This window comes from Lichenostomus cassidix, chromosome 2, assembly GCF_008360975.1.
Source record: "Lichenostomus cassidix isolate B80296 chromosome 2, HeHo_3.0, whole genome shotgun sequence".
NCBI classification, from domain to species: Eukaryota; Metazoa; Chordata; class Aves; order Passeriformes; family Meliphagidae; genus Lichenostomus; species Lichenostomus cassidix.
In genome coordinates, this window is record NC_139482.1 from 131,165,665 (window position 1) to 131,454,022 (window position 288,358).

Genomic DNA, 288,358 nt, shown 5'->3' on the forward strand with positions numbered 1-288,358 from the left:
TTGTAAAGGATTCTATCTATAAAGGCTAAGCACCATTCAGGAACTTTCCCAGAGATTGCAGGTTTAACTGAGTTGATGCTATATGTGGATCCCATGACTGGAAGGTGGCTGTGAGGTCACATCTGTCACATCTCTGAAAGGCCATTCCCTGAAAGGGATCAGCCTGCAGTCGAGATTTAGGACTCAGGGTAGAGTGCCAGACTTGTCAAGTTGTGACTTGGCCATCACATTCAGCTATAGAACCAGAATGTTTGTTTCACTGCTGAGGAAGGCAATGGAAAGCTTGAAGGACTGAATTAACCTAACAGCAAGTAATTCCAGAATTCAAAATTCCAGGTCCTTTTACTCTTCCTTTTCATGTTTCAAAAAGCCGCCACCCACATGGGTTGGCAATATGCTGTTACCATCAGTACACCTGCATGGAGGGCAGAAGAAGAGCAGCTCCCTTCTGTGAGTCACTGTGCTCCCATCTGAAACATTCGGTATGATTAGCAAGGAATCTTGTAAGTATGCCTTTCCTCCATCTGGCAGTTTGATCCATGTTCCCCTGTCATCATTTTGGATGGATTCATTTCACACGTAATGCAAGACTGTCTCACGGGTGTTTAAAAAGCCAGGCAGTTGCTGGCACTCCAGAGCAGAGACCTTCCCCGTGTGTCTCTGCTGGCTGGTGTTATCCACTGTGTGCTAGGAGGAGCACCTCACCTCGCAGCAGTCTCCCTCCCTATGTTTGCAATTGTGGAAACATTTCTGACAGCATGAAAGACGGTGTATCCAATGGTGACCACTACCAGAACAAAAGAGCAAGGCTGAGCACTAGCCAGTGTTTTCATGTGCAAAGCTAGCACCACCCACACATGCTTGTGAGAGAAAGAGGTGTAAAGGTGACGCCAACACTGTTAGGGACAACTATAGTCAAGGGAGGGGTAGAGGTTCATTTTGAAATGAAAAGTGGGAGTAGAGCTCTCAGATGAGTCAGTGAGGAAGAGCCCCCGCAGAGGAGTCTCACACCTCTTTACTGCCTTGCAGAGCTACTTCTTGCTGCCTCTTTGCTCCTGTCCTACTTTCTAGGAAAGCTGCAAAAGTTCACTGCATTCTCACAATGCCCCCAACAGCAATTCTGAGCAACCTGCACAACGGTAGCACTCATAAAACCATACAAAGAGAAATCTAAAGATGACAGACAATGCTTTCCACCAGCACTCCTCCTTGCATGAGTAAGACCTGAGTCTGAGTTGCGTGAGGTGGAGAAGGAGTGTATCTGAGAGTTTTTATGAATCTTACAAGTGTGTATCAGGAAGAAAGTTTTACATTTCTGTACAGAAAATGATGGCACAGAGAGTATATAGAAGTATTCTGCAAACTTACTTTAGGCCCTCATTACTGATGAGAGGACAAATTCTTTCACTGTGCCACCAATACAGATGTTGGCATCCACAACAGACCCATCAAGAATACCACTGGAAAACTTGAAAGCCCAGCCATTATGTGGCCTCATGGTCCTGAACTCTGTTACATTCTTCCCTTTTCATAAAGGAAGTGCTTTTCTCTCTGTGTCACTAGCAAAGAAGACTAATGACTAATTTCCTTCTGACATCTAACATCCAAATTGCTTCTACCCTCATATACGACTTGTATTCAGCCCAAAAAATGTCACCTTATTTGCACTGCTTTAGGCATCAGTGGCATGCAGTACTTTTATCATTCCATCCCTCTTTCATGCTGACAATACTTAAGAACTTCCTCACCTGTGCCATGGTAATAAATGAAAATCTTTTAAGATTATCAGGCACAACACCTTGAGAAATGCCAATATTATTTTCCTTCTCGCTCAGTAACTCCTTGGCAAGTTGTCTTGTGCTGGTTCCTAATTCACTTTGATACCCAGTTCTAAGAATATTTGTCCAGTCCAAGACAAGAATCATTGCAAGTGATCGAATCAACCTTGATTAGCAAGTTAGCTTGACAGTTTAGCATCCAGATAAAAAAGTTATGCCTGGGAAATCAACGAGAGATACCAGCTGAGTTTGCCCTAATCATTTTATCTACATAATTTTTTACTTACCTTCAGGTCTTAATTATGCTTTCCTTCAAAAATTGTTCTAAAGCTTGCTCATGATTGTAGAAAGAGTGATAATTCTCTGCCAAGATAATCTCTGTGTTTCTAATAAGCATGGGTATGGTGCTTACTGTTCTGCTGTCAGGTTGCAGCACTTCTAAATTTTAAAATCTCTGTTTTATACACCAATTCTTCAAAACTCTTGATGCAGGTAAATTAGCTCCTTCTCTCGGTCTGAGCACACAATGCTGTTGGCTTCTTGACTACTTCACTTATGGTTATTCCTGTATCTCCACTTTTTTCCAGCCAGCCACCCTTTATTTTGTGGTGTAGCCAGAGCAGGAAAGGAAGTATTCCTTTGTTGTGTAAATTTACAACAGCTACTGCAGGTTCCCTCTGAAAAGATAAACAATGATCATGCAGAGATAGCATTACATACAAAACCGTCTTCTACTATTAACTTTTTCACTTACTAAAACACTGTAATATTTTACAAATATATAGACCTGTCCATTTATGAACTTTGAGAGAGAGCTGAGGAGTCCTGTCAATGTGAGGCTGAAGATGGTACATTAAACTCTAAGCAAGATACTGGCAAAGCATCCAAGGAAGGAGTTATATCAGAGAATAAGGGTAAAACTCTGTAGTTAAAGCCTTAGGCTTAGGCAGAGGCTAAAACATACATGAATTTACCCAAAAGGGACAGCAGGAGTGCCAGGAAGCCTATTTAAAAGGGTCTGCTTTTGTGCTGCTCAAAGTCAACATCAAAACTCCCTTTGGTTTTATCAGCATCCTGTGCTTGCAGAATGTTTTTTGCTTGCTTGGAGCTGAACAGAACTACCCACATGCTCTTTCGCATGGGCATTAATGCCTGTTGGGTGCCAAGGAAATGGATTGTCACAACTTACCTTGTCCAGCTTAAGAGCTTTCTAAAAGCACACAGTTCTCTACTTAGAGACAGTATTTAGGGAACCTGGCAGAGACTGTTAGGGCAAGTGTTCTAGCTGAACTGGAATTCCTGCTGAAGAGGGGCATTCTTCTGTCTAACAGGGAGGTAGCAGTGCTCCCCAATGGCATGTTGTCTAGCACGCTTCTGTGAAAGTTCTTCCTTTCTTCAAGCACAGGTTTCATGTCAGACAAGTCAGCAGAACCTTGATAATTCATCTGCTGCTAATTTGGAGGAAAATCACATTATCTGGTGAACTATTCAAAGAACAAACATGATTTTACGTTAGTACCTTAGCTTTGTTAACCTTTGGCTGTGTAGTCTGTGTCCTGTGAAGTCTTGTGCATCCAGACCAGCTGGGCATCCTTACCAGTGCATTTGGGAATAAATGCATTTTGCAAAATGCTAAACCTAACTCAGAGGTTCCTAAGTGAGTTCATTAATTACAGTGGCAGAATTCCAGTGGCTTGGCACCAGCCCTCCAGAAGTGAGTGTGCAGTTGTCCTCCTGAGAGCATCACTGGCCTCAGCCAGTCATAAAAGGACAAGTGCTGTGTAAGGTCACACATACAGCTTTCCCAGCAGCTTGCTGCCTTTCTCTGCAGTATGCTCTACTGCACTCCTGGGCCTAATTTGCTTAGCTGATTGCTTAATGTGCCATGCTCTACAGGGGGTTTGAGAAACATAAAAAGGAACTGTGACAGGACCAAATGCACTGTCATCAGTGACCTCTTGTAAGCAGCACACAGGCTGCAGGATGGCAGTGACACAGCCACCATGCAGCCAGGGGTTACAGCCATTGTGGATCTGCTCCTCAGTCAAACACACTTCTGCAAGGCCTGAGACACTGAACAACAGGTGGAACTCCCAAAGGCACCCAGACTGAAAAACACCTAGATCTGGGCAGTCATGATGGCTGGTGGAGGCTCAGCCTGTCCCACAGGACATCACAGCTCTGGGGAGGAGCTCACTTCACACATTGGTGTGCCTGCTCTGTCAAGTCTCCTTACTAAGATACTCAGTTTAAGGAAAGGCTTCTGCAAGAGCAGGTAGTAAATGGAAACCAAGGATACATTCAAAAAGGCTCTCAAAAATTTATTTCAGCTTCTATAAATGAGCAAATATTTTTGAGTGCAAAAGTGATATAAAGGGGTTAATTTTAATATAAGGATGATCACATGGTTCCACTTCATGAAATAGTAATATGATTTAACCATGGAGTGTATTTTATACACTGGTTTGGCATGTTTATAAACTACATAATGGAGATGTTTTAGCATGTCCTTATAAGATATGAATGAGGACAGGGTATTTGTAAAGGTAACCTTCTACAACCTTATAGCTGTAATAGTGTCATGTAAATATATTACCTAGTGTGAGAAGATACATTGTTTTGTGCAACTGAGTGACACATATAACTTATAAATGTACACTCAAATTTTGTACTTATATATACTATAAGTATTTATATGTGTATATATATATATATAATACTTATATGTATACACTGTACTGAAAAATTATTAACGCACAAATTTATGAAAAATAATCTGATGTCTGACATTTAGTTACTGCTATGGTTGTGATACTAGAACCACTAAGGATCTGCCTTTGTTAGGGTAAGATCAAGCTTCTGGTTTATACTGTGAAAGTAAATGATGTGTCCTATCATAGTTTTAATCACAGTTCTGTCATTATTTAAAATTATGAACTAAATAAAAGCTCAAGTCTAGACTCCAGGAAATGCTGAAGATACTGGGAGGAACTCTGCATCTGAGGCCCTGACATAATGGCTCCCTCACCGTTACACTGTTTATTGGAAGTAATTTCACTGCACTCTGCAGCTTCCTGATTGATTCTTAGATGGGGGATTCTTTTAATTGTGTTAACTTAGCAACGGAAAGCTGAACTTAGATATACACACCCAACTATAAACATTTTTGGTGGGGTATTGAATATCCTACCAACTTGGCAGCTAATCCAGATTTCCTGCCCAGAAATGTAACACGCTGTAAAAACAGCAAAGTTTTGAAGTTCAGAGAAATCTGTGTTTTATGCTGGTTTTCAAGCTTACTGAAGCCTGTTAACAGTGTGCAGGAGTTACAATCAGGGCAGCTTACATCTGGAGCAAAGTACTTGTCTTGGCTGTATTTTTGGCATAGCCTACATGGCCATCACAGAGATGACAGAGAGCAGGTCCTTCACATGACATCTGAGAAGTCAACAAATGCATAGTTAGCCAAGAGCGTGAAATACCTGCATGCTAACTTCCAAAGCTAGTATAACAAATTTCAGCCCACTCAAAGGAGCATACTGTGCTAAAGAATGACATAATTCAACCTTACCACTTTCATGCCTTGTTTATCACTTACTGTGGAGGTAGAGTGGAGCTGCTTCTAATTTACATGGTAGCAGTACACTGAAGGCCCAGCTGAAGGCTGCTTCCATCCCACTGGGGTAGGAACATTGCTTAGTATCTGGCTCCTACTAACTAGTCAGAGTTATGTGCTCTTCTGGTTCTTGCTAGCTGCCCTGGTGGGAAGTGAGGTAGAATTCAATGTCTCACTTTTATTAAAAAATCAGAGGCCAAAGTTGGTATTTATTTCAGAGTTGCCAACTCTTATTTCCAGTTATAATTTCTGTTGACTTTGACCTTATTTTGGTTTAGCCTGTCAACTGAGTTTGTAACTTGATCAAAAAAGGAAATAAAAAAATTTGGAAAGAACACCCCACTCCTGGGTGGATATGCAGTAACAGGCTATGGCTCAGATCAGTCTGGGTCACACTGTAATTTTGTGCCAATAAATTAGCCATCACATAGCTTGCAGGCTGTTTGGAAATGTGGCACCTCCTACCCCAGCAGGACTTGAAGATTCCCATGGGATTATTAGAATATGTTAAAGGATCAGAAGCCCTTTTGTTTAAGGAGAAGGATCATTTGGGTGTAGGACTAACACAAGGCAGAAGTCAGCTCCTGCCCCAGGTGTTCTACATTTGGACAAGCCAAAGGTGAGAAGAGAAGTACAAGGTGAGGTAAGTCCTGCAGGTGGAAGTTCCTCACTGCTGCCAGTTCAGGCTTCTAGGCAGGGTAAAGCAATGCTTGACATTGGACCTCCAATCATTTATTGATTCATTCAGTAAGTAGAATAGTAGAAAAGTAGAAAGAAGTAGTTTATTTTACTAGAAATTACAACCTACAGTTCTCAGAAATGCAGAGAGCCACCACTTAATGTGCCAGCATGCAGGAAAGGCTACAGCTGACCAGAAATTATATCCTGTGGGTCCAAGAGTCAGCACAAAATCAGTTCCAACTGATGGCTAAAGCCCTGCAGGCCTTCCTTTCAGTGAGCCTTGGCAGAAACATGAGCACTGCTGAAAATCAATGCAAACAGAAGTAAAGCAGAAAGACTCACTCTTCTTCTGCAGCTGATCTGCAGAACCTCCTGGAGCAGCAGTTTCTTGTGGGAGCCTTATAGTCTATGTAATGTCAGGCTACAATGGAAATGATCTTCCCATCAGATGCTCCCAGAGAAATTCCTTGTGCTACTGAATAGGCAAGATGGAAACTCACAGGAGATCTCTCCATAGTATGTTACTGATTTGTCAAGAGAACTGCATGGTAACACAATTTCATGAATTTGTCTGAAAGGAAACTGGTAAATTGACAGCATTTCCTGGTTTGTTCTAGTGATTCGCTCCTATCGAGCCCAGAGACACTTCAGAGACCAAGTCAGAGAAGTGGGTATTTGCTTTATGCGATACACCGAGTGTCTGGGAACTGTTTCCACCAAACACACATACCTCAGTACCCACAAAGACACAGCGCTATAGGTAAAATTCATGAATATTCATTACATTCTCCAGGATAGAAGTGGTTATACAAATAATTTCTCGAAAGTCATTAATATCATTAGCATGTGCACCATGCATTCTCTGTATGTCCTGGTGGTCTTTGGAGACCCCCAAAGACCCCTCCAGGGTGAAAGTCCTTCATGGGATGATTCAGCGGTTTCTGTGCTGGTTTCAAACGCATGCCTTTAAAAATGCCTTTAAAAAGCAGCATCTTAGCTGATAAGCCATCAGGCCAGAGCTATTACCTACATTCACTCTACAATTTGAATTTGAATTAGAGTTCAGCCTTCAGCCCTGGACAGGCGCCGTGCTGGTGAAGGGGGCAAAAGCTCAAATAGATTTGGGTTTTCTATTTGACCACTCCTTTCTCACTACATATAGGATTATCAAGACCTTCATTACAAGCCCATATTTGGACTGCCTTCCCACAGCCAACTTAATTTGGTGGAACCCAAGAAGTATTCTCATGTGTGTCACAACTGGATACATACAGGAAAACCTGCAGTTTACTAAAAGCTTGGGTTTCGGGGTTTGAAATAATTTCTGCGTTCATGGGAAAAACCAATCCGAGAAGTCAAACCTATTCATGCAATGTTTCCACTATCTGCTGTGCCTTCTCTCCACTCTATTGGCCCTTACAAACAAACCACTCCAGAGGTTTTCCAGAGCTCTGCTACCATTTTCAGATTCTTGATCTCTAACTTCACACAAACTGAACATTCTTTTCTTCTTGTTCATCTATATAAAAGGCAGTCTCCCCAAAACCACAGCTTACTCTCTTCCCAAATGTGTAAAAGTTCCAGTGACAAAGAGCTGGTAATTTTCATTGCCTCAGCATTCCCTCCTCACTGAAAGAAACCAGGGCAACCAGAGGCTGGGATTTCCCTGACCCTCCAGATAAATGGCTTCCCTGCTGGAGCTATAGCAATGATGTCTGATATTCATACATCTTGAGTGAACTCCAAAACTACAGCAAAAAATATATATAAAAAACAAACAAACCAACCAAACTCGTCATTATATGCATATAACAAAGTGTAAAAGGAAAGGATTCTTTTGATATAAATTTTTTCAGGAGTCCTCAAAATTAATGGAGGAGTCTCTCCACAGTTTTTTCTGGAGACAGCAGAGCATGGTTGTGTGTAGGAAAGCACTGTGCTGTCCAACCGCGTATTTGTGAGCTCCAGAGAGCTGCCTGCTGTGCAGCCAGACGGAAATTGTGTGATGCGGTTACAAATGCCATGAGGCTGCGGAGCGCGGGGCTGGAGGGCAGGAATGCGGCCGCGCTGGCAGGCGGAGCCGAGCTCCCAGCAGGGGGTGAGCTCTGACCGCGCAGCAAGGCGCTGCGGCGGCTCCGGCGAGGGAAATCCCTGGTGCTGCCCGCATTACTCCTTAATGGGAGAGAAGCGGGATGCCGTGGCCGGCGTTTCTAAAATTGTACTGCTGGGTGCTTGTGGTGGATGAAAGCTAGTTTCCCCGATAGAAGCTGAATGTCCTTGTCCTTCTCCAAGTCACGGAGGTCTCAGTAGCAGAGCTCATTGCAGACTGAAAAGGCATATTTGTATGAATTAGTGATCTCTCTTACTGTGGAGATGCACTTTTTTTGACAGTGGAAAATGCTGGGTTCTTAATGTCCACCGTAGATTTGCAAACATCTGACCTCTCAGAGACCATGAAAGAGCATGAGCCTACCAAGCCCACGAGGAAGTGTGGCATAGGGAGCTATGGGAGGGCAGGACTGCGGTCTGGCTGCACCTGAGCTCCTCATGCTCACCGAACAATACTAAGCTGCACGGCTCCCTGGCTTGGTCGCTGCAGTTTCACTTGGACTTGCTACAGCACTGATCTATGCATGCCCAGGGCTTCCATCACTGTGATACAGAGGGTACCACACACTGAACCCCATCCAGCCAAACCAGAAATCTCTGGTATGGATGCCCTGTAATGCTCATGCACAAGGGCTGGAATGACAGCTGCACATCCCCCGCGTTTTGGAGTGGTTTATGTGGCTTTGTGACCTTAACGTTAATGTCTGTGAATGTTTAACTGCCCAGGTTTTTAGAGACTAAAATGGAGAACAAATCCACCACATGGTCTCATATCTACACCTGTATGGGTCATGGGTGTGCAGCTGAAACATCTATGGTATGACACCCACCTCTGCTTGAGTGGAGGGTGGAACAGCCCCTGAGCTGATGGCACTGAGCTGCCACTCTCTGTGAACCATCACTAAGGGCAGTTCAGCACACAAACAACCAAACGGAGGTATTCAAGGCACCCAACCATATAGCTGCCACCTGCAGCACCCAAGGGCAGCACTGGAAGGGAAAGTTACCTTTATACATGGTGGTCCTATGCTGGCATTTAGTATATCTCCAAGGATTTTAGCTGCCAAAGTCTAAAAATTTCCTGCTGAGAAGAACATTTTCTACGTCTTTTAACGTTTTAATAGTTTGGGCTACAGTTACATTGCTTTGGCACCTTACCAAATCCAAGTCTCAAAGTAGGGACTCACTCGAGTTTGCACAAATTTGTGGGTTTTAATGGTACAAAAAGACTGTACGGGATTTTAACACGGACAAGAAGAAGTGTTTCACCCCTAGCTGGTTTTGGTCCTGGCACAACTATTTTTAGGAAAATTTCAAGCTGAAATTTGGCCAGAAGCAGGCAAGTGGTATGAGAAATTTAAAAGCAATGGAGTTTGGCAGGGAAATGGGATGGAGCAGCCCTCTCTCTACACGGTATCTGCAAGCTCTGAGGATGCTCGGGGGCACCTTATGCTCTGCAACTCCTTGAAAGGAGGTTCTAGCCAGGTGGGGATTGGCCTCTTCTCCCAGGAAACCAACGGCAGGACAAGAGGACATCACCTCACGCTGTGCCAGGGGAGGTTTAGGTTGTATGTTAGGAGGCATTTCTTTGTAGCCATTTCTTCTTCAATCAAGGAGTGATTAGGCACTGAAATGGGCTGCCCAGGTGGAGTCACTGTCCCTGGAGGTATTAAAGGAAAGCCTGGATGTGGCACTCAGTGCTATGTCTAGTTGACATTGTGGTGCTCCACATAGGTTGGACTCGATGATCTCAGAGGCCTTTTCCAGTCTAATTGACTGTGTGAGTCTGTGAAATAACACCAGAGTGCATCTGGTTGTTACAAAGCCAGCAGAGAGCAAGAAAGTCCTTCTTTCTTCCCATCAGCTGTAGATCTGCCTTTTTGGTTTTGAAATTCCAACCCTCAGCCGCGCCCCCCCCCGCCCCCGCCCCGTTTTTGTTTCGTTTTTTTTTCATTTCCCTAACTAAATTTTCCGGGAAGATGTCAATTCCTATGTAAAATAAAAGCTGCCCTGCTCGCCTCAGGCGAGAGGCGCGCTCCTCATGGACGAGTTCCGGCGGCCCGCAGCCTGGCCCTTACTCAGGAGACACTTTGGTGCCCCTTAACTTTATTAAACCTTTATAAACCCAAGGGGTTTATCCCTCGGTTGTTCCCAGCCCCTCCGCTCCCGCTCCCCGCGGAGCCCTCGCTGTCTCCGACCCGCAGGGCCCTCACAGCCCCGCAGTCCCTCAGAGCCTTCCCCGCCGCGGGGCCATTTCGCGCGCTCGCAGCCGCAAGATGGCGGCGTTGCGCCACTGCCGGGCCTGGGCGGCCATGGCGCTGCAGCGCGCGCTGCTCGCTCGGAGCGCCGGGCGGGATCCCGGGAGCTGAGCCTTGGGAAGAGATAGGAAATGGCTGCGCCTGGGTGCTCGGGGCTCTTGAGCGCCCAGCCGGGCCGATTCAGCCACCCCGGAACGTCCTTTCCCAGAGCTGGTCCACTAAAAATAAGTGATATCATTTAGTCTTCTTGCCTCATGAAAATAGTATGACGTGGACCAAGTGTCTCCTTTTCCATGATAAATCAAAACACGTTTTTGTTTCACATAATTTTTTAAACAATAAAAGTGGAGTTGGTTTCAGCCTATATACCTACCTTCTCTCTCTCATATGTATCTTCTTAACAATACAGTTACTTTCATCTCACTGGCTTCTCCCTGAATAATAGGCATTACTCTGACATACTTGCTTTTCCTGCTCTGTGCATAACTTACTTTCCCATAATTGTGGTTTTTGACTCACAGCTTGAGCCTGCAGGTGCTGAATCCCTTGTAAATGGCACTGAGTGGCATCTTTCCTGCTGACAGCAATTCAGGAGTCACATAAACCCATGGCTGGACACAGGATTAAAACCAGAACAAAAGAGGCATTGAGCAGTGTGACGCAAGGGTTACTCTCCTTTGGAAAATCTGAAGGGCAGGTACCATCAGCTCCGGGACTGAGCTAGTGCCAACTGGCCACGGATTTTATGTACCTGCGCTGTGGTTTGGCTGAGTCAAAATTCAAGCTCTTGTCAGTCAAAAGCAATTCCATTTGTGGGGTGGGAGAAGCAATGGCTGGAGTCCTGTGAACGTCTGGGATAGAGGTTGCCAAACGTGTAGCTAAATTTGAGAGTATTTCTGCCTTTCTGAAAAGTGCAGCTGTTTGCAAATGCTGTAGAAAGTTTCAGCTTTGGAAATAGCGAGGAGAAGAGGGTTCTGGAGTTGGATAATTCATTACAGTCTACAGGGGCCCTTGGCCAAAAGAACACTTTAAAAAATGTAGCCTAGTAGCTAATAATCCATCTAGTTTAAAAATCACTGAGAGCAACGAAGCGTGCTCATTTTTTATACAAAGCTGGTGCCAAACTAGGCTTTTGTAGGATCATTATTTACTTCTTTATTGCCATCAGAAGAGAGAGGGATGTGGTGATGGAGTAAGTCCTGTTACAGCCAGACCATCAATTCTCCACTGGCTGAACCATTCTGTCTTCTATGCAGCTGTAGGATTTTTTTGGAAGTTGGTCCTTTGAAGCATGCCAGAATATTTTTATTCCTTCATTCAGAACTGAGATGAGAGAGCAACAGATGAGGAAGACTACAGGACTGTCTATGCAGAGGGTATGATTTTAGGATTAAAGCCTCTTGCAGACACGACCCCTGTGTAAAATGGGCTATTGAACACTTAGATAACTGTTTACTGGGTCAAGACATAGCTGAGCGCCTCCTTTTGTCAGAGATCGATTTCTTCCATAATCTTCCAGAAAGAACTGCCATAATAATTATCATGAGTTCATTTTTTTCTGTTGTTTTTTACATATAAAGTATTTAATATAAAACAATTCCAGCTGTGAAATATAATGCACCTACACACAGAGTGTGTATAGAGGTGAAGGCTGACAGCTCTGAAGGAAATTTTGTGTATGCTTATGTGAACAAAAGTCTCAGAATGGCCCATTTCCAAAACAGGACTGTTTGAAAGTATCAGTGTAGTATTGCACACCACATTATCCTATATTATTAATCAAATATATGCATGTGTTTTTTGATTAGAAAGACTACTTACATATAAGGTTGCACAAATTTAAATCAGGAGTAGTCAGTTCAATTCTGTTTGGCAGGAGAGTGTGGGAGTGACAGAGCCTGCTGCTTCAGGATGAGCAAACAAGAGGCTTAGACAGTCATTTGTGTATCCATTTGGCCAAAAAGGTCACCCTTGACTGTGGAGGCTGGTAATTAATGCCACTAGGAGTGTAACAAAGCTCCAGCGTCCAATTCCGTAAGTGACTGCCTTTCACTGAGGACTGGAATATGGTGGGTGAAATATGGCTTGTATTTTGAACCCAGCTCCTAACCCACTGAAGTCCAAAGCACTTGGAGGAGATACAAATTGTTTGTGCACCTGGAAGGATCTGTACAGGGTGAAGAGCTCCAGAACACCTGGCAAGGACAAAGGGAAGCAGTGGCTCTAGGAGGTGGGGGCTTTCTCTCTGCATCTACCTCCTTTCCATTCCTTTGCATTAATTGTAGGTTATTGCGTATTGGCCTTTAAAGCAGATCTGCAGCATCACCAGCTGCTCTTCAATTGAGCTCTTTTTTGGAAGAGAGGATGGTTGGCTCAAAGCTGTTGCAGTGCTCAAAGTGCACCCATCACACGAGCACAGGTGGCTCCTATGGCCATGGCAAGTTTGTCAGGTGGGACAGAGAGCACCAACTAAAGCAAAGGATCTCTGGAGATGGACAAGGCCACCCTGCTCTCTCACTGGGAGGAGAGCAATGCATAAACATCTTTTCTTCTGCACTTACAAAGAGCAGGAAATGGGAAATCTTGCCCCCATAGGCCCCTGTGCTACTCCCTTGGAGGTTTTTTTGGCAGGCATTTCCTGTAGGCGTGAGCATGAATTTCCTATAGGATGTATTTTCTGGGAGCTATTCCCTGGTACTCAGAGAGGGGAAAGGCAGTTTATTTACAAGTGCTTTCAAATAATCTTATGGTGTGTCCAGCTATGTGTGTGCAGTAACTATAACGGTAGTTGCATGATTAAAAGACAAAGCTCTTGATAAAGGAAATGATACATTATCCCCATTTTAGGTGGATTAGATGTGTTTGTACTCATCAAGAAAACATGCCCAGGCTCGCTGTTGAGCACAGAGGCTGGCATGGAGCAGCCTGTGTTCCCTGCGTTTCCCTCCAAAGTGGAGGGGCTGCCTTGGGTTGTGCTGACTCCTGAGCTGTGTGGGGAATTGTCTGGGACACTGCCAGTTGGCTTCAGCGAAACTGATGCCAAGGATTATGTCAACAGTTTATACAGGATTGAATTCCAATGCCCTGGAACATCCCCCTGGCAGGGTTTAATTTATACAATAGACCTAGCCAGAGAAAAATGAAGTGCTTTTCTCAAGGTCACACAGAATGTTTTGAGGCTTAATCTTGGGAGACCCCTTGAAAGATACAGTTCCCTGGTCCACAGTACACCAAATGTGTCACAGATCTTGTGTGTGTACGTAGGCTTTAGCATGAGAGGTGCTGTGACATAGAAAGGTGTTTTTCCTATTGTTTCCTGAGTCTTTTCCCAGCTTGGAAACACTCGGCAAACAAAATGAACTCTTCGGATTAAAAGCAGCAGAATTACACCAGGGCTAAATTAGGTTTTTACATGAACCATCTTTTAGAAAAAGAGATTTGAACTCTCCTAAGGCAGTATATACGTTTGTCTTTAACACCTAATCTCCAGTGCTTAAAACGAGGCATATAACACATGACTTGAAGCACCCTGGCAGAATGACAATATTTGTCTTCTCATATTTAGCTTGGGTTCATTTAAAATTACACTTAATGCCATTTCTAATTCCTACCCCAATAAACCAAGATGATCTGTTGCCATTATGACATGAAACTCTTCGGTATCTCTTTTAGTAGCACTTTCAGTGAAAGCCAGAGTGCTTAAAATTGGATTTTGGTGACATATAGGTGCCTCACCTCCAGAAAGCAATCCAAAAGGCATTCTCTTCGGCACAGCCTAACTCTATTAGCTCTTGGTGCTAATAATGCTGGGGTTGTGGGTTTGATCCCCACATGGGCCATTCACTTAAGAGCTGGACTTGATCCACCAGTTTACAGCCTGGTTTTGCCTCTATGCATATCTCTGAGGTCACCACAAAGCACTGTGGCTGTTGTCATTAGGATGTGGCAATTACTGGTGGCACTTCTGCTTGCCACTCAAACACAGTGGCTGACATTCTTGGTTAGTGTCAGGAAGTACCTGGATCCTCTTTCCAGCCTGAAGGCATTGAAACCCTTGGTTTTCATTATGATTTGTATTCTCTAACCACCAGGACTGGGGCTGGCAAAGGCAGACCTGGGCCCAGACAGGAAGGCAGATCTTGAGCAAGAAGAGAGAAAAAGCCTGAGGGTGTATATGAGTGTGCAGAGGAAAGCCGGGATTATTATCATGCTGAGGAGGGGGAACTGAGAGGTAGCCTTCCACTCTGTGACCAAGTGCTTGCCAGTCACTAAACTATCATGTAACAGGTGGCTTCCTTGTGGGAAAAGTAGTGCTCAGCTCAGCCAAGTGTCTCCTTTAGGAGGAGACTGTGAACTTCAAGAAGGCAAAGAAGTGCAGGAGAGAGGGTCAGGGTCTCAGGCTATGCGTTGTAGTCCTAGCTCAGTGCATGGGATCATTGCATCACCCCTTACAGGAACAGGTGTTTGGCACTCTAGTTGTGTCTTGGTCTTTTTATGAGCTGCTGTGGTAATTACTGTTGTGTTTCTACACCACCATGTGATGAGGATGCTGCTTTCCAAGTAACACATAGTGGTGGTTCAGTGGAGATCTTCAGCTTACGACTGACCCCCTGGAGAACAGAAACCTGCTATCTGACATTGCCTCATTGGAAAGCTGATGACTGTCTTTCCTGACATGGCTCAGAGCTCTAGAGCTATTATAATTTAGTTTTAATTAAAGGTGGAGACTTTGTGTAACTGCTGGGAAAAATAATTGATGCCTTGACACATTATATTGTTTTATGGCTTTATTTGCCTTCCCGTTTCACACACAAGTGTGGACATGCTTATACAAATGCCCAGATCCTGGACCTCAGCGAGCCTCAGTACTTTACTAGCTGTGTCCAGCTTTGGGCTGAAGAAATCCTGAAGGATAGCAATTCCACTGAAATATCTCTACCAAGCCTTTTGAGCAGTTAAAAACACACGATATCATCTCCCTGTGGATGCTCCAGAAAAATTTGACTGAAATTTTTTGGTTATGACTTGTGCCCTTGTATGTGTTGGAGGAAGTCCATGCATGCTCTATTCTGATTTAAGTTACAGGGAGGCTCCAACAGAAATGACAGATAACATCATCTTCTTGAGAACTTCTGTCAGGTGTTATTCCCCATTCAGATTTGTGGATGTGTTTATACGTTTGGTGCTGCAGCAGGTTGGTTGATTTTTTATGCTTATTGTAGGTATATGTCTTTTTAATTGGGTGTTAAAATGCAAGCAAGATTAGATTAAGCTAGTAATTACTGGAGGGTGATTTTGCTGAACTTAAAGTAAATTAATAATCATATGGTAGTAGTTTTAATGGCAAGAAGGACTTCTCTTTTTTGTCTGTGTCATCAATGCGGTTAGCACACTGGATTCTATTTTTCAGTTGTGGCGATGTTGCTGTAAAGTCAGGACACTTGGTCTGGTGTCTTGCTATTGGTTTAGCTGTGCAAACTACAGCCAAGCATGAGATAAAATGTTGGTAGAATAAATGAAAAATGGCAATTATTTCCTTCTGCACAGAAACATTCTCTCTGGAGGACTCTTTGCATTCAGCAATTCAGTTTCGTGGGTTTTACTTGAAGAAATGACCTTTCATAGATTCCTGTCTTTTACTTGCAGCAAGTTTTGTGCTTGATAAATCATTGAATGAATCCATCAGGAACATATTGCCACATCTGAAAAAATTGCTCTGGAGAGAGCTAAGACACAGCTGTGTGATAGCTGCAGTAACAATCAACTTGCAGCATGCAGAAGAAAGAATGATCATTAAAATCCCATGTGGAGGGTGCAGGGGCCCATAGCTAGGGAGTATTGTCAAGTCCTTAGTCCATGCACATCAGATAAACCCAAATAACCTCTAGCCCCAACCACACAGAGTATCTTCCACTTCTTCCAAGCTTTCAGCATATCTCTGGCAGCAGCAGACAGAGCCAGTTTGCTACCCTTTCCTATGCAAGCACGAGAAAGTGCTTCTGGTGGATCCCAGTGTGCAGTTTGAGTTTCTTGCTGTTTCCCAGCCCAGTCCCACCCTAACATCCAGGTGGGATCTGGGCAAGCAGCTGCCTCTAAATCTGCTCTGCACCTGCAAGGGTTCAGATTCCCACTGCTTTTTGACTTGCTATGGATGAAATTGCCCAGTCATTAAAGACAAAACTCCTGGGAATATCCATAGGCTATGGTATCTTAAGATACAGAACAAGCCTACATTACAACTGCAGCTAATCCTGCTGTAGAGTCAATGATGGATCAACTGATTTCCTGAGGCTTCTGGCAATTCTTTCTTTTGTGGTCAGATCATATGTAGGGAGAAAAAACACTGTTCTGTGGTTTACATAATATAATCATGGTCAGACAAAAGGATGACAGTCATCCAGAAAAGTGTAGGAAAAGAAGTATCCCAAATGCAGCTTGCAGCAACCAGAGATTAGGGTTTAGCTGGTTCCACTAATGAAATTATGCCAATTTATGCCAACTGAGGATCTAGTCCCTGAAGTTTTCATCTGTGTTAAGTCCTCAAGGAGAGGATATATTCTGGTAAGGGCATGTTCTCCACTTGAACAGTGGTAGCAAGACAGAGGGATCTGATTGGTCTAGACCACAGTCTTCTCCAAAGACTTTTTCTTCATGTGCTAGATTCCATTTTTCAATCTTTTTTAAATTAAAACATGGTATGTTCCTTGCCACCAAATTCTGTACTGGGAGAAATTCCTGTGGTCAGTATGGACTGGTGTGGCTAGCACAGGTCTTTCCCATGAGAATTCTTTTGTGTTTCATAAACAAAGATAAAGTTTGGATGTTTTTTAAAACAGTGTCCCAAGATTTGGACAGCTCAGGCCTGGCCAATCAGGCCTAGGGGGAGGTCTCAGGCTGACCAATCTGGGCGACTTCTGAAAAAACTATATATATATTGAAATCAAAACAATAAAGGCTCTTTTTCCTTCTTGCCACTGAGAACTGGGTTCTTTTCTCTGCTAGCGGCTCAACAGCGACAGACTGGGGATCACCAACTGGAATGAAGGCCATAGTTGGAGTCTAGCCTCTAGAGTGACCATCATGGGACACCAACGTTCTGGCAAAGTACAGAGATAAGTAAGATCTGGCCATAAAACACTTTCTTATATAGGAAGGCAGCTTGACAGCTTGCTTGGACAAAGTCAGAGGCAGGTGGATGGGAACTTTGGACACCTCACCATTTCCCATCTTTTTTCAGTCTATCCAAGCTGACATACATACATATGAGTTTTGTGAGAACTTTATTCTCATCCTGTTTCCTCTTTGCAAGGTCATTCCCAGCATATTAACTAGCTATTTAATGAGCTCTTTTTTCTCTGAAATGCCAAGCTGTGAAAATGTCGAGAAAAACAAGAGCTGTCCCTTGCCACCATATGCAGTGTCTTCTGAGGCAAGATCCTCTTCAAATCTAGCACTTAGGAGGCATAGTTTATATGGAATGACTACGTCCTGGTTGCTGAGGGACTCAAATAAATTGAAATAAAGTGAGAGAGCTCTCAAGATATTTTAGATTAACCTTTATAGAGATGAATGTATTTTAAAAGTCATAGTCAAAATGTCAACAGTTTTGGGACCGTTTGTTCGTTGTTTCATTTAAAAGCTGGTAAGCTGAGGTGGATCTCAGTGCAGTTGTTTAACAACAAATGTTGTTAAAGAAACTCAGAGACAATTGTTTTATTATAGTATTATTGTCCTGCTTTATTTGAAGTCTGCATTTTCTGCCTCATTTTTATTTGACATTATCCAAAGACAGCACCAGGAGAGATGTATCAGCTACATTTAACAAAGTGCAACAGAGAAATCAGTATTTGGGCACAATCACTTTTATATTTCTTTACCACTTGGCCATGAGTGAGCTAGTACATTATTTCACAGTGGGTAAGAAAATGCTCTCTTCTCAATATGTTTTAAGCTTTCTAAATAAAGGGTTTTATAGATTTTACAGTAACAACAGCACTGCAAGGTTCTACTCTATTTTGTGATAGCCAGCTGTAAAATTCAAGCTCCTAATGAGATGAAATGAGAATTGTATTTTTATTAAAACCACAGCATCAGAGAATATGTTGAATTGGAAGGGACTCACATGGATCATCGAGTCCAACTCCTGGCCCTGCACAGGACATCCCAAGAATCACACTGTGTGCCTGGGAGTGTTGTCCAAATGCTTTTTGAACTCTGTCAGGCGTGGTGCTGTGACCACTGCCCTGGGGAGCCTGTTCAGCCACCCTCTGGGTGAATAACCTTTTCCTTATATGTAACCTAAACCTCCTCTGTCTCAACTTCATGCCATTATTGTTTCTACCACTTCACTTTTTTCCTTTCTTTTAACTGCATAAATTATGTTCTGTTCAACATACCAATTATACATGAGTCTGTCATTTGTTTCTGTTATTGTTGATGTTCACTGAATGTTAGAAGTGTTTGCACTAATAGAAAGTCCTGTCAGTTTAGGAAATACCATCTGTATAAATACGTGTGGAATGGTTTTGAAGGACTAATCAGTCTTAAACTACCCTTCCCAGGCATGTTATGTTCTGCTGTTGGCCCCTGAGGATGCCTTCCTGGCATTGTGATCTGCAGAGCACAGATGTAGCTTGAGACTCAGAAGTGTACAACACATGTGGTGAAAGGATGCCACTGCACTGCTCCATGGTCTGATTCCTGGAGGGGATCTTGCCCCAGCAGCAGCCAGGAGGTGTCTGGAAGCAGGCCCATCCCTGTTTCTCTAAGCTGCTGTGTCAGCAGCTGGTGGACGAGCTGGGTGTGTAGGAATGGGCAGAGACAATGGCACCACAGTGAGGGGTAGGTGCCTGAGGCAGTGCTCAGTGCTCAGCCGGCTGCACACAAAGCTTTGCAGAGACAGCGCTTCCCCAAGTGGCTGCATGCACAGAAAACCTGGGGTGGGACATGTTTGGCAAGACTGTAGTTGTCTTCTCCCTTACTCCCCTTTTCCAGTCCTCTAGGAAGGTTTACCTGGCTGGCTGGTCCCACCTCTGCACTTTTCGGTCAGTTGGGAACATAAGTGATGACAGTCACTGCTATCCAGCTGGAGGTGCATACAGGCTTTGCTGACTGGGCTGCATCCCTTCCTGAAGCACCCAACCCCAGTCTTCTCCAGCACGGTGGGAGCTGGTGGTGTGCCAACCACTGGCACCTGCCATCTTGGCAGCTCCCTGTGCTGCTAGCGTGTGACAAATGCCTGTGTGCCCAGGGGGCAGGGCAAGGAGGGCCTCCCTTGGCCACACCGGTGCTGTACCACTGTGTAGTGCTGGCCACGTGTGGTGCACCTGACAGGTGCATTCTGACATAGCCACTCCCAGCAAACTGCAGAGCCTTAAACCTTGCTCTGTGTCTGCAGCTTACCTACCTACATTTCCTAATCGAAAGACACCATCCTTTTAACAAGTTGGTACAGAGCCTCCCTGCGTACCAAACCCAGCACCTATTCCAGCTAGGCTTGCTCTTTCTTGGCATGGAGTGTACACAAGAGCTTTGCCATGCTGTCTACTTCCAAATGCAGAGTGTGGAAAGCAAACTCTTTCCACATATCCCTACATTCCCCCGAAATGGTGTGTGACTGCAATGGAGAGGCATTGTGGAGGTTGAAGATGCAGCTATGGCCCTGGTGCAGAAGGGCAATTCTTCCTCTGCAGTGGTATCTGCTCTGGATGGTGGCCAAACTGTACAGAGAATGTTGTTAAATTTATGGTGTACACCTAATAAAGAGCTCTTCAATCAAGGAGTTCATGTCCTTCTAGCCCAACTAGAGAACAGTTTATGAAGAAAGATAATCCTTTTAATTGTCTTTTAATACTTGCTAGTGTTTCATCTCTATCTAAGATATTTGACTAAGCCCCTCGGGCTCTGAGTTTCATGAGGCAACAGGTTCTGTCAGGAAGGATGCACAGTCCATGCTCCATGGGAGAGCTTCATGGGTGAGCTCATGACTTTACTGTTTGTTTTTTCCTTCTGTTTTAGGCTGCCTGCATGGACTTCAGCAACTGCAATGTCACAGAGCAGAGCGGGGAAATAGAGGGAAATTGGGCACCAGCTTTTTCTCTTTTTTCCCCTCCTGCTCATGCATTAGGTATGTCCATCAGCTGGACACAAGGGCTATGCTGAAGGAAAGAGGCAGGCGATAACTGATGATGGGATGAAATACAACATGAATTTCCTTAAAGTAGATCATGCCAAATTAACATTGTGCCTTTTTTTTATAAGATAGCTGATCTTTTTAGGCAAGGCAAATGCAATCTATACTAAGATATTGAAATAAACCAAATAATTTTTTTTAATAATGGAGAAACATGAACTTTAATATAAGGAAACACTGATAAACAGGAACAAAATGGTGGGGTATGACTGAATAAGAACAAATGTGCCCGAAACAAATACTGGTGGAATGCCTCCAGGACTGGACTTGGAATGGACCTGGACCTTATTTAATGCTTTATTCCCAGCTGTATCACCACCAGTTAAAAGGAGGCAGTAACATAAACTGACAATATGATGCTGGTAACAGAAATGAGGTGAAATGTAACAGTGGATGAGTAGCCATGGGCTCTGGGCTGACTGCTGTAAGGGTGAAGATGTTCAGGTCTTGGGTACCACTTGCTATGAATGCAGCCGTCTAAGGTCATCTATTCAAACTTCCCTGCCACAGACAGGATCATCTTTAACTAGATCAGGTTGTTCAAAGCCCCATCCAGCCTGGCCTGGAACACCTAGGTGTCTGGGCTCAAATGTAGGTGCACTACTTTTACATATCTACATTACAGGACATTATAATTTCAAAGGTGATCAGGCATTCCATTCTGGAGAGATCACAGGGAAGCTATTGTTGAAGTTAAATTACGAGCATTAGTACAATGACACCCAGGAGGACATTCCCATGCTTCCTTTCAATGTCATTTGTACAGCAGGACAGCCCATGACCCATCAGAGAAGACCCATCACATCACATCCAGAAGAGTGATGGAAATCAATGTCCAAAGACCAGGGTAGGAAGGGCTGTTGTGGTAGGGGAAATCCTGCATGACTGTATCATCGCCAGTATTAGTGAGACATAGCTTTGAAGTGATCTTGTCAAATTCAAGATTCCTGTGACACACAGCAACTAAAAATGCTCCATTGTTTTATATAAGGAGTCTTCTTAGGCCTCACCCATACTTGGCAATTAAATTGTGTCAGCATAGCTGACTACAGCTGTAAATGGACAACTTGTGGCACGCACAAAGTAGAGAATTTTTCTTCCCAGAGCTGACATCAGTTTTTCCATTTCCTTCCACATAAATGGGAATATTCTCATTGCTCCAGTCCAGGTGCCAGCCACACTTCCGTGAGCACCCAGCCCCCTCTATGCTGTGCCGAAACAAAGATGAAATGTAACCGGACACTTGTCTCCATGAGATGAGCTAAGTTTTAATGTTCAGGAACTTTCAGATCTGCTGGAGTTATAAAGCTTCTACAATTAATAAAATTAACTCATAAAATAGGTTTAAACAGCTTATGTATATTCAATCCTCATTCTAATATGGATGGGTCTTCAATTGGTCAATAGTTTTATAAGAAAGGTATAGAGATGTCTAAAATTTTTCCTTAACAGTTCTATTTTTGGTAAGCTATCACTTGTGAAATATGCAGCTTTTAATTTGAAATTATTTACCCTAGATGTTGGCTTTTGTATGATTTTTAAAAATAAAATTGTTTAGTTGGATTCTTGAACAGTGACTTTCATCTTTAAAAAAAGATAAAGAATAGCACATATTTTCTGGCTCTGGGAAGGCATTGGAAACCACAGGGTCTGGCATTGGTGGGAAGGAAAAAGAAGAAAGGGAAGAAGCCATCTTTCCATAAAAAATAAAAAATGGCTGACATTTACCTAATTTTGGAAAAATTAGGGTCAATAATTTTCTTCCTACTTCTTTTCTTGCTTGGTAACACTTCAGCTTTCTGGCTGGAAGTATAAGTTCCAGGTAAGTCGAAAAGTGAATGAAACTGCCTGAGGCAGCACAGAAGAATTTCATGCTGAAGAAGCAGCGTCTGGCAGTGCTGTAGGGAGCAGAGCTGAGCAGGAGGAAGCACAGAGCAGCCTCAGAGGAGAAGGTGCAACCAGCACTGCTTATCTCACACATGCATTGGGGTGTGCACAGCACAGCTTTTTTGTGCTCTCGCTCCTGACAGCAGCCCACGTTGGGCACAACTCAGGAATATTGTTAACATAGCTAAATTGTCTTTCCAATATAGAGTCTTGCAGTTGGGAAGGTCATTTCCAGGTAGTTCAATCTTCAGTCTCCACTTTCTTCCAGCACATATTAAAACCCTTCTCCCCAGATGCTCAGCCAAATAAATGCCCATTTATCTCATTTTTCTGCTGCTGGAGGTCTTCAGGCTGCCTCCACACAACTCCTACGCAGACTGCAAAGAATATTTACAAGCAGTCTCTCTCACACAGGTCTTAGTGTATGCACAGCATTTGTTTCATTTAGTGTAGGAGGTTTCTATTTTTGTGTTAGTACCTCCCAACAGGCTTTGCTATTTTTACATCAGTTTTTATATATGGTGGACAGTCTAGAATGATAACAGGGATTAAACAGTGCAAAATGGCTTCAGACTTTCCATTCTAAAAGACAAAAGGGAACTGCTGCTTTTTTTTTTTTCTCCTAATTTTTCCATGCAGGCTTCAAGTAGCATCATAATGGGACAACTATTGGATCAGAATAGGACCATTTAATTGGTACCCTGCCTCTTGCAGTGACCAGGGCCATAGACCTCAGAGCTGACTGGGAACAACTTGGCCATCCATGTTATTTCTTGACATCCCAGTAAGCAGATTTAACTACTAAGCCTGAGAGTCTATTTGCTAGGAAGCATGTTTTGGTGCATAAATTATTAAATTTCCATTCAAGAGACCTAAGATTTTTTGTCTGAACCATAGATCATCAAGAAAACAGTCAATTCACTTCAGCTGTCTCTCATTTGTAAAATTCCCTGTCTAGCTGGTCAATGGGATGTATTGGGATACCATAGTGATGGTTCTCACACAGGTTCCAGAAAGCTACTAGGATGCCAAGAAGTAATGTCCCCTGCCATGACTTGGTGTGATGGCAGGAATACCCAGGGTGTGTCCTGGCTGTGTTTCCACACTGCAGTTCCTTGGATTTATAGCTCTGTCAAAATGGGCTAAGGTGACAGATTTGTCCACATGCCTGTGTATATACATGTTTTGATTAGAACTCCCAGGGATTAGGCAGAAAATTATGTTTTTGTGCCCAGATGAGTTTGGGCCTCTTCCTAGAAGTCTCTGTGGCTTGTCAGTGTGATACGATGCTCCTTCCACAGGATCTGTGTGCAGACTCACTTGTGTTTTACACAAACCACTAAATCAGTGTCAAATGTGATTATTTATGGTCATTCCGCAGTCAGCCTGGACTCCTTGACTGGCTGAGTGACCTTGAGTTAGTGGATTTTAGGCACTCTTGCCAGTTCCTTGAACTGTCCCCCAGATAAAGTTTATTGAGAGTATCTGTCTTTACCCAATAGAAAGGCAGGAAAAGATGTTTAGCTAACTGCAAGATATTCTCTACATTTTTTTCAATGCTTGACTGAAGTAAAATATGACCTTAAAAGCATCAGTAAATACTGCAGCTTTCATGTAAACACATCAGATATACATCTGCTCTTCTTTTTTCTTTACTGATAATAGAGAAGTTGTAGAAGGAAGACTTGTACATACCTTCCACTGTGTGGGCTCCTTTCTATCCCTTCAGCAGTGATCTTCTCCTACCAGGAAGTCTTTCAGTGAGCTTCCCGTGAGGGAAAAGACAGGTGAATGAATCTGGAGAAGCTGGGTGCTGCTCTTGGTTTTGCCAGGAACAGATCCTTGTGAACAGGTCATACCTGATACTCCATGCTCTGGGGTGCAGAGGACTTGGTGGTGGTTACAGGTTGGACTGTCCCAAGAGCTGTGGTTGCTGTGAAGGGATGCTAATGTGTGATTCCTCCACTGGGATTTTGGCTTCAGTCACTCAAACCAAGCAAGGTGCTGGCTGTTCAGCTCTGTGATGCTCTTCAAGCAGAAGTCATTTTGGGCAGAGAATGTGGGTAGGGAGGCTGAAAATGCTTTCTCTCCTGTCTTCCTTACACATAGTGCTACATGGATCCCAGTGACCTACACAGCTTGCCTGTTCTGAACTTGTCCTGTGCCTCCACATAGCCCTGCATTGGGATTTTGCAGGAAGGGGGACATGCAGCTCGACTCTACAGCAGGCTGCCAAAGGAAGCATGTCTAGGAACAGCTGTCCAATGACAAAGAAGTGCTGCATAATCATACACTTTCACCTAGGCAAAAGGAAAGTGCTAACTAGCTACCTTCCTTGGTAAAATAAGCCCTATCTTAAAAAAAAACCCAAAACATAATGCTGCTTTTATTATACCTGGAATATCTGAGAGCTCATTTAGGGAAAAGGCCAAAGGCCACCAACTCCAACACCTTAGATTCATAGATGCTATGATAGTTGGAAAAATTCCATACTGTGTCTTGGTCCCGAGGTAGTCACTGCACTTTGAAGGAAGCAGGATAATCCCAAATGTGATAGCGGAATGTTAGCCAAAACTTAGCACTCCAGAGAAATGGCTGGGGTAGGAGGAACAAGGACTAGGCAAAGAATCCCAAGCTGGTCCTTCATATATATTTTAATTTTTACTCTAAGGCTAAATACTAGATCAAAGATAGCTTCAGCTTTTGACAAATTATAGCCTCAGGCTTTCAGGCAGGCTGTAAGCTGAGATGGACAGTGGGCACTTTCACTGAAGCACTGTAGGGTTTGTCCCCAGGGTGACACATGGGTTCAGAACCACAGCAGTCCTGATCCCCTGCAGCTTGGCTTCCAGCCCTCAGTTCATGACCGAGCAGCAATGCAGAGTGCTGCAGAACGGCTGCTGAAAGCACTGGCTCTGGAGAGGACACCCATGAATGTGAAACTCAAACAACCTCTTGACCCACAATCCACCTATAGTTCAATCCACTCCATTCAATCAGATAGAAGCCGCTTGCAGCTATGCAAATAGTCCATCCTGCCTGTCTTGTTGGCCTTCCCTCTGCCCAACCCAATTAGTGTGGTGAGTAAACAGAACAACGAGGTCAAATACAGGGCTAGATTTTCCTTGAAATGGTTCCAGATATGGCCAGGACACCTGAAAATATGGTATCCATGCAGCCTGCTCTGGGAGCACTAGCTGCAACATCCCTCCATCCAGGGGCAAGATGAACCAGTGTGGGGTGGCAAAGTTACCAGCCCCTGAAACTTTCGTCTTGAGGTTAAAATCAGTAAAATGCCATCTGTATCCACTGATTTGTATAACAACCTGTATTTTCCCTGTTTGAGCTCTGAAGTTGTGCTCATGCATTCCTTTCCTTCAGATGCATTTCCAGGGCAAATTACAACAGTACCTGACATGGTAGGGGCTTTTTAACACAGCATCAGGTGCCAGGTGATATTTTTATAAGTATTAAGTCAAGACAGTCTGTTAGGGAGGCAGGCAAGCCCAGTCAAGTTCTCACATACTCGTTCTATGGTATGAAGCCAAACTGTGAAGTTTTTCAAGTATTTTAATGAACGTGTTTCAGACTTTTTTATTAACTTTTAATGCTTCTTTATTTTGGCAGTTCAGTGCTGTGCTACAGGAAAGGCAAAGCCACCCTTCAGTGCTGTTCCAGATAAATATGCCTTAACCACAAATTAACACTTATATCTTGTACTGCTTCTGAAGCTGAAGGCCCCACGATCTGCCTGAGAACTGCTGTTTGCAGTTCCAGGTCGTGATTTTGCTAAGTGAAGTCCCAGCCAGCTGAGGATTTAGCAGAAAGGATTCCTTCCTCGATGCCTAGGCACTGTTGGTAACTTAAGAGAAATGCAGCCTTGTTTGTTGGGCTTTCTTGTAGGGATTTTGGAGGCAGACTCCACTTCTGGAGGATGCAAACTGGGTAGCAGGATGGGGAGAGAAAGGGGTTCATCAGAGGAGCAGCTCAGAGGATGTAAGAGAGACCCTGCAGGTTTGTCCTGCTCTGAGCCTTCTGCAGATGGTCATTGTAGCCCCAATACAGAGTGATGCTGGAGGTGCTGCATCCCTGGCCTCTGCTTGCTTGGCTGAGCAAATCTCCTTTCCTTACTCTCCCAGTTTACTTTTGATTAAAGATATGAGAAGTATTGAGCATTCTTGAAGGTGGAAGATGCTGATAAAACACTGCTTTGCTTCTTTCAGAAATTTGTTTTCAGATCTCCTTAAGGGGTGAACTTCAAAATTGGGGTTGACATTTCTGTTTCTTTTATTATAAAAGAGCCTGTTCCAATCCAGGTCTTAAATCACTCCCTTTTTACCTAGAAAGCAATAAGGATATAACCTCTACCTCCCCAGAATGTCCTCGAGCCAGACCTTGAGGCATTATTTCAACAAGTTCTTCCAACAGAGACAGGCCAGGTTGGAACTACATGCATCCTGTTAAGTCTTCCATTACTTTGCCAAATTTAGGAGATTTCCAATTCTAAATAAAGTGGACATACTTGAATGCAGCCAGAATGGAAAGTAAGTGTTAATATTTTCTTTGCCCTTTTCATATTATTACTCTATAACAGCCTTATGAAAGAAAATGCCTTCTTTGTCCTCCTTCCTTTTTGCTGTTTTTGCTTTTTCAGAAGATCTAGGCTGATCAAAATATAGTGAAATATATCAGTGTCTCCCCCGTCAAGTGTGTTCAGCTGTGACTGAAGTGTGGTTTTGCACCACTGCCTTCTAAATGTGCAAGCACATTACCAGGCTTGCACAACTTCCCTGTGCACATACCTGTGGCTAGCACAGGCTTTTCCCATGAGAATTCTTCTTGTGCTTTATAAATAAAGATAAAGTTTGGATGTTATTGGAACAGTGTCCCAGAACTTGGATGGTGCAAGCCTGGCCAATCAGGCCTGGGGGAAGGCTTCTGACTGACCAATCTGGGTGACTTTTGAAAACTCTATATATATGATGAAATCAAAACAATAAAGGTCATTCCTTCTTGCCATTGAGAACTGGTGCCTTCATTACTCTGCTAGCTGCTCAACAGCAACACATACCCATGAATGAAATCAGCAATAGCAAAACACCAGGCGCAAAGACCTTGTTCTGTAGGTCATCTTGGCTCAGACGAAAATGGAATCTTTTGTGCCTTGCTACGTTGGAGCAAAGCCCTGTGTGGAGTACAACCACCTCCAACCCCACTTCTGAAAATAACTTGTGCTGTTGCATGGTACTGGCAGAGTAAGAACTTTGATTCATTCTGCAGAAATTAACATTCACATGTGAATTCTCTATTTTTGTTGTTGCAATACTCACTTGCTTAAGCTGATCCTTGATCCACATTTCAGATCTCAGCTGATGACTACTGGAGTTAGCAATTAGAGGTTGACAGAGAGCGATTCCTAAAGTGTTTGGACTTGTTTCTCAACAGACCTTGTTGAGATCAGCTCCTGGTTGAGCACAATAAAGACCCCTTTGGACACTTGTCATTGCTCTGGAAGATGGCACTGGAGCTAACCCCAGCTGACCACAGGGATATCCACACCACATGGCATCATGCTCAGCATATAAAGCTGGGGGATGAAGGAAGGAGGAGGGTGACATGTTCAGAGAGATGCCATTTGTCTTCCCAAGTCACCATTACATGTGATGGAGCCCTGTTTTCGTGGGGGCGGGCTGAACTCCTGCCTATCCCTGGGGAGTGGTGAATGAGCATCTTGTTTTGCTTTGCTTGCACACAGGGCTTTTGCTTTACATGTAGTTGTCTCAATCCATGTGTTTCCCCCTTTTTACCCTTCCAAATACCTCCCTTATCCCACAGAGGGGGAGTGAGTGAGTGAGTGAGTGAGTGAGCATGTGAGCATGTGGGGCTTAGTTGCTGGCTGGACGTAAACCACAACAGGTCTCCAGACAGTGCATGTGAAACTGGCTGAGGCTTTTCTGCATGGTGCTTGTGAGACCAAAGCAATCAATTACTCCTTGAAAGTGCTTTCTGTCCTTCACTTTCTTGCTTGCTCTTGTCAGCTATTTAATTTCTCTGGTCTAAGAAACCTTGGAGTCTGCAGGGCTTTGTGCACAGCCACAAACCCAGAACAGGTAGGCAGACAAGCAGCTGCTGAGGACCAAGTAACCTCCTCTTGTATCTACAAACTGCAGGTTCTGTCTCTATCCATACTCCCTCCTGAGTGCCAAATCCTGATTACTACCTGCAATCAGTCCTACAGGAGTGCAACAATCAGAATAAACCTGAATCTTGTAACTGTCATGTTGTGCCTTGAATAACTTGTGGCTGTTAAATCTTTGGCTTTGCTTTTCCCAAATAAATTCAAGCTGTCTTTTGCATGAGGACTTGATGCTATAGCAGCAAGCAGCCTGTTTTGCAACACAACCTCTGCAGGCAGAAGACCCTTTTCTACTATGCATGAGATGATCAGCATGGTAGAAAAATCAATTTTCCTTTTTTTTGTGTCACCTCCCAAAATTTAGGTGGCTGTGAAGGTTGCGTTCCCCTACTTCTTGCACTTGCATGGATTAGAGGTCTCTTTTCCATGGCAGCTACGTATCCAGTTTGCACAGCACCCCAGCTGAAGCCACTCAAAATGTGGATTATGCCCATCTACTGCCACTGATAACCCATCTATTCCCAGTGTGTAGCTATGTGCTTGATTTATAACTCCCTAAATTAAACCATGCTCTGGATTCCTCTGGGGTCACCAGTGGTGCTCCAGACCTCAGTACAGATGTGCCCCACAGAAAGCAGTGAAATTATTCTGATAAGTGCTGGTGTCAAAACAAAGCAGTATTGCTATGGCTTTCAAAACAGGCACAAGTATGCATGTCAGCTGGCAAGTGTCAGGACTGAGGCCGCAGCACAGACTTTCAATAAGAATTCACACAATCTCAGATCAAGCTGAAAGCATTCTTCCAGGTGGGGCCCATGTGGGGCCTGGGGGTGGCCTGAGCAGAGGTCCAGTGGCATGGGCATACCACCTGAATAGTCTTTGAAAAACAATTTTCAAGCTGTTGAGGTTTTTTAAGCACAAAAGGAAAAACCAGCCCCATTTCCCTCAAGTGACATCTCTCCATCCTGGCCAAGGGTCACTGCCTTTGACAAATGTCCACCACTGGCCCAAACCACTGTAGTTCCATCATTGCTGTAGATCCAGGTTTCTAAGAGAAACGGCTTATGCAGTCATGTGTGAGTGTGCATGTGTGTGGATACATGTGTGGGCATGTATGTCTGAGTGTCTGGCTGTTATCTGCCTGTCCTCCCCTGCTGAGCTGTGAAGCCACTGGCTGACTCAACTGGATGTCAGACATATAATTAACTACCTATTCATTTCACAAAAATAAAGGAGTAAAGGGAGAAAAGAGATAAAAACCCCAACCAAACCATAGAAAAAGTGGCCACAAGAGCTTGCAATTTATCACTCACCAGAAGGTATGCATAGAATAATGCTTTTCAAAATGTTCCTGCTGCAGAAAAGCCTCCAGTTGGCAGTTACTGGTTCCTGGAAGCCAAATCAGCCATTAATAACAGAAAACCCCACAGGAACTCAGGTCTGCTCTGTACATATGGGGATGCTTTTAAACAGCTTGTAACCTGACTGGGATTTGGTGGATTTTCACAGGCAAAGGAAGACCCATGTCCCATGCCAGGCTGCAGCAGCAATGTCAGGACATCTCAAGAGAAAGGTAATAAAACCATCTGTTCTTCCCAGGGTGAGCACCCCAGTGTCTGGCCCAAGGCTCTTCCTGGAAATGGCTAAGCCATTCTACCAGTCCTGGCTAAGTCTGAAATGCAGGCTAGAGGTAGGTACCCTGAGGACAGTTTCATCTTAAAATAGTTGAAGTTTGGCAGTGGTTATCAGGAGCAGAGTGAATGACACTGGGGAGGATCAGATGCCCTGTGCATTAGCCAGTGCTGCAGCAGGCAGGGGCTTGTGGGGAGCTTGGCACTGTGAAGGGGCAGACCTTGCTGGACACAGGGACAGGCATTGGATGGGAAGCTCTGGAGATGCCTCTGTCAGTACTTGTAAATAAATAAAATAGGCCTGGGTCTGCTTTCTGGCTTGGGTATGGGCAGTTAAGCACAGCTCTTGCCCAACTGGTGAGGTTCTCTGCTGTCCCCTCAGGGTCAGTGGCTCCATCAGGGGCATGATAGCCCAAATGCCAGGGCCACTACTTATGGGGTGAGCTGGGAAAGGGGAGAGGTCTCCCTGGGAGTGGGAGGGAGTGGGTGCCATGCTGCAGCATGCAGACTCCTGCTCTGCACAAGGAGCCTGAGGAAAATTGGCAAGTGGGATAGGGCAGGATTTGAAATGCATGTGAGCAGTGGAGGGAAGGGGGCTTAAGCAATTATTTGGGGCATGAAGCAATGCAAAAATATTTCTCAAGAAGCCCTAACACACTATGATGTGCTGCTGAGGTGCTTCCTAGGACAGCAGATGCTGTGGCTCTGAGCAAGGGCTGCCTGCTGTGCTGTGCAGGACAAGGTGGGTGGCATGCCTGGGACACAAGAAGGCAGCGGCTGCCAGACTTCTCCCAGAGATCACTGTGATGTTACAGGAACCTGTGGACGTCTCACACTTTGCTACTAGAAGTGGTTTCAGTAGTGGTGTGAAAAATATGTCTGAAGAGTTAAAATCCTGGCTTTGTGCATCTCTATGTGCAAATACCAGTGATTAATCTGACACAAAACATACCATGGTCCATGGCCTATCAGGCTGTGCTCACAGGAGAAGGGGTGGAGATGAACCCCACAGCTGTTGGGTGGCTGATGCTCATCCAATTTCTTGCAGTGTTCTGCACCCACAGTCATCCTCCTCAACTCCATCACCATCCAGAAGTGAAAAAAAGTAACATATTTTTATTGTTGGGAGGCCTGTGCTATTTGGCTGCAACTGCAAATGCCATCCCCTTGCCAAGAGAAGCTTTGCAAACACACATCAGCCCTCCCAGGATGCCACGAACAACTGATGCATTATTTGAAAATCAGATGTGGAAGAGGCTGGTGGGTGCAGGAGCCTCCAGTGTTCCAGACACATGGATGAGGACCAAAGGCCAGAACTGTGTTAGTGCTTTTCAAACTCAGTTAAACCTAGAAATTCAGCATGCTTCAGACCATCAAGACCAGGTAGGAGTGCATGAAAGCAAGGAAAAAAGGACATTTGAAATTCACACCAGAACTGAAGATTCTGAGGTAAATGCCAGCAGCACTGGAGAAAGCAGTGACACTTGGAGCATATACCTAAAATACAGGCAAAGCTATGTGACAGCAAACACCAGGAACAAGGGGAAAAGAGCCTTCCTGTCAAAGGCAGGGGCAAACATGGGTGAGACAGCTGGGAAAAAACCTCTAGTTGTTTTAGATGATTATTCACATGAGCATCATTCATGAGTTCACACATTCAGCATGACTGAGGAATACTGCAGCTAAAGAGGAGGCATGTGTACACAGTAATTTTTAATCAGATGCAGCTAGTTGATGTATCATGTCTGATAACTGGCCACAGATTTATGGCTGCAAGTTCAGACATGTAACTGCTCATCCCTCAACTTCTGGGAAAGAGTGACCTGAGACATAAAATGCCTTCCATGAAGGAAGATGCAGAGTCAAACTCTGATTTAAATTTATGGCTAGATGGCACCAGCACCACAAGAGCTGTAACTTTTGATGCTGCTATTGAAGAGAAAACTAAAAGCAAATCTGCTCAGCTTGCTGCAGGCTGAAGTTCCAGTCACTGGCATTTACAGATTTACAGAGGCAGACCCTCTGGCTCTTCTCTTTTGACTGCAAGAAGTGGCTTTCCCCTTAATGGGCTGGGGGAATTCCACTTCCACACCAAACACTCCTTGTGGCATCTTTAGGAGAAGCTCAGCTGGGCTGGGGGCTGCTGAGATGCAGCTATGACACTGATGGGCACCACTTTCAAGGGTGAGGATGATATGGGCAGAGTTATCCATGAATAGAGAATAAAACCTTGGAAGTTATGGGAAAGAGCTGAGAGGTGCTTTTCATAATGTCTCATGAGGTGGATTTCATTACTTGTATTGCTTCATGGGAGTCAAGAACCCAGCTGCAGACTGCATCCAGTTGCCTCTGGTTTGAGCTCAGCCACAGGAGAGGGTGGCTGAAGCATGATATTGTCATTCCCATCTCTTGGAGTTTGAGAGTAGGACAGAGTGAGAGCTGTACTGGGTGCTGCTGGAAGCTTGGATGCAGTCTCTTTCCATGACAGTGGGAGAAGTCTATGATAAGTGCATTTTCACAGTTGACAGCAGCTCAAATTCAATTTCCCCACCCTTTTACCTTGAGCGATTTAGTCATCCTAAAGTGTTGTGCTAACACAACCTTCTGCCAGCAGCCAGCTCCTCCTCCCTTTCCCAGTGGGGAGAAACACATTACAGCCATTGGTCTCCATCCTTACATTCCCCTAAATTTGTTTATTTCTCCACCATGGTTAGATCTATTCAAAGATGCCATTGTCATGAATGTAGCAGTCCAGCAGCGAGGGGACAGGGATGGATGGGGTTGGACCAAAGGGCTCCAAAAGAGACTTCAGGAGAGCAAGATGGGACTGGGGCCCAGGCCCAGGCAGAACTAAAATGCCAGCCTGGCTGGCTGACAGAGCTTGCAGCAGCTTGGCCTCTTCCAGCACCTCAGCCAGGGTCACAGGGTGGGCAGCTGCAGTGTCAGAGGCAGGAGACTGGTATGTCTGCAGTTCATGGAGGTTGTACCTCATGTAAGAGCTCCCTGAGGCAGCACCAGTTGAGCAATGACTGCAGAGAGCCCTCTGTGACCACAGGTATGTCAGGGTAACTACAGAAAGTTGTTTTACATCATCTGTGAGTCTGACCCCACTTATTTAACAGGCTCTAAAATACCTGGTGTCTGCACTGCGAGTAATAAAAGTGCAAAACCTGAGGGCAGCCCCCCCCTGCTGCGGGGGAGGGCTGCCCTAGAACCGGAACACGCAGGATGGTCATTCCATGGCCACGAGCTGTGGGGCTGGTCAGACGCGGTTCTTGTAGAAGCGTTGCAGGTTTAGAAAGGCAGCTGTTTGGTTCCTGGTCTCCATGGTGTTTTTATTGAGGAAAATAGGGGTGGAGTGGGGAGACTGGGGAGGGGGAAGGGAAGGCAAGGGAGGGTGCAGGTTCCATACGAGCCCAGAACCAAAGAGGCTGTTCCGGATCTTGCTGGGGATTTTATCTCTAGGGATGGGGGGCGGTCCTGACTCACATCCAGTCAGAAGGGGTCAGGGGGGTGGGGTCAGGGACAGGAAGGACACACGTTACAACAACTACTTTCCATTTCTTTCACAGGGTGAGCATAAACGAGGCTGGCAAGGGATTTTACAGGTGTCAAATTGTTTCTGTGCACTCATACATAAGTGTCAGGTATAACAATAATTGTTTGAGTCGTTTTTTTATTTCTACACAGTCTTAAAATTGTAACTTACTGCACAGCAGTCCTTTCTTCCAGGGCATCTCACAGTGCTGGCTATGCTCCTGGGGAGAGAGAGAAAGAAGGCTTTAAAAGATTTAGTTCCAAATTATTTACAAAACCTGTCTGAAAATACATGACATTTCATTAAAGATTTTTGAATCACTAGAATATGAAGTCAAATCTAATGGGGCATTTCTCACACTGAAATAAAAACATTCTTTCAAAATACCCCATCCAGTCTGTGAATTTGTGGGGAAAAATCCTGAAAGTGACCTTCTTATCTCATTTCAGTTCTTAGCAGGACCTTTTCAGAGGTAGAAGGGTGAGTTTCCTTTTGACTCCCTGCCTCATTCAGCTTCTCACCGAATGCGTTTGTGAAGACCATAAGAGTTTTCACAAGACATAAAGATAAATGGAATTGAAATGTTCTCTAGTTCATAGGTCCTAAGGCTAAATTTACACATGAGCATCTGAGAAAGGGGAGGAGTGGACTATGGAGATGTTCATCAGCATGGCATTACTATTGGCTTTGGCGTGGAGACTGAACCTGATAATCCTGTACTGCATGTTTTGTGGGGTGCCTGGTGACTTCAGGTGCTCCTGGTTTATTTCCTAACAAATCTTGTCACATAACTGTTCTTTGCAACCCCTGCCTTGACAAAGCCATTGGGGCTTCTTGGCTGACAGAAAAGGAGGCTTACAAGGGCTTGGAGGACAAATCTCTGTAAAGAAACACATTCAGATTTTCTTCTCAAAGTGTCTGTCATCTGCTGTATGGGCTAACCTGTGCAAAACCACCTGTCCTCCCTCAAATATTGGACATTCAGGGCGAGTGGTCTCCTTCAAGTGAGTATGATGAGATGTTCCAAGGCCAGATTAAACTGTTTCCCAAGCCCAAGGTGCTGCATAGGATCTCAAATATATCTCCTACCCATAGGAAGGCTGCCCATAACACCCTGTGCTGTTTTCAGAGATAATTGCACAGACAGAGGGAGATTTTATTTAAATGGCTGCCATAACTTCTTTTAGCCATTGAAGGGAACAGGCTAGGACATGTCAGTTGTCTGCTCAGGCTTTGTAGGAGGCTTTCATCCTGCACTGCTCAAATAAGAAAAACTATGAGATCACCGGTTGCTAAACACTTGACGTGATTTCCCAAGATTTGCCTCTATGGTAAGTGCCCTGGTAATTTGGGTGGTGTTGACAGAAGGCCTGAATATTACCCAAAGCACTTGGTGATTATTTTTTTTTGCTGCTTCCAACAGTAACCCCCCTTCCAGACAGAGACACTGTTCTGCTGCTTATGGTGCACAAAAAACCCCCTCTTTGTGTTCCAAATGCCTTCCTGCAGACCAAGCTCCTCTATTGCTCATTGCCCAGGATTAAGGTTGGAATGGGGTGGGACAGGATGGGACAGAGACAGATTTCTTGGGCCACCTTCACCTTTACATCTTTTTAGGTTATTATTTTTAGCTTAACATTTGAAACATAATTTCATGTTGCATTTTTATTTCATATTCCAAGTGTGGAGTGGTGAAATCTTTTAAAAATGCATACATAATTTACTTTTCATTTGACACAACGACAAAGGGAGTCTTTTCATTAAAAAATGTATATGGCTGAGGCTCTGCAGCATCTGGGATTTGCATTCAAAGACAGAACTGTATCAAATTTTCCTGCATGCCTTTTTATGCAGTGAATGATCATGTAAATCAGTACGTGTTCTCTATACAGTCAAATGCTGAAGCTAAGGGAGGAAAACAATGCTACCTGTTGTTTTATGAGAACCATCAAGTCTCCTCACGGGAGGAAGCATTTCTCCTATGGCATCCATTCAACAGTATGGGCCTTAACCAAGAGCAGCCTCCCTAGCATTCTCAGAGGCAGAGCTCCAAATCTTGCTGATAAAGATTGAAACACTCCCATGGACTTCTGCACTTGTTGATTAAGAAGCATCATGACAGTCACCAGAGAAACCACAGCAAAGAAGGCTTGGAAGACCCTGGAGAGAAGATAGGAAGGAAAAGCAAAATATGGGGTGGCAGTTCTTAGAAGTAGAAATACTTCTGAGCTTGCCTTTCCTTTTGGATGATCTGGAAGGTACAGGCATTAATCTGTGGTATTTCTTATCCAGGTCTAAACTCTTATATTGTGTCATGTACACTGCTTGTAGAAGGCGAGTATTATTATTATTATTATTATTATTATTATGTTTAACAATGATATAATAAAAATTATCAGTTACCAATTACTTATAAAATGTTAGACTGAATATTACTTTTGTGCAATGCACAGGTTGTGTTTGGCTGTGTTCTTTGTATAAGCTGTGCTGTCGGGAGAGGAGGGAAGAAGCGAGTGTGATAACATGCTAATTCCAAATACTTTCCCTTTTTTCTTACAAAGAAAGAAACATCAACAGTGGTCCAAGCAGCACAGCTATTATCATAGCCTACATCAATCTGAAAATAAGATAAGATGGGTCTCATTACCTTCCCCTAGACAACACAGGATGCCTATAAGCACACAAGCTTTTGAAGAAAAACCCTGAGACCTGCCACCTTAAAAGGAAGCTCAGGCTGAGGTTATGCTGAAGCATTCTGGAGTGTGTCTGTCCTGGGATTTTGTTTAAATTAAGCCATTGAGGAAACTGGCAAAAAGCAGCCACAGGGGTGGAGTTGCATAAGAACCTATTTGTGTGTTTGCTTGGGTGTGAGGATTTGTGTTTGCTTTTTACTTCACAGGACTGAAAAGATTTAATAAATTATGTATCACTTAAGGAACAAATCCTTTACAGTCTAAGTTCAGCCATAAAACATTCATTGGAAAGGCACTACCTCTTCATCTTGATCTTTCCCCAGCTGGAAGGAGAGACTATATACTTCAGTGAACTGTCCAAGAGATTCTTCTTCTTATCCTCCATAACTTCTCTTATCTCTGGCAGAGAAAGAATCCCCTGAGCTGTGATGGCTGCAGTTTATTTTTCACAAAGGCTTGACATCACTAGCTGGGCTGCAGTCAAACAGCACACTGTTTGCTTTGTCCCAACCAGCCTTGGGTAAGACAAGTTATTTCTGTCAGAACTCAATTGTTAGATACAGATAGTTTGTTTTTCTGTTTCTTTTTTTCTTTTCCTTCTTCTAGTACACAATTAGGCTTATATGAGATCTTATTCACTGAAATAAACTAGTTAAAGCTGCAGAAGACAGAGTATGATGTTCCTCGAATGCCCTGGAAGATCAGAGACAACTCAAAAGTTAGGAAATGCCAAAATGGAAGTTGCTCAAGTGAGTGGTCTGGAAGGGCTCATGTTCCTCACTGAGTCCTGGCTCTGGGTGGTCCTGGCAGTGTCTCCCAACCAAACTGCATCCCTGAGGCCTTTGGGCCCTTGTTCTCACTGCTCTTCCTGTGGAATCTTTTCTAGTAGCTCACTTCTCACCTGGTTAGATGCCACCCTTTCCTTACCACCTGGAATATGTCAAAGTCCATTTGTACCCTATTGTCTTTGTGACAACACTGCCCTTTAAATTGTGTTTATTTCCTGGTAGTTACTTCCTTGATGTACTAGTACCTCCTTGCAGTCTGTTTTCTGTGCTGAACGAGTCTGGGACACCATCCTAGGGCAGAATGAGGCAGGTCATGCCCTGGGGTCTCACCACACCCTTGCACAGCAGCCTCAGCCCTGCTGTCCCTGGCTGGAGATGCCATCCTGCAGTGGTACAACAGTGGTTTGCCTGTTGTGCTGCTGTCAAGGAAAGCTTCCTGGCCTCTTGCTCTAGCTGACAACCTCCCATGTCTTGCAGCAATACAGCACTGAGACATCCACTTACTGTTAATCCAATTCTTCAGTTTCTGGTTCTCCTACCCACAGTGTCTAGTCCTACAGTCTCCCACGGACATGGTAGAGACCCCATCATTAGTAGTTTTCAATATGTGACTGGATGGGGTGCTAGATTACTTCATCTAGGCTCCCTTCTGCTTGAAAGGTTTGACCAGGTGATCTTTCAAAGTTCCTTCAAATCTGGGCTGTTCTAGAATTCTGTGATTCGACCATTAAAACCATCATCCATCTGTGGTCAAGTCTGCATCTGAGAAGGGACTTTCCTGCAGTGATGAAGCTCCTGGTAGTGTAATTAGTGTCAGTAATGTTGAGATCTAAGGGCAATCCAGTACCAGGGGAAGGCAGAAAACATGGTGGCTGAAGCAGGAGGCCACTCACAGTCACTGGTCTTGTCCAGACCAGGTCCCCACCACAGAACTCAGCCATCGGTACCCTTGTTCCTCACAGACTAACCCCACCACTCTCCCTCTACCTGTTAGTTCCTGGTTCTCTCCAGTTCAAACTGTCCTAGTCCTTCCCATGCCCACATGTCTCTCTTCAGTCAGCCCTGCTGTTACTGCTGTACCCAGAGGTCTCCACCCCTTGCTCCAGCCTCATCCAAGCAATCCAGTGCTTCTCATGCTCTGGTTCCCAGTTGCAGCCTGTCTACTCACAATCCCAGCTCTCAGCCCCCATCTTCACCCCTTCTGCTCCTTGTTGTGGTTCACTCCTCTGTCCCAGCTCCAGAAAGCCTTGCTGGGCAGTTTGTCTTCACAGGGGACTTCTGCCTCCAGGGTAGCCATCACAGCAGGAGAGGTCTGGAAAGGCAAAGTGTCTATTTTTGGGCCACACATAACCTGGCATGTGCTCAGTGTGGATGGCAGGAAGCCCAGATGTATTCAGCTGTTGACATTAGCAACTACTGCTGAGAAAATGTGAATTTCAAAGGGATTTTCAAAAACAGACTCCTGAAGCAGTATTTTTTTTTTTCTGTCAGCCTCTCCTGATGCCATGTTAACTTTCAGTATCTTTCTCTGAAGCATGGGAATGGAAAAATTGTTCACGTGTATGAAAACAACAAAATTGGACAAAATAGAGTATTTTTCTCTGTCCTTACTGCCACTTGCAGAAGAACCATTTGGCTAAAAATTTCTTAATATTATATTATCAGCCTCAAGCTGATAACTATTTCAGAAAACTTCCTCCCAAATAGATCAAGTCTGGAGATGGGGAGCTGAAACCAAGGTCTCATAATGCGCTGTTTCTGAATCGTTACCCTGGTAATAGCAGGTGACACCTCTTAGACCTATGGTTGTATGAAATAATCCACAGAACTACCTGCCCTTTTCACCTGCCCAGAAAAAGCTCATAGAGTTGTTGGGTGTAGTAATCTGTTTGCAGCATGCTGGGAGGATGAAGCAGTCTGTAGGTGTCCAGCAAAGCTCCATTCAGCTATTACACACCGGGCAGAGACAGAAAGTTGGCTAGAAACAGAAACGGCTGCTGTGGGTTCAGTTATAAATCATGGGAGGGACCTTTCTGTATTTGGTGACTCGGTGCTATGGTGACAAAAACTCCACAAACACTTCACAGAGAATAAGGCCACGTGTTTTCCGTTCCTCCTTAGGCAGTGTGATGCTGCCTGGAAATAACCTGTGGTGGTGAATTCCTTTGAGTTGATCCTTTTCCTATGTTGCTCTGCTGGAATATCCTTTGCTGGGGTGAAAGACTACTTCAGATGCCATTTATGATCCACTTTACCCAGTGCACTCTTTATTGGTAGTTACCAGTGAACAACAGAGTCCTTGTTATACTCTTCAGAGTCCCCCTTTTCAGCCTGAAGTACTGCTAACCTTTTGTACAGAACCCCAATAGCAAGTGGAGTCATCCTGCCTCTTCACACACGAGTTGCTCATTGTAAGCTTTACCTGGTGATGGTTGGAAGCCCCTTCAAAACAGTGTGTGCTTCCAAAAGGTGTGTTTAATCACCATGGCTGCACCACTGCAGTGGGAAGGCTGCCTTCCAAACCATGTTCTTCATAGCTTCACCCCATCCAGGTGTTCATTTAGAAAAGCATTTGGTACAATAGCTACCCTTCCATTCTTTCCAAGTTCTTACTATCCCATTTGTTTCTGAGTCACCTTTAATTAATACCACACTTTAAATGCTTCCAACTCTTCTGGCTAAAGTGCTGATATAGTGGAAAGCAGCACCAAACTGAAAGGCTGAATTCTTTGTGTCCACAGAAAGCATTTATGAAAATGAAAGGTGAGGCAAAACATTATCACCAGCCTGCCACTGGTACTGCACCTTATTTCTCTTCTACCTTAACATGGTCTCCCTTTGAGCATGAAATTTCCAATTTCTAAGGACCAGAAGCCCACATCACTCAGCATTAATCATGGCTCAGGTTCTCCATGCAGCTCCTCTTTTCATTAACAAGAGATGATACCAGGACTTCCAATCTTGCTGATATCAGGGGAGCTCTTTCTACTCACTTCAAGTGATGAGGTGATCAAGCATACACAGGGACACAAACCTAAAGGTGGGCAGAAAGCTGCAGCAGGGAGGAGAGTTCTTTGCTTGACTCTGAGGCATTTGTGCTTCTGCAGCACAACTGTGCAGCACAACTATGCAGCACAACTGTGCAGCACAATCATGACCAAGAAGTCTGATGGAATCATTGCTCAGCATGCTCTGGTTGCTCCCATGCTCAGCAGGGCTGAAGCAATATCAGGAATCTAAGAAATCACTGTTACATCACCAAGCAATGTAGAGTGTCCCAGGTCTGGAGCACTGCATGCGGCTCCCTCCCAAAGGGCAGGCAGTCGGAAATGTTGCAAGGTCAATATGACCACAGCTGGAACATACAAACACCAAAACCTGCAGGACTCTGCAGGCTGGATGGGCCAGCAATAAATGGGAAACAGAAAGAACATTTTACCTGCTGTTTCACACGGTACTGTGGATGCCAAATGCTACAATCAAAAATGTGGCCTATAAAAACAAAATGATTATTTGAAATACCTCATAACTTGTGGGGCTCAGAGTTGCATAACATTATGGAGCTAAAAAATTCACAGGGGTTCAAACAGTGGTCAGACCAATCCACAAAACAAAGTGTAGTCTTAGAGATGTGAAATGCAGAGATGCAGATCCAAGCTCCAGCTGAGGAACTCTGAGACTCAGAATGAAGGATGCTTGGAAGGGGAAGAATGCTGCTTGCTTCTTCCCAAAGGGCAGGGGCTGTCAGAGGTGTGCAGTGCAGTGTATGAGCCTCTGATCCAACCCAGGACAGCTAATTGCAGCTTCTCATGCAGTGGTTGTGAACAGAGGGTCAAGGCTTGTCATGTATTTCTTCACACTTTCTGAGGAAGGATTGTGTTTTGCTTTGGTTTGGTCCACAGGGCAGAGATGTCTCTGTCCTTCTGTAGTCCTTTCTTGTGGCTCCTGTGGAGTTTGTGAGGATAAATACAAACCTTGCTATTGTGTCAGCTAGTAGTCAGGCTTAATGACCATTTACTGGCCCATACAATGTTGAGCAAAGAGACTCCCTCTTAATGAAGGTCCTACTAAATAACAGCATACAAATAATGCATAATTACTCAAAATGATGCTGGTTCTTTCAAGACCAAGGAAAATGCTCTCAAATTATAATTGGATTTCTTCTTCCTTAAATGACATCAGTGGTACCCCAAGGACAAAGTCCTTTCAGCCAGCAAAGCTGTTGTAAGTAAAAAAAGACATGTTTTTTATTAAAAATAGAATACTTTGAAATCACAGTAAAATAAGATTCAAAGGAATTATTTTATTATATGTATCTGTAATAGCATATGTGTTTATAATATATTGCAGTTATAATTGTAACATTATTAACTAACAGTACTTGTAATCTGTATTTCTCATGGTTAATAACATGGGACTCGATACTCCAACTCTGTAGGTGAAAATACAGAGACCAGGAAAGGGGATGTGGCTTCTCCAAAGTCACACAATAGCTCAATTGTCAAATATGAAACACCGAAGTGGAAATAGACAAACACAGAAGCCTGTTCACAAATGGGAATAAAATATGAAAAGAATGAGCAAACCTTTCTATTACCAAAAGAGGAGGGTCACTTGCTGTGGTTAAAAAAAAAAAAATCAAATCTCTTAAAACCACCTGCAAAGCCTCTGACTGTCTACATAATTTATACCAGCTTCCCTCGAGGGAGGGTCTGATGCAGGAATCTTCCCTGACTGCTGCAGGGATGAAAATGGGGCCATTTGCCACAGATAAAGTGGTTTTATTCAATAAACCGATGAGGCTTGGATTCTCCCTAATGGCAGAGTTGAGGTAACTGCACATGAGCTGTTTAACTGTTTCTAAACCAGTTGAGACATGGTTTCCCCACTTCACATCTATCCTGTGCCAAGTGAGCTTGGGTTTTCCCTGCTCTTTGTTTCTATCTCCCATGACACTGTAATCACACTAAATTATCTGTTATCAAGATTCTCAGGGAAGAATCAAAACTCTCCTCTCTCCAGGGAAGGAAAAAAAAGGTAACTGCTTCTTTTGCCTTTGCTCAGCTCCTCTCCTCTTCCACTATTTACTTTATTTCTTTACCTTGCAAACAGCTCCAGTGTCTTGGAGCCTGGGCTAAGCCCAGCCCTTTTGTGCCCTGCAGTCATCACTGCATCTTTAAGGGAAAACTGATTCCCAGGAATGCTGTGCATGCACATACCTATCTGGGCGCTGCACCCACACCTGCCCACCAAGTAACCCAGCGCCCGCTGGCCCTCGCAGCCACATTCCAGCCGGCAGAGCTATTACTCGCTAATTGTTACCTGTCAAACAAGTAAACGAAGCTTTTGGGCCAAGTCCAAACAAGCATATATTCCCACGAAATCCTAAACCAGCAAACCTTTGACCTTTCTGCAGCCCCACTGATGATTTTCACTGGGACTGATTTAAAAGTATGACGGTATCTTCAAGGGACAGAAAAAGTGGCAAGTTGTGGTATTATTTATTGTGATGAAGCTTTCTTGTACATGTTAATACCTGCAGGAGAGCAGAGGATTACCAAAACAGGAGAGCAGAGAGGCAGCCCAGTGAACACTACAGACCTCACGTCCCCCAAATCACTTGAGTGGGGTGGCTTTCCAATGCTGGCTGATCCAAAAGCAGTTTGTGGATGGTGAGGAGCTAATATTCAAAGCCTCCTGAGTGTGAAAAAGTTAGTGTACAGAATAGCTCAGAGCCATCTGGGAGGCCTGGAACTGGCATTTCCTCTTCATTTCACCCTGTTCAGACTTGCTCCACAGAGCGTAACAGGATCAGCTCCTGTGGAGCAGGAGGGTCTCTGCACACAGCCAGAGGCAGCAGCCTGTTCCTGTCACCCAGTGAGGCTGTAAAGATGGCTGGCTTTGCCCCCCTCAGAGCTTTCTGAACAGGCCAGCGAGGGAAAGCAGCTCAGACCAAACTGTGCCATCATAAAGTTTGATCTTCCCGGCTAATTGCACAGAAAAGCTGTTCCCTCAGCATAAACGGAAAGGCAGCCTGTTTCCACTGAAATATCTGTAAGATTTCATATGCTTCAACATCAAAATGAAATAAAATAATAAATGGGTTTTATTGCAAAACTACAGCTATATATCACCACATTCAAAATAGCAGAGATATCCCTACTCTAATATGATCTTCCTTACAATCTCTCTGGCTTGGACCATGAGTGCCTTGGGGAGAGGACATACACATTCTCACAGTGGGTGATATGATCTGAGACACTTCTGAATCAGTAACATGACTCAGTCTCATCAGAGCTTCACCCCAGGTGTTGTGTGAGTCGTCCAGCTGTCAGAGGCAATAGCTGAGGGAAGAGGGGAGAGTAAATGGTATAAACCAAATTGTTATTGGTAATAACAGAAACATGATCTGCCCAGTAAGATGGTAATCTTTCTCCACAAAGGTTGCAGATAGCCTCCATGGTAAGCTTGATTTTGACCTGTCTCTCACCTCAGCTTTGCTCCAGTTAAACCAGACTTATGTAGATCTCCTGGATGTCATCTTTAACAATGAATTTTTTTGTGGAATAGATAATTTTTAACATTTTGAATATGTGAATTTATTATTTTTAATTTTGGAATAGCTGAGTTTTACTTTGGAAGTTACCAGGAGAAAGCAGTTGTTAGAGAGAGCTTTTGCAAGGCAAACTGACTTCTATACCTTATTTGAAGAAGAATTTAAATTTTTTACTTTATGTAATTACAGAATGGTTTAGGCTGGGTGAAAGACTATGTAGTTTGGGGCACTTTCCACTAAACCAGGTTGCTCACTCCATTCAGTCTGGCCTTGAACACTTCCAGAGATGTGGCATCCGCAGTTTCACTGGGCAACCTGTGCCAGTGCCTCACCACCTCACAGTGAAGAATTTCTTCCTAATATCTAATCTAAATCAGTTTTCAGTTTAAAGCCATGCCCCTTGTCCTATCTCCAAATGCCCTTGTCAAAAGTCCCTCTCCAATTGTCTTGCAGGTACTCTTAGGTACTGGAAGGCCACTCTAAAAGGTCTCCCCAGAGCCTGCTCTTCTCCAGGCTGAAAAACCCCAACTCTTTCAGCTTGTCTTCATAGAAGAGGAGCTCCAGCCCTTTGAACATCTTAATGGCATTTCTGATTTTAACCCAACAAAAGCTCCAGATTGGGGTTTGGTGCTTTTCTTTGGAACAGGCTGGTGCTTTGTGCTGATCTTAAGGAGTTTTTAGCTAATATGAGATCAGATATGCTTGCAGAACTTCTTCAGCTTAGTCCAGTACCTTCTATAAATGATGAGGAACAGACTCAGAAACCAGAAAAAATCTGGTATCTGCATCTGAGCTGGCAGGTTTCATGGAGCTGGGCACAGCTCTGGGCTTCTGCAGACCCTTAGGGGCATGCACATTTCCTACAGGAACTGGAAACTCCTCTGCAGTTCCTTCTCTTAAGCTCCTTCACAGTATTATCCTGTCTTATCTTGCACACATAGCCTGTCAGAACCCCACAAAACTCCTCAGCAATACAGGAGATCAAGACATGGATAAGTTCCTCTCCCAGAGCCTCCTCTGCACTCTGGGGAGGTGGCCAGACTGTTTGTGGTCAGCTGACACCCACTTGCATTATCTGAATGCCCCTGTGACAGGGCCTTTCCCCCAAGTGAAGAGGAATTCATGGTTAAACAACCATTACCAAGCCTTGACTTTAAATGGATGCTGTGAAGAAGTAGCTGGTCTGGTCCTGCTGCTCCTTGCTCAGTAGCAAGAGATACCCCAAGCTTGGTAGGGAGCAGGAGGGAAGGAGAAGGGACTATTTCGATATGGCTGGAAGAAAAAGGGAAATGTTTTCTCTTGTGGTTCCCAAAAAGAAGCAGCATATTGGCAGAGGCAACCTGCCTGCCAGGCCAGGCTGTCCTCTTAAGGTTCCTCTCAAAAGCTATTCAAGCAAACAGTGGTCCCTTCACAAGCTCTATTCAGCTGAATATATTTGATTTGTGATTTGTCTTCCTTTTCACCTTACAGGGAGGTGATACAGATGCCTTATCTGCTCCTAGCTCCTTGCCAGGCTCCACTAAGGAGTGTCTTTCAGCTTGTAGCACTGTCACTAGATTCCCATGCTGCACCAGTCACTGCACTGACCAGCTTTTATGGGTATCATCTTAATTTTACTGTCCAGTAGTATCTGAAACCATCAGTAATGGTACCCACAGGTATTTTGCTTAAGATAAAAAGGGAAGATATCTTAAAAGATGACTAATAAAAGGGTGTCTTTAAAAAACATCATGTGAAAACTGACAGCTGCATTACTAATACCCGCCTAGAACCAGCTGGAAATAATTTGGCCAGAAAATGCTGATTTTTCCTGTATCTCTCATTCCTGTTTTGGCAAACATTTACTGAACGAAGAGCAAGGTTTCAGGAATTTGTTGCTTCACACAGGCTATTAAGATTCCTGGAGCACCTGGGCTCTCCAGGCTGCCCTGCAAGCTGGTGTTATCTGTGACAAAACTGACTGTCCATATCTAGGGCTGTCACATCTGTTATCTCTATAGAATTTTTGAGAATGGGTCAGAATAACTTGATTTTCTCTTTCAGACCTGTAAAAAAAACTTCTGTGTCTGAAAGCCTGTTAACTTTTCACAACTGTGTATTAGCTCTGCCAGCAAACCTTACCTCTCTCCCTAGCATCACTTTTACAACGTAGCAACTATATGGAGGATGTCCTCTTTGTAGTTAGCTCTTACTGGTGATTCAGCTTTTCTTTTAACAGCTGTTGAAGTGGGTTGATTGACTGGAGGGCTAAGGAAAATAGGCTAGATGTTCTCATACACTGATTGCCAGAAAAGCTGACTACAACCAACAGCTCACATGGTCCCAGGCCACTGCTGGTGACCACAGGCTTATTACATTTGTGACTCCTGCTTGAAAAAAACAATGTTATTCCCAGAGCTGGTGACACAGAAAGATTTCTAGCTTCTGTGATGTTCAGAAGTGACCCATCCTGGTATTGGTACTTGATGCCTGTGCCAGGTTTCGTACCAGTTAGGTTAATCAAGAGGTTGTGCAATAATTTAAAACTGTGTTTACACATTTCAGATTTGGGGAAGCAAATGTAACAAAAAGAAGAAAAATTGTAACACTTCAGAGTTACAAAACAACCCATCTTAATTTAAGAAATAAACAAGGGATTCTCACAAATGGATGCAAAACAATTGAGAAAAAGAGATGCGTGCCTAATCAAGGCAAGCCCTGGTTAGTTCAGTGCTGTCAGCAATGCATCAGTGATACCAATTCCTACAATTTTCTAAAGGCCAACCTCATAGAGTCATATGACAGAAGTGTATTCTTTAAATCTCTGATTCTTATACCTTATTTGTACTTCAGGGAAAAGCTTTAGAGGGAAATACTGGGACACTGACAGACAGATGAAACCTCTATTTTTCAAATGTCATGATTCTAAAGCACGATGCAAGGAAGGGGGTGCCACCATCTGTACACATTCACTTCAGACTCTAAAGCAAGGTTTGAAGCTCAGGGCCTCCAGAGTGTGCTCTGTCATCTGCTGCAAACATAGCATGAACGAAGCAGAAAGTAAGATAACAGGATCTGTGCATTTGTAAAAAAGAAAAAAGAGCTCAGTTCTCAAATGCCTGTATCTTTGCTGTGGCTCAGAATGCAGCAAGCCACCGAGATGCGGTGTATCTCTGGCACTGCTTCTGTGCATGTACACAGAATGGGCTCTAGTGCTGACACTACTTGTATCTTCCCATCTCCACACTGTCTGCTGTCCACAACAGTTGCTTCACTACTGGTATCCAGCAAGAATTGTCTGTCAGGGCCAAGCTGCCTGTTCTCAGAGTGAGATAGCTGGGAGGAGTGCCCTCCAGCTCCCAGCCACTAATTAGCCACTAATCTTATGCACTAGGATTCCCACACACCATGCAGGCTTCCTTTGGTGACTTTTCAATTAGCATCACAACACCCCAAGCTTTGAAGGCTTTGTGTATATTTATCCTTTCTTCCAATTGTCAGGGCCAGCAGACATAAATTAAACCAATTTAAGAGCATCTATGTATCTACTATTTGGCAGCTATTAGCCTAAACAGACATAGTCCTCTACCAGCTGACACTTAGACACACTTATATCACCTGGGTGCGACTTACTTGTATTCTTTTACAGAAAATGCAACACATCACAAAGGTATTGCTTTAAAACTGGAATTCACTTCTGCAGGTGCAGAAGAAATGTCTGCCCTTATCACACTGATGTGTCATGTCTAGTTGTAGATGATGCAGCTCTGCTGAATGAAGGAGGATGAAACCAGCACATCAGATCCAGACAGAAGAGGGACTGTATGCAGTGAATGTTAGGAAAGTTCAGAAGAGGAGCAGCCATGTGATATGGGATGAATCCTCTTCTAAAAACCATAGACCAGTGTGAGGAGAGTTACTTATGCAGGTAGCAGCACTCACCTGCAAACAGACAATTCAACCATATGCAGCCTGATCAGCTCACAAAATTATAAAGATTCTCAGTGGACTCAATCCACTTCAGCATCCCCTTTCAGGCCTTCTGAAAAAGCAGTATAGTGCTCCAAAGGAGAAAATTATACTTGAGGCTTAGAAAGACCTAAAGCTAGAGGAGGCTGCAGAATTCCTGGGAAAGTGACTGGTCAGTAAAGTGCAGGTTAAACAATTTCCTGGACACAAAGACAATGACTACACATACATGTAAAAAAAAATTCCAATTCCTTCACACTGCCATCAAGGATTTGTGTTGGCTGATAGAGCAAGCCTGCAGCCAGGTTGCTAGTGGCTACTGCTTCATTGCTGTTGAAATTTCAACTCCTGTATTGTCATATCACTCTCACCCATCTCCCAGTCTGGCCAGCTCCATTGTCATTGCTACCACACTCCAGTCACTGGAGCCAAGAACTGCTGCTAGGGCAATTCTCTTCATTAATAGGGAATCTCTGATTAGAGGCATTTCAAAGCACCTTCCTCAGGCTCAAAAGATTCTCCCCATTATAGTGTGATTGGTTGTTTAAACTGAAGTAATTGGCAAGTGTATAATTGGCCTTATTTACAATGAAGATTTTCCAGATATCCTTAGTCTCCCTTCCCCATCCCCCATGTTGCGATGCTGTTTGGAGTGCCATAGCATCAAATTTAACTTCAGGCATCTGCTGTCTAAACCTTACAAAATTGGAGCACTAGCCAGCTGTGGAGTCACTTCTAAAGCAAAGAAAGGATATGTAGTGCAAAGGACAACTTAAATGAGTAACATTCTTCATAATACTGTCTATAAAAACACCTTCTATAAATTCATCCTTCAGTGAAAAGATGGTCATTTCACCTATGACTTAAAAAACTCCTTATTGACCAGATAACACTTCTAGGAATTCAGAAGCTTCACTGGTACTACATGATGCTGATCCTCTCTTGCACTTGCAGAAATTCACCACCACTTGAGCTGCTGGAGGAGCTGAAATGTCCAATAAATTGGTGCTGCCAGAACTGCTGGTGATGCCACATTTGCTGGTAATGCCAAGAAACATCATGTGGTCCAGCCATGTGTGAGACTCTAGGAGAAAAGGACTGTGCAAATGCTGTAATTAATTCCCTACCCTTACACTTGGAAGGCTTTTGTTCACCCTGAACAGAGGAGACTGCTTTGCATAGACTTTCACAATCACTTTAACTCAAAACTAAAGTTGGGTTGCTGCCAAAAGAGGTGGGCCTCTTTCCTTTCCTTGGGTCCAGCATCCCCACAGTTTGGCAATACAATCTTATGGGGTCAAACCAACCTACATATCTGCCTGAAAACTAACCCGATTAAAAAACCCAAACCAAATGAAAAGAGGCTTCAGGCAGATGAAAGAGCAAGGCTGCTGTTGGGACACCAGAGGGCAGAAATGCATGACTTGGGTGAGAAAGAAAAAGCCCCTTTGGGCAGCCACACTTCTACCAGGCTCAGCCAACCAGTGGTGATTCTAAGGCATTCATCTGTTGGGGATCTCAAACAGATATGTTTTACTCAACTTCACTGTAAGGAGAAGGGTTGAAGCATGCAATTATTCCCCCTTGCCTTACAAATAAGATCCCAGGATAACCAGGATTACAGGACCTTCTGACATATTTTTGTGTCCTGCTTTTTGCTCAAGTTGCTGCCTGCACATCACTGTCACCTTGGGGATAGATATCACAGGAATCCCTGCTATGAGATTACTTACTCCACATTGTGGTACCAAGCTCAGTGTCTGCCACCTGCACTTCATACATGCATAACACTGAGAAAGATTTCATCAAGAGTTATAAAGCTCTGGTGAGAGAGGACTCCACTCTGCCCAAGGTAAGACACATCCTTGAAGTCAGATATGACACTGCATCATCAGCTGTCCTGTGTAGATACTGGTGTCAGCTTAGAGTTATCAGTGCAACATTCAAAATCCAACCTATGCTGCACCAATAGGCTGAACCAATTCGCTCTGATAAAACGAGATAAAGACATTTGGGTTTAAAATATCACATTTCAAATGTAGTTTGTCTATTTTGTGAGTGGAACTCACCTGGAATTTTTCTCCCTCTGTAAGCTCTACCTTTAGCTTTGCTAGCGATTTAAATTTAAAAAAAGGGCAAGGCTAGATTGAGAAAGGCTCACACTCTCTCAGGCTCTGCCTGGGAGCTCAGAGGAGGACTGACAGATTCTGCTAGGCAGCAGGTTTAATGAGCAGTTAGGCATGATGATGTTCCAGGGGCTAAGAATCCACAAAGCACTCAACATTCTGGCACATGTTTGTCAAAACATGTATTCCCTGTCTGTGCAGTTTAAAAATAAATGTATTCTAAGCTGGGGAACTCACTGGTTTCACTGGGAATGCAAGAGCACTTTCCAGGAGTCAGGCTGAGGCATTCAGCAAACTACCCATCTGTATTTGGCATCTGCAGAGATTTGGGCAAGGGGTAATAAATTCCTGGCTCTGCACATACTTCCCATATAACCTTTGGCAAGTCTGTTGCTCAAAAACCTCACATGTAAAATGGAGAGGTTCTGCTACCTCCCCGTGTATGCCTTGCACACCTTCCCTGAAAACTTCACGGGTCAAGAACTGTCTCTGGCAGACTGTGCCTGGGCTGTAAGAGTTTAAGCAACTTCTCCCTGATACCAAATGTCTCTGTCTTGGGGCTAGGAGACTGTGTGGTGTCGGTTTGGGCTCTCTCTCACAAAGGTTTCCTGAACCTTTGAAAGTGCCCTCCTGCACCTAGTTCATTCTGAAATGACACAGATTTTATATACCTTTCTCCCCAGTCACATTAACCACGGTATTGATTATGCAGAGGGGTAACTTGTACTTCCAATGGTGTTAAAGGAGGGTCTGCCTTCCCCTTAAAAGTCCTAGTACTCAGAGCAACGTTTGTGGTGAAATAAGGAGCAACATGCACAACTTGCCCCACCCTTCCCTGCAGGGCTATTGCTCATGTGTGGGAGCTAGAGAAAAAAGCAGTGAAGAAATGTAAATGTAAATCTGCCTGCTTTGCCCCTCACACCCAAACACTCCATATAAACAAACAGCCATCTCCAGGTACTGTTTTCAAGTCAAATAGAGACAAGCAAATACTCAACATCTCTGTCCTGAAGCACGTAAAACTTCTTTGCTGCCGAATGCTTTCACCTTGCTTCGTTCTGAAGCTAAAATTTCTACTTACTTGAGAAAAATGTAAAGAAATAAAAATATAAGGGAAAAGCATAGATATTGTATATTTGTATATTCCAAGAGATTTGGTTTCTATACTAAAACAAAAGAGGGAAAATTTGCAGTGCAATTCCTAGTTGCACACGGTGTCTAGTGCATGACATGTTTAGAAGTTTCTGCATCCTGAACTGACTGAGAAAACATGGATATTTTGTCTGATTCTTTTTTAAACTAGGAACTCAGAGAAACAAAGGTAGGGTAAAAGCAGCATATGTCACAGCCATATAACATTCCAAGAAGTTGGAATTACATAGTATCTTCAATCTGCATTAAAAGACAAAGAAAAAAATCAATAGTGAATTAGGTAGTATAATAATGCACACAGATAACAGAGATACTGCGACGAAGAAATGAGGTGTAAAGCAACTTGGAACCAATCCATCAAAGTGATGCACTGAGAACTTGATTTCTGGGTCTAGCTATCCCACAATACATGGGCAGAATGAGATAGAATAGTTATCACACCTCCCTGGGTGTCAGGGAAGACCTGCCAGCAGCAGAGGAATAGCGAAATCTACTTTTGCAGCACTCTGAGTAGAGATAAAGCAGGCTTGTAGGTGCATGCAGGGCATGTACATTGTATAAACATGGTATCACTGAGATGGCAAACCTGATAGAACAGGCTGACAAAGCAGCTGCAAGGGATCTAAAACTGGGGTCTTCCCCAAGCCATGGACGAAATTATCTTGAATCTCCTGAGCACTGAAGAACCAAATTTAGGTAGTGAGAATGACAAAGGGTTATGGCAATGAGCCATGACCCTGCATTGCCCAAAAATGCTTGATGGAGTAATATTATACGCTGTCTTTATGTTTATGAACAAAACCAGTTGGAGGCTTTCTTGTGAAATACTTCTGTATTTCAAAAGAGAATACCAAAAAGTTGTAGAGAGTGACACTGCTACACCTGTCTATAAAGGTACTAAAGGTGGAGCTGGCAAAGCTCAAACAGAAAGAAAGAGACACAGGGTCTGGTGACCTTTCCACAGAACGAGGCATCCCAGAGATCTCCTGGCTCCAACACTGGTTCCTTTTGTGGCACCAGACAATCCTCTTTATCCTCTGCCCTTCAAGTAAAATAACATTTGCTTGCTTCTGAGGGCATCCACAAGGATAAACGAGCAACAGCCCAGTGGCTGTCAACCCCACCTCTTATTCAGCAAATTCTGAAAGCAGCTTTTTCCATTTGCTGTGGTTTTTTAAGTGCCTTTCTCTTTGATTATAGTATTGACCTATTTTAAGGGAAAACTACACTAATTTTAAGCAAACAGGATGGTAAGTCCGTGGCTCTGTTTCCCAACTGCTACTGCTGAAGTATTTCTGTGGATTCTGTGGGCTGCATTTACTCTAGTTCTTGAGTGTGGGAAAAGTAAACAAGCAATTGTTTATATGCCATCCTTCACCTTCTGCATTCTGGAACACTTATGCCTATTTTAGGACAGACTGTTGGAGCAAAAAGACACATTCGTCATGGCTTTTAGAATGCTTATTGTTGCAGGGCAATAATTTAGATGGATTTTTTTAAACTCTCAGCATACTTATAACCAATGCAAAGACATTTGAAGCTCTTGGTTTTGCCCCATGTTGATCACATCCCTATTTCAGGTTCCTTTAAAATGGTGCTCTGTTGGTCATACTGGTTCAAGGACTGACTGATGTGAGCTGGGAGCAGCAGCATTGGTGGAAACACAGACTTGGCCATTCCCACTCTGCAGTGAGAGCCTTCAGTCTGAGCCTCTGTGGAACCTGGAGAACACCAGTCCATCTCCCCCAGGCACCCACTGCAGTGCCAAGAATGACTGTGGGCACATTTTGTACAACTGAGGGAATTCTGTGTTATCAAGAGGAAAAGAAGGGAGAAGTCAAGAAGAGGAGAAGAGGAGGGAAGAAGAGGAAAAAAAGAAAAAGAAAAAAGAAGCTAAAAAAAAAAAAGAGAAAAAGAGAAAAATAAAAAAAAAAAAAGAAGAAAGAGGAAAAGGAAAAAAGAGAAAAAGAAGAAAGAGGAAAAAGGAGAAAGAGGAAAAAAAGGAAAAAATGAATTTTGATTAAAAGTTGGGTTTAAACTACCACTGGCAATTAAAAATGTTCTAGTAATTAAAGGGGAAAAAAGATATATAGATAAAAGTATTAGGACAGTTTTTCTTACATTCCCCGGGAGCTGTTCACAACCTAAACAAACCAACAGCATTTTATCTTCATCTCAAAACACTTCAAATTAGGATAACTCAAAAGGTGTCTATGAATTTGCAGTCTTGTTCTATGATGATGCAAAAACCATGTCAATGAACACAAGAAGCTGGACAGAGCTTTAGGAAGATGCACTCTTAACATTTTTCTCACTGGTCAGGTTATTTACATTCTCTAGTTCTGCCCCATAAAGATAGGACACAATTTTAATGTCATCATAATTAATGTATTTCCAAAGTCTTGGATCCTACGTCACATGAAATTGTCTTTCACAGATGTCTTCCTACTCTTTTTCACACTACAGTTTAACAACAAAATTACTGTCATTAGGTGACCTAACTGAATTTTCCCAGTGTTTAAAAATGATTGAATGAATCACTAAAAAACTCTACCAGGCAGATCAAAGCATCTGCAGAAAAGCCATCCTTCTATATTAAATTCTATTGAATTGGTTCCAAAACTATGAGTAGTCTTTATTAAACAGATTACTACTTAATGTCTGCTTATCAAGTATGAACCTAATATTCCAATCTATTGTCAAACTTTGCCACCTTCTCCATTGTCTCAGTGTCATATTGAGAAGTATTTTCATTACTAAAAATTGCTTCTGTTTTAAGCTGAAACAACACTGTGTGTGCCATACTGCCTCAGTGCAGTGCTGCAGATATACAGGATAGTCACGTTATAATTTTGTCATGTTTCAGAACCATGAAGTCTACATTCGTAATAGGCAAAACAAAAAGAAATAAAGCTCCTCCTTTATTTCCTTACATATTTCCATATTGCTTTGATGAATCTAAAAGAAATGCAAATCAGCATTTCATATAGAAAGTGCCACACTCAGCTCCACACCTTACCCTGTGGTCAGGAAATGCTTGATATTCCATGATCCTCCACATGGCTGAGCTGCTGCTGTCATAGATGATGTGGAGGTACTTGAGAGCTTGTGGTTGTTAAAAGGCTCCCAGCAGACCTGTTTGTGGAGCACAAATTGCAATTTCCAGGCCGCATTACAGAAATCCACGAGTACTTGCCATTAAGCACAAAATCTCATATTCCAACATGAATTTTATAGTTCATTGTGAAGCATTAAAAGTCAAGTGTTACCAGGATCACAGTTACTTAGAATTACTTTCTTGAGGTTAACTGTGCACAGCAATTTATTCTTAAAGCAGAAGAACAATCTATTTTGGGGTATAGGAATGTTGCACTACAATCTTTTAAGCTTATTTTGATGTACACGATGGCTTCATTGAAGTCAGCTGAGGATCAAGGTCTGCACAAATTCCAATATAGTTTCATACAGGGGACTACAAAGGAAGGGCTGTAGGCAGTAAATGTTGCATATCACAAAACTAGTAAGTAGGTGGTTCTCTTTGAACTTACTGTGAGAGTATACATTTTATATCAACAGCCATCAGACAGAGAGACACAAATAAAAATACATGGTAATCACTGCCTACTGAAAACAGTTGTTTTCAAACATCTGCTCTCTCACTGAACTTCTTTACAACACTGTTTTGACATAAATATCTCTCCAACATCTTTTATCTCATAGACTTCTCTTAATAGTTGTCTGAAGTCTATTTTAAGTACTTGGTGCAATTAGTAAGCCTAGTTAAGCCTTATTTGTACACTTGATTTCCTTTACCCAGTGCTGGCAAGTCTAAACGACATTCACTGCTACGGAGTGAATAGCGTAAATATGAGGTAAAGCTTTAGAGAGTTGAATTCTACACAATTCAATTCACAGTTGAATCCTTACAGTGCCACAAAAAACTATCAGCTACTGCACAAAGAAGCAAGCACCATATGAAAAACAGTAGTCTACTATTTTAAATATTTCCTGTACACTCCAAAGACAAGTCCTAAATTTTCAATAATGTATGGCATGACTATTCCATTTTTGCTCTACACAGCCTTGATGCTACAGGAAGCGAGACTGGTCTGCCCAGAAATAACATTATCTGATGTTTCAATGACTAACAGATTAGTTTATAATAATCTTGTAGATCATGAAGAATGAGCATCAGGCTGGATTAAGAAGGACTTGTTTGACCTGTTCAGCTAGAGGTGGACTCTGACAATTTGATTCCAGCCTGCAGTGTGAAGCAAAGGGCTCATCCAGAAAACTATGAGCCCTATGCCTATCTTCCTAGTTAAAACAATTTTCAGGGTATAGTTTTCTATGTAAGCAACTTCTAACTAAATAATAGTTGTCATCTCCAACTACCTCAAATCAAAAGTTAATTACTGCATTTTCCACTTATATTCCTAACTTTGACCTTGGAACAACTCCTAAGATGGTTAGCAGTAATTCAGTCTCCTGACTACCTCATCTCTCCTGAGAATCTCTCCTGAGAGCAGGCTGCTAAAGGCAGTTTTGTATTTGACCCAGTACTAGAACAACAAACTCCATTTCAGTTTGAGTTACAGTTTGGGTTTGGTCCAGGACTACAGATGGCATCAAATGCAGTTTCTTTTCTTGTAAAATCACGTATCAGCAGCATTCCTACCTTGGGGAAGGTGGCATTTTCAAATGTGCTCATCACTGATCTTCCTCTCCTTCTTCCTATACATTTCATATGGGAAAAAATGGAGGGGAGGAGTGGTGGGGTGGGAAATGAACACACAACAACATCCAAATGTTTCTCATAATTGAAAAATTAATAAAGAGAAAGAGGATACCCAAACTTGTGTTAATCCTATTGATGGTGCTCAGACAGGTAATCTTTTCAGGTCTCAAAGTTTCTTTCAGCATAACAACTATTTGGGATAGAAACCTTATCATTTGGGAAAGAAACCTTATCATTTCTGCAGTTAACAGGAGGAGGTTCAGTAATGTAAACTGTTATAGCATTCTACCACTATTTCTTGAAAACAATACATAGTAATGTATTTGAGAGGTCCAACTTGTTTTAAGATTACATAAAATTCTGCATTCAAAATTACTGCATCATTTGCTATGAATAAATTACTCTGTTTCTGTTGTGTTTTATGAAGCCTTACAGCTTCCTCAAAATGTACTATAAAAAACAATTCATACAAGCATCGCCATGAATAATGGCCACACTGGCAACTTTTGACTAGATTCACAGATTGTATAATAATGTTTCTTTTCTGTGACTGGTAAATGAAGAAGAATGGCTAATTAATATCTTGTGTTCAATCAAAGTGTCACTGATCTAGATAAAGCATTTTTCTAATTCTGTTTAGTAAAAGTGACAGGAATCTTAATGGGACTATGTTTAAGCTGACTTAAAACTGATATATACTGAATTTGTTTGATTTGATTATGAACACAGATAAGGCATGAGACCCAGTAATAGATATTTGTTCCTGATTGTGATGGCATAATACCACAGATTTACCAGAGTCAAGCTTGATTCCAAGTGCAGCAGTAGGTAAATGAAGATGAGGCCCCGGATCATAACATGTTATATATATATATATATATATATGCATATGTGTCTGTGTGTATACATATATATTTGGTTATACAAATATGTATTCCCATTAATATCCCTCCTACTACATTCCCTTGTCAAGGGAAATTCCCCTATTGAGGAGCTGGACTTGATAATCCTTGTTTGTCCCTTCAAACTCATGGAATCATAAATTCTGTGATTTTATGAAATCAAAGGTAGAAAATGGAAAAGTCCCTTCAACTTAGTATAAATTTCATGGGTTTGAAATAATTCAGATAAATGTCTTGCAAAGATGACTAAGTAACATAATGGTGCATTCTTTACACATTCAGCGTGATTTGTACAGCAGAGATTGTCAGCAGTCAAGTTGGAAGCCTAGTATATAAAGATATCTCGAGGGCAGGTGGTAGCAGAAGGATTAATGTGGTCCTGACCTCTCTGATGGGGACTGAGAATAGGTGATAGCAGATGAGAGTCTCGTCTCCACCCTTCCACTCCGTATTCTCAAACTGACCCAAAGAGGTCCTCTCCCCCACCTTCTCCATCAGGGTCAAAAGCTGCTGTGCCCACAGCCTGATCCTGTTGTCCTTTGTAAACCCATTTTGGTCATCTGGCAAAGAGCACAGTAGGTTGTACTGGGTTGAAGGATGACTGATGGATCTGCAGTCCTCTCCATTCACTTCATCCCTACATAACAGAGCCTCAATAAACACTCCGTTCCAGCTTTACCATTATCTTCCAGTTTTCCACTGTTGACAAAGCAGACCCCTCAACACCCATCACCGCCCAGCTCAGCTATCAGCTCTCACATCCACACAGTGGGTGTCATCACCTGGCACCACCACATCCTGCTGCCGAGAGACGCCTTCTGCAGAGAGACATTGCCCAACGTCAAACTCGGGCGGTCCCAACATTAGTAAGGTCAAAAGAAAGAAAAGAAAAAAAAAAAGGTCAAAAGTCCCCAAGCCCAAGGAAAAAAATCTATCTTCCAAACTGTCCTGCGAAGGACGACGCCTCCCTGGGCGTTATTCGACGGCAGCCGCAGGCCAGCGGCCGCAGCCGGGGATTTTGGGCACGGAGCAGCCCGGCAGCTGAGGCAGCCGGACCGCGGCCAGGGGCAGCCTCAGCCTCACGGGGCACCCACTGCCCTGCGCCGCTCCTCGCCTCGCCTGCTCAGCGCGGCCGGCCGGGCCGCTCCGTCCGCGCGCTGTTGTTGGACGGTGGAGCTGCCCGCCGCCCCAGCGCCGGCTCCCCTTCCCCTTCCCTTCCCTTCCCTTCCCCTCCTGCCGGCGGCGGCCCCGCGGTGCCTCCCGGCGCGGGCGCGCGGTGCGTTCGTTACCTGGCGCTCGGCGGCGGCTCCTTCCTCACCTGTGCGCGCCTCTGCCAATGGCAGTGCACCTGGCGGCCGCGCCGCCCAATCAGCGCGCGGCTCGTCCCTCTCCCCGCTCCTTTAGTGAAAGAATCCAGCGCCGCTCGGGAAAGTTACCTGTGCGCGCCCGGCCCGGCCGCTCTCCCGTGCCGAGCCCCGCCGGCGCCCCAGCCCCGCCGCGCCCCAGCCCCGCCGCTCCCCACATGCCAGGGGGAGGGGGCTCTACCTGTCCTGCCTCGGCGGCTGGCTGCGGAGCCGGGAGAGGGGGGGAAGGAAAGCAGAATTACCAGTAGCTCTGGTTCTGCCGTCCCGGGCGTTCACACGCACACCTTCACCTGCACAGACCTGAAAGTCCAGTTCCGCCAGGCAGACGGAGGCACCGGGAAAAGGGGAGAGAGTTCATTGGATCAAACATGTCACAAGAGACGGACAAGTAAGTGATCGCAGGCACGCCGCTGCGCCCGCTGCGCGGGGCGGCCCGCCGGGCTGGCCGTGCTCCCCCTGGCCGGTGGCGGACGCGGACCCGCCGGGACGGCGCTTCTCCCTCCTCTCCCTCCTGCAGCGACTCCGAACTGGGCGCACAGACACTCCGGAGCGCCCGAGGACAAGGCTGCGGCTCGCGGCCCCGCACGTCGCTCTCCGCCTGGCCGTGGGGCCGCGCGATTATTTGTTTAATTCCCCTTTTAGTTTAGTTTTTTGTTTATTTGTGTAGTTTTGTTTTTCCCCCCCTCACTTCGAGGGTCGCTTTTCGTGACTGAGAGCTTCTCGCCCTGGAAGAAGCGGCCTCCGCCTGCCGAAGGCCCCGGACGTAAAGTGCTTCTTGGCTTTTGTGTTGGCGCAACAAAGGGCTTTTATCCCCAAAGGGCCGGGCACAGCCATCTCCCTCCCTTCGGCTGGGGCCAGGGGGGCAGGGGGCCCGGGCGGCGGGGGGAAGGCCCTGGCTCGGCCCAGGTGCTCCCCAGTCGCTCCACGCGGCGCCTTCAGCCTCGCCGTCCTGACCTTGTTTTCCCGGCGGGACGCCCGGGTGGGCCCGTGGCTGCCCGGAGACCGGCGGGGTTAAAAAGTAACTTTTCCAGTAGCAGGGCCGAAGGAGAAGGATGAAGAAAAGAGGGAAGCCTCTCGCTCCTGCCGGCCCCCGGCCCGCCGCATCCCCTCTCGCACCCGGGCCTGGCGGTAGCGAGGCCGGGACAGAGCGGCGGTGCAGGGGTACTCCGCTGTCTCCCGGGGCCGCCGGCCGTGGTGCTGGGTGCCCCCGGGACGCGCAGAGCGCGGAGGGGCCAGCGGCGGGTTCGGTGTCCCCGGGGAGCGGAGCGCCGTCCGGAGCCGTCGGTGGGCGCGGAGGTCGCGGCGTGCGCCGCTCCTGCCAGCCCGGCTCCGCCAGCGCACGGTGCCGAGCGGCCCAGGCCGGGGATGGGTTATTCGCCCCCGGTAAACAACTCGCGCGGGCGATCGCGCTCCCGCCATGGCGGCGGGTGGCTCGGCCTGGCGCCCGGAGCCGCCGTGAGGCAGCCAGGCGGGAAGGCCATTTTCCCTGCTCGGGTGATTAGTGTTTCTGCAAGAGGTGGCTGGGGAGAGTTACGAGGTAAGGAAGATGGAGGGCGGGAGGTGGCACTTTTGTTTTACTGCTGCCCCGGTGCAGGTAGGAGTGCCCCAAACACGGTGTGATCTCGGCTACCTTTGGTGTCGCTCAGATGCCAGCCCTAGTTGGGCTGCCCAGAGCCTTTGTGCCGAAGGAGGTGGAGAGGAGGAGCCTGATGTTGGAGAGAGGCTTGGTGACAACCAGCCTGTCAAGGAGTGAAAGAAGGAGATTACCCGACAAAAGAAAACAGCAGGGTTGGCTCCTCTGATAGGGAAGAGACAGGACGGTTCCGAGGGGAAAGATTAAACAAAAATATTAGGCCTGGCCTTTTCAAACATCAGCTGACAGTGGGATTGTGCGAAGGTAGCTACTGACATGAAATTAAACTAATTTGCGTAGGAGCTGAGAGTGGAGTTTAGGAGTTCATTTGAGCTGGGATGGGAACTAATGCCTTAGGTGGCCAGATTAGAGCAGTAAATGATTTAAGTGCAAAGAAGGGAATAAGGACAGAGCCCCGAGGGGTGCCGGTGAATGAAGGAACAGCTGAAAGAGCAGTCGTTCAGTTGGGAGGGGAACCAGATTAACTGTTGAAGAGCTGACAAGCAGTGATAGAGGGCATCCCAAAGCGATGGGCAGTTCCAGAACTGCACGAAGGTGAAAGGGGCCTATGAGTTACTTTCTGGCCAAGCCTAGTTGCCAGTAGTTTCAGCAGCCAGAAACTAGGCTGCGGCAGATTAAGGGCAGTTAATGGGAGTGGGAGGGGAATATGGAGACGTGGGGGGGTCAAAAGAACAACTTTGCACCATAGTCGGCATTGAATCAGAAAAACAGTGCAGAGGAAACCTAGCTCATGCAAGAAACTAGGGCAAAAGTGGTTTCCTTCTGGGTCTGGGATGCTGTTGGGCTACTGCACTATCCTTCCTTTCCAACAGGAATAATATGGCATACATGTAAGCTACTGAGACTGGAGCATTAATGCTCTTCATCCCCTGCTCTGTGTAGAGCTGCTGCTGCTGTTACCACTGTGAGGGACTTAAGAGCAGTGCAGAGCACACAGCCTCAAGTAACAGCGCTTGGCCCGTTGCAGGTATGCCTGTGATCTGTTTCTGGTTAAGATGTTTAGAGAATTCATAGGTGATAGGTAAGAGTTTGAAAAGGAAATTAAGAATAAAAAAATCCCCTGTGCTCTCTATATGCAAGTGTAACATGAGAAGACAAATACATTTGTTTCCAGAAGAGATGACCAGATGGAATGAGATAATAGACTGGTGTGAGGAGTTTGCATGGGAAGGTTTTTCGTGGTGGGTTTTGTTTTTTGTTTTTTTTTTTTTTTTTTAGGCTATAATTATATCCAATTAGAACATAATCCAGAGAGTGCATTATTCTCCTCCACATGGTCTTTCTTTTACTTAAAACCTGATCTTCCCTACAGGCAAGATGGGAGAGTGGAGCTCATTATTTCGAGGTCAGTTAATTTGTCAGAGTCATTGGATGTGTTTTTATGGGGCTTGTGCTACTAAGGTGCCGGTGTAGAGGACTGAACAGTGGAGGGGATATAGAAAGTGTGAAAAAATATGTTCTGTGGGACTTGCTGTCTTTTCTGGAGACGTGGTAGACCCTGCTGCACTACTACACAGAGCTGCCTGCAGAGTCCCTCTTTGGATGGAGCCATTAGGGACAGGTTCTGTAGTGCTTTAAGGGAGGAAGGTGGACAGCTAGGTGAAAATGCTAATAAGCCAGGTGCTTGATTCTAATGCTAATTGAGGAGCATAGAAGGGGTGATTATCCTTAAGATAGGCATACTATCTCCCTGTCTTTCCCTTTAGTCTTTCTACCTAAGCTGGGTCTTGCCTGCTTGCTTCCACAAACTCTCAGGTCAGGAGAGATAAGGCATGATTGCACATGCATTTTTCAGAGGCAGTACTGACTTAAGCAGGCTGTGGCCACTTGTTCCTACCTCTATTCCACCTTCTCAGCTGTGTCAGTAGAGCTGTTTGTGCAGCTAAAGAACTGGCTCAGAGTTAAGGAGGTTATTTTTGACATCCATTTTTCATTGGTCTGGGTTCATATGCAGTGGGGGTGCAAGCAAATGGCAGGTGTTAAGAAAATAACTGCTCAAACTAGAATCTCTGCAGAAGGAAATGCGTGTCCCTGCTACTCTGAGTGTTTTGGAAGTCTGTGTTGCTGCTTCTGTTATTATCCAATTTCCAGATCCTTTGAAGAGAACCTGGGGATCGATGAAGGCTGGGGGACACAGGGTGGGGAGAAGGGAGCATCCCTTTTGCAGGGTGAAAAGATGATTCCAGGGTACACTTCTGCATTTATAGGCTAAAGTTGTTCTTACTTTTGTAGTATACAAAAAAAGTGATCCCTGCAAAACTCCAGTCGTGGCTTTAGAGCGTTAGGGGAATGTATCAGTGAGCTTGCTACTTGTTAGACTTAGCTGGGTTTTAGAGATTGGCAGTACTGCTGTGAATGAGGCACAGCAATTGTATGACCATTTGGGATCTGTCTTGTAAGTGCCGCAGTTGTGTCCATGCTGCTGCTGGTGTTGTGTGAAGTCCCAGGTGGGTCGGGACCAGCAGTTGCAGGAAGGGCAGGCTTGTGGCAGGCTCCAGCATGCTGGCTGCTGTGCCTCTCTGGGGGCTGCCGTGGCTCTCCCCCTCCTCTCTGGGGACTGCCGTGGCTCTCTGCTGGCTGCCCAACTGCCCCCATCAGGTTCCCCACAGCCCAGGGTGTTTGAGAGCTCCTCAGGACACCAGGTAGCCAGGGCTGGGGCATGCTCAGACTGCCCACATAAAGGAGGATTTGGGGCAGCCTGGGTCTGCAGCTGAGCATGTGCTTGTGGGTAAATAACTGAGTGGAGAGCGAGCCCGTAGGTGGGAATGGGTTCAGACCTGTTCCCATGTGTCAGTGAAGGCATGTTCACATCCAGATTGCTGCTTGGTAGTATTTGTGGCAGAAGTTGATCTTGAGCTCTTCACAGGGTAATTTTGATTTACTGTTTTCTCCTCAGTGCGTAAATTTACTGCCTTCATAATGTTTAACTTAAGCATTTAGTACTGTCACATAAAGGGGGTTTATCGTTTACAGTGGGATTCAGTGTTTTGTTCTTAATTTTTTACTTTGAGAGTCAAACACATTTCCCATCCGTAGATATTAAGTGGCAGTTAGGTGACAAACTGCTTAATTTTTTTTTCCCCCACAGCTGAATAGAGCATCCAATGAGATTAATTTTGCAACGTGTTACTCATCTGGGAATGAATGGAGAAACAGGAATTAGATGTGTTTAGTTGTTGCACTTTTTAAATGTCAGACATGCTGTCACAGATGTTCCCTAGAAAACCATTTCTGTGCAAGGAAAGTGGGAAATCAGTGTGCAGAACCTCACAGAACTTGTATCCATAAGCTTCATTGTGAGGAGTAAGAGTATCAAATAGTTGGGTCTTGCTGTTTACACTGCTGTATCTCTCGTGCTGGAGTCTGAGACCAGAATGAAGATCAAAGCAGAAGAGGAGGGAGGGGATTTTCCCAGGTCACTTTAACTTGATTGTAATGATCGCCTAACATCTTCCCTGTGGAAGGGTCAGCAGGGACATCATCACCCTTGTTCTGGCTGGGACATCTGAAGGGGAAATGATATTAGACCAGTTGACATTTATTGTCAAATATTTTCACAAATATTAATCCAGTGCAGTGGTTACCTTTTTTTTTAATAGGAAACAGCCAATTAAGGTGCCCTTTTTTGTACACACTCAAAATAACACTTTCAAATGCTTTCATTTGAAATGAAATACATTTCAAATACTTTAATTTGAAAGTGTTGTTTTGAGTGTGTACAAAATTAATTCAAATTTCTGGGAATTAATCCTGGGGTGAATCTTCATTAGCTTTTTAATCAGTGATTGGGACACTACTAGCTAGTCAAAAGAAGTAATTATTTCAGACATCTTAGTATACAGGGATACTGTTCTGTTCTTCTACAGTGCTAACATCATAGAAAAGACAATGGTTGCTTACAAAATATTTAACCGAGGAAACCATATTAAGTACATGTGAACTGTGAAGTCAAATATTACAACATACTCATAGCATGAGAGTATGTCTCAAACATCAAGAATTATATATAGATTTCTTATATATATATTTATCTATTTATAGCTATTTATAATTAACAAATCTATATATATATTTATAGATATATAGATTTGTTAATTTTCCTAATTTGGGGAGGCAATGTTACAGTCCATAATAATGTATTTTAATAGTTCTGTAAAGTATATTTTTGGGTTTGTATTATATACAAAAAATATATATTAAAAAAAATATTTGTGGGAAATCTTGACTCCCAGGTTTGCTTGTTGAATTCATATTTTCCTTCTGACTGCATGAAAGATTTAATATCCTGAAAAAACAGCAATCTGTGCTATCAGTGCAGTAACTATTCCATTTCCATTAACTCCGTGGAAGCAGTGAATGAACAAGGACCACAGGGCCAAGGGTCAGGTTAAATTGCAGGAGGTCTGGGCAGCCTTGTCATGACCTGTTCTTAATTTTAAAGTCTGCTTCTAGCTGCTTCAAGTCAGCCAAAACAACCTTGGATGCTGTGCACACTCAAAGTATGCTTTTTGGGAAAACAGCATAGCCTGCTATGAAGCTTCTAAGTAATTGCTAATTCTGATCAACTCTGTCAGCTCCTGGAGAAATGCTGTGAGCTTCAGTTTTTCCTCATTTATTGAGATATCAGTGCTTTTTTTTTTTTTTACAAATGTGCTGAAACCTGCCTTTTTTGTAAGACTCTTCTTGGTTAAAAAAAAAAGGCAACAGGCTTAGTACATGACTAACAAAAGATTGTCTGGTACAAATAATATTTAATTACAAGTTAAACAAAAAAAAGTCTCTGAAATCATAGGTATAAAAAGTCTGTCTCAGGGTAAGTAATTGCCTACTTGAACTAGTTCTTCAGTAGGTATTTACTGTATGTATTTAATCCTTGTGTCAGATTTCTCGTTCATACTTCCACTTTGACATAGTTAGTAATAATTTTTTGTCAATGTTAATGAATCACCTATTTGTTTTAATCTCTTTAATCACTATTGCATGCTCAAGTTATTTTGGTTCAGAGTAAAAACAAATAAAACTTCACTAGGCATCTAATTGTTAAACTAGTCTGCTTTGCCACTCGTTGCTATTCTTAATATATTATTTTACTTCCTCTCAGACTGTTCAGTAACGGTAAAATAATTTCTTTTAATCATTTCACGTGTGTAATCTTGTTCAGATTTGTCTTGTGTTCAAAAAGTATAATTGTCCCAAAATTGCAAGAGTCCCAAACTTGCATTCATTAGAAGGCAAAATGACTCAGCCTCTTTAAAGGGAGCTTTTTCCTTGGTATGGACTTCTGGCTGGGCCAGAGGCCATCTTACCTTTTCGTTTCCTGGTGGTCTAAATGCTTTGATTTTTTTCTTTCACTCTCAATTCATTTGTATATTTTTATAGTCATTGGATTGGACATTTTGGAGACCTGTTGTGCTTCTGGGAAGGGTGTGATTGTCGGCTATGAAAAACAAAATGCTGAGACATATAAAGCTGGGCCATAACTTTCCTGTTTGTTAAACATTTATGCTCCTTTGTAGTTTTAACGGAACCGTATTATCTAATTGAAGCAACAGTGTTGCAGACTATTTAATTCTACCCTTGGCAATAAATCCTGATAAGTATCAAGGCTTTTTTAAACTAAATAAATCAAAAATTGCAATGAGCCATACAAGTTGTTGGGGGTTTTTGGTGGTATTTTGTTTGTTTTTTGTTTTGTTTTTAACTTTATCTAGGTAAAGTAGTATTCTGAATATAGTAAAGTTGGGCCAAAACTAACATTAGGATCTTTGAAACGAATGGTTTCAAGCACTAGGGCTAGCTTTGATTTATACTTCTCTGTGTAATGAGCACAGGCAGAAATTTATGATCTGGAATTTGAAGTTTAACTTGCGCAGCTTCTGTGGGATCTGTCCTGCATTTTAAATGGTCATAGTACTTCACTTTGTGCCAGCGAATTCACATGTATGTGGATTAATTTTAAGACAAATTGCATGAACATCTGTTCTAGATCTGTTTTATTGTCTTGTAGCTGAAGAGAGATTTGTGGAAGTGTACAATAAACTTGCGGAGGGCTTTAGAGCTACTGAAACGTTTGTAAATGATCATACTCTGCCCTTCTTAGCTGTGCTGAAACTGAAGTGAGCACTTCTGCTCCCTTTTCTGGATTTTGGATGCATCTGGAGCATGCTCCTGAACCTTTTGTCACACCATATGAAACATGGGTGTTCCACAGGTTCACTGTTTCTTTGACTTTGCACTGTAACACAAAGGAGGAAAGACCAGGATGCAACATGGTGTGTGATACATGTCTGTGTACAACAGAAGTGGTCCCTTTGGCTAGCATCATGTTTTAGAATTTGTGTTTCTCCCAGTATTTCCAGACTGGAGACAGTTTCCCTGTTCACCTTCTTATCATGCAGCTAACAAGGAGCTTATGGTAAATATCCAATGCCTTGATGTGCTGAGCTGGGAACGAGGGTGACATGAGTCTGTCTTACCTTTTCCGGTTATTTGACTAGTGCTAAAATTTCTGGATGCTTCACAACAGCTGTATGGACCAAAGCCTGTATCCCTTCTCTTGAAGGAACAGTTTGCAGAGGACGTGTGCAGGAGTGCTTGGTGCTCTTATCTCACCTGTGTAAGAATGGGCAGGCTCAGGCCTGGGCTGAAACCTGGGAATTGGAACTCCTCCCGTTCTCCTGCTTCACACACATCACTTGTGTGTTCCCATCTGGCAGCTAGCCTCTGCAGGGAGGGGAAAGTCCTCATGCATTGGCAGGGCATGAAGAAGTCTGCAGGTATATGCATGGAGCAGCTTGATTTTAACTTTTTGATTGTTTTTTTTTGTTTGGCTTTTTTTTTAAAACTTGCTGTAAGAACAAATGCAATGTGAAAAAAACCCCAAAAAACCAACAAAAAAATCCCACCAAAGGACCGAAACCCCTGCAACTGAAAAATGGCAATGCCTGGGGTAGATGCTCGCCTTGGCAGTTTAAACAATCTCCTTTGGATTTCAGGGTTGAATTTCCTGGGCAAGGCAAAAGACGTGAGGCAGGTAGGAAGAGGCTTTCTTTCCCACTAGCACCAACTGGATCAGGATGTAATGCTGACCATGATGGAGCAGGATGCAGCTGTACTTGCAGCATGGCTGCATCAGTCTGCTTTATGTTCAGCGGCAGATACAGCTGAGAAATTGAGGACTGCTTGGACTTCACATATTCAAGAGAAAGCTCTTGAGCATCAAAATTGTCTTCCAGAGACTGACAGGCAGGGCTCTTTGTTTCTGAATAAAAAGGAAGCTCTGATCACCCAAGCCTTTTACCACTGTTCATGAGTGTGTTAATGGGCAATTCTGATTCGTTGTAAACTAATTCACAAATTGCCTCAAGTTGGGTGAGAATTTGCCTGTAGTAGGATTTTATAGCCCCAAGGGATGGCTGTTGTATGTTCATTATCTTTAATCCGAGGAAGAGTTTGAAAGGCTGGCCCTTTCCATTTAGCTGATTTATTGATGTTAAGTACAATGTACCTCTCCAATTTACATTGTTGTACTAAAGTAACTGAAAGGAAAAGTTTTTGGACATCTATAACACCTATACAAGCATACAAGTATATATAAAAGTTCTGTAATCTTAATTTTAAATAAATTTTAAGAAAATCAGTGTAACTGCTCTTAATCTGGAAAATTTATTACAAAATTTTTCTTAAAAAAACACACAAATCACGTTGGATGGTATGAACAGAAAAATCTCTACGAAACAGTTGGAAGGAAAAAAGATTTTGCAAAATAAAGGCCATCTGAAGTTTAGTCTTGACATAAATGCTCCAGTGCCAGAGCAATCTAGCTCCAAGCTAGACCATTCTCCAGAAAATACCTTTCATTCTCACACCCTTATTACTGTTTGACACAAAACAACGGAAATATTTTGCATTCGCGAGGAGCTCAAGTGATACTTTGAATGGAAGCATTTAATTTTTAGACACAAAGTATCCTGAATTCTTCAGCGTTTTCTCCATGATAAAATGATGGTGTGCTTTTGGCTTGTACACGTGCTCCCTCACAGCTGTGTTCTGGTTGTCACACATCCTGACTCCCAGGTGGAGGGGTGTAGGCTAGCCCAGGTGAGGAATGGGCACAGCAAGGCTTGCTCTTGTTCTCTGCTCTTTAGCAGGTTCTTTGGGATGTGATTGGGGCTACAGCAGGTATTTGCTGGTGTTGCTGGTCAGGTTGAGTGGGAGTCTTGCAATCTTAGCTTATCTTTCTTCCTTAACTGTGTGGTTCTTGGTGGATGTGGTCACTGATGGATTTGCAGCTCTTGATAAGATCCGTAGATCTATGGATCTGCTAATTGCAGGCTCCAAATTAGGCTTTTCTTTCAGTTCGAATGGTCAGAGCAGCTCTACAGGGGGATTGCTGTTACTTGTAGGTGTCACCCTTTGTCTTCCACATGGTCCAGGTGCCACCAGGGTAGCTGTCCTCCCAAACAGCTACCAGCTGTCATCAGTTGCACAGCTGGAACAGCTGGGGCTGCCCTGGCATGGAAGGATGACTGACAAGACCAGGGGAGCTTATCTGTGTAGAGCCCCACTTATGGTGTTGGGTTTTCTTGGCATGTATTAAAATACAATGTATTTGTCTCTTCTGGTTATGGAGGACTTTGCTACCCCTCTGTCCCATTTAGCTGAAATCGTCCAGGAGGTTCAGCAGTTGTGCAAAAAGGAAAGCAAAATACATGTGTGTACATGAGTCTCATTTCTCCAGAGAAACTCTCCCTCTCATCCAAACGACCTTATTAAATAGAGAAGTTTTCTTAAAGTGAGCTCAATTGTTTTGGCTGACTGCTTTGGCTGTAATCTTTGAAATTATTGACTATGTTAAATCATGATAATTAGCTCTGACCATTAACCTCCCACAGAGCTGATTACAGGGATAGGGGTGATGAGGAAGTTTTTTATTTTTCTTAGTGCTATTGTTTCAGTATATTTGCAGAGTAAACACGAGTGTGTCAGTTGATTATGCTGCAGACCATCTCTCAAGGCAGAGGAGACAGATACTTAGTTTTCAAATCTGAAAACCTGTGTTTTAGAAAAAAACATGTTCTGGAGAGATGTTGGGAAGGCTCTAGGTCTATGCACCTGTGCCTTCCCAAACATCCCAACTGTTTACTTACTGAGTTGCTGTTTCTAGAGTATTTATCCCCTTTACTTTGGCTGGTCCCCAACACAATCATATACACACTTCTGAGAGACTGCACTCTGGTCACTGCTTTAAGATGACTTGTTAAGTTAGAGCAGCAGAGATTGACTCCTCCCCTCCAGCATTTTTAGAGGCAAGCACAGCCCAAGTCTTAGAAGGTGTGTTTTTAAAGGGATCTTGCTGTCTGATTGTAGTGCTCATAAATCAGTTATGACTGTCACACGTCTGTGAGTGCTCTGAGTAACAAAAGGCAGTTATTGATTGTAAGGGAAGATTGCTACAGGAAGGAGGGAGAGCAGGATTTTGTGCATTGCAACGGCCAGACGCCCATGCAGTGAAACAGCCTGGATTTAGCTGAAGGGGAGCTTTGTTGAGGAAAGGAGAATCCTTGCTTGGAATAATTGCCTCTGAGCCAGGGAGAATTGACTACTCCAGAGTGGCAACGGGCCCTCAGCTACCTCTGGCACAAACAGCAGGGCTGTTGCAAATCTGATTTGAGTTGCTAACAATAAGGTATTGAAAAGGCAAGCAGGCCTAGCAGTTCTCTCTGTATTTCCTTAGGCTCCTATTTATGCTCGGCTTCACTTGCTGAAGCAAACCTGTAACAACACAAATGTATATGTGGAAAAAAGAGGGACAAAAATCTTCAGCAAAAGACCAACCAGAAAGGTCCTCCAAAAAAAAAAAAAAGTTTCAGAAAATCCAGTTATTTTATATGAAAGGAAAATAGAATCAGTACTGTAGTTATTTGCTGTATTTTCTGATGCGAAGCTATGAAATGCTTTCTTCCCCCACAGAGCTCATAAAACTGTGCTCTGTACCAGAATGGTTATTTTGTTTTTCATTAAATAAAGAAACTTGTAAACAGTACTCTGTACCATAGAGATTATAATCTCCACCATCCCTCTCTCTTCCTTAAACACTGGAGCACGCACTTTGCAGGTTGGATTTGCACCACAGCGGAGTTCTGGTGCAGCCCCAGCCTTCTGCTGGTCACTGCGGCTTGGGGGCCAAGCAAGGCATGCTCCCGGCATCCAAGAGCATTTACTGCGTGGGTTCAGTTGTGCTTTTATCAAATCCTAGTTCTGAAAACAAATAAAAGTCTTGTTTGCACAGTTTAAATGCCACTCTCTGTGCAACAGCAGCAGTTGGTTGGGTTAGATCTGTGGAGCTGGCACCACTACAGGTAGGGCACAGCAGAAAGAGGAGACTGACTACTGATCTGGCTTTTATGTAGAAGACAGCAAAAAGTATTTTATGAAGGTCACCAGGAATAACTACTAGTTTCACCAGTTAAATTGATATATTTAGTTATTCTGTGATCACTGCAGCTTTCAAATTTGTAAGGTGTAATGTGTTAAAAGTTTCGTTGTGATCCTTGTAACTTGAGCCACAGTTCTTGACAGTGCTCTTGTAACACCCACGAAGCAGCACACCCCTCACTTCACTATTTCCCTTGCCTAATCTGTTTGCCTACTATCTTATGTAATAGGCCTGTAACTTTTTTTTTTAATGTAGTTATCAATAAGTTTATTGAACAGTTTGCAAAAGCAGGTGCTATTATCTTCATTTTTGTTTCCATCACACTGGAAATTTCAGCCATAGCTGTGGTGCAGCAGCTTCTCATGCAGTATACACAGGCAGTGGTCAGTTTGTACCACTTTCAGTCTGGAGGAAACTGCTTTGCTGCAAATCCCACTCACTAATGGTCTTGTGTGTGTTACCACGGGTCTATAACTAGATGCAGAGAGTGATAAAGTGTGAATTGTGACCAAATATGTTGACTTCTGTTCTGTCCACTGGACTTGTTGCTTATGTCCTATTACAGAAAATTTCTCTGAAATTACTGGCAAGTTGCATTCTAAAAGCAGAGAATAGCTCAATTTTAAGGGGTACCCAGTTAATATACTGAACTATACTCTGTTTTAGGTGAACCCTAGATTAGTATTAGAGGCTTTTTGTTATTTTTCATTAATGTCTTCTTATGTCAGTTAAATGTTGGATTTTTTTTTCCATAATCAAGTGTACATCTAGCAAAAATACTGGAACAAAATGTTCTTACATTGTTGCTTCATTTTTTTTCCCACATAGTTTTAAAATATTTTGGTAGCTCTATCTGTATATTAGTAAAAATACATTTGAATTGCTATCACAAGATCTGTACGCATTTAAATTTTGAATGCTGAAGATACCTAATACTGATAAGTATTTATGTCACCAAGTGTAATACAGAGATGCTTGCTTGATGTAATTGTATAATTTTAATTGAGCTATTTGATGTTCTTTACCATGCCTTGTGAATAAAGTAATCCCTTCTGGATCACAATTTTATTCTTCCTGTCTATGCAGTAACAAGCGACTTGTGGCCTTAGTGCCAAATGACACTTCATTCAACACCAGACGAGCCTACACCAGTGAAGATGAAGCCTGGAAGTCGTATTTGGAGAATCCCCTAACAGCAGCCACCAAGGCTATGATGAGCATAAATGGTGATGAGGACAGTGCTGCTGCTCTTGGCCTATTGTATGACTATTATAAAGTAGGTAACTCTGTCATTATCCCTCCCTGCTGCACTAGCAGAGACCACTGTAAGAGGCATCAAAAGAGCCAGTTTTCAAAGACAGAAGTCACAGCATCTTGTTTTCTCTCTAATATTTGCATCAAGCACTCGTTCTGTTATAGGAAGCCTGTCTGAAACAGTTTTGATGTATTTAGTTCTGGAGAGAAAAAAGCAAAATCAGAATTCCCATATTGCATTTTGTACCATATTTTCTTTTTGAGCATAGTATTCTTCCTCTTCCTTTGCAAGAACATTGGATGATACTTGCAATATTTTTTTTTTAAAGTGTGAATTGAAAGGGGAGGCCATGTCTATCTGTTGGTTTGTCTCCTTTTCTGGTTCATTCCACACATGTTTTAGTTTGCTCTTTAACTGGAGTATCTCTCATCTGACAGTTTCCCATGTTATTTTTGTTTGTATAATGATTGCCGTAGGCTGTATAAAAACTTACAGTGAAGTGTAGCCCTTGCACTGGAAGTTTGCAGGACAGAAATGGAGCTGGACACAGAGCCAGAGATCTAAGTCAATTTACAGGAAAAGTACTGACACAGTTTCAGTTTGTCATGTTCTAAACCCAGGGCTTTACATACCATTTTGATAACATCTTTTATATGTATCTATATAGACATATATATACATATATTTATATTAAAAACAGTGTTTTAGGTAAAGCTATGTTTGAAATTTTTGCTAAAATCAGAGGAGAGTCCTACAGGGTGCATCTCTATGTCATGCAAAAATGTCACTCTGAAACCCATGCTGATCCCTTGGTACTCTGCAAATGGAATCAGTGTTGCCTCCCAAGCACTAGAGTATGAAATTGTTTCATTTCACTTTGACTGTCTCCATGCTCCTGAAGCCAGCTATGGCTGCCTTGGACAGATCATCTTCTGTGAAAGCCAGCACAGCAATGCCAGCTCCCCTTTCATGAAGAAGTAACACGAATGGAAATTGAAAACTTTTGCTTCTAGTATTTGTATAAATGCTTCTAAAGAATGGACTCTTCTTTTAATCTCTGCTACATTAATTGAGTGTTCAGGAGAAGGGGTTGTAGGCAAGATGTCATATAGCAGTGTTGTGGTTAAATACTGTTTTAATCTCTTTGCTGATTATATTTCAAGAGATGTTCCTTGCTTCTGTGTGTTTTTATCAGTAGAGAAAACCTTTCTCAGTGACAAATAAGGTCCTTTTCTCTGCTTGACATAGTTACCACAGTGCCAGAGTCTGTGAAATAAATATGCATTGACAAAATTTAGAATGTGTCTGAGCTTCTGGAGTACTGGCTTCTGTCTTAGTAATACTTTTGTATGCGGCAGTTCATTATTCGGACGGATTTTTATAATAAAACCAGAAAACAGCATTCTCCTTCTCAAAACCATGTTCTAAAAGACATGTTGGTTCCTTGTTCCAGGCAGTTGCAAAAGACTTGGGGTTCAGATAGAATAAGGTGGGATTAACATCTCAAAGCCATTTCCAGCATTCAGTCTTAACTATTTTTGTCTTAAATGAAGAAGAAATGATAACTCTTAGTGATACTCCCAAAGAGGAACTTAAAACTTAACCTCTGTGCTATAATGTGGAAGTGTAGAGGACTTCCAGTGCACCAGACTCTTTAATTGCCCTTATTTATTATCTGGCTCATTGGTTCTGACATGCTGGATAATATTTTTGAAGTACTTTTTCCAGTCAATAGGACTTGAGTTTAACTCTTCAACTTTTTTAACTTATCCTTTTTCTTGTAGTGATATTTACCTAAACATAGATCCTTATTCAAAGATAAATATATGATCTTAAAAGGGGAATCAAAATATGTAAACTGTGGCTTTTATCCCAGTTCAAAAATATATGAAAGAGGTTTTTTAACCAGCAGCATGCTTAATAGTGAAAGGAGATGTCCCTAAAAGAAAGGAAGGCTCTAGCTAGAACTCTGTGACTGCTGCTGTCTTGCAGATAGAGTTGATGTTATCATTGGTACTGTAATGCACTGCGCTATTGTTTTTCCTCTAAAGTCAGATATTTTTCTGATATTTCTTTAAAATATTTAAAAGTTAAAAGCATGGCTTTAGCCCATTCTTAGGTCTATTCATGCTCTTTAGGCCTGAGTTAATTGCTGTTATGGAGTGGGTATGTCTTCTTATGCAAAAGATAGATTAGAAGTTTTAATTCTCAAATTGCTGGTTCAATAAGAAAAGAAAAAATTGTCATGGCAGCAACTTTGCCCTTGGTGATTTCATATCTGTGCTGGTGTCAGGAAACTGATACATGCAAATACAAACCTTTTAAGTCACTTGGTGTCAATTCTGAGTCTGTCAAGGTGCCAGATTTGACTGGATTTTTACTTCTCATAGCTGTTGATGCAATCAGCAAAGCAGAAGTCAGTGTTTCTGATGACATACCAGCATGCCCTGACCTGTCTCAATACTACGAAAGGGAAAGATCCACAAACTTTCTATAGGTATGAGTCCTGCATTCTCCAGGCTGCTCTTTAACAGGAGGACTTTCCTGGTAGTTATGGTTTAATTGAAAAGCCTTTTTTGTCTGAGCTAAAATGGTCTCAGTGCAGAGCTTATCAAAGCATCATATCTCCCTTCTCATCTTGTTTTAGTCAGTGAAAAGTGTGTGTGTGTGTTTTTGGAATAATATGAGCTTTGACTTTGAGATAGCTTGATATTCAAAAGATAGGACATAAAGAAGAGCATTTTGCTCTTGACTGGTGTGCTCAAGAACTAGAAAAGAAAACAATTCCTAGGTTTTTTCCCTTTGGAAATTTTCATTCTGTTCACAATCAGTCTTCCAGAGAAAAACAGCTCCCGGCATCTGTGAACTAGACAACACTGATAGAGTTACATTTTTCTAGTTGTTGCAGTAGGGCAGTCTGAAGCTGCAAATGCCTGACAGTTGCATTTACCTGACCCCATGCCTGGTGTTGTTCTCAGGTTCCCAGAGATAAAAGGCTGTTGTCTGTTAACAAAGTGAGTGATAATCAAGAAGACCAAGATAAAAGGTACAGTATTTATTCAAAATCATACACCCAGCTACTAAAAGTGTTGATCAGTTGTGAACTGGAGGGACTGTGATTGCCTAAGGGGTTTATGGTTTTCTTTAAAAAGTTAAAAGAATGCAGGCTGTTTTGGGAAGCATATTTTTCTCCTTTTTACTTTTAATTTATTAGGAGAAATGAACAGTATTCTCAAACATGCCGTTTGCAAAGTAGCAGAGAGTTTTACTATTTGTGTTTGGTGGTGTTTTGCTGCTGCTGCTGAGATTAGTAAAACCAGATTATATTGATAGTTGGCTATTAGCTGTTTTTGTTTTCTTGTTGAAGGGCAAAAAGTGAGTAGTTTGGCCTCAGTAACCTAATTTATGAAGTCTTATTTAACATAACTTAGGGTCTGCCCAGCAAATAAAGTAACTATCTTAAAATAATTTCCTTTGAATGTTTTTCTCACTCCTCTCAGATTTCAGCTTTTCTCTGTAGGCTAGAAGTGACTTGAGTCAAAGGAAGCTGCCTCCTACTATTAAGACTTGCAGAAAAGAAAGGGGGTATATTTTTGGAGAACAAATGACATTTTTATGTACTGGAAGGTATCTCTATATAAAATTTTGATGGAGATGAGCGACACAAGGTCTATTTCAACGTAGCTAAGTTGTGACAGCCTTAAATTATCTGCACTAGCTGTTCATAAGGTGAACGTTTCAATGGGTAGTAGTATAAAGTTACCATTTCAAAATAGGCTATGAAATGTTTTTTGAGGGACAGTTTTTCTTTTACAAAGATCAGAGAAATTCCTGAATTGAGTGTGATTGACAAAACTGCCTTCAGTGGAAAGCCAAGAGAGAGGAACGGTAGTGTCAAAGCGTTTCTCCTGGGTTAAAAACAAAGCAGTGTTCCAACCTAGTAAAAGTTTCATGAGTTAACAATTTTATGTCAGTACAACTACTATCAGCAATCAGATTGCTTTCAACAGCAACTGTGGGTGGATATGGGAATGCTGCCGAGGTTACCTTGCAGCCACAATAGTTACTGATCTACTTTGCTACAATGGGATTCCTGGGCTTGCTCTTTTAGAAGAGCATTTGGTACCAGAGTTAAGCAAACAGTAGTGGCCTGTCTGCAGCCTGAAAGAACATGCCATCAGTGTATGAATTTTGCTGTTGATATTCTGCCTATTTCATGTGCAAATTATCTACTGTGGGTAGCCCATACCTTGCCTTACCCTTTATTCTTATTTTGTATCTAAAGGCTGTTGCACTGCTGAATTGATTTTGCATCCAAATTATAAGCCAAGGCAAGAGCAACCCTGGATACCCAAAATTTACTGTAAGAAGTCTTACACTTGTGGGTCAAATCAAATGTATTATCATTCCCTATTTATGAAAGAGTTCTGGACCTCTCCGCTTGCCTCATAATTTCTTTTGCCTAGTATTTGTTAATATATTGCTTCTTATGGCAGTGCCTTATCAGAATTGAAAAATCCCCTCCCCTGACATCTAAGACCATTAAGCTACTTAAGGAGGAGATTTCCTCTGTCAGGATAGTTCATAACATTTTTTGGTTTTGTCTCACAGAAATTGTCTTAATACCACAGAAGCTCAGAGTAACTTAAGTGGGGGAGAGAACCGTGTGCAAGTCCTGAAGACGGTGCCAGTTAACCTTTCCTTGAACCAAGATCCTTTGGAATCGTCCAAAAGGGAATACAACACAAATGTGTCTGGGAGCTCAACGCCCATCACAGGGACCGGAGTGACTGTGGTTAAAGCAGAGGAATTCACCCCTGTTTTTATGACCCCACAAACACACTATGCAAGAGGAGAAAATGAGGAGCACCGAGGGGTTATCTTTGAACCATACGAAGTGTCCAACATTGCTCCCCACACAAATTATCTCAAAGATGATCAGCGCAGTACTCCTGACAGTACTTACAGTGACACCTTCAAAGATGGAGGAACAGAAGTAAGTTTTTCACCTCAAATTAGCATCTAAGAACTCAATAAAAAGCTGTCAACAAGATAAGGATATTTGAGCTTGCAGGGAAGATAAGGAGATTTGAACTGTCCAGAAGAGCCATTAAAAGAACAGTGATGTTTGTTTCAACAAATTAATTTCTACTCCTTACTGTGTTCCTGTCAGTCTGTGCCCTGATTATAGGGGAGCATCATGAGGCACTTCAGAAGACAATTTTAAAGAAAATTCGGAGAATAATAAATATTGATCTTTTTGTCTTCGGAAATATTGTGTCAAGTAGAGGATAGTTGTCACTCTGAAAGAAGATTTATTAACAAGATCTGCCTTCAGACCTATTCATAACAGTAAAAATTAGCAGCCACTTTGTAATGGGGAAATTCTAGGTGTTCTTTTGAAAGTGCAAATGAGTAGCGACAGCCTCTGCTTCTGATTAAACCCAGAAGCTTTCTGTTGCATTAAGCTCTATTCTGCAACACAAGCAAGTGAGAAAAAGTAGCAGAATTGGACTAATAGAGGGGAACAGAGAATTCAACAGCAAGGAACAACTACATGTATATGTACAGGAATGACGAGAGAAAAGGCAAGGAGAGCTTCCTCTAAGTATTCCTCTAAGTATTCCTCTAAGTACAGTTATGCTGAGTCAAAGTAATTTTACAGTCAGCTTTAGTATGGTGAGTATCCTCTGGCTGCTTTTGCCTGCTGCAGAATAATGCAAACAAGCTGGAAATGTAGAAAGGTAAAGACTATTTAAAACTGACAGTACCTCTGCAAATTAATTAGAGATATTAGATGGTAAAACTCCTCCCCTAGGGTTTCTCTCCTCCAAACTCTACAAAATGGTAAATGTAACAGAAGTACAAGGCAAGCTACGTTCAGGCTGAGCTACCCTGATTGAGTATCTGAGAAATTTACTATGTGTTTGTGTACACGTATTATAGGAAGGTACATCGTCTCCATGAGCTACATAGATCGGGATGTCTGGAGGTGAAATCTATTTTCAGATATCAAACACATGTAGGTCAACTAAATGAATAAATAATTAAGAAATCTAGCTTCCGATTTTAAAATCAGTAGGATAACATTTTGGATTAGAGATACTGCTCTGAGTTGTCAAATCACATTATTTCAGCTATTTTTAATTGTTATTGGTAAACGGCTCTTCTGGTACCATACTCATGGCTTTCCCAGGGGTCCTGTAGCAGAGTGATTCCATTACACTGACATGCTTTTGAGAGGTTCCCAAACAGCCTATCTGCTCTGTGCAGAGAGCTGTCAAACATGCAAACCTGTTAAATTTGGACGTAAAAAGGAACTTTACATCTATTTGTTTGGTTTTCATCCCAAACTCTGTGTTATGGTAATTTTGTTACAATGGTAATATATTGTTACATGTTTTTTAAATTATTTGTTAATAACAGCATGCAGTACTTGTCATCTAGGCTTTCTTTGCAGTCTGTGGAGAAAGAATCAGTTCAAATCCTCTTGCCAAAAGTGGGTGGAGTGGCTTTCTAGGTGCACTTACTTCTCTCCATCTTCACCTCCCCTATTAACACTGCAAGGGACACTGAAAAATTAACATTAGGTTGCCAGCCATAGTTGTTAGGTGAGGTATGTGCCACTGTTGGTGTCCTAGTGTTCAAGAGCATATGGCATGGGAGCAAGAAGAGCTTTGCCACCCTGCTGCAGCCTCACTCAACACTGAGTCTGTCCCTTTGTTTTTTCTCAACTACCCAAATCTCAGGATGTGTTTCGCCTCGCCATGTTCTGACTTCTTCTCCAGCCACATGCTGTTATGTAGGCACAGCTGGATGAAGCAGGTGTGGGGGGATCATAAGGTATAATGTCAAAACATACAAAAAGAAACTTAGGCTAAATTAGTGTTTAGAAGTAGGAATGCAGTTGTTCTTACTAGTTTTCCTAAGTGCTTACAAAGTATTTCGTAAGTACTGGTGAGAATGACTGGGTTTGGATTTGCTCTAATACTTCCTCAATTTTTGAACACATTATAACCATTTAGAAATGGTTTCAAAACATTTATGGAGTGACTTAGTGGTGTTATACTGAAGGAGTGCTGAGTTTTTATAGATCCCTGTGGTAGTGGACACTTTGGTCAATCACTTGCTGTGTTCTTCAGATACAATTTTAACAATTATATAAATATACTCTTCTCATTTCTTTCATTTTCTTGTTTAGCTGTGCTTAGTTTGTTAGTTCTTTATAGTATAAACAAATGCTTTGAGGTTAGGTAAGTAAACTGTGTGTTTTTTACAATGTTAACCTCTAACCTTCATATAAAATATGACTAGTATTAATATTCACTCCAGTTTTTAGGTATTTTGAGTTTTAAATGGTTGATGGTTTCTTCTGAGTTGTCTTTAAATAAACATAGTTATACTTTTGTTGGTATTTGCATTTTGATTGTATCAAACAGTATTTAATTTGTCTTATTTTTCAGAAATACCGGAGTGTGTCAGTGGGGGCTGAAGAATATATTTATGAACAAACAAGGTACGGCATAAGTTTTGCGATGTGGTGACTGGCATCAGGCAGGAATGTATTGAGAAGCAGCAGCTTCTGTCCACTTCCCACCTTTCTTTTCTTCACCCTGAGGTACCTGCAGGGCCTTCTTGATGCTGCCAGACATCAGTCTCCTGTTGCTCTCTTGCTCACGTTAGCTCTCAGATCTGGCCAGTTTATATCTTCATCCATTGCCTTCCCTCAGCATTGTTTTAAATTAATAACTCCTCTGAAGGCCCCAAAAGTTATACAAGATGAAAACTGTTAAGAGAGGTTCCCCAGGTAAAAGAGCATAGCTTTGACAGCCAGGTCATGAAAAATCTTTTTAGGATGGCAGAATGCATAAGTCAGATGTCCAGGATAACATCAAAAAAAGCTTCAAAAACTGAAGTTAAAAAGATAGTGTTCTCTCTAAGCACAGAAAGATGTATATATAGCATGGGCAAACACTGCAGAGTCCTTTTATGTAGTGAAGACTGTAATCACTAAAGTGTTTAAGCTGATGCTTCATTTCATGCTTGTGAATGGTTCTGCTTATATCTGAGAGATTACTCGCACTTTAGAAACAGGAACATGCCTATGTAGTTTTCCTGGATTAGGCATATGACTGTGACTGTGGTGAAGGTTTCTTACAGCTTGATATTTTTTCTGAAGATGTTAAAACAATCATTAACTGCAGTGAGCTCAGAACTCAGTCATTATATAGGCGGAATATATGAAACAGATATTTAGCAAAGGCTGCTCACTTACTACATTGAACATTTGTTAAATTGAATCCTGAAACATTGGTATTGTTAACAATTCTCACACATTTAAGTCTTTCATGCTATGGCCCAGGTCGCATTAGAATGAAACCGCTGAATGCACATTAAGAAAAATGAAATACGTCTTTCCTGGGAGTTACCTGGAAGTGGAAGGTGTTCAGAAAGGAGAATTTCAGGTTGAAAAAAGAAGTGGTGAATATGAAAGTAGTTGGAAGCCTGATAGAAGGTCCCTGAGTGACTACACAGTGGTTTAGCTGAGACTCATGATGAGGTTCAGAATAGTATTATAATAATTTGAGTGACTGCAGTAAATTTTAAGAGTGAGAGTAATCCTCCTGCTATAGGGCATACTTTGATTGCCAACTGGAAACAAGAAGAAAACTCCCAAGTGGTACTACACAGAGACTCCAAAATTGGCCAAGTTCAATGTGTCTGGGATTTACATTTTTTGACTGAAACATACAGAATGCCAGGAAACAGAAGACCAGCCCGTGGCAGACTGTAGGCAGTTCTGTTAAGATGCTGTGTGTGCATCTGACTTTGATTATTCTAAGCCCTTCTCAGCACGCATACTTGTTAGTTCTTTTGTCTGGTGTGAGGTTTCGAGTCACATCTCCCAGGGTACTCAATGTGCTTTGATGTGTGTCAGGAAGTGGTCTTGAGCACACAACTTGCAGTCCATGTGACACTAAATCAAGGCTGTGCCCTTATCTCTAATAGGTAGTCCATTTGTAGGACAAGTGGTGCAGCAGGATGGATCCTGGGTCTGCAGCACTGGTGGTGTAGCTCTTCCAGCCCACTCAGATGGGTCCACAGTTGGCAGTGTGAGCAGTGCCTCTGTCCCCTTGCACACAGAACAGGGGGGCTGTGCCAGCACACGCCACAGCAGAGGGATCGGCAGTGCCTTTGAGCTGCCTTCCGCTGCATGTGGAAGCCTTCAGTACAGATGAGTGTTCGCTTTTTACCTTAGTTTTGCTTTGATTTGTAACTTTTAAGCAACAACAAAAATGACTGGATTTCAATTTATATGCTAAGAAATACTCAGAAGTTATCTTAATTTGATTGAATGATTACTACTAAACTAAATAATTCATACTAAACTGTCTGAAACTTCTTCTCTTGGATGGAAAGACGGTGATCTGTTGGGTTTTTTCTACCTCCTCTTTGAGTGGGAATTTAAATGTAATTGTTATTAATTTTTTCCCATTGGATAGTTAAAAATATTCTTTTTCTCCCTTTATTTCTATATTGCTATGGCAGTACTATGATGATCCAGAGTGTTTGCTTCAATTAGAAAGTTAAGGATACACTATTGTTTTGGACCAACATATTCCTCCTTTTGGTTGTGCTCCGACACTGCTTAAATACTTTGCTGAATTAGGAACTTTGTGAAAGTCTTCCACTGTATCTCCAGTTCATGAGGACTCCTTGCCATTATGGTTCCTGTGCAGTTTGAAAAAAAGATTTTTGGTTTTTTCTGCCAGATCAACAATATTTTAATTTAAGAGAATGTGAGGAGCTGTAGGCATCATTTTTATTGGATTACTGTTCAAGCCTGTTATTGGAGGAGGTGGCTAAAGATGCTCAGTGAGAATTGTTTTCAGCTAACAGGTCCCTAGTTAGTGGAGCCTTAACTTGTCATGGTTTGAGAACTGCTTTGAAGTTGAAAAGTTCTTTTGTGAAGGAGAGTCTTTTTTAAGATCTAAAATTTCAGCACAAGAGCAAAGCAAACTGTTTTTCCCTGATATTTTTCTAAAGGGAGGTTTCTTGACTGCAGATAAAACTAAATATAGGCACTTCAGTCTGACTAATTTTGAAAAGAAAGCTTATAAAAACCTTGATTTGCATGTTGTCTTTATACAAATGAACTTACTGTCCCTTCTCTTTGTATTCCTTCTCTGAACTGTGCTGAAAGTAGCAGTTGGACTTTCCATTCTCTGTGTCCATCTTTTGCAACAAGTTTTATTCTGGTAGGATATTAAAAAATCATTATTTATTTATTTATTTCTCTTCCTGTGACATTTCTAAGTTTAAATGTCCATGGAGTTGATGATTTCCTGCAAATCATACTGAATCGCCTCCTGGTAATCGACACTCTCATTGCAGGGTACACAATCTTACACTTCATAATGGTTCCTTTCAGAGAAAGTACAGATCTAGCCTTTGATCCAAGAGACAGTCCAGATAGTTTTACGCTTGATTGCGAGATCTGATGAAGTAGAAAAATGAAAATTGCAATTTTAAATTGCCATGTGACATTTTCCTAGAATTTTATTATTAGCTTGATATGCCTTATATGATGCAATAATTATATAATGAAAAAGGAGAAAGTGATATGGATTTTGTGGGTGTTTCTCTCCTTGTCTTTTCAGCAGCACTTTTCAGTATACTCTAGAAGCTACCAAGTCTCTGCGTCAAAAGCAAGGGGAAGGACCCATGACCTACTTGAACAAAGGCCAGTTCTACGCCATCACCCTGAGCGAGACGGGTGACAACAAATGTTTCCGGCATCCCATCAGCAAAGTCAGGGTATAGTCCCATTTCTTTCCTAGGTGGGAACAGAGCTCCACAGATAGATGTGGCTGTGGTGGATTGGCTTTTGATTCTTTTTTTTCTTGGGGGAAGGACAGAACAAGCTTATTCTCATGCTCAGTGTGAAGGTGGGAGAGCACCATATTGATGATGGTAACAAATGTTTATTTTCAGTATTTTCAGAGGGTAATGTTATGAGTTAATGATACACATATCTGCCTCAGTTTATGGTTTGAAAGAATGGTGATTACACAGATGCTATGTGTGAACTTACTGCCACGATTAAAGCAAAGAAATCCAAGATCTACTGTGTAGTGCGTCACTCACTGATGCACTTCATCAGCTGTTTTCCTGTGCATTTCAGATAAAACAAGAAGAATTTAATCCATCCTTTGTGACATAAATTCTAAATAATTTTCATTGTGTAACTGTGAGCTTTCACTTGATATTCACCCAGAAGTATAACAAAATTAATGATTTGCCTCTTAGATTCTGTGGGTAAAACTGTAGTTTGTGTATTCAGCAACATCTATGTGGTGAATGGGCCACCCATGGTAATTTTCCTTGGTAATGTTTTTGAGTTAACAAATCCTAACCCAGTAACCTTGGAATGAACAATGAGCTCTATAAATTTTACCCTGAAGCTGGCAGAGCTGCATATGTATGAGGCTGCAAAAGTGTTTCCATCCAAATAAATGAAGTACTCTAAAAATGTTGTGACTTTAGTTGAAGGAGCCAATGAAAGTCAATGTGAGCAGCAAAGCAGACAACAACCTATATGTTTCTATCATACATGAAGTTCAGAGAGACTCTTTCTAAACAGAGGCAATGATTTGGAAACCTGAATTAGCAGTTGAATTTTAGCCTGATTTCCTAAGGACGTGAGGATGGTGGCTGAATCTGATGTAAGACTGCTCTGTTGCTGCACAGTCTCTTTCCCTGCTATCCGTTCCTTCCCATTTTGTGGTTCCAGCTCTGGCACTTGTAGAGCTGAAACAGGAGTCAGGACTGAAAACCTGTCCTCAAATGCCTGGTTCAGTGCACTGCCACATGAGTTTTGAAGCTCTGGCAGCAGAAGGTTAGAAATTATAAAGGAGAGGAGAAGACCACATAATTCTGGAGGATGTAGTTGACAGAAGATTGTGAAACTATGTGCAACTTTCACAATCATGTCCTGTTTGCCAGGGCCCTGCTCAAGTGGCTGTTGACTTTATTGCCAATTCCATCCAAAGCTGACAAAGGAGCAAGAGGTTTTGAAGTTATTAAACCTCTACAAGTTCCCTGGAAGTGGTTTTCATAGAGGAAAAAGATTAGTCCTGTCCTTGGTGGAAAAGCTAGTGTGCATGGCCAATTCTGGTTAGTGCAGCAGCTAGCCAGCCACACAGACCTCATGTCCACCCAGTATGTACAGGCACAACTCTGGACTCCTCCATGGTGTGTACTGCCTTGTGCCCTTGGAGAGGCTAGATAGACGTGGGAGATGTGGTGATGATGTTCAGCATTTGTAGGTGGAATGCAGAAGGTCACAGAGACCATGAAAGTTACTGTGTGGAGGGACACATCATGAATCAGTTGTGATCCAGCTCTTCAGCTTATAAAACAGCTTGATGGTGGGTTTTTTGTGCTTAGTGTTTTGGGGTTAAAGGAAGAACAGGATATTTAAAGGTGAAGTTTTTGATTTATTTTTTATTTAAAAAAAAATATTATTAAGTGATTTATTTTCATTTAATTTTAACTGTTATGATAATTTTTTCATTGTTTTGTGCTGTTTTGCTTGCCTACAGCAGGACCTTTTGAAAAGGCCTGTATTGCTTGTGTAAAATTTTGCATGAAAATTCAATCTGTTTCCTTTGAATCACAGTTTAACAAAGGGAATTCTGAATGTGAATTGAAAACTTCAGCAAAACTCAGCAAATAGTTACACTGAGTTTGTCATTAAATACATATATGCAAGAGTCCTGCTTCCAAGAAGGGTGTTTGGATTGTGTATGCTAACACTGAAAATGTCCTGCCTTAGTTTTTAAAACTAAGACTATGATTAAATTTTGTTTGAACTATCAAGAGCATAATTCTGGGCCTTGCATAATTTTACTACATTTCTTCTGCCTTGAGTCTTTAAGTACATTGTAATATTTGACTAATTAAAACCCAGAAATCTTCTACAACCAAAGTACTGGGAAAGGGTGATGACTAGATTGGAATTAGAGGCATATGGGGGATTTTAATTTTTGTGTTCTATTAATTATTTTAACTAATGTGACTTTTGGTGCTGTTTCTCGTAGAGTGTGGTCATGGTTGTTTTCAGTGAGGATAAAAACAGAGATGAACAGCTGAAATATTGGAAGTACTGGCATTCCCGGCAGCACACAGCTAAACAGAGAGTCCTCGACATTGGTGAGTGTAAAAGGATCTCCAGCTGTTACGGGGAAGATTTCAGATATGGAAAGCTCTGGTTCCTTGCACAGGAATGTGGTGGAATATAGTAGGAATGGCTGCAAGGCTTGTACCATAGCTTTTAGCAATGGCTCATTCCTGCTAGAACTGTGGGGTCTATGGAGCAGGATAGGGACCACAAAGAAGGAATGGTTCTCAGTTAAACTGAGGAGCTGCCCCTTGCATGTGTATTTAGTGGTGTGCCACCTTCTGCAGCTAGGAAGTCGAGGTTTGCACTTCGTCAGGCGTGGCAGAGTGTTTGTTCCTTTTATTTTTTCCAAGTCTGATCCAGTTTTTGATCCAGTAACAGTTATGTTAGCTAGTTGATGTGGATTGCAGCCCGAGAGTGAAGATGTCATCATTGTGGTGACTGCAAAGGAGTGTGCAGGATTCCTACATCCCCAGAGTTTGAGTCTTGTCAGTGTCAGCAGTGAGGTAGCATCAAGCTCTGGTGTGCTATCCTGAGAGACCTGTTTACCGTTCATCCCATCGAAAGCATTTACAAGCCCATTTCAGCCCCAACTGCCCTATCTGCATGCTTGGGAGATTTTAGCAGAGGAAGAGCACGTACTTGCTGCCAAGGAGCCTGAAGTTGAAATCAGTGGCAGTGTCTAGACATCAAGCGCTTCTCCCCTCCCACGTGCAGTTTACACATGCAGCCATCTGCACGGATTCCAGTCAAAGTAGTCGGCAAGACCAAAGCAGACAAAGTCTATCTTGTTTTGACCGCCTGAGGGAACCAAATCATTGAATGACAGGAATGAGAGAGGGCAGAGAAGGGGGCGAAAACAAAGCAGGGTTACTTGTAGAGAACATTTGGAGACTTCAGGGATGATTGAACTGGGTGATCAGGGAATCAGTCCCTAAGTGGTCCTAATCGCTGCAGTGCCTGTAGATTTTCAAATGCTACAGTCTCCACCGAGGCCTGGTGTTATTTGAGGTCAAGTGTATTTTGTCCAAGCAGCTCTTCCAGAATCTCCTCTCTGCCTCTTGTCTTACCATCATTATTCTGGCTGAACTGTTTCATTAAGTTCTTTCTTCCCCCTGCCCCCCCATTTTCTTTTCTTGCCCTTTGGGGTAGCTAAGGCAGTAAAACTGCCACCCCAGACCAAATGACTTTTATCGTGACACATTAAAACAAGTAGGCCACGTCACAGCTCTTTCTGAAGGCTGCCTGGTTTTTTTCTGCTAGTCCCTACAAGCTTGCAGTGGTAATGTTCATACCTTTGAAAAGTATGTGCTGAGGAGCTCGCTCCGCTGTAGTGCCAACACCCTCTGACTCCTCTACGCTTGAGGTGTCCTGGCACATCTCAGTTGCCTTACCCCAACAAGTTAACTTACGACACATATTCTGTAAAATAGTACTCTGCAAAGTAAGTGCTGTGCATGAGCTGTTAAAGTGAATGTCTTTTAATTTTCTATTAGTTTGAGGTGAAATAGGTCTGTGCTGACTTTTGAGGCACTCTGGTGCATATTCTTTATTTGGACTGAAAACATGAGCAAAGCACAGTGTAGTAAGACTTACTGATAGAGCACTTGTCATAAGACCTGTAAGAGAATGGTTCACCTCAGAGTTTTCAGAAAAAAAGATGTTGCTCAGTAGTGTTTTCTTGAGAACAACTGAAATGCAGCCTTAGCTCTTACCAAGTATGGTATTTCTGAAGTACATTTCATTTTCCTTGGCACTTGCATTATGGATAATTGGCTTATTAGGCCAGAATGGCTCCCAACTATATTTCCCATGCAAGTATCAAGCTGCATTTAGCAAAATCTTCTAGTTTTATCATCAAATGATCTAACTGAGCAACTGAATCCAAATTTGAAGTTGGCCCTGCTTGAACCAGATAAACTCCAGGGGTCCCTTCCATGCAAAATGATAATGAATGGCTCTATGAAGATTTCCCTTTACATTAAAAATTCAGATCCCTGAAGGGGTCCTGTAAAGGAATACTGAGTTAATGTCCAGGCCCTGTGTACTTAACAAGGAGAATTAAATGTGTATAACTCTGCATCACCTGTTCCATACGTGCTACTATTTTAACTTGATGTTTGTAGCATGTTTAACATCTGTGAATCCTTTTTTAATTATCTCTGAATGCACTTTTGATCTAGAGCACGATGTGGTCCTTAGCAGGCAGAGGATCAAATTAAGTTGGGATGCACTAGTTCTGGGCTCCAGCTGTTAAGGTCTCAGATGGGTGGGAGGACTGTGCTTGTGCTGCTTTCCATAGTAGTGGAGATATTCTGTCTGCCTTCCGGCCTGCGGTTATATTCTGGAAATCAGAGGAAATAGTGACTTGCTCCTTCACTTCAGACACGCAGGGGTCACTGCTTTAATTTGTTTTGTGTACTGGCTGGTGCCCCTCCTGGGAGGAAGGATAGTTGAATGGATTAGGTTCAGTGTCAGGTCTGAAGATGGGTTAATATTAATAAGATAAGCATGTACTTGCATGTAAGCGAGTCAGTGCTTGAGGAATAAACCTGAGGGCTTGACACTTACTAAGCAAGAAGGTAAGGTATTTTCCAAAATGTAGGCTATGTGCTGTAATGGATTTTTCTGAAGGAGGAAGGTGCGTGTTTACTGTGTTTAGTGGGAATAAGGGGGGGCAAGGGGAAACAGCTGTCTGTTTCCCAGTGCTATGACATTGGATCACTAGCTTTTTCTTTTAAAATAATGTCAAATAAAGAGTACAATATTTAATTTCAGCAGATATTGATTATTTAGAATATGTACAATAATTTGACATACTGGAACAGGTTCAAATATGAAGGGTGGGTGGGTGTGGAAGCTTTGTCCTCCAGAAACGTACCTGTGGTTTTTTTCAGGGTAGTTTGTATTATTTATGTGTACAATACAAAAGTATACAATGGCATGTAATGCATGATTAGTGCTTAACATTAATAATTTGCCTTTTTTTAATATGCAATTCATGTAACAAAAGAGGAAATAATTCGTGTGCAGCCAATTTTTCCATATTGAGCAGCCCTGATTTTCTGGTAACTCACAGCAGGACAAGAAGAAAAATTGTAGTCACTCTAACAGCTTTCAAATATTCTTAGATGTAAGTCAATGGAGGAACCTCCTTTAATTGTCTGTAAATTGAGGAGAATAGGATGTAATTCTGCTTTTTAACAATTTGTCATGTAGACACTTCATGAGATTTGTGTACGGCAATTAAAGGAGAGGCATGTGTTGAGAGAAGGGAAGGGTTGGTGGGATGTGAGGTTCTGACAGCCTTTTAGGAGAAGAAAACATGTGTCTTTACGAGACATCTTGTTCATGCCTTTCCAAAGTGCACCTACACAGCACGCCCATATGCAGCAGTCAGTTGCATGAGGCACTTTCTGGTGAATCATAAAATTAAGAGGTGGGTGGATGTGTGCACATGCATATTAAACCACTTATGTGTCTGCTAATTCCTCTCATTTGCATCCCCACACTGAATTTAGATAGTGAAGCCAATGACTTCAGTGAGAAAGGAGATCTGAGTTCAAGGTGGGAATAAAAAGTCTGCCTGCCCTTTGAAATACTTTGTTAATTTGCTACATCACCAAATATCTTGTGCTGTTCTGTGGTCTGAACAGTGATTTTTTTACTCTATTCAAAATCATTCATGTGTCCCAGGGCACAATTTCACTTGCCCAGTGAGATGCCAGCGTTCTTGTGTTTCAAATGAGAGAAAAGTATACTGATGCATGTGTCAAATGTGAAATAATTCTTGCAGCAGTGGTTTTGTTTTAAATTATTTTAAAGCAGTTATTACCTAGAAATTATTTTTTAGAGACCAACAGTTTAGGCAAAGGAAATGAATATTGAAATCATTTGTGTGTCTCACAGAATACAAAAACATCCTCTTTCTATAACTGATAACAAAGCTAAGAATCAGGATGCTTCTGAAGCACAGATTTGGTCAAACTGTAGATCAAAGGTGTAATCTCAGCCCTCTGGCACTGAGTCCAATTACAACCCTCGAGGGATTCTTAGGAAATGTTTGTCCCAGAGAGAGTTGTGCATTTGCATGAACAATCTGTGAGTTCCTTTAATCAAGTGGGTAGTACGTGGTACCTCTCTTAATCTGTCATCAAAAAAAAGAAAATGTGTTAAACTGTCCAGCAAAGGGAGAGAAAAGCAGCACTTGTTCCTCTCATCAATTATAAAGAAGACTTGGAAGTTGTGTGTTTTATATAGCTTTCCACCCTTACTGTTTCTGGGGGAAGTTGGTCAATTTTTAAATCTCCCTTTTGCTTTGCTGTTCCTTCCAAAATACTAGTTTATTGATGATAAGAATAACCACACCTGGGGAAGAAGTGAGAAGAAGGTGCAGATTTTGTAGTCAGACAAATTAATTTTTTTTTGTTTGTTTGCTGTTTTAATAGTGTACATACTTTGGAAAAAGGATCTTTGTGGGTTTGGTTCTTTGTGGGAGACTTTTTGTTGGTTTGGATTCTTGTGGGGTTTTCTGTTTTGTTTTTAATAATATATAAATACTAATCCAGCATCCAGTGCAGTAATTTCTGGGAAAGTTGAAATGCATACTGGTGATTTCCTCCAATGATAGCTCCTTTGACTTTTAGAAAGCTTCTTTAAGATTTACTTTTAAGCTTTCTTTTAGGATCATGGTTTTTCTTTATGTCAAGGCTTGAAAAGTCCCTTTAAATGCTTCAGTAGTTTTCAGTTAATTTTTCTGGTTTGGCCATTCCTTGGCCAAGCTAATGAATACACTGACTCATTGCCAGTAGAGTCACACTTACTTCTTCTTGGTAGCTAACAATATTTTGCAAGAATGTTAGCTAGTGATATACCATGCATAAGACTCGGGTTGCGTTACCTTACCTCTTTGCAATTAAGATTATTCATTATTAATCATAAACAATGCAAGAGGTAGTTTTGACACACTAGAAAACCCAGATGAAGAAGCAAAGATGTACCGTGAGTTGTAAAACAGAAAGTTCAAATTTTTTAATGAGTATTTTGTTTGATTATTTTCTTACAGCTGATTACAAGGAGAGTTTTAATACCATTGGGAATATTGAAGAAATTGCATTCAATGCTGTGTCCTTTACTTGGGATGTCAATGAGGAAGCAAAGGTGAGGAAAAGCCATACAGATGGTATCCCTTTATAAGTACCATCCATTGTTAGGTACTGTTCCACTTCTCTGCTTTCTGACAAATAAAAGGGCTTGTTGGTAGGTGCCCAGACTGAGAAACAGTGAAAGATTTTTTCCTATTTGCAAAGCCAGGTGTAAGGTATAAGCTGAATGTTTTCTTTCTCTAAATTATCAATTATCTTTCTACACTAGAAACATCTCCAGTAATCAATATAAGTTAGACTATGCTTTCCCTTAGGTTGGTGCCATTATTTTTTATATTGTTACACAGACTATCTTTGCAGTTGGGAATGAATGTATTTTTGAGGACTGAATCTTTGTTTTACTTTTTTTTTTTTTTAATGGTCAAGTACCCTCAGGCATGGGGTTTTTCATTCAGGAATGTGACTGTTGAGTGGACCTATAAACCGGGACATCAGAACACCTTAACTAGTTTCTTACTGATAAGGTTCTACAAAGGCTGCCAGAGTGCTTCAGCTGCATGGACTAGTGTGGGAGAAATGAAAAACTGCCGGTAATTATAAGAAGAAGTTGGCCCCTGGAAAGCAAACAACAAGGGAAATAGGCTGTGTAAAATGAGTGGGGGTAATGCAGTACTCTTGGGGATGTGGAGTTAATAAACAGCAAACACTGAGCGCAGCAAACTCCTGATACTGTTTTCATGTTGAATACAAAATGCCCAATGATCAAGTAATGCTATGAATCTTTCAAATGCAGGGACATCTTCATGCATGATTGCCCACTGCATTTCTAACAGCATTAGAGAGATTGCATGGTGTGAGTGAGTCCTCTGAGAAATTGTATCCAACACGTAGTGGTGGCATTAACACTCACTGTCCTGAGCTGACTGAAGGTGCTGACACAGGGATTTTCATCTCTGATGCACATCTTAAAAGAAAAGACGATAGTTCTGAAAATCACCCAGCACTTTCAAAAGCAGGCCTTGGTAAACAGTGTTGTAGTTGGCCCAGTTGCTAATGGTGCCATATTTACTCATGTGATGATTACATTGTCACCACCCCAGATATTTCCTTATTATGTGTTTCCATTTCAAAATACAGATATATGTTGTCCTCTGCAGTCACAACAGGTGACTGTTGTGTGTGAGTGGTCATTGTGCAAGCAAATACAGATTTGGGATCTCCAACACAGCAGTCTTTCTTAAGGACCTTTACAGAAGCACTACCAGGGCTAGAGAATTACAGTCTTGTCCCAGGGCTGGCAGTTCTCCAACACATTTGCATTTGCAGCTCCAAGCCAGACTTAGCAAGACACCATGTTGATCTAGGAACAAGAAAGTCACATCCATTACTGTCAGGTGTTAACCTCGGACATTTTGTTCTAATCCCACACCATTCACCTTACTCTTGCCTTGGGTGCCAGAACATTAATAACAAAACTCTTGCAATGATCACCGGAAATAAAACAAGCTAAGATTTTAAAATAAAGACTCTTACTGTTGCTGGATTGAAAAAGCATCAGGAGTGAAATTTAAGCTGCTTGTATTTTTGCAGGAAATAGTTATTAAAATGGAAATTGGCTAATGCATATTTATTTTGGGGGATAGTTATCAAATATATGATCTTTTAGGAGCTTGAACTGCAAATGTATTGATTAAAGAGGATTCATAACATGCCTTAGTGTCAGGCTATCAAGCATAAATCAGGTTGTACGTGAAAGCCTATCACATTGTCTGCACTAGTGTTTCCTTCCCCACACACATGTATGTGTACACACTTCCTCCTGTTGCAGAGTCTAATACAATAGCTAGTTGCACTGGGTGTGGGGATTCCCATAGGATGCCCCTGTGGCATTGAAAGCTGTGGGTTCTGAGGCACATCACTGAAGGCTGTTTTTTCTCCAGCAATTACCTCATCCAAGGGAGATGAAGAATTTCAAGGCGTAATTACAGACTCTCTTTTCCTAAGCTTTTTGAATGATGATCTTTCAACTGGCTCCATTGTTTCTGTTCAGTGTTGTTTTCCATTTTCACCACAATTTGAAGATTAAAACTTAACCCCTTCAAAGGCACAAAGGCCTTTCTTTTCCAAGTCAGACAAAAGTGCACACAACAGTTCTTTTCAGGGCCTCTGAGATGGGATGTGATGAAGTGCTCTACTGGCCCTGGAAAAAACGAAGAAAACAAACTTCTTGTTGGAAGTGCACAGGGGAGTGATGTGGAAAATCAAACAGAAACAACAGAAATCACCTAACCAAATATCCCTCTCCCTCCTGGGAGACTAAATCCCCCATCTAGGAAGTCCTATCTTGAGCATCAGATTTCTCACTTTCCTACTCCACCTGGATGGCAGCTGATATAAAACCATATTTTTCCTCATTTGAAGTCAGGCTTTTCCTCTCACATACAAGCAGACCAGACGGTCTTGAAGATCCCTCTTCTTGAAGCCCTTCAGGATCAGAGTATAAGAGAATGGGTGCGGCAGCCAGAATCTGCCTGCTCAGGATCGAAGCAGCTCATGTGGATTTCAGTGGAAGAAAGAGGAATTCAGAGGGTACAGGCACAGGCCTCTCTCTGTTGTCCCAGTAATGTCAGTGGAACTGGGCTGTTGGCTCTCTGTTGTCCCAGTAATGTCAGTGGAACTGGGCTGTTGGCTCCAGTTTACCATGCTTAGTGTGTCATCTTCCATCTGCTGCTTGGCAGAACAAGTCAGTGGAAAGGGAATCTTGTACAGCGCATGTCAAGGTGTGGAATAATCACACTTTTGCTTTCTGTGGACTAAGGAAATAGCACCAAAGTCAGAAACACCACTCTGCTAGTGTGTTCTCTGCTGTGTCTGGTTGACAGCAGCAGTCCCCTTGCCTTCTGGCAGAGCAGAGTTAGTCCTGGCACATCCTTATCCTTTTCTAGAACAACATCCTTTTCTGCTGGGGCTGTTATCTAGAGGTCACTCTGGGGTTGTGGTTCAGAGCAGGATACAGGGAAAGGAGGGCAAAGCCCAATAGCCATGTCAAACTCAGTGCTTTCTTAAGACAAAAATACTGCTGTAAGGGAACAGAGGTAGGAAGAGAACGGTTTTGTGCAATCCATCTTTGTTTCTCTCCCATGTTTAATTCTGTTACAAATATGCAACATTTATGGGTAAGGTGATTTGTTGTCTCCCTTTGGTTGAACTCAAATGCTATGTTTGGTATTTTTAAAGTAGTTCTTTAAAAAAGATGAGGAAACAAAAAGCAATTAACAAGAACTGGCTGACTTTTAAACTGTTTTTTAAAAGTGTCTTTATAATATGCTAGAAGCTAGGTAGTCGCTACTGCCCTGTAGAAGATTTTCCTGCAGCATCTGGTCAGTTGACAAAGTTCTAGTGGAGGCTCTTGAACAGAGTTCAGCTTTGTTTTTGAGAGACATTCCTCTGTCTACTTGCAGTGTTATTCCTGACAGAAATTAGTTTGCAAGAAAGATCATCAAAAAGCCAGAATTCTCTTGGACAAAGGATAATATATTTGTCATGAATCATACCAGCTCCTTGAGATATACCTTTTCTCTGATAGGTATTTAGCTCATATAAATTGGCTATGATGGTGTTACTTCTGAAACAATTAATTGTATATTTTCATGGAAAGTGCTTTTTAGCCTTAAAATCAAAGATGGAACTTCAGTGAACAGTTGCTAACAAAAAATGTTGCCTTAAAGAGACAGTTTTCAGTGATACCAGGAGATTACAGATTTCTGCTAAGCACTGCAACTTGGACGTGCAATAAGCAGACATGTTGGTGGCTGTGTTGTTCAGGCAGGTGCTGGCTGATGTTTTGCAGTGAATGGAGGAGTTGTGTGCTGAGCAGTTGTTGTGTATACTTTCGTGCAATCATTGTCCTGCTATATTTAACTGAAATGTAGATCTTTAATCCAAAGTATGCTGAAGCCTCTGGGAAGTCTTCCAGTTATTTAATGAGTATTGGCATAGCCCATACAGTAATAAGCTGTTTTCCAAGAGCGAGTGATTTGCAGGATTAGGTTCTTGGATATTGTGGGCCAAAGTGAGCACCAGTTCCAGTGGGTACAATGCTAAAATCAAGCTTATAGAGCAGCACCATGTCCAGCAGTCATTTATATTGTGACAATCCATATTTCTCAAACATTACTTGGGACAGGCTTTGACTAGTATAATAATAATTTTTTTCTTAATCATTAATTTCCTTCTCAAGTTACATCCTAATTTAATTTAATTAGGAAGGAAATTAACATCTTTACTCTCAAAATGTAAAGGTTGAAGAAAAAGATGCTTCATTTTGGGGAGTTAATAGAAATTATGTAGGATTAAACTTGGCAGCTACTTTAATAAACCATGTCTGTGTGTGCAAGTGTGCATATATGTGAGTGTATATATATGTGTGAGACATGCATACACACGTGTATATATTAAAGAAGAGTTAACCTGTGGTAGAACATAATGTTGAAATTCAGTGTATACAAATGGCTTGGTAAGTATGCATCTGGGATTCAAAGCAAATGGCATTTTTATGTAGTTGCCGGGGTGTGGTGTGGGTTGAGGAAGCTTCAAAAGAGTAGTGTAAACATTTGCTGGAGACATTTGTATTGAAATAAAACAAAGGTCTTACCTTTGTGTGGGATTTATAAGGTAACGGCTGGTAGGAGAAACTATAAACCCCCACTTTTTGTGTATATGAGGAATGATGGCATTGATGTTAGTCATTTGAGAGACGAGTCATTTAACTCTTTGTTCTTACGGTCTGCAGGGAGGAACCTTTTTAAAACAGGCTTTTAAAAGACCTGTCACCCGGGTTCTATGTATTGCCAGTGTTTGGTAGAGAAATTGCTTAAAGTTTCTTATTTTGTGCCATAGCACATTCTTCCCTCCCTTCTGCCCTTGGCAGTTTCTGAGACAATGGGAGCCAGAAATGTAAATAGTAATAAAAGGCTTATGTTAGAAGTTTTGTAACTGTAGACCTTTAAAGTGTATAAGCTGAGAGACCGCAGCAGGAGTCATGTTGGCTGAATTAAATGATAAAAAGGGAAATGCACTTCTGAGCCTTGCTTTCTCTTAAGGCAGCTTACTGTGTTTGTGTCTTGTACATCCCTAATTATACTGCAGTATTTAACAAACAGTAATTCACATAATAGCAGCTACACCATGGAGGAGTGCCGTCCCCAAAAGAGAGAGTGCTTTTTCTCTTTGCTCTATACCAAATAGAAGAGTTGTCATTATATTAGGCCACTTGTGAAACTTTCTCAGTACCAAATGTTTCTCTAAATTAGTATTTAATTGCCAATGGCATGCCTGAGCTGGAGACTAGATGGGTGGAACTCTGCCATTAATTGCTCTAATCTAAGATATGCTTACATTAAAAAAAAAGATATCACTATAACGACAACCCAAACGTTTTCCTGATAGCAAAACATTGCTAAAATCCAGTTTGCACAGAAAAAAAAAATCCGAATTCAGGTACAGTCATAGTCACTTTTATTAATATAGTTCAAAGACAAGTGTAGACAGGGCTTGGGAGGGAAATGGTGATTTCTATTCCTGCTATTGTCATTTCTACTTAATTCTACATTTTCTAAGCATGTTAATTGTACTGTGCAAGAGACCATGGCAAGGAAGATCTTAAATCTGGGTATCTTCTAGGAAAAGTAGAGCAGCACTCCTTTTCATGGCAGCCCATTGAACTGTTTTGCCCCTTGTCTCATTGAGAGTGGGAGTACATGCATTATGGACAGGAGCTGAGAAGAGGGGGAAGGCGAGAGTTGCAAAGGGCAAAGCAGGCTGTGCTTGGACAAATGGCTGAAATCATTGCTGCTCAAAGCAGGTCACTGCTTCAGGGAAGTGGTTTCTGGCCAGACCAGGGGAGATAAGGGGACTGTCCGGATATTTCCCCAGGTCCTCTTCGCCATAGCAGCCTGCTGCACTGGTGCAAATCTTTAGTCATGCTAAGAAAAAAAAAAACCCTTAAAATAAGCTCAAATAACAGAACCTATGTCCTCTTCCCTTTCCTTCTATACACCCCCCATGTTTTCCAAATCCGAAATCAGTGTTGTGCTTTACAGAAAGCTAATAGAACATTGCATAGAGACAGAAAATTTCCCCCATATGAATGATCTGTGTTAATTCAGATCCGTCTATCCATGAGGTGCAAATGATATGACAGAAAGTACAGTACACTTCATGTGCATGAATGTACAGTTATTGCTCCTCAGAGAGATCCTGATGTGTTACAGTGTCAGGACAAGATATTGAGTCTTACAGCATCTATCTATTATTCATGCTGAATAATCTGTTATTGCTGTGTGGGGACTCTTGAAATGATAAATTCTGTCTTCCCCAGCCACTCCTACTCTGCTCTGTGATTGTGGAGGCAGTGAAAGAGATGACACAGTGTATGTAGTTGATTAAGATGGGACAAGATCTTTTTTTGCTTCTCAGCTGAGTGTGCAGCAAAGATGGGAGATATACAACTGCAAGGTAGCTGCAAAGCCTGCATGTCTTCTCACGTTTGAACATACATTTTGGAAAATCCCTGTGCAGAATTATGGGCTGAAATGTAGGAAGGCCATATTCTGTTCTATGCTAGACCTCATTCCACTGCTGTGTGTTCACACACACTTAAAACCATTGCCCTGACACTGTAAAGGATTCTGAAGGCAAATGAAAATTCAGGCTGTCATATTTCAAAGGCGTATTCGCCTGTATCTACACTTACCTTTGGAGCTGGAGGAGATCAACTTGTAATTTGAAACAGAAATAACACTATCAGCTTCTAAATCAGAGTTTCACCTAGGGCCTTTCCCTGCCTCCCTCTTCTCCCCGCAGTTAAAGTTCAACTATTTCATTTGTAAATGCAGCTCTGTGATACAATCAGAAGCAGAAAGGAGGGGCCATTAGCTCAGTCAGGCAAACAAGCTGCTCTGGCTCCATCATAAAGACCCTGACTGTAATGTTAACTTCTGTCGGGAGGGTAAAGTATCCTCCACCAGCCCTGCCGGAGCCCTTTATTCTCAGCTGTCTTTCTTAGACGTGTTGCATTCTGGTCACTCACACTGCTGGTTTATTTTCCCTGTTTGTGGAATGGAGTGGGAGGAGGGGGGAATGTCCTTCATGCTCTTCCTTCACGAGTCCTCCTTGACCCCAGGGGCATGCTGCCTTCTCCTCTGCCCGGTGAGGTGTGCATCAGGTCTGTTTGGGAGACCTGTTAGAGATCTCTTCTTTCCTGAGTGTCCTTATTCTTCTGAAGCAGTTTTCACATCCTCCTGGTTCAGGAGATATGTACTGCCAGTTTTCTCTGTCCTTTTCCTTGGTTCACAGTTTTGGGGGTTCATGTTGTTTGGTGTTTTGTTGTTGCTTTCTAAACTAAGTGAAAAGTAGAATCAGGTTAATACACAATTGCCCTAAATTATTATGTAATGCACATATTCCTCACTGGGCTAAAAATTAGATTTTTAATCTAGTTTCACCGCTTGAGTTTCATGCATGCCATCCTATGCATGAAACCTATCAGTGGTATTTCAGTTCATCGTGCTTGCTTTACGTCAGAATAGTCCTTGGGGGAGACTTTAGTGGTGGCAGACCTTTTCAAGAACTTCTCCCAGGTCCTGAACTAATGAGAGACACCTTGTCCCATGGTGCCAATTGAGTTAAAGGGCAGAAAATGATTAGGGGCTATCAAGATGTAAGTTTTTGTTGTAGAAGGAAAGCAAGAGGTGGATTTCTGAAGCACAGGCAAGCAGTCGGCCTGCTAGCTCAGTTGGTTAAATCATGATGCTGATAATGCCTAGGTTGTGGGTTCCATCCCTGGATGGACCATTCACTTAAGTGCTGGACTCAATAATCCTTCTGGGTCCCTTCCAGCTCAGACAATTCTGTGATTCTCTGAATGCAATGTCAAGTTATGTGGATGCCACGTAACAAAGAGAACTTCTGAGGAGAGTTAGGGAGTAGTTTTATGAACATTTGAGAAACTCCTTCCCAGTTTGAAAGACAGGGCGAGATGCATCTTTAAAATTGAGGAAAGACAGTGAAGGGCCCTTAAAGTGAAACACAGCAATATTTGTTGATGGAATGGAGAAAGCAGAAGTGTTGATGAGAGTGTGAAGAAAAATTTTAAAATAAAAAAAAAGACTAGAGTTTATCTTTGTGCCACTGAATTTGAATTGTGAGCTGTGACAAGAACAAGCCATACCTAAGGCAGCTGGAAAGGATGAAACAAGATGATCTGTATTAACAAACAGTGCAAACAAACAGAGCAGGTTTGTAGAGTGGAACAAGTAAGGGCTAAAGACCTGACATCCACATGAGGCACATTTAGGAGGTTTTATCTCAGATTATCTTTAGTCATTTCCCATGGACTAAGCAACTATTAGCAGCTGGAGGATCTGAGGAGTATTCCTAGAACACGTCTTCTGGTCTGGCTCTTCCAAAAAGAATTCAGTTCATGTATTCTGAGCTCTCTGGTGCGAAACAAAGCACAGTAAGTTGGGAAAACCAAATGACTCACCTCAACTGTGAGTTTGTGATCCAAACTGAAGCACCAATACATGCCTTTTAAGTTTGTCCCTCTTCCTAGCATGGGAGTGTCTTTGCTGTACAGAAATGGAGGATAAATGTATGAATTGCCAGAGAGGGCATCATAGCTGAATTAAAATATTTTCTTTTCATTTTCCCATTTCTTGTCATGTATTTCCAGAAGTTTAATTGTTGTTTGCACCATGTTTTAAAAGTAATCTCTCTGGCACACAGATTTTCATCACTGTGAATTGCTTGAGCACAGACTTCTCTTCACAAAAAGGAGTAAAAGGGCTTCCTTTGATGATTCAGATCGATACTTACAGCTACAACAACCGAAGCAATAAACCTATCCACCGAGCCTACTGCCAGATCAAGGTTTTTTGTGACAAGGTAAGTGGAAAGCACAGCTACCATGGATGGAGGAGGAACCTTGTTAGGCAGTTTACTGTTGCTACATTTTAGACCTAATTAAATGTTTTTTCTTTCCTTGAAAAATTGTATTTCTTCATGTATTTCATTTGGACCAGCTGGATCACAAATACACAGATTATCAAGTAATTATTTTACTGCTTTGCAGCCTTTTTGGCCCTGATTCCTCAGCTTGTGAGCAATAGTTGGACTACTTAAGGGCAGCTGTTATAGGTAATGATTGTGGAATATCAAAAAAATAATAGAAAGTGCAGATGTAAAGATCCCTACTTGGAAGGTCAGTGCTGATCACAGGCTCATGTAAATGGCTGTCTGCTGATGCCATCCCTTCTAACTCATAGGATAGGTAGCAGGTAAACTTCATGTCAGTTTCTCTGACAGAAAAATGCACTTTTTCAGTGAACGTCTGCTAAGCTCTCTTTTATGATTCAGTGGAAAACAGCAAATACAAGTGACACAGCTGATGGGTTTTCCCCCTCCCTTGCTTGTGAGCAGTTATTTTAGAAGCTTCAATGAGACTTTGATGTTGCTAGGATTTCCTTATGAAAAGTAATATACAAAAATGTATTAGCCATTCCCATTTTGTTATTCAGTAACTGGTTTTTGTGCATGTTTATGCCCTCTTTAGCAAAATTTTGTTCTTTTACAATATGTATGACTGCTCCTTTGTGGGAATTAGTAAGATTTTTCAGCACCCAAACATAGATCATGCCCTAATGAATTAGACAGTGTCATGGTCAGCTGTGTATATCACCAGAAACAGTTGCTCAGAAATGTTATGTCGGTGATGATTCTTAGAAGAGAGTGTGACCAGTTTTCTAAACCAGTGTTTAGCATCTGCCAGTTGATGACTTTATCCACACTGAGAAAGACCTTTCATGGGGTAGCTGATGCCCGGATTCTAGTCAAGGTTCATGGATTCAGGAGCCTACACCTATTTAAGTGACTTGGAAATTTATCCAAATTAGTCTTGCCATCCTACAGGTGGGAACAGAAAGACAAAAGGCCATGCCCCAGGCAAAACATAACATTAACTTTTTAATGGAAAGGGTAAGAGTTCAACTGTTTCAGGTCTCTGTGTTGCTGCTCCTTCCCCCTTTTCAGCTCATTCCCTTGTTGCTGTCTTGGCAACAAGATCTTGAGGGCTAATCAGTCAGTTGTGTTAGTGGAGGAAAATCTTTGGAAGTAATGAATGTAAATGTATGCACTGAGGTCTTATTGCAGCCAAAAAGCTATGCTTTTAATTGTAACTTTGAATGTCAAATATTGAGAGATGTGAAGCTACAGCTGGATGTTAAAAGCTCAGTAAATATCAAAGTAACAAGTAATTTTCATCTACCTGTTTCTGAAGAGCAATTAGAAAAATTTGAATTATTTAAAAAAAGGAAAGAAATTCAGAGCATAAACTCATCTAGGGTGACCTCTAGATACAACTGATGGAGATTTTGAATAATACATGTTCATTGCATCTATTGGCCTAATTGGTACTTCAAATATCCACACTAGAAAGCAGGAAATGGATGTTGAGTCTATTAATCAAACTGTTTCAAAGTAGAAGGAAAGATCAGAGGGGTAGTTAAAGCATTATACACATCAAAAATGTATTGGAAGTGGGAACTGAAGGGCTCAAGGGTATTGATAATAGGCTGTATATCTGTTTAATATAAATGTATGCACACACATAGAGCTTTTCAACTGAATGCAGGTGTGAAAATGAATTGAGTGAAATTTTGAGTTGAATGAAAATTATCAAGGTCAGTTCACATGACAGGTTATGCTAACTGGCACTTGGTAAGAGATGAATTCTTGCTTCTCCCCAAACTTATGCTGCCAGATCTTTACCAACATCCCTTTGTCACAGGGCTTTTGTGAGTAAATAAGTGGTTGGAGAATTTCCACTTGCTGGTGGTGCCGTGGGAATTCATTGTGCTCAGAGAAAGGTAGCTGGTGTGGCTGGGTGTTATCATCTTTCTAAAGATGTCAAAATAAACCCCTGGCTCTGGTTAAGGTGGTGCTAGATGGTTGAGTTTCTCTTGTTAGTCTGTGACTCTCCTTCCAGTGACAGGGACATGGCTTGCTGCCTCTTTGGGAAAGGCCATGAAGCTGAGACAGGTATTTAATGCCCACCTCCTTGTCATGATCAATTAAAGAGGTACTATAGGACCATTAAAATAAACCCAGCAAACATATAATGATCTTTATACATTGTGAAAGTGTGAACTGCACCGTTATGTCCCAATCTGACAACCTCAAAGAGAAGCTGATGAGAAAAGTGCCTGATTTATTACAATCACCTGGACTAATGGGACTGCACAGTAAATTCTTCCTGCCTAAGTATGAAATGTATTTTACTTTGGAACATGGAAGAAAAGTTGTTTCTGTGCCTGAGGTGTTATTACAAATGTTTTTTCCTGCAATGGTGGCGCTGCTTTAGGACCAGTAGGTGTATTTGTATATTCAGTTAGATAAATCACAGGTGGAGGTATCTGGTTTTTAAGAACATTCGCTGACAAATTAATTTCTTGTAGCTGAAAAACAGTGTAGCTGTTATAGAAAGAGTTATCCTTGAAGAAATGAAACTGCATTTAGTTAAGTGGTGTATATTATATATATTTTAGTATTTATTCTGGCAATTGCTTAATTTGAATATTAATTTACATATAAACTAGAGAACAACGCCAACTCAGATTCAGTATGTGCTTTGTGACATAAATGTATGGAGATAAATGCTGCGAAGGTTCTGAATGTGTCCTTAGTCTCTATTCATTCTCTAATCTTCTGTCCATGTTTGTTTTCCAGTAGGAAATCTTCAAAGCATTTGTTACAGTCCACATTTTGTTTTCTCAGTGCTGATTCTCTGCCCTTGCAGTCTTTTTATCGTATGCAGATTACTGATGCTGCATTACAAGAATATATAATTTTTATTTCTTAAGTAGGTTGTCAGGGAAACTTGCTACCAGGCATGTTTATATTTATATATTGCACGATGCTTTAGCCACTGTGTGTGAAGGAACTGGGACTTCAGAGATATTTGATTTTCTATATGTGATTATCTTTGCTGAAAAGAACCAGAAGTCTTTGACTTGGCAAATACCATAACATTGTTTCAAAATAAAATAAATTAATCCAGTTTTCTTTAATCTATAAAAAAAAATTCTTTGGCATATATGCAGTTTTTGCATACTTGCTTTTGGTATAGAACATCATAGAGAAAATGGACTATCACAGAGTATTGAGCAACTGTAATTGCCTATTAATCTTCAGCTTTGGAGAGAAGAAGGCTGAAGTCTATGTGCCTGCCCAAAGAGATGTGGAATGCTTTAGCCTGGAACTAGAAGCAAGTGTACACATGCACTTCGTAGTGATGAAGGGAGTGGTCTTTATGATGGCAAGGCCTTTGCCAGGCTAGGGCTAGAATGCAAGACTTAAGCTTAAATGAGTTGAAGAATTAAGAAGAAAATACTTTGAATCAGCTGAAATTCATAGGCTGCATTTTGCTAATGATTAGTAGCATTTGTATTTATACCTTGTATTTATACAAAGCCCAGATATCAATTAAAAATTAAGAACACATTTCATTATTTCACTGCCCAGAGCATGTTTATAGTCCCCTATAAGAGGGTTATTTCTTTTTCTGTCCTGAAGAGAAATGCAAACTGTGGTTTATCAGATATGTGTCAGATGGCTCAGCTGTCAAAACCATGCAGCAGAAATGCTCTGGTATGCAAAAATAATTTTGTGGTCCATTGTCTGACCCCTGTGACAGTGATGTCTGTCATGTAGGCTTGGCTGACCCGTGCCATGTGCCATGTGGGTTGCTCCAAGCTCGAAAGGGCAGGTAGGTAGTGCTGTTGGTATTGCAGTTGCCACATTTGTGAAGTGGCTGTGGCAGAAATAAACACTGGTGGATGGGAATGGCTGCCCAGCTCAGGGATTGCCTGCACCCCAGAGAACTTGGGGTGTGTTGCCTTGAATGAATGAAGGAAGTGAAAGTCATGAAGCTCTACCAAGTTCATGGTTACCAAGAATATTACAGAAAATCAGTAAAACATGTATTTTTTATTGTGTATAAAAGGCTGAGTTCTCCTCAGTTTCTGCTTTCTTGAGAGGAAACACGCTTGCTGCCGTGTATGAAATACTTTGGTGGTTCATGCTATTCCCTGTGAGCAGCAGAGTGAGTGAGCAGCACTGGGTGGCAGGCAGGGCTGCGGCCACCTGGCAGAGCACTTTGTGCAGCACAGGTTTCTCAGGATGTGCTTTCTGCCGAACAATGGCTGTGACACATATTTTTGCTCCTTTCTTAGAAAGAACAGGTGGCCTTTAAGGTTATAAATGTATCCCTAGAAACAATTTTGATAAGAGCACAGCTCTGAATCCCTTGGCTTCTGTGGCTGAGGTCAGTGAGTAACAAGTAGACTGGGACCTGGTCTGGAAGCAGTGTTTCTGTTTGACATGTTCATGTTTTTCTAAAGAGCAATTTCTTCCTCCAGCTCTTTCAGCCTCTGGAAATCAACTGATAGATCACAACCAGGAGTACATCTTTCCTTACATTCTTTTTAAGCTTGATTCATTGACTCATGTGTGAATTTTGCCATCTTGAGTGGGTATTTTTGCTTTTCTTACCTCCCTCCTCCCCCTTTCTATTCAAGAAACTTCTAATTTTAATTTAGAAAAAAATCCTGTAATCTTGCATGCCAACTGTCTGGGAGCATATGGATCTTTATTACCCTTCACAATGTGAACGGGTATTATTTATAAAGTAAATTAGGAGAACTTCAAAGGAGGTGTTGCTGCTTTTTATGTCAGTAACAAGTTTTATTTTTTAAACTTGTTGTGAGTGTATTTACATAACAGAAGCCTGCAATTTCCCATGAGTTCCTGGTGCCTAAAAGGGCAGTGCTACATTGCTTTCCTATTTCTGGAGAGCTTATCCTGGTTTGAAATGCCTGTATTTTTCTGTAAGAACCCTTGCAATGTTGGCAAGCTGTCAGCACAGCCTTCTTGGACTGTCAGTTCTCAAAAGCTCTGCACAGCTGGCTACAGTGGAGCAATGCCACCCCCAGACAAAGTGGGTGGTGAAGAGTTTAGGGAAGACATCAGCACAGACACGATGTAAGATGATAGCAATCCTGCAGGTGTTTTATGCCATTACATACACAAAGTATTTGGCCTGAGCTCTGTCCATTGCAGACACTGGGCTTGGGATGCCCTTTGCACTAGATGTGCTGGTGTCAGTGCTGCTACAGATTGCACACTGCCTGTCCTGGCTCCTCCAAACCAGCATGTGGATATGTTCCCCTTGCTGTCTGCAGTCCTGGGAGCTACTGGATGTGCCAGCTTGAGTCTCAGGCACAGGTGATCAGTGCACAGCTGGTACCTTCCCAATAGATTGGACAAATATATCTACAATGGAATGACCATTGTAGCATTTCTTATGTGTCTGTTGCTGTAGTTCCAAGCATTGCAGAGTACAGTGCCCACAATGGTTCCTCTTTGGGTATTATCTGTGGGTTGTCTCTTTTGCATTAGGGAGCAGAAAGGAAAATCCGAGATGAAGAGAGAAAGCAGAACAGGAAGAAAGGCAAAGGCCAGGCATCCCAAGCCTCCTGTAATAATGGTGAGTAAAGTGGGCCTTTCTGGTCTGGGACTAAGTAATGTTTAACATGCCTCCTTTCACAACCGTGTGCTTTGTGATCCACCTAGCAGCTGAAGGAAAGTTGAGTGCACTCCCTCTGCAGAAAAAGAGTGATATCACCTTCTTCAAAACAATGGCTGACCTGGATTCCCAGCCAGTTCTCTTCATACCTGATGTTCACTTTGGAAACCTACAAAGAGCTGGACAGGTAGGAAATAATGAGATGAGCTGGTGCCCACTTGCCATCTGGCTGCCTCTGCTCTGGGGCAGGTTTTTGGGAATTAAATCACTGTTCCTGGGGACTGGTTGTTTCAGCTCTCATTTTGGTAAATGCAGTTTTGCCACATCACCTGTAAAAGACCTTACAAGAGACAAGTACCGTTGTGAGTTCTGGTTGCAAAAAAGTTTATAATTCTTTGATAACTGACCAGTTTGTTTATGTTACAGTTTTGTCATTCTTTTGCTAGGAAGAAAGAATGAAACAAATAGTCAAGAATTTTAAAATAGAAGGTTGGTTTATGACTGAAACAAAATCTGGTTTTGAGTGTGCTCTTTGGCTTGGTGAAATGAAGTGCCACCTTGTGGTAGCAGAGATCCCCCTCCCTTTCACAGCTGAAAACAAAGACCAAGCTCTTACATATGTAGGAAGGTCAAGAGTAGGGTCACAACACCAATGCCCATTTTCTTTCAGCATCGCCTAGAGATCTGGAAATTCCTTTAAAAAATATTTTCCCTCTTCCAAGTAAAACTCCATCATAATAATGTGAATACTCAATATTGGCAGTTATTATCACTGGTAGACATAAGGAAATCTTTGCTGATTTGACTCTTTTCTACTTTATCACCTTCTGGGAAGTTGACAACCTGAACTGGAGGGTCAGCTCTGACTTTTCTACTATGAGCCTGTTATTTATTAACATTTCAGGGAGTAGAATAAGACCTTTATGCGAGTGTTTATAAAGACAAATAGTTGATGAGGAAATTTAATATGCATCTTGGTGCAAAATAGTAAAATGAGGAAGATTAAATGAAACTGAGTGTTGGAATTGTCAATTATTTTGAGGCACTGAGAACTGTGGTAGAGCAAAGCAAAAGAGCGCAGACATTGCAATTGCAGCTGTCACTGGCTTACTCTCCCAAATTGGAAAGACTCCCACTCACATATCAGTGCTGGGTACCTTCTGTCCTTTCAAACCAGAATGGTTTCTTTCAAATGGCTTTCAAACCAGAATGTGGATTTGTCTCAAAACAGGAGAAGGTGGAAGCATTCCTTAGTATATGTAATCCTGTGAATAATTTTCTAAACTAACTGGAGGACGCTCACATTTCCTAGCTCTTAGGCAATGTTCAGCCATGTCTTTTATTGCTGTAACTTCTAGTTACAGACCTCCACTTTGCACACACACACCTCTGAGCTATTCTCTTTATACGGGGTCAGAAGTGAAGGCTCCCAGTGAGAGCCAAGGGTGCTCTGAGTCTTGCCAACACAAGTACTGGAGACCTGCCTGCAGTGGCTTTTGCCCACCAGGACAGGCTGCGTGCCCTGTGCCCCCACCCCATGCTTGCACCACAGCTGGAAGGCTGCTGCACTTGGTGCAGATCTGCAGTGCAGGTGCGTTGTGAGGAATTTGGCTGACTGTTCTGTAAAGTCTTGGACAACAGACTGTGATTTTGTACCTCCCCTGCTACTGTCAGCTGCATTTGCTGCTGTTGTAAATTTGGTCCCAGTGACTCTGAGCTGTATGGATTTACACAAAACTGGGCTTGGGCTTCTGCCCACAGCCTGTGCAAAAAATGTTCAGCTGTACCATTAGTAATTGGATTTCCATTAGGTCTGTAGTTTAATCTTGTTCTTTATAGTTTAATTAGATTTTCAGACAGTATTAAATACATACAAAAGCTTGTGAGTGTTGTGGTTTAAACTGTATTAGGGGTAATTTAGGTGAGTAGTGATCTGATTTAGAGGATTGTAAAATAATTGAGAAAATGATATAAACCAGGGAAGAGGGTAATGTCTCTCAGATATACTTTGATGTATTTCCACTAGATGATGTTCAATAGCAGTTTCTCTAAGCCGCACTTTTTCAAGATGACAGAATTAGAGGTGTTTGTGTTTTTAGAAAGAAAAGGATTTTTAACATATTACAAACTGCAAAACACTTGTTGTCTTTTCTCCCTTTTGAAGTTACTCTGCTAAGCAGGTGTCCGAGTTTTGGGTATAATGGATTTTTATTTCCATCCTTCTAGGTTTACTATAATACAGATGATGAGAGAGAAGGGTAAGACATTTATTGTTTCACAAGCTTTGTAGTTAGCAGTTCGGATTAATAGAAAGTCAATGCAAAATATGAAATCAGATAAAACTGATCCCCTTTCTCACCCTTCCCGCATGTTCTCCCATGTAAACTGTCTGCTTTTTATGTCTGTATTTTAATACATTTCCAAGTAAAAGAGCTTTAAGGTTCAATACAGGGGCAGGACAATATATTGGATAATGAAGTACCATCTACATAAGCATAAGGGTTCTCAAATAATTTAAAAACCGGGAATTTTTTATTGAAGCACTGAACTTCAGTGCATTCTTGAAAGCTGTTTAGCAGTGCACACACGTATATGCAACAAACACAGGAACTGCACAGAGAATGGCCAAGTGCCAGAAAAGAAAGGCAGCAACAGAACAGAGAACCTGGGAAGGAGGAAGGTTGGAAATGGGAGTATCCCCTATCTGACTTTGGAGGGACTGGAAGAATTGATGAAAGTCCCTTTAATAGTTAGAGATGCCATGAAATAAGGGCTGAAGTTCAGCCTGCAGTGTGTGCCAATCCCATACATTTGTAAGTTGCTTGAATCCCAAGTGAACACTCTGAAGTCTGAGATTCTGGAGTAACATAACTGCACTCCCATAAGCCTTCAGAAAGTGACCTGTGACCTGTGATAGGGAGTGGCTGAGCAACTGCAGTTGACATTGACTTGAAAACATGAGGCCCTTTTAATTTCTTTTTGAAACTAGTGTTCCTCATAAGGATCACAGTGGAATTTGAGAAACAAAGGGGTTTATTGCACCAAGCAATAACCACCACCCTTCCCTCAATATTTAAACAGTTAAAGGCCTTTGGGGTTTTCAAATTAGTGTGTAACACAGGAACATATTTTCCTGTCACCTGTCCCAGCCAGTCAGTCTTGGCAGATTAAAAGGCCTGGATAGTTCAGATAAGCATCAAAAGCTAAGTCCTTGTAGTTTCTGCTTTTTGGTGCTACTTGAGCAGCTACTGTGTATTTTTGCCAAAGTACTAAGTGAGTTATGACTGCTGCTTTTGTCTCCTCTTCTGCTGTGAACACCATTTTACTCTGACATGGTGTCCCTGTTTTATGTATTCTAGTAGCAGTGTCCTGGTCAAAAGGATGTTCCGGCCTGTGGAGGAAGAGTTTGGTCCCTCCCCTTTGAAACAAATCAAGGAAGAAGGTCTGAAAAGAGGTAACAGTCAATTCTTAGCAGTTAAAAATAATTCTGTGGGACTCAAACCTCAAGCTGGGAAGGGCAGTTGTGGCTTGGACAGAGTCAGTTGTTGGATGCTAGTACAAATACGGGTAGATGGGAGAAGAGATCTTTGCATCTGCCAGTCTACAAGGAGGCATTTTAACAAATGCTAGAAACTACTTAAAAGCAGAAAAAAAATGGGCTATGCTCTCTCAAGAAGGGATCAGGACATAAGTGTATATAAAAAAAGCTAGAAAGTTTCTTGGTCCTTGGCCAAGATACATAGTTCATAAAAGTTCCAGTAGCAAATCTGTGATGGTCTATTTTTAGCTTTTGCTCATCTTTTCTGTTCTGTCTGGGATCACGAGCAAATACACAAGATGCACTGGGTCAAATACAGAGACCTTAACAGGCAAGCTCCTGCTGACTGCAGACTTAGATTGGCTGGAATAAAATCTCCAAAATTTCCTACCCGATTAGAAATATAAGACATGGAGAGATATCTTCCAGCAGATCTAACTGAATTGTTGAAGAGTTTGTTTCCCTTAACTGTTTTTACTGCCCAAGTGAGTATTATTACAGTTACGTTTCATATGCTCTACCAACTCCTGTTTTTCAGTCTTCTACAAGTGAAGCTTAAGTTGAATAGTATTGAAGCAACAGGTTAGGTTGAGTTGTTAAACTTTGCTCTGAAGGTGGTTTTGTCCACAAAATCTGTTTTGTGTACGGTCACTTCCAGTGCAGTGCCTTCGGTGATAACTTCCTACACTGTCACAATTAAATACCCTGGAGAATATTTGCCATTCCTTCAGTTTCTTGAGTTCTGTCATGTAAGCTGAGTGAAGGCTTCAGGGCTTTGAGAAGCATATGTTGCTCAAATTTGCAAGTATTTTGAGGTTCACCCATCAGGTTGTGAGATGACAAAGCAACAAGGTACAGAAGTGAACTGGGTTTTTCTTAGTTGCACCATTTGTAAGACTCCTTTGAGCTTTATAGAAATGACTTGCCACAAGCCCTCATTTGCAAAGTTTCTGTGTCGTTTAGGGTGGTGTGCTTGAACCAGGGGAAGCATAGAAGATTATAGGATGGAGACTGATATCTTCTTGAAACAAATGTGAACATATGATTCTATTAATTAAATCTTAATTTAATCATGTGAGGTCAGCACTGACCACAGACTTACATTTGGCTGACTCAAGATCTTGGCCAAATTCACATTATCAGGGCTCTGTCAAGCAGAAGAGGACAGCCACCAGGGCTACATAAAGAACTGTCATTTCCTACAATTTCACCTGGGTTTCCCAGCTGGAAGCCTGGGAATTTGCCTGCAAGGAGATATTTGTTTGCTTTGATTATTCCTGTCCTTTGCTGTGGTTAGTTGTTTTAATATCATCCAGGACTTGCAAACATTTCAAGGGAAAGATTAGAAAGAAAAAAAAATAAATTTTCCGCTGGTGGCAAAAGTATGTAGATTGATTAAATCCAGGAGGAGCGCAGAACCAGAGAAGCTGGAGGATGCTCTCTTCACATCCCCTTCCTGTTCGGTGTTTCTCTCAACTTGGACTATGCTGGCTGGAGGCCAAGCCTTTTCCAGCACGGCCTTTGCTCTGGTGAACTTCCTGCCATCCGGAATCCTGCATATGGGATTGTGCTGATGGAGTGCAGCTCAGCTGAATCTACCCATTTGATAATGCTGTCTTTGCCAGAGAATTCACTGGGTATTAAAATGTTTTGGGGTTTTTTTCCCCCAGTTTTGCCTTATTAGAAGCTTTTTTCTCGAGATTTATTTGGTACAGCAAAATCAATAACTCCTAGAGAGCAGATACAGGTGGGGCACTGGTGTAATGTTTGAGAGGGAGCAGGTCTGATATGTGAAATATACATTAAAAGCAATGTAATCCCAAAGCGTCTCATTAGCAGAGCAGTGCAGGTAAGTAGCAGCCAGTGAGGTGTCCAAGCCCCTCTGAAGAACTGAAGTGAAAGTGTGTAGCCTCACCTCTGCGTGATGGACCTACTTATAACACTGTCTGGTGGAAGTAAAAATATTAAGGGGCAGCCTTCAAGAGAACAGGTCAAAAGTTGCTTGCAATCAAAGTTCATATTCTCACTCAGGTGGCTGCATCTTTTTGAATTATTCTTTCATCTCCTCGACCTCTAAGGGAGGTACAAGTGCCCAACACAGAAATGTAAAGTATGTCAATCTGTACCAAATGTGCAGCTTTTGGTCAGCTAGTTACTTGGCTAAACTTGGCCTTTTCCTGTTTTGAGTTCTCAGTAAGAGTTTTCAAATCACTTTCCCTTTCAGATTTCATTGGGAGTTTCCCATTAATTATAAATCCAGCATATGAGTTACAGATCAGGTGGATTTCCAACTTCAAGATAGTAATTTTTTGTCTAGCTTTTGTCTCTTAGGAAAGTCATGTTAAACTACTCTGAAACATTTTGGATTCATAACAATCATAGGAGTTGTGAACCATCCCTGTGAAGGGCAGCAATCACACTGTCACCAAGGGAATTTGTGCCTGGCCAATAATGAAAACTCCAAATGAGAGAAAGGAAAGCCACGTCACAGCTACCAGCCCTTCTTTCCTTGACTAAAATGTACCATATCTTTATCCAGAGACCACTTAACAGAGACTGTAGTCATTGTTCATAGGGTGTCAGTCACAGCATTGGTAATGGCCAGGCTCAGACCTTCCTAATGTCCCAAGTCTTACTGTCTTATTGTGTCCTTTGTTTCATTTTTCCACATGCGTGTTGTTGTTAACAATTTTAAAATAAGTATCTAACATTGTTCTGCATTCACACACAAATCCCCAATTCGGTTGCCTGGCTTCCGAAAGTCTCACTGGTGTAACAACATCCCTTGCCTTGAGCAAAGGCTGTTTGCCACTCTGCAGTTTGGTATATTGGGGCTATTTATCCAGTAATTAAAGGTAAATTTATCTCCCCCCATTTTTGCAATTCTTTTTAACATCTAAAGAATATTAAGGTCTGCAGTTGATTTCAGTGCTGGCAAGAAGGTTAAGAGCTAAAACCAGGTAGTAGATCAGACAAATCTGAATTAATCTTTTAACTTTCAGTCAAAAATAGCTCATTACCTACTACAAAATTTCCCCCCTGTTCTGCTCCAAATCTTGAAATCTGAACTATTAGAGCAAGCCCATCTAGATGCCATAAATGTGGTGACAGTAGGATCAGAGGACGTAAGTATGGGTTGTGTTACATGGTCACAGTCATTCAGTGGCTGTGCTGCTGCTGAGCCTAGTGGAGCCTTTGCAGCCCCTTTCCATCTTGTCTGGCTGTGCTGCCTGCTGTGGCCACCTCTGCTGCTCTGTCAGCATGAAGGCTTGTGGGGCTGTATTGTACTCCGAGGCAGGGATCTGATCTGTTTGAAGAATAACTCAGAAAAGGGTTATTTTTTCAGTCACATCTGCTGTTTGAGAGAGTTTGTCATCCAGGAAAATTCACTGAGATGAGGCAGAGTAGAAGAGCATAAGGGCAGGGATGAGACAGGAGCTTCCTAAGGCATCACTGTCACCAGAAGTCGTTTATGGAAAACTGCTCTACTGAATCAAAGCCAGGATTTTCACACCTGTCAGGGAAAAGTAAAACCCAACAACCCCCCATATGTTTACTAATCCTGGCTCTCTGTGTGTATAATAGTGATTCCAGTTCCCTGTTGTCCTTGTAATAGATGCTTCATTCAGCATAATGTTGTACCAAGCAAAACAGAGAGATTTAAAGCTCAGCACGGTGATTGTGTAACGTCCCCAAATTTAACCTTGGGCCAAATGACTTTTTTTGCTCCTGTCAGATATGTTTGTAGTTGTTAAGGCTGGCAGAGCTCCAGATGTTTGTAAAGCCAGGAGTTACAGGACAACCCTCTAGTCACAAGGAAATGAATTACTAAATTAATATAAGTGTTAGTACTGGTAAAATCAGCCCTTTGAGTGAGTGCTTGCTCATGCAATTAGACATATCAGGCATGGTAAAATTTCACTCCTGGTGTGGAATTTTTTTTCTTTTACATTTTGACTGTTTAGGTTGTGACCCAAAGTTGTCTCACAGTCTAAGTTCATTAAAAGGATGTTCTCAGGCAGGCCCCGAAGAGTTGCTAAAATATAGGTGAAAAAGATGTGGCTCTGCATGCTGCGGTAGCAGTTTTGTGGTGCATACGTCTGAACTGAAGATGCAAAAAACTCAACATTGTCCTGCATGTTTGGTTTGTGGACCAAATCAGGGGACTGAACTACCCATGGCTTTTTCCCGGTCATTTCAAAACATGGGCAAAGAAGCTACAATTCTCTGCAAATGGGCCTGAGTCCACCCTGCTACAGTCTTGGCCTGAGAATTAACTTCTAAACAATTGCTTCTATATGAAAAATACTGTCATATTTTTTGGTTAATCTGCACATCATCTCTTGAGTTACCTGGTGAAGATACCTTTTGGACCATGAGAATTTGCATTTTCAAAAGATGCCTTTTTCTATCTACCAAAAAGGAAAAAAATATATTACCAGTGTAATTTGTCACACAGACATGTCAGTGCAAGTGTATTTGTACCTCATGTGTAGCACTGCTATTTGAAAAGGCAGTTTATTTAGGAAACAAAATAAATTGCAGAACATCTTATTTAATCTGCTACTTATCAGTCATGTGAGATGATTCCTAAAACACTTTTACAGTGCCTGTGCTTGTATGCTTTGTAGCTGTCTGCTTTGCTTTTGCCATGTTATAGCAAGTTTCCTCCTTTTACCTGTACAAGTATGAAGAAAACAAAAGCTGCAGAGGGCAGGGCACTGTGCCTGTGGACAACTAACATCTAGCAGGGCATTTGAGGGAGGAAAAGGAACAGAAATGGCATTTGGGTACCTAAGCAGGTGGGCACTGCCTGCTAGCTGTGCACTTGAATGTCTCCCCTGTAAAGTCTCAAATTACTTTGAACAAATTTTTCCCAGTGTTTATTTTCATACTGGTTAGGCCATTTGCAGTCACGTTTGCAGTAATGTCAGAGATAACTATTTCTTCACCTTTTCTTTGATGTAGCTCTCAAAGATACAGCTAAACCCAGACTTGCCTTTTTTGAGTGTCCTTTCCCAGCCTTTTAGATGAAGTCTGGAGAGGTACAATCCAAGACAGAGGTTTAAGAAGACCTAACTTGTGTGTTTTGTCCTATGACCAAGGGACAGGGTCCCAGTGCTTTTTAACTTCTTTCTGTAAATGGAGATTTAGATTTTGGAAGATAGAGATTCTTCACATTAGACTAAATTTGCTGAATTTTCAGTACTGTATTATCAATGCAACTATGATGTGTTGTCCATGTCTAGATCACTGATGATACTAAAAGTACATTTTTAAAAGTGCAAACTGTCTTCAGTGCTTCATTTTATTGGTCATGGATTAATATTTGTTTTTCTATTCAGTGTGGCATATTTCATCTGTGCAATTGACTGAACCTGCTCCAAGTTTGATTTTTTTTTTCTATTTCAGTTCTTTTGTATGTGAGGAAGGAGACAGATGAGGTGTTTGATGCTTTGATGCTGAAATCACCCACAGTAAAGGGGCTAATGGAAGCTGTAAGTATCTGATGTCCTCACATTGTTGTCTCTCTTGGCAAGAAAATCTTGAAGCTTTCCATGTATTATTGAGATAAACCATAATACAAAGATGAAGTTATTCTCAAGTGCATTTAAAGCATTTCATAAAGGCTTTCTGGAGCGCAGCTCTGAAATGCTGGCACGTTCCTAATTCAGTGTTGTGAGCAGGTTACTGGGATTAAACAGCATCACAGAGCTGATTATTGGAAACCTGAGCCTTGAGGAATAGCAGTAGTTAACCAGTGTCAGGGAAGGAGAGAGGTGCAAGTTTCATTTTCTGAAGTGCTTCTTTCTGAACTGATAGTTTAGTGCCTGTTGAATCTTTTCCTGTAATGCCCATCAGTACATTCCTAGCCTGGTTTCCAAGAAGAGGCCCAAGGATGCACCCTTTCTGTGTGAATTTCATACAGCCTTTGTGCAATTGCTGTTCAGCCTGTAAGAGGCAGCTGCTGAGCCAGTGCAAACTTGTCATTCACATGTCATCTCAAATTCCTTCTCTAGCCCACACTTACAGCATGACCTACCTCCCAGTTGTCTCTTTGCAGCTTCTTTGAGTTGAATTTTTGCTTGTTACCCATTAGCTCTCATCATAAGAGTTGCTATTTCCATGTTTAATCCTGTTTATATGAGCTGATGACTTGTGAAATTTGATAAGGGAAGAGTTAAGAAATAATCATGTCTCACTGCTTTGATGAGGGAGCGTAAGATTGACATGTGGGATGCTGAGTTGATTTCCAGCCTTGTTTACATGTAGGGGAGAAGATGGAAATGCATGAAAGTGCCCCTAGAGAGCTCAGCCGAGTGCTAGAAGTGTGTATATTCTCATACTCTCTTAAAACTGTCACAGTATCTTGTTGCATGTATTGAACACTTTTAACGCAGTAAAGATTGAGTTATTTGGTCAATATTTGGCCAGTAGCAGAAGGTAGAAAAAGATTTGTGGGTTAGTGAAGTTGTTTAAAGCACCTACCTATTTAGATAGGATATCTCTGAGGAGAGTTAGCAGCACGCTAAGGATGTCCTAACTGTGCTTTTGCTGATGCTGTTTGTTAGCTGGGACTGCAGCTCAGTTGTCAGGCAGAGCACATGTGTAACAAAAACCAGGCTTTGCTTCAAGAGGCTGCACTCTGATTCATGGTAAGCTGTAACACGATTTCTTCTTGTCTTTGTATGGAAGTTAAAAGTATGTTATAATCCTTCTATAACTGTTCCAGCTAGCATGAATATTTTATCTCCAGTAGTCTGTGCCTCTCCACGCCTGTTCTTCAGCCACCATGTAACAAAAACAAAGCTGGTGCAGAAGCAGGAAGGGTTTCTGCATACCTCAATCAGCGCAGCTGCTGACTCACTGGCATGTTTTCAGCACAAGAGAAATCTAATCTGTTGTAAAATGTCCCAGTTGACTGGAAGGAACACATTCAGAAAATTTTAATTCTCTTTGGTAGGATATTGTGGATAAAACAATGCCAAAAAGCTGTCAAAGTGCATATTCCTAAATATTCTCTCTACAGTCATTGCAGCAAATCATGTAATTTTGTAATTGTGCACATTCTAAATACTCAGTACTAAGAACTTAGGAACTGAGCCTCTGAGTATTACAGAGCCCCAGACCTGAAAGAGAGCTCCAGTGATCCTCAGTCATATCCTCCTTCTCTTTTTGTGGATTTTCCTCCTTTTCTTTTCATTAGTCACTTTTCCTGGTCTTTGACTTTTACCTAACTTTCTGTTATTAATGATACAGTTTTCTCAGAACCTATTCTCATGTATACCCCCATTCCAAATGAACAATCAGATTCCTTCTTAGATATCTTTCTTTTGGCAAATATCTAGAGATTTCGGGTTTCAGAAATACAGCACATCTCAGGAAGCAATACAGCTGTTTGGTTTTTCACTAGTCAGTCTTGATCAACACAAAACAGCAAAACAATTGCCCATCACAAAACATCACACATATGTGGTGACTGACCAGCTCTACATCCTGCTTTCAGCCTGATCCAAAGTCAGGATAACTGTGGATCTCAGTAGGTACCTCAGTCTTACATTGTGCAAAATTACTTATTTATTCAAATTACAGAAGGCAGTTCTAATTGGGAAATACAAGCATCTCCCAATCTCTTTCTATAATTAAAAGCTAACAGCTAGTTCGACAGAGAACAATTTGATACCTGCCTATATATGTGATCTTCCAACCAGTGTAGGGCAACAGACTAGACATTTCATAGAAATAAGCTGGCAGAGGTGTTTTCCTACACGCCTTGACCCTCCCAGATGCTGCCCTTTCTGTCTTCTGACTCCAGCAGAGAGCATTCCTGGTGGCTTGTGCAATCAGACAAACTTGCCATGCCAGGGGACTGCAGCCCAAAGGGACACCCAGACAGCTATTTTGGTGCCACTCTGAAGCCTGTCACACTGCTTCAGGCATCCCAACAGAAAGAACCCTCTGCTCAGAAGATTGACAAATGGACAAGGTAGATGATAAGGAGAAATATTCCTCCAAATAAAGATACCTTTTTAAAATTTAATGTAGCCTTCTTGGGTTCAGGGGAGAAATCCTGTTGTTTTGTATGGAAGTTGGCGTAAGTGGTGTTCCCCCTGTGCTGGCAGCAGACACCCTGAGAAGAGGTGTTAAGTGAGATGCCCTAGCAGATGCTTGCTCTCTGCTTTCTCTGATTCTGCAGCAGGACTTAGCACGTTTGTACTGGTGACTGTGAGGGGGAGGCTCTCCCATACCCCCACTCAGAGCCTTGCTTCCACAGCTTGCTGTTTGGTATAATTGGTTGAATCCCAGGGGTTCCTGAGAAATGTGCTTATTCAGTCAGCTGGAAGTCTTTCGCAAAGCTCACTAATCCCTGCATGTTATATAAATCCTACACCTGTCATAGGCAGTGTGACAGGCAAGGCTTTCCCAGCCTGGCCTCTCATAGTTTATGTAGGAAGTGATGTCCCAGAGTCCCAAACTACTTTGAGCAACATTTGGAATGCATGAGTGTTAGGCATGCCAAATATCCTAGGGAAGATTTATGCTGGAATGTGCAGAATGCTGTATATTAGCTGCTATTAAGCCTCCCTGGCAAGAAATGTTTTGCTTGACTTGTTTATTTGCATGGAGTCAGTGAAAAGTGTCTTCAAGTGCTGATCTTTACAATATCAGTAGGCTTCAGCGTTAAAAATCCAGAGAGGAAGATCATTTCCTCATGTTCACACAGTTGTGACACTTTCTGAAGTTTCAGGTTACCGGTTTTTCTCCAATGCCTGTTACAAAGGATTTGATTCAACTGTTTGATGAAATGGAGCCATTTTTTATTATTGCTTTACATGAAAGCATAAATTTAGGGGTACAACAGAAGCACAGATACAAAAATTCAACACCAGATTGTTTATCTGATGTCATTCTGTTCATGATAAGCAAAGCCAGAGGATAAGAAGGAGTAAAAGAACAGTGAAACATGCTGGTGCAAGCAAAACTGAAGTAGCAAATACCACCCAAATTTAGTTTGTATTTTTTTCTCTGATAGGTGGAAATTTAGGAATGGATGGGTCTATTGTACCTCATCACTTATTCCCTTTTCTCTTAGCCACAGATGTATGCTAACAGTCAGAGGAAACTGTTTTCAATGTAACAGAAGTTTATTGGTTCTTCAGAATCTTGGAGTAATGCTATTAAATGCCTATCAAGCTGATACCCTTGCGCATTATTAGGGATACTTTTTAAGTGCAAAATGGCATCTTGGCTTGAATGACACTTATACTATTCTAGGTGATGTAGATAAGTATAGGCTAATTAATTTTCTCTTTCAGAGAATTTTGGCTGTCTGGATGGTAGCCGTGCTTGGGATTCAAAGCCTGAGGGTCTTTGAATCTGTCCTCAGTGCTGAGTTTATCCATTCTATTTTCTATTTCATGATAATTGCTTTAATGTATTTCTCTAAAATACCTTTTCTCAACAGAAGTCTGAATGCAAACACAAAGAAAGGATTTTACAGTGACTGATGTTTGCCGGTCTTTAAATGGATTTTTAATTGCGCATTTCAGTTCTCTAATGTAGAAGATAAGTAGTCAGCTATTTAGCTGCAACTTCATTTCACCTGGGAAGAGCTGGAAACTTACTTTGCTTGGCAGTAGAATGCCACAAAACATTAATCACTGAGAAAAACAAAAAAAAGTAATTTTTTCTGTAACTATTTTGCCTTTTGGGACAATCCTCTTCTAAAGTGTGAACTGTGGGACCTGTTCCCTCAAATAAGAGTTATAATTTGGAAAGCAAAGCTGTCTCAGATGAAGTGCTCAGGGATACCATCTTCACAAGCACACCACAGACTCACTGCAAAATAGACATCAAAAAAAAATACACTGCTGCAAAGCAATGCCAAAACATTCCAGTGAAGTACTCATTTACATGGGTAATTTGTCAGCTAAGTAGTTCTTCCTTCTAAAGTTTTACTATATTTTCTGCTTTATTGTTTTAGGAGCTGACAAGAAATTTATTTTACAAGTCCTTTATCTTGATAACACATTTCTCTGTGACATCTCGTCTCATTATCTAAACGCTCAGATGATGTTTTGTGAGCCAAATAGTGTTTTCATTTTGCCACTGTAGTAACTAGACTGAATCACCTTCCCAACAATACAGAAGCTCCTTAGTCCCATGTGCAGCATGTTGGTAGCCCTTCCACAATAAAAGGTACCTTGAAGATACTTTCCAGCCAAAAATACCACCATGGAGAGTCCTGTTAGCTTAACAAACCTTGAAATGTCTTCGAGAAATAGAAATGTGCATATTTTTGTTGTTCCATCAGTTCCATCAGCTCCTGTTGGATTGCCATATGTCTGCCTTCTGCCTGGCAGGAGAAGCCTTTGCTTCCATGAGCTCAGAAAAAAGATTAAGAAACAACAGAAAGATTAGATTGAAATTCCGTGGTAAAATCTGAAGCTGGGAAGAGCATTGACTCCTTGAGCAGAGTGCTAGGAGGTGCTTGGGCAGTTCTGATGATTCACACCCTATAAAAACTGTAGTATCCAATTTTCTGAATGGAGATAATTGTGGGTTTTGATCAAGGTGTTCAGGATTATTCCTTCACAAATTATCCTTAAAAGAAAGCATGATATGGTTGTGAATGACTTCTCTGTATAGCTATCCTGTCAAAGTTTGCAGAAATGTTGTTTTAATGTCTTATGTAAGGTAAGAGGTGGTAATTTTATATTTCTCATTCATCCTAAGTGATATTTCTTTTCTTTTTATTATTTCAGATCTCTGAGAAATATGGGCTGCCAGTTGAAAAGATTGCAAAACTTTATAAGAAGAGCAAAAAGGGGTAAGATAGTTAACTAACTAACTAAGGGTCTGTTGCAGGATCCTTTAGAAGTACTCGGAGATCCCAATTATACTTGGGACCTCATAATGCTGGGCAGCATAAACTCTTTCAGGAGACATACCCATGTGCTTGAAATCTTCATGTCTATGTAGACTGTAAGGGATGGCAGAGGAGGAAACATGGATCTCCAGTCTGTGTATGGCCAGTGTTCATAAGCTTACTGTGAAGAATGAGTTTGTGGATAAAGTTTGTTTTGTAGACAATATGCTTAATATTGTATAATCGTGGAGGGCCAGCATGGGAGACACTGCCTTTGCTGTGAATGCAGTGTGGAGTTTCCCTGCTGTGTTAGGAAGAAGCAGGCCACTATCCTGCTCTGAAACACAGGCAGGCAGTGTTTGCTGCTGGGGTTTCAGTTGAGTAAATTTAGACATGAACATCACAGCTGGACTTTTAGAATAGCTGGGCTACTGCTCCTTGCCATAAATCTAAATCTCTCCACTTCAACTTTTTTTTAGTTTTGTTTAACCACAATACTGTAGTGATATAATTTAAAACCGCTCATTTATTTTCAGCTGTAACTCTAGCTTACAGCATTGTTGAGTCTGGGGATTTCTTTAGCTTTTGAGAAGACAGGTGAAACTTCTCATGTTTTGCTTCATTCTAAGTGACAGAAGAAACACTTTGAGGTAAAGAGTGAGGAAAACACTCATACACTTCTAATACTCGTTGTTGATATTCTCACATCCAAGCTGAGTTCTAGGTCTGTGAGCTGTGTGCAAAGCACAAGTGACACTGCTTCACTTTTGTTAGCCAACCACACCACAGAGCTGCAGCAGCTCACATAGAGTGTCTGAGGAATAGCATGGAGGTGTACCTGTGGGAGCCAACACCAGGCATGGGGAGCACCAGCTAGCTGGGTCTGCCAGGGATCTGGAGTGCAGCTCATCTATAGACAGACTAAGTGTGTTAACCTCCCAGCACTGGCATGTCTCTTACCTCAACTACTCTGGCAAGGAGCAGCCTATAATCTAAAGACTATGAGGGACTACAGGGCAGATCTTGATGATAATTCCCACTAGTGACCCTGTACTGGCATGTGCTGGAGTCTGGTTTTGTATTGAAGAGAAATAAGTATATGTGCCAGAGTGCACAGCTTTCCCTTTCAGTGTCATGGTACATAAAATCATTCATTTCTGCCTTTGTCACCAGTATCCTGGTAAACATGGATGACAACATTATTGAGCACTACTCCAATGAGGACACGTTCATCCTGCACATGGAGAGCATGGTTGAAGGCTTCAAGATCACACTGACAGAGATTTAGCCTCAGGCAGAGCCATTTTGTAAGGAACCACAGCATTTCATCCTTCTTGGAAAGCAGAAGATTCCCTGTGAACTTGACAGACATTGATCAGAGAAACTGTTACAAGGCTGCATTGAAAATACTGTCCATCTGCACATGTGCACCCACTGCATATAGACTTGGGTTTGTCAAGCACAAGGCCACTCACATTAACCTGGTCCCTTATTTATTGTTACCCACTCTCCAGTGTACAAGCAGTTACCAGCCCCCAGATTTGTAACCACATGAGCCACTGCAAATGTGAAATGCAGCATTTTAATCCATACTTCAGTGTGGATAAGCTCATTCTAAAACGTATTAAGTAACTATGCTGGTCTAGTTTCAGAAATCTGGTATAAATCACTTTACCAGTAGCTGTCTCCATCATAGCTAAAAATCTGTTGCAGTGCTAAAAATGGGGAAAGTGGCTGACAGTTCACTTGCTCAGACTGATCCATATCTCTCTATACTGTATAGTCTTGCCAAATACCTCCAGTAGTTCTCAGCATGTAGCAATGAGGACTTGTAAGTAAGGCATTCAGCTACAAATGTCACTTGTAAGTAAATGGTAAAGAAACCATTTTAACTTTGTATATAATGTTTATAATATGCAATAATATATTTTAACTACTGTATGTGGGCATGTTTACTGCCACTCTGTTTTTGTATGTGTTTGGTTTAGGGTTTAGTAGAATCTTTCCTAGAGGATTAAATTGCTGCAATCTGTTAAGGAGTGTGTACTGAGAAGCTGATAACTGAATCTGTACTTATATAGTCCATCCTTGCTCACACAGTTATATATTGAAATATTAGAGCAGACTCTGCTACCAGGTCTTGGATGTTCAGGCACAGTGAGGCCCACCTTAGGTGCCCAAGTCCCAGCTGTAGGTACCTGAGTCTCCCATCCAGCTGTAATAAAATCCAAGAGACACCATGTGTCTGCTGCGTGGTTTGCCTAGAGGTACGGAAGGGGCTCCTTCCTGGTTTCCTTCCTTTGATGATGTGGAGGCTCCTAAAGTGACCTTTTTTCAAGCTTGTGGTGAGAAAGTTTCTTTCTGCAGCAGCCTGAGCATCAAAGCAGTCCTCTAGACTGTAAGAAACAGGACTTCAAACTCTTCCTCCTAAGTGTACTTGCTATTGTATCTCCATTGAATGATTCTGTTGTGATTCCTAGGACACTTGGGTGATGTACAAGCCTGGGCTTGATGTAAATATTTTATCAAAACTGGAATATTTTTTCCAATGGAGACTGAGTATCCTGCAACTGAGGTGTGCAGATAGGTCTTTCTCTCAAGGGCTGCGTTTGAACCCAAGTTGAACTACATGGTTATTCCATGAAATTCCACCTGTTTTATGAACTCTGTGAAGAGATAAGGTTCTGAAGGCGAAAATCATACCAGGAAGGGGGTTCAAGAGCTGAATGTCCCTATGACATCCAAACCCAGCACCTCTCTGTCTCTCCATGCCAGCTCCTCTGGCTATTGCAAAGAGCTCCTCACTCAGCATACAATTCCATGAGTTTCAGCTGCATTTTATTCTCTATGCACTGTACATAGATCCTGTGTGACAGACAGAAGTGTGGGTGTTCTTTCCTACATGCAGCCTTTAGAGTTTATTTTTTTTCTTCTGAAACCTTTTCTTCTTTAGTCGCATAACCTTTATTATTAGGTGGTTAATGGCAGAAAGAAGCACTGGCTAGTTTAGCAGGGCTCCCTGTAGTGTTTTGAGCTGTGTGGAGCTGTTTGAATTCAAGTAAAGTAGCTGGGCTTACTGACCAGTCTGATTTGGCCATGTCTGCATGAATTGTCCTGCAAGCTCTTGCACACTTTCTTAACTTCGTTAGCAGTAGCATCCCATTAAAATTTTTCCCTCTAACAGAAATCTGTCAAGGTTTCTGTGGAAGCAGAACCTATGAAATGTTCAGGCTGGTAGCATCAGGGCTAACATACCCAGAATACGCATACCCCTGTAATGCAAAGTGTCTATTCTGTCCTTCTCCTGCCCTTTGCTTTTGTTGTGCACACTTTCCCCTTCTGATGCAGAGTTCTGTAGCAATTTAATTAACTTTTTATATAAAAATGCACTCCAGCAAAGATGCTCTTGCTACCCTGCTCAAGAGCAGACATCCTGGGACTACAAGAGATTTATGATGGTTCAGTTTGTTTCTGCTTAGCTCAGACTGAGATGAAAAGTCTATTATGACTTATTCCAGATACTTTTTTCCTAAAGAAAAAAAGAGGACAGTTTGGACAGGTGGCATTAGGAACTGGGACCAGCACACAGGACTGATGAGCAATACTGTTAATTCTTCTATTTTCCTGTTAGTGTTTGGAATCCTCAGAGTATCAGCTGGCACCTTGCAGTTGGTCAAGATGTCTGGGCAGAAGCTGCAGGTGGAGCATAGGAGTAAATGTATGCAGGAGTTGAGCCCTGGTTCTGCCCCCAACAAAGCTGCTGTCCAAGGGAATGCCTGGGGCTGGCCTGGGTTGGATGTGCTGCTTTAAGAAAGGGCAGTGGGAATTCAGGGATTACAGAGAAGGGCAGACTGTCCTGGCAGCACCAGCACTCAGGTTAATGGGATGTTTTTGTCTTCTATTTGGTGGACATGAGCTGGCATCTGTTGAGTGCTGCAGCATCCTGTGAGGAGGAGCAGTGTAGGATCAGTGAGAAGTGCAATGCTCCAGGAATACTGGGCCTTAAGGAGCTATCTTTCCATTGTCTATTTAGGAGCTTTCAGTCAGTCACTGTCCAGAGAAGGAAAGTTGCTTCCAATATTAACTGGAAGCTATTCTAAATACATCTTAAAGTCTGTGAATTCCTGATAGCAGAAAGCTGATAATCCTGCCCTTAGTTCCTTCTTACAGTCTGAATGAATTTACTGGGAAGACAAGATTAGTGGGAAGACAAGATTGGTGGTAGGAGTATTTTAAAATAACACCTAGAGCTAGGTAAGGATGATCACCCTTAATTTACCTGCTGGGGTCTGAGGGCTTTGTTTCTCTGCTCCAGATGCAAGTGCATCACAAGCACTAAGACATTAGAAAGAGTATCCAATCTGCACCCTTTCAGTTGTAGTTACAGCATCAGCTGCTGGAGGAGCACTGAACCTTGGACGCTGGTTGTGGCAAGCTACAAGCTCTCAGGGTTCACTTTGTTGGTCAAAATAAGCCCATCAGAGTGGTGGGAAAGGGGCAGTATGAATCATGCAAACTTCTGAAGCAGTGGCCACCTTGTGCCCTGCTTGACTCAGATGTCCTGAGGAATACATAGTGCTTACATGTATAGTGTTTAAAATATACATGTCGCTTTTGTTTGATAAAAAATACTGATTAATGATGGATCTTCCAAATATTATGAGTTAAATGGAAGTAAGATTTGGCTACTGTTCAGCAGGGGACAGGAATATCTGCCTTGCCTTCTTTTGTCTCTTTGTGGCACTGCTGTGGTTGTTTATTTAAAGGAACAAAATTCTCATTTCCCTTTCTTCTTCAAGACAGCAGTCTTGAATCTTAATTAGTGCAGCCTGAAGTGTGGTTTGCTGCTCAGTGCATTTTCCTTATGAAGAGTTCTAGCAGTGCAGTGTCTGATGTGTTTTAAAAGACTCTGATAGAGATATACAAAAGGAGAACAGTCTTCTAATTTTGGTTCATGCTGGAGATTCGGCACTTTGTCCGTCCATTTGATCTTTTATTATGAAACCCCATTCAAATTCTCAAATTTTAGTTCTTTCTCACAGTGAGGTGCTGATATCCCCAGAGTAAAGTGCATCCTTTGAGTGAAGCTTTGTGGATGAACAGTGATATCCCCACCAAGACATTTTGCAGGATTTCTACCACTGAGTGTAAACGACAGAAAAAAAGAATGTTTTCTTCCTGTGTGTCCTCTCTCACAAAGTTTTTGGTCAATGGAATTCAGAGATCAAATGTCTTTCTCATATATTTTTCTCTTTCATTCTATGAATTGTTTAAATGTAAATTAATTAAAACAATTAGTAAAATCTAAACTCTCTAGCTGTCAGAGATGCTGTATATTGATTGAAATGGAACTGGAAAGGAGTATCTTACGACTTATAAAATGTAAAGCTTATTAAATGTTTATATGTTCTTCCATTTCCTATTAATTGAGACAAGATACAAACAAGAATGTTTGTGCCAAAGATTGTGACAAGCCGTCTTTCTGGCAAACAAGGAAACTTTTATGTATAAATAGTGTGCTTTTATATTAAGAATATAGCTCATGTAACTTAATAGTATTCCAGCTGGGAGAGGGGTTTGATAAGCTGTAAATACAGTTATTTTATTTTTTGTACATTTTTAAGAAGGAAAAAAATAAATATTCCTATGTATGAGATAATATTTCTGTTGCTGTGGTGTGAATTACTACATCTCTTCGGGAGAGATAGTATCAGTATATACACCTGAAGGGAGGGTGCAGAGAGGATGAAGTCAGGTGCTTCTGAATGCTGCCCAGTGACAGGACCAGAGGCAATGGACACACACTAAAACACAGGAGGTTTCCTCTGAAAGGGAACACCTTTTACTGTGGGTGTGAGTAAGCACTGGAGTAAGTTGCCCAGAGAGGTTGTGGAGTCTCTCTCCCTGTAGATATTTAAAAGCTGCTTTGGCATAGTCCTGGACAATCAACTCTCACTTGCCCTACTTGAGCAGGGGGGTTGGACCAGATGAACTACAGAAATCCCTTCCAACCCAAACTATGCTGATTCTGTGACTTGTTGGAGTGTCCTGGGAACCTGGCTGAAAGCACTGGCACTAACATCTTTGTGACTCCTGGGCGTCTGGGCAGAGATCCTTAACTGCATCTGCTCCAAAAGCACTGAACCATACCTGGCCACACAGCTTGCAGTAAAACATTTTCATCAAACATTTTATTCTCCACCAGTTGAGTTTGGCTTTTCAAACAAGAATCCAGGAGGTGAGAACATCTAAGTGGGTGGGAAATTGCTTGGGTAAGCATTTGCCTCAACATAGGGAGACTCCCCAGGCAGTAGCAGGGCAGCCCTGTCTTACAGCAGGTTGGAGGAGTTCAGTGCTCTGGATGAGCAGTGCAGGGTGAGAGCCAGGATCAGCTCCCATGGAGCTCTTAAGGTAATCACATTTCCTGGGCACTGCCTGTGATAGATGTTTAATTATGTTTTATGGCAAGTAGTTTTACTGAGTGGCTCTTAAAATGCAAATATTTTAAAGCTGCATGGTTGGCAGTGCTCCATCTGCAAGGCCATGGAGGAGAAGTGTGTTGGCTGATGGGAACCACTGCACTCTCTGCATGCTCAAGGGTTGGACTGTCTGGCATGGCTGAGGTGACTCAGGCCACCTTGATTAAAGGTCTTTAAGAAAAACTGATCCCATCCTAGGAGCAGGGAGCAAAACACCCCTCCTCTAGCTCCTGACTGGAACTAGGGGAATCACTGGAGCAGAAAAGTTGTGGGTTTCAGCATCTTCCTAACTTCTTGGCTCAATTTGTACTGCAGAAAACAGTGATAGATTCTGAACCATGCTATTTCCCAGATGAGGCCAGATCCACAGCTCATAAGCCCATGAGCCACAGGATCTCAAGTTCCCTCCTCTCTGGGGCGGTGGGAGGTCCAGTCCAAGATTGTGGGAGTGCAACATGTGCTCCAGTGCCTGGGACAGAAGCTTTGGGCTTTGCACAGCGAGATGCACGGGACAGCAAGGGTGGTAAGTGGAGGGTTTTAGCACTCCTGTACAAACACCTCCTTACACACCTTTTTATGCTAAATCGTGTTATGGCCCTAAGGGGAGTGTGAGGAACACACACATCACAGGGACTCTGGCACAATTGAAGCTCATGTAATAAAGACAGTTTGAAGTTGCACTGAGCACAGGAGACACCTGGATACTGTACCTGTTGCTTCATCCAGGCTCCAGCCTGTCTCAGGCTCATATTCTCATATTAACGTGCAGTTCCATAAATAGGCTTTTTTTCTTTAATTTTTTTTTTAATCCTGAGGAAATAGGCACTGGTTTCTGTTGCCTTCCAGTGGGATTTGAAGTACTTTTTGCACTCTGTGCTAATCCCAGCTCCAAGGTTAACCTGGTTAAAAATTTGAGGAGCATCAGTCAGCCCCCTCCAGAGCCTATCCGAGGCTGGGAGGCATCCCTGCTGTGACAAGCTCTGCTGCTGCCTCATCAGCCACATCTCAGAGCAACTAACCACTGCTACCACCCTGCCAGCCCATGCTCCCTCGCCACATCGTCCTCCCTTGGTGGTGTGATAGTCAGTAGGGGACAAAAAAGTCCCCTAAACCTGGAGAGGGATTTATCTATAGCAGGGAAAGTTGCTGTCAGTCAGCTAAGCTAGTCTTTCCAGCTGAATGTTTTCCTTGCCCAGCTGCTGGCTTTTGCTGCTGGAAGGAAAACTGTGTTAGCAGTGGAGAGCTCAGGCTGCAATGTGCTGGCACAGAGCCCATGCCCAGCTTAAACCCTGGCTAAGCCCTCCAAATTGGCTTTCAGGGCTGCTGACTCTGTGCCCATGGTGGTGAGTGGGACAGGAGCTGTGAAGGCAGCAGGCAAAGGCTTCTCTGGGGTTTTCGCACAAGACCATGGGGCTATGTGAGGCTTTAAGGCTCCACCGTGAAGGGAGTAAAGCACATGGCACACCATAGCTAGCTGCAGCAGAATGTTTATTAGTAGGAAAGAACATTTAGGGGATTTCAATAGGTGAATTTTTTTAACTGTTGGTATCCACCATACATTGGTTTTCATCAAGATTGTTCAAGGTCACATATTTATATAAGAAAGCAATAATTCATATTTAGGTGCAATCAGTAATTCCAGTATGAAAAAGCACCGTGTCACAAAACAATTTACAATACAAAAGTCTTCAAAATCTAACATTTAAAAACAATATATTTGTTCAACAGTAATAACAATACAGTAAAAAAATTCTTATTTCCCTTCAAACAATACTGCTTATATATTTTGGCACTCAAAAAGAAACTATCACAAATGTGCCTTTTTAGCCACACAATTTTGTGAGTGTCTATATAACAAGGAAAAACATGCTTTTGAAGTCAGTCATTTTGCCAGATGCAGTTTGAACTGCTTTCTCCATTAAAAAGAAAAAAAAAAAAAAAACCTGAAAGAAAAATAACTCCTAAGCTGCAACATGTCTTGTCTTTTGGCCCACGACACGATCTGGAGAAGCATCTCTCAGAATCAATCCATCTAGTAAGTCAACCCTGCCTGAAAGGCTGGATCCAAGCCCCACTTCACTCTCCAAACCTGACAAGAAATGTAGACCTAAGCCCCCTAAATGGTCCTGTCTTTTAGGGACTGATCCCAAGTTCTTTCTATATTAAGCACCCCAATAAGATTCTGACCCTAAAATTGCTGCTCAGACTCTTCCTTAATTCCCCCAAGTTTTAGCTGATTCATTTTGAAGCCACTTGCACAAATGGTCTTGCAATGTGAGCCCACCATTTTTGTCCTGGCACAGCCAGCAGTTCCAAGGAAAACCAGGTTCCAAGGAGCATGCAGGTGGGTGAGTGGTGGGGTAAGGGAGCCTGATGCCAGCAGGGTGCCCCAGGCAGGAGACATCCCTCCCAGGTCACCTCCTGGGGCCAGGGCTGGCACACAGCATGGGAGGGGGAAGCTTGAATCTGAGAGAGGGAAAGAGAAAACGACTTTTCAGGAAGAATTAGTTTCCACTCAAAACTGACCCCTGTTAAAAGAACGCAGGTGCTACGCGCCAGGTGAAACACTGGTGCCTGCGTGCAGCTATGACAGCCCTTGACAAAGGCTGGTTCTAGTGAACATGCAGTCCTTGGTGCTATCTCTAAAAGCCGAACAATAACAAAAAAAAATTAAATAGTTTTTACATCTTACATCAAAGATGCCACTACAAAAACACAATAGTATCACACATTAATTAGTACAGTCTTAAAAATGCAAACCAACGCTGGTAAGACTCCCATACATTCTGCATATCATATGTACAGAAGAGAACAGCTTCTCGAGAGGACAGTCATAGATAATCTTCTGATTTCTGAGTACATTGCATAATACAAATACATTACCAGCATAAGAAAACTTTATTCTAACACTAAGAGTTGAAGGAAGGTCCTAACTGGAAGTTAATAGCTGGGGGAACCGTGCACGTGCTGGGGGCACAAAACAGATACACAACCCTCTGCCAAATTCTCCGTCTCCTTCCATGGCCTGATTACCTACTTACATTTTACCAGGTAGGTTTACCATGTTGCTCTGCAGGTACAGACTTCCAAAGCATGTAACACCACAGGGCCACATTCCCAAAAGCTGCCCCTGGTGTGCTTGAAAGCTGCTCCCCTCTACATGTCCTCATGAGCTCTGCCTGGCGGAGAACTAGCTGGAGACTCAGGATACCACCAGATGAGCTTACAACAGAACCAGGGGGGAAATTAACACATCACAATAGCTATAGGCAACAACACACAGGACACTTGCAATTCTAGACAGCCATAAGAAAAATATGAGGACCAAATTAATTTAATTCATAGTTGTCCCTCTCCTTTTTGAATGGTAAAAGTCTTCCTTAGGATATGTAGATTTGCTTACAAAGCATTCATCTAGAGAGGTATCTAATTTTGCCAAGACACAGGATATGCTGAACTCCATGCTGCTGCATTGAGTCTGCCCATTATAGATCATTAAAATTTCAATTTGGTATCTCTACGCTGCAATGAGGCAACAGCCTGAGGGAACAGAGAAAGCTCTCGCTGTGGAATGGTCATGGACTTAAACAGGAACTGGACACTTTCATCTATTCAGCTCTTAGCCATAGTTTATCTCAATTTATTAGTTTCTATAGCATCAAAAATATCTGTCCAAATTTAAACAAATTATTGTGATTTAATCCTAGCCAGCAACTAAGTCCCACAAAGCCACTGATTCACTCCCTTCTAGTGGGATGGGGAAGAGAATTGGAAAGGTGAAAGTGAGAAAACCTGTGGGTTGAGATGAAGACAGTTTAATAGGGAAGGCAAAGCTCCATGCACAAGCACAGCAAACAAGGCATTCATTCACCAATTCCCATGGGCAGGCAGGTGTTCAGCCATCCCCAGAAAACAGGGCTCCATCACAGGTAATGGTGACTTGGGAAGACAAACAACACCATTCTGAACATGTCACCCCCCTCCTCCTTCTTCCCCCCACCTCTTTATATACTGAGCATGACACCATATGGTTTGGGGTATCCCTGGGGTCAGTTGGGGTCAGCTGTCCTGGCTGTGTCTCATTCCATCTCCTTGTGCATCCCAAGCTCCCTTGCTGATGGAGTGAAGTGAGAAGGAGAAAAGCCCCTGACACCAGGCAAACACTGCTCAGCAGTAATGAAAACACCTCTCTGTTATCAATGCTATTTCCAGCACAAATCCAAAACTTCCCCCCATTCTAGCTACTGTGAGGAAAATTAACTCTATCACAGCCAAAGCCAGCACTCAAAGGTGTAAATACTTTTGCATCCATCACATCATTCACTTGGCAATATTTAAAAATCAAAAGGTATTAAGTACCTCTATCAGAAGAGGACAATATTGGTCACTTCAAGAGCAAAATAATGCTGAATATACAAATTTTAACTGCAAGACTGCTTGGATGGAATTGAAGTGAGCAAGTGGACGAGCTAAACCTATTGAAATGCAGCTCAATCTGTCTCCTTGAAGAAAGTGTGCAGACAAAAATAATCCCTAATGTAATTAGACTCTTTGTTTTTACCAGACACAGTGAGCCCACCTTGCTAGTAATTGCTCAGTCACCTCTGCTCTTGGGATCATTGGGATTTCTGCACAGGAGCTGAAGGACCAGCAGGGCTGAATCTAAGAAGATCCAAAATAATGAAATAAATCACAAACACACCTAAAACATGAATAAGAAAATAAACACATCATACCAAAGAAACATGATTTTGTGGCGCATTAGTATGACTAACATGGAGCATGATATCTTTAAAAACCTTCCTTACATCCTTACCAGATTGAAACCCTGACTTTTCTTTTTCTTCCAGATACTAATAAAAACCCTATTTGATTGCCCTGGAAATAGGAATAAGATGACAGGAAATAAAAAGGCGATGGTGGCAAGGAACTGCAAGTTCTCCCCCAAAGAACCACATTGCACCCATTAGTCTTTCCTCTGAGTGCAGCCACTGTGCAGCACAAATTAAATTTAGAATCTAAGAGGATTTTCTCAGGTGGGTTTACTAATCACCATCATCCTGTCATCCCCTTTGGTGGGAAAACCTAAGGCCAACCCTGAACATTGCTGAAAACCCTGTGCCCAGGTAGGAGAAAACCAGAGGTCAAACCCTCAACACCTGTTATTGACAGATAACAGGAGGAGTTTCCACCTGATATTACTATGCCAAAATTATCTCTTGGTCCACAGCATCTGGGCACTCCTGGACTGGGGCACTGCACACTGAATGGTGATGCATAGGAAGATGCTGCTCCAGCCTGGAAGAAATCAGCTCTCTGTGGAGTAAACCATGGGAGCAGAGAGCGAGCACTGGTCAGGTTCAGTCTGCACTGCCTCAACAAACATGTACATGATAAAGAAAACCATGTTGTTTCAGAGGTTCAGTGTGCCGTTAAAATGTTTAATACTGCCATTAGTTAATAACAGGGAATATATAGTGCGGTGGACACAGCTGGTCCAAAGACTAGGAACCAAATCAGAAGCTGTTCCATTTAAGTGCATTAAGCTTGGGTCCTCCACATGTCAAGGGCTGGTGTTTGTTATTTGTTCACACAGAGGCTGGGGGTGGCAACTGGGAGGTGGCTGCAAAGACTTAAGAGAGCTGGACACCCTGAGCACATGCCCTGGGAAGGTGAGAACATCTTTGGTATAAGGTCAGGGCAAGAGGGAAAGATGTAAAACATCTCAGGTGCACAATAAGCAAATACTATGGAGAGGGTGGGTGGCTGTTGTGTGTCTCAAGATCTAGGAAGCCCTCAGCCCAACTAATGATCTCAGATGTCCATGTCTGTAGCAGGACTCGGAGTCCCCAGCCTCACCACATGAGGATGAAGCAGCACAGGTGGTACCATGGACTGGGCTGGTGCAGAGGAACTGCTCTGTGCTGGATACTGCTAAGAGGGTTTCACTGTGCAAATTCAGGCCCTGGGCTAAAGACAGGGATGTCTTTTACAGTTTTTCGTTTCTCTAGTCTTTTCACAGTGTTCACTACAACCCAAGCTCTTTTTTTGCTTTGCTTATTGTGCAATAGTCAGCATTTTACAGGTGAGAGCTTAATCCCAACTATGCATTAAAGTAACACCTGTGGGAAACAATGAGAACATCAAACCTGTACAGAGCAAGGAGCCCCTTGCATCTGACCTTTCCAGCTTGTTAAGATATGGACAATACATCTGAAAAGCTTTATACCTTATCCTGTGAAAATCCTCAGTATGGATAACTTGGAAACAACAGCAGCAAACGCCAGGATGGAATAAGGAATGCTGTTGAGATACCCGTAGTAGTCAGGGATAGTTTCTGCAAGGGCAAGGAGATTGACTGTGCATACAACTGATGGTTCTACTGCTCTGAAGGCCAGAGGCACCTAATGGCTTCTGCACTCCTCAGCAGTGGTCCTGGTTTCTAGTGTCACTGATTTCCATGCCAATTTACAACCCCTGCTTTTCTATGTGCTTAAAACACAGATGTTCTTTCCACCTTCTCCAACCTGCAAGATGTATGTAAGATTCAATGGAGCTTTCCCTTCTTCTTTTCTACCATGACCAGGGATGAAGTCCTACAGGCAATGTTTTGCCCTCAGCTGCACTTAGGGAAAGCCTTATGCTCATCCTGGGAGCTGTTTGTTCAATGTCTGCTGGGGTATGGTGAACAGCTCTGCTGCTTGTATGTAAGGAAGAGCAGAGTTATTCTACTCCTGCAGATGCATGTTCAGGCTGGATGTATTTTAGAATGTATTTTCTCAGCGCCTCTGACAGAATATGCAGCAGACAGACCTTCTCAGATAGAAGGTGCCATTTCTGCTCAAGCCATATCTTGGAGCCCATCACACCACATGTCTGACATATCACTGCTGCTTATCTTATCTGCCTACCCCACAAACAGTGGAAAACTCTGCATGCAGCTCTGAGCACTGCTCAGCTGTCTGGCACTTGCCAAGCTCCTCTGCATTTCTAAGCACAAGTTCTGCCCGCGATAGCAAGAGAACCAACTTCCCCCACTGTAAGGCTCCTACATGAGATCTCACTTAGTAAGACACAGAGCAAAGAAGGCATCCAAATGTTTCTGCAAAGGGCAGGTGAAGTATTCTCCACCAGTCCTGCACCAGGTACCCAACATCTAACTCCTGAGCCCAAGGACCATCATGCCAGGGAACTGAGGAAGCACCATGAGAAACATGAAAGGAGGTGCTGGTGTACTGGGTGTTCAGGAAGACTTGTCCAGCCCTTCACTCCTATTGTTTCACTTGGCACTTGTACATTAAACTGCAAAAAGAAACTCTTCTGAAGGATGCCTCCTCGATCCTGACCTACTATATTGCTATGGTGTTGCATCTTCACCGGTGGTGCTAAAAAAAGAGAGACTTTTAAAAGAAGGAGGCAGCTCAGCTCAGGGCATTTTTTCTGAGGCAGGAGATTCCCTTCTCAGTGCCACATGTCCCCAGTCACCTGCCAGCTGTCACCGTGTTCTCTGGTTCACATGTACTGAGATGTATGGCCAAGGCCATCTTCTCATCTCAGCTTAGTCTGCAGATTAGGGCTCAACATCAAGTTACCACAGTTCACCAAGTTTCCATGAGTCAGCTGAGACAAGGTTCTGCCCACAGCAAATGCAAGGTAATGCGACTTAACCTGGTCTGCAGGGAAATAAAATTAAGCTAAAGCCATATTATTGCACTTTTGCCATCAGTGAAGAGAGCTGAAAAGTCCTGGGGCTCATCCCCCAGGGCCAGTGTCCAAACCATGGGGACTTGGCCATGTGTGACTACTTTTTACACTGGTTTGCAATATTTCTGCACACAAATGGTATCCAGCTACAGAATTTACACGCTTCTGGCTTACTGTTTTAAGCAGCAGAAAATGTGGAGGTCATGCCTTATAACACAGAACAACAAAGGACAAAAAGCCCCAGCAATGTGATAGAAATCCTACAAGCTCCTAAGAACAGCAAAGGAACAACGTAGCTCTGGGTGCCTTAAGAACATCACTGCTGTGAACTGACAGAGCCTCAAATCATGTTGAAACACAAGTATTTCTTCTGTCCCTCTCAAACTCTTAAGTGCTCACAAAAACATTTGTATTGGTTTTACAAGAGTTGTATTTCCTTTTCCCCTCCCAAAGCACCTTAAAATCACGCGAGGCTACTGCAAAACTCCTGACTCATAGTCCTCACTTCACATCTTCTGGCCCAGAGTTTAACAAGCTGACTGGGAACATCAGATAAATGGCACTGGCATTTTCCATGAGTTCAGCCTACATGTGGGATGTACTCATTAATACCTTTGGACAGCACATGAGTGAAGGATGCCTCTTGCACATGCAACTAAAGCTGGAGAATGCATCTACAAAATTGAGAAGCGATATGAAATAGTATGTGCTGCCTGCCATCCTTCCTGTAGGAAGATATTGTTAATGAATCACTCAAAAGTGTCTGACTTGCTGTGCTGTTTTACACAGGATACACCACTTTGCCTTCAAAAGCTTTATGAAGAGAGTTATGATTGCAAATGCAAACGACAGCAAAGCAGAAAATTTCAATCTGAGGCGCAGCACACCACTGCTGTCCTGCTGATCTGAGGTCTGCAGATGTTCCTGTCACAACTCCAGCTATGAATCACTCTTTAAGTACATGCAGAAGCAGAGAAAGAAAGGGATAGTTAATAATTTAAAATAATACTAATCATCAGTGCCAGTCAGGTAAAAGAATAACCTTGGTTCACTCTGTAAATGTTTATACAATACCCTTATCTGCAGCTGAGCCCTCTGCAGCTCTAAGCTAATTCTTATTATTCCAAACTTTGTGAACTGTGGGAAGCACTACATCTCTGCTGCCCTGGGGTCAAAACACAGGTTTTGTTTTCAAATATGCATTGTATGGGAGTAACATGGGAGGTGAATCTGGCCCCAACACCCCAAAACTACTCAGCAAAATCAAACTGAGAGATTAGGTTCTGAGCCAGAAATATCTTGTAAAATGAAAAAGAGGTGTCATGCAGTCACTTAAATAAAAGGCAATGTTTTAAAAGCTTCAGTCAAATGCAACTGCTTTCACAGCATTAAGAAGCAGATGGAACTGTAGAAGGTAACTGAGTTCACCTTCAGTAAATGCCAGCTTCCACAGGTCTGGGCTGCTTTGTATGTGGATGCCTGCACTGAGCTGGCAGGTTGGAAGTTCAGCAGGGATCCTCTGGCGTCACCTTGTCCTGCCCACACAGGGGTGGTGATGGAGCACCCCTGGCGTGGCTGGAGCAGTGGCACTGGTCATTCCCATCTGGCAGAGGAGGGTGTTAATCAGGGCATGCCCACTGACCTTCCTCCAGCAATCCCCAGCAGTCTGGCCAGGCTTCTCCTGCTGAAAAACAACCCTAAAGCACTCAAGAGAGAACATGACTTTCATAATCCATAAGATGATGGATATGGGAGAGAGGGCCAGAACCTCTCCAGATAAAGCAGAAAATCACCTTGAAGAAGGTAGGCACAGACTCTCCTTTGAAGAGTTAGATTTGTGCACATGGAGTCTAATGAAGATTTGGAAGAAGAAGATAGGGAACATTTTCATCAGCCAGAAGAATTGGTGCAAAACTTGCCCGTGTTGCTCATAACACCTGAAAGTGCTGAGTACTAAAATCTGTTTGTGTCTGTGGCTGGGCCCTCTTTGCTTTCTTATTTTCCCACACTCATCTTGGCTCAGTATTTTAATGAATGTAATGGAAATATATCATCAATTGGGTTTTTGTGATCGTTTGAGACAAAGGTGTGTGCTTGAAGACATGTATTGAGTGTCATTAGCCACTCATAATAATTTTAGTACAACTGATTCACAATGTTATTTTCAATTTACTTTTATTTTCTCTTAACATGCTTTGCACTTCGCACCTGGCAAAGCAAATGGTATGGAAAAATTAGGTAGATTATTGTGTCTGTCAGTTATTGTACATGCTAGCTAGTGTTCCACAGAAAATTATTTATACTTAACTACTTATTCGCAACTTCTAATTAGTACTTAGCTAATCATCATCTGCAAAGCAGACTTATTTTACTTGGTTTATTTTAAATTAAGGCTACTGGGGATTAGCAACTACAAGGTCACTTGACAAAATGCCAACTTTGCCTGTCAGACAAAGGTTACTCTAACGAGCTCATGAATTCCCAGTCCCGTGCGCTGCCTGCATGGGTACCTCTCCAACAGGATCACAAAGCAGACTTCAGCTAATCACTGATTAATGCCAATTTAGTCAGCATAATGCCTCCTGTCGCCAAAGCTTTTCCAGCTTTTCTGTCGCAACAGCACTTGTAAAGTCCCTAAGAAATCCCACATGTGTGTACTAGTTTTGCATACAGCAACTTTGACCAAAGGATAAAATTTTGCAGCAGCAAATTTCAGAACTCCTGCATCTAGGCGAAAAGATAAACATTCAACATTTCTCTCAAGAGCTGATCTTTTTTTGTTTTAATTTTTATATATATAAATATATCATAAAGCGTACCATTTCCTCATTTCAGTACAGATTTTTTTGAAATTTACTAAAATAAATGAAATATAAATGCTACAATTTTATGTTTAAAACAAGTTTTGATGACAGCCTTCCCCTAAGAGCAGGCCCAAAAACTCTGTTAGCTACATGGAGAGAGACAAAAACACCCCCAAAACTTCCTGCTATGCAAGAGCATTCAGAACAGCAGATGTGCCTTAGCTGGAGCTGCTTGCAGGTGTCCATGAGTTTCTCACATGAATGCCCACTCTCCTTAGTAGCAACTGCTTTATTACTAACCTGAAAATTTCACATTCAACATGTATCTCCCTTAAATTCATTGTCAAGACCCAGTTTTTCATATCTGTGTCTGCCTTTGCTGATCCCAAACAGCAAGAGGTATTGTCAGTTGTGGATTTGGAGATTAGGATTGCAAATTGCTGAATTTTCAGATAAAGCCATGTGACTTCAACCACTGTAAACCTAGTAAAAAAAATGTCAACCTTCATTTTGTCCCTTCTCCTTCACAACCTGGAAAGTGTTCACAGCATTGAAACAACGAGGCATAGGAGTGGATGATACACCCCACACGTGTTTTGCACTTTCATACTTCTTCCCAATCCTGTCTTTGACCTTAACTGGTGCCTCCTGGACAGGAGAGGAGGTTCCAGGTGAATCCTACCCCACTCGTTACAACCCCTTTGGTTCAGCCTTACTACACTTTCAGGTCCTGCAGGTGAATAATTAACAACTAAAGCAGCAATCTAAAATCTGTCAGTGTGTCTTGCTGCCAAGGGGTTTGTTGTTGGTTTACTCCTCCTCAACACATACTTTCCAAAACAAATACATTAAAACAAACAAACAAACAAAACAAAATAAAATTTTAAAAACAATGATAACACCACAATACCTGTTTAAAACAGTACTGCCCGTGCTCTGGACAAATTGTTAAGAGCAATTCAGCATTCTTATAATTAATCCACAACAAAAGAAGCTACAAGATGCCACAAATGAAGGCATAATTGGCCATACAGAGGCAACACTACCATGAATGTTGTTTGGCAAGAAAAAAAAAGCAGATACATAATTCCTCCAAAGGACAGGTTCAGAACTGCCCGGCACTGCTGGGGTCACACTGCAGGAGACGGACTATGGATGGATCACTCTTGGCGCCTCGGATGAACTCTTCCAGAGAGAGCTTTCCTAGAAAAAAAACACGTTTGCTTAGCTCATGTGGCAGGTTGCAGCACACCTGTCAAGCCTCTGGATGAGCATAATGGAAGGAAGCTGGGAAAGCCCATGGAAAATCCCTGGGAAAGCAACCCTGCAAGGTGAAGTCCTGCCTGCCTACACCCTGCTGACCTTGTGGGCTGTCCCACGTGTCCAGCACACCCCAGCCACCCCACACAGGGGCTGCCTACCATCACGGTTGGTGTCCATCTGGCGGAAGATCTTCTCGGTCCTCTTCTCTGGTGTTGACTCATCTTCTGGCATCTTCATTACAGAAGAAACCATCTTATAGATTGCCTGTGTGATAGACAGGAGCGAAGAGCTGGTAAGAAACACATTATCTCAATGCAAGGGTATGATGATCTTCTCGTGACAGAAACAGGCAGAAAATATCCTGGGAACACCAGCGGGACCTGCTCTTTGGATGCTGAAGGGTGTTGGGTGGTACCAGTACATGCAGCTTCCCTCTTCAGTGGGACACTCATTCACAAAATATTGTGTTTCTTTATTTAGTTATGGTCAAACACCATCTGGGTTCAGAGTAAGGTTACGTTTTTCCTTATTACAACAGTCTCTGGATGAATTTATCATTTGTACAACACATTGGGCAATGGCAGCTCCCAGAGCCTGGAGGAACAGCCAGGTCTTATCCTGTGCTGTGATGAATTTCCATGCTTTGGCCACACAGGCTTCATCCTCACCACATCCTCACTCTGCCTTTGCCTCTCCCCCATCTCCTTTCTCTCCCTCCTCAGTCAGCATTGTGTCTGTGGGGAGAGCAGTGATTCCCTCCCTGGATTTGCTGTGTGTCACAGATAAGAATGACTGGACCATCAAGGAGGTGGCCTTTTCTTTGGGGATCAGTGTGTGCACAGCTCGCAATCCCATTCACAATTTGCTCTACAGAGACCAGATGTTCTGGTGCCACAAGGCACCACCACCACCCATAGCTGTTCTCTGCTCAGACAAATGCATTAGTCACATATGATATTAGCTGCCCCTGACAGAAGTTAATTTTAAAACAACAATCAGGATCTGTGTCTGCACTGGTTACCCAAATCTTGCCTGCAAACATAAGCATGCAGCACCATTAAACACCAGAGCTTTGTGTCATGCATCTCTGTGGTGCCACAGCTGGGAGAACAGCAGCACCCAGATGGCTGCAGGGTGGTGGCCTTGGGGGTTCCTCCCAGCTGTTTGGAGGGGCAGCACATCCGAGCCCAAGGCAGCATTGCCCTGTTCCAACTGGCCCCTTCTGCTGCCCACTGCAACTCATTGGCTGTCATGTGTTGCAGCTGCATCACTTTTGCCTGCAGCCCTGGTCTGTAGATGAGGATCACTTTCTCCCACAGATCCAAATTCTGTTTCCCCCCATATGGTGGCTCCAGCAGTCAATTAATAACTTGGTGCAGATGTGATTGCTTTAGTTATTTTTCTTCCTTTCCTTCTGCATTGGGATGGGCATCCGTGGTGTAAGCCAAGATTTCTCACTGGGTCACCCCTCTCCCTGCTTCCCCTTCATGAAGGCACTCTGCCTAGCAGCTCACATCATCTGGCTCAGGATTGCCCAGGACTGGCTTCAGGAATGTAACAGCACAGATGGAGGATGCCACCAAGCAGCACAGACATTTTACACTCAGACTAGGGAGCATCAGCTTCCTTGACCATCTTGCTGGCTTCTCCTCCACCAACAGCTCATCTTTCACATCTCCTGGACTTTAAATAACTTAAAGACTTACACCCTAAGAAAGGCATTTGTCTGTTTAATTAATTATCCCTCGCTTATGCTCAGCAAACATCTGCTCCCCCAGTTACATCACCAAGATAGTGAATGTGATTTTCAGATCTGCCCTCTGGTAAGTGTAACACAGGCTATGGACCTGAGCAGGAATAGAGGTGAACATTTCAGCATGAACAGTTCCTGGCTGAATAGAAAAGTGGTGGACACCCTTTTCTTCATCATCATCATCATCACCACCACCACCATCACCACCACCATCACCACCACCATCACCATCACCATCACCATCGCCATCACCATCACCATCACCATCACCATTTGCACTGCACAAGAGTCCAAAGGTTCCCAAGAGAATTAGTGCTCATGATACTGACACCAGAGGCACAGAAGAAAGGATGAACACACAAGCACATAAACATAGGGATGAGGGAGCTGGGGGAAGGAGGCAATAGAGAATGAAAAAATGGAGAAGGTGGACAGTAAGAATTTAAACCTTGCTCATCCTCATCAGCATGCAAGGCTCACAAAGGTCAGAGCAGAGATGAGGCTTATAAATCTGCCAGTGTTTAAGCATCTGAAGCTGTCTGGCTTTTGTTTGGGGTAGGAAGAGAGGTGGAGGGGTCACTCCCTCTCTCTGGGTGAGAGGACAGTAAAGCAGAGAATCTGCATTGAAAGTGTGGGAGGAATGCCCCAGAGAGGGAGTGAGGGCGTGTTTACCCTGATCAAAGTAACCATAGTAAGAATATGCAGATTTTTAGGACAAAAAAAGCACTTCAGGATGACTTCATCCTACAGGGTCCTTTTCACAGAGGCGTGTGAATAGAATAACAGATGAGATATTCTAGGAAAGCCAGATGGGAATAACATAGTAAGCGTTCCTTTCATGCTGAAAATGGTTACTCTGGACAAATTCTTATGTCCTTACTCAGAAGTTCACTGGGAAGTTTTCCCAAAGTAAAAGCCAGCTAAAGCTGATTAAGAATCTTGAGATTTTCCCCATATTAATTCAATGCAGCTACACAAAACTCTTTATTGTATGTTTGAAAGAGCAAGCTCTGAAAGGAATTTGGTTTCATGTGGTAATTACATAGAGCTGGGCTGTACTAACCCTGGGCTGGGACCTGGGGCTGAAAGGCTGCAGGAGTTCCATTCCACATGGAGAGCAGCTCCTCAGCCTCCCAGAAGCTGGGCTAAAAACCATCAGTGGCATTCAGCACTGGAGGTTGTTACCTGTCAGCAGCCTCCTGAGTCAGGGCAGCTTTAATAGGTGAACTTCTGTCAGGAGTGCTCCTTGCAGCACCCTGGCACCCCTGAGTGCCATGAGGAAGTTGTCCCTCCAGAGCCCTGGCTACATCACTGGAGCAGACACGGGCTCCAGCTTCATCTGCTGCCATGCTGAACTCTCTCCTTTGATTTTCCAACTGCATGTGGATGAGCAGCCCATTTGCCCATTCATGCAGGTTTTACTCCCAGTTGCTGGCTGCCACTGATGCACCCAAGCCAGAAGCCTTGGTGAGGGCTGCATTTTCCTGGTATACTTGGCAAACTGTCAAAAAGCTCCTTATGCTGATGGCAGCAATGACAGCACAAATTTCCAGTCAATCCTTTTTACTCTGTTGAAATCAATTTTGACAGCTAAAAGTCTCATGAAGTGAATTACTGCCTTGAAAAAAATTGCTTTCCTCTCAATCTCATGGAGATTTTTGACACTGCCTTTACAGAGCTGTATCATCTTTTGCTTCTTCCCATACTAGCTGCTGTTTCTTCCTGGCTTGCAAATAAGAAATGTGTGTGCTCTGTTTTTATTAAACTGGAAGTGTTATTCTTGTCTCTGCTCCGTATTCTTAAAATGCCTTTTGAGTCCATACAGTGAAAAAATGTATCCTTAGAACAAGGTTTCCAACTCTCATTTGAACTCTTATTTTAAGAGACTAGCCAAGTATGTCCTGTTTCAGCAAGGGGAACAAATCTAACTGGTTTGCAGCTATTTTTGAGTGGACTGGGCTATTTAGATTATAGGTAAACATATGGGAGACATTAAAAGCCTGAGACATGAATCTGAGAGGAACTGTGACAAGGTCTGTCTAGAGGGCCTCTTCCCACAGTAGTCTGCAGATGTGCAACACCTGCTAAGGGTAGCAATATCCCATGGATCTTCTTTCTTGAGGCTCTACAGCTATCAGCCCACCACTAAAATCCTTCAACTTCCAGACTGTGCAGCTGGCTCCATGTGGATCTCTAGGCAGGGCTTTTTGGAGACTGGGCTAGGGATGCTCATGGACAGGCATGGTGAGTCTGCACTGGGCTGTGCCTACATGGTTAAGAGCATGATGGTGTACAGAGCTTAAAGGAATGCAGGTGCTCTGCCATCTAGGACATCAATTTGCAAAGAAAACAGGCTTTAGAAAGCTGTTGTGGACCATTCACATTCATCTCCCTGGCAGCTTGCCAGTCACGAGGGTTCCTGTGGGACACCTGAACCAGCAGTGCTGCTGTTCCAGTGCTGCTGCTACCACTGTCACCTCAATCTCCTTAATGCAATGCTGAGCAGGAGTGCAATGCCTGCACTGCCTGCAGTGCTGTTAGATTAAGCCAGAGCAGTGGAAAGGAAACGCACGGAAGCATCAGCATAACAGTGAAAATCATTGCAGAGAAAGGGCTTTCAAAGCATAAAGAAAAGCAGAATGAAAAAGAAAAAAAGTGTGCCTTGCTCCTGTGCTATTTAAAAGACAGTAATTCCACAGTAAGAGGGACAGTATTTTTCTGTGAAACTAAGACTTTTAGAGTAAAGGCGTTTCTTTTAGCATTCATTTTGATGTATTGTCTCAGGCAAAAATCCCAATGAAAACATAATCCTGCTCTATCAATTTGCAAATGTATGCTTGATAGGGAACTTGCAGTAGGTTCCTTTGAGACATATATCAGAGATGTGTCAGAGTTCTGATTTTCACTCTCAGAAAAATTGTGATGGCTGAGGGCCCCCAGGAAGACATTTGATACAGAATCCTGTCATTCCATATAAAAAAATAATCTTTCATAAATGAAAGTGATAGTTGTTTGCTGGCTTTTTGTATCTAATCACTTTACATCAAAGAAACCTCTCAATAAAGCAAGAAAATATGCTCATCTACTTCAGTTTCAGATATCAGCTGAACATGTTTCCAGAGAGTACACAACAAATCCCATCCCACTGGGAGGAGCTACAGGTGACCAGTGCAATACAGGGAGATCACTGCATCCAAAAAAACGTGAAAGAAGGGAACAGGATGAGATCTACAAGCACACTGCCTTATGGGAAGCTCCATCACAGAAAGGACAGCTTTCCTAATTGAAAAATTGTGATAGTCCATGGTGCAGAAATAACTGTTTCTCAGGCTTATTAGGCTGTTCACTTCCATAATTGCTTTTTGCTTGGTCTCTCAAAATTTGGTCCCTCAAAATGAGGCGAGATTATAATCATCATGCAGCTGAGTTTCACATTCATTCTGAAAGGACGAGAGAGCCAAACCTCCCAAGAAGTGCAGTGGATGGCTGGAGTGCCAGGCTGAGGGCTGCACACAGCCCAAGTGCTGCTTGGGGCTGGATGCACACGTTGACAGACTGTCGCCCTACGCTGATCCTTAAGCTGCAGTTTTGATTGATGATGGCATCACGGCTCTAAAGGACAATGCTATGATTTGGTACTGACATGAATATGAAGAAGAGGCAGAACATGTCAGCCTCTAAACTTGCTGGCAGGCAGATCTGGGATAACCGGAAAAAGCTTCCAGCTTCGCTGGTCCTCGTTTGGCTCCCTACAGAAAATCCAGCCATCGATGTTTTCATTTCATTTGACATGAACAAATCTGTGGCCTTGTTCTCCCAGTTTGTAAATCTCCTTGCCTGGGGGGTTTGTGCTCCCTCTCGGCGCGGTGCCTTCCCAGGCTCCTCGACAGCAGCGAGGGCTCCAGCAGCCCCGGGGTGTCTCCTCCTCCAGAGGAGCAGGCAGGACCCGGGTTTGGCTCCTTGTGTTTCCTATGTACCACGGTAATCCTTTCGGGATTCTTTTTGGGGTTTTTTTCATGAGGACAAATACAGCCAGAAAAACAGTAATTGACAGGCTGTTTACCCTGCCTGGGGGAGAGGAAGATTTGTAAGGAACAGAGGATCTTCTAATGCAAATATTCCATGGGGTTTGTCATGGCACAGAGGCAGGGAGGTCCTGCTCCTCAACTCAGACACAGGAACACAAAACAGACTAAATGAAAGACAACACAAAAACTCTGGATTTGCAGCTGAGCTTTGGATCTGGCTTGCTGAAGTGATGCAAGTACTGATATTGGCCACTGTTTGAAGAAGTGAGAAGGGTCCTGGTAGAAAGACAGAAGCACCACGCGTTAGGCTGACTCCCTTCATGCAGCTTGCCATCACAGCCTGTAATTTGTTGCATCACTTTTCCCTTGGTTTTCAGCACAAATGTAAGTCTGAATAATACAGTACATTGTTACCACTTCAAAATTTCCAGGGAAAGGAAAGGATCTTGATAACAGGCTTACTTTTTTTTAAATAAAAAAACAGTGTTGCATTACACAGATTCAAGCTGTGTAAATACACTGCCATATAAAAAATATTTTAAATCTTTCAGTAGAGTGATGTGCCTCAAGGGCAAAAACATGCTGGAGAAAGCCAAAGTGACGTGGGATTCCTACTAACACCACAAGAAAACACAACCAAAGAAGCTACGTATGGAATCATCATCTACCCAGACAAGGTTCACCTATACTGGCAACTTAGTATGAAGACAGCTAGTATGATTCTAACAATGCAGGCCTCACTGGAATTAGGCAGACAAAACACCTTTATGATAAGTGAGCTGGTTTTTCATAATAACATGATTTCAAAGTAGATTTGCTTCTTATTGTGGAGGGAGCCTGCCTTCCTTAAAACTATACTGCCTGGTTGTTTTAATATACCTACTTGATTCAACTGTAATTAATAATAATTAATTGACAGTGATAGAGAATCACTTTTATCAGCAGGTTAGTTGCTGTGCTCCAACCCAACAGAGCTCCCAGGAAAAAAATATCCATGCAGCTTGTTGCTCAGGAAGAACTTGCGGTGGATATAAAATGCTGTAGTTTGAATTGTGACACAATCTTGGCCAAATGAAATGGCATTTTATATCCAAACAGTTTTAGATCACAAACCAATGCTGCCAGTTTTTCATTCAGTGTCTCAGCACAACATTGCTTTGCAATTTGCTCTGAAGGAGGGAGCCCAGGGGTGCCCCTGAGCAGCACATACCTGCACGATTTCCAGCATCTCTGACTTACTGATGTAGCCATTCCCATCAAGGTCGTACATACTGAATGCCCACTTCAGCTTCTGCTCCAGTTTTCCTCTCGACGTTACGCTCAAGGCTATGATGAATTCTCTGAAATCTATTGTTCCGTCTCCATTGGCGTCGAAAGTGCGGAATACATGTTCTGCAAACTTAGAAGCGTCCCCGTAAGGGAAAAAGTTTCCATATATTTTTTTAAACTCCTCCATGGATAAATGTCCACTAGGACAGTCTCTCAAGAAGCCTTTGTACCACTCCTGAATCTCATGTTCTGTAAAGTCTGTACTTTCTAGCAAATCTTGCATGACTTCAGGGCGTAGTTTGCTGTTTTGCTTTCCCATATTGGAGTTAAAATATTATCTGCAGAGCAAAACCAAACACATATGAATTATTATTAATTATTGACACATGGAGGCTGTAGAAGAGCAGCATGCTGTATTCTGTGTTTTCTGATGACAGTTCACTCTTGGGAATCAACTGAAACCTTGGGCAATGTCCAGTACTACATGTATATTCTGAAAAACTCATTAACCCAAATCAACATGTTGATTACATTGTCTTTTGACAGTGTGGAGAACCGTAATTACATTGAATTTATTGCCATCCTATTTTTCCCTTGAAATCATGAGGTAAAAAATGGATGTTGCAAGGTACAGCTGCCCAGTAGCTGTGTTGCAGCACACCCTCCATCCCAGTCACCCAACTGTCCTGAGGACCTGGCCTAAGGAGATACCATTTTTATACCTCTGGTAGAAACCAGATTGGTTCAAAGGCCTATGTTCCCTTGGTCTTGTTCCAAAATGGGATCAAGGTGCATCTGCAGTGTGCGCTGAAACCAGTAGCTCCAAAGCCCTTCTACATATATCTTTATAAGCAGAAAGCAACCCAAAACCTGCCTCTTTTGTTTGGGATGGATCAATTCCCATTTTACTTCAAAACAAAGACAAAATCTGAAGAGATTTTATCAACAGTGGATTCCCCCACCTCAAATTATTACTGTGTTTATTAATCTTCCTTGTAGCCAAAACCTGGATCTATTACTAAGTAACAGTAATCTGGGTGGTCATAGCTCTTTGAAAAAACCTATTTAAAAAAAAAAAAAAGAGAGAAGAGGAAAAAAAGTACCCAGACAATGAAATTGGAAATTCATTTCCCTTAAATTAACCATTAAGAAGTATTATTGGACACAGTCTCTATTAAATCACCTTAATTATATTTCATTTAAGGCAAGTTGCTACATATCACATTGTGCAGCAGATTTACTAATGACTGATGCCTTTGGGTTTTACGTTTTGGAGCCTGAGTGTGTTGGCTCCGAAAAGCAACATCAGGTTTACTGGAAGCTTAACATTGTACTGATTTGTGGGAAGCTCTCCTCTATTGACAGAAACCTGCCTGAGAATTTGTCATGCAAATGACAGTCACAACTAAGATGTGATGTATGGATAACTTAAGCAGAATTGCAAAGTAATTTAAACATGACTCACACTGTTGTCAGAAGGGAGTCTCTGGCCCAGAGATGGATTTAATAACGATTACTGGAATGACTAATGAGCATTCAATAAAATGTCCTTTCTTAACCAAGATATTACTTTTAAAAAGTGAAGAATAATACAGTATCGATATATGACAGAAGTAGCCACTGAGAAATGTAGCACCATTTGAAGCTGTCTCTTCTGTTTGGCATTGGAAAGAAGAAATTGAGGCTCCCCTAGGTTGATGCTGTTCTTTTTTCTGTGAGAGAAGCTCCCCTTCTCCCCAAGGAATTTGAACTCCCCAAGGCAGCTAGAGGACTGATTCCTTAATTTCCTGTGTTCTTGGACCAGAATGACCAAAAAGCTGTATTTCTCACGTGTAAAACTGTGGGATCCATCCTAGATCCATCTGTGTCTCCATACAATCCACTGATGGCTGTCTGGTAATGTCTAGTTTGGTAACCACATGTCCTGTCTAAACATATTGCCTACAGGGTTCATGGAGAACAGGCTCCCCTGTTCACAGACAGGAGACTGGGAGAGGTGAAGAATCCTGCCCTATGGGGGCCTATCCATCTCCTGACCATTTCAGGGTCTTGGCTCACTATGTTGACCAAACAATATTTTTTCCTCCAAAGTGTCTCCAAAACACCTAAAGAGTGGAAGACGCCACCTCAAAGGTAATTTTTTCTACTGCCTTTTCTCTTTTCATCCTAATCAAAACATTCCATACAGCTTTTAAGTAATCCAAGCTCTTACTGCCCTGAAAATAGCAAAAAAGTCCTTGTTTCATAGGCCTGGTCCAACAGCTGCTGAGGCAGCTGAATGTTGTGTTGTCTTCCATGGGTGTTGGACGGGGCCCATAATAAACAACCTGGGAATTAGCTCAGTGAAAGGATTACATTAGGGCAGCCAGAGGGCTTTATGTCAGGCAAAACAACATGATCTAGGTCTGCCAGTGGGCTGGAAGAGCAACTGGACAAGTGAAGTGGCCAGGCTCAGTTTATAGTTTATAGGCACCAGTTTAACACAAAACCCCTGGTAAAATCCCCAGGGTAGGCAGCAGCTGCCCACACCCCAGCTGGCAGCTCCTCACCAGCACTAGGGCAGCACACTTTCCAGACCATAGAACAGGGAGGGAAGATTTCTGACTAAGGTGCAAGTCGGCTGTGGTAGGAATGAATAGCCATATAACCCCTTCCTGCATTTTAATAACTTGAACATTTGAAAATGGAGAATTCAGTTTGCACATTTCTAGTCCAGAGTCTTCTGCAAAATGAAATAGTGAGGTAAGATGCAGGCAGTGCCCTTCAAGAGATGGTCAATAAGGCTGTATTTCACTCTAAAAAGTAATGCCTGTATAGGTGCACAAGGTTGTAGGTGCAACATATTTTTACCAAGTAGTAAAACCCACAGAGGAGTAGAGCACAGTGCCATGCAGAACATCACAACCAGAAAAATCTGCGTTCTCCAGTCAGAAAGGTAGAGCTAACCATATGTGACTTGCAGTACAAGGTTGAAATCAACAGCTGTTGTGATGCCAGGTGACACAGTCAAAACCAGTAGCCTTATTCCCAAGTCCACTTGTGATGAATTTTTATCATGTTCTTGGCCCTCCAGATTGTTCCTTATTAACAGGTGGTGTTCTAGGAACCACAACAATGGGATTTAATGTGCCTATTCTATCAACAGCAGATCAAAATGCTTTTGCAGACAAGTACAGGAAATCATTGAAGACACTTGAAGATCCTTACTTCATACACTGCTGGCTCTCTCTTCACGATAGATTAGATTATGGACAGAGTGCAGTGAGCTAAGAGAATGTCAGCTAACAATGACAGCAATAAATGCACAGAGCAAAATAAAATTGAAACTGATTTTAGGTATTTTTTCATACTTTATCATTCCTGTAGATCTTTCAAATTTCCAGTACATGATTACAAGTTTAAAATACAGCAAGTAAATAGTGAACAGCAATCACAAAGTAAAATACTGACAATACTGAGAAATGGATGTTGTAGGTATACAAAAGCAAAGACAAATTAAATGGTTAATGAATATGTTTAGTTGCATTTCTACAATGTCTTCCTCTGATACAATGGTGTTAGATATAATATATATGAATGATTTGCTATATAGGACAACATATTAAAATATTAAGTTCTTAATTCTTAAGGCAACATTGTTTGGTAAAAGAATGTGATGTGTTTATGGCTCGAAAGGCTGATACCATTTCAGCCAACAACCACAGAATATCAGGAAGTAAAGCGTCACTGCTGCGCAGTTGCTATGGAAAGAATCCCTGCTCACTGATTACTGGAGGAAATGTCACAGGCGATGCTCCTCAAGCAAAATACTTAAAGCTTCCTCTATTCAGGTCTACATGCGGAGTTTTTAAGATGAAGATGACCAAGTTGTTTGACAGATAACAGGCCTGTGACAATTCAGCATACGCAGAGAGTGCCCCTGCACCGTGTCCCTGCAGTGCAGCACACAGGTTGTGTGCACACAGGACTGTCTGCTGTCACAGTCTTCTCCTGCCACAGGGAGCACTGCGTGGGCAGAAGGGCAGTGAACACCTATTCCATCGCATGTCCCTTCACCAGCAGCTTGCTGCTGCTCACACACAGTTGTTACCTCAACTTGAAACCTCAGAGGAAGGCAAACACTGCCTGCTAAAGCAACAACCCTGCAGGGACTGGAAAGCTGCAGCAACTCGGAGCACACAGCCAACCCACTGCAATGAGTGCAACGCAATGCAAATATCTAAACTTATTTCCTTAAAAGAAATATATGTTTTCTTTTTTCTGTTGAGGGTTTGCTATAATAAGCAAGTTCTGGCAACACATTTCTAACAGTGCTTTTGCTCTTCAAACTTGACACTCATCATATAAAGAAAATTCCAAGCTTTTTTTTTTGGTTTTTTTTTTATTGAGCTCAGTCTGCCAAAGACAACAAGACGTTTTAATTTTCATTTAGGCTTAAATCTGAGGGGAAGTCCAGTGCTGGGAAAAATATTATGAGAAAGAAGCATTTGTCCAGGGAAGCCTTGCTCTAAAACCAGAAATTTTTGGCTGTTAGGTACTTCACCTTAGCTAACAGGGTGCAAAGGCACCTCAAAGGTCTAGAGAATCAGTTTGAAAACAAGTCCTGCCTGATCAGTTTCTGGTGCAAACAGCAAGGTGAATCACATGGTAGCGCTGGCTCCAGACACCAACTCTGTAAAAATGAAAGCAGAAAACTTTTCAGAAAGAAGCAGTGAAAGTTCCATTTTGTGATTTTTGTCTTCAGAAACTTCTGTTTCTTGGTTTCTAACACACAGTTTGACTTGTTTCCAAGAAACAATTCACTTATGGGTGCAATGCTGTCCTTAATATTTCTAACACATAATTTGAGAATTTTCCCGCGACTAGCAATCGTGGGATTTCAATCTCTGCCAAGCAGCTGCACAAACTCCTGATGACTGCTGGAATAAACTAAAGGCTGAGCAGGACAACAGCATCACTCTGAGCCAGCTCTGCTACCTGACAGTGATGAGAAAGCAGTGCTCCAGCATGAGTCAGTCCCCCGTGGCAATGCCATACCCAGGTACAAGTGTGATTCTCCCCTCACCATCACCATTGTTTTTCCTCCAGAGTGATGGCTGATCACTACTGAAAACTTGGATGTGTGACAAGTGGACTCATATACACCATCTATCTCCCAAGCTGTCTGCACATCTGGAAATGGCAGGGATCTCACCTTCTTTCATGTCCTACCCACCAGCAGTCTTCTCCTGTCACTGCATGCCAGCCTCCACAGCACAGCAGATAGGGCTCTGGCAAGCTGAATTCTCCTGCCATCATTTTCTTCCACCCCTACCAGTTCTTTATCTGCCTATCACTGTGCAACTCAGCTCTGTCACAAGCTCAGAGAAGGGGTGCTGCTCTGTCCTGGCTGAGCAAACCTCGGGTTGACTAACCCTTGCAGTACAGTATCCCCCTACCCTGCAAGAAGTGGAGGAATATCAAGGGGAGACTGCAGTGCATCTCAGAGCATGAGACTTTGTCTGGGGATGTGGCCAAAATTTTGCTCTGTTATCAAACTTCACCACATTAGAACTACTCTCTTCCTTCCCCTCTGCCAGCTGCTCTCATTGCTTGGTAAAGCTTCAGATACGAAATACCAGATCACCACAATGTGTCAGTCTCTGCAGACTCTGTTGTTATTTGTGATCCAGGGTACACATGCTTCATCTATGTCCATGCCCTTACAGGGGGAAGTTATGTGCATTTGCAAAAATCAAGGCTTGGTGAACACAATCTGGTATAAAAGCCAAGTTTCTTTCATAAGGTCAGATATTCCTTTGGGCTGTAATACTGCTAACTGCTGTATGAGCTATGTAATGAGATCGTTCAAAGCAACAGCTATCTCAAATGATACATTCCCTTTCCATCTGTGTATGCTGCTTCCCTGACATTGGAACACCAATGTTTCCCATGGCCTCGTCATGAATACAAACCCAACAAGAAAAGTGAGCGAAGCATTGTCGAGACCTGGAGCTCTCCAGTGAGACTTGCTGAGCAAGACAGGGATGTGTTCGGTGATCTCTGATGTGCTCCAGCCCCAGGAGACTCTGTGATCAATCCCCATCAATCCCTGAGCTCCTGATTCACAGCCTCAGAGCCACCTCCAGCACCGCTCTCCACTGTCCCACTGGAAATTCCAGTGCCAGTGCAGGATCCTGCTGGTGGGACACAGTGCATAGTCACAGCAGCAGCAGCTGTGGTGGGAAGAATAAATTCTCTGATTTTAGTCTCCTGCCATGAAGCGTAAGTGCTACCTGGTCAAGAGATTTTTTTTTCATCTCCATCCCACAGAAAACTACACCCCAGACTCTTGGAAGCAGCCACTTTGCTTCCTTCTGGCCATTTCTAGTTTGTTTTCACACATTCATTTGAGTAACCAGTGTGGAGATGCTTGCCAAGAAAGGCTTTTGCTTAATTTTTTTTAACAGCATCTTGGAACATATTTTTGAAAGAAAACCAAATTTATTAAAAACCACACAGGGACTTAGCAAAAAAAATAAATGCATGCAGAATGAATTTTTGAGCCTTGCCACCCTCCATTTATCTATTTACATTGGCACACAGCAAAAACCGGATAAAATTCATGAGCAAGATTCATTAAAAAAATCTGACATTCTCCTATTAATATTCAAAAGAAACAGCAGTAAACAGATTTGCAGTGCAGTATAACAAGTACCCAAATACGTCTGCCTAGAACTGTAGCTGACATTGAAGAAGAGGAATGAAGACTAATGAAGAAATTAAGAGGAAAAAACCCAAGGAACAGGTGTGTATGGGATCATCATTCAGTATTTATGCTTTATTTATCAGCAGAAGGAACAAGGATCACATGCCATCCAGTTTCTCACTGGTACTTCCAAACCTGTTCATGACAATATTCACTCACTTTGTATTAGGATCTTAGTTTGATTCCAGGATCCTGACATTTTCACTGCTCTAAGTTCCTGTTTTGTCTAGTGTCACCTTCCTGTTTCTCTAGCCCCTTACTGGGCTATCCTTCCCCTACCAAAGGTGTCCCTAATTTCTCCTTTGACAGTATTTGTTCTGTGCTTTCCTGCCACCCACGGATAAACTCAAAACAAGAAATAAAAGCCAATCCTTTATAGCTCTGTGTTTTGGTTGAGATGGGCAGCCCAAGCAGGAGCAGCTGCACAGAGTTCACATATTTCAAACTTGGAGGTGCTCATGGATAACACCAAAAGCTCAGGCTCTTCTCCCTTCAGATTTGCTCAGGCAGAGAAATGCTATAGCTGCTCCACTTTGTCTCCTATTTCTCTTTATCATAATTCCTTTGTGCATTTTAGCAATGAGAGCTGGTGTGAGGGTGGAGGAAGGGGATGCAGCAGAAAGGCAGTGCTCCATCAATAAATGCTAGTACATTACTACTGCAGTCTTCAGCACCAGTGGCTTAACTAGACAAAGGTCTAGTGCTTATCACAGTACTCTCAGCAATGCCCACAGTCTCAGCTGGAATTGTTTTGAGACCAATAAGTAGTGTTTCAGTCTCTAGCAGTGAAAGGGTTGATGCCTTCACACCCCCTCACCCTTTTATCACCTTCACCATCACTGGGGCTTCCAGAAAGGTCTCCATTTCCAAAGCATTTCCTCTAAGGTGGAGTGTGTGTGGTACAAAAAGGATGACTAGGCATGAGCATTTCTAGTATTGGGAGCTGGGGAAAAGAGCATGTTATGTGCATTTGTACAGTGTGTCACATTGTGCAGTGACTCCTCTCTCATTCATGGTTGGTCACTCTTTCCATCTTAAAACCCTGCATTTAGGGATCAGAGCCTGTTTCTGAAGCTGCTCCTGACTGAAATTTGGTGTCCATGTATCCATCAAAGAGGAGTGTCTCTAATGGGCTACCTCCACCCACTGGATTTTGATTGCATGGGGCAATTAGGTCTGTCCCTAACCTCCTGGCAATCAGGTACTTGCTGCTGCTGCACCAAAAGCCTGGCTATCACAGAGGGCAGATGGAGCTCCCTCACTTTATACAAAACCTCTGCTGCTTCAGACAGAGCACACCTAAGCATCTTTAGGAAGGTTGTCTGCTCAGTTAAGGTGTAACCTCAGGCAGGGTAGGCAGGCAGTGAAGACACATGGAAAAGCGCTACTGGAGATACACATAAAGCAATCAGTGTTCCCAAATCCTACAGTGGCCCTCCAAGGTGTAAGAGAGTGTAAATGTGGGCTCCTCTGTGCACATGGTGGGTTATCTAGCACTTCAACCTTTCTCAGTGTCCTGGGCTTTGTCTGTAGTCACTTTGGGAAATGATGCCACCACCTGACGAGCTGTGCGAAAAATGGTGCAAAGCCTTCACCCACCCAGAATGGCTTGAAAGCAACCTTTTCTTCCTTAATGAGAAACGAGGAAATAAAAAAGAGAAACCAGACAAAAGAGGGAGAACTCATATAGATTTGTTTACCCTTCTTCTTACAGTCAGAAAAGGTCTTGCTATTTAATTTCATTTCCTAATTCTTTTAGACTTCACAACAATAAAAACCATGCCAATATTCACATGCTTTTTTGGTTCATAATCATTCATTTGTGAAGTTGAGAAACAACACTTTACCATATGCTGTGTATGAAAAAAACACAACATTTTGTTCATTAACTCTGGGTAGAACCATCTAAGGTCTTCAAAATAACTAACTCTTTGTCTTGGCAGACTTCAGATGACTCTTTTGGGAATTAGATATATATTTATGCATTTGATTTCTTAAAACTCTATGGAAATAGTATTTTTGTGAAAGTATGTTTGCCTTTGCCTAATTTTATATGGCAAAGGGCAAGAGAGACTTTGCTAACAGCACATTAGAACATCCACCCTCAGGAGGCTGCTTTTCCAGATTTTACTGAATTCAGCTGTTTCACTAAGCACAGGACATCTGCAGTATTTATAAACATGAGTGTTAAGACGACAGCGGGGGAATTGGCAAAATGTCTCACCTGTTCCAGCTGGAGGTGACTTTATCTATCAACATTCTTTCAGAAGAAGACCACATAACAAGATCTAAATGATGGAAATTTTCTGCAATTACTGTGTCTCCCATGAAGGAACTTGTGAGCCTAAAGTTCTTTGATTAACAATACCTCTCTGGGCCACATTTCTTAAAACACTTAGGTTACATTTTTCCAAGTCCCAGCACCCACAATTAAACTTGGGCTTCTCAAATGAAACACATCTTTCCTTTGGGCACCTGTGCAATAGGTAGTTTCTCTAAAAGCATCTGTATCCAGTAAACTGAGACCTGCCAGAAAATAGCACCACTGATTTTGGTACCTAACAAGAGCCTGGGTGCTTTAGAAAAGCCACTCTTCCTACGCACCTGCGTCACTACTGTTTGTCTCTATCCTGATACTCACATGTCCAGCCACGTCAAACTCGGTTTATTCTCCTTTCTTCCGTAGGGCTTCTCTCCTTTGTGCAGGGCACTCACCAGTAGTAACATAATCTTCCCCGTGCACCTGAGCACAGGAGTCATCAAACTTATCCAGCAGCAACTTCATCAGGTTTCTAATCTGTCCTACATCTTGTTTGGTCCTTTTATGTAACCTTATATGCAATACCTTGGTGGAGGGTAGTGGAAACTAAAGCAGAAAGCTACTGTTGCACAAAGTAAGAGGAGAAGCTGATGTGAATTCATGATATTGATTTTTTTATCTTTGTAAATAAATAGCATGTGACTCCAAAAGAGTGACATTTGTGCTTAGTCTATCCTTAAAAAAATTGCTAACAGATGGTCTCCTATCCCACAGCAGAGACTTGGTGTTGACAGAAAAAAAATGAAATCATGATACTGGAAAAAATGGAGCCATTAGCTGGCAAACTAGATATTTTAAAAGATGTTCTAATGATAGGGAAAGGAACGATTGTGGAGGTTCCTACCCAGAGTGCAACTGTGAGTTTTTGTTCCATATTGAAGAGAGTTATTGGAACTCTCTCCAGGAAAGCAGGCAACTGGAGATTGGGAGTGGGAGGTTCTGGCAGTCAGGACCAGAATTTTGCTAAGGAGATGGAAAAAAGCTGCACTGAGATAATGTCACAGTTTACAAGTTCATAAATATGGAAGTCCATGCCAGGCATGATTTGTCCAGTGCTTAGCACTCTTGAGTGTGCCTGAACAAGAGAGACCTAATGGAAGAGAGACCTAGATGACTAAAGGAATTTCATGGGAGTTGTTAGGAATTTTTAAAGCAGTCTTCTAAGATGTTCCTAAACTGCAGATATTGTGTTAGTTTTTTTCTTTGTGCATGTTTTATTTATCAGAATTTTTACATGCTTGAACTTGCAAGATGATCCTGTACATTACTGGCCCTGGACAAATAGCACTGGGTGAATATTTTTCAGTAGAACTCATTTCCATCAGGTAATGCAGATTAGCTGAAATCAAAATGTTTTGTCAAGAAAACAAATTCTGTAAAAATGTCAGAAATTATAATTTCGACTTAATCATTTCCTTTTAACACGGCAAAAAGTTTCAGTGTTACTTTATATTTTTATTAATTTTGTTTTAGCATTTATATTTGATTAATTTTGGAATTACACTGGTTTGATATTATTATCTGAAAACAATTCAATGCCAATGAAGGGAAATAATTTGGTGTTTCCAGATCATTTTTAACTTCCATCCCACTGGGAAATTTCGATGTTTTGTTCCAATACTCAGTGAAAATAAATATAATGTCAAAATTTCCTTTGGAATGGGAATTTCAGATTCTAACCAGCTCTAATCAACAACAAAGCCATCTGCTTTGTATTAATGACTTAGGGCAGTGTTTAATGCTGCAAGATGGGGTGATATTCTACTGCTCAGCATTGCTCACGGAAGTCAATGACATATGGCAAGTTTCAAGCTTCTATTTGTCTAGGGGAGTTTGAGGCTAGCCACTTCTATTTTATTCCTCATGCTCTACTGCCAAGTTCATGGAATTCATCATTCAAATCCAAGATTTTCCTGTGAATATATGAGAAAACATCTTCCCAGTGACATATGGCACAGCCTACAGCTCCTGCATTTGAAAGGAACTCCTAATTCCCAAATTGCAGCACAGTAAGCTGCTTTCATTTTACAAAGGTTTTAAATGGATAATTTAAATAGAATATTTGCTCCACGAGAAATACCTATTTTTGAACATTAATAGTAAAATAAACTTATTTTATTTCAATAGTTAACTTCATCCAGATGAGACATAATATGAATTCTATTTGAGAAGACATGTTGACGCAAAGGATTTTAGCACAAATGAAAGAAAGTATCATTTTAATTTTGTTTTAAAACAATGTCTTTGCTGTTTTTTCCCCAAGACATCTTCTCTGTCTTCACAGATACAACCTTCATGCCACAGATAAAGTACAGGAAAAGCATGTAATTGCCCCAGGCTGGTCCAGCAATACAGTCAGCTTGAGAAGCTCAGCCGTGGAGCCCAGCTCAGGTGCTTTGCTGTGCCCCCTGAGAAGTTTCTGCAGACAAGGAGGTGGTTGCCTTTGGTGGTGATGGTATCTCCTCTTTCTCCTAACAATTTGATGATTACTCAAGCCACCTTATAGCACCTGCTTCTCCACACTCTACATGGGCAGCTGACCTAGGAGGGCTGGATCTGGGGGTGTACAACAGTCATTTAATGTGGAGACTCTGATCCCTCTGAGCACCATTTGTGTACAAACCTGAAAAAACCTAGCTTGGGAAACTTAGCTTGGATATAATCTATAAAGTTTCTGGAAGAAGATTTTGATTTGTATTCACTTTGTAAGTCAGAATGACATCCAGTCCTGACAGCCCGCTGTGAAAAACACAGACCCGTGTCTTACCCAACTGCTATTTCATGCATAACACAGTGTGCTGCCTGATTTTAGAAATTACTCAACAGGAATGAATTTGGGAGTTTGAACAACATGGTAAAGGTCGGTAAGCAAACTCCCTTAAGAGGCATAGAAAAACATTTGACAAATTAAGTGCAAAAATAATTTGCCGTGCTTCCCTGTCTCTCACACATGTGTAAACAAATGCTTGTATAATCTTGATGGTTTTACTATAGCTTGTTATCAATAAACAAAATCCTAGCTCTCAATATTGAGAGACCAAAATCTAGTTCTCAATATTAAGTGTAGATAGTAGACACTTATATAGACAATACTGGTTTACAAAGGAACCTTTGAAATGTCATTTATCATATAGTCATAATACAGAGTGTAGTAAAAAATTGTTTGCATGAATTCAACAAAAATTTTTTACAAGTTTATAGCATTGCATAAATTTCAATGAGAAATATGGTAGAAAACCCAGGACAAAATCTAGACACAAAAATGTGAACTATCAGATTGACAACTTTTCTGCCATCACTGAAAATTTTCAGTAAATTCAACTAAGATGAACTGCTCCACAAAAGAAAGGGTTAACAGCACTTCTGCCTTCACTACTAACATCCTCTGAGGAAGTAAACAAAGTCCATCAGATAACTGTCTTCAAACAAATGAATGTTTTTCCTCATGTGAACAACAAACAATTTGTATTATTGTTGTAGAAAAGTAGAAGTGGCAGAACCAGAAAGCTTCTTTCCAAAGTTTAACTTTAGGAAAGCCAGATTTTATCCAACATGGAATAAAATGTCACTATTCACCACTTCCTAGTGACTGTAAATAAACATAAAAGCTGATCCTGTAACATTTTTAGGCCAGTTTACTTTTGCCTCTTTGCAGTTCTCAGGATGTCAGCTTCTCTGAGATTTCTTGTATTTGAGTTTTAGTGCCTTTCCCCATTTTTCATGTTCTAGGACTTTTATTTATTGTGTTAGTATATAAAACTTTGTCCTTTCTTTCTTTATATTTTTTCCCTTCACCTCGTACTTTTCACTGCTATTTCTTAGCTCCCTAAAACAAACATAATCTTTCTTACTTTTCCTATTATATTTGAAAAAGTCCATGTCATATAATTTCTCTTTTTTTTTTCTGCATTTCCTACACTTGTCTATTCCTACTATTAGCATTTCCAAATAATGGCATTTCTCATGCCATGCACCATCAAAACAGTATCCTAACAACAAAATATATCACATCTGAAGCAGCAGGGTTTGTAAACCTTGGAAGGAGACCATCTATGGCTTAATCTCTGTTTCTCTCTCTAGTAAATCATAAAAAAAATGTAGCAAAGATGTCTTTGGTGTCTAATGAATAGAGAACTATTACCATTTCACGTACCGTGATTTGCCTTGCTGCTTTTGCCTTAATGGTAGAGTACAAGTACTGCTGTTATTAAGAGCAGTTTCTGAGCTCTGAATGGCATCATCACCAACGTTTAATTAGAAATTCAGATTTTGATGATCTGATTCCTTTTCCTGGGAAGCATTACTTTTCAGACATGGAAAGGAGTGGAAATGTATGCAAGTATGAGAGATGCTGACTCTAATGAGAATATTTCACCTGTGGCTAATGAAAGATTTACCAGTTACCTGATGGCCAATATTTCAGATCCTTTCAGTTGCATATGCTCATATGTAATCACAATCTCACCAACAGAGAGTTCTGTCTCTGACATTTGTACCAGTTTCTTTTCTTGCTCTGTATGCCCCGTATGACCCATTCGTTCTACAGTAATAACCTCTTGCATTCTCAGTATCATGCCTTATAAAAATAAAGGTCTTGTATTTTAAATGTCTCTTTCTTCCTGCTTGCTACATATAGCTTTTAAGATGTCCTTTAAATATCTTTAACTGACAATTCTCCCTTCCACATCATCTTCACCAATAATTTCTGTCCCAACCCACTCCTAAGACATTCCATGCTTCCTCTCACTTCATGCATCAAGTATTTCCTAATTCTCTCCTCTGCTACTGATGTTATGAAAACCAGTGAAGCTCCACTGCTTAGAAACAGGATGAACACTGAAGAATCTGCCCACTGTTTCTAAAGTGCCATCTAAAATCACCATACAAATCACTTATTCAATAATAAAAGCACATCCTGTTCCACTAAATACATGACAGATCTTGATCTTCTAATGAATTCACTGGAAAGTCACTTGAGTCAGTGAGCAACACAGGGATCCTCCTGTGAATTACCAAAGGAATCCTCCAAGAAAGATTAAGAAATTGATAACCATGCATATATATATATTTATAAAACTTCTGATTTTCTACTTGTTTTTTCTTTATTAAAAGGCAGATGTACCACATGAGGCTCACTGCTTTTTAATGAATATTCTAGGAAAGGGAGCCATTCATGAAGCAGCAGTATCTATTTCATTGCAAGGTGCTTTAAAAAACTATCGCTCGGTTACATTAAAATAAAGATGCCCCACATCAGTCTCCACAGGATGATAAAACAGTCACTTATCAACAGTTTACCACCCAGCACTTGCTAATATTCATTTGATCTCAATCTAAACGAAAGATGTAGCTATCATCGTATCATGAACACAGTTCAAACCCACACATTGTTCATTCATGTATGATCAGATGGGAACTGGTTCCAATGACCTCATACTGATTTGCGAAACTTCCTATTAGCATGTATTGTCATTACTTTTTTTAAAAGGTTGGCAGTAAAGTTGGCTTTGGAGTTGGTTTTCAGGCATTCAAATTAAAAAAAAAAATCCCACACAACAACTTCGGGAAAAAGACAGAATTTTTTTTGGAAGTTTCCTTGGTGAAGGAGCATGAGTGGGATAAAGCAATATCCTTGATTTTGGCAGTCAACCTTTCTTCTGGCAACTTCATTAAAAAGCCATTCCACTTCATGAGTTATCAGCAAAGAGCTGGTATTTTTGAGTGTGATTGATGGTCCTCCCTCTGCTGACAAAATTAGAAACATCAATACTTCTTGATTGAATGCTTAGAAAACTTCCAAGAGGCAAACATTTCCTTATTTTTAGACCCTTGTTTTTTTCTGTAGTCAAAGCAGTGGAGGCCAAAGTTCAACTACATGCACTTCACTTCAACAATGGGATCTCTCTAGTCTGAGTTTTTTATGTGCAGAGAAACAAGTGTGCTCACAGCTATGTGGGCAGGGGTGTCCCATGCTGAGCCCTCAGTTCCCAGTCCCTGAATGAATCCTGATCTATCTCACAGAGACCTGGAAGCAGTCTTCATGCCCACAGATCTATAGACCGTTCCAAAGGAGTTGAGGACATGGACATGCTAGGAGCTCTAGCAGGGACTACTGGCTACCAGGAGGACAAGACCTGCCCCATGATGCTGGTTAGCCACAACCAGTATTGCGTGTGGCCAGCGAGTGGCAACAAACCTGTTTGGGCCAAGAGGGGAGGATACATGCCAGCAGTGACATGGTCTGAGGGAGTCCTGGCACAACAATTGTTGCCACCTCAAGCACAAAGCTAAAGGCTGGGGAGCTGCTGTGCAATAATGCACATCTCACCACTTAGATTTTTCCTCCTCCTCATGCAGGGGAAAATAAAGGTCTTTCCAAACAAGTCTCATGTAGCCTTCTCTACCCACTGCTCAGTTATGCACCTGGAAATCCAACAATGGGGCTGTCTTCTGACCAAAGGTCTGTATTAGTGCTCCTGAGAGGCTGCATGTGCTGCTCCTTGGCAGAGTACCAGCAGGTAATCCTCACCAGCACAGAGCACAGGTGCCCTCACCAGCACAAGGATGGGTGTCCTCACTGGCACAAAGCCTAGGTACTCTCATCACCACAGAACTTGGGTGTCCTCACCAACTTTTGCATGTGATATGGACAGAAAAGGCTAAGTACGGCAGAACTGGATTAGATGGGTTAAATACTGCTGCTAAGAAGCTGTGTTTGTGAAGGAGGGCGGTAACAAATGTTTTACTTGAACACCTAATGAGGTAAAGATAAATGGACTCTCTCAAGTGTCTTAGCAGGTCAGTCAAAGCAGTCAGCCCTGAGATAAACATAGGAGACAAACAGGTGGCCTGTAAATTTGTCATTGTTAATGCACTATAACCTTTTCTGTAAAGGGTAATTAGCACATTTGGAGCAGAGAGGGATACCAGTGGAAAAGGAGGTTGTCACTAACCTCTGTGGAACAGTCTCACCTCCATTTTGAAGGAGGCAGATGGGGAATTAGAGGATCTGTATCATATCTAGTGACAAACACATCTGGAATCCCCTGGTTTTGAAGACTGTGGGGACTTTGGTAAGACCTGATCTCACCTGACACTTCTTGGCTCTTGGGACAATTGAACTCAGATGATGAACTGGGAAAGGAGGGAGGCTACTTGAAACCAAGTGGGAGACCTCAGGAAAAACTTACTTCCTGGTGACCTCATTCCAGCTCAGGCATAAATTCCTTAATGATCTCTCCATATAGAGGCCAGCCTGCAACACTTAGCAGTATACACCAAAGGTACATTCTGCTGTTTCACAGTACATAAACTCAAGTAATAAAAATTTATCATCTGCTTTACAAATCTCTTATACTGTTAAATCATCGTGGTGACAGCACCTGTTTCACACTCTCTCTATATATGAGCAGGTATGTCCATGCACACATATGTTCACTTCTCTAATTCTTGATTGATGACAATGAAGTGTAGCACGAAGAAAAGGCAAAAGGTAACCCTGAATGGGAACACACACCTTGCAGGCAGGTACATGTTCAGTTTTGCCATCATCTTATCAACTAGGAAGTTTAAGTCAGAGAATCACAGGATCAACTGAGTTGGAAGGGACCCACAAAGAACATCAAGTCCAACTCCTGGCCCTGCTCAGCACCATCCCCAACAGTCACAGCATGTGCCTGAGAGCATTGTTCAAATGCTCCTTGGGCTCTGTCAGGCTTGGTGTTGTGACCATTTCCCTGGGGAGCTGTTCCAGTGCCCAACCACCTTCTGGGTGAAGAACCTTTTTCTAATATCCAACCTAAATATCCACCACATTTTGTGGTGCCCAAAACTGCCCTCAGCGCTTGAGGTGAGGCTGCCCCAGAGCAGAGCAGAGTAGAGCAGAGCAGAGCAGAGAAGAGCAGAGCAGAGCAGAGCAGAGCAGGACAATCCCCTCCCTTGCCCAGCTGGTGATGCTGTACCTGATGCCCCCCAGGACACAGTTGGCCCTCCTGGCTGCCAGAGCACTGCTGATTCATATTCAGCTTTCTGTTGTTCATCTACATGCAGGGGATTTATATCTGTCTGCCTCAAGGCAGAAGGCAGAACTGGCCTGCCTAGTCGAAATATGTACCAAAAACTTGGGGACATACCTCTGCATGCCCTCTGGACCAGGCAGCACTTGGAGCCTTACACTGAGCACAGAATGTGCTGTCCAGCTTCCCTTGGACAGCCACAAGCATGGACATCCCAGTATTTTACACATTTCACCTAGAATCTAGTTTTACTCTTCATTAAATAAATACCAGACCTTTTAAGCACAGCTTTGAAGTGGACCCAAATTGAACAAGGGTGCTCAGGGAAGATCAGACAGCTCAGGTATATAATTAAAATATTCTTTCTTCAGAATACATGTGAGATGCTCAAAGAAAGAAGCCTCTGTATGTGAACTCTGAAAGTAATCTCAAATAAAAAAGCGTTATTCCATTGATTTTTTTACTGCAGGAGTCTGTCTCAGCAGATTTTCTCTGTTGTAGCTATTGAATGGCCATTTGAGACATCAACTTTTTCATCTGGGAACTCTAAAGTTCTCATATATTCTGATCCCTTTAATTTACAAAGCTAGCTGATAACAGAAGCATATTTAACTAAAATTTGACCAAAAAATGTCTCGAATAGCACATTCACAGCATATACTATGGGTCCTTGATGAGATGATTTAGAAACACACTGAAACCCTACTGAAAGGTGCATTGTAATCACCATGGAACAAGGATGCATCTTCTTAATTCTGAGAAAGACACATAGACTGGATTGTTCAATACAGAAAGCTCTCCAAATGCTTCTTGAGACAATGACAGGACCATACTGAAGCAAACAGGCAAAGTTACACTTTATGGGAGAGTAATGCATGTTAAGCTCCTTGTACACTCAAACTATTTGTAGGGAAAATTGGTGTGGTGTGGTGTGGTGTGGTGTGGTGTGGTGTGGTGTGGTGTGGTGTGGTGTGGTGTGGTGTGGTGTGGTGTGGTGTGGTGTGGTGTGGTGTGGTGTGAGCCAGATTCCACTGATCTGCAAGACCCTCTCTACTTGAGAATGCACACAATAAAAGATTCAGGAGTGTGCAGCTTTTGAACTATAAGTAAATTCTCCCTCTCCAAAGCCATCTTCCCTATTCACAGAGAGACTCCACTCTTGGATTTCAGGGACTACTTTCCAAGGGTTGTCAGAAAAAGGAAGCATAAATGGAAAGGTATATTTGACTGCACTAATATAAATGCTCCTCTTATATGAAAGGAGATGCAAACTAAAAGAGTTGAGAGAGAAAAACACAGATCACCCAAATTTCAACCTTTCTGACTATTTGCATTCAAAAATTCACCTTTATCTTTTCATGTATGTGTTGGTTTGAAAACAAACCAGTGGGAGATCACAAGTCCAGATTGAAAGTAAAAATAAGTGAAATAATACAAGGAAGAGCGCTGACGAAGTCAGATACAACCTAACACCCTGTTAGGGTGGTGGTAGCAGTCCAACTGAAGTAGTCCAGTTGAAGCGGTGATCCTGTGAAGGTCCAGTCTCCAGCTGAAGATCCAGTGGTAGCTCTTGTCCTCTGGGAACGCAGTAGACAGGGCTGACTCAGGCAGTTCCAGGGCCAGGTTATATCCAGGTGGGAACACCTGGCTCCTCCCTCCTGGGCAGAGCATCCCACAATGGGATGAGATAAGTCCATGAGTCACACGGTGGGTCCCTGATGGCCCATTGCCTATCATGCGGGGTGGGTCGTTAGCAGCTGGTAACAGCTAACGGATGGCCCATTGTCTGTCATCCCGAGTGGGTCATTAGCAGGTGATAACAGCCAACGGCCCACAGCTGGTGGTAATAGAATACTTAATCCATCTATATTGCAACCTAGGACAATGTAATATATGCATATGCACACGTATGAACTACATATACAATGTATATGAATATATAAAGCATTAACTAGATGGACACACTTTCAAGAGGAGAAGACAACACACCCCTTGGTTAGGTTACCATGTGGGTTAGTACAAGCCAGAGTGGGGAGCAGGGTGCAGAGGTGAATGCCACACTGAACTGTGAATGCCCTGAAGACAGAACCAAATGGGTCCTTCAGAACTGTAAATGGGACAGATCCCAGGCCAGCTGTCAGAGCTGCTTTGCACAGAACCCACAGCACCTTCACACGACCTTGGCACTGCAGCTCTGCTGAGCTGCTGCAGTGAGATGTGATCAGTCATGCATGGAATGTGAAGCAGATGTTGTAAGCAAGGCACTTGCTTCCCTTCCATCACTGCAAACTAAAAATGTGCCTTAAGCAAGGGATTGCCTAAAAACGTGCTGTCCACTGAACAGATAATTCTCCTGCCCCCTTTCCTACTCAAGGGTGATTATGTTTCTCTCTTTGTAGGCAGAAGAGTGTTTCTGTCCTACACTGACTCAGCCAGACTAGGTGGCTGGGTTACTTAGGATAAGTCTGTAGCATTATACTACTATTGTAGAAGAAATTAGTTCCTAAAGCCCAAAGCTCAACCTCCTATCTGCTGAACTCATTGCCACCAGGAAAATGATGCTGACATCTCTGAGAAACAGGTAAGTGAGAAAAAGTGCAAGGAACTGAGAGTTTTGGATAGTGCACAGTGTACTGCAGGCACAATATGAGAGGGGTCATACTGAATTACGGAGACTGCTCAGACAAGAGCAGCTTTTACACTAACACAGGAGATTGCAACTTAGCAAAATAATTGCATAACCAAAAATAAAGGCAAAAACATGACAGCCAAGCTTCACATGGTCAGAGGAGGAGGGACTGTTGGGCAGCCAGCACTCTCTCCACTGTGGCTGAGAGGCACATCCATCATTGGCCAGCTCTTCCCCTGCCTGCCCAACAGCAGCTCTGTGTGGAAGTTCTGTAAGGATCACATAGCAGCAGGGATGCTGAAAAGCTGCTGGACACTGAACACATCTCTTATTGTGGGATTTTCTGCAGCCACTGACCCTGAACTAAACTCCCTCTTTTGGCATCTCTGTTTCCATTTGGAGTTTCAGTCCCATGGTGGATCTCCCTCCATAGTCTGAGCTCCGCTTTTGAAGGGAAGACAGCACTGTCCTTTGCTCTGGCTTGCAAAATCTTTAAATCAGTGTTCATCAGCATAGTTGTTGAGATTACAGTTGGCTTAACACACTAATAGCTTCAAGTCAGTAGCAGTACTAGCTAGAGCAAACTCTACCAAGATAAGCTGAGCAACAACAGCTAAACAATGAAATCTCGTAACTCATCAAAAAGCTGATACCTAGCAGCTCTGAGTCAAGAAAATACTTAGGAGGGTGTTGAACAGGATTGGTCTATAACACCTATCTGTAGAAGGGCATGGGAGAGCAGCCTGAATATGGAGATATGAAATCACATCTCAAGATTCACTTCTCTAGTGCATTCAGTTGCCCAACACTTCCGTACATCAAGGAAGACTTTGGCAAAGTGCTCAGGCACAGAGCAACAAGACACAGATCCAAACAAGTTTAGACACTGAAAGTAAGAGTGAGATGAGAAGTTTGGTCCCTCTATTCAAATGTTCTCAAGCCAAACACCCAAAAGTCCCTGCTCAGCAGCCATTCGTCCCTGGGCAGGCGTCAGAGGCTGCCTTCTTGTGACATTTCTCAGTATAAACCAAGTTACATACCAGTCTCAGTAGGATTCAGGACCTACCTCATACTCGATCCTTCTTATAATTAAGTTGTTCCTTTGGCCTTAGAAGGGTCTGGTGGTGTGCACAGGGAGATGACAAAGCTTTCATCACATACTGGAGTCACCACCATTACAGACAAAATGTTAAACTTAGGCAACCCTAAGTCCAGGAAGCTTTAATGAACAAATCTTCTATACTATGACACAAACGGTAATGTTGTCTAAGTAAAGAGGAACATACCATGAACAGTGCATGAGAGATCTAAGGGACCACGTGCCCTGCAGTCCTGTTGGCTGAGTAATCTCCTGAGTAATCATTGTCTCTGTTCACAAACCAGAAAAGCCACAATGTGGTGGAGAAGAAGTTTCTTGTGAGGTCTCATGTTTTGATAAATCCCAGAGGACTGCACACACAGTGGGGATGCTGACAGTCACAACACCTGGACAACCAGGCCTGAGCAGGACTCTGCTGGTGATGTGCAGATACTTGGTTCTGACTTAACAGTGCTTCTTTGGGTGGAAACCAGAGCATTCAAGGCACATTCTCAGTCCTTTGGGGTGGTCAGTGACCAGGACAAGAACTGGTGTATTTTCTACAGCATGGGTTTCACCTACCTCTGACTACTGCTAATACCAATTTAATACCCAGTGTTTAAAATGCCAAGAAACTTATTTCCTCAGCTCTATTTAAAAGTTGCAGACAAAGTGCATATTGGCATATATTAATTAACTTCTGCTATTTTTCTCTAGGAAAATGGTAAACAATAAAAAAGGACTTATTTTTTTACTGAAGACTTCTAAAACGTCAGCTGTACCTAGTGAATGAAAGAAGAAGAATGTAATTAAACATCTGCTCTTTCACTCCTAGTAATGACTTTAAAATAGCCAGAAAACTCTGAAGGTTGTGGCCATGGTAACAGACACTAGCTTAGGAAAAAGGAAGTATCTGCAGTTAAAATTGAACATAGAGATTGCTCATCTCCTTCTCTGAGCTGGAAGTTTACAATCAAAGCTTTGATGTGTGTGCTGTTTCCTCTAATATAATTTCATCCTATGCCATGTGGCACATTTATTGTGAGAAACTACCAAATATAAAAATATGTATGTGTAGTTCAAATGCTACATTCACTCTTATGTGAAGGAAGAAAAACTGCTCTTTTTTTTGGCAAGGGGCCGAAGCAACTGCTGGTAAATACTTTTGTGGAAAATGACAATGCAGCATGATGGAAATGGTCCAGATCTTCCCCTAACATACAGCTGTCTCCCTCCCTTAGATCAGCAAAGTAATAGCTGCTTACATCAGAGTGATGTCCAGCAGCTACATGCAGCATTTCTGGAAGATCCTGCAGAACTGAGCCTGGAGACCTCCTTGGCTTGGCTGAGAGAGAACTGACAGAACTGATTAGATTCCTCAAAAACACCTGACCTTTTCACACCCTACTACCTGGCCTACAGTCTCCAGTGCCTCCCCAAACACTGTCCTGTCTGTGGCCACAGTCCATTCCACCTTGCATCCCACCAGGCACTGCAGCTCCTCAGGCACATATAAGTGGAGAAGAGCAAGACTATTAATCAAACAAAGCCCAATAAAATAAAAATCACAGCAGAGAGGGGAGGATAAGCTGAGACAGAGGTGGAGGAGGATAACAAGGGTGTGCTGTGCAGAGATGATAAGCAGCTCCTGGAGCTGTGCGGGGTGACTGGAACTGCTTGCAGTGAGAGTCAGCAGTGAAGGAAAGGGCTTTTCAGAGTGTTTTACACACCTGTGTGACAGCTGTTTTAAATGAGAACTTGTAAGCAATATGCACATTTGCCACAGAATCCAGGCAAAAAGCATTTGTCCACTTTAGTGCCTAATATCAAGCTTGGTTCATAAAAAATTTGCAAACACTCCACTTTAAAATGCAGATGGTAAAATACGATATGAAAATAAGCAGGCAAAGGAAGGCCTGGGGAGCTGGTGCTGCTGAACTCTACTGAAACCACCAACTGGTATTTTCGAAGGCTTCCTGTAAACCTTGTCTGAGGTTCACATCTAGAACTGGGGTGAACCTCAGCTGCTGGCTGCAGGCCAGCTGTGAGGCTGGTGCAAGGAAATAAGTTGTAGCAGTCTTCTCTGCAGGCAACAGTTGTGGGCAGGGCATGAGCACCTGAAAATGTTACCTTTTTTTGTGTGATTTCCCTTTGCACTCTAAGCACTAAAACAGCACAAATATTACAAATTTATTTGGATTTTGGTAATACAGAAGCTATGAATATTTTTTCCCAGGAGTTTCCATGCAAACAATGTGCCACTGTCTCCTTATTGCAGATGCTTTTAGCACAGTGTTTGGAGCATCAAACATTTTGGCCTTCTTAAAGGAAGACAACACACCAACACAAGGATTTCTTTTTGTCCTGATCAATGGTTTAAAATTATGTTAAACTAGCACATACCAAGCACATTGTTGGAGCCTGCAGCATAAATGCTGCCTTTTCAAATGTCAAGACAATCAATTGCTCAGAGAAGTTTGGTGGAGCTTGTGAACTCCCCTAGCATGGCCAAGAGAAATAAAGCTACTGCTACCAGCATTACATAGGCTTCATGCCTGTGGTTTCTAACAATGCCATCCTTGCAGCATGGCCAGATGAAAATTTAATTCAGTGAAGTTGCATAAGAAACTCTGGTCTCACTAGCAGTGCAAGGCAGCTCAATCATGAATGAAAATCAACGACCTGTTAAGACTTGGGGGTTGGACTAGATGACCTTTAAAGGTCCCTCCCAACCCAAACTATTCTCTGATTCTGACTTGTGATGCCGTGAGGGACACCTGACTGCCTCTCTGCACAGCTGCCCCATGCACATGCAGCCACCTCACTCCCTGGGGTTTGACCACACTGTGGTAGAGCCATTCCCATCTCTGAGGCTGTAGAGATGGACAAGTTCAGCAGTTCCACTGCTAAGGTGTAAGCTGCCATACAGCCTAAAATGCTCAGCTCTTGGGCTTTCCTTACTGGCTGCAATACCTATCCCTCAGTTGCTGCCACAGCAGGTCTGTGGGTATGGAGCAATCCCCAGACCCCATCTGACCTCGTAGGATGCCCAGTGCATTCAGCCCTCCCTGACCCCAAACTATGAACAAAGGCCTGAGATGTCTACCCAGCATCACTGTGCCATTGGCTGCTCTCTCCCTCCTCCTTCTGCTGCTGACCTGCAATAACCTGTGGGAATCAGCATCTCATGTGCCACCAGTACCCAGAAGCTACTCCTGTTTCCAGATCAAAGGTGTGGGGACTGGACTGGCAGTGCCTGGGGCTATCTGAAACTCATTGGAGGAGTAGGATGGTCAGGAACTGCTGTGGAAGTGGGGAGGAAGCAGACAAGGGGAGGCAGGTCTTCTCCTGGTGCAAGTCAGCACTCCTCCTCATTTGACTTGGAGGGCTTCTCAGAGCCCTGCTCCACATGACCTTTCACGTGAGCTGTGAAGAGTGACAGCAGATGCTGCTGGCCAGAGGGAGGGGAGATTTAGTGCTGCTCTATTTCCTTCCCTGGAAGATTCACTTTTGGAGAAGGAGGAGGAGGTCAGAGATGCAGAGCAGCAACCTGAGGGAGGGCTTTCCCTCCTCCTCTTCTGGAGGACTGGAAATTGAATGGAGTGGAGTGTGCCATGAAGCCTCACTTCACTGGAGCTTTTATCTTTTAAAATTAGGTTAGGAAATTTATTGCTACAGTAGCTTAATCCCACAGTGCATTATCTGTGCACGTGATGGACTGGAACATGAACTAATTCTGTCAATAAAGTGACTGCCTGCATCTCGATTGTCAGATACAAGGAATTCAGTCTTCCTTTTGAGATGCTAAGCAGCTGCAGGCTGGTACACTCCCCTCCCTAAGCTTTAGGTTTGGATGCTTACTACATTCAGGTTTCTCGGCAAGACGTGATGCCATGGGAAGGGAGGAAAAGGGGGAGAAATTTGGCTCCAGGCTCCTGGCTGCACACTGCGACTCTGTGCTAGCCTGTGGGGGCTGCAGCTCCCAGGGGCTTCTCTGACTGATACCATGAGCCCTGTATGCACTGGGGACCCAGCTGTGTGGCTCTGCTCACCTTCAGTCTGTGCCCTGCATTGACAGGAGAGGCAGAGACCAGCAAAAGCGTTCCCTCTGCTGGGTTCTGATCAGCAGGGAGCTTCCTTGGTGGAAGGGATCCACCACTGGGCACTCACAGCCACAGCCTGAACAGAGCAAGGGGGCTGGACTGGGTCAGAGCATGTGTGCAGGTACACACTGAATGCTTTGAATCTAGAATTAACCTTCAACAAGATACATCCTTTTGACAGCAGCTCAGGAGGGAATTGTTTTAATATCAAACTCTCCACATTACTTACCTACAGAAAACTCCAGGTTTAGAAACCTAAATTTCACTGTCTCTATACATGTTATAGAAATCTAGTCAGTATCATCTCTGGAGTCTAGAGAGTGAGTGACCAAATTCCAAATTTATGGCTTGGTGTCAGGCAGAAACAGAAATACAGGAGGCTAGTTTCACAAAATTGCTTGAGCATAACACAGTCTCAGTTTGCTCAACAAAGAGTGTCAGATTGAGTTATATAATTTCTTCTTGATGTGAAGTTCCTGCATTTTAACAAAAATGGCTGGAAAATGAAACCTCATGACAAAATAAAGCCTTTTCTACCTGATTGCTCAGCAGACAGATCTTCAAATCAATTATTTTTAGAGCTGCATCCACAATAACTGGTCACCAAACAAGTAAGATGAAGTCTGGAGTGTCACAGGAGTATCTGGTCCTCGGCTTTACAACACCTTGGATGTAGGCACTAGCTGAAGGCTTTCCAGCCAGCCCTCAATATGAAAAGGTGAAAGCTTATTCTTCAGATCAGAGAATGCTCTAATGCTCATGAAAAAAGCTAAATTATATGCAGGGAACAAACAACTAGACTGACTTGATATTCTAAAAGCCCTTTCCTCTTATTTTTTCCTCTTCTTTTTAAGGGAATTCATTCTCATTCAGTTAATTCAGTTCTCATTTATACAACATATTCAGATGAAGTAGCTGATAACACTGACAGATATCCAAAACCTGAACTACTCATGGGAAGGAGGACAAGGACTGGTTTTCCCGTCATCAAAGGAGCAGTTAAATATTCAGTAATTTCTCCTCTGCTGGCCTGTTTGAGCCCAAAAGAGAAATAGCTCTGCTCCTTGGTTTGCGAGATGCCACCACCAATTCCTCCAGAAGTCTGTAAGCCCTTTGGCACAAAGAAGAAGAGAGTCAGATTATTTGTCAGAATTCCCAGGGAGATGTTGGGGGAAAAGCCTCACAGTCTTAATTGAAGAACAAGCAGGAATGTTTTAGGAATACAATATATTTATAGTCTCACACATTTTGAGTGTAAAGGGTACAAATATAATTTTTGCTATTCCTCTGCAGGCCAAGATATGAGGGACACATGCCAGAACACAAAAGAATTTTCACCCCATTCCAAATTCCCATTAAAAAAAGTGTACTAAGTCTGAAAAATAAATGGAGTCATTTGAATCATGAATTTGGCTTCGTAACCCACTGGGAGACTGAAGCAGAGCAAAACACATCTGCTAACACCCTGACTTGAGCACCACAATTGGCAACTGCTGCTGAAGAGAGATCTCAGACTGAAGCTGTGGAAATGTTAGAGGTTAGAACTGAAGTTTCTTGGCAGAGCTGACCTTATATGGAAACCCTGTAGGAAGTCTGCCTGCACTGGCTTTCCAACCAGCATCCATTTCTAATAGATATGCAGATGTATATTGAAAGGCTAATTCAAAACCACTTGGGTAGAATCAAAGCAAGTCATATTCCTCTGGGGGATGTGCTGGACAGAGTCAGGCAGATGTTTCCTCTTTCAGGAACATGAGTTGAAATCAAAGGGGAAATCTCAGGTGGAAGGTGGTTACAACAGGGCTCTTCCAAGCTGAGTCTCGGGATGGATGTAGTTGCACATTTTCATTAATAACTATGATGCGTAATATCAAAGTAGTGCAGTTACCGACGACACCAAGGTGACAAGCACCATCAGATGGACAACCAGACTGCCACAAAAGAAGAATGGGATGATCTTAGCACTGGAATAGTGCAAAGGGATGAAATTCCTTATTGCAAAATGCAGATCTGAGGGACCAGCAGGAAGAATTCATGCTCTTAACTAGAAATGATGGAGCAGGAAGAAGAGCTGGAGATCTTATACAGTCATAAGATAACAGGAAAATACAAATATGATATATCCTGCAGAAGACAAGTGATGCTTTCTAATGAACCTGCTGAGACCAATCTGTTGAGTTCAGGGAGGGTGAAACGCCAATGCTATCAATGAGCATGTTTTGGAAATATGAGGGCTCACCTGGATTACTGTAGTATGTGGCCAGGAAAACATGCTGAGCAAAAGGGATTTTGGCCTGCAGTGGCTGCAGAGCAGGGCTATTAAGCCTAATAAGGGAATGGAAAGCCTGTGCTCTCAGAGGAGACCAGAGGCACTTGGCTGTTTAGCCTCGCTAAAGAAAGGCCAAGAGGGGATATGGTTGTAGTCTATAAATACATCAGAAGGGGTAAACACTGGGGAAGGAGAAAAGCTGTTTAAACCGAAGGACAATGCTGGCAAAAGAACAAATGGGTATAAACTAGCCATAATAAATTTTGGCTGGAAATAAGAAGCAAATCTCAAACCACTGGAGCAGTGAAGTCTGTGGAACAGCCTTCTTCAAAGATCACAACACAAAGAGCCAAAGTCATGGGAAAATGCAATTTGAAAAATCCACAAATATGGTCTATATGACATGGATACTTGCAGTGGACTGGGGCAGTCTCTGACTGTCTCTAACAGTCAGGAGGTCTCTGACTCTCCTGACTTCTGGAACAGAAACAGCATCCAAAAAACCAAGCATGCTTCTTACAGTCGGCAGTCTTTCTGGCACAGAGGATCACCAAAAGGAGAGCCAAAAGCAGTGATGTTAAGTAAACAAGTTTGAGATATCTCTATCTTCCTCTACAGTATGCAACCCCCCACCACTACACATCAGTGATGGGAAATGGCAGGAATGTGAGTGGAGGTTTATGCAAGCAGAGGAATGAGTGCCAGGATGCAGCAGACAGGTCAGGAAAGCTGGCCAGCTCTGTCACTTCAAGCATCAGACAGCACTGAGAGCAGCAATACCATTATTGCAAAAAAATTTACTGAAGATTTACAAGTAACCTCAATAAAAATCACAGCTGGTTGGGCTTAACCTTGGAGTCAAGAGGATTAGCAGACTATGTTGTCCCAATCATGAAACAGTAAGTTTTGCATTTTCTTCGAAAGTGAACCACATACCCAATCTCTATTCAGTATTGAGTAACTCAAGCTTTCTACAAAGTTTCACCTCTTTATTGTCATCCCTTTGTTTCCTCTAAGGAACACAATAATTTATTAATACCACTCTTTTCATCTGAAGACTTCTGAAGACATCACAAAAAGTACTGGGTGACAGCAGCATTACAGTGCTGACTCAATGGATGCACAGGAAGGGGGAAGGAAGGATTTTTTCATCTGCATGGCTTTTTTATCAGCTGGTCCTGTGCTCCTGGACTAACTGGAGTCAGTTTTCAAGACTCCTGGGCTGGCAGAAAGTCACAGGGGGATGGCACAGCACAGACTCTCATCAGGCACTTCTTGACCCTATCCAGGCTCAGAGAATGAAAGCACATAAACCTTCTGACAGCCATCCTTCTGCCTCAGGGCATGCCCAGCACTGCCTTTGTGGTGACAAGTGGGAAGGTACCACAGTGCCTCATGCTCCCTCCCAAGCCACACCATGACAGACATGGGGGAATCCCTCTGCTTATCAGACCTTCAGTCAATTGTCAGAGATGTCCACTTATACAGGGAAGAACACAGGTGGCAGGGAGCTCTTGCTCCAGGACACCACCTTGGAAGAGCTATCCCTTTCCCTCCTCTGCAAATTGTTTGCTCAGGATTTGAAATAGTAATAAAGTACAAAAGAACAGTGAATGGCACCACAAAATGGCTAGCCATTTTTTACACAACAAAAACTAGCCATGCACGGGTCTGCAAGCAGAGAGGGCCACAACAGTTCTCTGCTATCTGCTGAGCTTCCAGAGGGCAGCTGGAAGCTGAATGCAGTGAAACTGGTTGGGGATGAGATGGGGAGATCAACAGCTCATCATCTGAACCCTCTGCCCACATTATGCCTGTCACATTAGTTTCCTCAGGGGAAGAAAAAACAGCTGAGAACAGATACCACAATACCTAACAAATCCACCTGATGTCCATGTCTCTTGGGGGCTGTGTAATACAGTTAACTGCTATTCCTATGAGAACTACCAAACCTAATTACTTGATATAACTGCATTAGATGAAGAAGGTGCATGTTGCTGATAGTTGCCTAGTGGGAGCATAGAGTAGATCTTTCTTTTGTCCACTTATAATTAAAGCAATTTTCTTTGTATATTAGATTCAGTGGTTTATAATGAAACGCAATAAAGATTCCTTGAGTAAATCTCTCCTATGTTTTCTTAATATGTTTATACAATTTTATGGAGTCTCTTATTGATTGGAAGAGGACCAGTTTCAGAAACAGTGTACTTAAACAGACATGACAAACCATGCAATAACCCAGCACTTTTCAAGGCTAATGCCTGAAGTAACAAGCACATCCCACTACAGTGCCACTTCCACTTGTGCCAGACACCTGAGAGGCAGCAATCATATAAACCTCTGCAATGGCTGGGAGAAAAACCTGTCACTCTATCATATGTGCAGACAAATTTAGCACTCTGTGAAATCTTGATCAAAATTACCCACCAGCAGAATTAGGTAACCAACTTTAAATAGCAAGGAATAGGGAGTTACATCCAGTTGGGCAGTGGCAATTTGGACAACATTGATTCTTCAGCAGAAAGATTGAAGAAAAAGGCAAAATATGACACAGAACAAGAAACGCAAACACTGCTGAAACTCACAGATGGTTGAATAAATTTCTATTATCAGATGAAACAGCAATACCTTAAAATAGGATCACATTTGGGTTAAAAAATGAACTAAGTCAAGGGAATTGTAGATTCGAGCCAGGTGCTCAGTGAAACTAAAAGTTTAAGGAAGTTTTTGCTTTTATATGATGGTTCTTGGAAGAAACACTTGTGTTCATATTTGTGAAAGAAATATTTCCTGTTGCTGAGCTTTCCTTTGAAAGACATATTTCTGTTTCACTACTGAGAGCAGTTGCAGAGCTATAAATGCACAGCAGGCTGCACAAGACAGATCTTTAATTATACCTATCCTTCCGTGAGTTCACTGGGAACCAACTGCTCAAGACTAATAAGGATTAAAATACATTCAATGACTCTGAAAAACTCTCTTAATGCTAGTCTTCCTAAATCCCCTGCATTATTTGGAGCAACACAAGCACAGCTACTCCTGTTTGCAAGTGAAAAGGGAAAACTTTATGCTTTCACACAGTCACGCCCAAGTCCTGCTTTACGAAAAGCTGGGATCCTGCTGTGCTAAATCCCACTGTTCAAAAGTTTTCAGCCGGTATCCTCATGCTCTGCAGGACTTGGATGTAAATCTGCAAATAATATCAGAGTTCCATGTGATGGCTTCCATGTAGCACCGACGCTGAGTGATCTGCCTGTGGTTACAAGCGAGTCTGTGAAGAGGTTTAAATGAGGCCTATATTTAGGCAGAGGGCCTAAATAGTCCCAGAGTGACAGATTTTTCCTTCTACCGAGTGACATACCCTACCACCACTTGATGTCTGATAAATGAGATGTATTTCCAGCATGTAGCAAGGTGGAAAGCAAGTCCCATCCCACTGGTTGCATGACCAGTGATGTCCCCAAGGACAGGAGGCTTTTGTACCAGAACAGAGACATGGGCAGCCAGACCTGACTGGGAAACTCAGGGAAAGTGGAAGACACTCCATATCTAACAGAGGAAGTAATTAAAACAATCAAACCTAACTGAAAAGGTGCAGGCAAAGAGACAGGTAAATGCTACCCCGGCTCTCTCAAACCCTACTGACATTATGCTCCAATGTCAAAACCACAAAGGTTGAATTCAACAAAACCAGAAGTACTGGGAGAAAATGACATTCAGAAATCTCCTTTGCTTTTGACCTCTTTCAACCCTGGAGTTTTACAAGGAGAGCATCTGGACATCACTTCTCTCTTTGCAGAGTGAAATGTGAAATTCCTGACACTGCTGTGTGGGAGAGGCAGTGCTACACACAGGGCTGGGCACTGCCCAGGGAGCTGGGGGTGCATTGTGCTGAGCATGGTGCTCACTTCAGGAAAAGGACGGTTTGGAAAAAAATATTAGGAATGACACAGCATTCGAAAAGTGGACTATGTTGGTGTCTCACTGAGAAGGTTAATACACATAATAACAATTTACTTATTCTGGAGAAATGGTAGAACAGAAGGGGTACAGTAGTGGATATTGACCTCTGCAATTTTCACATCTTAAAAATAAATGGGTTGTAAACTAGAAAAGGATTAAAACTGAGCCTCACAGGGGGAAAAGCATGTACCAAGAAACAACATTAAATCAGCATCAAACTCACAGCCTGTAAAGAGTTGGGTCAGCAATGTACATGATACTGTTCCTCTGTAAAGACAGAGGAGTGAAGAGCCTGTTTCTCTACAGACCAAAGCTTTTCTTTATCCTTTCTTCCAGCCATGTTCCTCACTTCCTTCACTTTGGTCCTATTAGAATGCCACTGCTTTGTCTGACAGACTGGAGCTGCCAGCCTTTTTGTCATGCTCCAATGGGCTGATTTCCTGCTGGTGGCTGTGGTGAGAGCTGGCAGCTCATGAGCTCTACCTAGTCCTGGGCTTCAGAAAAAATGCTTTTCCATTTTTAAGGCTCTTTTTTTTCCCCCAAAAATTCCTACCCAGTTATGCATGATGACATTTACCACACCACCTGTGACTACGAAGCAAATGCATTCCCCAGCATGGAGGCTAACTAGCACAGAAGTTCCCTTGTCCATGTTATTGAACCCTGCACCCTCCTGAAGAGAGACTGTGTGTCATTTGCCCCCTGGAACAGGCCCAGTGGCACAGGCTGGAAGGATAGGAATAGGCTGACAGCTAGACTAGGATAGAGACTGCTCGGGAGGAGTGATTTTGACTGCTGAGCTCTGGTGCTCTGGGGTTGCCCCCATTTCATTTACTATGGACACAGCCAGTGGCCATAGTACAGACACAGCCATTATCTCAGGAAACTGGATAGCTTGTCACCTACTTGAATGTTAATGTCAAAACAAGAACTGTCGAGGCTTGGGGGAAACAAACGCTTACCAAGTGTGGGATATTAAGAGGGGATTATGAGGTAGACCCAAAGTCCAAATCATTTGGGACATGCTCTGCAAGGGGCTTTGGGCGCAGTGATGAGTTTGCTGGGGCTCTGAAGGGATTTCAAGGCATGTGCACACTAAGGAGCTGGACTGGATGCCAAGGAGGGCCTAATGTCCCTGTGCAGCTCAGCCCTTATACCTTCAAATACCAGCCTTGGTAGGCTTGACCCTTGCACCCTAAATGCCAGTGTCTGTGGGTTCAGCCTCCACCTACACGAAGCAAGCCTGCTGCTGGGGTTATTCCAGACTCCAGACCAGAGAGAGGGCTGCGGTATGGTCAGTTTAGCTCCCCAGCACCCCATAGCTGGAGAGCAGCATCTATTCAAGAAGTACGTGACTCATCTGGGTCTGGTCACCTCCAGGCGTGATGCCTTTTACCAGAACTCTGGGGATTCCACAAAGAGCCACATGCTGCTTGTTCTGGTCAGTTCTGTGTGCATGCAGCAGCAAAGCAGCTTCTCCATATCCACCCACCAGGGCCACAGGAGAGCTGGCTGATCTCCAGCGAAGGCAGCGAGAAGGGGATGCTCCTCTCCTCTGCTCCTGCTCAGTGCTTGGGCAGCTAGCCAGCCACAGTGAAGGTGAACTGCTGAGATGTGGTGACAGCAAGCCACTGCCATGAGCATTTAATTTTTAATTCCTCTCAGGGCATCTTTTCTACCGTGCCTCCCTGTAGCCCCACGGCAAGGCTGCTGGCACCTGTTTCTGGAGCTCACGGTGTTTGTGTTTGGCTGCATGCCTGACTCTGAGCGATGAGAGCAGGGTCCCCAGCCAGCCCTGGTGGGTGCTGTCAGGAAGCTCCTCCAGAGCAGCTGCTTTCTTGGGCCAGCATTCAAGGATGGGACACACAAGGTACTCCAAGGGCTGGAACTGCATCCTTTCCTTCTCCTTCAAAGGAGCATCCACCAGCAAGAGACGCTTATTTTCAAGTTGGGCTACAAAGCAGTGGACAGTATGAGCACACTGCCCAAAGCTTGTCCCCAGGAAGTACCACTGAGGGCTGCCAGGAAGGAATCACTGGGCTTGCCACTGAGGAAGCACAACTGCCTGAAATACCCCTTGCTGCAGACACAGGAGCATGCAGCTGTCCCACTGGGGCTGCAGATCCCCTATCCTCCCCACTCAAGTAATTCCTTTGCTTGAAAATGTTATTTTGGGAAAGAAATGAATAATGGGAACAGCACTGTAAAAACATGGGTAATTCAGCAAACAAAAGAAAAGCTGCTATTTTTGAGAATGTCTCAAACTGGTAATTGTGGCTTGTTTTAACCCCTTCTCTCCCAGCTGCCTCCCCAACACCCTGCTTGGAGTGCCATCCGCAAGCGTGGTGGGAGCCACATGCAGGCAGGGTGTGCCTTACGACAGACTCTTGGAGCAACACCACAGCCTACTAATAACTGGCACATGGTGAAATAATAGAAATAAACTCTTTAATTTTTCAGATTCCTTGAATTGAGGCAGGGATTTCTGCAAGGGTCCCAGTGTCTAACAAAAAGAGTAAAAGTCAAGTAAGCAGTCACCCTGCTAGTGCTTCTGTCACCTTTAGTCATCTCTGAAAGAACTGTATTTTTTTAATTGAAGATCACAAGCATGGTAGAGTGGAGGTGTCTCACCCTGCAGCTCACTGCCCCAGGTTCTCAGAGAAAAGGCCATCACTGCAAGAAAAGAAACTGAATCTGCCAAGGCTGCAGATCCAGGCAAGTAGTATAAACTCATCTTTAACAAATTCACCAAGACCCCCACGGAGCTGATGTGGAGCATGTTATACTGCTGTTTCATCAGCTCTCACTTATTCTTGACACTAGTGTGACCAAATCAGCCAGGTCTCTTTGCATCCCTGGTCAGCACTGGCATGGCTCTCCTGTCTGCAGCCTCCTGTGCACGGGTGACATCTGGACACTGCAGACAGCTCTGCTGCTCCTGACAAAAGCAGCCCTTCTGGGCTAAAACCTAGCAGAAGAGAGGCAAAATAGGAAACAAATGTGGCAGAACCACTGTCCTGATGGTGCTGGAGGAAGAACGACCAAAGTCTGAGCTCATGTTTTCAGTTCCTAAAGCAATCCTATTCTGTCTGAGTGCTGCTGTGCATGTTAGCTGGGACTCCCACAGATGCCATGGAGCTAGCAGCAGGGACAGGGGCTGCTCCCACACAGGCAATCTCACTTCTAAATTGTCAGAAAAGAATTCTCTGTTTCATAAAGAAGACTCTAAATACTGCTCCCTGGATTTTCCTTTCCATGAGCAGCATGAGAAAATAAATATCTGTTTTTTGTTCAGAAAGAGAAGAGTTCCTCTTTGCATTGCCCCTGACCTTCCCAAGTCCCAAGCACTTCTGCCTTTCACCAAGTTCTGCTTTTCAGCTTTTACCTTAGTGGTGACAAGGGAAACTTCTTTGGCAGGAGTCACTCAGCTCCTTCATCAGGCCCTGTCAGGAGAGGTAAAGCAAAACACAGATGGTCTTTCTGCACAAGTTCCTACTACCCAGCAGCTTTTCAGTAACTCAGACAGCAGAGAGTCCACACAGTCCTCACAACTGTAAGTGGTTTAAAATCATGTGCCATCAAACATTACATGCCTTGCAATTCACATTGGGGATTTTGATTAAGGAAACCCTCCAACATGGTAAGGAAGAACTGTGAATTCTGATAATGTTCTCAATTTTTAGCAGTAAAGTAATTGAAAATGAAGGGTGAAGTGAAATAATTGAATGTGAAAGCTGTGTGCTGTGTCAAATCAACAATAATACTCAAGTGAAAGGAGATTGTGGTTAGACTGAAAGATGTATCCTTGGCCAGCTGTTACTTTGCACTCTTCTCATCCACATCAGCCTGTGAAATAAAAATGCAGGCTACCCTTCTGGTGGGACTGTTTCAGTAGGGTCAGAACGACTTCACATGAAAAGCCTCACACAAGACAAACAGTGATGAATAGGACACTTGACAGACAGGTCCAGAGGACAACAGACAGTGCTTCTGCTGAGATTTAATTGCTCTAATTGGACCTGGGCAAAGATGGTAAGGCTAAAGAGGACTCTGCAATCATGCTGCCATTCTGCACAAAAGAATACTCTTGCGATAGGAAGCACATAGCAGTCGCGGAAATAATCAACAGCTTTGTGCTCGCGTCCCCCTGGTATCTTGGATTTGCGCGCACAACATGAGCAGAATATTTTCTTTAGAGTTAAAGGTTCTCAGGGCTGAATTGCTTCATGAAGTCTCTTTGAGTGTTATTCAGTTGAAGTTCGACACTTCATATGTGCTGGATCCATTGTGTTTTTGCAATCCTGGAGGAGACGCATAAAGATTGTGTGAGGCGTAATCAGAAAATCTGCCTGCTCTAGGAATGAGGGAATTTGGTAAGGAAAGAAGCCAACTTCGACCTTCTTCAGCTATAACTGTCTTCTCTCAAGTGACAGCCTGTAAACCACCTGGTCTGCTTGTCTAATAAAACCTCTCTACAAGCAATGTTGGGTGTCTCCAAGAGCTGCTCTCTCCTATTTATAATAGAAGAACAAGCATGAAACTATTAAAGACAAAATTGCTGTCCTCCAGTAGCACGTACTGCACAAGAGCTGACTGTGCGGTGTTTCTCCAGCCCTACTTTGAACACAGTGCCCAGAAGAGAGAGCAGCCCTGTTAGCCACAGCAACATCACACAGTAGCTAAACATCATCACTGGAAGGGTATTTACTCTCCCACCTCCTTCAGACAGCTCTGATTCAAAAAAGTCTCGTCTGGTCTGTTCTGCAGATGCCAGGGACATGCGGCTGCACTGCCAGACGTCCCTGCATGGGCAGATGCAGCAGTGCAGGAACAATGACAGCAGCCTGCCCTGGCTGCATAATGCCAGCACTGCAGGTCAGTCAGTCCTGCCAAGGGCTCTCCTTTCCACCTCGTGCCATCCCTCCTGGTCCACTGCACCCCTGTGGCTGGACAGCCTGGCTCTGGCCTGCTTCCAAAGCCCCATTCTCTTGACAATGAAATTCAGCACACAGCTAAGAGGCTTTGTGACAAGTGTGGCAGCTATAAGCCTGTCTCAAAGCCTTTCAGTTCCCATGTGCAGACAAAGTCGGTTAAAATGCTGCCTCCTGCTCCTGTGCAGTTTCTCCATAAATGTGCAAAAATGCAGTTGTGATGTTCAGGAACCACTCATGCCCCACCTGTAAACCAGCACTTGCATCTCAAGTGAGGCCACTTGTCCCTAAAGAGCCAACCTGGCTTACTGTACCCTCCTTAACAGAAATCATCATCTGCAGTGACACCCTGAAGCTCCTGCCCTGTGCTCACATTGCAAATACCAGACATGGATAGCAGGACATGTATGACCCAAAATGTGAGTGATGGGACAGACATCCTCCCCAGCACCCAGGCAAAATGACAGGGCTGGGTGCAATTGGGTGCAGGAAGGTGGTCCTGGGCAGTCATGGAAAAACGGTCTTGATCCGCAGAGCACTCTGGCGGTGACAGTGTCCCTGGGCCCCTAGGAACCATGTCACCAGCCAGCCCATTTATCCAGGCAGTCCTGCAGTCACAGGTCCACACTCCTCCTTTTGCTGTCCCGACATTTCCCCTGGAGCAGCACTATGAGTGTCACTCATCAGGACTGCGACAGATATATGGGGACATCAAAGCATCAAGCATGCCCCACACTGAGCTTCTGCCTCCTCCCCATGCTGTCTTTGCTTTGTGCATCGCAGGCTTGGTTTCACATAGGGACTCGAGCAATGCCCTAACAAGATGGTGGGAAAAATTGGCCGTGGATGATGCTCTCCTAAGAAGTGCGCGTCTCAAACAAAAGTGCATGGGATTTATCTACAAAAGCCCAGCTAAAACACACACAATGTTTGTTTCCATCTAGTATATCTGTGATAAGCCATAGATTGCCACGAGAATAAGAAACATAAGGATTGACATTAGAGAGTTTTACACGGCTAAAACTTTGCACAACACTGTGAACAAGTACTGCGAAAAATATTGAACTACAAAAAAAGATAAACAGAGCTAAACCGAGACCCATCCTCAGCTATCTTCTGTGAAAGGAGGTGTGGCTGGGAATTTCAGGTGCTGGGCAAATTGAAACCAGCATTTCAGATCAAACAACAAGATTCTTGGCTTTTCTGCATGTAAATCAGATCCTTACATTATCTCAGTGTCATTTTGTGGCTGAAAGCAATTCAGCAGCTATCAGCACAGCCAGACTGAAATTCAGCAGAACAGGATCTGAGCCCTTCAGCTCTTAATGATTAGATGTTTCTGTGGAAATGAATCTTAGGAAAAAAATGAAGTTCAGCAGAAAGCTGACAGTGTGTGAAGACTGCAGAAGGGAGAGGAACTTTACAACTCAGCCTTCACATTTTTCACCTATAGGATTCCAATGTTTGCTCAAGTTGTAGTAAGGGCAGCTTCTTCATAGTGCTCCCTCTGGGAAATATCACATTCAGCAATTCCTGAATTACAGCTTCTAATTATATTTTCATACTGTAATGCTGTCTGAAATGCAAATTTGATGACAGAATAATTCAATCCATATAAAATAATTACAAAATTACTGTTTCTCAACCCTCAACTCATACTCCCTGCCATTTAAGAAGATAAATTTAACAGCAGCAAAAGTACAGCCAAAACATAGTCTATTTTTTAAACTGTTATCTGACTATAACTGTCTGCATAGATTTTGGCTCACCATAGAGGATTACTTCTAAAATATGACTACCAAAAACATTCCAGAGTTAGGATTTTTGTTGCTTTAGCTTGGAACTAACAGTCAGGTCAACTTTTATTTTGCATTCAGAGTACCGTATGCATGGCATCTGTGTTTAATTGGAAAAGCAACTCTTGGTTAAAATGCCAAATCTCTACTGCAGTTCAGCTATCACATAAACCAGTTCTTCCTAATGTTGATGCAGACATTAAATTAGCACAATGTAATGATTTTCAGCAGAGTGGGAACCAACTTCTGCAAAAAGTAATTTAAGATCCTGAAACTCCATACTGAAACATCAGTTCCCACTGACAACTGCCACCTTGTACAGAGGATTTTATTCCCCCCATGAATATTGCCAAAGCAGTAGCTAGGGCATTTAAAAAGAGAGCAGAAATTGCAGTCAGGTTGAAAAAAGTTCAAGCAGTGTTCTGCATTGCAAGGGGTTTTTTAGGTTTTATTATAATTCTGGCCTAAATTGAGACTGTCATTGCCCATCAACTGAACCAGATCAAGGTAGCACACACTAAAGGCTTGAGTGTGTTATTATTATGAGGCTAGAGGCATCAACACCTCACATCTGCTTTTGATTTCTCTGCTGTATCCAGTTGTGTGAGAAGTGACTTGAGGAGATCTCAGATGTGACTTTAGCCAAGGTCTCTCCTAAGGTGAAGTGCTCCAATTCCTCAGGAACTGCTGGTCTGCTTGCCCTTCCCCATGGACAAAGAGACTGTTGGAAGAGATCATCCTTTCCTTGTGTGTGTGCAAAGAGGGTGACATTTGCAAATGGCGTGAAGGCTGATGGGAGGTAGGAGGGTCAGTCGACTCCCTGGAAGAAGGCGGAGTGTTGCCAACCCATGTGCATCTCATGTTTTTCTTCTTTATGTCAGAGGTTTTCAAGCCCAAGTAAGCTGGCAGTGTCACAGTCGTGGTGCTGGGCAGAAGGTGGAGGATGGGCTGCAGCCACCTTCCCCTCTCGGTGGTGGGAAGGAACCTACAGGCTGTTTGGTATTTTCTCATGGTGGGTGAAAGCACAGCAGAGCAGAGACAGTGGGATGCTTAGCATTACATTGCCTGGCAACTTCACACCCTGCCAAGGTAAAACATGAGTGTTTGCCCGAAGGGTTTGGTACAGAGCTGACCAGTGAAAATGAGAGCATGAAATCACTGAGCAGGGGCACACAGCCCCAGGATGGCTCTCACACACCATTCCCTGCCCCCCTGAGCAGGGACCTGTGTCTTCTCCAGCTGCAGACTCTGGTGCTGCCTGGGAGCTGCCCACCTGCCTGCAGCTCATCCATTCCCATCTCTGGGGCAAAATGGGGGGAGCCTGGTGATGGAATGCCCAAAGGCCCCAAAGACATCAAGAGGAGACAGAGCTGTCACTTTGTCAGGCAGGATGCATCCCTGTGCGACCTCAGCAGCACTTACCAGCTTTCCCTGTAACACTGTCTCTCAGACCTCTTGCCACAGCATGTGCAGGACCCTTCTGCTAAAACGCAAAGCAGTTTATCATCCGCCTCTCTAAGGTCAAGTTAGAGCCTTTTGAAGACTTCCTCAGTATCACTAAAGAAAGATATGTCCATTCTATCTGGAGATGAGGAACCTATTTTTAAGGTATTTCTAATGAATAGCCCTTGAGCAAAAGTTGCGCCAATTATTTTTCCCCTTAAAGGTGTTTTCAAGGCATCAAATGCTACAGCACAATGTATTCCAGCCTAAATGAATGAGCATAAGCCTCAGCCTACACTGAGCATCACTGCCACACCGATGATTCAAGTCAAACCTGGGAGGTGACAGCAGCTACACATGGAATCAAATCCTGCAGACAGGAGGGTGAATGACTTCTCTTGAATGGCAGGTGCCAGTCAGCTCAAATCTGTCCCCATACTCCATGCCTTGGTCCCTCTGCAGATTTACCCCAGCAGTATAAGCTGGTGAACCAGCAGACCTCCGAGGGTGGTTCGTTATATCGACTGCCTCCCCCGCCTTCCCCTCCGACCCCACCTCCACAGTCTGGGGAACTCCCATGCAGGTGGAGGGGAATGGATTGCCATCAGCTGAAACACAGCTCCCCACAGCAGCTGGGGAGCAGCTGTGCCCAGCTCAGCCCAGGTGGGCCACCCAGGCAATGACATGGAGAGCCCACTCACCCCCACGGGAAAGCTGTGCACGGGGTGCCAACACCTCCACCAAAGCTGTGAGGCTCCTGGAAACCTCAGTTAAACTCATCTGTGAGGAGCCAGGCAAGATTCCTCATGCACTGCTGCAGTGGCATCAGGTGAAGAATTTAATAAGGACAATTTAAAATATTTCAGCCCCCCAAAACAATGATGTTTTAGACACAAGAGTTGAATTGGAAAGAACTGATGAGATAACACCACGTGAGATGGTGTAGACATTTCAGATTCATTTATCCTTGTTCTCTGCTAAGAACGCCAAATGCAGTGAAATCCAGAGCATTAAGACATAACTTCCTTAGAGAAGTGCCTTCAGTTTTAATGTCTCTCTTGGCTCTCTTTCTGAAACAATTACTTATGCTTCATTTGACAACATTAGGATAATTTTTATAGATTTTTTTTTAAATCTTTTACTGCTCTGTGTTTTAAATTGTTTTGTAGCTCCACATTGTTTCAGACCAACAGCTGCTTTAGAGAATCATTACCATTATCAATAAATCCTTTGAACTTTGGGAGGAAGGGAGCAGGAGTATATAATTAGAGAAGATAAGAACGATCTAACATACTTTTCCAAGAAACAACGCACACGATGCTTCAGCTGTAATCTGTTCTAAAAACGAATCTATACGTTCCCACACAAGCTCAGCCTGTGGCACTAAACTTCAGGAGCTCTGGGATGTCCTTCCCCACAACAGCTACCTCGGAGTTAGTGTAACAGAAGCAGACTCAAACTCTCTCTTGTTTTTACTAAAAGACCCAAATAGCATTTCATTTTTCAATCACTGTGGTGATTGAAAAATCATGCTGCTCATGCTGCAATTCTTTTTTTAGCTATTCTAACTGCTCTCAATGCACAACAGAAAAAAAAAAGGAAAAAAAAGCAAAAAAACAAGTCCTGTGTGTGTGCCTATGAGAAAAAGGGTAAAAGCCCGTCTTACAGCAAGGCTGCTCTCTTGGCATATTTCAGATAATTTTTCAGGAAGCTTTTGATTCTGTCCTCTGTAAACACTACACAGTCAAGAGTGCCGCGTGCCCCAGGAGAGAGGCAGAAAGCCCGGGGAGCGCGCAGGCTGCGGGGTCTCCGCGTGAACAAAGATGATTTAAATGCTCCAACTTTGAGAGTTGGATTTTAAGCTGTCCCTGGCTGCATGGACTGCTGGCTTCCCCCTCACTGGACACATTGGGTACAAAACCGCCTGAACAGGGCAGCACTAAAAAACTACAAATTCCAACAGAGGTATAAAAACACAATGCCTGAACATAATTTCTTTTAACTCCTGGATGCATCAGCCTAGGATTACTCCTAGGCTCCTACATTTATATTCCTAAAGTGTCAAATGAGAATGATATCATTTTATTCTCCTTTCATGGATCATTAATCTATATTTAACTCCGTTTTGCAGTCTGCACACAGAATTAGTGACTGGAAGCTGCTTTGCATTTATCTGATAGTGCTGGGCTTGTTCATCAAAGCAAACTTCCAGCCAAAACAAACAAGTGAAAAAAAAAAGAAAAGTCACCGATACAAGCTCCTTTCTATTCTATTTCTTTAAAAAGAAAAAAAAAATTCCAAACCTGATGAGAACATAAAGCAAATGGTTACCTCACACCGTAGAAAGGAGAGTTTTTAATAGTCCATGCTCCGGCAGCCCCTGAGGTTCAGCAGCGGCAGCGGCGGTGGCGGCGGGATGACTCCAGCATCCAGCGCTCTCACACGGCTTTGACTGCGCGGCCAGGACCGCAGGCTCAGCCTCCCCCTGACGTCAAGGCGGCCGTCACATGGCCCGGCGCCGGCCCAGGGAGCACTGGTTGTCCTGGCAACGCCAGCACTGCTCCGAAATTATTTCAATAGGTCATCTGTCATACTGCGCGCACATTGGAGCCATCGCGGGCGCCCGGACAACCCAAACACCGCGGGCTCGCTGGAGCTGGCTGTGCCGGGGGCTGGTCCCATCGCCAGCTCGCTCTTAACCCTATCGCTGGAAGAAAACGTATCTCTTCCTCTTCCTCCTTCACCCCCATCCCCGGCAGAAAAAAAGACATTATACACCTGGTTTGTTCAAGCAAAGGGGCACAAGAGCTGCCCTCTGAGGGTGCTGGGGCACCTCAGTGACGTGCTGGCTAGCTAAAATTAGGGTCTTTCCAAATAACACACAGCTGAAGTTTTATTCATAGCCACAGAGACGCATGCTTGGTAGCCCACATCTCTGCCCAGATTCGGGGCGAGGCAGCAGTGGTCCGTGCTGCAGTGAGGAGGGGCAGCAGCCGTGTAGGGCAGCGGGCTGACCCCCAGAGCTGCCTGGCTAGCTCGGCCTCGTGTCCCTTAGCCTTGGTATCTGGTCCCTCTGCTAGCCTGCACATGATTCTTCTCCAGCTGCTCCCAGCAAAACGTCACGGGAAGGGGGACAAAGCAGTGCCTGTCTCCATCTGGTTCCAACTCACCTGTGCAGCCTTATCCTGCAGGAAGAGATACAACACCACTGTCTCCAATTTCCTTGTAACTCTAGCTAAAATCCACTCCTTCCTCTAAATTTTCCTTTTTTTCCTCTCTCCGCTTCACCTTACCAGAGCCTGCACAACACATGCATGCACCAGGAGCAGGGCACAGAAAATGCTAGAGAAGGGAAAGACTTTCACCTGTGAGAAGCAGGGAGCAAAGAGTGTCAGCAACAAGAAAATTCTTCTGAGCTCACCTAAGTCTGTGGTGGTTACTGACCAGTGCCCATGATATGAAGTACCAGGAACTGACCTCAATAGATGGCTTTGGTGAAGGAGAAAGTAGATGTAAAGCCACACGAGATCTACAAATACCGACACTGAGGCATCCCCAGCTAATGTTGGCTTTGGCCCCTTTGTTAGAGGTCAAAGAGAAAATACTAGAAATTAAAAAATAATCTAAGATGGGGCATAAAGGGTTCTGGGGAGGCCTTCCCTCATCCCAGGCAGAGGGAGAATGGAAGGGATATGGAACTAGTGGGAGGGCCACTGAGCCCTATTTTCTTCCTCTGCATCTCTCCTGCATGTGAGAGCAGCAGGTGTTTAAGATATTTAGCGGAACATCAGTTCAGCTGGATGAGTGGACAGTGAGATGGAAAGAGAACTGTATGAACAATGGAGCTCAGAGGGTTATGGCCAGTGACACAGGGTCTAGCTGGAGGCTAGCTCATGATTTCCCAAGGGTTGATACCAGTTCCAGTATTGTCTAACTTATCCATCAACTTGATGAAGGGACAGAAGCCTCCCAGCAAATGCATTGATGGCACACAGCTGGGAGCAGTGGCTGATACCCCAGAGGGCTGTGCAGCCCTTCGGAAGGACCTCAACAGGTTGGACAGATAGGCAGAGACGAACTTTCTGAAATTCAACAGCAAATGCAAGTCCTGTTCCTAGGGAGGAATAACCCAGGCACCAGTAGAGACTGGGGGCTGACCTGCTGGGAAGCAGCTCTGCAAGGTCCTGGTGGAAGAAGTGGACAAGGAAGTATCCATGAGCCAGCAGTGTGCCCTTATGGCCAAGAAGGCCTATGGTATCCTAGCATGATAGGAAGAGTGTGGCCAATAGGTCAGGTGAGGTGATCCTGCTCCTGTACTCAGTCCTGGTGAGGCCACATCTGGAGTTCTCTGTCCAGTTCTGGGCTCCTCAGTGCAAGAGAGACATGGAGCTCCTGGAGTGGGTCCAGTGAAGGGATACAGAGATGATCAGTGGACTGGAACACCACATTTATGAGGAAAAGCTGAGGAAGCTGGGCCTGTTTAGCCTGGAGAAGGAAAGACTAAGAGGGGCCCTCATCAATAACTACAAGTATCTGAAGGGAAGGTGTCAAGAGGATGGAGCCAGGCTCTTCCCAGTGATGCCAAGCGATATGACAAAAGGCAGTGGTCAGAAACTGATGCACAGGAAGTTCCAACTGAACATGAGGATAAACTTCTTTACTCGGAAGGTGACAGAGCATTGCAACAAGCTGCCCAGAAGGATTGTGGAGTCTCCATCTCTGGAGGTATTCAAAAGCCTTTTGGGCACAATCCTGAGTAACATGCTCTGGGGGAACCGGTTCAAGCAGGGAAATTGAAGTAGATGACCTTCAGTGGTCCCTTCTAATCATTTTGTGAGCCTGTGATCAACAACAGCCAGCACTGTTTTATACAGCATTTACTGAGCAGTTCATCTCCAGCACAGTTAATCAACAACCTCTCCAGCACTGGTACTGCACTGGGGCTTTCTCAGGCATTCGTATTAGGGGGAAAAGCCCTCTGAAATCCTGAGCTGCCCCCAGGACCTCAGTGCAAAGCAGTGAAGAGGGCTCAAAGAGTTATTACAATGGAATAAGGCAGCCCCCACTGTCTAAAATTCATGCCTTAAAAAGAAGACATTCACAATTAGCTAGGAAACCTGTGACTGTTTAACAAAACAAGAATAATGCAATGAATTCTAAAACCCCCACTGATTACTACATGTGTTGTACATAATCCCACATATTAATCCAATATAGAAGGCTGAAACTTGATGTCAACACCCACCAATAAAATTGTATCATAACATACAGATGTATTCTTTCACTTAATGGCAATGTTTGTACAATACTACATAAAGTTTGGGTTTGCAGTTTAAAAAGATATCCCGCAACATTGTGGGCTGACAAAAATGCATGCACCTGAGATAGATTTTAATGGTTTTTAATTCTTATAAAAACCTTTTCACAAAAGGGGACAATACAGCACATGCATTTTGATGGTCACAAAACATTCAAATAACCATTTTGCTGATTTCCTAGAGAGCTGGCAGACACAGCCAGGCAGGATCATAGAATGGTGCAGGTTGGGACCTTAAAGATCACCTGCTTCCAACCCTTCTGTCATGGGCAAGGACACCTTTCCCTAGATCAGGCTGCCCAAAGGCCCATCCAGCCTGGCCTTGAACACTTCCAGGAATGGGACACCCACAACTTCTCTAGGCAATGGGTCTCAGCCCTCTCGCAGAGAATAATTTCTTCCTAATATCTAATCTCAGCCCACCGTCTTTCATTTTAAAGCCACTACTCTTTGTCCTGTCACTACATACCCTTGTAAAAAGTGCCTTTCCTTCTTTCTTGTAAACCCCTTTGGGTACTGGAAAGCTGCTCTACAGTCTCCTGAGAGCCTTTTCTTCTCCAAGATGAGCAACCCCGACTCTCACAGACCCTCGAAGACCTGCACCTGCTCTGCTCCTGTGTAAGTCTGGCCCTCCACACCTGCAGACACATGGGCATGCAGAGCACTTTTGTCTTTCAGCATAAAAATGACCCTTTCACGCACCTTTACAAGATATTTCTGCTGCAGCACAAGAGCTTGGAGGAGTTTTTAAACCATGCATAATGTTTATAAGGGGGTACTAATTATATGTTGAGAAGGTTATAATTTTCAGCCAGTTGAAAGATACTAAGTGAAAAAAAAAAAAAAGACCAGTGCTCTGAAGAACATAAGATAATGGCAGTATAGAGTTGGACGCTCCCAGTTCCCAAGGCTTGGCAGAGGTTCTCCTGCACTTCCCCAGTGATGTGGCTCCTCCATAGGGAGATTTTCTGAATTTCCGACTGAAATCCCTACTTCTCCCCAACACTTGCTGTAACTGTCAAAGCTTTCCAGGACTAGGATCAAGGGAGACCTTACACCACGCAGACAGATGCAGAAATGAAAACAACACCATCTCTCCCTCAGAGATCCAAAGTATCCTGCAAGAAGTGTCAGAAAAACCTATATTCCCTGAATTAGCTTAAGTTTTCTGTGATAAAATCCCCAACAAAAAAACTCCTTCCTCTGTAGTTTCAACCAAGTGATCTCAAACAATGAGACATGGGCCCTGACAGGAAAAATACAAAACAGAAATTTTATGCAGAGAAGGACTTGTGAGCGATTGCTGATGAAGAATTCGACATGAGCCGGCAGTTTAGAAAGTTCAATTGAGAGTAGTTTAGTTTAGTTTAATAAGTTTAATTTTAGCTGGCAACCCAGAAAACCAACCAAATCCTGGGCTGTATCAAAAGGAGCAAATTAGAGGAGAAATTAGGGGATTGAACAATCACCAGCTATTTGAAGTGCAACAAGAGAAAGTGCAGGATTCTGCATCTGGGATGGGGCAACCCAGGATGTACAGACAGAGTGGGGAACGAGAGGCTGGAGAACAGTGCTGTGGAAAGGAACCTGGGGGTCCTGGTTGGTGGAAAGTTGAATATGAGTCAGCAGTGCCCTGGCAGCCAGGAGGGCCAACTGTGTCCTGGGGGCATCAGGCACAGCATCACCAGCTGAGCAAGGGAGGGGATTGTCCTGCTCTGCTCTGCACTGAGGCAGCCTCACCTCCAGTGCTGGGGGCAGCTTTGAGGGCCACAATGTGAGAAGGATGTAAAGCCATTAGAAAGTGTCCGAAGGACGGCAACAAAGATGGTGAAGTGTCTTGAGGGGAAGCCATATGAGGAATGTCTGTGGTCACTTGGTCAGTTCAGCCTGGAGAAGAGGACACTGAGGGGAGACCTCAATGCAGTTACAACTTCCTTGTGAGGGGAAGATGAGGGGCAGACACTGATCTCTTCTCTGTGGTGCCCAGTGACAAGACCTGAGGGAATGGCCTGAAGTTGTGCCAGGGGAGGTTTAGGTTGGATATTAGAAAAAGGTTCTTCACCCAGAAGGTGGTTGGGCACTGGAACAGCTTCCCAGGGAAATGGTCACAGCACCAAGCCTGATAGAGCTCAAGGAGCATTTGGACAATGCTCTTAGGCACATGGTGTGACTGTTGGGAATGGTGCTGAGCAGGGCCAGGAGTTGGACTTGATGTTCTTTGTGGGTCCCTTCCAACTCAGCTTATTCCATGATTCTGTGAGTGTGGAGAGCATTTTGATGGAGGTGATTCTCTCCCTCTACTCTGCTCTTGTGAGACACTGCCTGGACCACTGCATACAGTTCTAGGCTCCTCAACATAAGAAGGACATGGAACTGTTAGGGCAAGTCCAGAGGAGGGCCACAAACTTGAAAAGAGGACTGGAGCACCTCTCCTATGAAGACAGACTAAGAAAGTTGGGGCCATTCAGCCATGAGAAGAGAAGATTGCATGGAGAGCTCACAGTAACCTTCCAGTATCTGAAGGGGGCCTACAAGGAAACAGAAGAGGGACTCTTTGTCAGGGAATGTAGTGATAGGACAAGGAGTAATGGGTACAACTGAAAAGGGGAGAAATTTATGCTGAATGGTAGGAAAAAGTTATTTACTGGGTTAGGGTGGTGAGATACTGGAACAGGTCTAGGGAAGCTGTGATGTTCCAAGCCTGGTGGTGCTCAAGATCAGGTTGGATGGGACCTTGAGAAACTTGGTGTAGTGGGAGGTGTCCCTGCACATGGCACGGGGAGGGTAGGGGTTGGGACTGGATGATCACTGGGGTTCCTTCCTACCTTTAACATTCCACAATTTAAAATCTGAAGCATGCTGAGAAACAAATGCATTGCATCCATCTGGGACTGTGATACAGAGGCACTTCTCCTCCTGCTACAAGAACACGATGCCCCATGGAGAAAAGTTTCTGTTCTGCATTTGGGACCCCTCTGTCCCTCCCACCCCTCCGAGTCAGAGGCCCACGGAGGGCAGTACTAGGGGACACGGATTTGCTCTTTCATCCTTAGGTGATGGACAGTCTGCCAGAACTTCACTGCACCAAAGTGTGTCATATGTATCATAATACATACACAGGTATCTCTAATACCTAAAACTAGAACACACATGTGTCAGGACCTGTGTAATAACTGACACACAAATACAGTATTACAAGGTAGGGCACAATCCAGCTTTTCCTCCTGCACTTCTTTTGGCAGAGCTAACAATAGATAACATTTGTTTGCCCATAAAATGGAAGACACGCAGAGAGCAGAAATTCTATATGGGTTGATCTTTGAACCCACAAGACTAGATCTTCCCTGGCGTCAATCCCTGCTCTCAGGAAGGAGCCACATCCATGCAAGCAGCTGAGAATCTACTCTTGGCTTTCCTCTTATCAAAACAACACTTTAAAAGTGTTTAATCTTGGAATCTTCCCTCCCACATCCACTACCTTTTACTGCTTTTAAAAATAAAAGGAAGAAAAAAAGGCAAGTAGGCATGATTTTGATATAAATATAAAGAACAAACCACGTGTGTTTTGCTGGCCTCTGCAGCTTGCTGTTTGAAAGAGTGGCTAATGTTTCCACTGGCATTGGTTACACAGATAAAAAAGAGACAGAAACAGGGCTCAGAGAACTTGTCATATTGACTTTTGCTCTTGTAGAAAAACAGCATGGAAAAATCCCACAGGAACAGACATTTTAGTTTTGATACAGCTGACATGGCACTACTAGCACAGGGGGTTTTGAAACAAAAACAAGAAGAGAAAGTGGTTCAGCCCACCCTGTTCTCTGATGCTGGCCCAGTGAAAGAGTTATTGTTTGAATCAAATCAGGTGGAAGATGGTTTCCCAGGAATGCAACACTGTAAGAAGATCCTACACTCTCCATATATCTGTCATGACTCTTCACTACCCCTAATTCCTGCTCCCAGGGAGGGTGAGAGATTCTGCTTTCTGAAGCAGTAATTTTTGTTTCCTGTACAGCACCAGTGGCTTTGGGGATGCCCCCAACACCCTTCCTAGTGGTGAGAAAAGCCCTCAGACTGAAAGAAGACTCTGGGAGGGTGTAAGCATCGGCAGTGAGGACCTGGTCCCAACAAAGGCCTCTGATGGCTGCTGCTGAGGGGTGGGAAAAGCTCTTGCAGTGTGATTTGCCTTTTTGTGGCATATTGTGTAGAAAGGATCACTTGGTCTGCAACAACTGTTCTGGCGTTTGAGCCTAAATAATGCCATCATCTATCCTTAGGCAGTATTGCATTGATTGTTTTTACTGCTGAGATATGCAACAGCTTCTCACATGATATTTTAAAAGTTTTGCTTGCACCTGCTTGCTCATAGGAACTGATCACTTTTGGGGCTTGTGTATCCCTCCTGCATCTCCTCTCCTATGCCAGGGTCTCCACATCTTCTCCTTTCTCTACTCATTCTCCTGGATTTCCCTTGCAATGCCCTCACCTTCACTCTGGGAAACTCCCTCACCTTCACTTTAGATGGGAAAAGCATCTTGAACCATGAATAAGATGAAATTCACTTTCTGCCACCTTGTACATCTTCCAGGACAACATCTACTCCAGCAGCTAAAAGGAGCTAGGACCCATTCCCTGGCTGAGAGATCAGCTGTCATAGCACCACTGGAGCCTGCAGCAACAAACCTCACCCCAAGAGGGTGGCCACATCCCGTTCCTCCTGTTGTGAAGGACCTCAAGCCTCTGCTTTTCCCCAAACCACATCCAGGAGAGTGGGAGGAATTGAGGTTGGCCACCACAACAATCATTTAGCCTCTGAGCAGCAGCAAGTGTGCAGGATTGGAATCACCCTTGTAGGAATCTCATCTCACTGGCACAGAAACACCAGGAAACCAGCTCAAAAGCTCAAGAGACTAGATAAAAAATGAAATATTCTTAGCTGGAAAAAAACATTATCTAGTGATCAAAATCAGTGCATCCTAAGGGACCAGCCAGAAGACTGATTTTTGCTGCTGAATGTGGATTCTTTCCATTAATTGATGCACTTGAGTTGTGTGTACTTATCTAGAGGCCAAACAGAAAGAAAACGAGGAAAAGTAATTTGGATCAAGCAAGAATTGATTACGTGGCAACGTGCAGGGAAAAAAATGCGCTTTGGATCAAAGGAAGCATTTAGGGTATTTTTAAAACAAGCCAAGGATATTTGGAAACAAAGGTCTTCATCTGCATTGGGACTTCAGCAAACACATGTGTGGGCAGGAGGGGCCACCATTGCTTGTCCTGCTGGTGGTCACCCTCCCTCATCCTTGAGACCCATTTGGCTGAGAAGCACAGACCACCACTCTTCTCTCAAACTCTGATATTTGTACAGTCTGACCTAACCTAGCTCATTTGGACTAAATGTGCTGATTGTGTGCAATGCCTGAAAGCAGCATTTTCTGGAGAATAATTGATTTCCCATTTTTTCATCCAGGCTGAAATAATATTTAAGGTAGCAATTTACCCCCTGAGCCCTGTTGCCAGGATCTCTGTGGTCTCACAAAAACATTGTCTAATTGTCTGGCTCTTCTGCGTCTCCTCCTTACTGTGTGGAAGTCACATCTGAGCTGCAGAGATATTAAGATCCTGACCCAAAGTCATCTAAGCACATGGATAACCTTACTCTGTCTGGGATGTTACACGTGTGCTTAAGTATTTGCTGGATGAGAGCCCAAGTGCCTGACAGCATTGTGGAAACCAACCGTGCACACAGCAATAGTGGTGCAGAAAAACAAAGAAACAAGACAGAAATACCCTTTTGCTCCCAATGAAATCTTTCACCAATAAGGAGAATGGAACAGAAATCAGTAACAGGAATTCAGTCATATGTATTTTAGTCCCACCTATATTGAAAAAGAACCTTTCCAGTTTTTTTTAAAAAATCTTTGCAGTGTTAATCACATCTGGCAAATTTCAAATGTTTTTGTTTTTTCTTACTTTTCTTTTCCTGTGCTTTCACTCCCTCTTTTTCTTCCCCTTTTTCTTGAATTGCTGCTATCCATTTCTGTGTAGTTTATCTTATCTGAGTAGCTGCTAGTATTTAATTTGTAATAGTAAATCACAAGCTACCAGCTTGTAGTTCCACATGGAAATACTCTATCACACTTCTGTTAAATATACCAGTTTGTGAATAGCCCAATTTATGTAAAAGTGAATTTCAGCACACCTTTGACATGGTATTTCACTGCCCACCCTCAGGAAGGAGAGCACAGTGTTATCCTTCCTTCATGGAGATGCAGTGCTACCAGCACTTCCCATAGCTCTGAAGCCTTCGGGGTCATATCAGCTCTTGGCATTGGAAATCTGTTTCCCTCGTCAGAGGATGGTGGTGTTTTGCAGCCCACTCCCAGGAGCCCAGATGGAGCCTGTGTGTACACCCTTGCAAAAGAAGGCTTCCATCCACACATCTTCCCCAAAAGATCCTGGAGGATGTGGGGCCTTTGGGCTGTGCTGGTCACTGCCAGTCCCTTCCTCACCCAGCCCCACATTGCCCCCCAGACATTATCTTGCCACAAGGAAAATCCCCCCTGGGTTCAAATGGAACACAATAAACAACTCCTGCTTCAGTTCTCTGCCAGTCCTGACCAGGACATCTCTGGTCCCTCCCAGTCACCCAGAACCTCCCCAGCAGCTAATCTCTGCTCCTCAGTGCTACATGGGTAAAGTCTAAATTGCCAGCTTTGCCTGGCTTTTTATCAGTGGGCAAGGAGGGGTCAGAATGGAACAAAAGGTTGGTTCAGAATGCTCTGGAGTTTTGCTCTTTGGAATGCAACTCACTGTCCTTGCACACATTGTTATACAGTATCTCTGGCAGGCACTTCCTTAACTTCTACCTCCACAGATAATATGGAAAGGTTTCCTAGTGTGCTGAAGAGATAGGAATGAAAGAGATTTTGGCATCTGTTTTCTGGCTTACACCAAATGTCTTTGCCCTTTCCTTGATCACATACACTTTTCCCTTTTCTCTCTTTTATATCCAAAAGGTAAGTGGTGATAAATTTGTCATACATTTCCTAAACACAGGAGTAGGACCCAGAGAGCTATAGTGCTGGGACATAAACCATCGCTACTGCTTCAGCACCTACTCTGCCCAAGCTGAGAGGAAGGACCTGGCCATACCTGATCAGCAACTCCAACAGCAGTGGCCAACTGCATCCCTGTGACATCCCATTTCTCACTTTTGCCTTTTCCAGCACCTGCTGCTTTCCCTGACTCTGCTGGGAGAAGGATGGATGTGTGGATGCCAGTTAGGCACATACCTGTACTGCAAGCTCACAGCAATTGCTCAAAGGCAAACGCAGGAGTTGTTTTCATATTGCAGGCTCTGCAGCCCTGGCACAGCCTGGCACTGCAACAACAGGAGGGCACGGAGCAGCAGGAGTGACTACTGCATGGCCAGGTGTCTGTGGCAGCAACAAAACCAAAAGCTGTCATTTTCCAGGCAGGCGAGAGGAGAATAGCCTGTCTCTAATCATCCACTCCTTCCCCACAGGTGAGGACAAACATGGAATCTGTTAGGACTCTGGACACTAAGTCAAATGGTTGAGACCTTTCCAGTTTCCAGTTGGTGCTTTGTGTCACTCCTGAAAGCAGACCTGATGCTACAGTGTGCTCTCTCTGCATAAAAGCAATCCTGCATGTAAGGCAACACAACTCCATGGCTGGATCCCACAGATAAACAGGCAACGTGCTCTGAGCCCAGCAGTGCTTTCTGGGAACTGGAATGTAAAGGCAGATTCCCACAAATCAACCCAATCCGTCTTTCTGTTGACTTAGTTGGCTCCATGGGTATGCACACATGGTGTTTCACAGGCAGGTATGAACTCACGCCGACCCTGGTTTGAGTTGACTGGAAACCACATGAGTATGGTTTACATGGAAAAAAATCCACCAAAACCAAGCAAAGAAGGCAGCCACACTCAGACAATATTTGGTTGCTGCAGAGCACAAGAGAAAGCTGACAACTGCCTGCCAGAAACATGTAGAAATACCCCAAGAATAAAACAAAAACAACCTAGAGACAGCCAAATTCTGTGAGACACAGTTACCAATACTGTTGCATTTATGGCTCCTATCTGTCTTTAACAGGAACTAAGAACTGTGTTGTCCTTTGAGTGAAAGGCCTCCTTGCATGAAGTACCTTCCTGTTCTTGTAGAGATGACTCTATCCAGCCACAACAGATGTCCCTGCACTCCTCACAGAGTGAAAACTAAGGCTGCTTTCCCACACTATCTCTGAGTGGGACAGTCGCCCAGTTGTGTTAAATCCCAGCAACCAAACTCATCAAAACAAAACAAACCAGAGCAAGAGTGAAGCTGTCACTGACATGAGAGGGACACCACTTCGGTAAGCCAGATGACAAGCCACGGCTGACACTGCAGACCCAGGCCTTGCCGTCATCCCCTCATCAGTGTTTTCTAGAGCAGCATTTTCCAGCTGGTGTATCCTGGTGTTTTTCCTTTGAGAAGTGAATGCCACCCCAGTTTGAGGATGGCTTCTAGGCTACAGAAGCATTAGCTTTTTAAGAAGATGCAAAGACAAGACAAATATGGGCAGATGACAGAATCTCTGCTCCTGACTCACTGAGTCTGAGCACGGCTGTCACCCAGTCCTGCTCAGCCTTCTCCCTCAGGTTGTCACAGACCTCCAAGGCATTAACTGGCACTTGTTTGCTCCTTCACAGTCCTGCTCCTTCACAGTCCTGCTCCTTCCCTGCCCTGGTCCCTGGCAACTCATCATGGGGCTGGAGAGCAAAGCCCTGTGCTTTCCTCTCCAGGGCTGAGCAAGGTATTACAGCTGCATGTTTTATCTGCTTCAGGAAGATTCAAATAGAAGAGTGATATTTCATTAATGCTGAATTTGATGTAATGTTACCCAAAACTGGCGAAAAAGAGATTGAAGTTTTTGAAACGCAGTGAATAAGAGCTGCCCCAAAACAATGTTAACTTTGCAATGAAACTTACCCAAGCAATTAAGTGCTGTAAGCCAGCTCAGCAAGTCAAGAACAAAGAGAGAGAGGAGTTATTATGCTGAGAGTGACATCCAAGTTAAAGATGATCTGGGTATAGTCCCAAAACAAATTTAATCCTTCATCTCAATTTGCTGTGCAACAGGACAATGAACACAGGGGCAAAGATAGGCTAGGTAATCAGACTTAGAAAATGGAGATGAATATTACCAGTGGAATAACATTTGAAGGGTTTTAATGTGTTGGAATCAAAAGACCAGATGATCCATATCTAAGAATCACAGAATAATGAAAGAGCTGGCAAATTAAATCATAAGTGTGGCAGCAAGTGTTACTAACAAATATTTCTAGTTCAGGCTGTCTCGCATCAAAGGTCTGTAAGTAATACAAATACGGGTCTCTGTGTTTGGTCTGTGTAGCATAAAAAGCATAAAGTCAAATTTTAAGGGAGGAACAAGCACAGAAGAAGAAAATACAAGTCCATATCTTTATCAAACAGATACATTCAGCTTAGCCAATGTTTGCTTTTAATAAAAGGATTTTACTGGCCAAAGAAAATATCATTTACCTAGACTCCACTAAACCACCCAACATGGCACAAGATGGGTAAGTATTAGAAAAAAACAGATATTATGCAAGCTACAAGAATTGTAAGGTGAGGAAGAACTGGCCAGTGGACAACAAATTCCTTAACCTGGAGCAATCTGGCAGGTGAACAATGGCATCTTCAGAGATGAAGATGTTGCCTACATGCAAGACAATCACAGTGTCAGAGAGAAGACCAGGAGGGACAGACAAACTCAAACTAGGAAGGGGCAGAGATACTTGAGGAATGGGAAGCCTACTTGGCTGGAGGGAACAAAGGTAGTTCTTAGCTCTGTTCCCTTCATCTCTGGTCAGACTGGATGAGCTAAAAACATTTTGCAAAAAGGCATGAGGGTATGGAGCAGTGGCCATCACTGTTTCCAAGCACATCCTGCTTATCCAATGGACACTCCCTGAGGACACGAGGGAGGCGATGATTTTTCCCCTTTCACCCTACTGCTGGTTTGGTTAGACTTGACTCAAAACTTTCCTTTTCAAAATATGTGTTTGGCCAAGAGCAGTGACTCCTTGAAACTACAGTGCACAATAAAAGGGAGACACAGTTCAAGCATTTTATTTCTCTTAACTGTCTGCATATTTGTCTGCATCTCTTTTGAATTGTTTTACCAAAAGGTGCATCTGTTCTGGAAAAAAGGCACGAGTCATTCCTAAAAGGCAAAAGAAGCAAGTTCCACTATGCTGGTAGTTAGTCACCCTTTTGAACTGTTGTCACGCTACATTTCATAACTAGGCAATGCAAAAACAAAAACAATATAAAATAAGCCTGGATTTATCTATTGGAAATTCTCTGTTGGCAAATGGATTGGATGAGGGAGATTTTCACATTGCCAAGGGGCAATTTTTCAAGGATTTGAAGGTCTTTGGTGGATTAGCAACAATAAACATAAAACAGTTAAACTGTGGGTACACAGTAAGTGGCATTTACACTATGGAGAAAGTCAGTGCCACCATGACACTGACAGGATGGGACTGGATCAAGGTAGCTGATGTAAACAAAGGGGGTAGGCCAAAGTGAAGGGGTAAAGTTGTTGCCTTGCCTTATCATGAGCATTGTCTTTGATTTTTAAAACAGCAAGCAAAATAAGCCATTTGAAATACACCCAAAATTAAAGTAATGCTAGTAAGGGCAAAAGTGGAAGCTCCTAGGATAAGTAGGAACTGATTCCTACTACTGGTTGAAATAAATCTATTTTGCTATGAAAGGGGGCAAAGCTAATACCTAGTTTCCTCTAGAGTCATGTCTATGGCCCCTATGCTCCCTACCACAGTGACCCCAGACATGCTCCATGTCCCATATGATTCTTCACTACAAGGCTCCCAAGCCTCCTTCATATCTGCAGACAGCTCCAGAATCCTTCCAGTTCTTCCATTTTGTTTCTGAGCTACCTCTGTGGGGCACCCAACTCACCCTCATGGTCCACAGGCCAGTCATGCCCTGCTTTAGCCTCCTGCTACTCCACATTGATGTTTTTTGGACATTCGCTGGACGTGGACATGGATGTGATGCTGGTAGGCTTCATCACATGCTCATGTCTGAATTGAATAAACTGTGTAAAGAAAGTCTGAAGTCTCTCTGTGTGGAAGATTGGAAGGAAGTCTCTCTGGGTGGAAGATTGTTAATTTTGGTTTCTTTTAATAAGCTACTCTTTTTCACAAAATACAGAGGAACTTGTATTTTCAGGACAGATTTCCCTAGAATGGAGACTTTTGTGAGTCTGACTGGATATGGGCAGTGGTTTCAAAAGCTGCTTGGAGGGCACAGCGAGACAAGAGATGAAGACATGCTCAAAGAGACAGTATGCTCAAAGAAATCCAATTTCAGCTGGCAAGCAGGGCAAAAGGAGCAATCTTCTGCTCCTGCTACTATACAGCATAGCAGATGCTGGATGTGGCACCCAGTCTGGCATACTGCCCTTGCAGAAGATAACCTACAGGCCACACTCCTCTCCTGCAACTTTACTTATGCTAGGAGTCCTACAGGAGCTCACATAATCCAAAGGTTCTGTGAAACAAGCCTCAAGGTGTCAAAACTATGGAAAATGGCAAGTTGGCAAGAAAAAAGTGAATCTTCCATAGAGGTACAGCATTTTCAACAGCAGGGCAATGCTGCAAAGACAGAGACTTTTACAAGAGCCCTATACATCCTGGAGTACTCTGCATGTTGGAAAAACTATTGGCCTAATTTTCTCCCTTGTGCATAGCAACTCTGGAGTCCATTAATAATGGTGGTGGATTGACTGAAGGAGGTTAGTTCCATCTCAGTCAGACATGGCACAACCACTCTGGAGCTAGGACTGACACCACTGGGGCATGCAGCCTGCTGCACATCCCTGGGCTATCCTCTGGCATGAACCATCCTCCAAGGGAGTATATCAAGCCTCTGTCAAGCATGGAGAAAAAATTCTCATGTTGTCTGGGTCTCTCTTCAAGGCAAAGTTCCTAAGTTTCATGTGGTTTTGCTGCACTCAAGAAGAGCTTGGCATCTTGCTCAAGCTGGTCATTTAACCCCCTCTGAAAAAGGCAAGAGGCAATGTAAATGGAAAAGTTGTTTGTCATTTTTACAGCTTTCCAGGCAAATGATCTTCCTCACTTTGGTGGCTATTTACATCTTCAGCTCAAGAGTCTCTTCTCAAGGGAATTTTTCTGCAAAGGTCTCCTGACCGATGTGTGCGGAACTTGTGTCGAGCTCCACTTGTGCTGAGCTGTTCCACCCTCTTAGTCTTCAAATTAAAGGTTAACAGTTCCTGCTACTTTCTCTCCAAATAACGTGCAACCCAATATAATTGGGTCACAGCACAGGTAAAAGACCAGCAAACCTGCTGGGATGGACCTCCCAGCTCTCTGCTCCCTGTTCATCTGCTGCCCCAGCACTGAGAGCTAGCCCAGCTAAACCAACACCAGCACTGGGACCTGGGTTGGAGAGCATTCCTGCCTGTCCTCTGTGTGCTGAGGCTTACACTAAACAGAAGGTCTGGTGACACTCCAGAATTTAGGGCTTGTAGGATAAGCTACATCAGAAATCTGGAAGATTCTAGTATTCACTATCACCAAAGCTGTTGCTGCTTCTGGCTCTGTTACCCACTCAGCTTTAAAAAAAAAAAAGATAAAAAAATAAAAAATCCATCATCTGCAGTCCCATTCCTACTTACATGGGTGTAAGCAAGGAGTAACTTGTCCTAGATCACAGGAGGTTCCCTGGAGTACCAAAAAGCAGCTGGATCCACGATCGACTTACATTGCATCACCTGGGACAAGGGCTGAATGGGACTAAAACCAGTAGACTTTGGGCAGCCGGAAGGCCCCTGCTCACTCCACATTGTTATGATAAATGACCTTTACTGTTGAACAAGGGAAAATATACCAAAGCATTAAATAAGGTAGTTTTTTCATTAGTGGTACCACCAGAGACTCTGTTACAGAAATGCAAAGTAATTGCAATGCAGCTCCTACCTTCTGCCAGAGCCTTCAACATGTGGAGCTAATTCCTTCTCTTACTGGGTTTTCCTACCCAGTGAAGCTTGTTCAGATGTAATCAATAGAGTGATGAAACACTGTTTAGGGACAGCAACACAGCTGTTGCAGGGTATATTGCCTCTCTGAAGAGATTCATACCCAAAGCCAAAAACAGCCCTGAGAGAGCAATTCAAGACACCTGAGAAGGATGTTGCTCCATCTGAATGCTTTGCATCTGTGGTGGTTCAGAGTTCAGACCTTGTAAGTCAGACCCCAATTTCAGTAAATGAATTATACCACAGGTTAGTAGTAAAGTCTCAGTGATATTTGTGGAAGACTTTTTTACATGAACAAGCCTGAAATATTTGGAAACTATTTGTCTTTTTCAGACATGTACTGCTTAGTTCACCATAGTTAAAAGAGAGATTTTGGACCAAGAAGCGTGGAAATATATCCAGAGTCAGACTGTTAAAAATGTTTCAGGCCAACTCCACTGTGCTGATACACTTAACAAGTTCAGCAGACTACGACTTTTTTTTAGCATGTGTGTGACCAGCACTGCAGATATCACACACATACTGGGACAGGCAGGTCTGACATCCCCCTCCCAGTGGCCTTGACCCTACTGAAAGTTTACCTACACTGCAAAGCATTGGGTTTCTATTTCTATTTATTTCTATTTCTATTTCTATTTCTATTTCTATTTCTATTTCTATTTCTATTTCTATATTTCTATTTCTATTTCTATTATTTCTATTTTTAATCCTCCCACCACGCCTTTCAAAACCCTGCCTTGCTGTTATTTTGAGTACTAATCAGAAGTGGACCTGTATCCTTTTCAACAAGAAGCAAGCCCTGAGCAATATATCCCAGGAAGAAAAGGTGCCAGCAGCTGTCACAGAAGCAGGAGGGCAGGAAGGATGACAAATAACTCACACATTTGTAGCCTGTGCAGCTGACAGCAGGTGCCCAGCATGGCTCAGCACCCAAAACCATTGCAGACAGTGATGGGAAATGAGTGAGTCTCCCTGCCCAGGTCTCTGACCAGTCTGTTCCTTCACCCAGAGGCCAATATCCAAATACGAGGAATGACCTATTGCACCCTGGGGAGGTCCCACATCCTGGACCAGCCTCTATGTGAAATGGGTCCTGCACAATCTTATAGCTGCTTTGCGGTACAGTGTTTCCTTTTAAATGCAAAACGTCAAGATTTAAGTTAAATTCTAGGAACATTTTCTAAATTGAAATCAGCTTAATAACTGTCAGGAGCAGGGATGTACTGCCAATATCATCTGACTCTGAGGATGAGGATGGAGAGCTGAGCTGTGACTGAGAACAGGGAGGTGGGATGCCCAGGATGAGCAGCCAGAAGAAGCAGGAGGAAAAGGAGGAGAAGGAAGATGATCCAAATTTGCCAAGGAAAGCTCTGCTTCAGCAGGGATCATGGCATCAGTGTGCCTGGTTGAGGGTGTTTTTCAAAAGCTGGCTCAAAACTTGGAGGCACTTTTCTTCTCACTCAGCTTGTGTTGGCACTTAAAAGCACTTCTAGTGTGTTCAGGCACTGACACGATGATTTGAGAACCTGGTTTCACATATTTTCAGCCCTTCAGGAGACACATCCTGCTACTTGTGCCTGTTCACACCTCTGCTGGTGCTGCCAGTAGCGTCTTGGGAGAGCTGTCCCCAGCAACCTCCCCTAATCTGCTGTCTGAGCACTTAATCAGTGACTTACAGCAGTTCTTGGGACATGTGTGGCAGGAGTCTTTACAAAGGTTTTCCAGCCACTGCCAGCTGCCCTGCAAGATGCCCAGCCTCATGTCTGCCTCTTTTATATCATTAGCTAGCTGGAAACAGCCCCCACTCGAGCAGTGAGGACCAAGCCTCTTAATTACCATAAAGTGAGAAGCTGGCAAACTGGATGGCAATGAGGAACATGGTGCCAGGATTCCCCCCTGAGCTGCCCCTCCCCACTTATAGATGGAGCTGGGAACACAACCAGCCTCACACCTCACAATAATATGAGTAAAAACAGCTTGAAAAGTCTTGCAAGTGTCAGAACTATTGCACTGTAATGCCTAATCCAGCAGTCCCTACAGCCAGCGTCAGTCTTTCCAGTGATAGTAAAAGTTGTTGGATAAGGGCCTAAGTGACTAACAAATACAATATTTGAAATAGAGGCGTGGGGCATATTTGCAGCAATATAAAAAGAGCCTCTATTCAATCTCTATTCAGTAATTAACTTTAAAATATGTCTATTGTCACTAAGTGTTTTGCAAACATGCTGAGTATGCACTTAGAGAACCAAAACTGGCCCATTTATGAGCCAAAAAAGTTTCTCTCAATGCAGGTGAGGCATACAGAGAAAAAGAAACAAGTATTTCTGCAAATACATTCAAATAAAAAGAAATCAATTGTTGTGAACAAAGCAGAAGCTATACAAAGTCAATGAAAGTGTAATGAGAAATCCTACTAAAAATCCTGAATTTGGCAGCCATTCTGTCTAGAGCCACCATAACATAGGGTTTTTTTCCAAGATCTTCAACTCTTAGAGCTTCCCAATAATAGTCTGAAATTAGTTTTAATTATAGAGTATATAACCGTGTAACAATATACAGTATGCTTAACCACAGCCCCTAAAGCCCATATCCTAAGGCTAGGCATGAACCTAAGCAAGATGCCTCAGCCCCTGCTGTAGTCACAGAGGAGAGAAACATGCCTGCAGGGAGTGGTTTGTCCCTTTCCAGTGAAATTAAAAGCATTTTGATTTAATCTGTGCCATGTATGTCACAAGATACACAGAAACCAGTCTGAGGTCACCTTCAGAGTGACAGAGTGACCTCCTGTCCCCTTGCAATGAGCACAGCCATCTGTTTGCTGCTGGAGAGCCAGCTGAGGGCTCTGGTGGCTGCAGGGGAGATAAAAGCTGTGACAAAGGAGATATCATCTCTAAATTCCTGAGGTCCAGCAGGCGTCCCAGGATGCAGGGTCTCCCAGGAGACAGGGGTGTCCTCCCCAAAGGCATTGGTGTGGAGTGGCAGGGCAGTGGCTGGACCACTGGAAGCTGAGGGCTCCTGCTGGGGCTGTGGGGGCTGCAGGGGCTTCAGGCTTGGCAGAGGGACACCTGCTCTAGCAGGATGCCACAGCACCATCACTGTGAAGGAGCAACAGACTACATGTCTTTGCACTGGACTTCATGCTTCATAAGGAAATAGCAATTTTTCTAATCAATATGTTCTCATAAAGCATCATAGAATATGGCTCTGTTTTCACTGGGTCTTTATGACTGAGCAGATACCACATCTGCATTTGAGAGCAATTCCTGCTTTGTTTCTGCACTGACACTACAGTTTGAAAGTCTCTGGAGATCATTTTTAGGGCTTTGACTTATACTGGGGGCACTCCTGCAGCATCAGGTCACCAGCAGTATCTCACCAGGCAGCAGAGACCTATGAACCCTCCCCAAAAAAATGAGAAAATGTTAAATTACAGTAACACTGTGTGAAGCTGCATGAGGACATCAGGAAGTGGAACTATAGCTCTCACCTATGAACTATAGTTTTCGAATCCTGATCTTGTTACTCTTATATTTCCTAGAAGCTGGCATCCCTGTACTTCTTCTGAGCAGACAAAGACAGGAGGGGGATGAATGCAAATTTCCTCCTGTTTTTTTCATGAGCTCAGTGGAAAAATTAAACAAAGAATTTTAATGTGCTGGTCAACAAACAGTCAGATCGCTGCAACTAGCCAGTTCTAATGATTTATATGACCTTGGAGTGTTTAAAGATCAACTGGGCATAAAATACATTAATTAGCTATATATTTTTGTAAATATATACTTTATTCATTTCCTGGGCTTCATGCTGAGGGTTTGTAAGTGAAAGCCCTGCACACCAGTTTTCCCAGACCTTTGAGCTTCCCAGCAGAGGCCTGAGAGAGCCAGGCAAAGTGGAGCAGGCCCAGAAGAGGAGTTTTTCGGACAGCTCCTGAGCCAGGAGGTCTCAGTACCTGTGTGCTCTCAGACAGAGATGGACTAAACTGGACAGACAGAAGTTCCAGGACCTCCACCTTTCTGCAGTCACTCAGCCTCTGCCCACCTTGATGGAGTGGCTGTGAGGGCAAGAACAGGACTGAAGTCTTTCATGGAGAAAAGCCCATGTTCTCTGAGCACCACATGCTCAGTGGGGTTTGCAGGGGTCTGTGAGGCCTCTGACAATGCATATTTACCTGGCACAATTCACAGTACAAATGCAAAAATCTCAGGTGCTGGTGTACGCCCAGCATCTTCCATACTGGGGCAGCCCAAGAGTAGTCTGGAGAACCTAAACTGTGGATTCAGGTGCTCACTTCCCAGCTAGGGACTACTTAAAATGTCTAATTATTTTCATATGTTTGGACCTTGGTTTTAATAAGAGAAATTCTGCCCCAGAGAGAGCATAAGGAAGACAATGCTAGTGAGGCAGGGACTGAGGCTGCCTGCTTTATGCTCCAAGGCTCTCCCTGTCCCTAGGGATAGCCCACTAGTTTGTCACTCCTGCATGTCCCTAAAGCACACAAACCCAAACACTGGCCTCATGCAATAGGTACTTCCAGATCCAGAAAGTCATCCTTCTTCCTTCACCCAGGATCACCCTTGTCTCTTGCAAGAACAACTCCACAATGACTCCTCACCTCTTGCCTTCCTGTGAGTCTCCCAGTTGCAGGTACCCAACAGATGCAAAAAGAGCTGAGGAAAGGTGTTTCTGGAAGAGGCAGAGCAGTGCTGTCATTCTCAAGAACAGACCATGGTATTTATATTTGTTCCTCAGTCTTACTCTGCTTGGAAACACAATTTTCCTGACCAAAGCTATTCCTGCTGCACCTGAAAGATAGGAGGTCACTCTTGGGAGGCAATTGATGTCCTCTGCCACTATCAGTGGGAGAAGCTGTGGGCTCTGTACAGATCTGAGGTTTGTGACATGTCCTGTCTGGCCATAGGAGGTTGTCAGAAGAGAGTTCTCCCATCAGATTTTCATTTTTTTTGTTAATCAGCTGTGATATAGAGGGAAAAGACTCTATAATACCACTTTGCTAGCTCAAGTGGTATTAAATGCATGTGCAAACTCTTTTTAGGACAGATGCACATTCAGCTGAATGATCTTTTAGTGCACATAATGCATACACAGCTCTTGCCCGTGAATTATATTAAAACACAAAAATAGGCAAGAGGTCACTAGTTTTTAATTGTCACATCTCAACATCCACCTGTAAGAGTCATAAAAATATCATGGATTTTCTTCCAGAGGAGTTACTGTGTATTTAACTGTTGTGCTGCAAACTTCCCAAAGCCCTTCCTCAGCATCACTTCAAGGGTTTGCTCTGAAGAGGTCTGCAATGCCCTCAAGTGACCAGCTGGATTTGACCAGCTCCAGTGAACCTGGTAAGGATTGCTGTAAAAAGGCAAGAATGGTGGCATGGTGTCAGAGGGGAACCACAGAGCAAAGCCCACACACTGGGCAAGAGGCCGAGAGCCCAAAACTTCTAAAAAGAGAAATGCAAAGCAGCTGCCAGCAAAACAGTGGCAGGAGCTTGCTGCAAAAAGAAAGAGCTCATCCACAAGTGAAGGCTGAGTGAATGTTATTCTCTGTTTCCTAGAAACTTTGCCATGGTTTTTGGTAAGAGAGACAATGTAAGTGTTAGTATTAGCACATCTTCATTCTGCCTTTTTAGCTGGCACAGATGGGGGAACCTCATGTACAAGGTATTCAGTGGCTTCCTTCCCTCTGAAGAAATAGTTAAGCTCCACCTACCTAACTTCACAGGCTGGACAGGAAAGATCTGATTTGTCAGCTTTTCCACCACCTCAGCACAAAACAGTGGCAAAAATGCAGCTGGGTTTGTGCAGACATGGCCCAGGGGGATGTGAAGCTCCCACCAAGCACAGGTTACTGTGCAAGGAAAGAGCAAAGAGGCATAAAGGCCTTTTGCAGTGGCGTAGTTCAGATGCTTTACATGTGAAGAATATCACATCTGTCCTCCTCTGGTGCACCGAGAGTTGGGGGGGATGAGGAATGCTGGTATCAGCCATGCTTCAAAGGATTTGGTAGCATGAATATGCTTTGTCAAAGTTGACCCAGTGAGGGGCCCAAGGGCTGGTGGGTGGAAACTGGGGCTGAAAGTGAAAGGAGCCTTTAATTTGCTGGCCATGACCGGTGGCTTGGCCAAAGTGAGGGCTGGATGGAAGGGAGGAGGAGGAATGCCATGTTCTGGCAAAGCAAATATCAACATATGTGCACTCTGCGTAAAAACAGAAATGTAAACAGAGCCCTGTCCAAAACAAACACCTGTAAAATAAACACAGAAGGGCAATATATTAAACCAAAAAGAAGCACCGAGGTATAGGAGAATGTCTCAGCAGGCAACCACCAGCCCAATGCCACCAGAAACGCTCATCTTCCTCCTTTCTGCATTTTCTCCTATAAATAAAGCTGCTCTGGAAAATACATATTGAGTGAAGGGGCATGATAACCCTGTATGGCCCCAAGGGCACCAACCCTGTCCTAGCCAGAGTGGCCTCTGGCCACAGAGTGCAGCTGCTGCTGGGGTCAGGCTGCCACTGGCAAAGCTGCAGTGCCTGGCGTGCACCACACAGCAGGCAGCAGGGTTTGGGGAGGGATACTACCTCCAGCAGGGAACAGAGGTCTCACAATGGAAAGAACAAATTGGATAGATGTGAATAGTCCCTCACAACCTACATAAAAATTAAGAAAACCAGAAGCTCTCTTCCCTAGGTGTGTCTTTGCTCTACTGTCCTGCTTGCCCTGCCAGGGCTGCCATGTTCCTTGTGGCACATTGGCATGGCCACCACCCAGAGTGGATGGGAAAGTTCTTGTACTCTCCAGGATGATCTGGATCTGAATAAAGGCCACTGGAAGGTCATGCTGGGCCTGGGCAGCAGCCCAGTTCCCACTGCCTATCCATGCTCTGCAGAGGCAGACAAACAGGGGTTTATTATACTTTGTCTTCTAGCACAATGTCAGTCCTTTTCTGCAGACTTAGTCATAGAAATGATCCAAACCAGACCCCTTCTTTCCTCTCAAGATTTTTTTCCAGCATGTATTTCATGCTGCACTGGAGATGGACACTCTGCCCTCTCCGATGAGAGAGAGTGATGTGCAGCCTCTTATGCACTGTATTCTGACTGCAATGCAGAGGTAGTTCAGTCTCTGCATTGTCCTCCATCCCTCATCCTCCATCCCTCTCTGCTCCTTCACAGATACATCATGGGGTGAGAAGCTGTCTCCCCGGTCCCTGAATGTATTGGCTTTCCATGGCAATGTTTTCATAGTGGAGGTGCTATAGGGGTGGCTTCTGTGAGAAGCTGCTAGAAGGTTCACCTATGTCCAACAGAGCTAGTGCCAGATGGCTCCAAGGTGGACCCACCACTGGCCAACGCGGAGCCCATCTGTGACAGTGGTAGAGCCTTCGGGATAATGTATCTAAGAAAGGGGGAAAATGCTGGTGCAACAGTAGCCAGAAGAGAGGAGTGAGAGTATGTGAGCGGAAAAATCTCTGCAGGCATCAAGGTCAGTGGAGAAGGGGGGGCAGGAGGTGCTCCAGGCACCAGAGCAGAGATTCCCTTGCAGCCTATGGTGCAGCCCATGGGGAGGCAGCTGTGCCCCTGCAGCCTGTGGAGGTCCACAGTAGAGCAGAGATCCACCTGCACCTGTGGAGGACCCCATGCTGGGGCAGGTGGATGCTTGAAGGAGGTTGTGACCCCATGGGAAGCCCATGCTGGAAAGGACTTCTCTCGGGACCCATGGAGATTGGAGCCCACATTGAATCAGGTTTGCTGGCAGCACTTGTGACCCTGTGGGAGATGCACCATGGTGCAATCTGTGCCTGAAGAATGGCTCTCCATGGAAGATAGCCACACTGGAGCAGTTTGTGAAGAGCTGTGGGAAGGACTCACATTGGAGAAGTTCATGGGCAACTGTCTCCCAAGAGAGAGACCCCACACTGGAGCAAGGGAAGGAATGGCAGAGACAACCTATGATGAACTGACCACAGACTCCATGCCCTGTACCCCTGTGCTGCTGCGGGGGAGAAGGCAGAGAACTCAAGAGTGAGTTGAACCTGGGAAGAAGGGAGGAGTGAGGGGAAGGTGTTTTAAGATTTATGGCTTTTCATTTTCTCATTACCCTGCTCTGATTTTGATTGACAATAAATTAATTTTCTTGAATAGATTTTGTTTTGCCTATGATGATAATGGCTGGGTGATCTCCCTCTGTCCTTATCTCAACCCATGAGCCTTTTGTTACATTTCCTTTCCCTTGTCCAATTTAGGAGAGTAGTAACTGAGTAGCTTTGATTGACACCTGGTCCAGCCAGGATCAACTGACCACACTGACCTACAAACTAGTATCCAAAACATGTGCCTAAAGGATGCCCCGTTTGCTACAACAGTGGAACTTGTGTCTTCCTCCTTGCATTTCAACTCAAACATGAGCTGGTGAATGTATGATCCAGTCCCATTTATCTGCCATCCTAGGGATCCTCACAGCACCTACAAAGATAGGAATACCAAGTAATTGAGTCTGCAAGTTTAATTTACTGAGCTGCCATTAACACTAATTATTTTTCCACCATTTCCCTCCATAGTGACATCTGTTAGTGATATAATTTCTCAGTGAACTGAGCCCAGCCCAGCACTGGCAACACAATGTACACATCCCTCTGTTTACCACTTCTTAGCAGTCACCTTGTATTTTTCATTTCCCAAGTCTGCTGAATTCTTTGGAACAAAAAGTCCCATCCTGCACATATCTGAATAACGCCTTGCACAGGAGAGCTTGGTCACCAGAGGGGATTTGTTTGCTTGCAGCTATGTCCCTTACATGATGAGCAATTCAGGTCTTGCTTCTTGTACATTGGGGCTCTCTATTGAATGAGTAGAAACTTTGTGGTGAAATATGCTGAACCTGAAGACCAGGGGTGGCTGGGTTTTCTGTTTTCCACAAAATCAGCTGAGAACGATGCACTGTAACTATTTGTATTTTTTTGGCAAATGTCTGGCTCAAAAAGTGACTGTTTTCTGTTACGGTTTGTATTGTAAATCTTACATCTCAGGCATAGTCTGTGTGAATACTTGTGAGATTAGCCACAGTCTCCAGAGCGAGGGACTATATCTGCAGTAGCTTTTAGGAAGCAGAGCTCTTCATATCCCATATCTGCTGTGTATCTAGCAGTCTGACCTCTTTAAAAAGCAGCTCTACAGAAGATGCTATTAAAAAAGCAAGAATTTACTTTATCATCACAAAAATACATATTAAATCTCAGTATTTCCTAACCCCTGAAGTATTTCTGGTTTACGCTTGGGCACTTGCACTCTAAATCACTATGCAAGAAGTTTCCTTTTCATGGCAACCTCTTCAGTTCCATACTCATTTGGCATATGAACCACAAGGGCCTGCCAACTTGCTTCTTCTTTCCATATCTCCTGGCTATTTAGCAACAGTAACTCATGTTAATGAGGTTGTACATTTGCTTATTCCCTTAAAAAGTAGCACACAGCTCTTTCAGATAGGGCCCCCATTGCAGTTCACATTCTTCAAAGTCCAAATGCAGGATGAATGAGCTTGTACTGACAGCTTTGTAGCCTCTGAAAATATGCTTGTCTTTGGGTGGTTTGCCTTCCTCTGTGCACCAGAAAAGAAGAAAACTTCTGTTCTTAACAAAACCAGAATTAATATGAACCAAGAAACACAAAAGAGAATTGCCACACCTTAGCAGTTAGTCTGTATTATAACAAAGTATCACATTGATATTCAATAAAACATGGTCTTTAAAATCCCCTCATTTGTTTAACTCCTTGAGGTATAGATTACTGAATTAAAACCATTGCCCTGACTGGTGCCATATTAAGCTAATTTATATGCAAGAAATGTCCCCCTATAACTCTGATGTAGATTAAGTTCATATAATGTTATTTGCTGTTATTATGTTCTTGAAGCTTAAGATTAATTTGCTAAATAAAACATTGCAATCAAATTCCATTCAATGGTTCATCTCTTTTCAGTCTGCACAAACCAAAGCTTTGTATACCTGGAAATAAATGCTAAACCATGCTTGCTGCTCCAGCCAGATGGAGTTATTGGCACCAACATGGTTGAATAAACTTAGCATAATTAAAATGAACATTTTGCCCAATCTACATTGCTTACTGCAGGTGCACTGCTTGATTTATTATGTAAAATTATTCAATTTAATTAAAATGTGCAATACAGAAGTAACGACAGCTTCCCTTCAATTAAGTAAGAGGGATTTTCTCCTTCTGGGGCAAAAGCCATATACCATGGGCCTATCCCAGCCAGGGACTTGTTTGCTTCCTCAGTGCCTGACTCTCCTGAAGCTGTGCTCACCAGCATTATCCTGTGTGGTTCACAGAGCTCTCTGGGGCACTGGCAGCCTTTCCATCCCAGGGCAAGCCTTGGGTTACCACTCAGACTCAACAGCCTTGCATGAACTCTGCAGTTAAAGCCAGCATGCAGCACATATTTGGAAATACTCCTTTATTTCATGAACTGTTCACCTTGCTTTTAAAGTGCAGACAAAATACCCTTAAGGAAGAGGCTTTTTCTGGGTCTGTTACCAAAGGGTTTTCCTGTGCAGAAGGTGGACAAGCCAATGGACAGCTCATGAGCAATAGCATCACCAAGTACTATAGGTCACTGCCTGCCAACAGAGATAAACAAAAATATTGCAAAAAGATACAAAGAAATGTAAAAGGTGTGGCCGGTACCCTAGTCCAGTAAAAGAAGAAAAATCTCAAACATATTCATCAAAAGACACTCACCTGGGCAACTCAATGCCCAGGGATCATAGAGTGTGACAGAACCATACAGGATTCAGACAGGGCCAGGCATTGGTGTACAAACAGAGACATTTTCTCATTTTCCACTCAACTGAGCTTCAAAAAATACAGAGTATATTCCTCACACTCTTTGTCACATATCAAGTTTCTCAGTAAAGAAGAATTTGATTTAGGGGTCTGCCTTCCTACTATCGTTCCTTACAGAAATCTTTCTCCTGAAGCATCTGGAAATTGTCAGTAAGTGAGTTAAAAATACTGAGTCTGAACCCATCAAGAAATGCCTATCTCCTAACAGTGCTCATGCTCTACATACATATGAACTGCACATTATCTATAAATAATGGACCAAGAAAAAGGCATTGGAAGGAAGCTAATCTTTTGCATTTGTGGGTCTCTGCTACAAAGTTTCTGGTTTTCATTTCCTTGGGGTTTTGAACAGCAGTATCATATAATATGTCATCTGTTTACTGGGATGGGAACTGAGTGTAAATATTGAGAAATCTGATAAACAATACTGTGAATTCAGAGCTCAGCAAATAGGCTGAACACACCCCAGCAGCTTTCCACTGCTCTTCAGGAAAGGTTGATATTCACCCATGGAAATTACAACACTCGTACACAGGCTTAATCTGGCCATGCAGTGTAATCAAGGGAAGAGAGGGAAGAAATAACTTTTGTGTCTGAATGTATGGCTTGAATATTCTGTGAGGAACAGCACTGATACAACATGACTGAGCAGTTGCAGAAGAGACTGAAACTGTTTGAATTTTTGTGGTGCCCTTTGGCCCGATGTGTTTGGGCTCTTTGAGTGTGTGTGTGACTGTAATGGGATAAAAATGTCAGTGTGAGCTTCTGGATAAAACTTTGCTTGAGCTTCTTTTTCGTTCACTATATCCAAACATCTGCAGGGGCAGTAGGGACAGTCTGGGCTTTGGCTCTGTCAGGTGATTTGCAGCCCACTAAGAGGTGTTTAACTTTTAATGCCATGGCAGCACTGGTGGAGCATCCACACTGAGCACATAACCAGCAAAACTGCAGTGCCACAGCGAGTCTGCTGACACTTCCCAAGCAGAAGAGATCCAGTCTGTTTAGTCAGGGCATCCACTGTGTTCAGAGCACTTTTTGAGGAGACAGTTTCACATGGCTGCTGCTTTGACACGGTTCTTCACTTCTCCCTTTCTGTTTAATGCCCCAGAGCAGCACCTTTTTTCACTGATTCATAGTCACCAGACCACCTCAGCTTTTTGTTGTGTTCATCCCTCTCTGCCTCTCCCACAAGCTCACACTAGACCTGCAGGACCACATGTGTATCTGCTCTTCAGCTCCCTGGTTGCCTGCTCTGAGAATGCTGCTGGCCACAGTGTCCCACTTATTTCCAGATTACAGGGTTTGGTTTGCAAAACAGCTACGTCCCTTTGTTGCTGTTTGCAAGATTTTCTTCAAAGCCAAAGATTTTCTGGGTTGTCCAGTGCTCTTCCAGGCTTGGCAGTGGGGAATAGAATGTGGGAACTGTGCTCTCCAGCTTGTATGTGCATTAATGCCTTGCAACCCTGTATTCCTGATCTCTAAGACAAGCACTACAGCAACTAAGCTTTGTTTTACTGATGACCTAACTCTGCCTTTCCTTGTAAACAAGGAAATTATTGCTAAATTATTGCTATCCCTTCATCCTGAGTACTTCCACAGGGCTACGAAATGGGGTAGGTTTAAATAAGATATTAGCAAGAAATTCTTCACTGTGAGAGTGGTGAGGCACTGGAACAGGTTGCCCAGAGAAATTGTGGAAACTCCATTCCTGAAAGTGTTCTAGGCCACTTTGGATGGAGCTTTGAGCAGCCAAGCCTAGTGAAAAATGTTCCTGCCCATGGACAGGGTTGGAATTAGATGGTCCCTTCCAACGCAAACCACTGCATGATTCTACCTTTCATACACCTTTTTGGGCAGAGAGGGAGGTTTGTCACTGTCACCAGTTGTGGGAATCTACAGTTGGAGCATCTGTCTCAGTCTGTGACACATGGGAAAATCAGGAGATGTCTCATGTCCCTTGTAAGTCTCACACTGATGAGGTGAACCTGACAGCTAGCACAGAGAGGCAGAGGGACTGTATGGACCTTCAGATAGTGGCATTTAAACTGGAACTGAAATACCAACTACGACATCCCCAAACAAGGTCATCCTGTAATATTCACAAATAACAGTGTGTTAAAGTGTTAACGGGCAGGGTTCCACACTTGAGTGCCCATTGCTGTTTACTGGGAAGGGTCTGTCCTCCAGCAGAAAAGTACAGAATGCTTCCCTAGCTCCTCTCTGGCAGGTAAAGGTTTAGTGGTATGCCTGAAAGAAAGCACAAGATTCATATGGAAATGTGGCTTTATTTCAAGGCTGTTTAATTACACTTCCCAAATGAAGAAAATATCTCCTCTTTTGGGGATTTATTGGTGGGTAACATAATGAAGAATAGTGTGTGTGCCATGGGGCAGGAAAAAGAAGCATTTCATGAATCAGTCGTTGGGAGAAGTGAAAGAGGCCCTCTCTAGACAAGAACCTTGAGTCAGTGGCAGAAAGTGGGTCTGCATTTTCCCTAGTTAATTTGTCTGTGCTTTTGTTTCTACCCTGCTTAGCTGACAGGGAGTGACTGCCAGATGCAGGTGCTCCAAAGCATATCATGGGAGCCTGCAGAGAGCATGAGCTCCACCTTGGAGCCCTTCCACTGCAGTGTTGTAATGTTTTTATCATGGTTGCTTCTATTTTGCATAAACAGTCTTAAAACTGTGAGCACCAAATGTGCCAGCAGTGGGCTCCAGGCTGAGCATCCCTATGGTGGGGGAATCCATAAATACAATTTCATAGGGTAAACAAGATGGTCTACAGGGCAGAGAGCAACATGCAGGGCCAGGAAAAATTACACATAAGGCTCAGAACTTTTTAGTTTTATCAGAAAAGCTGAAAATCATGCAAGCAAGATGTCATCATTGTTCTGACACTATTATATTGAGCTGGCATTAATGATAGAGCTGGCAGTGTATTGTATGTTCTTGAACGATGACAAATGCACCATGGAAATTAATGTGAAATACTGAAAGCAAAATAATAGCTGAAAAACATCCTGCTTTTTGGTAGCGGAAAGCATGAAGTACACTGCTTATGCAAATCTGAAGTCAGTTGCAGGCTAGAAGAATTAATCTGAATGCAAAGTAGTGTAATTCTGTCCTAATTCCAGGAGAAAGTATCAAACACATGTTTAAATGTCATTCTGCAGCCATTAATTATATCCACTTAGCAAAGCTCTCCCAATGAGCTGTACAATGAGGTGTCACTCACCCGCTGGCCGAGATGCTGTGTCTGATGGCCAGGAGCCACAGGTAGGTACAGCCCACAGCACTGAGCAGCTGCTGATTGACACAGGGGCTGCTTGGCAGCCCTGCCGGTGTCAGCAGACTTCCTTGGATGCATGAATAACTATAAAGGAATAAGAATTAAATTATGAAGTCTGCTCTAATGCATGTGGGGAAACACTTCAGCCTCTTCTGTGGCCCACCTCTGCAGCACTGGTGGTGGCATCTCCTGCCCTGAGAGCAGCTCTGCAGTTTATCTCCATTTCTGCAGCCGTGGCTGAGTGCAAGAAAGACAAGACAAACTGCTGCTTGGATTCAGCTGGGGAATTTAGTCTCTTTTTGTTTGCAAAACCCAATGGTTGTAGCAATGCCTGGGAATACAATAAGTTGGGTTGATTTTCTCCAGGATTTGCACATTCACAGGGTGCTGCTGATGTCTTGCATGCAGCATGTGGAAGGATCTGGGGGGGAGAAGCAGACCCAGGCACAGCCAGTTCCAGAGGGTTGCCTGCAGCTGCAGTATTCCCTGCCCTCCAACCTTTCTGAAGAGTCCTTGGAAGGAGACTGAATTGTTGGCTGAGGTTTCGGAGGACCAAGGGTCTGTCATGGAGCCAGTGGTGATGGCAGGGAGTCTATAAACACCTCTCTGCTTATTTTAACGTGAATTACTCTGAGAAAGGAAGATTGCCCAGAGTCACTTCCATTTTCTTCAGACTGATTTGCTAGGCTTTAGGAGTGAAATGCTCTCCAGCCTTGAAATTGAGCTTTTGATAACTACCAAAAATCTGTGAAGTTTTTGTTCCAGATCAAGTCAGCTTACTGAGCAGTGCTGGATGTGAATGCATTTGAAGAAGAATGGAAAGAATTAGATCATGCTTTGACTCAAAAGTTCTTTTTAAATAGCTATTTCAGCACAGTAAAGGGTTAAGGAACATGTGTCCACACTGTTGGAAGGCACTGAATTTGCCAGTGTATGGGAGATAAAATTACTGCTGTTTGCTCTGGCATAGCAAACTCCATCCCTAATGGTCATATAAGTAATTTTTCTGCTTCCTACTTAGACAGAATAGATGTTTTTAAATACATCACATTTACGGCATTTATAGATTCTCAAAATTACATTACACTCAGCTGAATTAGAGCCTTGTGCTACATAAAAGAGATCTGACCCATATTGATTACAAAAAAGGAGGAAAGGTTTTATTAAAGAGATGAATGGGCTTTTTGTTAGTTTGCTTCACTCTGGCAAACGGAAGATTTAAATTATTCCATTTCTACAGCACTTACCCATCTCAGCAGGTGGGTCTGCACTCCCCAGGCAGTATTCTGAGAGGTTATTTGGCAGTTTAGCAGAGATACAAACACTATAGCTCTAAGTGGATGTGAATTGTCATTGTGCTGAAATCTGGCTTCTCTTTTACAGCTGAGGGAGCTGTAGGGTTCATCCTCCTCATTCACTGGAGGCCATCCAAGCCTCTTTTGGTGCTTGGGTGGTTTGATGAGCCTCCTCAGAGATCATGTGAAGATGGTCAGGGTGATTCATGGCTCCACATTTCTGCCTGCTAGTGTTGTCTAATGGACTTGCACATGCAGGATTGAGGATCATTTCCCCCCTTCCCAAAAACACTAGTGGGTGAAATGAGACTGTCAACTGCTGCAGTTCTTAACACTGAAAATGGCTATGGCTTTACAAAACCCCGTGGCAGTACACCCTGTCCCAAGGGAAATCACACCTATAACGATGGGATTTTGAGCTCTGTCATGCAGGGGATGATGAGCAAGCTAGAGCTTATGGGTTAGGAGAAAAGGGCAGAGTAGTAAGGGTGGCATTGTGGGTGTTTGCTACAGTTGATCAGGAGGAGGAAGTGGATGACGACTTCTTCACGCACCTTGAAACAGCCTCAAAGTCACAGGAACTGTTCTTGTGGGGGATTTCAACTACCCTGACATCTGCTGGAAAAGCAGCACAGTGAAGCACATATAGTCCAGGATGTTCCTGGAAAACCTTGATTGCAATTTCCTGTTTCAGGCAGCAGAGAAGGAAGGAAGGAAGGAAGGAAGGAAGGAAGGAAGGAAGGAAGGAAGGAAGGAAGGAAGGAAGGAAGGAAGGAAGGAAGGAAGGAAGGAAGGAAGGAAGGAAGGAGCCTACTCCTCTGTGAGGACTGGGAGAAATTTTCCTAGGGCAAATCTCTGCTGCCCATGGACCACACACCAGGGCTTTAAACTATGAGCCTGCAGCTCTAGTTTAGTTTAAACTCCCTGAGCCTGCAGCCTTTAGCACCAGGCGTGGGAAGCATTGGTCTGTCAGTTGGAGATAGGGGTAGCAGAAAAGGCTCAGCAGAGAGAGCAGCCACAAAGCTCAAGAGAAGGCTTAAGTTAATGAAGATGTTGCTATTTAAAGTCAGCATCGAAGACAATCCCTGGCAGAGGATTTATTTGAACCAGGTCAAGCTAAGATTGGGGTGAGGCAGACCAGGTACTTTGCTTTTTCCTCTGCCTGCTGATGGGAATCCTTAGCCCCAGTCACCAGCATGCTGGCATCCACCTACCACCACCTTTGCCTTCATGCTTAAAGACACATCTTGCACTGATGCAACCTGCATCACGAATTCACAAGCTCCTGCAACCACGAATTCACACTCTGAAAATAAAGTCATTGTCCTCTGGCCTGGTGCAGACCCCTGCATTACAGGAAAAATATCTCTGCTGCCTTGAAGCCCTCCAGGAAAGGTGACAGGTGTCTGCCCCTGGTTAGGTCCAGGATGCCCATCTTGCCCTCCACCTAGTGCCAGCACTACTGCCCAGGCTGAAGAGTCACAACCAGCATAACAGCTAGAATAGCATAGCATAGCATAGCACAGCATAGCACAGCATAGCACAGCATAGCATAAAATAACCTGGTAATGACACCTAAAGTTATTAAAATTGTAGAGCTCTGAGCAGTCAGGTCAAGATCCAGACTATACACAGAGATTTGAACCCACAGTTAGACTTTCCATGCCAAGTGACAAACTGTTAATAGCAATTAGGAAAATCTATTTCCTGGTCAGATGAGGCAGCCAGACAGTGGCCAGGATCATTTTAAAGTCTCTTAAGTCTTTGCTGTAACTCACCAGGAGGTAAGTAAGCTTTTCTCTCCACAGGAGGTTCACCTTGGAGGGAGGTTTGAGGTGAGGGCTGTCAAAGGGACTGCTTTTCCCTGCCTACCCCTCAGCAGAAGCTAAACCTGAGGCCGATGCTCAGCAGTTGTCCTCCTTCCTGCTCCTGAACCAATCGCACCTCCTACCAGCAAACAAAATTGCCCAGGGCAGCCTGAATTTAGGTGGTAGAGTTCTTCCTTCTTGCACAGATTTACTTTATGCAACTGAAATACTTTAAAGTCCCTAAAATGCTTAATAGATTATAGAAGTTTACCCATTAAGCCCAGGTGGGGTTGCTAAGCCCTTCTGAGGGATGAAAACACCATTTGCTCCAGGAGCCAGGAGAGCAGCAGTCACTGCTAGGAGAGTAGTTACAAACCACACATTGACTTTTGCAGCAGGAGAGCCCCAAACCCATCCTGCTCATGGGTGAGATCTGTGATCCTCCAGAGTGTGGCACATACAATCACAAATAAGGGGCTCTGTGCTAATAATTAGCATTTAAACAGGCTGCTGAGGAAGTTTAATACAAGCAACAGGAGAATGGAGGAAGGGGCTCCTGCTGCCCCCATGTCTTCGTGGAGCTTAGCAGCTGAGGTGCAGTTATTAAGTCTATATTCTGGTGTCCTGTCTGGAATCAGGTTAGGATCAGGCCCTGTTTATCTGCCAGTCATGGTTGTAAATGCTTGTATCATCTCATGTCCCTAGATTGCCACAGCCTGTGTCCCAGAGATTTCCAGGAGACAAGCAAGATGTCATGCAGAGCTGAGTTTTTAAGAAATATGAATTCCCTTAGAGATACCTGCCTACATCATTAGAAGCACCAGCACCATTACAAGGGGAGCTCAAGGAAAGCTTAACCATGAATTGTTTTTTTTTAAAAAAATCTGTGTTAGTAGGCCACCAGGGAATTCTCACTAGACTTGATAGCCATGATAGTCCCCCAGGCTTTCTGTATGAAGAGTTCCTGAAATACCCCCAGCTTCTCATCTATCTCCAGTTCCCCTGGCAGAATCCATGTAGGATTTAACACTGTCAGCTAATGCACAGCCCCTATGCTAAGAACTTGAGAGATGACTAAATCAATTTGCAAACAAATAAAGCTATCCTGGATGCCATCCCAAATGCTGAGGAATTCCTAGAGGTAAGTGCAAGGCTGAACATAAGTTTAAATGTAGGAGGGGCAGAAAACCAAAAAGAAGTAAGTTGAAATCAGATCAGGGAAGAGACAAGGAGCTCAGCAATGATTTTGCTGTGACGGATGTCCAGAAAAGCCACTGCTCCATCAACTGCCCTTGAGCCTTTCAGTTCTGGTCATGAGGAGCTCTTCTTCCCCATCACTCCACCAAGCTGAGCACCAGCTGTGCCTTCCTCCTTGCTCTGACAGCAGGGTGGTTTAATTTTACACTGAGGACTCAGATATGGATTATGAGCTTCTGGCTGAGCATTCCCCCATGGAGCCAAGCCGAGCAGCTGGTTCAGAGGAGTAGGAAGTGCTGTGGGTGGACGTCTGAGGTGCGGCTGTCATCGGGTGACATGGCTAATAATAAGAAGAGTCCTTCCCTTCTGATTCTCCCAGCAAATTTTGGTTCTGTCGGGCCTCCCACACACGTCTGATGGAACTGGCAGCCACAGCTCAGGATGCCACACAGCAGTGCTGCCTGCCACCCCCAAACCAGACCAGGGACTGCAGCTTACAGGGTGCTGCTTTTCCGGTGAGCTGGCTCATGAGCCTGCACAGCGCTGCCATCATGAAGAGCCAAAATTGAGCGAGAGGAGTAGGCTATGATATTGCATGGCCAAACTGAGGCTGAAGGAAATTCAGTTTCAAGGCCCTGTGGTACCTCTACCAGAGCAAGTATTGAAGCTCAGGATTCTGCCCATCAGGCTTGTAATGCCCATCCAATATCCAATGCAATATCTCTGCTCACCCGCAGCAGGGACACTGGCAGAAGTCTGACACCTCCCAAGACAGAACTTCAGTCCATCCCTGGTGTTAAAATGTCAGCTGGATGGAAAGGCTGAAAGCTCATTTTCCAAAAAGTGTCCAGTACCAGCTTATGGACACGCAAGGTAGAGGAAATGTTTTCCAGTGCCCCAATTGAAGCTGTGCCCTGTGGTGAAGAATCCCACACAAGGGTTTCCCTCCCTCGTCACTGCACTGCCAAAGCACCTTCCTCCTGGAGTTCAATAAACCTTGCCTCCCTCCCACTGAGAAGCAGATCCTGCCCTGAATGAGAGATGATGTCCTCCTTCCTGCAGGGCCCCTGTCCCACTGATGGGGCTGAAGGTGTGAGGGAGTGCATGAAAGTGGCTGCAGCTGCAGGGTCAGGGGATGAGACAAGCTAGTGGGGTGGGAAGGCAAGAGAAAGCAGGAGAATGCACAAATGGCTGCTCTGTCCCAAGGAAGAGCAAAGGTTGATATTACTGAAGTCAAAGTCCAAGGCTGTTGCTGCCTGTGAAGTCATTCAGGGTCACAACATCCCCCTACCAGGCCCTGTGGGAAGCAGGGTGGGACCCACCAGTGTGTGGGCAGGAGGAGCATTACATCGCACTGCATGTATGATTCACTGACTTTTGTGCCAAAATATCACTCCTGTGCCACACATTCCTTCTCCCAGCCCTGCCAGCATTTGCACTGCATTGCAACATCCTGCAAATGGGTGTGTGATGGGAGCAATGGGCTCAGCACAGGGCAGGTGTAAAATGCAGGTCCAACACTTGCTCCTCGGTTTTGGGAAGGTGAGGAATGTGTGGGACAGAGACCAAAGGAGCAGCAGGACAAGTGCTTCAGTCCCAGCAGCGCTGACACAGTGCAGGGGCAGGAAAGCCACGTGCATGTGCTCATTGCTCTCTCCCCTGGCTGCATTTCCCCACAGTATGTATTTGGAGATAGCCAATGTAATGTTAAAAATAAAATGTACACCAAAAGAGAAATTTAAGCTATATAAAGCAATTTTTACTTCGGTATTAGGCTGCATTCTCTCTCCTTTGTGTATCAATTGCCAAGAAGTACCAATATGAGACTGTAATTTATATAGCAACATATTCAAAGTTCATGCATCTGTTACCACCAAGGGAGGTCAAAAACTTCAGTATCAGCTTCTACTAGCTTTAAACTGGAAGAGTGATTCATTCCAGAAACAAGTCTCCATTACAAGACAAAACCCATCAAAACCTGCTGTGTGTCTGATTTCTTGAATAGAATGCGTGTAGGCCAGCACAGCAAGGGATACTTCTCTGTTGCAAGAGGACAAAGTAGCAACAACATCTCTCTGTATGCATATAAATATAAACTGATATTCAACACAAGCCACACATCCTCTCTTATTTTATCAAACTTTACTTCCTTCAGAAATATTTCTTTAAAAAGACATTACTTGTATTTCTGGGTTATATTTTTAGAATGTGAAAGGAGAAATCCCTGCTTAAGTCATCAGTCCTGCCTACAGGATGAAAACAGGAGGGCAAATTTAAAGCCTGAGATCCCATACCACACCCAAATCCAGTATCAAATACGGGATCATCTAGTATCTAAATGATCAGACATTTGATGTGCTTTGTTGCTTAAACATTACTAAAGCAGGAGTTGTTCACCAGAGGATTGTGTGGCATTGTATGCTCCTCTGTGACACCATTTCCAAACTGATGAACCTGGATCAGCTCAGTCTGTCCTCCCAGAGATGCTCCCAACACAAGTTCCTCTGACTCTACATACATCTGATACAAACTCATTCACAGAGCAGAAGGCTTGGTACACACTTAGAGTGAAGATCAGCCCTTACACCTTGTCCCCTGCCATCTGATCTAGACCTTCCCCACTGCACTGCTCCACTTGTAGTTATGCTTGTGGTTGGGTCTAATCAACATAATGAAGTAATTTACGTGATTAGCGTGCCTCTTGCTAACTGTGATTTCATCTCTCTCAGGCACAGCATTAAAGAACACTGCAGGACACCACAGGTACCCAATGTCTGAGCCAGGGTGCTCAAACCAGTACTGAAGTCTCATGACTGGGGCTCGGCAGAGCTGTGGTTTCAGTCACTGGTCAGCTGTGGGACCCATGGCTGTGATGACTCAGAGTCAGGCATGCTACTTTGTCCCAAGGGTGTCACCTTTCCCAGCAGCGCCAAAAATAGGGACTGCTTAAGCCATGGGGAAAGAGGTGGCTTAGAACATTTACTGGGAAAAATGGAGTAGGCAGTTTTGCATAGCTCTGTCCAGGGGTTCTCATGGAGCTGCAGAGCACTAGCATAGAGTGACATGGGCTGGTGCTTTGAGTGGGCTTGGGATGACCAGATGACCCAGATGTAATAATATACTGCAAGCTATGCAGACATAAACAACAGAAGTATTTTAAAAAGTTTTTGCAATGAAGGTTTACAGTACCATGTTCTTAGAGACACTTTATTCAAGAATTCAACACTTGGCCATTTTTAATTCATTCTATTAGTAATAACAAACATTAAGTTTTACAAGGGTGAGTTTTTAAAAAGAAAGAAGACTATTTTTTTCCATCTAATCATGATTTTTTTTTAATTTACCCAGCCAAAGTACTTTATAAAGTGCTTGGTTCATAAAACACAAATGTCTTCTGACCAATTATGAACTGTGAGATCACCATCACTGCAAGTATTCAAAAGGCATGGGGCTGTGGCTCGCAGGGATATGGTTTAGTGGTGACACAGTGGTATCAGGTTAATGGCTAGACTTGATGACCTTAAAGGTCTTTTCTGACCTTAATGATTCTGTGTGTACCTTTAACAAGTGCCAGCACTGTTATATCCCCCTTTATGCAAGGCTAGGGGAAGCCATAGATGTCCAAGGGAGGTGGGAGAGGGCTGTCTGGTTTGGGGGCTGCAGTCCCACTGTCCCACTGTGTGACACAGGAGGACATGTTGGGGTCAGTGCTAACTGAGGAGGAGAGGGACAGCTGCCTTGCAGCATGACATGCACACCTTCACACTGCCTTCTGCATCGGTGCTGAGACAGTACATCTGGAGTGGTAAGCAGCCAAAATCCCAACTGACAGCTTTCTGAGCCAAAGGATGCTGCCTCACAAAGCGGGGAAAAGGCCAGCCTGTGGCTGAAGGCTGGAGGAAAGCAATGGGCAGTTCTCAAAATGTGTCAGAGAAGGGGTGTGGTTGGAGAATTCTTTGCTGTCCTTATTGATATTAACACTGTGCCTAGGAGAATTAAGCACTGTTTTAAGTGATCTGTCGACATAAAAGGTCTGTTCATGTGGACCTTATCCATTAGGCATCACATGTGCTCTAACATCTACCCTCAAACATAGGAAAAAGATAAATACAGGTAAGCAGCCCAAAATATTGGTCAATACAACAGGGAGTGCTCTCTTCTGTCCATATCCCAGCCACTTTCCTATCCTAAACTGGTTACAGGTGTCAGAACAAAAAGATTGTTGTTCAGAAAGTTTTCAGGGATGTGAAAGAAGCATTTTGGATGACTGTGAGGAGCTTCTTCCAGCACAAACAACACATAAGTGCTGGTAACAAACTGAACAAGTGACTGATGGTGGGAGAAAGGGTGGGAGGCAATCCTGCTGGGGCAGGCATAGATGTTTTGACAGTAAATGAGAGATGATGCCTGGGAAAGGAATGGAATATCACTATAAGAGAGGAGGGAAGCTGATGATGGGGTGGATAGAGAGAGCTGGCATGTTCAAAACAGCAAGCTAGGAAAACAAGCTTTTTCGCAGGATCTAGATGGATGTATTGGTAGAGCAAAACCTTGCAATAGTTGAGACATATGAAAATCTGGATGACTATTTTAGGGTGGAGAATAGACAGACAGAAATGTGGAAAAGTTACAGTGAAATAATCTGCAAGATGTGGGTATTGCCTGGATGTGAGGACCTTTAGAGACATTCAACCTGAGGATGCTGCCCAGACTGAAAGTGCAAGGATGAAGTTGTTTGCCCAATACCTGAGAAAGATGCAGTTTAGGGGAAGACCAAAATCTCTGTTTCAGGCATCCTGAACTTGTGTTGAGGACAAAAATAGAGATCCTACTACCATTAGAGCAAGTAGATTTGAAGCAGAAATGCAGCTTTGTATATATCAGCCATGGAAAAAAAACTTCCTGGGGTCAAATGCTCACAAGAGATATCACTCTGCATTGGTGCATATCTCCACCAACCACACAGGGGAAAGGCCACCTTCAAAACCAGACTCACCCTGGCAGATACCAGCCAGACTCACCATACCCCGAGTACCCAAATGCACCATGCCAAGGAAGCCAAGTCTGTGCCAGGCACATGTCAGGAGCAAGGACACAACCATTTCTGTAATTTCCAGAGCCACTTCTCTAAATACCACAGATGGCATTGTGAGTCTGAGGAGACAAAAGCTCAAGAAGCCACATGTTGGGATTATGTAACCATCAGTAGGAAACAAGTTCATTTTCCAGGGAAATGATGGCTCTATTCCACTTCCACAGAGAACAAAGGGGAATGGGAGTTAGATCTGATGGTATGGCAAGCTCAGAAGATCCTGAAGGATCTTCTGTCCTGTAGGGAAAACCCTACAGCAGAATCAGAGGCAGTGAAAATGCTGAGAGCCTGCATAAAAATTAGTCTTCTGCACTTGCTTCACTTCCCATTGAGATGTATTTCTCTCTAGTCTAGGCTGTGGCCACATTTTTGATTCACAAAATGTGATACAGACTGCACACATTATTTCTTGGGGTGGCAGGAAGACAATTGTCCCCATGTACCACAAATAAAGGGAGGCATTTTTTGTCACCTTCAACCACAATCCCACATTCTCACTAGCTAGTGAAAATAACCTTAATAACACAGTCTGATTTACCAATAACTGATTTACTGGGACTTACTGGGCTGGGTTAGTTCTAACCATACATGTTGTTCCCCAGTAGTACCTGCAAGACAACACACTGCCTTCCTCTATTTATATGTAAGCTTCACACAGACCAGTGTGGATGGTTCTTCTCTCCGAGGGCAGGCAAGGGAGCACAGAAGAGTCAGTAAATGAACCTCACCAAACCCATTTGGAGAGTTGCACAAGGAAGGGGTTTGGGAAGAGGGCTAGAATAGTATAATGGTCCAGAGCAAGGCAGAAATCTCTTTGCAGGTGAGACTACTACCCCTTCTGTCTTCCAAATTCAGACAGTACAGCATAGAGCCAGACAGAGCCAACAGATGTAAATCTGTTTGCCAAGGGGAAGGAGTGATATGGCCCCGGGACTGATGGCTGGTTTTACACAGAAACGCTTGGTGGCACATCTGGTATTCGTAACAGGAACCACCTAATTTCAAGCCTGCCAAAAAAAAAAAAAAAACCCTAAAGATTGCCTTACTCTATATCAGCTGTTCTCCTTTACACAGGCACTCACATGGTTTCCTAGAAGATGAGCAAGGCTTCCTCCCTTCCATATAGCTCTGGGACTATTTGTTTCAAAGAAGCCAGATAAAATGCACTAAACCCAAAGAGCATAAGTACATTTGGAGCACAAACCTCTTTTGTTGTGGCTCCAATGGCTTGTCTGTGCACTGACATCCATAGCACACAGCCCTCTGGTTGTGTCCACACCAGGCACAGACTGATGGGCAGACTCTGGAGAGCTGTGGTGTGCTCTTCCCTCCGAGTCACTAAGCTGGAAAACCTTGAATGCCTAGTGTGGCAAGCACAAGTCATTCAGAGCAACATCTTAAACACTTCAGTCCCACATGTGAAAAGCCAACATCAGTCTACTGTATTCCCACCAAATCTCCTCAGAAAAGTGGAGTACCATGTGACCCAAAATAATTAATCTACTAAGAAGAAATTCATAAACCTCCCCTCAAAACCTGTATTGCAAGAGTTATTCTTCAAACTTAGACAAACTGCAGAGTGTTTTCCCAGGTGCTATCATAATATATTACAGCTTCTTTTTATTGTGAGATTTGCATAATTGTTCCAGAAAAATATCAATTTATAGCACAACATGCAAGGAATTATTTAAAAAAACATTAAAAAGTGCCACTCAGCAGAGTTCAAACTGACAGGAATTTTGGATGATGCATTTCAGCTGAGAGTATTTTAGTATATTTGACCATCCCAGAGGATTGTTATCAATCTTTTTATCTATTTATCTCTCACGTCTACATTTTCGTAATTCTTTAGGATACTAGAAAGGTCTTTAAGACATATATTAATACCATGTAGAGGCCAATTCCTTCATAATAACTAAGTAGTGTAGGGGTGTTGCACCATATCTTTGGAGTGGTGAGGCCTGTGATTGCTTCCTGAGTACATACTACATTTCAAAGGAGTTCTGCATTTCTGGAACTATTCTAATCCAGCAGACAAGGCCACCAGCTGGGAAGGGCACAGTGACAAGCGGTTCTCTGCTGTAACAGGAGGAGGACATACAGGTTGCAGAAATGCATATAATTTTTAATGTCATCATTTTCAAACCTCTTTGTAACTGTTTCACTTCCCCCGGTCACATCCAGTGCCCCTGCCACACCCATACATACCCCCTGCCAGCTATCTCCATCCTAGCCAATGATAAATGGTAAAGAAAATACTTTCCTTTACTGAAGATTTTGTTTCTGGTCTTACAGAGACATTTTTAAAGTGCCCCCACACACAGTTCAATATTTTATCAGCCATGTTTTATCTGGCGCGGGAAATACAGACAAATGTCTTGGAGGCATCATAGAGCCTCCATAACTGATATAGGATTACTGAAGTAGGGAGAAGAATGTTATTATTGAGTGGGAAACCCTCTTGTGTCATTTTATGTGCCTAACTCAGCTTGAATATTTACAACTGACTTCCCTTTTCCAAGTAATCATACATTTTATCAGCTTTCACCATAACTGCACAATTATCTATATTGTGAAGAATTAACTGACTGTCACAGCATGTTTCCAGCTCTTTATACATATTCACGAGGCTCCTCCTGAAGGTCCACAATTAGGCTGGAGAGCTGACATCCAATCCCTCTGATAGATTGCCCGAGTATATTTGATGTTGTTGACACTGCCCAGAATTCTCATTATAAGGTACTGCAATGAGATGTTTAGAAGAATGGCAGCACTTGTCCATTCAGGCTGCAGATTCCCATTCCAGCTATTACAGGCTGATTTTTTTGTTGTTGTTGCTTGGTTTTTAGTGTTGGGGGTTTTTTTGGGTTTTGGGTTTTGTTTTTTTTTTAGAATAAACCCAAGCTCTTCTTGCAGTTTTGACATAAACAAGACAATGACAAAACTGTTTTCCAGCATTAAAATTTCAAATAATTTCTCCCATGAGACTATTACCCCTCCTGACCTTCTGGCTGGAGATATGAGCCATCTGGAGGTGCCAGCACCAACACCATAAGCTCCGAGTTACCTCCCCCCTGTGCAGAACTCCAAATCCAGGCTGCCTGAAAATCCCCCTCCCCCCTCCTTGCACATTCCTAGTAAAACCTGCAAGGTTTCAACACCTGAAGTTTTTCTGGGAGCCTGTCCTAGCTGGGTGGATGCCTGCTTCCTGTCCTGGCCAGATGCAGATATTGGTGACCTCTCTGGGAGCACTTCCACACTCACAGAGAAAACCAGGCACTTCAGGAACAGCCAAGCCCCTTGGAATCAAGCCCTGAAAGTGAGAACTAGGATTCTCTTTGCCATGTCTTTTCCATGACCTGAAAGCTCCTGAAGGATGGACCTCTCTGGCTGCAGCTGAGGAGGAGCAAGTGCCAGGGCTGGAGAATGAGTGCCAAGTAGCAGCAGGAGCAAGAGGGGAAGTGACCCATTTGCAGCAGGGGATGAAGGGGGATCCTGGAACATCTGGGCAGAGGGATGTAGGGAAATGGATGGAGGTGGGGACCACAAAGGAGATGAGCAGGCTGAAGAGGAAGTCTGGGAGTCAGAGAGGTATGGGAGGAGGGGCAGCTTGAGGAGAAAGGACCACCATGGGGAAAGTAGGCTTGGATACAAGAGTGGAATGCAGTGGGTGGGAAAGGGTGGATTTGGTCTGAGATCTCACTGAAGCTGGTGGAAAGATTCCCTTTGGAAGAGAGTAAAGGAACAAATGGTCTGAGTGGAGATTCCCCAAAATAATGAAGTACAAGCAAGAAGCCTATCTAAAGACATATCTCCTGACAAAGAAGCATCCAAACATACACTGAAAAAGAAGGAGACAAAGGAATTAAAGCTCCTGAAATGCAACTCCTGTATTTTCCTTGTGTCATTAAAGAGAAATTTGACCTTTGAGAAAGGAGTATTGTAAGCATACCTGCAGATGCACTGAGGCAGATTTAATGGAGGGAGGGTTACAGGAGTGTGGCACATGCTCCTGCTCAGGCAGGAGCTCTGAGCTAGCAGCCAGCCAGGCAGAGCTCTTCATTTGCCCCAGTGCTGCTTGTTCCCTCCAGGAGATCTCCCAGTGATTCAGAGTTCCAGGGTTCCTGTGGGCACCACCAGTGCGGCAGAAGCTCCTGACAAAGTTAGCCCTTTCCTGGTTACCAAAATCAGGTCATTGCAAGGCCCTACTTCCTCAGAACCCAGGCTTGAATGGTTCCAGTGCCAGTGGAGTTGTGCAGGTTAAGACAGCCCACATGCAGCCTGTCATGCACAGGAGAACTGCACAGCTGTAAATGGAAACCATGGTCCCAAGAACCTTTACTTGAGTCCTGCTTCTTCCCACAGTGCCAGTTTGAAACTGTTAGATATTTTGAACATTAAGAAGATTAAATGCTTATTTTTTAAAAGTGCTTTCTGAGAACACAGTGCAATTCCTTCATGATTGGTATACCAACACTCAGCTACGGTTTATTCAACTGTATTTCATTGTTGGGATAAAGTTGTTTGATAACATCTGGCTCATGTTGACTCCTCCCCAAACTCTCCAAAAGGAGGGGTGATATTACTTCCTCCAAGATATCGCAGATCTGATTTTATTTGCCAGGCCCCTGAACAATATCCATGCAATGCAGCTCCATCTGATGCCATGTTGTGTGTCCAATTTGTCACTAGGCTGTTTGTGTCCTTTCCCACCAGCTTATTCTCTGAGACAATTACAAAATGTCAGACCTCCTCTCATAATACAGCTCCCTCAGACTCTCACTATCCCTCATCTTTGCTGCTGGTTTAAAGCCTGTTTACAGTTTCCATACAATAAATTATTTCCTAGGAGTTAAAGCTTTCTTTAAGCAATGGTCAGAAAACCCTATTAATCATGTCTGTGGCAATCAAAATTCCAGTCAGGGAAAGTGAAACATAATTACTTATTTTCATCAGGCAAGCTGCTGCCCTGCACCTGAGTTTATTAACTAGCCAGCATATCTGATCCAGGGGTGGAAAAAACTCCTACCAGATGTCAAAGGGAAGAAAGCGGAAACGTGCCCAGCTGGTCGTCAACTTTCCAAAACTCTTCCCTGTCCCTGCTCAGCCTTTCACAACTAATTTAACTCATGCTATCCCAAAGGGCAGTGTGAGATGCAGGGTGCAGCAGGACAAGTGTTTTTTTAGCAATAGACACCTCTTTTCTGGCCTCAGAAGGGACTGGCAGTGCTGTGCTCTTCACCAGACAAAATCTACCTCCCTGGTGCAGGTAGAGCAGAGGGGCAGGAGCCTGACCTGTGGTACCACAGGGCACTTTGGAAGCTGGGTACAGCACTGCATTTAGCATCATCCCTATCTGTTGTTATCTGGCAATTAAAAAAAACCCAAACATAAGGCAAAAGATTCAGGGCAAAAACCTGGCCGTTTAGATCAGTGTTTTACCTCAGGTACCTGATAAGCTGCCTTTTTTATTTTTTTCCCCTTCTCTTCTTCGTTTTTGCTATTTTATTGCTTTCTTTTCTTTTAAAAGAGCTAAATCTGGCCCCTGATAAATATTCATATTTTCTTCACTACTAGAAATTTTCCTGAGGCTCAAACTGCATCTTATTAGCTGAAGCTATTAGTCTTAGTATAGTTAATAACCATAACTGGGCTAATGGAGCGTGTACCTAAAATAGCTATTGCTCTCTCTTGGAACTGAAAAGGCCATTTTGGAAGTATAAATGTTTTTTGACTTATCAGGAAAGGCTTCTCAGAGCATTTCCTGGATAATGGCTGGCTGCAGAGGAGGCCTTAGACTGCCCACACGAATGTATCCTGATGTCAGAACCTAGATCAGGGAGAGAAAGAGAACAAACACAAAAATTGACTGGTAAATATCTTTAAGATGACTGGCACACTGTTATGAACTTACGGGAAATAAATCGGAACATGTAAAATAATCAGCCAGAATTCTAGGACTTCTTAGCAAAACAGAGGAACACTTTGGGGCTCCAATATTCACTTACCCAGCCACTACCTCATCTGAATGACAGTGAGGATATTTGGATTTCTGCTAACATGATATAATGGCCCACTGGAATTCACTTCTCTGAGGCCTTTGTTTATCATGGATTCACAGAGTAATTTTCTTCTTTAGAAATGAAAACTGTCAACCAGTCAGACAATATCAGAGATAAAGAGCATATCACCAAAAAAATGAAGCACAGAAAAAAAAATCAGTAACAAAAGCCTTCCTACCTGCCAACAGCCTTCCTACCTGCTTTTATCAAAACGCTGTGTCCTAAGATTTTGTTTAGCAGCACAATGGACTAATTACAAATGGCTTTGGTACCACATATATTGTTCACATTATCAGGCATAGGATAAGAATTAAAAAAAGCACTGCTAAATTAATTTCCTTCCCAAGATGAAAAGTTGCTCAGGGGACCAGGTGATACAGAGGAATAACAGAGCTTTGAACAAAGGAGAAAACAGTGCTAAGCAGGGAAATGGAAAAATCAAAGGGGTCTAAATATTCATCAGCTACCTTAAATTAAGTATGTAAAGAAAGAGCTGTGACAGCAGACACACAAAGCATTGCACAGGCTCACAGGTGTCTATTTAACACAGGGAGTGCAGACCCTGGTTGGAAAGGCTTCCTCTGGGCAGAGCCAGATTTGGTCCAGAGCCAGGGCTGGTGCTGGTGTTTAAGAGATGGGATGGGGAGATGAATAGGCAGTACCTGCGGTAACTTATGCTTGTTTTAGGCTGCAGCCTTCCCCACATTCTCTAGGGCTACCATCCATGGCAAGCCAAGCAGAGGGAAATTGCCTTCATTCCCCAGTCCACGTCCCATCCTACCAGACTGATGTCCATTCCACAGAGTGCTCCTGGGGTGAGTGAAATTCACTGCTGGAAGACTAGTCTGATTAGTCAGAGACAGCAGAGATATTATGGATCTCTTACCAGATCCATAAGAGTCAAATGTGTTGGTTTTAAGACCATGATGACAACACAAGGAAAGTCTTTTTTCTTTCCCACCTTATATCCAGCTGCAGGGCTGGCACCTGGAAAAAGTAAAAGGGAGAAGCCATTCATATCAGATGCAAAAGGAGAAACAAACTTCAGCCTTGGCTTGCAGAGAGGCCCTTTACCAGCACCTGAGAGCAAAGATGTGATCCTTTGGAAGCACAAGAATGTCCTTACTGTCTGTGTTCCTCCTACAGGAGCCTCTGTGTGGCCTCTTGCCCTCTTTTTTGACCACAAACACTTTGGACACAAGATGCACAAGATGCCCTGTTGGTTTCTGGTGATATCAAGCACAACCACAGAGAGGATGGTGAACATTCACCCCCAAGACTGGGAGCCAACCATTCCGTTTCACACACATGATGTCTGTATTATTTATAATCTGTATTTTCCATTATTCCTTCATGTTGAGGGGTAGAGAATGCATATACCCTCAAGGGAATTGGAAATCCTGTTTGACCCTCAGCACAGGACAGGTTCATCACCATTTTGTGCTCTCTCCTGGGTACCCCAGATGGGAATCCTATTTTCCAAGCAGTCCTGTTCAGCTCCCTCCTGGAGGCAAAGCCTAGGGAAAGCTGGCTTGGTGGGAGTGCCAGAACCCTCTAGGGGAGCAGGGCAGGGGAGCAGGGCCTGCTCTTTTGTCTATCAAGAAAACTGAAAACAAAGAAGGTGAAGGATGGGGCCATTTGCAATTAGAAAATATGAGGAAGGAAAAAACTAGCTTTCCCTCCATATTGATTACCCAAGGGCATTACACGCCAGACATTCTCCTAGATTTTTGACTTCTCTGGCCTACTCTGCTGCTTTCAGTCTACAGCTTAGGCTCTGCACTTCACATAAGTAGGAGGAAACAAGCCATGAGCAAGGAAACAGAGGGAATGGTAGTCAAAAATTGCATGTTTCCCTACCTCAAAGGCACCCTTAAGCATTTCTACATGAATATCCACACCTAAATACTTTTTTGTCCCCTGCCTCCCTCATTGTCTCTTGGGCATTTATCTATGTAAGAAGGGTGACAGCATTTAAGGGAAGAGCTAACTGGCTGAGACATAACTGGATGTTGCATGAGGAAGGGCAATCATCTCTGCCTGATAGATCAAAACGCTTCTGCTTTCTGTTGCATAAAACTTGCATAAAATTGGTCAGAATGGAAACATGAGATTACAAACAACTCAAGAAGTTGCCACAGCCAAAAAGACTAAATATTTAATTGATTTGTTGTTTATGCAAGAGGTGAGCACAAACCCCAGCTCCACTCACCTGAGAAGGAATGCGCTGAGCTGTACTGATGATGCCAGATGACAAGTGGCACAGAGACTTGCCCAGTTGCCACCCATGGCTCAGGGTAACCCAGCTTTCACCCATGCCTGGAAGAAAATGAATGATCTATTTTTACATGGAAAAAGTCAAAAGTCTTTAAATGTTACTGCAAGACATTCTTTTTAACACCACCCACACAGCCTTCATTTTTTGGTAAGTCTCAAAGTAAGAGCCACACCAAACAAAAGTTTAACACTCCAAATTTAGATTTTCTAAAGTCTCTTCCCTCATCGCAGTATTCGCGGCCACTTTGCTGAAGTGTATTTGCTTAAAAATGTGCTTCAGTTGTTCCTTAAGAGGGTAAGAGCCATCCCTCAAACGTACTGCTGAACCTTCACAAAAAATACAGGTTGCAATTAAAAAAAACCAGCTGAATGTAGCTGGATAGTTTGGGTGAGAAAAATCAAGGTTGGTCACAGCTGGCCTTTGGCTTGAGCCTGCAGCCCTGTGCCAAACCCTCCACTGCTCTGCAAGCACAAGGGGCTCCATTCACTGCCCACGTAATGTCTCTGAAGTCAGATAAATCAGCTCAGCTTCTTCTAAAAAGAGCATAAACCATTTTTCACTATGTAATTCCAAGAGAAAGAAAAGAAAAAAGGTATTGGGCTCCAGACACCACACACAACTGAGTCTCACTTTGTCTGGAAACAATACAAAATTCACGTGCAAAGCATAAGGAGGACACAAAGGGCCCTGTCAACCCCTACGAAATCGCAACAGAGGGTTCCCCTCTGAGCCTATATAAACACCATATGCACTGCTGGCTCTGAGAAATCCTGGGGACAGCTATGGCTGGATAAGAGCTGCTGGGTCAGAAGATAATCCAGGAGAGAGTGCGACAAGCTGGTGTGTTAGACAAAGGCCAGAACAGTCCTTGCAACAATCCACCACACAGCATAGTGCGCACTGTCAGGAGCTTTGCTCAGCTGCTGAAGGCAAAACATGGACAAAAGATTAATTGAGCCCTAAATAATAGCTCTTAGTGGAGACCTGAATCTCTGTGCCTTGAAGAGCAATACACTTGAGTCTGTCAGATCCCTGAAAAATGCCAGTAATCCCAAAGAGGCAGGAGGTGAGCAGAATTTGCCACCCTTTCATAGAAAAAATAGGTATTTAAACAGTATGGTCTAAAAGGTAAATACTCAAAACAAGGGATGGTACCTATGCTGTGCAATGAGTACCTAAGTATGTGTTGTACTCGCCTGACAACAGCTGTGCCAAAACCCAAACAAAGCTACCCCTTGAGGCTCTAAGCTGGTCCCCATTAGGTGTAGCTTTGCCAAGACACTGTGAGAGACCTGGACAAGTCTGTGTGACAGGCTCTTCTGACCAAAAGATGTTGTGCTTAACATCCCACAGCTCATGGGCTGCAAAGGTAGAAAGAATCATTTCTACTACTGCAGAGACATTATTTCAGACTTCTCCATGGGTTTGGCACTTTGTCTTGAAGAGCTACACAACAAAGACTCCAAGACTGTGATCTAATTTCTGAATGTATTAAAACCAGGACTATCCTGTGGCATGGGCAAACAGGAGTGAAAACTCTAAGAAAAGCCTGGATTAAGACCCTGCCATTCACAAGCAAACAAGTCATTGCTAATTGGTTGTGATCCATGAGTCCAGGGCTGCTCAGGGCAGGGTGACCCTGCTGCAGTTGGTTGCTGACCATCTATGTCATCCCAAGTCACTGTGAAAATATAACACGTTCAAAATGGAAGCTTCAACAGCACAAATATTTCTTAAGTGCCTCAGCTCACCAGATGAGAAACATACATATTGTATCTCACCTTCTCTGTGCATGGCTTCTCACCTTGTCTTCTCTACACGCCTTAGTTTTCATAGACAAGCAGTGGGAAGTGACACGCAGGGGCCAAGGGCTGCATTACCTCTTACAGCTTGGACTCCACCCACATGGTGCAGCCATGCTCTAACTCTCCAGGCTGCAAGATGAGATGGAAATCCCAGTGATGGTGAGAACTGCTCATGTCAGCAGAGCTGGGCTGAGTACCTTGGATATGCAAGGCACAGGTCCTGAGAGACTAGAGGTGGACTCCTGGTAGAGATCAGTTTTGTAAAGGAAACACCACCAGATGAGTAGAAAACTCTTTGAATGAAGACTCTGCTCTCCTTGAGACCTACTGCAAACCAAACTCAGACCTGTGGATTCCAGTGTGTACCACAAAATCACAGAATAAACTGAGTCAGAAGGGACCCAGGAGGATCATTGAGTCCAACACCTGGCCCTGCACAGCACAATCCCCAAGAGTCACACCATGTGCCCAAGAGCATTGTCCAAACACTTCTTGAATTCTGTCAGGCTTAGTGCTGTGACCACTTCCCTGAGGATCTGTTCCAGTGCCCAACCACCCTCTGGGTGAAGAATCTTTTCCTAATATCCAGCCTAAACCTCTCCTGGCACAACTATTAGGAGCCCTGCAGCCCACAGCCTGGAGACTGGCTCAGGTGCTGCTGCCTGCCAAAAGCTGTTTATTGTTTGTCCTAGGTTGCAATATAGATGTATTCAGTATTCTATTACCACCAGCTGTTGGCCGTTAGCTGCTATCACCTGCTAATGACCCACCCTGGATGACAGACAATGGTCCATCAGGGACCCACCGTGTGACTCATGGACTTATCTCATCCCATTGTGGGATGCTCTGCCCAGGAGGGAGGAGCCAGGTGTTCCCACCTGGATATAACCTGGCCTTGGAACTGCCCAAGTTAGCACTATCTACTGGGTTCCCAGAGGACAAGAGCTACCACTGGACCTTCAGCTGGAGACCAGTCCTTCACAGGATCACCGCTTCAACTTGACTACTTCAGTTGGACTGCTACTACCACCCTAACAGGGTGTCAGGTTATATCTGACTTTGTCAGTGCTTTTCCTTGTATTATTGCACTTATTTTTAATTTCAGTCTTGACTTGTGATCTCCCACTGGTTTGTTTTCAAACCAATACATTGTTACAGAAAAGGCTCTATCCCTGGGACTCCTGAGGGTACTGATGGCTTCATGTCAGGGGACTTTTCTTAGCCACATGGAAATGATGCACATTCTCACTCCTCATCTTCCACATGGTTACCTAATTTGCTGCGAAAGACAGAGGTCAGCCAGAGGACTTCAGGGATCATCAGATCTCACACAAATGAATGCAGACTCATCTAGGAAGTTACAAGAGCCTTGAGAACTATTTCTACCTTCATTTATAGCTTGTCAATGTGTGAATGAGATTTCCTTGTTGAAAGAAGATTCCCAAAGTAACTTCTGAACCAGGTGAAGGATCACAGCTGAAAATATCTTTGGATAGTTTTGGGTTTCAGAACTCAGAAGAAGGCTTTAAAATGGTAAAAGACATGGAGAGTGTGGATAAGGGATGGAGACTAGGTCTCTCTAAGTTCAAAACTACTTGTAAGTCCTGCAGGGCACGAGTCATCCAGCCCTTCAAAAATAAGTCACATTCAAGCTGCAGAAATTAGAAGCATGCACTGAGTTTTGCCACTGAGGACACAAAGAATGAAGTGTCCTGTCATGGTGTATCAGAAGGTATCAAAACTGCTGGATGTATTGATGTTGTTTGCCTGTCATGGGACAAAAACAAGGTTAAGCTCTGAGTCCTTGGAGATGTAGCTCCTGTTCCCCACAAGCCAGGAACATGGTAAAACACTACTGTCCTGTAACTGGTTGCAGCATGCAAGAGTTAACCTCCTTTAAAATCCTCTCAGTTCTGCAGCCCTCTGGACACATAAACTTTCACCAACTTCATGTGAGACATTGCTCTCTATGCAACTCTTGGAATAACATTCAGTAGCATCTCCTACCCAAATTCTACATCTCTGCTGTGGGACACAGAGTGAACAAAACTAACCTTGCATACCCTGCCTTTCTGGACAATTTGCCATACACTTCACCTGAATTTGCATTCTTTGCCAACAACATTTCCCGGCTAGTGGGGTCAGCAGAGCTTCCCTGCTGTGTCTGCAGGTCACAGCTCCTCCCTCCCCCAGACCCTTTCACTCCAGCTAGTCCTGTTAGAAGCATGAGATTTACATTTTGGTAGGGACCTGCTGGGTTTACACTTCCCAAGTGGCTTATACATTTATGGCAGGTCATTGGGAACCTCAAGTGTCAGACAGATTTAAGAGCTAAATATCACAGTGGGCAGTGGAGAGTACTTCAAAGTCAATCCATGCTGACCAATGCCTTCTCTCTGAAGATGATACATTTGCTTTTGGTGTTGGTCCCATGTGAAGTACTGAACTGTCAACCTTATAAACTGAGAATTTTGGAACTCCTGATCTTCTCCTACAAACACAGCTTGCTTTTTAAGTGTGACTGAGATCAAAAAGGTAAAGCTTTTGAATCTTGCATTGGCAGTTTTATTGCTAAGAAGGTCTCAAAAAATGCATAGTTTTCTCAACTGAAGAGTTCTTAACTGATTTTGATGAAACTTACCAAGTTACTAAGCATGAACTTAATACATTAAAAAAAATAAAAATAAGCTGATAAAATATTTTTAAAAATTCTGCTGTGACCAGAGAATGAAAATATATAATCTTATGGTGGTTTCCGGTCAAATTATATGGAGTTTGTTGTGGCATAATTCCTTAAATTTGAGAATAATTTTTGCAAGATTATATTGAGAAAACACAAGACTGTGAGTAGACTTACAAATATGTTCATGCTAAAATGCGGTCCCAGAGACTTTGCACTGCATTTTCCATAAATCTGAGTCACAATGAGCAAACCTCTGACACTGCTTTCTTTGAAGTATTGTTTTGCTAAAACAAAAAAAAAAATCCATGCGCTTCCTTCTATGATGAATTATTCAGCTCCTACAGAAAAAGGGACAAAAAGAGGAAAGAAAAAAAAAAGCCAGGAAGCACATAGATATCACTCACAAAATGCAATAATAAATCCAATAACTTGTGGAATTTCTGTGGAAATATATTTTAAAGTTCAACACAGGAAGCGTGGCCTCTGTTCACATGAAATGAATGTGGATAAAAAAGATACCAAAGGTTCTTGTGCAGCTGCAGTGCAGCGAGCTGCAGACATCCATCATGCAGTTGCTGCCCAGGGGGAACTACCCTTTTATCCTAATTGTGTGCAGAGTTGTTCAGCTGTCACATGTGACTCTGATAGTTGTTTCTGCAGTTTTGCCCACATTTTGTATACAGACTTCTGTAAATGGACCTGTGGTCTTCATTTCTCTGATCTGCTCTCTTTTAACAAAGTACAGTGTATCTGCAAGAGGGGAACTGTGCTCTCAAAATTCAAGCAGTCATGTTTCATCTTGTGCACTATCAGAAGGAAAAAAATCTAAACTGATATTAAGTCCTGTGAAGTTAAACACCTTTTGTTTTCAGCAATTGATAAATGAGACAGAGACATATTTTACAGTGCTGATACAGATGACTTGGATGCTTTTCTCCTCAGCCACAATGTCCCAGATAGTTATTACTAATTGATCATCACTTTGATGTACAGCATTATACACCTCCCTTGGTACAAATCGATTTAATGTAGAGGTTGACGCTTTCTTTCTACCATTATAACCAAGTTTGATTCAAACGTAGTTGGAGCACAGCAGGAAAATGCACTACTTCAAATACAACTCCTATTGCAGAGCAAAATCAGAAATTCAGCTTATCTTTTGATTAAAGCAGATCAGAAAGAGCAGTCAGTATATGAACATTAATATGTATGAAGCTCGAGAGAGTGTCTATACATGACAGCTGTATTCTGTTCACAAGGCACTGCTGGATGGGAGTGTTTTGCAGTGGTGTGAGCAAACCCCTGTATCTCGGTGGTGATGGAGACACACCTGGTCCTGCCTCTTCCACCAGTGCTGCTCTGGAGCAGCTGCCTGACAAGAGGAATTGGGCTGGCAGTGCACTGAGGTCACATCTACCACAGTTTCTTAGTTACCCCTGCCCCTTCCTCTGGAGTACCAGTCACAGGCAGAGTCCCTCTGCTCACATCCATTGTCTTGTGAGCTCCCAAGACACAGGGTTGCTGCCCTTCTGGGCTGCAGAGTGCTTAGAACCATCACATGCAGTCCACCTGCAACCTGTCCCTCCATTTCCAGCTTAAAAAGTTAAACTAAGTCCAACCTGAAATTCAACTTTTAGTGGCTTCAGAAACAATATTTTCCCAGTTTGTCAGAATTGCTTGGTCCTGACTAAAATCCACCAAAACCCCCCCAAGTATTATGTGTCTTGGTGTGATGCAGGAGGAGTTCAGACAGAGGGAAGCCTCCCAGTTCTTGCCCAAAGCTGGCCTGGCCTCTGACACTCTGGACTGAAAACATGGCAAGAGGCCAAATGGTATTTTGTGAAAATATGCAAGTCCTTGGGAGATGAGATAAACAACCTTTAATAACAGATTCAAACACAGTTTCCCTGGAGAAATGACAGGGAGAGTCCTCATTTTGAAAAGTGGGGTATAAAAGATAACTCCTTGGAGGTCCATGTCAGTCACATTGATGAGAGGAAGATAAATATAGCTACAGAAATGGCTGCTGTACTCCAGCCCATCAGATTGGCTGTGGAAACTTTGCACAGCCTGCCTTCCATCGTCTCAGAGCTGATGTTTACAAGGAATAAAATACATAATTAGGCAAGCAATTGGCAAAAGCCATAATTTATCATATTAAGCAATTAAGCAGCACTGGACCAATTTGGCTGCAGCTCTGAAAAATCCACATAATGAAACAGTGGCACTTGACATTAAAGTTGAACTTTCCTTGGGTCTAATTTCGTCTGCCATTCATAGAGAGACCAAGTTGTTTGGACCAATACGGTTGGGAATGTGGGCAGCACAGCTCCAGACCCTGGCTGTTTGTCTCCACAAGCTGCCATGTCTGCAGCAGGGCTGTACCAGCCCGGAGCAGGAGCCTGGGCACCAGCAAGGGCTGTGAGCAGGAGCAAAGCAGCTGTGCACAGTTCCTGTGCTGTGCTTGGAGAGCTGTGCCACCAGCATGAGTGTGATTTTCGGGGACTGGGGAAGTCCCTGTGCAATCATCCTTCCCTGCTATGGGGCATTCCCTTCCCGGGGTCACTCCCTGCAGATGTGCCTCCTCACAAGCCTCTCAGCACACAGGGTGCTGCGTGGATACTCGCTGGGGTCTGACTTGGTGACAGTGCAGGGGAGAGGGAAGGGTAGCCCATGGTCTCTGCTGGCCCAGCAGCTCTGGTGTGGTGGATTGGCTCTGGCTCAGCAACAGTCACCCCAAAACTGCATAGCCATTCTCTGTTGCTGCACCCTGCTATACAGCCATCATCATTGGCAAACCGATCCCACCTTAAATGGGCCTGAAACCATCTTCTCCTAGTTTAGAGAGAAATGGGCCTGAAACCATCTTCTCCTAGTTTAGAGAGAAAAAAGGACTCTAGCTAGCATGATGAAGCATCCAAAGCATCATAGCAATGCATTTGTTGTCTGATTTCTATCTTTGTTCTATCAGTGAACACCAGTATTTAACTCTAGTGGAGCCATTTTACTTCTATCCATGATCCTTCATGATTTTGGAGCAGAGAGAAAGAAATCAAAGCACAACCACAAAGCTGTATGCCCATCATGTCAGCACTTACAAGTGCTGCCAATAATTTCTCTTTTAAAAGGTACCAGTTTTGATTCTAACATCCTCTAGTTAAAAATTATCCATTAAATGTAACTTTCTTCTCACTTATGCTGTTTAGTGCCATCCAGTTTAGCTAACTGGAGCATGTGGGTTAGCTTTGCTCTGTGTCTCCCCACATTAATACAACAGTTCTTTGTTTGTAGTCTCTAGTGTTGCAAGCTAAATGTTCGAATAAACTGTTCATGCCTGGAATTGTTAAATGTTTGAGAAGTCTTCTGTACACAAGACAGCTTGAAAATCTCTATAAAAACAAAATGTATCATTATTTTAATCAATAAGTAGCTAGTAATGGCAGGAATTTTTAAAAGCTAGTGTTTATTTCAAGAGTCTGACTTGAGACACTGTAATGGGCTTTCCATTACAGGAGCTTTGTATTAGGTTTAACTCCACAATCACTCTTCACGTCCCCTGTTCATCACTCCTGAGATGAAATGCTGAGGAGATGGAGCATTCCCTGTGTTTTGCCTGCAGCAGGTACCCGCTATCAATACTGCTATTATCCCTACATACACAGCCAAAAAGGATTTTTTTGTGCTGTCAGCAATCTGCACATCAAAACATGCTCAGTGCAGAACCAGAGTTAATGAGCTGCCTCCTTTGTGCAATTTTATCACAGATCAACAGACCTGGGTGTATGAAAGGCCTTTATGTAACTGAAGCCAGCAATGGAAAAATTCACGTTTTGTGAAATATCATGAAATTGTTTTTTAAGCAACACTTCTGCTCTTTGGGTTTTTCTCTTCCAGCCCTTTCAGGGCTGCTTAGCTAACATAAAACCTCTATTTTTATCTTTATTTCTACTTTTTTCCCCTCTAAAAAAAGGAATAAGATGAAGGCCACTCCAGAAAAACATAACCTGCAGCTATCATATTTGCCTGCAAATTCCTTCTCAAAGCTCGCCTTGCTGCAATGTTTCAAAAACATGCCATGCCTAGTCACTGATACACCTAAAGTAAACTTGCTACTTGTTCTTGCTAGTGTTTTGAACCTGTTGTCACCACCATTTTCAGGTTAGATATAGCTCTGCTGTCCAGCATGTCAGACCAACAGGCTGTTTCTCAGGGCAGAAGAGCCATTGCCCGTGGAAATGCAGTCTGGGGAAACCAACCTGGGGCTGCTTAACCCATGTCTTAAAACTATATCTTGCACTATTTTGCTTCTCTGTGCACCCAGGTATGTTTGCCACCTGTCCCTTTTCTTGGGTGCTCAAGGACCAGGAGAGAAGGCATAGATGGTGGGCTGAGGCTCCCAGGGTTCACCCAGTGATGCTGGGTGCTTGACAGGGCTCCTGGGACCAATCAGACCCAAGGCTGTGGTCATGCTATGGGAGGATGCTTCAAAGCCAAGAAAGGGAGAAACATATCCCACTGGAATCTCAATCTTTGACTGACTTTGATGCAGCAAATATGGGATTTTTTGGGGTTTTGGTTTTTTTTTTAAGAGAAACAAAATAATGATTCTGAAATACTTGTATAGCTCTGAGACAGCTCAGAGGCCCTTCTCAAAATAAAGCTGATGCAGTGCTCATAAAAATGCTGATTTATAGGCTAAAAGGTGATATCATCTAGTTTGGAGCACTTAGGCCTGCATGCATGCACTTATTGCAGGAGGTAGAAGTCAAGGCTCAACCTGAGAAGAAACAGTCATGTCTATGTACTTACTTGATCATACAAGACTCAAAAAACATCTCTTTGGAAGAATATGACCTAATTATGTTCCTTCTGTCTTACAAATTGACTCCTCTTTACAGCAGGTCAGGAAGCTGATGAACACCATCTTCTTGTAGCTGTGAGAAACCCTTTACCCCATGTGTCTCCTTGCAGTAGGCAAATCTGCTGCCTGAGATGTGAGACTAAATAAAAGCTCTAGGCTGGTGCCACTGGAAGGATGTGCAGTTTACAGCATGAATGTTTTTCTGCCTTGGCTTTCTGAGCCAGCTTCTGGGATGTAAGATGCATCAACAGGAGGAATTTGTCCACTAGCTGAGGGTCCCAAAAGGCAGGCACAAAGCCCTCAGACATCCTGATGCGTGCCTGCATCTAGTCAATACAGTGAGATACATCTCTATGGATATATCTCCCTGTCATTTCCTGAGCGCATGTAACCCTGCAGGCAAACCCACAGCATTCTGTGGCCAAAAGATGAGGTTATCATCTGCAAACTCATGTTCAAGAGCACTGTGAGAGCTCTGGTCTCTCAGGGACACCCAGGCAAATGCCTGCTGCTTGCAATTAAAGTTATTTTTGTCATGACCATCTTCAAAAACTTATCCCTGAAATAAAAACTCAACTTGTCCTCTAACAAATGCCTCCTAGGCCCATACAGATCTTTCAGACATGCTGCTGCAGCCGGTGTGACTCCATGGACTTATGTAGGGCAAACCTCAGATCTGAATCAACTCCCCCCTGTCTCAGCAAGCTCTCACTCCTAATAGGACTAACCTACCTTTCACTGCACACACAGCCAATGCCTCTTTTCCTCTGTCTAGTCTACACTTCACTGGAGTTTATCATAGTACTGAGATTACAAAACCCAGCAGCTCCATGAGGCTGTACCAGGATGCCCCCTGGCATGGCCTCCATGATCTCCCCTTGCCCTGCAGAATGGTTCCATCTCCTTTTTTTTTTTTTTTTGTCTTGGATTAACCTGTGCTTCTATTTTGCTCCTTCTTAAGAGATCACTGTCCTTTCCATTGAAGTCATATGTGGTTTTTCCCTAGCCAATCTCAATGCCACTGCTTCTTTCCCTTCCATCCTAGTGGGTATACTGGAGACGTGTTTTAGGGAACTTATTTGGGAAAACACTCACCTGAACCTGTGCATTAATTCCACACTCCTAGGAGCCCCTTTCATCCTAATGCAGCACTATCAGGAAGATTAATTAGGGTCTCTATGTATCTAAAAGGTGGAGACCTCTTTTTCTTGCAGAGTAGCAGAACATGTGTCCCTTATTTCACTTCCCTGCCATGCTCCTTGTACATTTGCAGATTTTTGGCTCTGTGCTCCCCACATGTTAGTGATTAGCTCTGCTGTTACATCCAAGCTGACAACTTTGCTGTTAAGACTGAGATCTTGGGATTTGAGCAGTGAACCAGGACACACCAGTAAATATATTTGCTAAACAATCCTTCTTAGTTATTTGTTTAAAAACAGAAAATCAGACACTTAATGAAGCAGTTAATTAACATTTGAAACATATTGTTACCTCCATCTGGCCCGAGGATTAGCCAATACATGGGGTCTTGCCAGGTTGTTTCCATTACAATGCAACGGATGATACGTCAAGAATTTCCTTGGTGCAGCAATGTTTATTTATCAAATGAAACATACACAGAGTCTTGTTTCCCTGAACACAGAGGGCAAACAAACAGGAGCAGGTTCTTTGCTCAGCAGCCCAAGCCTGCCTTTCCAGGGAGCACCGTGCCCAGAAGAAGCTCTGTCTCTTGGCTTGCTCCCAGAGGCTGCTCCTGGATCTCTTACTACAGCCTTTCAGTGACTCCATAACAAATACATTCCTCTGGAAAGATGCAGAGCTATTTTTAAACCCCCTCACACACAGCTGTAATCAATCCATCGCCTGGCCCTGTGTTTGCCAGGACCTCTGGGGAAACCCTCCACCCACACAGCTTGGCTTCTGTTCAAGCCTCATAGGCATGGCCAGGTGCTCTCCTGTAATTACACAGAGGTGTGTTAATTGTGGCTATCACCTAGCCCACATGTGTGCCAAGATAATACTCATGGGGCTTGCAGCAGCACAGGAGATGAAGGGTGTGGAGATGAAGGTGAACACCTTGCAGTAAGAGGTGCAGACATGGCACCAGACATGGCTCACTCAGGTGGGTCTGTCCTCCTGTAAGGAGCATATGAGGACAGCTCAGGAATTTTCAGCTGATCTCCTCTCAAAGTACATGTCCATATTCAGGTCTGTGGCACCTGGTCCATCTCACTGGTGGCCCAGCAGCTGCAGACAGCTAAGTGGGAGTTGCTTTCTGCCCTTCCTGTTGTACTTACACCTGCCCTGGTCCTTAGCCCTACATTTGCTGACTTGCACTGCTCTGCAGACCTATTGCATCACCCTTCAGGGCTGTGAAAGCTGTCCAGCCTGGATCACATCTCTATAGATTCAGATTAGCCCGTGTTGGGTTTTATTTCTGCAAGTCACAGAATGGGAAAGTCAACTGTGGCCTTTTCTTTGCTATTTTTAATGTTTAACAGAGCAAATTAAGACTTTGAAACAACTTCCTAATCAAAAGTCTTGAAGGTCCCTGAGAAGACAAAGCATTCAAGCAAATAACAAAGATTTTGGTGTCAGGATAAATCAGTAAGAAAACACTAAGATACCAGTGTAGACCTGACTGGAAACACTGAAGGTCTCTCTCATGATGGAAGAAGGTGTGCAGGGGCTGGAGTGCTTCATTATCTGCATCCCAAAGGAAAGCATTAAAGTCACTGACCTTTCCACTCATTGTTACACTAATATCTGAATGTAAACGTTTATGGAAATAAATTAGTCTGCAGGAAAGGAGGAGTTGTGGTCTTTTGGGATGGACCAAGGCTACAAAAGAGAATTCAGTCCAGAACAGGCAATACCACAGCTGCTTAAGGTGCTCATCCTTGCTACACTAAACCAGGAGTCCAAAACTCCATTTTTAAGCTCTCCTTCAGAAGGAAATCCTTGTGTCTTCAACAGAGAGGGCGACAAAAATGGCACCATGTCTGCTACAAGGCAGACACCAGCTCCCTCCCCTGCAGGCATTTCTCCCTCCGGCCCTGCTACCTCTGATTTCTGCCCCACGGTGCAGTGGGCAGCAGGCAGCCTGCCCATCCAGGGCTGGCCCTGTGCCCAGCCCAGCCCAGAGCCAGCCTGAGCTGAGCTGTGGGGGCTGTGGGGCTGCAGCAGTGCAGGACAGAGGAGGGCAAGGAGAGAAGCAGCCATCCCCTGCCGGGCAGCTTTCATAAGTGATTGGTACCTGTGTGGGCACACAATGGGCAGAACTGGCAGCACCAGGGGCTCAGCTATGGCCAAACTAAAATAGAGGTGAATTCTGTTCCTTTAACCATCAGGAGGACTAAAATCATACTGTCTACCACCAGCCTCCACGAGGGACCTCCTGCTCCCCTCCAGACAGTCCTGCTGGTCCCGCAGCCCTGCGATGGGAGCCACGAAGGGGCTGCTGGGTGAAAGGCAGCTTGTGCCCACTCCTGGAGATGCTCTATCTCCCTTTCCAAGCAGAAATCCCACTGATATGCAGAGGGTCAGCTGCTCACTGAGTTGCTCCTAGAGTATTTCCAGCCCAAAAACATACAGAGTGCCTTTAGAGAGGGGGCAGGGGATGATGGACTTCCCACTGCTCTGTGACAGGGCAGGCTGTGATTCCCCTCCACAACAGCTGCACTCAGGCAGGCTATTAATTAATTTTATAGGCCTTTAAAATTTGTTATGAAGCAGAAAATGGTTTTCAGAGAAAAGCAAACACACCCTGTGCTTTCTCCCCAATTAAAGCTGATGAGCCTCACTGGCTCAGCCAAGACATAACAAAACAATGAAAACAAGGCAGAAGGTTTCAAAGAGCAAGTGGTCAAATCAACAAAGAAATGTTTTCCCACATAACAGAAGAATCTCCTTAGAGCTATAGAAGGAAACAAATGTCTAAAGATGGAGAAGTGGCAATGGTAAAATACAAACCCACAAGCAACAGAAAATCCAGGTCTAAGAGAAGGATGCATTGACTGCAAAATCAGTGGTTAGAAAATTTCTCTGCAGCAAGGACCATTACAAGACAATTGCCAAAAATAGCCAAACTCCATATTTTAATACTAAACAGGTATGTTCAGAGGCAATGGAAATTTTTCTAGTGCAGGATCTGTACACATAAGAATAATTATTGCCTGCAGTAGCAGGAAGCTTCTTGAAGGATTTGATAAATAAAACTGCACTAAACTAAAGCCAAAGGAAAACATTAGTGAAAAGATCCCAGTGCAAGAGACCCCACATTATGCAACTTCATGACAAGTGCAAGAGAAGAGCCAAATTATGAGTCTGAGTGATTCAAAGTCAAAAATACCCCTAAGGACAGATCCCAGGGGCAATGAGAAGTTTGATAATCTTGCTGGGTCTAAGACAGGAACTGAAATATCAGCAGAGATAAGGCTGGGCTGTGCAATGTCCAGCACTGGAATAACCCAGGGTTTCCATTCAAAATTGCCAAAGCCCCAGAGAGGAAAACATTTTCACCACTGTATGCTGGGATGTTTCGCAGTCCTCCCTCTGCTTTTGCACAGATGGAATCTGGAGAGAAGCCAGGAGAGTTGCAGCAACAGGAGAGGAGAGATCATTTCCCTCATCGCCACTGACCAGAATCACTGCTCTTACCAATACTCAATATCTTCCAATGCAAAATGACAAGAAAATACTTTCCAGGATCCAGCAAGGAATAAAGAGCAGAGGTGGTCAGAGCTGAGGACTGAAATAATTCTCTTAAAAATGCAAACATTCAAATACTCCTGCTTTGGGCAGCCACCTACAAAAAGCAATCAGAGTCAGCTGCAGAGCAGCCCTGTACACTTTAAGACCCAAAAGCTGGAATTGCACAGGAGGGAAGGGAGTGATGTCTGAGCAACAGCCACAGCCCCTGGGTACCGTGAGGCTGCTCACATCCATCCTCTACAGACACGGAGAGAAAAGGATTGCAAAGGCTGCTTGAAAAGTGTGTTATGAATGTCAGTTTTCACGGCAGCACAAGATTCCTTAGCACTGGTTCTTTGCCTCCCCAGCCTTGGGCTGGAGCTTTGGGAGCACAGAGCGAGCAGAAGCTGCAGCTCTGCATGAGGAACATCTTGTGCATAAAGACCAGCTGTGAGGAAATGCAAATCCAGACAGGCTCTCTGCAGGGAAAACTTAAGAATATTGACTTTTAAATTGATTTTTTATTATATGGTATTCCTAGAGATGTGACTTTTATCCTGCTCCAGCAAGTTAAAGAGATTATTTTTGGGTGATTCAAACACCAAACCCACGTGGCTCTAATACCTCACATGCTTTTAAACATTCGCTCTTTGTTTTCTCACCAATATTTACACCAATAATATAATATGGAAAACTCAAAGTTCTCCTGTGTCTCTGCTAAAACAGACAAAGAAGCACTGTTCTTCCAGCCACAGAGGTGATGGGAGGAAGGCAGGTGAGGATAAGGAACAGGCAGATGCCAAGCTGAGTATCAGCAGTGCAAGTCCCAGGAGAACAGCATGGGATTGGACACAGCTGATTCAGGCACAGGCAGAGCTCTTTATACACCCACTTCAAATTCTGCGAGGACACTGTCGGGGGTCGGTCACAGGTACCTGCCAGGACAAGCTACAAGCTCTGCAAGGTCGGCAAGTGACTGTGTGTGAACAGTCTTGGAGAGCCAACAGACCATTGCTACAGCTACAGCACATAATGTCACCAAAGAGGAAATATACTTTTTTAATTTACCCTCCCCCTAGAATAGTGATCTGCACTGCACAGATTCCCCTAGACCTCCATTAGTAACTCCTAATTCTTAGACTATAATTAATAAAACCCAAGAGGCTGTTATCCTCTTCCTTTTCCCTTTTAGGGGTCATTCCTTCTTTCTATCCCCCCCAGCTATTTTTTCCCATGTATCGAATCATTTTACCATGCTGAAGTTGTTTTAGTACAGATGCTTTGCCTCCTACTGCTGTGAGCCCATCACGCCACTCTGTGACCACAGCCACTGCAAGGAAATAAACCTCGACAACATCTCAGCAGAGGAGCATTTGGAAGCTTTTAAAGAGCAGCAGTGCCTGTGGCAGAGCAGCCTTTCCCACTGCCACTGACAGATGGAGATAGAATAGGCTTTCTTAGTCTCTTTTTAGAGAACTGATGTGATGGCAACAACAATCTGCAGACCAAATTGCAAGTGTCTCCCCCAGTTTATGTCTCAGCTCCCATCAGGCAAACGCCTCCTGACAGAAGATCTTGGTCCAGCCTCAGACACCCACATACAGGTGCCCTGCTGAGACCTGTTTTCTGCTCTCCTTACCATTTGGCTCATTTTCCATGCTGATCAAGTCACTCCTTCATGGCATCTTAGCAACAGCCCTGGCCAGCCCATTTTTCTAGGCAAATTTATCCCTGCCAGCATTTGTCGCTCTAATGTCAACTCTTACCCGATCTGAAAGGATGTGTGGAAGCCTTGAAAACAAAGACCAGAGAAGGAACTGTGACAACAAGGTCACATACAAAGAAAAGTGACTTATTTCTTCTCCATTTCAATCAAAATCAGAGTTACTGTTGATGGTAATGGAAGACATTTCAGGCAAAAATGGGATTTGTTAAAATTTACTAACATCTCTATGTGTCCTTTTATACACACTAATAGCTCATCTTTCTTGCAACCTGACTATACTCTTGAATTTTGCTGTATCTGCAGACAGTTTTTTACTGGATGAACTAAACATGTTTGTTGGATGAACCAAACATGTTTGTTGGCTGTGAATCTACAAACTCTTAGCTTTGCCAAATATTTTTTCATATTCTGACACAAGGTGAACAGAAGCTTTTTTTACATATATATACATGGTGTGATTCCTGGAAGGATCCTGTGCAGGGTGAGGAGTTGCACATTGATGGTCCTTGTGGGTCCCTTCCAACTCAGTATATTCTATGGTTCTGTGATTATTATTATTATATATATGTTTCCTATCTTTGTTCCAAGATATATATATAAAACTTGTTTTACAATTTTCTTTCTTACTGCTCCCTTTTTAAAAAGAGAAGCTTAACAGTCCCTCTGGGCTCATTGCTGCCCATCCCTTATTTATATCCTTTTCAAGAAGGGCTGAGCAGACTTGAGCACTCTCAGGTAGCTGCAGCACACTTCCAGGTGAGTGCCCACATTCCTCCTCCTCTTTTTCTTTCTGCAGAAGTGTTGATTGCCTTTTATATTGCTGCTGCATTGTGAAGCAAAGCCTGTCGTAAGCCACACAGAGGGATGACCAGATTTGTCCTCCCCAGCACACCTCTCCCCAGCAGTACCTATAATTTAGACTTTAGAAATGGATGCAAGTATTTCACATTTATTTCCTAAATAGGGCAAGCAGGGATTGTCTGTCCTTTCTTCAACTCAGCAGTAAGCCACTTTAGTACATTTACTGACAGCTAAAAATAGACCACCCATGCCTCTGCTTCCTCTACTGAGTCACCAGCAGTTTTCTGACCAATCCACACTTGTACAGCTGATGGTTGGGCTGCAGTTCAGAAGGTGCAGGGAGTTTAACTCCAAGCCCTGGCATGCTCACAGACCTCATCCATTGCCTTACAAGGGTGTGCTCCTTGGAAAACGATAGGCAATGCTCTTACTAACAGAGATGCTAGGCATCAGGGAGCACCAGCATGGGCACTGCATTACCTGCAGGGCAGGTAAAAGCAACTCATCTAGCCCTCAGGATCTGTGCAATGAAGCAGAGCCTGACGTTGGAGAAAGTCTGCTGTCCCAAGGAAGGGGGAATTCCCAGGAAGCAGAGAGGGCACGTCCTGGGCTGAGCTCGGGGACTCCTGCTGGAATGCAGCCAGCATTTGCCCAAGGCAGCTATAAGCAAACACAGCCAGTGCTCTCCAAAGGGCTGAGCAATCAGAGCACTGTGCAAGACTTTGTACCAGTGCTGTGAGAAGCCAGAAATGTGGCTAAACTCCCTCTCCTAAGAGGCTGTCTCTCTGCAGCCAGCAGCCCTAGCGATGGGAAGGGTGCCTACAGGGATAGGTGCTGTGGAAATCATGCAGTGCCTCATCCAAATCTAACCTGCCAGCCCTTAACCTTGGTGACTTGGTGGTACAGCTGGGTTTAGCAAAATGAGGTGCTGGCATGGCTCAGTGACCCAGCAGCAGTTGCTGGTGCATTGCACAGCCCTTCACCAACTCCAGGGATTTCCACAGGGTGTGTGAAACCCAGGAGAGGCCCAAGGCAGCACTCTGCTTTCTTTCAAATATCTGGCAAGCCAAAACGATGTCCCCTGTCTATCCAGTGCACCACCACAGGCTGACTCCTGGCACCTCTTCTGGGAAACTGAGGTAGGGACAGCTCCCTGGCAGTGAGGGAGGTGGGGTGGCCCTGGTGCCATGCACACATCCTTAACGTGTTAGACACACATGCCTAGCAACTCCCTTTTAACCAAAAAGTTAATTTGATTTCTCTGATAAGACAGCATGTTTTACGGGCTGGAACTGGAGACAGTATTTCTGGCTTCCTTTTCAGGATTATCCAATATAAGTAATTTTCCCAACTTTCTCTTAGTTTAAGTATAATTATTTATGTAATTAATTATTTAAAGTCTGTTCAGATTTTTGTTCTTGTTTAGTCTTTCTGGCTCTTTTTTTTTAAATTAAAAGTAATTTAGTATAATTTCACTTTTTAAAAAAAATCCAATTTTAAATATCCCAGGTTGGCCTCAGCTCTGCAGCAAGAAGGTGGGTGTGGGGATGTCAGAAAAGTTTTTTATATTGAGTAACTTTGTTCCGAGCTGTTTCTTCTGGGAGGTTCAATAAACCAGTTAGCCATAGCTTGCTATTTTTATAGGGCATTACGCTGTTTAAAAGAGGTAATTTTAAACTTGTCTGAGTACAGACAAGTGAGGCCTGGGCTGCCACATGCTGCAGCTTTGCTGGGTTTAAGGAAGGTCTCTTTGTACCCAGCCCTTGTCAACCAACATTTCTGTCCATAGGCAGGAGTTACAGGAGAGAGGCACCCAGTGTGGGGATGCTTTTCACAACTGGCACAGGGGCAGTGGTCAGAATAAACAGACAGGGTTAAACGCCACCTAGGGCCCTTTCTTTCTTCTTTTACAGGGTGTTTAGGCAGCCAACACCTGTTGAAGACCTGACCAAGTCACCGGGAAGGATAGCACCCCAACAGACAACCTGGGCTCAGTTTTCATCCAGGACCATCATCACAAGCACAGGGAGAGGACATGCACCTGGGGCTTCATCCAGGCTCTGTAGCTCTGCTGGAGCAAAGCTTCATGACCAGGGCTGAAAAAGCCATTAGGGTGTCAGGAAGCAGTGGCAGAGCAGTCGCCTTGCAAGGCAAAGGTTTTGATGCTGCACTGAAGTGCCAGGCAGCAGCTCTGCTATGGAAATCGATGGTGGAGCTGTTCATGGCGATGTCCCTGCTGGCCCAGCATTAGGTGGCACAGTGGCAGTAGGGTGTCTGTCACACACTGCACTTGGGGCTGGAGCAGCTCACCCCATGCCCTGCACACAGGCACCCATAAGGCTGGCAGGAGGGTCCTGTACTGCACTGGGAGGCTGCAGGCTCCAGGGGACTTCCCGGCTGTCCTCCTCCCACCCCAATCCCTTCACCTGTGGAAATCCTGGCTTGCCCATGGCACACAGCAGGTAAAACACCCCTCAGAGCCATTGGCATGGAAGAAGACTGGAGACACACCCCAGGTCCAACATTTACTGCAGGCTGGAGAGGAGATGGTGCACCCAAGTGAGCAGGCTGTGACCCAGGACATGATAGAGGATGCTGACCCACAGGATCACCCACCACTAGCTCCCCAGAAAGCTGCCCAGTTTCACCATGGTACAAACAAGTTGTTTGTCAGGGCCACAGCATGAGGGGAGCATGGAGAAGGTCCTGTCCTAAGGGCAGAAAGCATAGGAGGTAACTGCTTGTCTCATGTGATGCTGTAAAACCTGGAGTAAGTGGATAACAGAAAAACTTTCTTCCACAGAATGGAGCAGGGGTCATATCCACAGCCTTACTCCAGCCTGTGCAATAAACCTGATCCCCCAGCCACTTGCTTTTATTTTTCCACCACCTGCAGCCTGGCAGGGAGAAGCAGATGTTGAGAAGACACAAGATTTCAGAAGGAAATCTGATTTCCCTCGAGTTTACCACTTTCCCTCCTGGCTCTGCTTGTCTTTTCAGCAGCCATCAGCAGCTCCCATACATGCAGTACACTCCCCTCATTTCCTAGCTGTACCAGGAGCCGTCATAGTAGGAGGTTCAAATAATTGTTTTTGCAAGAGCTGCTTTCTGTAGAGCCTTTTGAAGGTCGCACTGATTATTTCCTCCTGAGCAAGCAAAGCACCATGTAATTATTGCAAATGTCACCTGGTGAAAAATCACTTCCAGTCAATCATCTCAGCCTGAAGATAGCTGGTGCAGCTCTTTGCTTCTGCAACAAGTCAAACAGAAGTGATGAGGGGTCTCACATCTTTCCTGTCAAGACTTATATATCCATGCAAACACAATGAATTAGTTAAATAATATTCATGAGAAACCAGTCCATAGACTCACTGCTCAGTAGGATCTGCATGCTGGTAGATCACATAGGACCCTGCACTTGCTATGGGTGTTCACACAAGGTAGAGCAGGTTTTTAATTCAAAGTGCAAATAGATCCTGTAAACATACTGCCTCACTGCTGCTGCAGAGCAGATGACTCAGTGACAAGACATCAATTTGGCTCTGCCAGGACAGTCAGGCACAGGAATGCCACTGGTCTGAGCCTTTTCTGCACTGTTAGAACCCTAAGCCAAAGCAGGTAGCATATGGCATTAGATAATGATGGTGTGGAACATTTTCTGCTGAAGAGCTCTGGTTCTATTTAAACTTAATTTGTGATGATCACCATTTGGGACAAAATATTTCATATTTAGTTAATGCTTGACAATGTGATTTCTCTTTTTAAAAGACAAAGCTGAAGAGCAAAGGTGATTCAATAACAACTGCAATAATGCGTTTAGTATATGGGGACACCTCATCTAAATGTATATATATATATATATATATGATCAATCTTCTTATCTGTTCCAAGCATCTTGTAACAACAGCATCTTGCTTTATCTTAAACAATCAAAGCTATGATATTGAGAAAAAATATTTAAAATGAGCACTTCGCACACCGTATTTATGAGCATGGATCTAAATCTCTCAACAGGTAAATATCCTGGTTCTAAAAGCAGCTGTTTAGATGTGCCTGAGACAAGGTAAAAGCCTCACATTTACCAGAGCACACAGGAGACCAAACTCCATACACAGGCAACTGTCAAGCATCTATCAGGGATAAAATGCAGAGCAGAAATACATGAAGCAAATTTACCTGCTTGCATGTGTGTCTTGTCAGAATTATTGGCAAAAGTAAAAAGGATACAGTTGAGAAAAAAAATTAATGGCATCTTAATTTACCAAATGGTTGAAGAAAAAACCTTTGAGGGTTTCACAGGGATGAAATAGAGGAAAGAGCACTGGTGCTGTACTGTGCCATTCAGCTAAGGGCACACATCCAACAAGGGGCTGCTGCCATAACTCCCATGCACCAAATCAGCAAATACAGCACATATGTTAATATTTTTTAAAAATTATTTTGTTTTGGCATTAGCAGCTGCCATCTAAGAAACAATAGGGAAGTTCTCTGTTAGCAGAGCTTTGAGTAAAGCTGACACAAAGAGGAAAGATCCTTTTGCAGAAATGCTGGAGGAAAATTACTTTGCGCAGATTTCCTCTCCCTAAGTCTAAGCAGTGTTCTGGTCCACTTACTGAAGATGTCAAGGAAAACAACATTCACAGATGGTAGAAAACACAGTCCCAAGCACCAATCTCACAAAACAGGACAGCATCAGAAATAAATGCCCTGGCATCCACATGCTGGCTTATGGCCAGGTTGGTGTTCTTTGCAAATTGCTTTAATACAAATTCCATCTTCATCAACAATTGTAATAGTGATCTGAGAACAAAATCAGATGTGTTAAAAAAGTGCCATCCATTGGACAACTCAATGGCCATGGAGATCTACTTGTCAGAACAAAGCATATACTGGAAATCAATACAGGTATTACCCACAGAGAAAAATACAGGACTTGTGATCCAGCTGCTGTGAGGTCACAGATTTGTGACCTGGTTTGAAACTGGTCTGTCACATAATGTAGAATAACCAAAGAAATCATTAAGGAAGTTCTTGGGTATTTTCTAGCTGGCAAAGAATAATCAAGTTCCAGCACAAGGTTAAATCCAGCCTTGCCCAGAAGCTGTTTCACTCACAGATCAGTGTGAACATTCCTTGAAACTTGGAGGGTTCCCAATGGCATGGAGCTGAGATGCAGTAGGAGACCTTGCTCTGACTCCAGGCATCCATGAGATGGATTTCTCACATCCTGTCATACCTTCTGCTTATTCCTATTCCCCATGGCCCAGAAGAGGACAGAGTCATGTCTGTGGGACCTGGTGCTGGTGGGTGCACAGCCTGGCTGGGACACAGGAATTCCCAGGGGGAATGCTCAGGGATCCTTGCAGTGAGAATGCTCTCCCTCAGCCCTGCCTGTTCACACCAGAAAACCATTTCAGAAGATTCTGTATTTCTGTTCTGACTGCAGGATTCTTTTGGTGACTGCTCATGGCACACAGATGGCAACCTGCAAAAATGCCACAAAAAACACCTTCTGACACCAACTGCTGATGTGACCTAAAGCTGGTGCTGGGTTACCCTGTGGAGGGCAGAAGGACTGAGCTGCTTGAGAGGTGGGAAGAGGAGTCCCCTCTCCCCCAGCACTGATGTGCCTCTTTCCCTTCCATCATCCGTCTACCTCAGGAGATGAAGCAGCATGGTGCTGCTGGAGCCTGGAGCTCCAGACAGACTATTCTTAGATCAAAGGAAGCCAGATGCTCATCAGATTGAGGGCAATTTCACCTCTGCAATATGCAATTTCAGTTTTGGAAATTATGAGACTTTAACAGAGCCCGTGAGGATTTCAGCATTTGTCTGAAAATCATTTGGCAAGTCTTGAAGCAAGCAACAACATTATTCTCTCAATGTGTCCCAAAGCTCTGACAAGATAAAACCTTAGCAAAATTCCTTATTTTTAGAGCAGTGTCCAGTACTTGGTCATATTAACCCATACCATATTTGCTATTTCTGCTTAAAAATGAAGACTACTGCCTTCACCAGATCTGTTTTCCAAAATGAGGTCTTGATACTGATCTTCCTGCTGAATCAGGAACCATGCTGTGCATGCTAAATCACCCAAAACAAAATAGTCCCTACCAGATAAATTACATGTTTTTAAATAATTCGCTCAACAATAGCTAAGCTAGTTTGTGTTTGCTTTTGACTGGGTAGCATTTTTTATCTACTAACAATTTGATAACCTCCAACTGAAGAAATATTCCACTGAAGACCACAGACATGTAAAGCCTCAGCAGAGGATCTGTATTACTCTGGTAGATGTAATAAATCTCATTTAGGAGCTTCAGAGCTCAGCAATACTTTCCAAGAGCCAGGAGAGAGCTACCAGTTGCTATTGCACTCATTGGTCTCTTCTCTCCTGGAAAAGACAGAAGCCTGAAAATGTCATCAGACATGAAATCTGGCTTTCATCTCAGCCTTATTCTGGCCTTCTTATATACATTCTTGCTTCAGACTAGGTTTTTTTGCAAGTATTATTTTTGGCCTCTGGGATTTAATTCCCACAGCTGCAAATTATCACTGTCACCCACAAATCCGACCAACATCTACATTATTTTTAACTGTGTCATTAAAAAAGTGGATCCTATAGCAATATATGGGGGTTTTTTGATAATATAATTTGTTGCAGAGCATTTCAGGTTCAGTTTTTTAAGATGAGTTTTGCCTTCTGAGATGACAGGCATAAAGACTTCACCTTGCTAGCAACCAGTTCTTCAATTATATGCTTTCAATTCCTTTTAGGATAGAAGTGAGCAGACTGTAAGATAGAAACGAGCACACTGTAAGATGGAAATTGAAAATACTCACTACAGGGAGCTGGAAGAAAAAACCAAAAGGTCATCTTCCCCTCTGCCTGCTCACATCACACCAAAGGTTACACTAGCTCTATACTGTAAACAAGCAAAGGCTCCATCTCCCCATTTTGCCCCTCAGTCCCCCAAAGGTGTTCCCTCCCCAAGCACAAGCACATAGGTACTCTCAGTAAGAGATCTTACAAAGGATCACTGGAAAATCCTGCCAGGATTTGTCTCTTACACATATTAAGGGTCTGGAGATCTCACCTAGCCAACCTTTGTCTTTAACATGTTTCCAGGAATACTTACAATCCTACTGGTGGCAGAAACCACTGAGTACCCATCCCATTTCTCTGGCCATACAACTTTGGCCATCTCAGTGTCAAACTTCCCAACCTGTGAGACTGGCAAAATGTCTCTGAGGCCAAAAGAGAGCAGTGTAAAGAGACTGCAACCTGAGCTGGGAAGGCAGCAGAGCCCCAGATGTGTGTATTAGCTCTTCTTGTCATCAGCCACTAACAGAAGAAGTCCCAACTCTGAGAAAAATGCACTAGAGGAGATAGATTTCATCAGTCTCAGCAAGGCAGTGCTGTGGTGTGCACAGGAGGAACAGGTCTCTGTGGGCAATTTCAAAGAGGCTGTAGTTTCTGCAGCGGCAGAGCACAGAGGGGATGCAGGTTTACCTCCAGAGAGGGCACAAGGGCACCTCAGGTGCAGGGTTTGGCCACCAGCATAGTGGTGCAAAGGCAGAAGGACAGGAGAGAACCCCAGGGAAGGAGCTGCAGCCCCTGGGTTTGTTATTTTGCACCTCCTCAGCTCTCAATGTAATTTTGGGGATGCGGTGGTGATCAAAACCTCCTGCAGTCCCAGCAGGCACCATTAATAGCACAGCCTAGGTGAGAACTGGTCCTTGAGGCCCAAAGTGAAAAAATTTAGAAACTGACACAAAACAAAGGTTGCTACTCAGATTCCAGAGTCAGTGATGTGTGACACTCCACCTGCCCACCAGCAGCTATGGCCACCACATAGCAAAGAAATTGTGTTTGGAAAGTTATTTCAGCACTGCTATCAAAGTGCAGTCAAGCAATCGATAAGCTTCTGTATTTTTTACCATCCCCTAGCAGATTCTGGACCTGAAATTGGGGATCACAATGATGTAAAGAGCAAGTGGGAGGGAGTGCTGAGACAGGTGAGTGGTAAGAGTGGGACTTGAGGGATGATACCTCAGCTCTGAAGTGTGATCAGCATTAGGAGAAATGGCAAGATTGTACCAGTAATTCTCCAGGATCTCTCTGAAAAAAATTGGTTGGTCAGTAAAGTTTTCTGCACTGGAGGGTCATTCTGGAGAAGTAAAAACAAGTTAGAAAGTGTAAGGAACTCAGACAAAAAAACCCAAAACCCACCAATGAATGTGCTTTAATTAATACAACTTATTTTCCCTAAATAAAGTCTTTCTAGCAAGGAGCCCTTCCTATCCACTTTTACCTACTTAGCACATTCTGTAATTTACCATGTAGCTTTGGAGAATGTTCCAAGCAATCTACATTCACACACACACACAAGATACACACACACTTTCCCCCGCCATTTGCTCTTAGCAGTGGGTAGGAAAGAGTCTATTGCACTTCCTCACTGCCTCACTGGTAATGTAATAATTGGATAAACTGTGAATGCGTGAATGAGCAAGGCTGGACTGACAGCACAGCCTAAGAAGCTGACAAGTAATCAAGAAGAAACAGAGGAAGGCAAAAGCACATACAGCCTTGAGAACAAGCCTGTGGGTACTCTAATGACCCCTCTTTCTGGCTTTTTTTCCCCAGCTGGGTTAGATTCAGTATTCAGCACCCTTACATGCACTAGGACTCAGTAGCACATTCAGGGGTGCACGTGTCTACACAGAGAAATAAGACATGGGTTTTCCATTGGTGCTGCATCTTCTCAGCATCCTCTGAAACAATATCTGCATCATTGCCACTTTCTGGTGTTGGGCATTTGGGTTTGACCCCTTGATGACAGCCCATAACTGCCACGGTCATATCTGCATCTGTTTCGGGCTGGATGCAGTACTGAAGTTTTCCAAAATCCACCATGCAGGATTTCAGCCAAGATATAGTCATGGGGAAGAATAGAAAGAACAAGAAAAAGATTATTGCCAAACTGTTATCCATGCTGGCAGATTGACCAGTTGACTTGATAATGGTATTTTTAATCTATATTAGGAAATAGTCCTCTCCCATATCCCCCAGCACTGCTCCAGGTAATTGCCCACACTGAGCAGGATTACTGCAGGTGGGGTGTGCTCTGGCATGTGAAGGCTCAAAGCTGCCACATTTCTGCCACCTAAAAGCAGTAATCCACCTCCCCCAGCATTCAGGGAAGTGGGAAGGCAGTGATTGAGTAGAAGAGTTAAGCAGGACATGGGCTGGGTGCTGCTGTGGGGCAGAACCAAGGAGCACCAACTCGAGTTGCACTGTCTGTACTTTCTGTTTTCTACCTTTGTAGAGTACAGCCCATGCTGCCCAAGGTGGGAAGGACAGGATGAGAAGCAGTAGTGTTTTTCTGGCCTTCCTGGAAACATAATTGATGCATTGATCTGACCCACTGCTTGCTATCTCCTGCTCCTCCCCCAAGATCAGTGCCTTCCTTCTGGCACTACATTGTATCTGGGAAGGAAAGATAAAAACAGCTTCTCCTTCTTCATTTCAGGGTACTGGGGGTGCCCAGAGCAGCACATATCAACCACTGTCCAGTCCCAAAATTAGGCAGGTGTCCACCACAACTGGGAAATCTCAGCTGCTTCAGCTGCTGGAATGGGAGTGTGTGCACAGACGTGGTCTCATTTGAGTCCTTGTACTGGGGCAGGCAGAAAGCTGCTCCCTGACACACAGTGGAATGGCAGAGATGGAGACGCTGCTCCCAGACCCAGGTTCTAAGAGCCACACAGAGGAAACCCTTCCAGAGTTTCTTGGATGGGCAGGTCACCTGAGTTCTCCCATTACCTCATCGCTTCACAAAAGGAACACATATTTTGGCTAAAATTTTTCAGATTTTCTCAGCCTGAGGCAAGCACCTGGTATACAGAATTTGGCCCCAACAGTTGAAAATTGGCAAAGTCAAAAGAAAGAGAAACTGTGATGCTTTAGTGGAAAGTATTAGGCAATTTTAACACTCCACAGTAGTTCCAGCTGTGTCATTCTCTAGTTTGGGATGCAAACCCATGGGTCAATGCAGTGTTTAGTTGTGTTTCTAAACATCCACAGAGATTACTGATATGAAGTTGTCAGTTTTGCCCTAGGACTGGATCTACAAGGAAATACGCAATTACAGAGATCTTATCCTGCTTACCTACTAGCAATGTTTTTTGTCTCATTAAGACTTCTGAATGTAAACTCCAGGCTTTCTGTTCCCTGTGTCATTGAATTAATTGGCAAAAGACAGATGTATTTTACCTCATCTGGATTTTCCCAGCAGGCTTAAACACAGCTCATTTGGCTCCTACCCAGCAGAATGAAACCTGGGGTGGTAGAGGTGCTCAGCTCCCCAGTATGGGCACTCATTGGCCAGCATGGACATCTTCAGGTGTGCAATCTGAGGATGTTGCAGGGAAGGGTTTGTGGAGGGAGACACAGACTGGGAGAGCAGGAGGGCAGTTCTATCTCTCAGCTGATGTGCCAGGTCTCAGCTATGCCAGGATTTAAGCCTCCTGTATCCTGTCCCCAGCACCCAAAATGCCAAGTGCTTGGACTTCTCAGCTGATCTGGGACCTCTCTGCTGGATGCAGCAGTGCAAGCCCTTGTTTGATGCAAGCGGGTACCAGTTCTGCAGCAGTCACACAGATTTAGGTCAGACACAAGCCCTGACTGATTTTAATGACATACACTGGAGAGGGAAGCAATTGCTGCTAAGTCAGCTTAAAAAAGTTAGAGCTAAGCTTCTGTCAGTTATCCCCACAGCCTGCAGCAAGTTCCCAGCAGCACAAATCTTGCTGTGCTCCCTTAGCCTCACTGCACAGCAGGCAAGGGAAAGCTATGGGCTCTATTGCCTGGCACAGACCTCAGACTGTAGTATGCACTTTACACCCTCCCTCTGTGAAACAGCCCAGTGAAGAAACATGCTCTGGAGTTTCAGAACCCACTGTGGGGTACTGAGCTCTCCCCAAGCTCACAGAGGCAGTGAGGGTACTCAGAATGGTGAAAGAAGAGTACCAAAGCTAGGCTCATTTGAAAAATGAAATCAAATTGGTCCATGGGGATGATGCACCCAAGAATGAATGCCCGTGGGGTGTCCTTCACCAGGGACCTCTTTCTGTAGTAAAGCTAGTTAGAAACAGCATGTCTTTTGCTTGCTTCTATGCTGCTGGATGTTTTACAGGCTCCAGGGAGGGAAAGTACAGCTCTGACTTATGCAAAGGAGAAAAACACATTGCTAGATAATGTGGAGCTTATAAGCCTGAGTTTGCATTCCTAAAATACTTCGGTTTTAGTAACCCTTTGGAGAGCAATTGAATTTAACTCCCTGTAGCACAGACATACCAGCTATCACCTTGGGGTTTCATATTTGTGAAGCCCCATGATTTTGAGTTAGATTACTACTGAATAAAAGGTCAAGCATCCTCCTAGCAGATGGTTGCACAAGAAAAAATGCAAACAAATTCTTTAATCCAATATGAAATTACATTGGTGTCCAGACACTGCCAATATTTCATCCCCTATGTAAAAAATAGTGGGCTGGTATTATTTGTAAGGGAAGTCAAATGAGCTGATACAAATTAAGGCTTTCTAATGAAACAGGAAGCTTACCATTAAATCAACACTTATAGTCTAGACTCTAGACTAAGCCCCATCTTTTAACCATTCAGGATTCTGGCAATAACTACCAGGATAATTTTGTGTTGGTATGTAAACTCTTAAACAAATGTCAGCAGTTCTAATAGAGTGAAATAATGTTCTCATGACCAAGAACACATAGATATTAAAACCAACCCCAACTTTTCCACTGACTTCTCATTGCAGATAGGACTAGAGAATGTCTTTACATCATATGTGTATTCCAAGCTTTAGGTAAGGTCACAGACTGTATCTGCTCACCTGTTAGAAAGAAACTTTGATTTGGGGAACAGAGCTCTAGGTGGGCACACAGGAGAGGGAGATAAGATTCCCAAAACGTTTGTTGAATAAAATACACTTAATTTCTCTTCCTCTTGGCGAGGCTGTCTTTAACTTGCAGGGAATGGCCTGGCCATTGTACAGCAGCCAGTGTGGTCCAGTTCTGATGCAATCAGTCATTCAATATTAAATCAAATAGTTACAAAATAATTATTAAATCAATTATTCAAATAAAAAAACTATCCTGAAATATTGTGAGCATCTTCACCTCAGTTTCAGAGGAAGTGAGAGCTCAGCACCCTGCACTGTTTCATCCTGGAAGGAGGAAATCCTCACATGGATAACATCTGGTCTCACGCAAATGCCACCAAACACTGTGATTGTCACCCCTGCTTGCCATCTGGCACACAGCACAAGTGGCTTTACAGAGATATGTAAGAACAAGAGAAAGCACCTAAAGCCCTTGGCCAGGCTGTGGCAATAGCTGGTTGTGGCACGGTCTGAAGTGGGACACTCCCTCTCTTCCCAAACAGGCAGAGCACTGCGCTCCATGGAAGAAGCATTCATCAGCCACATGTAGGAAACCCCAAATCTGACCACTAGGTTGTATCTAACTTGCTTATCTTACACACGAGTGCTTGGGTGGCAACATAATGGGCTGCTATGAGGGGGTCCCACCAGCCATTCTCCCAACGGGAAACGCCAGCACGCCCTGCCCTGCAGCATCCTTCACCCTGCAGAGCACAGGAACTGGGCCAACAGCCTCAAACTGGTGGTTTTCTGGGCAAATAATTGCTTGGTGATGCACAGATTTTTCTTGCCAAGAAATATTTTGGCATTTCTGGCTCTGGCAGTGACTTCAATATTATCTAAAAATTCGTTTCATACTTCTAATTACTCTTGGCAAATTCCAAGTCAGTATTTAATACTGTTTAGCTCAAGGCCTGCTGCCCCAGGCAGCTGCAGACACAGGTAACCATGGTGGCTGTGGTGCAAAACAATCTAGAGAACTTCTGTGAGCAACATTTCCATGAGGGCTGACTGGATGCGGAAGTCGTAAGTTCAACAGTGGCTATTTGTACTCTCTTAATGTTCAGCCAGTGTGCTTCATTTCAGCAAACAAAACATCTTCCCCACCAGACAAAAAAATCCAGCCCACAGGGATGTGCCTTCAGCAGCTTGAGCTTTCTGCACCTTCCTCTCACTCAGACTTGTCACCAAATATGTATCTAAACCACAGCTTTGGCTCTGACAAGCCCAAAGCCTTTCCTTCCTTCCTTATTTGTTGCGGTAAGGGTACAGGGTTTGACCTCTGCAGTCGTGCTGGAGTTTTGTACTTCAGCCTCATCCTTGCCATGTCCTATGTGCCACCACAGGGTCCCAGCCAGACTGCTGTTCCTACCCCTGGACCCTCCCCTCCAGCAGCAGCAGATTTCATTTACACTCACTCATAATTTCAGGAAGCAGTTTCAAAGCCGGCACTCAAGACGTCTGATGAGCCCTCCCACTGTAAGTGAAGAGCAGGTTTGGGACCACTCGATGAAGCTGAATAGCCCCAAGTCTATGGGACCCAATGACCAGTGACAGGACCTGAGGGAATGGCCTGAAGGTGTGTCAAGGGGGTGTTAAGTTGGATATCAGAAAAAGATGCTTCACCCAGAGGGCAGTTGGGCACTGGAACAGCCCCTCAGGGAACTGAGCACAACACCAGCCTGACAGAGTTAAAGAAGAGTTTGGACAATGCTCTTGAGCACATGGTGGGACTGTTGGGGATGATGCTGAGCAGGGCTGGGAGTTGGACTTAATGATCCTCCTGGGTTTCTTCTAACTCAGCTTATTCTGTGATTCTGTGAAGAGGGACGTCCAGCAGGGCAATGGAGATGATTTTTTACCTATTGTCTGCCCTCATGAGACTAATCTGTAGTGCTACATCCAGACCTGAGGTCCTCAAGAAAAGAAAGATGTAGACCTATTGGAATGGGTCCAGAGAAGGGCCACAAAGATGCTCAGAGGGCTGGAGTACCTCTTCTATGAAGACAGGCTGAGAAAGCTGGGGTTGTTCAGACTGGAAAAGACAAGGCTCTCAGGAGACCTGACTGTGGCTTTTCAGCACCTAAAGGGGCTTATAAAAAAAGAGGGAAAGGGACTTTTTATGTGGGCAGATAGGGGCAGGAGAAGGGACAATGGTTTTAAACTGAGAGAGGGCAGGCATACATTAGATGTTAGGAAGTAATTCTTTACTGTGCAAGGGGTAAGGCCCTGGAACAGGTTGCCCAGAGAAGCTGTGGATGGCCCATCCCTGGAAGTGTTCAAGGCTAGGCTGGATGGGCCCCTGAGCAAATGGGCTAGTGGAAGGTGTCCCTGTCCATGGCAGGGGGGTTGCAACTAGGTTATCTTCAAGAACTCTTTCAATCCAAATCATTCTGTGATTCTATGTTTCTATAATGAGGAGGGCTGAGACTCATATCCATAACTGAATGTTGTCCACAGGCTTTTAGAAAGTGGTTGGCTGTATGGAGTCTCAGGCCGCATGGAAGCACTCTTGTTCTGAGGAGATACAGGTTTGTATTCTCCATTGGTCCCACTCCTCCTTTCCCTTTCCTCCCCATTATCATGAATCCAGTACACCTTTGTGCAATAGCATCCTTCATAAGAGAAGTAAAAATGTGCTGCAGAACATTTAAACACAACTGCATAGATTTTATTATGTTATTCTGTCAACGCGCTTCAGTCAAACTGAGAGGAACTGGGCATTAGACAAACCCCTTGATTTCAAATGTTATTTGAAGGATGATTTTTAGAACCATAAAGAATTTTATTAACTTGTGTCATTCCTATAAAAGCGTTATTATTCAGTGCACATCACTCAGCTAAGAAAATAATATTGCATCTCTATGGCAACCTGCAATGAACAACATATTGACCATCTCCAAAGACACAGGGAATTGCATTATTCCTGTATCATAATGGTTTCTATTCAGAGCATACCTTGTGCTCATACATCTTTAGGATTAAAAAAAAAATTAAGTATTGTGAATCATCAAGCTTCCAGCAAAAAATTTGATGCAAGAAGAATTGATTTTACTTCCTGTAGCTCCTGCTTTGCACAGAAGTATAACTTCATTCATGCTGCCAACACTTCTCTACACAATTCCCAAGGAAAATACAAAGTCAATGACACTATGTGTAATCTTGATGAAAGCATGAAAATAAGGCCAACTGCTTCTCCACCCCTTTCATGTCTGATCATTTACACTGTCCATGTCTCCTCAGCTGTTACAACACTGCACCATCACATCAGATGTTCCTTTATTCCACAGAGCTTAGCTCAATGAAAGGGGGAAAGTATGCATTTCAAAAAGTTAGATGGGTCTGGTACAAACTAGAAAAAACCACAGAGGACGCTGTAAAGGAAAAAGGCTGCAGAGCATGAGTGGGCCACAAAGATGATTTGTGGGGAAAGTGGCTGCTCTGCTGGAAAAGGGCAGCACACAGAAAGAAGAGCAGGCAGAGAGCAACATGCTGGGAAAGGCAGACACTGATAACACAGCAGTGGAAATTCATCTCCAAAGTCTTTTAAACGCTTTTCAGAAGTTTCACAGCAGGCTTAGAGTGGAGAGCTGCTCACTGATTCACTCATAATAGTGTCTTTCCACCATAATGGGACTCTTTGGCCAGACATGATGACATTGTGCTCACTTTGCCTGATTGTAAAATTTTAGCCTTGTCAAAGGCAGCACAGTTTTCTCCAGCTCCTTGCACATGCACCTCAATAAAACTTCAAGCTTTAGGGCATAAGTCCCTGCCAAGTAATCAAAACTAGAAGGACTCCTTCTTGGCGAACAGATTATTCCATTTCTGACTATTTCACAGTTTTTCTAATTTCTCAGAAGCATATTAACCCAGAAGAGATGGTGCTGGAACAGAAAGGCTGCAATTTGTGTGTATAGCATGTTCCCTCCCCTTTCCTATCGTTTCTATGTAAGAAAATTCAGTGGTTCTGGCCACATTTAAAATATTATACTGCAGAATGCTCCCCAGAAAAATTAAGAGGCAAAGAACAGCAAATGGTACTTTCAAAAAAACACTTGGCAATGCTGAAAAGTAGTATATGCAGTATAATTATGTGTCTTCAAATCCATATCCATGATCCAGTGCTTGCTGCTGCATCCAGTCAGCAGAGCACAGAAGGAGCCGCTGGAGCTGGCAGCAGCAGCCAGGCAGAGCTGGGGGCTGCTCAGCCCTGCCAGCAGCAGCACTTCCAGACAACTGAGGAGAAAAGCTCTGTATTAAAATTCAGGAAAACGTCTGCTCTGTATCAGTCTGATTTGATAGTTGATTTAACTTTGTGCTCGCCCAGCACTCGGTGGTTGAGTTTTGTATTTCATGTTCTCAGAGAGCAGATGACCTACTTTCCTTGTATTATTATTCCTGGTTTCAGCAGCCTGCCTCCCCGGGAGTGGAGGAGGAGTGCTGGTGATGTTTGTGGAAGATATACAGCTGGGACTTGGTTGGTGAGTGATTTGGAGAGAAAAGGGGTAGAGCTTTCAGTATGGTTTCATGGGAGGTGAAAATGTATTCAGGCTGCAACACCACACCCTGCAATGGGGAAGTCTGTTTACAGAGGGGTTTGAAACAAAAATGAGCAAGATGTAAAGTAAGTAAACTTCCTGGCAGAGATGGGGTGGAGGAGAATGTGTGAAGGGTGGGAGGAGTGGAGTGAGGGATGGAGAGTGGGGAGGGTGGTTTGACCATGGGTGTCCAGGAGGAAGATGCACAGGTTGGGCCAGCACATCCAGAGCCCCTGGTTGTTTACAGGGAGTGAGGTGCACAGAGAGAGGCTGTCTTTGGGGAAAGGACATAAGGAAGGATGATGGCAAATGTGTTAAGTGAAAGCGGGAAAGGGTGGGATAAGAAAGAAAGGGAAAATATGCCTGAAAATTAAATTTTTGCCAGTGTAGGAAGGTGAGTAATTCAAATTCACCTCCTATGCAAATGAGTAATCCTTGCTCATTTTGGGTAAACATAACTCTCAATGGGGCTTGTGCTTGCAGGTCTTTTGTAGCTGAGACCTTTTTGCATCAGAGCAAGGCTTCATCCCACCTGAATGTAAGATGCAGTCAAAATTGTCTTGTGGGATCCAAAAACCCAAACCAAGGAACTGCCTCAAAACCACAGATCACAAAAGCACAGGCAAGAGTGAAATGTCTGAGGTAGAGGCAAGATTTTTGCAGTCAGAGGGCAGCATCAGGAGGTCAAGCTAGGGAAGGAGAAGACTGGGGAAGATATCTTAGATAGAAAACCTAAAGCACCTTTAGGATGAAGAGCTGTCTGGGGCAGGAGTAGGACCTGGGAGCAGGAGCAGTAAAACTGACCTCTGTTTCAGCCTCCATTCCTACTTCATTTAGGAACAACCCCCCCCCCCCCAAGATGTGTATATTCTTTGTATGTAAGCATTTGCATCAAATACTTAAATACACCATTTTAGTTGCCTGATGGAGCAGAGCCCAAATAACAGCCAATTTTAATGGCCAAAGCAAACAATAAACTCTTCTTCTTAGTGCATCTGCACAGCCTTTCCTGCAGCCCTTTGGGCAGTCTAGGGAAAGGCTTTTGTGGCTGCTGTAACTGGAGCAAGGTGCTTGCAACCAACCCCAGAGTCAGCCAGGTATAAAAGTCAGGTCTTTGCCCTGGATCAGGAAAAGCCCATGACCTGCAGGAAGCTGTGTATCCCCTGACTGCTGTCAGTTCCTTTTCTGCATTTTCAATATTTGCACATTGATATGAATTGGCATTAATGACATTTGATGAAAATAGTTCCATTTAATACAGCATCTGAAGGTAAGGAACACTTCTCTGTACAGGTCTAGTTTGACACCCCAGCTTACCTTTTCCCATACAGATAGAGAAAGTGTCTGAAAGATTATATGAACCATTGTAATTGAAAGATATTTAGTCTTCCTTCCAATGCTGGTCTCTTAGGGCACAAGCAGGTCGATAGGCTCTGACACAAGACAGTACTTAAATATGTATTATTTCCCACAATTTGTGTACAACTTCTTGAGCAGTATGAGAGCTGATTACAGCTATTAGAAAAACACAAAATAATGATGCACCTAGTAATGGAAAAACCTTGTCTGAATGTTTTCCTTCACTTAGAAATGGCTTTTCTAGGTCTCAAAGGAAGAAATCAAATTATATTATTGCTGGAGAACAGGGAGAGGGAGAAAGCTTGGAGCAAGACAAAGGGTAAATGGCCATTTGTTTCCATGTCATCCATCGAGCAGGTGGAAAACCCAAAATATCCACTGAAGCGGAAAGGCAAGAGATGTGTTGTGTCTCCACTTTATAGCTTAAATACTTTCACGCTAATGAACCCCCGATGACAAGCAGTGCAGATAATTCATGAGTTAATTGATTGCTTATGATTCTTCAACACCAGGGAGGCATCAGTACTGCTCTCTGGAAAGCTCACCATAAGTTGCAACCTCCAGAGACCAATAAAAACTTTAGCAAAATTTAAGATGAGAAGACATTTCACATAATTTACAGGTAGAGAAAATGTCACCAGCTTCTCACCTACCCAGAAACTTGTCACAAACAGTCAGTTTCATGTCTTGATTTACTGAAGAAGGGTCCAAAAAATGAATTAAGGAATTCTGTATTTCTGCCCCCCAAAGGAAAACTCCTTGTTAAGAAACCAGAGGAGAGCATCTTTAGGCTAACCACAATTGCAAAGCAGCCATTGATTTAGGTTCTGCACAGGAGCAACTGTGGCTGCTTGCTGTTTATCATCCTGCAAGGAACTGATGTCTGTTGCCCTGAGCTACAATAAAAGGCCAATGAGAATTAATTTGACATCAAAAGAAGAGCCAAGCCATATAAGCCTTCATCAAAGGAGTAAAGCAGATGTGTAATTGGGTGCTCAGAGTGAGTTAGGTTTCTACTCACTCACCACAACCCTGCAGTGGATGGATCTGCTCATGCACCCAGCCCTGGAGCAACCAGTACAGGGGGGCTCCTACCTACCCTCTTCTAATTTCCTTATTTCTCCCAAAACAGAAGCCATACAACCCTTGCAGTATCAACACTGTTATTTGTGGCTTGACTTCCTTGAGGTTCCTATTCAGTGAGAATAATTAGTGTGAATACTAGAAGCCCCTCAGTGGGAATAAAGGGACAGCCCCACATCTCCTAGCACAGAGCAGAAGCTCATTAGCTCGCATGAATTCTCCATAAATTGTGGAAGCATATTCAGCATATGGCCTTGTTCTGCTTTTCTCCCCAAACAGAGAGCAAAAAACATATATTTTTGTTGATAATTTTCTCATATAAATTTGATTGGAAGTAAGAACATTTTTTTAATGGACTGTGTATTCTGCATCTGTGTTTCATGCGTTAAAGAGAAAATTCAATCATTTTAGTGTAATTGTTTTATTTACACCAGTTTAACCAGAAAATAAATGGCTACAATAATCTTCTTCTGAGTAAGAAATTATGCAGTTCACACCAGGAGGGTAATCAGCAATGAAAAAAGTTATATTTTCCTGACAAAGCTGAGAATTCGTGAATGCTCCCATGATGGGCAAGAAATCAAGCATTGAAATTACCTCAAGTCACTTCACATGACAAAATAACAATATTTTATCCATCTTCCCCTTTGTCTTTTCACTTCAAACAAGTGCAGGCCAGATTATTAACTTGCATTCAAAAGCCTGGCCTCAGAAACAGGAGATTCTTCACTCCAACTAAGCCCAGCACTGAGAGACCTCAGGGTGAAGGTCAGTTTTCTTGTAGGACTGGAAGTAGAAAAATCACAGAAGGAGAGAGGCAATGAGAGGCAATCTGAATTGTGTCTTGTATCAATGGAATTTGATAAAAGAAGGATTTGATTAGATACCACATAATAACAGTTTGTCTAATTAACATGCTCAGGAGGAAGGAAGCATGGCCAGAGCAGCACTGGGAGATGTCCAATCCCTGTAGCTGTGGTGAATTGTTCTCAATCCAACCCCTTATTTCCATACTGCCCATGGAGCACATACCCTACAATTCCCTCGCTTTTCAAACTACCTTCCAAAACAGCCACTAAGTAGGTTCTGATGTCTAATGCTACAAACCCTTCCTGTGACTTTAGAATGGCACCAAAGCATTTCCTGAGATGCACCAAAGGGACTCGAGGCTGGGCAAGAGGGAGAATTCCAGAACCTGAGCTCTGGGGATAGCTCCATGATTATATTTGACTTAATATAGAGGTATGAGGAGTATTCTCTTCTGGGTCTTTTCTTTTTTTTTTCCAGAAATTATGTCATCTACCTAGGAAGGGCCTGTGCAGTGAGGCAGGGATTAACTAAAATAACACACTCAGACACATTTAATAATGTGGCCATGCAATAAGAGACTTCTTTTGTTGAAGGCTAGGATGAGGTTCTACCAGAATAAAAGAGAAGATCAGAAACCTGCAGCTGCCAGTGAAAATGGTAGAAACAGCAAAAAAGAGACACCATCACCTCCTGTGGCACCAGTGTCAAACATCCTCCACTGCAAGAGGACAATTCCTCAAAAGCAGCAGCTGTCCAATTGCCCCTGCAGAGGCTCCAGCAGGAGGTGAGCATTGTCCCACAGGTGGGAAGATGCAATGGCCAGGCCAGCACAGAGGCACCATCACACTGCAGGCACGTACACCATCCCTGAGCCCCAGGGCTTTCCACTGCCTTTCTCAAGGAAGTCTGATTGCTTTACTTTACTTTCAGCTTTCAGATAACAGCTTCTAACAAGAAGCCAGAGAAATCAATACAAGTTGCTCAATGGTGCCTCTGGAGCAGCTGTAAAACTAATTCAGCAATATTATAACCTTGAAAATCCACCTTATCTGAAGTGGGATGGGTTATATCCAACACTTTAATGACTTTGGACATTTCCTTAGTACAGCAGAGAGCAGTACTGCAGAGCAGAGCTAGCTCAGGGATGCATATACTGCCAGTGCCTCACAGCTATAAAAAGGTTTCCATCTGCTTTGTTAAAATAAGGTTGTTTACTCAAAATGCCTTTGAAACAGAGACGAGGAGTAGTACAAATTGCTCTAGAAGGAGCATTGCTATTTATAATAAATCTGGGTGGAAATAAAGGTGATGACAAATGCTAGTGATTACACTGGAACCATGTGGACAGGTGGAACTGTGATGATTTTGATGTCCCTGCAAAGAGCAGTTTTCAGGACAGAATTTGCTTTGCATGCACAGACCTTGAATAGTTTTATGACATTTTAAAAATTATTTTTCTTCAGTGGTCAGATATTGAAATCATGGCCCAGACAAGACCTGAAGGAAGGTAGAGAGTTGCTGTGGGACCTAAGGCTGTACATGGACACTTTATATGTCAGGGCAGTCTAGAGAAAAAGGGGCTGCTGAGAGGTCCCACCAATGCAGATTGCTGCCCCTAGGTGATCAGTCTGCAATTGCAAAGCTATCTTTTCAATGAAAGTGGGTAAATATTGATTTTTTAAGATGACAAATCTTCCCAAATCAGAGAAACCCTGCAAGGCTTGAAATGTCCCTTGCGCTAGGCCTGGCTGAAGGGCTTGGTTGGGTCAACAAATGGAAGGTCACTCGTATGGTCCAGGCAGTCAAAACACACAGTAGCAAAGCCAACGAGCTCCTGTGTGCAGCTGTGCAGAAGCCCTGCTCCCCACTGCCCAGGGCTGAGCATGGAAAACAGGGTGCTAAGAGCTAAAGATTGGGCTAGGCACTCCCTGAACCTCTCAAAAACACACCTGTGTCATAGTCCCCATGGGCATGAGATCTGTAGGAGCTTACAGGGTTTTCTTATCCATACATCCAGATATCAAAATGTGCTTCAAAAACTGAACCATTGCCCACTGTAAATAATATCGTTATTAGTGAAATGGCAAAGGAATGAATACTGATGAAATTGCAGTGGCCCTGCACAGCTCTCTCACAGGAGGTGCCACTGCACTTTGTATTATGAGGTGCAAGATCCACAGATTTACAGAACCAGCATCCTGCTCTTGGGAGGACTTAACAAAAGGCTTTAAAGCAGAATCCAGGGAAGCTGAGATAAAAAAGCTCCAAAAATGTTCTGAAGTGTCTTTGCAGTTTCATTCCTACATTTGCCATGCCAACTTGCTCCATGCTTAAGCAAAATAAATTAATCAGTAGGGCTGCAAGGAAAACATTGCTAATTGAAAGATAAATAGACTCCAGAGAAACCTCCTCCAGGAAAGAGCTGACAAAATAGGAAATAGAGGCATAGGAGTAACACAACACTTGAGGAATAAAAATAACAGAAGCATCAACAGTGTTATAATGAAAACAAGCATATCCAAACATTACGTGAACCACACAGCCATTCAGAAATCATCATTTTTTCATCTATTTAGGAAAAACTAAGATATAAGCATGCAATTCCTATCTGCAGGGAAGCAAACTCGATTCTAAATTAATTTTAGCAGATAAGCATGATACATACCAAATTTCAGATCTGCAACAGTTAAATCACAGCAAATAGAGTTAGTGGCAATTACACAAAGAGAGGGATTCACTGCAAGGTTTTTTCTTTCACATTCTCTCTCTCCCATTCTCCTCCAAACAGGAACATACCACCTTAGCTTTATTTTTTTCAGACACTGATGCTTTCATTTTTAAGCTCTAAACCCTGCCCGTGTTTTTTTAACACACCTTGTTAGTTAACAGACCTGTTCACACAGATGAAAGATACTGCTCAGTATTTTGCTGACTTAGAATTATTGTCTCATGTCAATGGGGAGAAGCACCCAGCTTCACCTCTCTCCGTGCTTTGTGTGGCGAGGAGAGAAGGACATAAAGGCTTTCTCAGGAGCAAGACACCTTCAGTGCTTTCTTGCACCTTGCTGATGCTGTACAAGAGGAGCTGTGATTCCCCACAAGGCTCCCAGCAGCACAGCCACGGGCAAGGATCCTGTAATCTGAATGGTAATCAGAGAGGTTCAGCACCTCATCCCGAAGTATCTTTTTAAATGGTATCTTAAGGAACATATGACAAACATCCAACACACTGCATTTTTCACCAGTCAGCTGAAGACATGAGCTAGAATAGGGTTCTCTGCCAATTTTCGAGTTCCCAGCACCTGCTACGGAAACAGAAAGATTGTTCATAAAACATCTGTGAGAGAAAACTCAGTTGGAGTCACAGAAATCTTCTTTCCTTACCAGTATTCCTGCAGCTATGGCTTTGGGTTGTACGCACACTTCAGAAAGAGAATCCAGTCTTTTGATAGGGATAAATGTGCAAATAAAAAATCACTAAAAAAGAGATTGGATGAGGAAACGAGGGTGACCCATTAGACTAATGACTGATTACAGCATCTATAGTTTAGAGAGGCTAACAGATGTTAAGCCAGAGTACTCAGCAGTGTGTGCCAGTGAGCACTGTTTAAAAGTGATGCAGGATGTGGTCACCCTTCCTTCTCGTTAGCCACAGAGCATTAAAAAAATGAGACTTAATTACTGCAAAAGAAAGACACTCAATTAAGTAGACACAGAGTTAAAATTTTGTGATGTTAATTACAAACATGCAAACATTTGCTGTGGCAGTATCCTTCATTTCTCCTACTCTACACAGGCAGATGCATATATCCACACATGCATTTACCTATAGAGGGAAGGCAAGAGATGCAATTACATACTGTATGGTAGAACATGCAAATATATAGACATAATTAATGTGTAAATATATGAATTACTTGAAATTTAGAAGCATAAGCTGTATGAGCAAATATACAAATTACTTGAAATTTAGAAAATAAGCTGTATGACTGAAAGGGACCAACTTAGCATGTCTGCGACCTCATAGATATTGCAGCTCATATCTTGCAAAAATCCTTGTTGCATTGTTTATGGTTTAGGCTGTTTGCTCCAATACTTACCAACATGCTTCTAATGTCTACTTTATTTACAACAGCTCATACACAGATGGTCTTGGGCCATCTATTTTTCCTTTCCCAAATAATAGTTTTTCACTCTGATTTCTGATCTATTTATGGATAACGTCAGTGTCCCTGTCACCTCCTGATCTCAGTGTGACTCAGCTTTCGATCTGGTTGCCTCTATAGGTAAATATGTGTGTGGATATATTCATCTGTCTGAGGACATGAATCTAAAATGATTGTTTAGTTGCCTGGTTTTCTTGTTACTGAGGTGGAAAACAATTTCCTCTGCAGACAGTTCAGAATTAAGGGTGAACTTTATCACTGTCACCAAGCAGTGCCTGGACTCTCATATCAACCTGCAGACTGGGATCTCTGGCCAGATTGCATCTCCCACCCACCTGAGTGGAACCATGCAGATGTCAAAGGGTACCTCCCTCCAGCAAAAATTGCATATATTTTTCATAATTACAGTAAAATCCTGACTAGACAGATCTTCCACCTAACATCACAGATTAAAATAATATTTTAAACTCTGTTAACAGCATTCCCAAGTAGCCATATTGCAGAGCTACTTGTGCATTGGGGAAGCAGAAAGCAAAGAATTTTGGCTACAGTTATGCTGAAACATTCACTTCTTAGACTAAAGTGATCTCCTCTTGCCTGTTTATACATTAGTTAACTAATAAATACCCTCTTTGTTTTCTTCTCTTTGTCATATGCTGATGGTTTTGTTAGCTTCTTTCATCTGTCTACAAGATTAATAAAAAGAAATTAGTCGGGAGAGACAGGAAGTTCTGCTTTGAGAAAAGAATAACTTGAACTTGACTTTGTGGGAAAAAACTTAGCTAAAGAGGAGATGTTGTGAGGAAGCTGAATATGATTTTACCAAAGACTGATTCGTCTGAAAATTATTGAAAATGAAAAATTTGATTCTCAGGTTTTATAGGTGCTTTCACAATTCAGCTTTTGATATCAAGAATACTTCTAAAAACTAAAGCAGATGATATGCCATTCCCCAGGCAGCACTGGTGTGAAAATGATTTGCACCTGCTCCAGCCACTTACAGCACCATCATCTGCTGCTGGGCTGCCACCCACCTTCCCTTGCCCCCACCAGGAACCTTTCCTCATTCCCTCACTGCTGGCTGCTGCATGGATGGGAAACAACATCTCTCTGTCAGCGTTATCTGAGGAATACATCCAACCTGCAGGGCCCCAAGGTGGGTGGGAGTGAGCCTGCCCTGGAGCCTGCATGCCCCCCAAAATGTGCACTGCAAGGCCACTCTTGCTGCCAGCAAAGCGAGAAGGCACTCCAGGATAGACAGAAGATGCACTCACTGCAGTCAATTAAATCCTTCTGAGACTTCGTTCCCATGCTGGGAAGAGGCAGCGTTTTTATCCAACAGATCTGCTTATCCTGCTGTTTTCTCTCTGGTCTCAGCCTGGCTTCCAGTGGAATCAGCAGTGAGACGTGCTCTTATCCCTGGGAGCAGGATGATCACAGTGTTATGCAAACCATTTGGCTAACCTGGCCCTGTGCTGCTCAGAAGCTATTTACAGAGACAGAAAAGGTAAGACAAATATATGGAGGACTACAACCTAGGTCTGGTTTATGAAAAGCTATGAACACCTTTTCTGCTCAGTGCTGCGCACTGTAGAAAAATAGATGCCACTTCTTCAGGTGTGATTATGAATAGGTGAAAATTCAGAGTTGCAACTGTTTTCCTCAGCAGGTCTCCAACACACTCTTAGGAGTGAGTACATGCTGTCAATTGCTTTTAAAACACAAAATGTAAGAGCTTCTCTTGTCCCTATTATGAACTCCTGGAAAGAGATTACCCCTTGCTTTCCACCTTCTGATTTGCAGTGTGGCCTTGGAGAAATATACTTTTACTATTTTGACCAGACAAATCTGTCATTCCTGCAGCCATCCTGCATTTCTGCAAATCAGCTGGCAAATCTTTGGATTAGAGGCACCAAGGGTAAGCACCTGAGCAGTGAATTTTGGGGCCATGAGCATTTACGCTGGAGCACCACAGCCTCCATGGTCCTCCTGCAGCTGCAATAGCTGAGCTGTAAACAGCAGAGCCACAGTGCAGCCTTGTGCATCGTGCTCTGCCCCTCTTTCTGCTCTCTGTGCATTCATCTCCAGTTGTCCTCTTCTTCAGGAACAAGGTCAAAATCAACACAACAACCTGAGAGCTACCAGCAGAACTAAGCATGGTTTTCCCCTACCCTCACCCATTATCCACTTTATACTCCTTCTCAAACGGCTCTCGACGCTTTCTTTTCTTTCAAGTTAGTTATCAGGATTTTTTCTTCAGAAAAGACTCTCTCTAAGTAAAAATTCAAAATAGAAAGAAGGATTACCTCTTTGCGTTGCTAAAGCAAATTTTTGGTTCTTCGCTTTAATAACGCCAGGTATCTTCTTCCTGATTTTGCTCAGTTGATAGGTACAAAAAATTTTCTGTTTGAATTAGGAACTTATTTTTACTTGTAGAACAGAAGCCCAGCCCCAAACTGGTAGTGGCACTGACTTAGTGATTATGTCTTTAAAAAAGAGAGAGAAACAAAAATAATTAAATCCTACAAAAAACTAAAATTCTGGGCCAGTTTTCTGTAATACATACCAGTAGCAGCTCAAAGCCTGCCTGAACTGATGAATTGGTCCCTTCCATTAACATAGGTAAATTTAAGCAGCAATGTTAAGAAGGACATTATGGAATTTTACCAGTCGTAGAGATTGGTAAAAGCTGTGTTCCCCTAAAGCCATTACTAACTATTTTTTCTACAATTACATTTCATCCTTTGTGTGGAAAAAGCGTACATTTCTGACATACACAAACATAATTTTGTGTACAAGCAGAATAACACACAATATTGTTTAATTGCTGTAAAAATCAAATAATATATAGCAATATTTGTATACAGCCATCCAGGAATCACAGACACAGAGCAAAGTAAAACCATCTGAAACATTCAGGAGCTGTTGGTGTCACAAAATGCCATTTCACCAAGTGTTTTACAGTCTGCAGCATTAATTATTGAGCTCTGGTTGGGAAAGGTCTTGAAAGAATATAAATTGCCTTTTTTTTGTCAACCACAAGAAACAAATAATCATTATCGAAGATAATTGATTCTCTCTCACATGGCCACAGTGGCTGCTCATTAAAAATAGCAACCAAAATCAAACAATGGAAACCAAGAAAGAATAAACTAGAAGATGTCTTGAGCCTTTCCAAAGGAGCTTTTACCAAGTCTGGAATTGTTCCTACTATGTGTACACATGGGTTGCACATGGTCGAGAGCATCTAAGCTTGATGATACTTCAGCAAAGGCATCAGCAGAAGTTTTTCACTGTGGCCATGCTGGGGTCCCAGATCTGTCCCTGTCCCATGGCTGGGCAGGCAGGTGGCACAGGCAGCAGGGAGCCAGCACTGGGGATGCCCACACAGGCAGGGTGTTGGGGAGAGGATGAGAAAAGCCCTTTCTGGGGACCTGAAGCACCACAGCTGCATTTCTGAAATACTCCAAATCAGGCACTGCATTTAATGAAAATCACTCACTTCCTTTAAAAAAAAGCAAGCACAGTAGTCTGCTACATGATTAACACCAACACTTTCCTCCTAACTTTAAGAGATGCATGCTGGCATAGACTCAGACTTTTTTTTCTGTTAAAATGCACATATTTCATCTCCAAATAAAAGTTATGCAACAGCATTTTGTACCCCTGATCAGGACCAACTGCTAGACTGACTCCTGTATTACACAGGAACAAGATGTTCTGTCAAAACTATTAATACCAAATCTTTGAGGAAAAAGTGGACTATTTTGGCAGCAAATCCTCATTTCCAGTGGAGAATAGTCCAAAAGGAAGTCAAAGATCCGGGCTCAGAATGCAAAACAAGGAACACTTTTAAACAGTCAAGATATTTTTCCATGCAATGGAGCAATTTTTAAGCTTTTTCTTCCTTCATTCATGTATAATCTCATAAACAGCAGTCAATTAAAAGCTTAAAACAAAGTAATTCTCTTGAAAAATGTTTCTTATTTAACTAAAGCCAAGATCTGGGTGTTTTTAAGCAAAGAAAACTGTGTTACACCACTCTGCAGGCACCAAGGCTGCTCCTGCTTCTCCCTGGGAGCTGGAACCTTCCTGCAAGCCACAGCTGGGGAGCTGGGGAGCTGGAGCCTGGCTCTGCCACACCAACAAACCCATGGGTGCAGCCCTGCACAGCTGCCCACACCGGACTGTGGGCTCCAAACTAGCGATTTTGCATGAGCTGAGATGGAGCTGGAGGTCAGGATAAGGTGAGATATTCGAAAAAGGGACACTGGCACCATATAGATTTTTCTGAGCACTTTAAAACTCAACCAATGCTTTGGCCATCTAGGCTGCGGGGTGAATCTAGTGGGCCTTTCTGCTCTGGCACCAGTGTCTGCATCAGCTCTGCCAGGTCATTTCTCCTGGGCTGGAAGGGGTACAGAGCCCCTCTTGAAGAAAGGAAGTTCAAGCTGACGAAGTCTCCGCAGCCAATACCTGTACTTGATTTCTACTTCAAGGGGGGAGGTCAGTAGGGTGCTGCATTTGAACACAACAGCAGAGCTCAGTCTGGAGCATGAATTGTGAGTGATCTTAGCCAGGCCCTTGTGCATCCAGCCCTCAGCCATGGCCTCAGTCCCCAGCAGAGGCTCATCTCTCCATGGCGTCTCTCAGCCCACAAGCACATCACAGCTGGCACAGAGGTTGTAAAATGGTGAGATGTTCTGGACACAAATGAAGAAAGATTTCTGCTGGTTTCCTTGCTCTTCAGCATCACTAAAGGATAGTAAATCTATAGCATAATGGAAACTAAGCCCAGAGAAAATAGCTTGTTTTGTATTTGAATCATCTGTCCATTATGGAGGTATGGCCACCTATCTGAAGGAGCCAGCCAGGCCATGTTGCAGGTAACCACTGCTCAGGCAGACACAGAAAGTGGCAAATGCTTGTTGCTGGCTTGGACAAATTCTTAAACACAGAATAAACACAAGGATTCTTGGTTTTGCATATTGCATCATCAAGTCACCATCCAAGAAAACACTGAACAGAAGCTTTTAAGAGCTAAACTGAGCGAGACTCACATGTGTTGTGGTTTAACCCCAGATGGTAACTCAGCACCACAGCACTGTTCACTCGTTCTCCTGGTGGGATAGGGAAGAGGATTAGAAGAATAAAAGTGAGAACACTCGTGGATTGAGATAAAGATAGCTTAATAGGGAAAGCAAAAGCCTTATGTGCAAACAAATCAAAACAAGGCATTCATTCACAAACAGTTTCCATGGACAGGCAGGTGTTCAGCCATCCCTAGGAAAGCAGGGCTTCATCATGGGTTATGGGGGTCTTGAGAAGACAAATGCCATCACTCTGCACATCCTCACCTTCCTCCTTCTTTCCCCAGCTTTATATGCTGAGCATGATGCCATATGGTGTGGGATATCACTCTGGTCACCTGGGGTCAGTTGTCAGATACATGATATTTTCACGGAGTCTAGTGCATACTGCACACATAAATTGTAATTTGGCTTTACAACCAATGAAGGGAGCCTGCTTGCTAGAGCTGTCTTGAATACAGCACTTTTTTAGCACTCCCATTTCCAGCTGATACCCTGCACAGCACTTTTCCATGGTGCCATGCCCAGCACATTGCCAGGACACCACAGGGAGATTGGCTGCAAACATACACACTCCACCAGCAGCACAACTCAGCATCCTTCCATCAGTGCAAAACCTATGTGTTCATTGGGCCTGAAAACCATTCCTTCCAATGCATGAGTACCACAGACTTTGAAAAAATTACTCTTCTTAACTCAGTATTTAGCAAATGCTTCTCACTAGTTGGTTATCTCTTCATCAAACAAAAGCTCTATTCATGCTGTTGACAATCACAATATTTATTGAAACAGAAGAAAGAGAGTTGTAGCTAATCAAGCCTTGTTCCACGGGTGGGTGTAAAAGCAATTTGCTTAATTCATTTTGGAAGTCACAAAAGCAAAGCATTAAAGCTCGTTTTACAACATTTATATAATTGTAATATTTGAAAAGCCATTCTCCTTTTAATTTATCAAGATTCAGTCTGGCTGTTTGCACTCCCAACTGGCACATTTCTGCTGGAGCATGGCAGCAGTAACAGCACAGCAGTGGCACAGTGGGGCTGGGGCAGAGCAGTGAATTGCCAACCACCTTCCAGCACCTCTGCAGGAAATGCCCAGGAGTACACAAGAAAGATCTGCTCCCTCAAAGCCACCAGGGACACTGAGGAGGGTCTCTCAACATAGGAAAAGGGGAAAAAATGTGCCAAGGAGCTTGCCAGAACGTTATTCATCTCCATCTGCTCTTTCTCCCAGCAGTAGCCAATGTGGGACCTGCCCAGGCTCAGACATGACCACCAAACATAATTCTAGTTCTTGAGAACTCTTCTATTTCTGTCCCCATAGCATTAATCTGCCCTGCCCATCCCATCCCATCCCATCCCATCCCATCCCATCCCATCCCATCCCATCCCATCCATCTCCCAGTTGTGCCTCATCAGCAGCCAAAGCCTGCATCAACTCTCTTACTCTTGCTGGCTCTCTGACTTAGCTGCACACATCCTTCCCTCCATATCTCCTGGTCCCCATCCTCTCCTTCTTTACTTCCATAAACCTGTCCCAGCTTTTCATTTCCTTTGGCAGTATAATTCTTGAGCCCCCTGAGCATCCCTGCGATGTCTGTCAAGATCAAGTTGGATGGGCCACTGAGCAACCTGCTCTAGTGGAGGATGTCCCTGCCTATGGTAGGAGGGTTGGAACTGGATGATCTTTTAAGACCCCTTCCAGCCCAAACCATTCTATGATTCTCTGATTTTCCCTCCTTTGCCAACAGCAGTCAGCAACTGAAACCTCCTCACAGGGGCTGGGAAAGTACCAAAAATTCATAACGTGCCTTACACTGCTGCATGGACAGCATTTACACGTGGCTGAGGATTTCCATCCATTGCAATGACAAGGAAAGCTGGAGAAGGATTTCACACTAGGGAGGGAGAAGAAAAAGAATCAGATAGTAAGTTCATGAAGCTTGTGCTGCAGTGCTGTACCCAGTGAGAGGCCCAATACCAAATGTCTAGAGAAAATGCAGGCACTGAAATCACGAAGCAGCGTGGCTCAGAGGACAAGCTTCCACCCACTCCCAGCAGCCAGTGTTAGAAATGAGCGTTTGGATTTCTGCCACCTTTACCCTTTACTTTCCATTTTAATTTTCACCTTTCACAAGTTATTCTTCAAATAAGCTCATTCAGGATTATGCAATGATTTACCTGTGGCTGGGGACACACAGTCTGGATGGCAGAAAACATGCCAGGAAACACAAGCTCACCCACTGAGCAGCACAACTTTGCTGCAGCCCTCATTTGTGTAGTACACAGGCTCCCCTGCTCCAGTCCAAGCTGCCTTCTCCTCAGCTGGGGAACGTCAGCCAGCTTAAGGACACTCAGTAGCACTGTCTTCAGCTTTCATACAACACAGCCTGGCAAATACCAAGCAGCGCTGCATTGTTGCTTATCGCACCTTTCACAATGCTCTGGACATATCACAGCAGAAAATTAGGAAAAGCAGTGATACACTGTGACCATGCAGGGCTTTAAAATCAAATGTACATGGGCTTGCACACAGATGCAGTTTCTAATTCAACAGCCAGTCTTCTACAGTCGTGCCTTTGTGCTGCCCACATTGTGCAATGAATTTGTGCAGAGCCCACTCTCAGGTCTGGCACATCTCTACCATCTATGCTGTAGGGTAGAAAAGGCAGGCAATTACAGCCCAGCACAGCAAGTGATGTGTTACAGGGTCTGTTTCCTTGCCTGGAGGAAGGAAAGAAAACTTGCACCAAGCACCCTCTTCCTTGCTCTCTGGGCTGAACTTGCAGCCCTGAGCATGTAGGTAAAGCCACTGATCAGAGAGAAGCTTTTAGCCTTTCTACAGAAACAAACCCATTTACAGCTGCTCCTGACTCCATGAATCACTGGTGCTGGTGGGCACCACTGGAAGCCTCCATTCCATCCCTCTGCTCCTATGAAGACAGGCTGAGGGAGTTGGGGCTGCTCAGCATGGAGATGAGAAGGCTTGTGGGAGATTTTTGAGCACCTTCCAGTGCCTAAAGGGGACTTATAAGAAAGATGGGAACAAATGTTTTAGTAGGGTCTCTTGTGATAGGACAAGGACTATTGGTTTTGAAGTAAAAGATAATAGATTCAGACTATATAAAAAGAAGGAATTTTTTATGATCAGGGTGTTGAGGCACTGGAACAGGTTGCTCAGGGGGTGGTAGAGGGCTCATCCTCGGAAACATTCAAGGTCAGGTCAGACCAGGATTTGTGCAACGTGGTCTAGTTGAAGATGTCCCTGCCTGTGGCAATGGGGCTGTCTAGATGACATTTGGAGGTCTCTTCCAACCCAAAACCATCATATGATTCTATGACCTGAAGAGGCAGAAGCCATGCTGACCTAGAGGCCAGGCTTCAGACTTCGTCCCCTGCAGCTGCAGGCCACAGGTACAGTGAAGTTTCTTGCCTCAGGGCAGGCTGCATGCCCTAGTGCTTCAGAAACCTGCTTGAGGACTGTCAATCCTTATTGCAGGGAACATGGGAGCCTGTTTATGTGGTGAGTGCATGTGAGTTGTTCTGGTCCCAAGGCATGGAGCCTGGAAACACAGCTGACAGTCAGGGAAGTAGATCAGGAAAGACATACTGTCTTATCAAACTGCTTATCTTGATTCAGGCAAAGCTCTCCCAGAACTTGTCTTTGTTTTATTTGGTGTTTCTCAAACTAAAGGTACTGCGAGTGAACTAACTTGGAATTAATACAAAATACTAGTAAATACGCTGCAAAGGGAAAAGCAGATGTTGCAGAGGTAGAGGAACATTGAGATACTGCTAGGCAGCAGTTTCCAAGGAAGATTCAAAACCTGAGCTGAGGTCCATGACATGCACAAAAGGCCTGTCACAGTGCAGAGAAAATTTCCATATGACCTCTGTGTATGTATATGTATGTCTGTGTATTATATATATATATAATCCAAAATCATGTTGGATTTCTGTCACCATCAGTTTGCAGACTCCTGTTGCCCTGCAAGGAGGTGTTTGGTGAATGACTCAGTCCTAAGTTTTCTACTTCTCCCTGAGCAAACATTTCAAACTGCTTTCCCCAGGAGCCAGTTTCGTGTTTTCAAACATGAATCCTGTTTAATTTTTGACCCACCTTTTCATATTTTTAATATTTTTTTCATAGGGTAATACAATAGCTACTGGTTATTGTGTGGAAATTGGACTTTACAATCCTTGAAATGTTTGGTTTTAATTATGAGCAAAGATGCAGAGGAAGATGAAACTCCAGTCCCTTTGGCCACTCCTTGTGGCTTATTTCACTGCTGTTAATCACTACACATTGTTTACAATTTCTCAGCCAATTTTCAATCAACAAGAAACTGCAAACTGCTCACATTAAAGCCAGTCTGAATTACTTCTGCAAGTGAGATTTCCTCAGATGCCCAGCCAAGCTCAGCTCTTATATAACCCAGCTGAGACTGGTGGATTTATCCTAAGGATGAATTTAAACAAGTGAATCAAATTCCAGAGACTCTGACAAATCCCCACAATCTGGCATCACTGGGTGTGAGATGGGCTGCCAAGCCTTGGCAGCATGAACACACATGCAGGCAGCTGCCTCTGCTGTCTGTGGCTTGTTTGCAGGGCTGCAGCCATGGCTGGCAGGGACACATGTGGCACCTCATTTCCCTGTGGTCACCCTCCATCTGAGGGGGCACCTGCCCTGGGCACTGCTGTCCCACACCTCTGCAGAGCCTGGATGGTTGTGCTGCTGTTGGTGTGGGAGAGGAGGGTGACATCTGCTTCTCATCATGCCCAGAGTGCTGGTTGTCTTCCTCACTCTGCCAAAAATAATCAGCCCCATAACCAGATGCTGGCCTACAGTAGAACTTGCTTTGGTAATTCTAGTCTGGACTCAGTGCTGGTGCTGCTTACACTATTTCTCCCTACTGGCCCCATTGCCTCTCCCAATATTTGGTTTGCAATGTAAAGTAGGGCTACCATATCAACATAACTTTTGAAAAGAATTCTTTTATGCCTTGGAAAATGATACCCCATAGAAGCATGGAAGACCCAACACTGCTCATGAGGCTGTATTTATAGCACTGTTGTTTCCATGGGGTGGATGCTGCCAGACATATTTTCAGGGCTTCCTTTTCCAGGAATGGTTTTGGGGGTTTTTTGGCTAATTTTACAGAGTCTTTGTTCTGCCCAGTCTCCTTCCTTCTCCAACAAAGGCACACACCAATTTTAAGACCAAATTTACATACCTGCTCATGAAGAGGCCAATTGGATCAGTACTTCCCTGCCCACTCTGAAGCAACCCTCAAACAAGGTATCCAGCTTCTTGAGCTTGGTACTATTCTTTCTTCCTGGGGTCCTTATGCAGCAATCTTCTTTCCAAAAATCTTTAAATGTTGCTTGCCTTCTGTTGATCTCTCTCATCCTTCTCCCTCACCATTTTTGGCTGACCTTTAGCTGAACATGTTTGGGAACATCTCAGTAGCATGATGGTTTACATCTGGAAGGTATTTAAATGTTCCTCTACCTCTGCCACAACTGCTTTTCTTTGCAGTATATTTACTAGCATGTCGTATTAATTCCAAATTTGCTTACTGTAGAGGTGATAAATTTACCACGGTGAATTCACAACATTTCTCTTCACCGTTATCCTAGCTTTGGTTTTGAGGCTTTTTCTGAAGTGAATTTAAAGGTGGGAAGTAGATAAAAACTCCATAGTGCATATAACAGTATTTGGGAGATACTTGCCAATTAAGACAAAGGATTAAAAGCAAACAGCTCAATCTTCCCTAGAAAAGACTTCCTCAAAAATGAACCCCTAAGATCTCTTAAAGTCAGTAGTGAGATGGTCAGAACTGATCATAATCCATCTTCCTCAGTAATTTCAAATCTATTTGCAAAATGGTTAAACCAGTTCTAAAGCATTTTTTCAAAGCAGGTAAATATTATCACTATCATAAACATTATAATTTTTTTCTTAAATCTCGCTTGAGCACAAAGGGAATATATGGGACACAGAAAGATTAAGTAATTAACCTCAGGTCGTGAAACTTGTGAGAATCAACTACAAACCTATTCTTTCCTGTTAATAAATTTTTAAGTTGAATGTGGATGGACTACTGATTTTGTTCATGAAAAATATCTCCAAGTCATAGAATCTTTAATCATCTCCCTTCCTGTTTTCAGGGGTTTATTTATCTATTCTATATTTTTTACATCGTGCCAAAGTACTGTGGCACTACCCTACTGCTAAATTCTCTCTAATTTGACGAGAAAAATAATTGCTATAATTCTCCACTTGTGCTTTATGGACTTCCACGTTAATATATCACCTTAATTTGATTTTTTTCTCTTTATCTGTTAAAGACAGAGGGCAAAGCACAATTCAAAAAAACAGATTTTAATATAATTTAAGCAATGTAAATAAAGAGTAACTACACAGCTGGTCATAAACAAGAATAAATTTTGCCCAGTTTTGGGAATTCCTGTTGTTTTGTCCTCTGTGATCAGTAAAAAATGAGAAACAAAGATACCTTTGTCATATGATCTCAGTAACAATTCACTATTTGGGCACTCAAAAGACTGATGTGTTACAGCACAGTTAGAGTATGTGGAAAGATTTCAATAAATACAGCTGCAAAGGGAATTAAGGGTAGGAGAGAAAAGAAACAAGAACCAGTTACCCCAAGAGACTGAGTGTCAGAACATTTAACTTTAGCATTTCTAGGATGTAATGTTTCATTTTATTAAAGTGGACCCAACTTCATTAAAAATGAAGAATTTTTAAAATAAATTAATTTTTGACTGAGTGATGTAGCTCAAATCTGTCCAAAGTGATCTTTCAGGTTTCCCTTCTACTAAAAAACTAGGGGGGAAAAAATCTCTATAAATTGGAAAGGAATTACATTTTCCAGCTCTTAGTTGTTAGGGTTTTAGTGGGGTGAGGTGGAAAGAAGCAGTTCCAAAACAATAAATCCATCATTTACCAAAATGCTCTGGTTCTGAAACAACTTGCTCCTCTTTCTTTTGTTTCAGGAACACCCTTTGTGTGCCCAACACAGACTATTTATTTCTCACTTACCCTTTCACAAAGACTGGCTCTCTCAGCCCATCTGCAGTGAGCCCCAGGTGTGGCAGTGACACCTCCAGAGAGAACAGTCCTCAAACAAACAGCACTCCAGGCCAGCAAACCTGTGGTTCATCTCCTCCAGAAGCCTGGGATCAGACTGTCACACAGGTCTTCGAGCCAGCCGTGAATCACTCACTGCTTCTGTCTGAAGACAACAAAGGTGTGAAGGGACAAGAGCCACCTGGAGCTGCCCTGGAAGCACCATGCTTCACCAGCTCATTAGCCCAGGAGCTTCAGGTGAATCCTCCAGGGACTCACTGCCTTCTTCCTTGGCAGTCAGTTTAATTACATTTTCCTGTCCTTGGTCTTTCTTCCTTTTCTTCTCCCTCTCAATCCAGGTATTTCCCTGCCATGAAATCCAGCTACCTCCATACCTGTCCCTGATCTCTTCCTTCCAACAGGGTGATGCCTGAAACAGGCTACCTGAAAACAGAGGCCAAAAAATTAGGTGCAAAAAAGTGGACAAATTTATTCAAGGCCTTCAAGGTACATTCGGGTAAGCAAAGTCCCCCTTGGGGACTACACCCAAAATGGACACCAGATCACAAGCCCTTCACCTTTTATAAGTTTTGTCTTATTAGCATATTGGTCCCTAATTCTCCAATCACACCTTCAGGTGATGATACTGACTGCCCCATGGTTGCTCCCCCCTTTCCACCATTGTTTACATATTTCAGGCCCTAGGGTAACGAATATGTTCTTGAATCTCTATCCAGAGAGCTTTGCTTTGGTTAAATGTGTTGGTAACAGAGGTTTTCAGCATTCTGTAAGAGCACAGAACTACCCCAAGTTACAGATGCATGAAGACAAAAAAACCCCCACAAAATTATTAAGGCATCATGGGTACCCACCATATGACTGCCCCCAAATCTCAGATTTTATTCTAGTTTGGTTGTTGTTATTTTTTTTTCAGCTTGCATATGGCAAAAGATATCTCTTTTCCTGGAAGGGAGAGGGCAGGATGGCCAGCTGTCACTCAAGCAGAGCATGACAGTTCAAAAACCTATGGGTGCAGGAGTGTCTGCTGACAGCACATCCTGGTTTCAGCTCTTGCATTAAGCAAGACCAGAGACAGGGCTCTGCAGCCACGCCTGCTGCCCAAAATGGGGTTTGGCTGCCTGTGCTCATGGAAAGCTCTGATGTGGTGCATCTGTAATCTGGGATCAGCTTTGGGGAAAGAGGTGAATGACAGGGGGCTGCAGTGACCCCTTGGGAATTCCACTCCTTTGCCTGGGAGCCACACAGGCACTCAGCCCTTGTCCCTGCCTAAGCCAGGCCACTCACCTCTCTGGGTCCCTCACTGACCTGGGTCCAGAGGCTCAGCATCCCCTCTGCTTTGGGCCCAGCCAAGCCTCTATAAAAGCTATGAAATAAAAATTCATACACCAATCACACCAAATTAAAACTCATAGACAAGTCTCCATGGCAACTGTATATAACACAATTACTAGAGATACCTCAAGCCATGTTTCTATATCTAGCAGCAGCAGCTTGTTTCACTCAGGTTTGTTTAATCCAAACACTAGCATATTAATGATAAGCAAAAATTTTTTTTGAATAACTGGGAAGCTGGTAGAAACAAACATTCTTCTTAAAAATATTGCGTGTGGGGAGAGATCACAAGAGAGTCTTCTATTAGAAAAATGTGTGAGACTGGAGAAAGTCTTAGCCCCATGCATTTTTTAAAAAGATGCACTCATTACATATCATTACACAACTCACAATCAGAAAAAAAGTGTTTCCAAAGTCTAATTCCTTCCTTGCATAAGTGACCTACTTCAATCAGTTTATTTACTTGTTGAAAAAGTACCTGTCATCTTAGCATATTTCCTATTGCTCTCTTCTTAAGGGAGGATCACTCCAAGGATCACAAGTGTTTTTCTAAATTAACATGCTGTAATCTGCTAGCTTTTTTAAATTCATATACTACATTAGGCCTTATTAGATAAGAAAT

General features: G+C 43.3%; 2 protein-coding genes and 1 long non-coding RNA gene across 10 annotated transcripts; 1 reads left to right on the forward strand and 2 right to left on the reverse strand.

Moving 5' to 3' along the window:
- Positions 1-7,070: 7,070 nt before the first annotated feature.
- LOC146442302 (uncharacterized) lies at positions 7,071-33,446 on the reverse strand. 3 transcript variants are annotated; one of them, XR_014850223.1, is made up of 3 exons: positions 27,593-33,446; positions 24,217-27,323; positions 7,071-8,401 (listed from the first exon to the last, which is right to left on the reverse strand). It is a non-coding gene; the product is annotated as an uncharacterized LOC146442302 (long non-coding RNA). The 3 variants fall into 3 exon arrangements; XR_014850221.1 differs by lacking the exon at positions 7,071-8,401 and adding an exon at positions 10,527-10,660; XR_014850222.1 differs by lacking the exon at positions 7,071-8,401 and having other exon boundaries at positions 21,878-27,323.
- Positions 33,447-58,346: 24,900 nt separating this feature from the next.
- GRHL2 (grainyhead like transcription factor 2) lies at positions 58,347-124,438 on the forward strand. Of its 6 annotated transcripts, none has more exons than XM_085053330.1 (16): positions 58,347-58,481; positions 71,272-71,461; positions 74,419-74,486; positions 76,052-76,436; positions 78,904-78,956; positions 82,102-82,258; positions 84,544-84,655; positions 89,689-89,783; positions 98,516-98,674; positions 104,243-104,330; positions 104,417-104,556; positions 106,596-106,627; positions 107,729-107,823; positions 113,320-113,405; positions 118,674-118,738; positions 119,951-124,438. In XM_085053330.1, the coding sequence occupies exons 1-16, from the start codon at positions 58,462-58,464 to the stop codon at positions 120,063-120,065; spliced, it is 1,860 nt and encodes a 619-aa protein (XP_084909456.1). In that variant the 5' UTR covers positions 58,347-58,461; the 3' UTR covers positions 120,066-124,438. The 6 variants fall into 6 exon arrangements, with proteins under 6 accessions (XP_084909456.1, XP_084909457.1, XP_084909458.1 ...); XM_085053331.1 differs by having other exon boundaries at positions 104,420-104,556; XM_085053332.1 differs by having other exon boundaries at positions 82,105-82,258.
- A 2,289-nt stretch (positions 124,439-126,727) lies between these two features.
- On the reverse strand, positions 126,728-185,865 carry NCALD (neurocalcin delta). Its single transcript, XM_085053337.1, has 4 exons — positions 185,704-185,865; positions 144,019-144,415; positions 137,186-137,291; positions 126,728-136,967 (listed from the first exon to the last, which is right to left on the reverse strand). Exons 2-4 carry the CDS (start codon positions 144,394-144,396, stop codon positions 136,870-136,872), a joined length of 582 nt encoding a protein of 193 aa, XP_084909463.1. The 5' UTR covers positions 144,397-144,415; positions 185,704-185,865; the 3' UTR covers positions 126,728-136,869.
- Positions 185,866-288,358: the final 102,493 nt, after the last annotated feature.

What these genes read in the sequence shown, in the direction of transcription:
- GRHL2 (XM_085053330.1), top strand. Translation starts at nt 58,462, where the DNA reads ATGTCACAAGAGACGGACAA. An exon ending in ATCCCATCAGCAAAGTCAGG is followed by an intron (nt 82,259 to 84,543) that starts GTATAGTCCCAT and finishes TGTTTCTCGTAG; the next exon opens with AGTGTGGTCATGGTTGTTTT. An exon ending in ACCTACAAAGAGCTGGACAG is followed by an intron (nt 104,557 to 106,595) that starts GTAGGAAATAAT and finishes CCATCCTTCTAG; the next exon opens with GTTTACTATAATACAGATGA.
- NCALD (XM_085053337.1), bottom strand. Translation starts at nt 144,396, where the DNA reads ATGGGAAAGCAAAACAGCAAACTACGCCCTGAAGTCATGCAAGATTTG. An exon ending in AGATGCTGGAAATCGTGCAG is followed by an intron (nt 137,292 to 144,018) that starts GTATGTGCTGCT and finishes TCTATCACACAG; the next exon opens with GCAATCTATAAGATGGTTTC. An exon ending in GATGGACACCAACCGTGATG is followed by an intron (nt 136,968 to 137,185) that starts GTAGGCAGCCCC and finishes TTTTTTTTCTAG; the next exon opens with GAAAGCTCTCTCTGGAAGAG.